The sequence below is a fragment of the Schistocerca nitens genome, chromosome 4 (assembly GCF_023898315.1).
Source record: "Schistocerca nitens isolate TAMUIC-IGC-003100 chromosome 4, iqSchNite1.1, whole genome shotgun sequence".
In the NCBI taxonomy this organism is placed as follows: Eukaryota; Metazoa; Arthropoda; class Insecta; order Orthoptera; family Acrididae; genus Schistocerca; species Schistocerca nitens.
The window spans coordinates 774,114,116-774,402,473 of NC_064617.1; the positions used below are offsets into that span (position 1 = coordinate 774,114,116).

The following is a 288,358-nucleotide window of genomic DNA, read 5'->3' on the forward strand; positions in this document are numbered from 1 at the left end:
TTACTATTAATATTAAGAGGCCACAGACCTGGGTCTTCACTAATTGTCAAACTCTCACAAACTGCCACTGTATTGCTTGAAGATTCTTCAGCAGCAACGTGACATGTGGCAATTCTATCGTTTAGACCACCAGAGGAACTAGGAGCGCAACATGTCTCGTCTCCACTTGCTTCTATAGTCTCAAATCCAAATGTCGAGCACGTAGCAGAGACAAGAGCTTCTTGACCGTCATTTAGAGATCTGGTCAGAAACTTCGTTATAGAACCTGCCAGTTTTTCTTTTTGCCTTTCCTTCTCTCGTTTCTGATTATGAAACTGAGCCCCTGAGGGTTTTATTTCTTTTCTGTGATTCCTGAAACAATTTCTGGGTGAAACTAATGAAGTTTCCGGGCGTACAAGTGACTATCTTCGGAATGTGCTGATAACGATACGCAATGTCTCTTAATTTTTACAAAGAGTTTATTAATTTAGGTTACAATTGGCAACAGAGCCAGTAAGGTGGAGCCAATTAATCTATCTAAATAGGTATCCAATTTTATGTATGTTGATGTAGTACGGTATGTATTTACTGTACTGTTTTAACATAAGTAAATAATGTAGCCAATTTATTGGAAAATGTGGATTCGCTTTTGGCTGATGTTGCATCCATATGCGGTTGGGTTTAACAGTGAGACTATCGGTGATGTACTGGAGATGATAAGCAACCAGTAAAAAAAATTTTTTCTCTGTTGTTAATCGTCTGTTACGGAAGCCACCTCTCCTTGAATGTGCTGCTACATCAGGAGGTTATACCCAGTGGCGGCTGGTGATCATGTGTTACTGTGCACAGGGGCGTATATGGGGGGGGGGGGGGGGGAGGGGGGCGCTGGTCCCTCCTACCCCCGAAATAATGAATATCAAGGGAAAGTACCGCATATGAATTATGTTAATAAATGATGCGTGAAGCTATCGCCGTGGTAGACAGTCATACTTCACTGTATTGATGACAGGGGTGGGGTGTTAAGTTCGTGCCAGTTCTGGTTGATTCGGTCAGAGTCATGATCCGCCCGGCCAAACGCGCGTATGTGGACTATTCTACCACGTTCGGAATATAGGCCAATTCACATTATCCCTCTCCGCTCCTGTTTACTTGCGTTCCTTTCGGTGTCCGTACCGTCTCAGAAAATGGTGTAGAATTCAGGCTAGCTTCGGTCAACCTTCCGTAAGTTGACGTGACAGATTCCTGTTTCTCATCGTCCAGCTGTTTTTGTATGACTTGAACATGTTTAACGGATTTTAAATACCAAAAGTTCAAGGGAATAAATCAAAATACTCGTTAAATTGTATCGATTCCGTTTTGCTCCAATTCAAAAACAAACTTTTTTTTTTTTATCAATATTCATTGTTCGAAACATTTTATTTGTCTTTAGGTAATTGTAAAAATGTAGCTGATTTCTCCACAAGGAATTCCTGAAAGAGGTTTTAACAGATATTGTTCAAATGCCATATATCTTAGCCTCGTCTGACCTAAAGCTATATTTGGGACAAGTTTTGTGAATAAGTTCTGTTAGTTGAAATATCTCCAAACCAGCAGCTTAAATCACATTTTCACTCTTTTCATTTGGGCAAGAGTTTGTAGATGAGACATTCTTAAAATCTAGACTAATGTTTGAAATATAGTATTATTGCCTCGTTATGTTGGTTCTCCAGCGACTCGCTTAGTTTCCTCGACGCTGTTATAATCACAAGATGCCGACTACGGTACATTATTGAATTCGACGTTGACGCGCTAGTCGGCATCTTGTAATTATAAAAGCGGAGAGGAAACAAAGCGAGCCGCTGGACAACCATCATAGCGAGGCAATAATAACCCAGATCTGTTCATCATTTGGTTTTTTTAAATAGCTATATTTTTTATGATTTCATTTGAACAATTAAAAAGCTTGATCTCGGTAAAGTGAAAGAGGATTAGGCGCATATTATCCTCTGCGTATGAGCAGCAAAACTGATACAAGATATCATGGGACATCTACTTACCCCTGTGGCAGGCGCGCTTAAGTTTGTTGCGTCAGCGGGCGCGTGCGGCACTCTGTGCCGCCTACATTTAAATACATAAAAAAGCAGTTTTTTAAATTTTTTGGTGGACTTAATTATTTACTGTTTATAACATCATTCTTAACAGCAACTTTTAATAAGATCTGTATACATATATCCAAGGTGCATGGGAAAATTAAAACTGCTACAGAATATCTGACATATGTTTCCAGGATATTTCCTAAGCGCTACTTTAATAACAAATTCCAAATAAATTATAACCACAGATATGATTCGATTGTTTACCATTGTTAACGAAAGTTTTACAAAAACGTTTAATATGTATAAAAACTTTGTAGTAATAATAAAGAATAAGGCAGTCAGTAAATGCATATCAAGAATCACACACATACTTCCTCTGGAGAAGCTCTGCAATCATTACATGTGACAACATTGTGGCAATGTTGCTTGCAAACGAATCTTTTGCAGCTATTGCAAGTGACAGTAGTTTTATTATATTTTTTACCACCACAAAGATGGCACATCCCACACCTTCTTACAGTCTCATCGTGATTGGCGGGAATTGATTGATGAGGTGACAGAAATCCTTGAATATCTCGTGGTAGAGTAGAGAGCTGAGCCCTTTCTTTCAAATGGCAGTTCATCAGAGCCAAGGCCAGGTTTGTTAGGTAGGTTCTTCTTCTGAATCTTTTCTCCGGATTGTTGGCAAAAAACAAGACTTGGGAATTTATCCCAGCAATATCCAGATAACGAAAAAACAATGCTAAGGGCCATCTTATTGTGGTCCTTTGTGTAGAGTAGGATGTACACACATAATCCACAATATCGACTCCACCTTTTGTTGCATTGTAGTCCAAATTTACAACAGATCTGCGTAATCTTCTTCGTCAGATGATTGCAGAAGAAGACGCTCAATTTCTTCTGGTGTTAGTCCTTTCCTTTGTGCGGACGTGGGAGACAATAAAATAATTCTAATACCAAAGCAATGTTAATAACTAAATCATCATTCACCCACAGAGTTGTAAAACAAAGCTTCTAATCATCAAAACATTCGACAGTGGTACGGCTACATGTACTTACATTACCGGGCGCGTGCGGTACGCAGTGCCGTCTCGGTGCAGTCCTCCACTTCACAGGTGAGTCAAAGTAGTTATGGTGGGTATAATAACGGCACAGTAATGCAGTTTGGCGCGTGACCAAACAATCGAAGCATATCTAGCACCACTGTTGTGTGCTCGGTGCGCTGACGTAATTATTGAACGAAAAGACAATTGGCGGCACTGTATGCCGCCACGTGCCCGCCGCAGGGTTAAAATTAGTTATTTTTACATAAAACTTGCCCCCCCCCCCATAAAAAACATATGCTATATTCGCCACAGACTGAGGAACAGCACACTGCAAGTATAGCACGAAAATTATGCCATTTATCTTCGAATGCAAGCCATAAATCACAGTAAAATTACGTCATTTCTCCTCGACTGTGAGCCGGAAATTAGGTCAATTCTTTTCCATTGCATGTTGGTATGTAACTAAAACGAACTTGTTTTCGATATTAATTCTGATATTAACAACGCGGGCTATGACATCAAAAACTCTTGTGTGCCAGACAGTGTAATATGTGAAAGTAGCAAGTTATGTATGATTGGCACAATGAATCAAAGTTAAATAATATATGTAGATGTACGGGGCGGGGGCATTGAATTTATCCTACAAGACGGCAAAACTCGTCAAGGCAACTGAGCTTATATGCGAAACTATTTGATAGATTAGGAGTCAGGAAGATAGAAATCATGATTATATTGCTGACAAAATTTCATAAAGTCAGTTTACCACAAGAATCAAACGCGTATTGGCAAGATTGCACCCTCCATCCTTAAAAGCAGATAAAGATGCCTACATTATTTTGAGAATTAACTGTGCTGTTATTGTTTAAGTCCTTCGTTCACACAGTTACTTACTGGGTGTAAATGACGTTTTCTAAGTGGCGTTACTAATAAAAATATCATCACTCCGAAAAGGAAAGTACATTAGAGTAGCACTAGCCTAAATGATCACTGCACAAATGTAATAAACTTCACCGAAAATTTAATTTTTAATGTCAAAGGTGAATTGTGGCCACTTTTGGGGAACTTTACGTCCAACCGAGGATTTAAAGTTCTGTATAGACACTGCCGTCAACAATTAATGTGCTAAAACACCGACTATAAAACAGGGAATATTTAGTTTCAGAAATTAGTTCAATTAAAATAGAAAACCGTACTCACCATATGGACGCTTCTTTCTCCACCTATAGTTTCTAAAACTTACAAGAATATGCACTGATAGCACTCTTAAGTTGCAGCAAACAATCAGCGGGCAATGTCCTGCTTTGTGTATCGCGCTAACGTCTCGGAACAAGTGCCGCCATCTCGAGGCCGCCTCTGATGGCTTCTACTTAGTAATATCCCCATAGGGGATGTTCCTTCGCAAGTAGGAATACCTGCCGTTGTTAATGGGGTCCAACAGACAGACGTTTCGTATTGAATCTGCCGCCGCCTGCAGCGCCGCACGCCTTGCATGCCCGCTTCCGACAGCCCTCATTCAATTTCACCTCCACTCTCCTGAAGAGAGCATATATGTAATATTAGTAATTTACACCAATTTAGAATGTTGCTTTGACATTATCTTCATTGTATTTCACAAGTATATAGAATGAAGGAAATATGTTAGATTAAGAGTTGATGTGTCATCATAATTTACACAAAATGCAGACTGCGGGCAGAGTGTGGGAACAGTTTTGCTATTGTTACTGTGGAGTAATTAAACATTAAAATTGTGATATTTCCAAATCACTGAGAGACAGCTAATTTTATGTTTTCTAAATCAGAAATTATTTGTATCCCTAACAGAAACATGACACGATGATTTTACAGTCAGAATCAAACATGCTCATGATCTAATTGGTGCTAATTAACAGAACAGTAAGTATGACCAGATAGAAATGTAAAATTTCACTCCATCAAAATTTAATTAACTGAGTCTAGGCCTTTTATTCAATAAAACTAATCGTTCTGTTCACCTGAAAATGATAGATAATTTTGCTTTAAGTCAATAAAATAATATATGCAAATTAACAAAATATATTGTTGCAAAGATAAAACATATAATTTATAGTCTTTCCCGTCTTTGTATGAAATTATTCACTTTTATTTCATGTAATTTGGGAAGATGTATGTGAAAACTCCAATTTTTAATATGCAAAATTCAATCTGTAATAAAGATAGTAATTGTTTAAACTCATATAAATATAGGTGATAAGTACACTGCCAGAGGTCAGTCTTACTTCGGTCTTAGACCGAATTTTGGATCAAGAGCATGTAGTCCGACTTTTTAAGTTTGCCACCGAACATCTGGTGTGTGAAATGAAAGCTATTGTGAACATGAAGCACTGAAACTTATTGAATTTATTGCATAAATCCCATGTGGCGATGCAGTAACATAAAAATGAATCTACGGCAGCATCATGAAGCAGGAGCCAGATTACACAAGATACATATTAGTTTAGAGTAGAATATCTGTAATAAGACTTGGTATATTGAAACATTGTTTTTCTTGTGTTAAGCAACAATACACATACCAAACTTCACCAAAAATATTTTTGCCACGTTTTATTACAGGGTGCCAATCATAAAAACAAAGGTGTTTTTCTTTGTGAAGAGAGCTATTTATGAAATTTCAATCGCCAACATTCTCCTCTGAATGCGGAAATATTTTGTTTACTTTCATGTCCATAGGGAGAAAGTATCGTCATAATAAAATAAATCAGAGTGCGAGTGAAAAGATTTAGGCGTTTGTTTTTCCTATGCACTATGTGAGGCAGAAGTAAAGAAATAATCTGAAAATGATACGATGACCTCTCAGCCAGGCTCTTAAGTGTGTATTACAGGCTAGTCAAGTAGATAAAGATTGTAAAATGCAAAGAACAGATATTTCCTTGAAATAATAATGCACGGAAATTGTTGCAATATTACTTCAAGAAAACAGAATGAAAATATTTGAGATTATCAGATTTCAAAAATGTTGAAATGATTGCATTAGTTGCAGCACCGTAATATATTGTTGTTATTCTTAAAAATTTGTTCGTGTTAATGTTTGTTGATTCATCAGTTACAATGTTATACATGCTGTCAGTGATATCTTGCTGCATATTTTCCACAAAACTGGGCCTTAGTACATGTTTTATAACTGCACTATGCTTTGTTCTATGTATTTGAAGTTTTCTGGCAACATCAATGACCGAACCTACTCACATACAATCAGTTAAGTGACCACATGATATGATCGCACAATGGCATAAAATGCAAGGGAACCTTCAGCTTAGTTCACTTCTAAAAAGTCTCCCATGGTATTGAAAGTTATTTTTGTTTAGGAGGCTGCAGTTGTCTTTTTTGTGCCACTATTGCTTATGTGTCGGCATAAGGTGATGACAGAGTACAACAACAAAATTTGCAATATGCCTTTGTGTCATCGCCAAAAATTCTTTCTAACCAATTTGCAAATTTGTTATTGTGTAGCCATTCAGCATTACATTTCTGTGCATTTACTTTACCCATGTTTAGTGCTAAAACAATATCCAGTGATGTAAAAAACACAACATTAACACCAGCACTAAGGGTATGCACAGTGCATGCAGCTGCAGATTTGTTAATACTAGAACCACACAACACTACAGTTGCGAAGACAGAATACTGTATATTATATATGTTTAGGTGATATAAATTCAAAGTTAGTAGATGTTAATTAATTAAACAGTGCTATTTTCTCCATGTTGAATGGATGAAGTAATTTTACTGTAAAATCACCCTAAAATGTTTAAAATCTACCATAATTCCCACTAGCCACTAGACAGGTACTCAAAACCACCAGATTTAGTAGGAAAACCAATAACACAACAGCACTGGCACAGTGACAAGCCACAGACCCACATCCAAACAGAGCACAAAGTTGAGCAATACGATTATACGTTCTACAAAACACACTGGAAAGAGGAAAAAGTACAATCTACAACAGGTCACATGCGACTTCCTGATTCCTGCAGACTCCAAGGAGTACATTGCTTAAAAAAGTTAATAGGCAAAGGACTTTCAACAATTGACCAAAAACCAAAATGATGGGTTTTCAAAACAAGTGTCTTAGGTTTGACAATCATTAGCTAAAAATGTTGAGAAATAATGGAATAATCGGAAGGCGGGAGAAAAGGCTGAAAATCAGGAGTCTCCATACTAAATCAGAAGAGTTGGCAGGCATGTGCTATCAGGGGAAGAACAATGCTCATCGGTAAATGGGTATGTCCAGTTTCAGAACACATGCGCAATGAAGAAGGGATTAATGAAATCAACCCCATCGTTTAAAGAGGAAGCAAGAAGAACAGAAATATTGGGACAGAAGGGCTGTGAGGTGTATCTTGCTGATCCTCTCTCTTCACTGAAAAACCAGGGGCAAGTTTCCCCAATGAATGCCAAAACTTGACATTAGAAAAGGATAGGTTACATCAAGCTGCATAAGGATACGTGGAAAATGCCAAAGTCTGTTCGTCTTGGTCACTTTTGAGCAACACTTTGTTGTTAAGGTTTCCCAGGTCACCCGATGTTCCTGTTCTCCTCACTTATGTTTTAAAGCATTACTGGAATACCCTTTTAATGGCCTACCACATCACCAAAATGGCAGGATAAATAAACAATGCAGTCACTGAAAATAAAATCCCATTATGGTCAGTGAGATGTTGTGCAGCCTTTAAGAGTCTATGCATCACTTAACAGTTTTAGCACTTAGTTCCTTCCACATGGCATATTACTGCCATCTTCCCTGTGTTGCTGAGAGCGATAGACATGCTGCAGACTGTGCAATACACCTGGAATTCTGATGTCTTGTTGACCTTGATGCCCTCAAATCTCCAGCCATTCAGCACTGTTTCACCTTGCTCAGTTTCACCACGAAATACACTCCTGGAAATTGAAATAAGAACACCGTGAATTCATTGTCCCAGGAAGGGGAAACTTTATTGACACATTCCTGGGGTCAGATACATCACATGATCACACTGACAGAACCACAGGCACATAGACACAGGCAACAGAGCATGCACAATGTCGGCACTAGTACAGTGTACATCCACCTTTCGCAGCAATGCAGGCTGCTATTCTCCCATGGAGACGATCGTAGAGATGCTGGATGTAGTCCTGTGGAACGGCTTGCCATGCCATTTCCACCTGGCGCCTCAGTTGGACCAGCGTTCGTGCTGGACGTGCAGACCGCGTGAGACGACGCTTCATCCAGTCCCAAACATGCTCAATGGGGGACAGATCCGGAGATCTTGCTGGCCAGGGTAGTTGACTTACACCTTCTAGAGCACGTTGGGTGGCACGGGATACATGCGGACGTGCATTGTCCTGTTGGAACAGCAAGTTCCCTTGCCGGTCTAGGAATGGTAGAACGATAGGTTCGATGACGGTTTGGATGTACCGTGCACTATTCAGTGTCCCCTCGACGATCACCAGTGGTGTACGGCCAGTGTAGGAGATCGCTCCCCACACCATTATGCCGGGTTTTGGCCCTGTGTGCCTCGGTCGTATGCAGTCCTGATTGTGGCGCTCACCTGCACGGCGCCAAACACGCATACGACCATCATTGGCACCAAGGCAGAAGCGACTTTCATCGCTGAAGACGACACGTCTCCATTCGTCCCTCCATTCACGCCTGTCGCGACACCACTGGAGGCGGGCTGCACGATGTTGGGGCGTGAGCGGAAGACGGCCTAACGGTGTGCGGGACCGTAGCCCAGCTTCATGGAGACGGTTGCGAATGGTCCTCGCCGATACCCCAGGAGCAACAGTGTCCCTAATTTGCTGGGAAGTGGCGGTGCGGTCCCCTACGGCACTGCGTAGGATCCTACGGTCTTGGCGTGCATCCGTGCGTCGCTGCGGTCCGGTCCCAGGTCGACGGGCACGTGCACCTTCCGCCGACTACTGGCGACAACATCGATGTACTGTGGAGACCTCACGCCCCACGTGTTGAGCAATTCGGCGGTACGTCCACCCGGCCTCCCGCATGCCCACTATACGCCCTCGCTCAAAGTCTGTCAACTGCACATACGGTTCACGTCCACGCTGTCGCGGCATGCTACCAGTGTTAAAGACTGCGATGGAGCTCCGTATGCCACGGCAAACTGGCTGACACTGACGGCGGCGGTGCACAAATGCTGCGCAGCTAGCGCCATTCGACGGCCAACACCGCGGTTCCTGGTGTGTCCGCTGTGCCGTGCGTGTGATCATTGCTTGTACAGCCCTCTCGCAGTGTCCGGAGCAAGTATGGTGGGTCTGACACACCGGTGTCAATGTGTTCTTTTTTCCATTTCCAGGTGTGTACTATGAGAACATAGAGAGAGTTGCCACATCACGATTGAGGACGGGAAGTTATTTGCTGACAACATTCCTGCAACAATCAGAAGCTGGTGCCCCTTTGAAGGTGAGATGCCGCACAAAAAAATGGATTTAGGCGAAGAGCCAGGGATATTTACAGCAGATTCTTTGATATCCACAGCCTCAGCCTATTTGTTTGTGGAGGCCCGATCTTGAGACTGTACACACAGAATGCGAGAATAAAATATTCACAGTGCCCCTCATTTCTACGTGATAAGCATGTGGAATTTTCTTATCTATCACATTATGTGAGTAACTGTAGACTTATGTAATGGAATGATGTAATTTTTATAAGTCTTTGATAGCAGCTGAAATAAGAATTAGAGTGGCTTTGCTAAAGTTAAGATATTACACCTTATTTTCATACACTTTTGACATCAACCGACCACATTTCCTCATCTCAGGAATTACTGTTTCAGGATTCTTTCACAATGAAAGTGCATTAGGATGTTAGCGAGGTGACATTGTGCAAGCTAGGCTTTGTTTTGCCAAAGGAAGTAAATTTTAATACGGAAATGAGAAATGTAAGTGTTACTTGAAATTCGCCATTTCTGAATGAGCCTTTTTCAAGAAACAAGTTTTAGTTGCTATAAATATGATGATGGGGCTGGACCAATGACCATATCGAAAACCATGAAATTGTATCATGTTTGAGAAGACTGATACATGAACATTACACAAACAATAACGTAGAAAAATGGGGCCTAAAAGAGATGCTTGAAAAATTTCTAGTCAGTATTCCAGCCGTGGACCACAGTGTTGTTATAAAAATTAAGCTACAAAATTTGAAATGAAGTTTCAGAAAAAATTCTCCATTTGTGGGACCATATTGTCCTTAGCTACTTTATAACAACTGCAGGTATTCTGCCTTTGCAGCTATGGTACAGGAAACAATAGGGCCAAATGAGGAAATATCTAAAAAACACTTACGCAGATGGGGTTTCTTGATGTGAGCAAAAATATTAAGCACTAACATAAAAATCTTTTGTAACAATTTGTAGGTGGAGAAAGCAAGCCAAATGGCATGTGTCTTTCATTAAGACCACTGATGTTATTTTATTTCAATAAAACTAAACACATTTCGTGACAAAAATATGCATCTCCTTGAAGTCGCAAGACAAATTTAAAATACCTTCACTGATTTCAGAAATAATCTCTTCTATGAGTACATAGCAAACAAACCACCAGCAACTGCCACAATTTTCTTTTTTTTTATTGTCCATAATTTCTAACATATAAACTACTTTCAAGGTTCCAGCATGTGCTTATCAGATTTTACGTTTTTCACAATTCTGCACCATAAATTTGTAGCCCCTGTGAAAAATCCATTAAATCAATGCAAAAAATTCCCCGATTTTACATTTCTTCTTAGTAAACCACAATCGCTGTTGCCAACACAAGTTACAACATTTAACTTTACCTCGCAGTTACAATACAACTACTGCTAGTTTGCAGCTGTAATGGGAAAACAAGACAGTCAACGGAAAATGTTCTGGACTGAGCCAATATGTGACAAAGGGGCCCAGCCTCCACCTTTTCTTGTGCCACTCGTATAATTAAGTTTCATCTTTTTGCATCTATTTCCAATATACTGTATTCAGCAACTATATCAATCGTCAACCTTTTAAATTCAAACACTGAGTCTCAAAGAATATGCTCGCTCATAATCGAGGAAACGTCGCCCATCTCCGGTTTGAGAACTCTTATTGGCTGGTGACTTGTTAAGTTACACTATAGCTAGTGCAGCCACCACACCACACTAATACACACAAAATGAGCTCACCTACGAGATGTGTGGCGAGGGAGAGTGGGCCTTCAGCGACTGGAGTGTGGGCAGGGGTGAAAGCATTTTGTGAAGTGCTGAAAATGTACTTTTTATGCAGATGATATGCTATGACAGAGATGTCACACAGAAATAGAACAAGGGTTTTGCGTTAGTATATTTTAAAGACTTTCGTGTTCAAATCTGACATAATACGGTTGCAATAGCTACATACACTACTCATGTATACACTTTGCTCCACACACAGCCCACACTGTAGATCATGAAGATTGGCAGTAGGGCATGAAGTGAAACTGTAGCATCTAAGCTTTCTTTCAAATTTTCATTTTGCAGTGTACAGAAATTCAATGAGCTGACTTCAGATAAGCTTGTAACATCAATTGGGGAAGTAAACTCGTTTTTTCACAATCTTATTTCTCTCATCAAAACTGAAATAACACTTTGACGGTGGTGAGCATATAAAGTGCAAACCACTTACCTGATGTGATGTTTTTGATTTAATTCAACATGTACATCAATTTTTGCTTTTTTATCGGTGATCGAAAAGGGGCCTCTCTCAAAGATGTGTGTTTTGAACATATAATTTGTGGTCGTAACATGTCGGAAAACAGCTCGATTACCTTGTACCCAGATTCTGACTTCAATTTTTTTGACGAGTTTTTACTTGCTATTACACATCTGTGATATTTTTAAGAACTGATGAAATTATTGCACAAACATTGTATTGTACATTTTATTTCTTTCACCTAGACAGATTTTACACAAAGTATTGGACAGGATTACAATTTTTAATCATTTATGCCAATTACATGTGTTCTTGCTTTTTTTTGGGGAGGGGGGGGGGGGGCGGCTTAACATTTTCTTCAATTCTGCGTTTTCCTCAATTTCATGTTTTTTAAAAGTCTGGACTGCATGAAAATAGAGGTTTCACTGTAGATGCAAGTTCATGCGTAAACTTTGATGCTGTCCAGACAGATAACAAAAGAAAACAAAATCAATTTATTATTAATTTGACCAAAAACCAGAATTTGGCCTGTTTTGGTACTAACAATCTGCTCCCTTCAGTGTCATCACCAGACAGAAATGCTAGCATATATTGCTCTACAGTGAAGCATATCTAAATGAGCAAAAAAGGAATAGTAAGAATATTTTGTACATCTGATAAGGAAATAGCTTGCAGAGGCCACCTTATAGACACTGAAGTTATTACACTCCCATCTCTACTTTACCTCTTTGCATGTTATCAGTAAGTAATAAAAATCAGTTTCAAATGGATGATTGTTATTCTATAGGTAATAAGAAGTATAAAAGTAATTTCCATGTGGATTTTGAATGTCGGTCTTGGATGCAAAGTGGAGTTTCTTATACTCTGGTGCAAACTGTTATAACAATTTACCTGTAGACCTGACACAGAAAACTGAGAAATCCAAAAAACTAAAAAGCACTTTTATTAGCCAGCATAATAAGTTTTTGGAATAGCAGATTTGCTAATTCCTGTCTTACAATGTAACAAACAATGTTCACTGCAAATCGGTCACCTTTATACGAGAACTTAACAGTTATTCTTAAATATTTATTTAAATAAGTATGAAATATTTAGGACTAACTGAATAGCAGATGAATAATATAACCAGCAAAGTAGCAGTAGTTGTTCTTAAAAATAGCCATTGTTTGACTAACAAATTACAACACTAAATTACTGCCTTACTGAGAGCTTGTACAGTTCAGTTGCTGCCCCCCCCCCCCCCCCCCCCCCCCCCAGTATAACTCGTATTTGAGCAGTTAAAGGTGCTGGTACAGGTAATGCTCATCACCTTCTATAATTTTGTATTTATCGTTTGTGTGGGAAAGACTGTAAATACACTGTAATTTCCATGTTGTGTATGACAAAGTTGTAGCAAAAAATAGAATCATACTCTTAAGTGAAAATACTTCTAACCATTACTTCATATACTGACTATAGTTTAGTAATTATAATGTGAAAATTTGGTGTAATTTTGCTATCATTTTTTATTCCCTATTTAAAAACTAAGGCATCAAAAATCAAGATCCATGTAACAACTTCTATACAAAATATTTATTTGATGCCATCAAGAACATAAAACTGAATGAATTAACACAAATTTTCCTATATGTGTTGTCCAGGTGTTGTAGCCACTACTCCCCATAGAAAATTCACACATGAAAGAGGGATGCGGGAAATATTGCATATGTATCATATACTTCATAAAAAAATTAGAATTGTTTATCTGTAATGACTGATGTTTCACTGATTGATTGCAACAGCTTACACACAAGGGATACATTGTAGTAGACAAGATTTAATAGCTTTCGTTGCAAAGCCTTATGTCCAATGTGAAGAATAAATCTTGCACATTGTTTTCCTTGTTCAATTTGTGAACTGTTGAGATTGTAAGTACTATTCATCCACATTCCAAATAAATGTTTTTTGTTAAATGTGCAATATAACTATTGAAAAAAAGTAGTCATTTAGTAATGAAGTTTTCAGTCATCCACTCTGCCAAAATTTATTGTTTTAGTACCACAAAGTTCATTATTTTAATGAATTTTCATAGTTTATCGTCAAATGTCAATCTTGATCCCAAAAGCATTCTTAGTGTTAAATGGACACATTACTGGATCTATATCAAACATCAACGTCTCAGTACCATTCAATACAATACAATATCTCTTAGTACTGGGAACTTTCAAATGACGCTTGCATATGGTTTAGCACTTTGTCTGTGTAATGTCTCCAATTTTTTTATCAGCTATTTGTTGCAAAAATTTAATTTACTATTGTAACGCCTGTAATATTAACTGCACACAATGGGAAATAAATTAAAGGAATTTAGGAAGATCAGTCAGGAAGTCCTGTTACATAGCGTTTTAAACTATCTGAACTTGCTGCTTTCTTCTTCATTCGTGCTATAGGTATCTTCATAGTCCTTTTTTCTGGCCTGAATTTTGGAACAAGTTTTGGAAATTCATCTAATTTGGAATGACCTCCATGTCCATCGTACGTTACTTCACTATCACAATTTACACTTCCTACTACATCAGCTGTACCTTCACTTCTAGGTTTTTTAAAAATACTGAACTTATTATGCACTGGAATGGTTCTGAACTTAATTCCTCTCAGTGGAGTCAAATCTGTAGCACTTTCTCCACCGTTAAATCTCAATTTCAGAGTCTTTTTTTGTGGCTCCTCCTCCTGATTTTGCAGCTGGAACAAGAAGTTATTTATTTATTTTTTTACATTTCATGATGCCCCACAAATAGTAGAAACACTGATATAGTAAGCAATTAATTTTTTGACATTATGGAAGAAATACACAACACTAGTGTTACATTCTACAACACTTCTTATTTTACAAAGAGGCTTTTGGCCTGCTACTGTATTAATCTTTGTACCTGATGATGACGTGTGTGGCTGTGGAATATTGCAGGATCAAAGTTTTTAAACTAGTGCGTTACAGAGTATCTCAGTGAAAACATTATGTAAAATTACTGAATTAATATGTGGCACATTAAACAATGAACTAAATAACAAATTACAACAATTGTGTTTAGAAGGAAATAATCTGAACAATAAATTTTGGTGACATGGTCCATGGGGGTGGCTGAACAAAATTTAGCAAGTGAAATAGCTGTGATTAGACAAAGTAAAATTTTTTTAACAGTGCACATGGAACTATAGCAAATGGTATAAAGGAAAAAAAATGGGGCACTGAGTGTGTGGTATAATTTACACGATCTGGATGGTATTATGAGTAGTAACTGCAGTTAGAAGTAGCAAGAAAGGAAAATGTGGCTGATCATTCAGTACTAAGCTTGAGGAAATTGACATATGTTTATTAATTTCCATTATTTCAAGGCAGTTCAACTTCCTCCCTTTATTGATGTGTTGTAGGACTTCTGTGCATACTGTAACTATGACCTATTTTAAGTACGTGATCCACACAAGCAGAGCCCCCTTTCTTATGTTTCCAGTTTCTATGGCATTCCTTCAAGCAGCAAAAATAGAACCATACTCTTCAGTGCAAAATACTTTCAACTATTACTTTGTATACTGACTGTAGTTTGGTAATTATAATGTGAAAATTTGGTGTAATTATGCTATCATTTTTTATTCCCTATTTAAAAACTAAGGCACCAAAAATCAAGATCCCATGAAGCAACTTTTATACAATTAATATTTATTTGATGCCATTAAGAAAATAAAACTGAATGAATTAATGCAAACTTTTCTATATGTGCTGTACAGGTATCATAGCCACTATTTCCCATAGAATATCCACACATGAAAAAGGGATGTGGGAAATATTGCATACGTTATCACACACTTTGTGAAAAAGTAGAACTGTTCATTTGTAATGGCTGATGTTTCAGTGATTGATTGCAATAGCTTACATACAATGGATATATTGACGTAGATAAGATTTAATAGCTTTCACCGTAGAGCTTCATGTGAAGAATAAATCTGCACATTGTTTTACTTGTTTAATTTGTGGGCTGTTGAGTTCGTAAGTACTATTCATCCACATTGCAAATGTTTTTTTTTTAATTAAATGTGCAATATGAATACTGAAGAAAGTAGTGATTTACTAATGAAGTTCTTAGTCATCCACTCTGCCAAAATTTATTATTTTAGTACCACAAAGTTCATTATTTTAATGAATTTACATAGTTTATTGTCAAATATCTATTTTGATCCCAAAAGTATTCTTATTGTTAAGTGGACACATTAGTGAATCAATATCTAGTGTCAGAGTCTCAATACCATTAATATCTCTTAGTATTGGCAACTTTCAAGCAGCACTTGCATGTGGTTTAGTGCTTTGTCTGTGTAAGCAGTGGCTTCACCTTTTTATCAGTTACTTGTTGCAAAATTTTAAGTTGCTTTTGTGAAGCCTGTAATATTAACTGCACACAATGGAAAATAAATTAAATGAATTTAGGAAAATCACTCAGGAAGTTCTGTTACACAGCACTTTTACTAAGCCTGTATGAACATTGTGGGATTCACCAGAAGAACATCTGTGAAAGCACAGTGAAGTGCAGCATTATTCTGTGGTGACGAGCGCACAGACAATCTTCTTTACTCTTTGATTTATATTATTATTCTTTTTATTGACTTACATTTTTCAGTTAATGGTGTTTGAGCCTAAAATAAAAAGTTATTGCCTAACTACTTTGTTGAATCTCGCTAGAGGGCAGAGATAAGCTGTAATTGGCTAAAGTGGTGACCAATCGAGTGAGGGTGCAGTGGTTAGCACATTGGACTTGCATTCGGGACGATGATGGGTCAAAACTGTGTCTGGCCATCCTGACAGGTTTTCAATGATTTCCCTAAATTGCTTTACTTAAATGCCGGGATGGTTCCTTTGAAAGGGCATGGCCGTCTTCCTTCCTCATCCTTCTTTAATCCAATGAGACCAATGGCCTCCCTTTTTGGTCTTCTCCCCCAAATTAACCAACCAAATTGCTGACCCTGTATACTGAATTCTGTCGTCGACAAACAAATACACCAAATGTTCAAATGTGTGTGAATTTATAAGGGACCAAACTGCTCAGGTCATTGGTCTCTAGACTTACACACTACTTAAACTAACTTATGCTAAGAGCAACCAACACACACACACACACACACACACACACACACACACACACACACACACACACACACACACATATATATACATACGCCCGAGGAAGGACTCAAACCTCTGGCGAGAGGGACCACAAAGTCCACAACATGGCACTCAAACCACGCGCTCACTCCACGCAGCAGCAAATACAGCACTGTTCAGTATCATCTACTGCAGAGTTGGCATGTCCACACTACACACATAGTAAACCAGGAAAACATTGCATTGAAATTTTTCATTTCATAAGGAACAGTAGCAATATGAAAATACGCCCACTACAGTTCATTCTGATACACCTGAATTATGGCTTGCAATGCTTGATCTGACTTTCCAGTACCACAGCACTGTAAACAAAGATATCAAATTTATGATCGCCATTAATGCGCTTGACAATAAAACAGCAATGATCACACTCCTCCTGCTTGCCACTCAAGAATTGAAACCAGACCATTCACACATTTCACAGGCCACAAACCAATTACTTTCACCTTCAGAAGGAACGAAGATGAACACTTACTATGACAATTTAGACAACTTCAACTCATCACCCAATTCATGACAGCATATAAAAGGAGCTGAGAACACCGTGGCAGATTTCCTGTTTCAGTTGGAATAGATCTCTCAAGCTACTGACTACAAGGAGCTAGCTACTGTGCAAGAGACAAACCAACAACTTGTCGAATTCTGTTGCGATAGTACATCCAGGTTATATCTGCAGAGAAACTGCGACAGCAGTTATTTGACAGCATCCATGGGCTGGCTCACCCGGGAATAAACACTTGGGTCAAACTGATGGACAGATTCGTGTGGCCCAATACAAATAACAACTGCCGTAGTTGGACAAAAACGTACTTAGGTTGTCAGAGGGCCAAGGTTGGATGACACATGCACAAAGCTGTAGGAGAATTCCCACTTACGATGCAATGTTTCACAAATGTGCACGTGGACACTGTGGACTTCTGTTGCCGTCAGAAGGGTACTGTTATCTCCTCACTCCAGTGGTCTGCTTCCCCAGATGGGTGGAGGTGATTTCATTACCTGACATTTCCCCAGAAATGGTGGCATGGGTATTTCTTTCATCATGGATCACACATTTTGACTGTTCCTTACAGGTCACCACAAACCAGGGGTATCAATTCGAATTGAAGCTGTTCTCGGAATTGGCCAACCTCTGCGGTTTCCAACACCATCATACCACGACGTACCACCCAACATGCAATGGAATGGTGGAACATTTGCATAGGACATTAAAAGCTGCATTAATGTTCCATGTGCATTCTTGGCTGTCAGCTTTGCCATCAGTTTTCTTGGGTCTTTGTACAGCATTAAAAGCAGATTTAGGAGCATTCACTGCAGAACTGGTTTATAGTGAAACCATATGACAGCCCACAGAATTCTTTGCTGATCAAATCGGGGCATGATGACAGACTGAACTGCAAAGGTGAGTGAGCATATGGCCAGACTTCACCCATCTCCTGTCCCGAGACATGAGGCGGTAACTATGTCACCATTGCAGCCCCCTTATTCTGTGTCCTATAGAGTGCTCTCTGGGACAAACATACCATGCATGTAGGGGTCAAAGTGGGAAGATTCAAGTGATATCATCAGAATGGGTCAAACCTGCACATATGTTATAGACCGAAGAAGATATACAAGCCAAACATAAAGTGTCATCTTCCACACTACTGGACACAGACAACACCTTCTCAATGCCACAAGAGGAAGAGGTACCGTCACTGCCAGCACTGGAGGCTGAAGAAGTTCAAGCACTGCCTTCAGTACGGACAAGAGCTGGGTGTTGGGTGAAATATAAATACCCCTACATTCCCCATTCCCGAAGCACTGGTCTACCAGATGGTGGGTGAGAGGGAGCGGGAAGGGGGGGGGGGGAATCGCCAAGAACATCTGTGAATGCACCGTGAAGCGCAGCATTACTCTGCAGTGACAACTACATGGACAGTCTTCTCTACTCTTCCATTTTTATTAATATTCTTTTTATTGACTTATATTTTTCAGTTCATGGTGTCTAAGCTTAAAATAAAAAGTTATTGCCTAACTACTTTGCTGAATCTCTTTTGTGGACAGAGATAAGCTGTATTTGACTAAACCATCATATGGTTACAGATATGGAAAACGTAAATGTAGTTAGATATAAGCTTTCAGCACATGTAAGTAGACACTACAGAGAGAGGAGTAGTTGCCATTTATGTTAAAAGTTATCATAGTGTGAAAAATTTAGAAACTAAAAAAAAAACTGTGTAGAGTGAAATATAGAAACATGTGCCTGTAAGCTTAAACTAAATAATGGTACTTTTGTAGTTATAGCTGTGTATAGGTCCCCATTAGGAAATTTGCAGCTATTTCTATTCTTTGTTGTGCTATCTGTCAGACAGAGGAAAGCAAATTATTGTTTGCGGGGATAGAAAGCATGACCTTGAAGTACTACTTGGCTCTTTCAATTTGAAATGATGCAGTGATTAACACACTGGACTCGCATTCTGGAAGACAATGGTTCAATATCACATCCAGCCATGCAGATACAGGCGTTCTGTCATTTCCCAAAATTGCTCCAGGCAAATGCCGGGACAGTTCCTTTGAAAGAGCATGGACAATTACTTTCTGCATCCTTGACACAATCTGAGCTTGTGCTCTGATCCTAATGACCTCGATGTCGATGGGATGTTAATCCCAATCTTCCTTCCCTTCTTTCTTTCTTTCAACTTGATATCAGTTATTGACTTTTCTACTCAGGTAGTATAGGAAAGCAGCACACTGATAGATAATGTTGTCATAAATTTAATCAATTAAAAACCTTTCCTCTAAAGAATGGTTTTTCTGATCATAACGTATAGCTAGTTGCAGTATATGACATAGCTCCATAGAGTAATGCTAAACAGTCCTACAAACTAGTGCGTTCATTTAACAATTGAACAATTGCAAATTGTAGAGAGAGCTTACACCTGTTACACTGGGATGAGGTGTACAGAAGAACCTAATGCTAATGTAAAATTTAACCTATGTCAAGATACCTTTGCGAGTATATTTGACAATAGTTTCCCTAAGAAAACAGTGAAATATAATTGTAATGATTTAAAAAGCCATGGCTTACTAAGGGGATAAAAATATGTTGTAAACAGAAAAAAGAAATATATCTTATAGCTAGAAGGGGGTAATGATTCGGAAGCAGTCAAACATTATAAAAACTATTTCACGGTATTAAGAAAAGTTATTAAAGAAGTATGTGCATTATATCTGAGATTAGCATCTCTGATAGTAAAATTAAAACAATCTGGAATATTGTTAAAAGAGAAACAGGGCACTCAAGAGCACAGAAAAACTTCATTTCTATCAATCTCAATGAAAAAATCAAACAATGGAAAATCCAGGATGGAATGTCACAATATTATGAGAAGGAAAGTCATTACTCACCATATAGTAGAGATACTGAGTCACAGATAGGAACAACAAAAAGACTCACAATTATAGCTTTTGGTCATTAAGGCCTTTGTCAACAATAGATTCATATATGTGCGCACGTACATGCATTGTCCCTCTCAGTATCTCTGCTATATGGTGAGTAGTGACTTTCCTTGCACACACACACACACACACACACACACACACACACACACACGACTGCAGTCTCAGGCAACTGAAACCACACTGCCAGCAGCAGCACCAGTGCATGATGGGAGTGGCGGCTGGGTGGGGTAAGGAGGACACTGGGGTCGGGATAGTATGGTGGGGGAGGTGGACAGTGAAGTGCTGCAGGTTAGTCGGAGGGCACAAGAGAGGTGGGGAGGGGTGACGGGATAGCGGAAAAGGAGAGAAATAAAAAGACTGAGTGTGGTGGTTGAATGACGTCAGTGTAGTGCTGGAATGGAAACAGGGAAGGTGTTGGACGGGTGAGGACAGTAACGAAGGTGAGTGCCTGGAAAAATAAGGCACAGGAGATTTGTTTTTGTACAAGGTTGCCACAACCTCCCCAAGTCCCACTGTCCGGCCACAGAGGAGCATTCCCCTCGCAACCCAGTAACACCCAGGACTGGAGCAACTGAATTACATTCTCTTCCAGGGTTTCAGTTACCACTCGTCATGCCCTGAAATGAAAGATGTCCTGCCCACTATCCTTCCCACCTCTCCCACAGTGGTATTCCGCCGTCCACTGTACCTACACAATATACTTGTCTATCCTTACACAACCCCTGTTCCCAATCCTTACCTCATGGATCATACCCCTGTATCAGACCTAGATGCAAGACCTGTCCCATACATCCTCCCGCCACTACCTAGTCCAGTCTGGTCACTAAAATCACCTACCCCATCAAAGGCAGGGCTACCTGTGAAACCGGTCATGTGGACTACAAGCCAAGCTGCAACCAGTGCTGCATTCTATGTAGGCATGACAACCAACAACGTGCCTGTCTGCATGAATGGCCATTGACAAACTGTGGTCAAAAAACAAGTGGACCATCCTGTTGCTGAACACGCTGCCAAACACGATATCCTTAATTTCAATGACTGCTTCACAGTCTGTGCCATATAGATCCCTACCACCAACACCAGATTTTCTGAATTGCGCAGGTGGGAACTTTCCCTGCAACACATCCTATGTTCCTGTAACCCTCCTGGCCTCAACCTTTGTTAGTCACTGTCCTCACCCATCTAGCCCCTTCCCTGTTCCCATTCCAGCACTACACTGCCATCATTCTACCAACACACCCAGTTTTTTTCTCTCCTTTTCCGCTACTTGTCTCCCTCCCCTCCCCACCTTTGCTGTGTCCTCTGCCTAATCTGCAGCACTTCACTGTCTGCCACTCCCACTGTACTATCCCTCCCCTCCCTGCCCCAGCCTCTTCCTTATGCCCATCCAGTTGCCACTCTCATCATGCACTGGTGCTGCTGCTCGCAGAGTGGTTTCAGTTGCCTGAGACTGCAGTTTTGTGTGTGTGCGTGTGTGCGCGCGCATATATGAGTCTATTGTTGACGAAGGCCTTAATTGGCTGAAAGCTATAGTTGTGAGTGTCTTTTTGTTGTGCCTATCTGCGACTCAGTATCTCCGCTATATGATGAATGGCAACTTCCCTTCTCATAATATTGTAAACACAATGAAAAGTTTGTTAACAAAAGTCAGACTTAGTAAATATTTTTAATAATCATTTTCTAAGTGTTATAGGAAAATAGGTTACAGCTGTTCATGGAAGAGAGAATACCTATGCAATTTCGTAAAACTGAAATTCAAGCCACCTCTCCAGCTGAAATTAAGTAAATAATAAATTCACTCAAAAGGAAAAGCTCATACACATAATGGCATTTCCAACAGAGAACTAAAACCTTGTTCTCAAAAGGTAAGTAGGATTCTACGCCGCACACATAGTAAGCTCACTGAAACAGGGAATTTTTCTGGTAGACTGAAATATGCTATTGTTAAACAACTGCATAAGAAAAGGGTATAGGTCTGATGCTAAGTACCATCCATTTTCACTTCTGACAGTTTTATCCAAAATTCTTGAAAAAATAATGTATTCAAGAGCAGCTTCACATATTTGTAAAAATGAAGTACTAACAAAATGTCAATTCGATTTCCAGAAAGGCTTTTCAACAGAAAATCCTATATATTCTTTCACTGATAAAATATTAAATGCTCTGAATAACTGAACATCACCTACGAGGATTTTTTGTGATCTCTCAAAGGCTTTTGACTGTGTGAATCATGAAATTCTTCTAGATAAGCTTACATATTGTGGTATGATTGGGACAGTGCACAAATGGTTTAATTCATATGTAACTGGATGAATGCAGAAAATTGAAATTAACATGACAGATAGTCTGCGAAAATCAGCAGAGTCCTCTAACTGGGGAGGCATCAAGAAAGGAGTCCCACACTATTCAGACTTGGGTCCCTTATTGTTCTTAACATCTATTAACGACTTACCTCTCTATATTCATGAAGATGCAAAGCTAGTTCTTTTTGCTGAAGTGGTTCTCTGCAAATGGACTCTCACTAAATTTTGAGAAAATACAGTATATACAGTTCTGTATAGGAAAATGGCAGAACACCATTGATGAATATATAGACTTTGAACAGAAGTCTGTTGCTAAGGCAGAATATTCAAAATTGCTGGATGTACGCATTGATGAGAAACTGAACTGGAAAAAACACACTGATGATCTGCTGGAACATTTAGGTTCATGTACTTATGCTAATAGGTATATTACAAATTTTGGTGATAAACATCTCAGTATGACCACAAAATATTACTGGAAAAATTAGAACACTACGGTATCAGAGGAATTGCAAACAACTGGATTGCTACATTCCTAACCAATCGGACGCAGAGAGTCAGCATGAAATATACTAATAGACAAAGCAACTCAATAACCGAAATACTATCAAGTAATAAAACTGTAAAGCAAGGTGTTCCACAGGGCTCAGTATTGGGACCCCTACTTTTCCTCCTGTATATTAATGACTTGAGCCTGAATGTTGATGCACACAAAACAATAATTTTTGCTGATGACACAACTGTACTCCTCAAAGGGGAGAATACAGAGGCGGTGCAAAAAGCTGTGAACGTGGCTACTGATCAACTCAGCAATTGGGCAAAAATCAACAGATTAACCATCAACACCAAAAAGACAGCTTCCATGAATTTCCACACAACACAAAATGCAAATTACTCTCAGCCATCTGTCACTATAAATAACCAGTCAATAGATACCAACACTGTTTTCAAATTCCTAGGTCTGTGGGTTCAAGATAACTTGAAATGGAATACACATACAGGAAAGGTAAATGCCAGGATCTGTACTGGCTGTTATGCATTGAGTGTGCTGAAAACATGTACTAGCCTGAAAACATTAACCAGTGCATACTACGCTTATATACAAGCCCACCTAAAATATGGTGTAATATTCTGGGGAAATGCTCCAACTGCTTTGAGCACATTCAGAATCCAGAAGAGAGCATTAAGGATTATTAATGGGAGCAAACCCAGAGACTCCTGCAAACCCATCTTCAGAAAGTTAGAAATTCTAACACTGCCTTGCCTCTACATTCTTGAGACTCTAAAATTCTTCAGAAAACATATAGTGCCAACTGACCCCAGAGTCGTAAAAAATAATCAAATACATGAACACAACACCAGGAAAAACGCAAACCTGCATGTTATACGAACAAATACTCAACTGTGTCAAAAGGGAGTTTTCCACATGGGCCTCCAACTGTTCGACAATCTTCCCACTAATATTAAGTCCATTGAAGATAACATAGAATTTAGCAAAGCCGTGAAGTCATATTTGTTGTGTCACTGTTTTTACTCTGTAAATGAATACTTAGACAAGTAATCTTGCTGTTTGTGCTAAATTGAAAACATTGAGCAATATAATACATTAGAATACTATAGGCTTACATTAATACATGTTAACAATGTTAAATGACATTTTCCGACATCTGCAACACACTGTGTACCAACAGATCACATGGAATAAATAAATAAATAAATAAATAAAAGTAAGTTAGCCTACTATGCCTGTGTTCATCACTGCTTTCATATGGCATCATACTTTGGGATAATTCATCATTAACAGAGAAAGTGTTCATTGCACAAATGTGTGTAAGCAGAATAATAGAAACTCCAGGTGGGAATATCATCAATGTAGGAAAAGACAGAGTGCTGCTTACTGTAAAAAAGACATGTCAAGTTGCAGATAGGCACAATTAAAAGACACTCACATAAGGTTTTTGGCCACACCCTTTGCCAGTGAAAGAGGCATGCACACGCAGATACAATCGCCAGCTCCAGCATCCTGGGCCAGAATGCATTCAAATCCGAGATGCTGGGATTGGCGGTCATCTGCCCGTGAGGTGTGCTTGCTTATGTGTACTAGAAGAAAGGATGATCTTCACTATTTTGGGTTAAATTTAACTTTGGCACAGAAAGGGGTGAATTATGCTGCCACAAAAATCTTTGGTCATGTACCAAATAGCTTTAAAAGTCTGACAGATAACCAACCAGCATTTGAAAACAAATTAAAAGAATTTCTGAAAGACAACTCCTCCTACTCAGTTGATGAATTTTGAGATATGAAGAAGAAAAAAAATTATATTGCATAAAGAAAACTTGTCTTAAGCTGACACATTCCATTTCATTACGAAAGTCATATTCATGATCTGTGGAACAAGTACCGATGTAATGTACTGTACTGCCCTGCCACACTGATCTATATAGAATTTACCACAATTACAAGTGATTTTGAATAGTCTACTTTTTTCCCTAACCTGGAAAGCTGTGTTTAACCTTGGGCAAAAAGTGGCCAACTGAGTTGTATATGTAAAATGATTTTTGAAGTTCCTAGATTTACGCTCTCTGCGCACATTTAGAGAGCTTTTCCTAGATAAGGAATCAGCGCTATTAAGGTCTTGAAGGGGGGGGGGGGTTGAGAACAAGGTAAAGAAGAGACGAGACCTTAAAATCATTTTATGCACACAACTCTTTGGGTCAGTTTTGGGCCAATGGTAAAGACAGCACTCCCACTTTGGAAAAGAATGGAGTATATAAAATTATTCGTAATTGTGGCAAATTATATATAGGTCAGTCTGGCAGGGCAATAAGCACCCCCTTGAAGGAACACCATAAAAGTTGGAAACATGGAAAACAGGACTCTAAATTGCAGACCACCTATTTAAAAAAGGTCATACTTACATGGTGCAATATGAAAGTCCTACATCATATCCATAAAGGGAGGAAGAGGAACTGCTTTGAAATTATGTAAATTAATGAACATACACTGGTGCTAATCGGGCAGGTAGGTTAGAAAATTTAAAAAGGGAAATGGATAGGTTGCAGTTAGATATAGTGGGAATTAGCAAAGTTCAGTGGCAGGAGGATCAAGACTTTTGGTCAGGTGAATACAGGGTTATAAATTCAAAATCAAATAGGGGTAATGCAGGAGTAGGTTTAATAACGAATAAAAAAGTTGGAACAAAGATAAGCTACTACGAACAGCATAGTGAACGCATTATTGTAGCCAAGATAGGCACAAAGCCCACGCCTACTACAGTAGTACAAGTTTATATGCCAACTAGCTCCACAGATGACGAAGAAATTGAAGAAATGTACGACGAGATAAAAGAAATTATTCAGATAGTGAAGGGAGACGAAAATTTAATAGTCATGGGTGACTGAAATTCGATAGTAGGAAAAGGAAGAGAAGGAAATGTAGTAGGTAAATATGGATTGGGTAAGGAATGGAAGAGAAAGCCGCCTGGTAGAATTTTGCACAGAGCATAACTTAATCATAGCTAACACTTGGTTCAAGAATCATGAAAGAAGGTTGTATACATGGAAGAACTCTGGAGATACTAGAAGGTTTCAGATAGATTATATATTGGTAAGACAGAGATTTAGGAACCAGATTTTAAATTGTAAGACATTTCCAGGGGCAGATGTGGACTCTGACCACAATCTATTGGTTATGAACTGTAGATTAAAACTGAAGAAATGGCAAAAAGGTGGGAATTTAAGGAGATGGGACCTGGATAAACTGACTAAACCAGAGGTTGTACAGAGTTTCAGGGAGAGCATTAGGGAACAATTGACAAGAATGGGGGAAGAAATACAGTAGAAGAAGAATGGGTAGCTTTGAGGGATAAAGTAGTGAAGGTAGCAGAGGATCAAGTAGGTAAAAAGACGAGGGCTAGTAGAAATCAATGGGTAACAGAAGAAATATTGAATTCAATTGATGAAAGGAGAAAATATAAAAATGCAGTATATGAAGCAGGCAAAAAGGAATACAAACGTCTCAAAAATGAGATCGACAGGAAGTACAAAATGGCTAAGCAGGGATGGCTAGAGGACAAATGACTGGATGTAGAGGCTTATCTCACTAGGGGTAAGATAGATACTGCCTACAGGAAAATTAAAGAGACCTTTGGAGAAAAGAGAACCACTTGCATGAATATCAAGAGCTCATATGCAAATTCAGTTCTAAGCAAAGAAGGGAGAGCAGAAAGGTGGAAGGAGTATATAGAGGGTCTATACAAGGGCGATGTACTTGAGGACAATATTATGGAAATGGAAGAGGATGTAGATGAAGATGAAATGGGAGATATGATACTGCGTGAAGAGTTTGACAGAGCACTGAAAGACCTAAGTCGAAACAAGGCCCCGGCAGTAGACAACATTCCATTATAACTACTGACGGCCTTGGGAGAGCCAGCAATGACAAAACTCTTCCATCTGGTGAGCAAAATGTATGAGACAGGCAAAATACCCTCAGACGTCAAGAAGAATATAATAAATCTATCAGTTTAATAAGTCACGGCTGCAAAATACTAACGCGAATTCCTTACAGATGAATGGAAAAACTGGTAGAAGTCGACCTCAGGGAAGATCAGTTTGGATTCCATAGACATATTGGAACACGCGATGCAATACTGACCCTACGACTTATGTTAGAAGGTAGATTAAGAAAAGGCAAACCTACATTTCTAGCATATGTAGACTTAGAGAAAGCTTTTGACAATGTAGACTGGAATACTCTCTCTCAAATTCTGAAGGTGGCAGGGGTAAAATACAGGGAGCGAAAGGCTATTTACAATTTGTACAGAAACCAGATAGCAGTTATAAGAGTCGAGGGGTATGAAAGGGAAGCAGTGGTTGGGACGGGAGTGAGACAGGGTTGTAGCCTCTCCCCGATGTTATTCAATCTGTATATTGAGCAAGCAGTAAAGGAAACAAAAGAAAAATTCGGAGTAGGTATTAAAATTCATGGAGAAGAAGTAAAAACTTTGAGGTTCGCCGATGACATTGTAATTCTGTCAGTGACAGCAAAGGACTTGGAATAGCAGTTGAACGGAATGGACAGTGTCTTGAAAGGAGGATGTAAGATGAACATCAACAAAAGCAAAACGAGGATAATGGAATGTAGTCGAGTTAACTCGGGTGATGCTGAGTGAATTAGATTAGAGAATGAGACACTTAAAGCAGTAAAGGAGTTTTGCTATTTGGGGAGCAAAATAACTGATGATGGTCGAAGTAGAGTGGATATAAAATGTAGACTGGCAATGGCAAGGAAATCGTTTCTGAAGAAGAGTAATCCGTTAACATCGAGTATAGATTCAAGTGTCAGGAAGTCGTTTCTGAAAGTATTTGTATGGAGTGTAGGCATGTATGGAAGTGAAATGTAGACGATAAATAGTTTGGACAAGAAGAGAATAGAAGCTTTCGAAATGTGGTGCTACAGAAGAATGCTGAAGATTAGATGGGTAGATCACATAACTAATGAGGAGGTATTGAATAGGATTGGGGAGAAGAGGAGTTTGTGGCACAACTTGAGTAGAAGAAGGGATCGGTTGGTAGGATATGTTCTGAGGCATCAAGGGATCACCAATTTAGTATTGGACGGCAGTGTGGAGGGTAAAAATTGTAGAGGGAGACCAAGAGATGATTATACTAAGCAGATTCAGAAGGATGTAGGCTGTAGTACGTACTGGGAGATGAAGCAGCTTGCACAGGATAGAGTAGCATGGAGAGCTGTATGAAACCAGTCTCAGGACTGAAGACCACAACAATAACAAACACTGGTGTCGAAAATTGAAGCAACAAATGGAAATTTTGCAAGGTTGCTTTTATTTTTCCACAAAACAGTATAAACAGGTAGAATTTAGAACATAAACAACTGTGCAACATGCATAACGGTAGACAAAAATGTTCTTCGTTTTTTACAACTTAACGGATTTGCGCCCAAATTCCGACAACTGTGGTCAGTACACGTTGTGACCCCTTCTGGGAACAATACTGGACTGACAACAATGGGGAATGCTGTGAATGTCACCAGTATCATGCTGAGGCAATAATGCCCATTCTTACTGCAGAGCTGTTCACAGTCTTGGAGAGTGGTTGGTAGATGATGACATGGCGTAAGCCTTCTCCCTATTGCATCCCAGACACGCTCTATGGGATTCAAATCGGGAGAGAAAGCAGGCCATGCCATCGCACATCATCATCTGTTTCCGAGAAAACATTAACCACCCGTGCTCTATAAAGTTGAGCATTACTGTCTATCAGTACAAAGTAAGGGCCCACAGCACCTCGCAACACCCACAAGTGGGGTCCCAAGATCTCATCATGATACCTGATGGCAGTTAAACCTTGCCGATTCACCCGCACAGTTTCACGAGTAGAAGTTCGAGAGGTAAACGTAATCCTTGGCAACACCATGAAGGATTCTCCACGATATCTGTTCTTTCCACAGTGTTTGGGTCCCAAACTCATGTTCCATGTTTCCTCCAGATGGGAATCCATCGAAAATCACTCTCCAAACTAAATCGGGACTTGTCTGTGAAACTAAACCTGGCCTACTGTTCAACTGCCTAGGTGGCATGTTGATAACTTCACTCTAGACGTTTCCTTCTGTGAAGACACTTCATATGTAGACATAGAGGTCTCTGACAATAAAGGTATCTGCTGAAACCTTCTGCACACCTTTTGCCTCGGTACAACACATCCAGTGGATGCTGTGAGCTCACATGCATGCCATGCAATACTAAGGCAGTACTGTTGTGCCATTACAGGCAAATGATGGTTCTCTCTTCTGAAGTCACATGTGGTTAGCCCTGTCCTGGTCTTGCGGATACAGTTTTGGTCTCTGTAAACTGTTGCCATATCCGAGAAATGACAGAACGATTCACAACAAGCCATTGAGTCACATCAGTTTGCGACTGTTCTGCTTCCATTCTTTCTATGACCCTCTTCTGCAGAGTGTCTGGCAGGCATTTTCTCTGTGATACACTGCACCATCTCTGACTACACAACGATTAATGTGGGACTACCTGGCAAACATTACCTACTTTCATGCATGCCTTGCCCTGCTGTCATTGTTAGCATGATTGTACGTAGGCTGGAATGCCATCTTCCATGCAGATCAATATCATATGGATATCTGGTTGACAGTTTGTATGATTAAATCGTGAATTAGACACAGGATGGGGAAATAATGGTTTGTTGCTGTAATTTTGGACACTAGTGTATTTCAATTTCCCCAAGCTTAGTAGTGAATGACCACCACTGTTAGCTGCAGCTACTACTTATAATCTCATCCAGACCATATTGTAAATTACCCCTCCTACTCAAATGCCCCATATTTTTCCTTTACATCATTAACTATAGTTTCCATTTGCACTGTCAAAAAAAAATTACTTTGTATAGTCAGTTACTTGACTTACCTGGTTTATCTGATTTGTATCTCTCACCTACTTGTAATATTTGACCTATTACAGGTAAGATAAGTGTGTGCGGTCACTCCCTTGGATCATGCCACCAAACTTTATTGTTATTTTTTTTGCAGAACATTGTTGTAACTTATCATTATTTAATGTGTCACATATCTGGTCTAAGTTCAATTATTTTACATAACATTTCACTGAGATACTCTGTAATGCAGTAGCTTAAAATCTTCGCCCCTACAAAATTTCGTAGCCACACATACTGTATCTATCTTTGTACCTGATGATGGTGTAACAGCTGAAACACTGACTGTAAAATAAGGAATACCGTAGAAAATTATTCCAGGGTTGTGTGTTCATTCATAATACATAAAATATTCTACCACGGACTGTCGAAACAGACAGTCAATGCAGTTAATCTTATTTTAATATCATATGTACACAGGGTGTAACAAAAACCAAACTTTTAGGAAGCTTTCTCACATATACAGAAAAGAACAGGTTACACGGACATGGTCCGGCAACACTATTTCCACGTTAGAGCTCATTTCTTACAACTCTTCAACACATTAATCATCTGTTTTGAAACAAAGCCTCATCTGTGGACAGCATATTTGGACTAAAGTTAAGGTTGACGCACTGTTGAATGAACCATTCACGGAAGTGCTCAACATTACTTATTGCAGCTAATTGTCTTCACACTGACAATGTTGTTGTCAATTGCACAAAGAGTTTCTTCCTCCAGTTGAGGTGTTCTCATCCTTCTAGGCCTCCCCCAGTTGTGAGAAGTTGGCTGTCCCATGCCCCCTAAGATGACAATCAATTGCTTCAAACTTCTTCCTGTAGTGGCAATGTTGTTCTGGAAATCTCTTCCAAGTCAAATATTGAGCACTACAGCAATTTACCAGCCGCTAATCAGTACAGCAAATGGATACCTTCCAACTCCGCATTTGAGTGCACTTTGACTGCACTGTGCCAGAAACCACGTTTTTGATTAACACTAAACTGTTGATGGTACATACTTGATGGTAATACAGCAATGAATTTAGTCGCATGCCAACACAAGAAGTGAGATGAGTCACATGTCAATATTATCTTTGTTCGCCTGGAACAACAAACACTGGTAGGGGGCCTAAGAATTACAACTTACTATACATTCTAACCAAATGTAATCAAGAGGATATTTTGAACATTTCATGTAAGAAATTGTTTAGTGTAATGTTGATATGCTCTATTTCTCTGTGTTCCCAACAATTAATGTGATTATGAAGAGAAGCAAAAATGAGCTCTAACATGGAAATAATGTGTATCTGGACCTATATCTATGTAACACGTTTTATTCCTGTGTGTGTGTTTTAGGAATATTTCTTGAAGGTTTGACCACATCTTTTTGTTATACCCTGTATGTAAAAGTTGTATTTTTAAATAAGTGTGCAATGCAGAACACAGCTATTGCATTAACTAGTTTGGCTATAATGAAGTGATTCTGCAGAATGTTTAAATGGCATCAAGCCTTGCTAATTTATTTTCTTAAAACTGCTCATGTGCTTCACTCTCTCTACTGCTCTGGGTCACTACAACATATCACAGTTTACAGTTTGAAGGTATACTTCATAATGGTTACTCTGATACGGTGTTAAGCAACAATGAGATGCAGGTGTTGCAACTATATGAGCAAATGGATAAACAAACATTAATTATAATAAAAAGGAAGGATATACTGTCCCACGTATAAACAAACAATTGAATGTTATTACTGACTACAAATGTAAAAGCATTTGTTACTCATAAACTTGGTTTGCTGGTTGGTTGGGAGGGGATTTTAAGGGACTAAACAGCAAGGTCCTCAATCCCTTATTCAAGGGACAGTCCAGCAGGAATTAGAGACATCAGACAGAAATTTTCTTGATACATCCACTCACAGAAAGGCAGATGAGCTGGCACTATCACTGAGGTCAGAGAAAAGATAGCAAAAAGCAGATATCATAGGGTGACAAGCTACACTGAGACGTCTAGAGGCTAAATGATCTTGAGGGGGACCGAAACTTTACCTCCTTGAAACAGATCCGTCCTAGTTTGTGCAGCTAATATTAAGCTGATGAATATGGGCCAGCCAAGTCAGGTTTTGATCGAAGAGGTTTCCAAAAATCCAGGACAACATCTAAGAGCTGCATACCCAAGTACAGTTCTGGGTCAGAAAGAAGCATGACATAATGCAGAAATATGACTCACATTTTCATGGGAGAAAATGGGAAACCATAGGAAATGGTCTGAGTGGATGCCCTTCAGATGGCTTTTTGGAGATGGTGATCAACTAAGTCTCAAATTGGATTTATACCAAATCCAAAAGCCATTAATGTACAGCGAGAAAGTAACCACTGGTCCAACAGAGGTGACTAGCCCATCAATGGTGATAAGGAAGTGTGTTACACTCAGTAAGGAGACCTGAGGAACACCATTCTCTTGGAACTGTGTGAAGCTGAGAGACTGACATATCATCTCTACCATGAAATGATCATTGAGGCAAAATGCGCCGAATAAGAATCAGTAGGGATTCCCAAAAGTCTGTCATGGAGTGGGGATGAAGACACTATCCCTCCATTGTGAAAGGAAAATATCTTAGCCAATTATGGTTGAAGACTGTAAGTAAATGGAGTCTGTGAGTGGCATGTTGGCTCATAAGATTATGAATAAAACCATGGCCTGGGGGCTTAATGTGTGGCAAATCGAGAAACTGAACTAGTTTCCAGTCAGTTAAAGATGTGTAATATAGAGTTAGGTGGTAAAGGATAGAGGGCTGTCTTCAATTAGTCTTTTATGTCTTCAATAGATAGATGGCTACGGAGAGAACACAGACATTGTTGCAACATGGGCTGCCAGGTGTTCTGCAACAACAGGTGCATTGGTGGAAATACTACCATGTCAGAGAAGACCTGAAACAAATGCTGATCTTTGGCAGTCCAACAGGCTACGGAGCTTCACCAATACCATAGTTGAAGAGACATACATTCATTCTTATTGTGTTCAATTAGGCCATGAGCATGGAGCTGCATAAAAGTAATGAGGGTGATCAGTGAAAGATGTCACTTGAGATGTTGCAGGGACATTTAACAGTCCAAAATGTTCCAGCCCCCCCACCACCAGTGGAGCGGCCCACTGAAACAGTAATAACTGTTGCAATTGTACAGTCTCTTCGGTCTATCATGGTACCACACCACAGTGGAGGGGCATACAGAAAGGGTAATAACAGTTGCAATGGAGCGATTAATCACACCAGAGGCATCTCTGACAAATTCGTCAATTCAGTCTCACAGGGAAGAGGAGGAGGTGACAGTGGTGGTGTAAAATGCCTGGGCATTTACAAGTTGGGGCTAATGACCAGAATAAATGCCTGGGCATTTATGCATTTTAAAGATTAACTGATAAGTAGCACTTATAAAAAATTTTAAGTTGATATTTTGTATTGAAAAAGGTGTTTTGTAACACTGCATCTTCAGTGGTCGGGTAATGAAATTGAAAAAGCTGCTTGACAGTTAGGGAGAGTTGTTAGGGGAAATAAATTGGACTGTAAAAATAACTCTTTACATCTTTAATGAGGCCAATTCTTGGGGTATTACATAATAAAAAAGAAAACAATACTCAAGTTTAAAAGTAATTTTTGAAGTTAAGTATAGTTTATATTAAGTAACTAGCCTATGGGTAGTATGTCGTTTTGTAGGGTGGGCAACCACAGCCAAACTTCGACATTTTTTCAAAGAAAATTCCGCACTGGCTGTATGAATGATTTTTTTTAAATTTGCGACTGATTTCGCCCCACTTATCGGTGCATCCTCAAACAATATATGCTATTTATAACATAGTAACATAAGAGTGGCTACCGGGCAATATTCAACGTTACTATGGGTAGTATTTTGACTTATACTATACTACCATAAAAAAAAATTAAAAAATCCTTCTCAATCAGTTACTTGATCTTCATAAGTTGAGGAAGATACAGGAAGTTCCGGCTCTGCTTCAGATTCTCCTGAATCTGATTTCTCACTGACTACTATGTTCCTTTCCATTTTGCCTTTGCCTGGACTGTTCAGTATGGGTTTTTCCTTGGGATCAACAGGCTTATGTTGTGTTTCTGCTCCACTTATCAATTACCGGTTATAGGAGAGGTAGGACAATTCTGCAGTTGTCTCTGATGTGAGTCTGTTTCATTTATTACTATGGATCCATCCAAAATGTGCTGAAAGAATGCCCTATACCAGTATATGTAATTGGTGAGCCCAGAAGTTTTACAACAGCTTCTGCCAATTCACAAGTTCCTCTTCAACCTCGACACCACAATAAAGGGTTTACACACTGATTTTTATCTTCCTGAGGGTGAGGTCTCACTCCTTCCTATACAAATTTCCTGGACCACATTTCCTTGTTTGTCTCTATAGTCAGCTAAGTTCTCTCTAAGCTAAATAAAATTTAATCCAGTGTTCTCTGCTGTGCCACATACAAAGCTTATTGCATCAAGCACCTTGATAGCCATCATGTGCTAGGTGGGCATTGATTCTTTGTTATTAAATCCTTTTTGTGTTAGTGTTCTCATTTTATCTTCACAGTAGTACAGCCGAATGAAAGTAGATAGAGAGAGGAGCAGAATAGAAAACATAGTTTATATGTGCTAAATATTTATAGCGTGTGTGTGTCCATTTGTATGTATATGTACGTGTTCTCTATCTTGTGAAAGGCATTCTAGTAATTTCCTTTTTTTAATTTTCCATAATTTATTTCCATTTCGTTTTGGACATTTTTTCTTTCACATGCTGGAAGCTGTTCTTAATTTGGTTGGCTTTGCTACAAAAACTTTCGGATCACAGCTAACAAGTTTATTCAATGCACCAACTATAAAAAAAGAGAATATGGAATAAAATTTATGGTATGATCACCTTATAGAACATCAACACTAAACTTTAAATTTATGAACAAAATTATCAGTAAATCAGGATAGAAGAATTGGCAATGGAACAATGAAAGTTTTTTTTGTGTGTGTGTGTGGGGGGGGGGGGGGGGGGGGGGGGAGGGGGGGGGAGCAGCGGCACAAAAACAACTGAGGTCATAAGTGCCCATGCCATAAACTCAGAACACTAATATGAAAAAGAAGTTAAAAGTGACTACACATTAAGCTCAACTGGTGGAAGAAAAAACAGCTAAAAACAAGGACTTCCTCCTGGGGAAAGATCCACAGAATACGCCACAGACACAGCTAGTGGCCAAATGTCCTTCACCATATTGTTATGACAAATAAGAAGTATAACGCAGTCGTCGACAGCCCACAAATCGTTCGCTAAAATGGCTGATAACTCAGATGGCAAACACACACAAGAATGTAAGTGGTTAAAATAAGAGCACTCAATAAGGAAATGGCTAATTGTCAAAGATTAATGACGATGATCACCTAGTGGGGGGGATCACCACCTAACAAATGACTGTGGATAAAATGACAGTGCCCAATATGCAACCCAGCTCAAATGATCTCGTGTAGAGTGGGCTGAAGGAGATTGGCAAAGCCACTGAGAGAGGTTTAATTCCCCGGAGCTTGTTCCCATGATGAGAAGACCAGTGGTGATGCCAAAGTGACACCACCTGCTGACAGATGGCAACACAGAGACCGTCTGAAGGAATGGAAGAACTAGCAGTCTAAGGTAGGAATGTCAGAAGCCTTGTTTCCTATCAGACTGACATGACGAGGAACCCACACGAACTTCACAGTGGCTCCTACAACAGGGTGGACTGCGTATAGCACACAGAGGCTCTGAAGGGCACTGAGAGAATCTGAGCATATGACAAATTAAAAAGCATGTATCACCAGATGGACTGGGTGGCCTGATGGAGAGCAAAGAGCTCTGGTGTAAATACTGAACAGTGTTCCAGAAACTGATACCAAAAATGGTCAGTACCAATGACGAAGGCACACCCAAAACCACAGTGAGTCTTAGCGATAGTACGTTCATGTACTTTATTGGCTCTAAGTTGCATGTGAAGGTCGAGAAACATCCAGTGATAGACTGAATCCAGAGCACTTTCCTTTGAAAGCAAATGAAGTCCAAGATGAACACAGGCCGTGGCACAAAGCCACACAAAGCACCCATTGGGAACGTGACATGTAGCATGAAGTTAAGCTGCTGGACCAATAGTTGAAAGCAAACTCCGGGAGGTAACAGAGAATTAGGACATGTCTCATACTGACAGTCAAGTGAGTCATTGAAAAATGAGACATAGGATGGGTGACCAGGAATGGCAGATAAATAGCATGCATATCTGCAGTAAGACAATAGTAGTTCAGCAGCTTCAGCACAGACACTCCCAACTGGGCTAGTGTAAAAGGTGCTAGTGGCCAAATGGATTCCATGACGGTGGACTGTATTAAGACAGCGATAAGTTGAACGGACGTGCAGATGAATAAATGAAACACTCATAGTCTCATTTCGAACAGAAAGGGATCGGTACAAATGGAGGAGTGTGGTCCAATCTGCTCCCCAGGAAGTAACTGCTCAGGACACATATGACATTGAGGGACCGGGTACAGCGAGTGGCCAGGTAAGACATGTGGGAGGACTGAGAAAGTTTTCTATCACACAAGAGCCCCAGGCCCAATATGTAAAGATGGTGGAAGAAACCCACTGCACCGCCAGAAATTTATGCAAAATGTTTTTTCAGTGGAAAAGCAAAAGCCATTCCACGGGTACAGGTGATCGACACGTCACTGAGGACACTGCTCAGAGAGACAAGTCCACGGGGAACTGCAATAGATTGCAAAGTCACTGACGAAAAGGGTGTTATTGACGAAAAGGGAGTTGGAGATGCCCGGCAGGAGACAGGGCATAACAGGGTTAATGGCCCAACATGTGTAGAGTATGGAGCAAGTGTCATAGGCTATCTCTCTCTTAAAAAAAAAAAAAAAAAAAAAAAAAAAAACACCCAGGGCCAAAGTCTGGTATTTCTACAGAGAAACATTCATGACATGATTTGACAAAGTGACTAGATGGTCAATTGCAGAATGGCGCACTCAAAATCCACACTGTGCAGTGGTTAGTAGATTGTGAGATTCGAGCCAACATACCAACTGGCCATGAATCATGCATTCCATCACCTTGCAAACACAGCATGTGAGAGAAATGGGCGGTACCTAGAAGGAACGTGTTTGTCTCTATCCGGGTTAGGTATGGGTATGAAAGTGACTTCACGCCAGCACCTGGTAAATATGCCATCTGCCCAAATGGAGAAAGTGATTGCCTGCATGAGAAAGATGCTGCAACATCTGAATGTGAACTTTGTCCGGCACTGGAGCGGAAGATCAGGATGAAGAGGGAGTATGATCTCCGTTGGTGTCAAAACTTAAAGCAATAAACAAAAATTTTGCAAGGTTGTGTTTATCTGTTACAAAACAGCATAAACAAGTGATAGTAAAGTAGAAACAATGTAAAGAATACAGAACTTAAACAACTGCAACGTGCGAGACAGTAGACAAAAATGTTCTGCACTTTTTCCAACTAAACTGATTTACACATGGATTCTGACAACTGGTTAATGTGCTCAGTATGCAGTGCGATCACCTCTGGCAGCGATACAGGCCTGACAACAATGAGGCATGCTGTGAATGATACCATCAATCTCATGTTGAGGCAATAATGCCCATTATGTCTGCAGAGCTGCTCGCAAATCTTGGACAGTGGTTGGTGGATGCTGATGTTTTGCAACCCATCTCCCTAACGCATGCTCTATGGGATTCAAATCAAGAGAGCGAGCAGGCCTCGCCATGCATACAATATCTTCCATTTCCAAGTAAACATCAACCACCTGTGCTCTATGAGGTTGAGCATCATCGTCCATTAATAAGAAATCTGAGCCCACAGTGCCTCACAACAATAGCAAGTGAGGTCATGATACCTGACAGCAGTTAAATTTTGCCCATTCACTCATACAATTTCATGAAGAGGTATTCAAGTTGTCAACATGATCCCTGTCTCCACCATTAGGGATCCTCCGAATTACAGGCCTTCTGTACACCATTTGCCCCGTTACAACACGTCCAGTGGATTCTGAGAGCTCACATGCCAGTTGTCACGCAATTCTCAGGCAGTACTGTTATGCCCCTACAGCCAAATGATGGTTCTCTCTTCTGAAGTCACATATCCGCCCTGCCCTAGTTTTACAGAGACTGAAGCTCTGTCGTGAAAACTAGGGCAGGGCCGACCATGTGTGACAGCATAAAGAGGTCCAAATTAGAATAGATGTGCATGGAGTCTGAAAGGAATTTGGGTTCTTCAGTGTTAAGACAAATGATATTGAGTTGACTGAGAACATCAGTCAAGAGGGTACCTGTGGACAGGTTCTGGATGAATCCCAAAGGGGATGGTGTGCACAAAAGTCATCGAGCAGCAAAAAGGGGTGAGGGAGTTGATCAATAAGCTGAAGGAAGTCTGTCCTGATGACGCCGAATGACGGAGGTAAGTACACTTTGTAAAGAGAAAAAATGAAGTGAGGAAGGATAAAGCAGGCTGCAATAGCTTGCAATCAAGTGTTCAGTTATATGGTTTGGCTATGAACATGGTCCTGGATGAACAGCATGACTCCTTCTATGAGATGGGATGCCACCCTTGGGAGGAAGGTCAAAGCAGATAGAAGGAAATGCGAGAGGTCAAGGTGGACACGAGGAAGTAATTTTGTTTCTTGGAGGCAGAAAACATGCAGATGCTACGGTTTCAAGAAGGACCGTGATTCCTCCTTGTTGGATCTAATGCCATAAACATACCAGTGGAGGAGAGTCATCATGCAAAAAAGAGGATGAGGGAACAAATGAATGGTTGTCACCTTGGAAACTGCCAAGTGCCAGCCTTTGAAGACTCAGCTCAACAGGGAGCAACGGCTGGAGGATCCTGTTCCATGAGATCTGCATAGGTGTTGGACTTCTCTCTTGGTTGGCCTGCAGATTCCAGAACAGAAAAACAGCAGACAGTGCGCACTGGTGAAATGGGAGGTCAGCTGGGTGAGGGTGTCATGCGGCGACACTGTTGAAGAGGATCTCCGAGTCGGGGAAGGAGAAAACCGTTTGTCTTTGTCTGATTCTTTAGAGCCTTTGTGGCTGGCAGATGAAGACTCAGATGTTTGTGGCTGGAGTGTTTTGTCCTTTGCAGCCTGCTGGGTGTGAAGCAGGTCATTTTGCTGTCGTGGGCGAAGATTTGGTGCCTTGTTGTGCAGGTGGACAAGAAAGAGATGGGGATGCTATCATGATACAACTGCAGTGCTGAATTTGAGGTCACAAGTATGCGTGGCCATGTCCTTCGTGGAGAAAGGCATAGGAAGAACAGTATTGTTAAGTGCCAGATGGTAAAATGCAGGGCTTTTGACTAACCAACAACTTGCAAGCGACAAGGTAAGGTACTTTTTCCTTCGTCCTGATCTCATGGACAGCCCGCTCATCGAAATACATGGGTCATTCTCAGGATGAGGCGGCATGGTTGCCATTGCAATTGATACAATGGAGAGGACGTGCACAATCGCCCTTGTGAGCATCCCTACCACAAGTAACACATTTGGTCATGTTTTGACAAGATATGCAAGTATGGTTGTAATGTTGACACTGGTAGCAATGCATTGGATTTGGAATGTACAGTCAGACAATGGTGACTTCATAGCCTGCACTGATCTTTAATGGAAGCAGTACCCAAATCAAACATGAGAAACATTGTGTGTAGGCTCTATGGTTGCATCAACTTTTTTCATCACTCGATGGACTGCAGTGAGCCCTGATCAGAGAGATAAGTTTGGATATCTCCCTTGGTTAGACCATCCAACACATGCGAAGAATTCAGTGTTTGATGGGACTCTGACACAAACAGGATAGCCATGGAGGAGTGAAGCCGTAAGGCAATTGTTGGACTTGAAAATCATAACTGATCTCCAGAAGTAAAGTTCCATTACATAAATGAGAGCAGGATTTCACAGGGCCTAGAACTGCATCAACATCTTTCTGAATAATAAATGAATTAACTGCAGCAAAGGACTGACCTACTTCAGTACATGATACCATGAGGAACAGAAGTGTATCTGGGAGACTCTTTCGATCTTTAGCCTCACTCCGTGTACATTTAGTAGAAGTAAACTGAGATGATGATTGGCTCACTGTGATGTCAGCATCTCCGATGGCGTGCTCCTTCCAACTGATGCCCCCCCCCCCTCCCTCTGGGGGGCTCACTAGCCTTAAGTGACTGCTCACACTTCAAGCCACACATCCCAAACTCCTGACAAGAGGGGGGGGGGGAGGGGGGGAGGGGGGGCGGCTACGTGCGACCCCTACCTGTCAACCCAGATGTGGGAAATAAGTGTTAACTAGTAACCCATTATGTGTCAAACGGATGGGCTCACCTTCAGGTGCGCACAGAGAGGAAGAAGAAATGTGGAGGAAACTCAAATGCCAAAGCTGAGGAAGGGTAGGAGATGGAGAACAAAGTAAGAAAGAAAAAAACATATGAGGTGCTGTTTTGGTGTCTATTACAACCTCAGAACACATTACCAAAAATATCCCAGACATGTTCCCCAAGGGAGGGGGAAAAAAGAATACTATAAGGAAAGACATGCAGCACAGAAAGGGAAGAGGTGCTGCACAGTTTGGGGCCAAGCACGAACTCACAAAAGAGTGGCGAGTCCCCAGGTGGTGTGTCTTTAATGAATTCTATGCTGACTTGGACCAAACTATATAAAAATGATTGAGTGTTCTAGAAACCAACTGCTGGAAGTGGCGTAGAGTTGCTGAAACACGTTTCAGCAAGAAAACTGAGAAGAGCATATTTTGCTAAAATTACAGAATCCAATTTTATTGTTTTGTCAGGTAATACAGCCGCTTTAGAGCTTTACAAACCTAAGAATGATTACTAGGTGCAACAAATTTTTTGGCAGCAAAAGGTCAGAACAAAAACTGATATTTTTAACTTCAAGATGGATTTCTGGATTTTTAAGTAAGAATAGAGTATAAATATTTTCTAGTACATTATAGTAACTTTTTAATAATGGTAACTTTCAGCACGGAAGTGCCATCAATATTGGTAACAGACAACTGCTAAAAATGGACACTGGTTCTCACACCACAGGTAATGACCATAAATGTATAAATATTTTGAGTCATCGATATAATTCATAGAAATACAATTTACATGAAGCTTTCACAAGAGAAGCATAAATGAAAATTGGCTGTAATTTTAAACTTAGGTGGAATGTGTGGAGGGGGAAGGAGGGTAGATGAGGGGACAGTACATGAAATTAGCAAACAAATTCACATTGTCACTTACACAATTTTCCATTGCATCATCACACTTCTCTTCACCGAATGTACTTTGTGGACAAGTCAAAAGTTCCCCATAAGGCACCTCTTCTTTTGAAGTACTTCCCTGAGCCTTCAGAATAAAAAAGAACCATTACTGTTTTAACTAAGGTAAGAACAAAATACAGTAATATCTTAGTAGCTAATTCGAAATAAGATTTTACAAATATTCACAGGCAACCAAAAAATGCTGCAAAGCAAAACGCTAATTACTGTCATCAAGAGACATAACAATTTTAAGGCACACATAATGTATGTACAGATATGTAGCAATTGTTGCAAAGGTTTGGTTGTATTGTATTGTATTTTTATTGGTCCTGTTGTCTACATAGCAGCTTATGCATAAGACATTGGAGAAGTCAAGTTGTAAATATACAGGCTGAAAGTAATTTCAAGGCATAAATATTTAAGGTAACAATAATACACTTTACACGTAAGTATTTATATAACAAATTTCATAAATTTAAATATTCTACAATGGAGTAAAAGCAGTGATGCTGTAAATATGACTTCTAGAGATTTTTCCAAACGTATTGACCTCAGTGATAGCTTTTATGTTTTCAGGAAATTTGTTATAAAGCTTAACTCCCATGTGAAAAGTACCTTTTTGGCACAGTGCTGTGCTGATTTGAGTCATATGTAAGTTTCTGTTTTGTCTGGTAAAGTGCTCATGTATATCACAGGTTTTATGCAGTCTCCGGTCCTTGCCTATTACATTTAATTTAGAGAACAAAAGGGTTTCCATAATGCATACAAGAATGGGGGAAAGAAATACAGTAGAAGAAGAATGGGTAGCTTTGAGGGATGAAGCAGTGAAGGCAGCAGAGGATCAAGTAGGAAAAAAGACGAGGGCTAGTAAAAATCCTTGGGTAACAGAAGAAATATTGAATTTAATTGATGAAAGGAGAAAATATAAAAATGCAGTAAATGGAGCAGGCAAAAAGGAATACAAACGTCTCAAAAATGAGATCGACAGAAAGTGCAAAATGGCTAAGCAGGGATGGATAGAGGACAAATGTAATGATGTAGAGGCTTATCTCACTAGGGGTCAGATAGATACTGCCTACAGGAAAATTAAAGAGACCTTTGGAGAAAAGAGAACCACTTGTATGAATATCAAGAGCTCAGATGGAAACCCAGTTCCAAACAAAGAAGGGAAAGCAGAAAGGTGGAAGGAGTATATAGAGGGTCTATACAAGGGCGATGTACTTGAGGACAATATCATGGAAATGGAAGAGGATGTAGATGAAGATGAAATTGGAGAAACGATACTGCATGAAGTTTGACAGAGCAGTGAAAGACCTGAGTCGAAACAAGGCCCCCGGAGTAGACAACATTCCATTAGAACTACTGACAGCCTTGGGAGAGCCAGTCCTGACAAAACTCTGCCGTCTGGTGAGCAAGATGTATGAGACAGGCGAAATACCCTCAGACTTCAAGAAGAATATAATAATTCCAATCCCAAAGAAAGCAGATGTTGACAGATGTGAAAATTACCGAACTATCAGTTCAATAAGTCACAGCTGCAAAATACTAACGCGAATTCTTTACAGACGAATGGAAAAACTGGTATAAACTGACCTCGGGGAAGATCAGTTTGGATTCCGTAGAAATATTGGAACACGTGAGGCAATGCTGACCCTACGACTTATCATAGAAGCTAGATTAAGGAAAGGAAAACCTACGTTTCTAGCATTTGTAGACTTAGAGAAAGCTTTTGACAATGTTGACTGGAATACTCTCTTTCAAATTCTGAAGGTGGCAGGGGTAAAATACAGGGAGCGAAAGGCTATTTACAATTTGTACAGAAACCAGATGGCAGTTATAAGAGTCGAGGGATATGAAAGGGAAGCAGTGGTTTGGAAGGGAGTGAGACAGGGTTGTAGCCTCTCCCCAATGTTACTCAATCTGTATATTGAGCAAGCAGTAAAGGAAACAAAAGAAAAATTTGGAGTAGGTATTAAAATCCATGGAGAAGAAATAAAAACTTTGAGGTTTGCCGATGACATTGTAATTCTGTCAGAGACAGCAAAGGACCTGGAAGAGCAGTTGACCAGAATGGACAGTGTCTTGAAAGGAGGGTATAAGATGAACATCAACAAAAGCAAAACAAGGATAATGGAATGTAGTCGAATTAAGTCAGGTGATGCTGAGTGAATTAGATTAGGAAATGAGACACTTAAAGTAGTAAAGGAGTTTTGCTATTTGGGGAGCAAAATAACTGGTGATGGTTGAAGTAGAGAGGATATAAAATGTAGACTGGCAATGGCAAGGAAAGCGTTTCTGAAGAAGAGACATTTGTTAACATCGAGTATAGATTTAAGTGTCAGGAAGTTGTTTATGAAAGTATGTGTATGGAGTGTAGCAATGTATGGAAGTGAAACATGGACGATAAATATTTTGGACAATAAGAGAATAGAAGCTTTCGAAATGTGGTGCTACAGAAGAATGCTGAAGATTAGATGGGTAGATCATATAACTAATGAGGAAGTGTAGAATAGGATTGGGTAGAAGAGAAGTTTGTGGCACAACTTGACTAGAAGAAGTGATCGGTTGGTAGGACATGTTCTGAGGCGTCAAGGGATCACCAGTTTAGTATTGGAGGGCAGTGTGGAGGGTAAAAATCGTAGAGGGAGACCAAGAGACGAATACACTAAGCAGATTCAGAAGGATGTAGGTTGCAGTAGGTACTGGGAGATGAAGAAGCTTGCACAGGATAGAGTAGCATGGAGAGCTGCATCAAACCAGTCTCAGGACTGAAGACCACAACAACAACAACAACAACAACAATGTATACACATGGTAATGGAGGAATACCAGATTTCTTAGACAGGGGTTTACAAGAGTCTCTAGGCTTGCACCCAAACAAGTTTCTAATCGCCCTTTTTTGTAGTTTAAAAGTGCTATTAGCTGTTTTAGAGTTTCCCCAGAAGGTGACCCCATATCTAAGACAAGAATGAAAGTATGCATGATATGCATTCAATACTGTTTTCTCACTACAGCATGATTGTAATGAACAAAGAAGGTAACATGTTTTGCTCAGTTCTGCATTGAGATATTCAATATGCTTATTCCATCTGATGTTACTCTGCAGCCAAAGTCCTAAGAATTTGGTTTCAGTATTGTTACCAACTGGTTCGCCATTGATAATGACTGATGGGATAAACATGTCCTTGTTAGGAACATTGTGGAATTTTAGAGCAATGGTTTTCTTACTGTTTATTACAAGCCGATTACTCTGTGCCCAGCTGCTAAGTTGTTTCGTGACCGTGTTTACTGTCTGCTGTAACTGTCCGTCGTCGTCTCCTTTTAGTAGAATCGTGGTGTCATCTGCAATTATGATTGTTTTGTGTGCATCAACATTTAAGCTTAGATCATTTATGTACAGAAGAAACAGAAGGGGGTCCCAATACTGATCCTTGGGGTACACCACATTTAATTTGTTTATAGTCAGATAAGTGATTAGATACAGTTTTTAGTTCAATATTCGTGTGCTTGATGCACACTGCCTGCATACAATTAGTCAGGAAGGAGCTGATCCACTTGTTGGACAGACCTCGAATACCATATCTTTCTAGCTTTGATAGCAGAATTTTATGGTCCACCATGTCAAAAGCTTTTGACAAGTCAATAAAGACTCCTATTGTTTCCAGTTTTTTGTCCATCAGGTTTAGGATGGAACTGATGCACTCATAGACAGTAGTTGTCGTTGACCTCTTATTTCTGAATCCATGTTGTTCATTACATAGGACGCTGTTTTTATTTATAAATTTCTTAAGTTTCTCATACATAATTTTTTCCAGTACTTTAGAGATGCAGGAGCAGGAGGAAATTGTGATGGGTCTGTAGTTATTTACATTGTCTTTATCCCCTTTTTTATATACAGGAATAACTTTTGATGTTTTCAACACATCAGGAAAGTGCCTGCCTGAAGTGAGCAGTCGGATAAGTGTGTGAGTACTTCAATTAGGTTTGATGCGCTCTTCTTTAACATTGTTGTAGGTATACCATCAGTAACTGCCGATTTGGAATTTTTTAGTCCTTTTATTGCTTTACCTACTTCATCTTGTAAAACAGAACTGATGTACATTGATCCTCTACATGCACTTATTTTATATTCATTTGCCTGGGTGCTCTTAAAGTTTGATTGTAACATATTATCAGCAACACCTGTGACAAAGTTGTTAAATGTGTTGGCTACTTCTAAGGGGTTTGTTACTTTTTTATTTTTATGTGATAGTGTTATATTTTTGAAAGGTTGTCTGTATTCTCCACATTCTGTTTTTATAACACTCCACATAGCCTTTGATTTATTAGCTGAATTATAAATGATTTCATCATTATGCATTATTTTTGCTGCTTTTATTACTTTTCTTAATATTTTGGAGTATTTTTTTATAGTATGCGGGTACTACAGGTGAGGAATTTTTTGAGTTACATATTTCATTCGAAGTAGTCTTTTCTTCTGGCATGAAACCCTTATTCCCTTTGTGATCCAGCTGTTTGTTCTAGAGTTCCCCCGTATGGTTAATGTTTTCAGTGGGAATGCAAGTTCAAAGAAATGGGTTAATATGTCAATGAAAGTGTTGAATTTTTCATTTATATCGTCATTTTGTACACTCCTAGCCATTTTTCTTTCTGTAATAAGTTGTTGAAGTAGTTTACATTATGCTGATTATAACTTCAATATGCTGTTCTGAAAGACATGTTGTTAATAATACTGCCTTGTACTTTTATGCTTACTATTTGAGCAAGATGATCACTAAAACCTGCACTGAAAATTTTTAGTGAGGTTTTGTGTAAACCCTTCTTGACAAGAAACTGATCAAGAGCTGTTTGGCAAGTTTCTGATACTCGGGTAGCTGCTTTTACTTCAGCCTTTAAATTGTAGGATGCTGCAAGGTTCAAAATGGTCTCCCTATTTCCACTATTCGTGAAGAAGTCAATATTGAAGTCACCACAGATTATCAATTCACAATCCATTTTTTTTTACTTTATTTAGCAATGACTCCATTTTGTTTAAGGAAAGTTCAAAATTCCCAGATGGTGATCGGTTAACTGTAGCAATAACCAGGTTGAACCGAGTAATTTTTATAGCTGCAATTTCATAATCCTTTTTGACATTTGTCCTAGTTAAGTCAGGTAGTGTAATAAAATCTACATTATCCTTTGTGTAAATTGCTACCCCACCCTGCTTGCTGTTTTTCCTGCAGTAGTAAGCAGCCAAGACAAATTTGTTTATTTTTGTATTCTTGATTAATTCTGGGTTAAGCCAGTGCTCAGAAATGCATAACACTGAGATATCATGAAGTTCATGTGTTAATAGTACGTTTATTTCATCGATCTTATTACGCAGGGATTGCACATTATGGTGATAAATTTTTAGTTCGAGCGTATTCACGATTTGGTAATTGGGAATCATATTTACAGCATCACATACCTCTAGTTTAAATTAGGAACGTCAGCAGTGTTGTATTTTCGTTCTTCTTTCTTGTTTATTTTGTTTTCCTCGCTGTTGTTGGAAGGATGTTCTGGAAGCTGATACATTGTTCTATCCCTTACAAGTCTTTCTTTAATTATTTCATTAACACGATCACAAACAAACCTTTTCCCTTCATAGTTCAAATGCATTCCATGCTTCTTGTGCAGATTTCGATGCAGCTTGCTTATATCCAGTACATCGCTCTTAGCGTATTGAGAACACAGTTTCCTTATTTTAATGTTTGTTTTCCGAATTTCTTTCTTTACACACGAACTATAAATCAGATCATGCCTATGAGGAAGTGTGGCAACTACTGTGTTTCTGCATTTATTAGCTTGTAAAAAATTCTGCAGCGTTTTCACGCTAACCTCTGCTTCATTTTTTGCCACATTGTTTGAACCCATTATACAGACAATAAAGTCATTTTCTTGCATTAATTTTGTCTGAGAGTTAATGTCTACAACATTTTTACATCCCGCTCCCTGTTTCACTACACTAGTCACTGCTATGTCGCGATTTTTCTCACAGAGCATGCTGGATAGATTTCTGCCATGACTGTCTGTTAGTAATAGTACATTACTCTTTTTCCCTGATGATCTGTGTATGTTGTTGACATTATTTGAAAAAAACACTATTCATTTTCAGTTCACTGACTTTTTCAAGTCCACGATCATTTGGAGAGTCGTTATCACAGTCACTTGTTTGCAAAACATGATATTTGCTTTTTTCTGAAAATGGGACAGTTTTAGCAGACTTTGTTGTTTTTTTTGTAGTTGGAACACTATTTTTGCATGACACTTTGATTATTTATTTCAGTCACAGTTGCAGTTCAATACAGGTGATAACTAGTCTTGGCTTTTATCAGCTGTCTTCATATCTACATAACACTTTTTCCCTGTAGCTACAGTGAAACTTCACCACAATGTATAGCTGTCTCAACAATAAAATACAGGGGCGGAACTTAGAAATGGTTGGAAATAAATGAATTCAATGCCACAGATGCTGTTGAGCATCTTTTATCTGTATGCAATTAAGGTCAATGCATTTGAAAACTGCTTCCCCAAGAAAATAGTTAAATATACTCGTAAGAAACCTTGTAACAAACCATGGCTTACTAAGGGTATAAAAATATCTTGTAACCGGAAAAGGGAAATGTATCTGACAGCAAGAAAGAGTAGTGACCCAGAAACTATCAAAAATTATAAAAACTACTGTGTTATATTAAGAAAAGTTATTAAAAAATCCAGGAGTATGTGTATCATGTCTGAAATCAGCAACTCTGATAATAAAATTAAAACAATTTGGAATATTATTAAGAGAGAAACAGGTCAACCAAGAGCAGAGGAAGACAGTATTACCATCAAATTGAATGAAAACTTTACGAACAAAAAGTCAGAAGTTGAAAATATTTTTAATAATCATTTTCTAAATGTTGTGGATATAGTAGGATCCAGGTGTTCATTAGAAGATGCTAGGCTGTTAATGGAAGAGGCCATACCTATGCAATTTGATACAATTGAAATCTCACCCACTTCTCCCTCTGAAATTAGGAAAATAATAAACTTGCTTAAAAGCAAAAACTCACATGGAATTGATGGCATTTCCAGAAAAATACTAAAAGCTTGTTCTCAACAGATAAGTAAGATTCTCAGCCACCTGTGTAATAGCTCTCTGGAACAGGCCATTTTCCCTGATAGACTGAAATATGCTATTGTTATACCTTTGCATAAAAAGGGGGATAGATCTGATGTCAACAATTACCGTCCAATCTCCCTTCTAACAGCTTTATCCAAAATGTTTGAGAAAGTAATGTATTCAAGAGTAGCTTCACATATCTGTAAAAATGAAGTACTAACAAAATGTCAGTTTGGTTTCCAGAAAGCTTTTTCAACAGAAAATGCCATATATGCTTTCACCAGTCAAATTTTGAATGATCTGAATAACTGAACACCACCCATTGGGATTTTTTGTGATCTCTCAAAGGCTTTTGATTGTGTAAATCATGAAATTCTGCTAGACAAGCTCAAGTATTGTGGCATGAGTGGGACAGTGCACAAATGGTTTAATTCGTACCTAACTGGAAGAGTGCAGAAAGTTGAAATAAGTAGTTCTCGTAACATGCAAAGATCAGCACATTCCTCAAACTGGGGAACTATCAAGAATGGGGTTCCACAAGGGTCAGTCTTGGGTCCTTTGTTGTTCTTATTATATATTAATGACTTGCCATTCTATATTCATGAAGAGGCAAAGTTAGTTCTCTTTGCTGATGATACAAGTATAGTAATCACACCCGACAAACAAGAATTAACTGATGAAATTGTCAATACTGTCTTTCAGAAAATTACTAAGTGGTTCCTTGTAAACGGATTCTCACTGAATTTTGATAAGACACAGTACATACAGTTCCGTACAGTGAATGGTATGACGCCATTAATAAATATAGACCTTAATCAGAAGCATATAGCTAAGGTAGAATATTGCAAATTTTTAGGTGTGTCCATTGATGAGAGATTAAATTGGAAGAAACACATTGATGATCTGCTGAAACGTTTGAGTTCAGCTACTTATGCAATAAGGGTCATTGCAAATTTTGGTGATAAACATCTTAGTAAATTAGCTTACTACGCCTATTTTCACTCATTGCTTTCATATGGCATCATATTTTGGGGTAATTCATCACTGAGGAATAAAGTATTTATTGCACAAAAGCGTGTAATCAGAATAATAGCTGGAGTCCACCCAAGATCATCCTGCAGACATTTATTTAAGGATCTAGGGATATTCACAGTAGCTTCTCAGTATATATATACTCTCTTATGAAATTTGTTATTAACAACCAAACCCAATTCAAAAGTAATAGCAGTGTGCATAACTACAATACTAGGAGAAAGGATGATTTTCACTATTCAAGATTAAATCTAACTTTGGCACAGAAAGGGGTGAATTATACTGGCACTAAAGTCTTTGGTCACTGACCAAATAGTATCAAAAGCCTGACAGATAACCAACAAGTATTTAAGAAGAAATTAAAAGAATTTCTGAATGACAACTCCTTCTACTCCATAGAGGAATTTTTAGATATAAATTAAGGAAAAAAAAAAATGTTATTTTAACTTAAGTATGTTGTTAAATTAACCTAATTATGTCATGTATTGGAAAATTCGACTCGTTCCACATCATTACGAAATATCGTATTCATGATCCATGGAACTAGTATTAATCTAATCTAATCTAATCTAATCTGATGCTGCAATAAACAAGATAATTACATCCAAGTCACGTAGATTACATTCACACATGGTACATGTGAATTCATTTGCAAAAATGAGTCACAAAACGAACTGAGAAATACAAACTAACTTTGTGAGAATGACCTCTTCCAGGGGACTGATGACCTCAGATGTTAAGTCCCATAGTGCTCAGAGCCATTTGACCTCTTCGAAACCAGCAATGAAATGAAGAGGAAACAATGCAAAACAAGCTAAATTTCTGTTACATGAGATATTATTTACACATAACATGATCTGAAATGGACCTGATATCAATTGAAGGTTATTATGCAACAGCCTCCGCCAAGATCATTATGAATTGTCCGATACCACTTTTTTTATACGCATCTATGCATTTATCCTACAATTCAGTGCTTCCTACATCCTTTTATGTGTATTTTTATAGGTATCATTCAGTTCAGTTTGCCCAAATAACTTATACTTGTTTGTAATACATATAGAATGTTCTAGAATGACGTACATTCTCGTGATTGTTAATAGATTATTGTCAATAACAAAAATATGTACATATGCCAAATTAAATATCAGATCATGAAATTGAAGTAATAAATGTTTACCAACAAATATTACGAGGCTGTGGAAATGTTAGCATAAATAACTAATGCCTCTAATTATCACAATAGAAATTTGTAAATTCACCGACACGAAAATCTCATTACAATTTAAATGAAAATAACAATTATTATCCAGTGATGTAATTTCATTCGTTATTCATTTTTATGTAATTCATTGTAATTAATGATGCTTGTAACTTATGTAGATATTTACCTCTTAGTTACACCACCCAAATTTTCGAAATTCTGGTATTTGAGAAAACGTGTGTATTTAATTTATGAAGTCTGGCGCAGCATGATATGTATACTTTAAACAAATGTTAGCAATAAAATCCATACAGTTACTAATTATGAAATTAAAGTAAAATCAAAATAATTGTTGAAATCAGATTGTGAATGAATTTTCACACATAAAACCAAGATGATGATAAAAATATTATGTTATTTGACATCATATTTTATAACATGTACAAATGTAACAGCAGTTAGTTAAGATTAAATTGTTTTAAAGTGTAAGTTACATTTTGTAATAAATTAACAGTGGTAGAAATTGTTAAAATTGTATTTAAAGCAATGCAGCGACGCTGCGCGGGCAGTCAGTCAAGTTTTGTTTACTTCAGGAGTCAGTGAAGTTCAGTTCGGTTTAGCTCAGTTTCGTCAGTTGTTTTGCACTTATGTCAGTTCTGTCGATCAGATGATGTCAATAAATAATTTGTCTAGCTTGTAATTTTCATGCTGTTTTTTATTATTTGCAGCATTCACAACATTGATGAACCACAGGCCAATGCAAGTTAAGTAGTAATGTTTAAGGGGCTCCGGAACGCCCTATACTTGCAATGTTAAAATAACACTTATAAATTACATATTTCCTCACAAAGTATTTCAGTTATTAAAGATGATTTTTTTTCAATTGTAATGAAAATTCACAACATTTTTTTGCAATTTTTTATTTATATATTCAAAAATATACAGTTTTTTGGAAAAAGGCTGTGTTAAATTATGCAGAAGGTACTGTGTAACATTTACTGAAAGTTTGAAACAAATATGTTTGGAAGATCCTTAGAAAACATGTAATTAGTATGAGAAAATAAAAGTTTTGGGAATCGAGCGACAAAGATTGGATTAACTTTTTAGTGCATTCCAGGTCCATAGGATGGATTATCTTCATCCTCTGCAAACTCCTCCTCCAGCTTCCTCTTGTTCCTCCTCCTGTTTACTCTTGCTTGTATTTCTAGACTCTTTACAGCCCTGCCTGCAGCCTGAAGGCGTTCCTTGTCTAAAGCAAGCATCGCTCGTACCATGTTAGAACCTATCTTCATTCCCATATTTCTAAATACCTTTGGCTTTCCAACATTTCTCCTTTTCTTAAAAGCCTTCAGAGGATTTCTAATAACTTTACTTTTACTCATTATTATACTTCAACAAAACAGAGACTCAAGAAACAGAATTAATTACGAATATTTTCGAGATAACGACAGAGTAAATAAACATGAAACAATCGACAATCACACCAGCGATATAGATTGAACCATCACAGGTTAGCCACAACACATACTTTATCTCACATCACTAAAATGTACCTGATGAACACGGACGTTAATAATAACACCATTTGACAGCAGTTTAACAGCGCCACAGTGGGTCACGCCCATGTAGAACACATTTCAAAAAAAATTTAAAAATAGTTGTAGTCTTTTGAATTGAATAAATTATATATCTATTAAAAGGTAATAGTCTGCAGATTCAGAAAACACAAAAAAGTAAAAATTGAACTTTTCATGATTTTGAGCCTTTCCGGAGCCCCTTAAAGATCTTTACAGGGTGCTAGCTGTCACAGACACCAGTCCAGTTGGGAGGTGATTCCTTTTTGCTACCAGTGGAGCTACCTAATTGACACAATGTTTCTCATTAGCTAACCATGAATTAACGAAATTAACAGTTCCATCTTAAGGTACATGAAATTTAACTTTCTCCAAATAAATGCTATGATTTGCATAATCGAATGCTGTAGACAACAGAAGATTCTGATGAGTGGCGTTTACATTAGTAGTATATTATATTTATGTTAGTGACATTTATCAAACAATGGAAAGTCCAGGATGAACTGTAACAATATTATGAAAAGGGTAATTGTTACTCACCATATAGTGGAGATACTGAGTTGCAAATAGACATAACAAAGACTGTTGGTAGATAAGCTTTTGGCCCACAAGGCCTTTGTCAATCATAGGCAAAACACACACACACGAGGGATAGTAGGGCAGGAGTGCGGGACGGTTAAGTGCTGTTAGTGGGAGTGTGCAGGGACGAGGTGGACAATAGGGCAGTTAGGTGCAGTCGGTAGGTTAGACGGAGGGTGGGGGAGAGAGGGTGGGTAGCAGAAAAAGAGAGAAGTAAAACGACTGGGTGCATTTGTGGAATGAGAGTTGTGTAGTGCCGGAATGGGAACAGGGAAGGGGCTAGATGGGTAAGGACAATGACTAACGAATTTTGAGGCCAGGAGGGTTACAGGAATGTAAGATGTATTGAAGGGAGAGTTCCCACCTGGGCAGTTCAGAAAAGCTGGTGTTTGTGGGAAGGATCCAGTTGGCACCGGCTGTGAAGCACTCACTGAAATGAGTAATGTCGTGTTGAGTGGCGTGGTCCAATTGTTTCTTGGCCACTTCCCAACATCCTACCGTCCAGCAGCCACAGAGGAGCATTCCCCTCATGACTGAGTACCACCGAGGATGGAGCAACTGAATTACATTATCTGTCAGGGTTTTGACTACCTCTCATTGTGCCCTGAAATGAAAAAAGACCTACCCACTATTCCCCCCCCCCCCCCCCCCCCCCCACACACACACATACAGTGATATTCCACTGCCCACCGAACCTACACAATACCCACATCCATCTCTAAACAACCCCTGCTCCCAACCCCATGCCTAATGGCTTATATCCCAGAAATAGATCTTGATGCAAGACCTGTCACATACATCCTTCCACCATCACAACCTCCTCCAGTTTGGTCACAAAGCTCATCTATTCCATCAAAGCCACGGCTACATGTGAAACCAGTCATCTGATCTACAAGCTAAGCTGCAACCACTGTGCTGCATTCTACAGGGCATGACAACCAAACAAGCTGTCCACCTGCATGAATCCCCACCGAAAAACTGTGGCCAAGAAACAACTGGACCACATTGTTGCTGACATTCTTCATTTCAGTGACTGCTTCACAGCCTGTGCCATCTGGATCCTTCCCATAAACACCAGCTTTTCTGAATTGCGCAGTTGGGAAGTCTCCCTACAATATATTCTACATTACCGTAACCCTCCTGGCCTCAACCTTTGTTAGCCATTGGCCTTACCCACCTAGCCCCTTCCCTGTTCCCATTCAGTCTTTTTACTTCTCTCCTTTTCTGCTAACCCCCTCTCTCCTTGACCCTTCGTCTAATTGCCTTACTGCACCTAGCTGCCAAACTCTCCACCTCATCCCTATATGCTCCCACTAACAGCACTTTACCGTCCTGCACCCCTATCCTGCTATCCCTCCCCCTCCATCACCCCTCCTTAGCCACCTCCTTACCCCACCCGGTTGCCTCTCCCATCATGCGCTGCTGCTCACAGTGTGGCTCCAGTTGCCAGAGACTGTGGTCATGTGTATGTGAGTTTTGTGTGTGTATTGGGGGTGCGGGGGGCTTGTGCATGTGTGTTGTCTATGTTTGACAAAGGCCTTGTTGGCTGAAAGTTTATTTCTGACAGTTTTTTTGTTGTGCCTAGCTGCTACTCAGCATCTTCTCTATAGAGTGAGAAGTAACTATCCTTTTCATAATATTGCTAGTGACATTTATATGATTTACATATGTTGCTGACGAATTGAGTGATTCTAATTTCTGTGGCAAGCAATTCTGATCTAATAACTTATTTCTACGTATGTGTTCAACAACACTACAAAGTGAGAATATACACTTCTTGGCCTGGCAGTGGAAGATTCCTTTTTAGGGGAAAAAAAATTATTTCTCAATATAGGCCCTCTATAGGTCAAAGAACTTTTTCCATTATTTTCTAATGAGTACACTGCATCTCCAAAACACAGTTCTTGGAAGGGGGGGGAAAAAAAAAACCACACACACACACAACACAAGCACACACACACACACACACATGACATCTGTGGCTATCATAATTACTTCATCAGACTCAAAATATACCTCAGCCACCATTTCCTTAGACACAGACATATATACATGTCAGCAAGCTGGTGAGTGAGACATGTTCCAAAAATTCACACTTCAACATACCACCTTTCATCAGGGCACTGCATCTTCTACAATGGTTCTTCAGTATTAGTATTTATAATTTTTCAGTGAGAGTCTCTTCTCATATTTTGCATCCAGTTGGACTGAAAGACTGGCAAATTAATCATGTGTTGTTTTCACCTTTTGTATTAATGAATAGAGAGATTTCCTTATGTATCCCAGAAAATAACTGCCACTTATTTGGTGGAGCGAATAGCTCTCACCCAGTGATGTGTCGCACTCATTGTGAATGTTTGACGGAGATGGCAGCACCATAGAGCACACAGATCTCAGGCAGCAGTCAGAGTGGGGACTGTTTTTGATACAATGGCAAAAAGTCTTCCTGGTGGATGCCGTAAATGCTGAGTGCCGTCAAGATGACCACAAGACTGTGTTTATGGCATATTGCCAGGCAATGTTGATGAGTGATGATGGCACGAATGGAACTTTAAATCAGCTGTGACAATAGACAAGGCAGTGACCATGGAATCATGGCATCAACGTTTGGAAAAATATGCACAGGTGCGGAGAGATTATGTAGAGAAATGACACAAGGTTCACAGTTTTCATATGCTTAGTTTGCGTTTTGTGTGAGGTGAAGGGTGGGGAAAGGAGGTGTTATAACTTGAATGCATCTCCTAAAGTAGTAGCATGTAAAAGTGAAATACTTAAAGCTCTCTCTCTCTCTCTCTCTCTCTCTCTCTCTCTCTCTCTCTCTCTCTCTCTGTGTGTGTGTGTGTGTGTGTGTGTGTGTGTGTGTGTGTGTGTGTGTGTGTGGGGCGCGCGCCCGCGAGTGAGAGTGAGGTTGGGGGATGTTATATTGCATCTGTTCTTAATGTAAGGTCTAGATGAACCCCCCTCTCCCAAGTCCTCTTACTTCCAGGTTGAAGGAATGCATAGTTTTCAATTTTATCAATATCAGTAGACCATGCTTGGAGGTGTATCTCCTGCAAGTACTGCTCAGTCTTTCTGCCCCTCTAATTTCAAGAACTTTGTCAAATGAATTTTCATTTTATGGAAGTAGTTACCAATGTGGAACAAATGCCAGTCAAAACATTTTGCAGATCAAACAAAGTATCACACATTATGCTTTTCCCTCTGGTACCATACACAGTAAGAAATATTTTCAGATTGTTTGATGTGCAAGACTACCTTATATATACATTTGTCTACATGACATTTGACTTGAAAGGATACATTAGCCTACCACAGAAAATGGTGAAGCAGTCATAATAAGTGCCTTCTAATGCAGTGCCAAGAACCCACGAATGGCTAACATGAAATAGATGATATTTATTTTCTATTGTTGTGTTAATACCCGCAATGAGGTTTATCATACACCAGTATCAAGGTAACATAAAGACAATGTCATATTTCCAAAGAACAGTCACACTGTTCAAGGCTAATAGAAGTCTTCAGTCACTGAATGTATACCATGCAATTTGCATGAGTGATCAACAATGTATGTTTTTAATTGTCTTTTAACTTTTAAGAAATCACAATTTCTTGCTTAACATTTGATGGGAGGTCCTGAAAACCTTCCCACCAACATACAAAATGCCACTCTGAGTCCTACACAAGGTGACTAATTCTATAGTGATTTTATTTTCCTGTCCTGTATTGTGAACTTTAATGCAACATCAGAGAAAGGGAAGAAAATGAAGGTGAGTTAGGAGATATGATACCATGAGAAGAATCTGATGGAGCACTGAAAGACCAAAGCTAAAACAAGACCCCTGGAGTAGATGACATTACCTCAGAATTACTGAGTCCCTGGGAGAGTCAGGATACCAAAGGTATCTAAAGTACTACCCTCTCCTCTGCAGGAAGTACGGGATCTATCACCATTTGTCCACTTGACTGCATGTGGCATGTCAATGGTAGATCTAGGGGTCCTGTATAGGGTAGACAGGGACCAGGGAGGACTCAACGTGCTATACAAATCCTTCTAACCAACAAGTTCAAGGTGCTGTCTTTCACTGAAACTGAGCCAGTGGAGCTCACTTCACTTGGTCTGGGGAAACCTGCTTTGCCCGTATCAAGAAGAGGCAAAAACAGAAGGGTAGTGGTTCATTAATCGTCGGCAGTTCAAACGTACGGCAAGTAACAGTACATAATAGGGAAATGGCAGCAAGGGACAGAAAGGAACACAGTAATTGTGGGCGCCCGGGGGCCTCATTCAAGAAGTTGAAGAGACTATTCCGGCAGCCACTGAGCGAACAGGTTGCAATCAACTGCAAATTGTGGTGCATGTTGGAACAATCGCCACCTGTCGTTTGTGTTCCGAGATCATATTTGGATCATTCCAGCGACTGGAAGAGAAGACTGAGAAGACCATCCTTGCACACAGAGTCTCAACGGAGCTCATAATTTGCAGTATTGTCACCAGAACTGATTCCTGGTTTTGAGTCGAGTCAAAAGATTGAACCAGAGACTTCAAGGGTTCTGTGACAAGCTAGGATGTGACTCTCAGGACTTGCACCAAAGTTTGAAAACTGTGGGGTCCCACTAAATTGGTCAGATTTGCATTACACATCACAGACTGCAACACAGATAGCTGACTGTATGTGCGTTGCAGACAAGAGTTTTTTAGATCAGGCAACTTTCCATCCAGTCAAAATAACAACAGCTGTTGGAGACCCAGAAGTATTAGTGTAAGATCCAAAATAATGTCCACTACAAGCCACAGTATTAAAATCCTAGTAGCTAACAGCCGAAGCATTCACAACGAAGTGCCAGAGTTTGAAGCACTCCTGAAAAGCAGTGAAGCTTACAAAATAAGAAAGCTGGTTGAAACTTGAATTTGATAGCAGTGAGATTTTTGAGAAAAATTTAAGTCTATATCGAAAGGATAGGCTAACGGGGAATGGAGGTGGTGTATTTGTCACGGTAGATAAGAAATCAGGTGCGCATAAAATGGTAACTGCATCCTTCTGATGCCAATCAGTGGAAATTTTAATCATCCAACAATCAATTGCGAAAATGACAGTTTTGTTATTGGTGATTGTTACAGTTCATAATGGGAGGGACCTTCCACAGTACACAATCACTGTAAAGAAACTTGTACAGAAACAGAGAATACTCCCTAAGAGGTGTAAAACAGAACATAGGACTACAGAGAGTTGGTGAATGAAATGCGTTTGGCTGTCAAGAGAGCAAAGTGTGAAGCCTTCAATGACTACCATAGCAGCAAATTGCCAAACGATCTTTCACAAAACACAAAGAAATTCTGTTCATAAGTATAGGCTGTTATTGGCACCAAAGTTCATGACCAATCACTTGGGAATGAGATAGAACTGAAACTGAGGATAGCAATGCGAAAGCTGAAACGCTTAACTCTGTTTTCGTATGTTCCTTCACAAAAGAAAACCAAGAGAACTGCCCCAATTTAATTCTCTTACCACAGAAAGGAAGAGTGAAATCAGTGTTAGTGTCAGTGGTGTTGAGAACCAGCTGACATAGTTAAAAATGAACAAAGTTCCGAGGCCTAATGTAATCCCTATCAGATTCTATTCTGAATTTGCAGCCATGTTGGCCGCTCTTCTAACCATGATCTATCCTAGATCCCTTGAACAAAAGACCTTGCCCACTAGACAAAAGAAAGCACAGGTCATACCCACTTACAAGAAGGGTAGTAGAAGTGATCCACAAAACTACCCACCAATATCCTTGACTTTTTAGAATCTTCAAACATATTCTGAGGTCAAACACAACGAAGTATCCCAAACACAATGATCTCCTCCATGCCAACCAGTATGGATTCTGAAAACTTCTATCATGTGAAATCCAAGTCGTGCTCTCCACAAATGGCATAATGAAAGCTTTGGATCAAGGCAACCAGGTAGATGCAGTATTTCTTGATTTCCAAAAAGCTTTTGACTCAATACCATATCTACACTTACTGTCAAAAGTACAATCACATGTGATATCAAGAAAAATTTGTGACTGGATTGGGTATTTTTTGATTGGGAGGACGCAGCATGTTATTTTGGATGGAGAGTCATCGTCAGATCTAGAAGTAACTTTGGGTATGCCCCAGGGAAGTGTGTTGGAGCCCTCGCTTTCATGTTTTATATTAATGATCTTGTCGACAATAGTAACCTCAGAATTTTTGGAGACGATAATGTTATCTATAATGAAGTACTGTCTGAAACGAGCTGCATAAATATTCGGTCACATGTTGATAAAATTTCAAAGTGGTGCAAAAACTGGTAATTTGCTTTAAATGTCGAGAAATGTAAAACTGTGCACTTCACAAACTGAAAAAATGTAGTATTCTATGACTATCATATCAATGACTCACTGTTGGAATTGACCAACTACAACAAATACCTGGGTGTGACACTTTGTAGGGATATGAAATGGCATCAATAAAATTTTCTCAATTTGCAAGTGACATCATTTTGGATAAATCCCTCAAGCTTTTGACAGCTGTCTTTGCCATCATCATCAGAAGTTGAAATCAATGACTGCTGGGGCTGGCACAGTGTTCAGCTTATATAGATGTAATGGCAGCAGCTGGAAGCTTCCAGAGAGTGTCGGAGTGGCGCATGCATGAAAGACATTGTTGAGCAGGTCCTAGCAGCATTGTCCTGCCATGGACCAAGTGACACCGCATGGCGCGAGCGGCCAGCGCCACATTTGAAACTGCCGCTCCTGTGTCCCTACAAGCTTCAAGTCTACGAATTTGCTTCCCCTCAATGTCCCATGGTGGACGGAGCCGTTACGAGCTGCCCAACTTGCCTTCTGCGCATGTGTCACTCTGGTCCTCTCTGGAAGGTTCCCGACGCTGGCATTACATCTATATAAGCAGAACAGAGTGCGGGCCCTGGCAGTCAGTGATTTCAAATCTTGATTACGATGGCGGAGACAGCTGTTGAAAGCTCAAGTGTTTTATTCAAAATGACATGCCTTGTACACTGAGATTTCATTGAAGCACACCACTGAGAAAGACTCTGAGAACACAGGAAATGGAATGATATCACAGGCTCAGTCATGAGTGAAGCAGGAGGTAGACTTCAATTTATTAGTAAAATACTGGGAAATGGAATCAGTCTACAAAAGAGATTGCTTACAAATCACTCGTACAAACAATTCTGGAATATTTGTCAATTTTGTGGGACCTATATGAAACAGGACTAACAGTGGACACTGAACATATACAAAGAAGGGCCGTGCAAATTTTCATAGATTTGTTTTAACTGTGGGAGAACGTCACAGAGATGCCGAAGAAACTGAACTGGCAGACACTTGAAGATAGATGTAGACTACCCCGAGAAAGCTTACTTACAAAGTTTTGAGGAACAGCTTCAATAGATAAATAGGAATATTCTACAACACTTTACTCATCACTCACATAGTGATTGTCAGGACAAGATTAGCTTAATTACAGCACACATGCCCCCAGCCTCCCTCCCCCTTGCCATCTGTTGGCCCAATCTCCCTCACATTATCACCAACTTTAGTGCCTAACTAAACTGTAGAATGAAAGACTTTTCTTGGAACATTTTTATTTTTAAAATGATGAAAGATGAATGTTATTTACGAAGGGATTCGTGGTGCATCACAAGTGCTACCAACAAGTTTAACTATCCACACTGAGGGTAAACACTTACTACAAAACATACTTCCTCTGCATAACTCCTCTCCATTGCGGCACTTACTTGACCTGCACACTGCAACCTCATTTAAAATCAAACAAGTTCAGATGTTTACACTATAATTATGATTTGTGAATCACCTGCTTGCTGGACTCCTTACTTCTGAACTGCCGAAATTGAACGACTTCAGACTGTTAGTGCTTTGTGTCCAACTAGTCTAATAATAATAATAATAATAATAATAACAAATCCCGTGGAGGCCCGGGAAAAGAATAGGCCTCCGGTATGTTCTGCCAGTCGTAAAAGGCGACGAAAAGAACAAACCACTAATAGGGCTAACCCCCCTTTTAGTGTGATTACTTGGTTCAGGACAGAACTAAAGAAGCCTCGGACAAGCGCCGTCATGGTCGGGGACGACGCTTGAACCCTATGCCCGCCCACAATGGTAACGACACTGCTAGCCAACTGGAAAATGATTTAAATCCAAATAGAGGTGTTTTGCAGGATATGCTTCCTGCAACCACCCTAGAAGGAAAACAAAGACAGAGGATGAGATGGTCAGATGAAGTTAATCGACACCTCATGTTCTGTTATTACCAAGCAACAAACCTAGGAACCAACACAACTGGATACAGATCACAAGTATACACAACATTTATTACGAGATACCCAGAATTAAATTTTTTAACAGAACAATGACTAGCTGATCAGATCCGTGTAATAATCAAAAATAACAGGATACCCCAGTCAGAATTAGAAAACATCAAACAACAAGTACAACAAATACTGGAACAAAATAATGTGCAATCAGAAGAAGAAGAAAATACAGTAATGGACTCAAACATCCCAGAGCAAACAAACAAAGAACAACACGCACCAATTAAACAATCAGAGGAAAACGAAATCTTAAGACAGCCACCAGAACAAGCACAAATAGAACACGAAGTGACACAGATGCTAGATATAGAAGAAAAATTTCAGCTAACATATATAGAATACAAAGACACAAATACAGACATTAGACCATTCTTGCATAGACCACCAAATAACCCACAAGGCGAAACAACAATAAAAACTATCAACACAATCATACACAACAAAATAAATGAAAACACAACTATGGAAGAGTTACAACTACTGGTTTATATAGGAGCACTCACTACACTAAATATACACACTAGGCAGAGATCAGAACCAACCAACACACAGAAGAAACCCACAAAACCAGCATGGCAACACAGGCTACAGATAAGAATAGAAAAACTGAGAAAAGACATCGGACAGCTAACACAATTTATAAGAAATGAAATCTCGGAAAAAAAAACGAAAAAGGTTAGGTAAAATCTCACAACAAGAAGCGACAGAGCAATTAGACGAAAAGAAGCAGAAATTACAAGCATTAGCCAAACGACTTAGAAGATACAAAAAAAGTGAAAATAGAAGGAAACAAAACCAAACATTCAACACAAACCAAAAGAAATTTTACCAGACAATAGATAACACACACATTAAAATAAACAATCCACCAAACATAACAGACATGGAACACTTATGGAGCAACATATGGTCAAACCCGGTACAACATAACAGGCATGCACGGTGGATACAAACAGAAACAGACACATACAAGATGATACCACAAATGCCTGAAGTGGTAATTTTGCAACATGAAGTCACCCAAGCAATTAATTCTACTCACAATTGGAAAGCCCCTGGAAATGATAAAATAGCAAATTTCTGGCTAAAGAAGTTCACCTCAACACATTCACATCTAACTAAATTATTTAACAGTTACATTGCAGACCCATACACATTCCCTGATACACTTACACATGGAATAACTTATCTGAAACCTAAAGATCAAGCAGACACAGCGAACCCAGCTAAATATCACCCCATAACATGCCTACCAACAATATACAAAATATTAACTTCAATCATTAAACAGAAATTAATGACACATACAACACAGAACAAAATTATAAATGAAGAACAAAAAGGCTGTTGCAAAGGAGCACGAGGATGTAAAGAGCAACTGATAATAGATGCAGAGGTGACATATCAAGCTAAAACTAAACAAAGGTCGCTACACTACGCATACATTGATTACCAAAAAGCTTTTGATAGTGTACCCCACTCATGGTTACTACAAATATTGGAAATATACAAAATAGATCCTAAATTGATACAGTTCCTAAACATAGTAATGAAAAATTGGAAAACCACACTTAATATCCAAACAAATTCAAATAATATCACATCACAGCCAATACAGATTAAGCGTGGAATATACCAAGGAGACTCATTAAGTCCTTTCTGGTTCTGCCTTGCTCTGAACCCACTATCCAACATGCTAAATAATACAAATTATGGATACAATATTACTGGAACATACCCACACAAAATCACACATTTGCTATACATGGATGATCTAAAACTACTGGCAGCAACAAATCAACAACTCAACCAATTACTAAAGATAACAGAAGTATTCAGCAATGATATAAGTATGGCTTTTGGAACAGACAAATGTAAGAAAAATAGCATAGTCAAGGGAAAACACACTAAACAAGAAGATTACATATTGGATAACCACAGCGACTGCATAGAAGCGATGGAAAAAACGGATGCCTATAAATATCTAGGATACAGACAAAAAATAGGAATAGATAGTACAAATATTAAAGAAGAACTAAAAGAAAAATATAGACAAAGACTAACAAAAATACTGAAAACAGAATTGACAGCAAGAAACAAGACAAAAGCTATAAATACTTATGCCATACCAATATTGACCTACTCATTTGGAGTAGTGAAATGGAGTAACACAGACCTAGAAGCACTCAATACACTTACACGCTCACAATGCCACAAATATAGAATACATCACATACATTCAGCAACAGAAAGATTCACATTAAGCAGAAAGGAAGGAGGAAGGGGATTTATCGATATAAAAAACCTACATTATGGACAGGTAGACAATTTAAGAAAATTCTTTATAGAATGAGCAGAAACTAGCAAAATACACAAAGCAATCACTCATATAAATACATCGGCTACACCACTACAATTTCATAACCACCTCTACAACCCTTTAGATCACATAACATCAACAGATACGAAGAAAGTAAATTGGAAAAAGAAAACACTTCATGGCAAGCACCCGTATCATCTAACACAGCCACACATCGATCAAGACGCGTCCAACACATGGCTAAGAAAAGGCAATATATACAGTGAGACAGAAGGATTCATGATTGCAATACAGGATCAAACAATAAACACCAGGTATTACAGCAAGCATATTATTAAAGATCCCAATACCACAACAGATAAATGCAGACTTTGTAAACAACAAATAGAAACAGTAGATCACATCACAAGCGGATGTACAATACTAGCAAATACAGAATACCCCAGAAGACATGACAATGTCGCAAAAATAATACATCAACAGCTTGCCTTACAACATAAACTTTTAAAACAACAAGTTCCTACATACAAGTATGCACCACAAAATGTACTGGAGAATGATGAATACAAATTATACTGGAACAGAACCATTATAACAGATAAAACAACGCCACATAACAAACCTGACATCATACTCACCAATAAAAAGAAGAAATTAACACAACTAATCGAAATATCCATACCCAATACAACAAATATACAAAAGAAAACAGGAGAAAAAATTGAAAAATACATCCAACTGGCTGAGGAAGTCAAAGACATGTGGCATCAGGATAAAGTTGACATCTTACCAATTATACTATCAACTACAGGAGTCATACCACACAATATCCACCAGTACATCAATGCAATACAGCTACATCCAAACATATATATACAACTACAGAAATCCGTAATTATTGATACATGTTCAATTACCCGAAAGTTCCTAAATGCAATATAACACATACCGCACAGTTAATAGGAAGTGACGCTTGATCAAGGTCCGCGTCACTTTCCATTCTCAACCAGACTTAACGTCTGAGAAAGTAAAGAAATAATAATAATAATATTTCTATCATAGTACCACCAGCAAATATTTCAGTTTCTGTAAATCAAATGCATATGGATTTCATTGTTTAGTAGTAGGAACAACGGTTTGTTGTCATTATGTGCAAGCAGTCACTGAAGTTGGTGGTCAATGATTTCAATGTGAAATTACTTCTGCCACCTGTATTACCTGAGAACTCTATTTTATTTGCCACACTGTTTTTTATTTGTTTATTATTTAAAATTCTCCAGATAGCTTATTTATTTCATAAGATTCTCTCTTCTGTACAAACTGTGTGTCTTTTTCTGGTAGCGGACTGTAGGACCTAACAATGCTTTGGCAAGTGAGTTTAAACTTTTGGCTGCAGTTGTGTTTCTAAATTAGGCAGAAGTTGCTCTTAGTGACACAAAATACTTTATTCCCACTCTAGCTGAGTACCCAGCATTGCCTGGATATGTATTTATTCCAATCTTCTCATCTCCTGCCCCCCCCCCCCTCCCTCCACCACTCTGTCAATGTCCTACTGCCCATCTCCATGATCACCTGTTTCACCCGCCTCTCTAGTCCCTAGTCCATCTGCTTCTTTCTTTCTTCTCCCCCCCCTCAGCCCCCCTCACTCTACTGACCTGCCCCCCCCCCCCCCCACTCCATTTTCTTCTTCCCCCTCTCTCCATTCATCTCATCCTCTTACCTGGCTCTGGCTATTTCCTCCTTCGCCTTTCTCTGTCCATGTCCTCCTCACCACTATGTTTCAATCTCATTGTTCCTCCTCTGTGTCCACCCTTCCTCCCCGCCCTCTCACCAAGTTATGACCTTCCCCCATTAGCAGGCTGGTAGTTTTTACCCAGCCATGTTTTTTTTGCTGATAGTAAGGAATATGTCTACCAAGTGGGGCTCAAATCGATTAAGTGGTGCAGGAGCCGCTTTTTACCCGCAGCGTCGTCAGAATATGCACATGTTACACATCTTTCACATATATTTAACACATATTCATACACATATCATTTATTTCTGTAGAAAATCTCACTCTGCAGTTTTGCTTTCATGCATCTCAATCTTTATGCCATCGTATCTCCTGAACAATGTGTCATACAATGATATATTTTTCTGGGTAGATCCAGCAGCTTATGTGGGTACTCTCTGCAAAATGTGTTGTGAATAGAGTTAGTAGCTGAGAAGTAATAAATTTAGATGCTTTGCAGGGTACGGCAGGTTTTTGGGCATCTTAGTATTCAAGATGTCATATCTCCTGAAGTATGTCTCATACAATGATATAATTTTGCATGTACATTTACTGGTATATGCAAGTACTAACTGCAATGACTACAGTTGGAAGTAATGAATAAAAATATCATGCCTGATGTGGCAGTTTTACTACATAAACAGCAACAATGTAGTAAGCGACAAACTTTTTTCCTTTCGTCATTTTGTGGGGACTGTTAGTGAGAAAAAGTTTCGTAAATGTTTGAAATCATTTCTTAGGTTTGTTGTAAGTCACTAAGTGCTCTCTTTTTCATATACTGGATGAATGAAGTCAGGGTACCTGTGCACCATGAGCTACACTTCTTTTCCACTCGCGCCCTCAAGCCTCTGATAGGTACATGGTTCTTACTCCAACAGTGATTCTTTCCAGATAATAAGTGATATGTGTACCAAGTTTAAATGAACTAGGTTCACTGGTTTGGGAGGAGATGTGGAACATTAGTAGTATTTTCAGTTATTAAACGACTTCTAAAGCCGAACTGTACATTTGAAAGCAAGTTATGTGACATAAAACGATCAATTATCCTTACATACACAGCCTTTTCAATAACTTTAGCAAACACTGATGGCATAGAAATAGGTCTAAAATTGTCTACATTATCCCTTACTCCCGTTTTATAAAGCGGCTTTACTACTGAGTACATTAATCATTCAGGAAACTGACCATTCTTAAAGAAAAATTACAAATATGCCTAAGTATAGGGCTAACATGTGCAGTGCAGCACTTTAATATTCTGCTTGAGCCTCCATCATGGGAGTTCTTAGTCTTCAGTGATTTAATCAGACATCAATCTTGGAAAGGCATTTGCCAAGAGAGTTATGAGATTTCCTGTAGAAACTAAATTTTTATTTAATTCACCAGCAATGCTCAGAAAATGATTGTTAAATACTGTACATATATCTGATTTATCAGTAACAGAATTTTTTTACAACGAACTGAGTTTATATTGTTGACCTTGTGTTGCTGACCAGACAATTCCTTCACAACTGATCATATGGTTTTAATTTTATCCTGTGAATTAGCTATTCTATTTGCATACAACATACTCTTTGCCTTTCCAATAACATTTTTAAGCATCTTTCAATACTGTTCCCCCTAGTCAGCCACCCAGGTTGCTTTTTACTGCTAGTATCCCATTTAGAAAGTTCTAATGGAAAACAACTCTCTCAAAGAGCATGAGAATGTGTTAAGGAAAGCATTATATGTGTCACCTATGTTATCAGCACTATAAACATCCTGCCATTCTTGTTCCTTGATGAGGTTTAAAAAAATCTCCATTGCTGTTGGATTAACTTTCCTACATAGTTTGTAATTATATGTGACATTTGTTTGGGTACAAAAGCCTTTTCATGTTAAAATTTTTGCATCATGGTCTGATATGCCATTCACCCTTTTACTAACAGAATCCTCATCTAGTAAGGAAGAATGAATAAAAATATTGTCTATGGCTGTGCCCCTGTACCTATGGCTGTGCCCCTGCAACCTAGTTGGAAAAAAACACAGTCTGCATCAGATCATATGAATTTAAGAGATCTACCAACATCCTTCTTTTTTTTTGCACCATCATATACAAAATTTATATTGAAGTCACCACATATAACTAATTTCTGGTACTTCCTATAAAGTGAGTCAAGAACACTCTCTAGCTTGAGCAGAAATGCTCTGAAGTCAAGAGTTAGGGGACTTATAAACAACAACAATTAGAAGCTTTGTTTCACTAAATTCAGCTGCCCCTGCACAACAGTCAAATATCTCTTCAGTGCAGTACCATGATATGTCTATGGACTCAAATGGAAAACTTTTTTTACATACATAGCCACTCCCCCATTCCACAAGGAAGTCCTTGAAAAACAGCCAGCTAATCTGTACCCTGGTAAAAGAAGCTTCTGAACTGTCAAATTATTTAAGAGGTTCTCCGACATAACAATAATTTCACAGTCAACATCTGTAAGCAATTCACTAATTTTATCTCTAATACCTCTGATGAAATATGCTAATTCCTTCTCTACTTGGAAACATGATGTCCTCTGAAGGCGAATCCTTAATTAGAGGGACTTCCTTTAAGCAGGTATACCTATCAGCTGACATCAGTCTAAAAAAGGTGCAGCTCTAACACCAACTACTACAGGAATTTTTCCATGAATGATCCCACCACCACCCACTACACTGTCACCTATAAGCTTCGCCAATCTCCCCTTTCCATACCTATTGAGGTGCAGGCCATGCCTAATAAAACACGATCTACTTATAGACTCAACAGGCACCACTGCAATGTGACCCATGCCCTTTGCCATCAGTGCTTTCTCCAGCCACATGTTAACACACCTAACCCTTGTTGTGCAATAGCAGAGTTTGAAAGTTGCATTGGAAGCAAAGAGAGCTTCACCAAATATTTACGAGAAGCCAAAACCTAAATGACAAATAAAGCTGAATGAAGTGAAAAATGATCTTAAGTAGATCAATGAGAGAAGTGTTCAATGAATTTGAAAGCAAAATTTTGTTGACCAATCTAACTAAAAACCCTAAGAAGTTTGGATCTTACCTGAGTTCAGTAAGTAAGTCAAAATCATTTACTCAGTCACTTAGTCATCATACTGGCACTGAAATGTAAGATGACAGAGAGAAAGCTGAAATACAGAACCCAGTCTTCTAAAACTGTTTCAGTACTGAATATTGTAATACAGTCTCTTATTTCAATCATCACATTAACACTGAAATGGCAGATACAGAGATAAATGATCATGAAATAGAAAAGTAGCTACAATCACTTAATAGTGGAAAGGCATCTGGAATAGATGAGATACCTGTAAGATTACGTAAAAGAACCTGTTCCCCTTCTAGCGGCAGTATACTGTAGGTTGCTAAAGCAATGAAGGGTACCTAGTGACTAAATAAAAGTGAAGGTCTTCTTGTGAACATTTTGGATATGGAGTACAGTATTAAAGTGTAGCTCTTCAGATTTTTACACCTACTTCTATAGTCTGCAAACCATCTTATAATGCATAGCACAAGGATAAATGTACCAGCGCAATTTTCTACCTTATTTGTTAGTCTGTTCTACACCTACATCTACATACCTACTCTGCAACCCATAGGTTCATGGTGGCGGGTACCTTGTATCATTATTGATCATTTCCTCTTCTATTCCACTCGCAAACGGAGCGAGGGAGAAACAACTGTCTAAGCACCTCTTTACAAGCCCTAATTTCTCGTATTTTATCTTCACGGTCTTTACGTGAAATGTACATTGTTGGCAGTAGAATACTGTTGCAGTTAGCCTCAAATGCCAGTTCCCTAAATCTGCGCATTAATGCCTTGCGGGAAGAGCATCATTTTCCTTTAGGGATTCCCATTTGAGTTCACAAAGCACCTTTTTAATACTTGTGCGCTAATCAAGCCTATCAGTAACAAACCTAGCAGCCCACCTCTGAATTGCTTTCTTTGTCTTCCTTTAATCCAACGTGGTGGGGATCATGACCATTCAAACTGTACTCCAGAATGGGTCACACTAGTGTTCTATATGCCGTCTTCTTTACAGATGAGCTACACTTTTCCACAAGTCTCCCAACAAAACAAAGCTGAGCATTCATCTTTCCTATTACCAACCTGGCATGCTCATTCCATTTCATATCACTTTGCAACATTATGCTTACATATTTAATCAAAGTGACTGTGTCAAGCTGCACCCTACTAATGCTGTATTCGAACATTATAGGACTGTTTTTCACACTCATCCTCACCAACATACATTTGTCTACATTTAGAGCAAGCTGTTATTCATCATACCAACTAGAAATTTTGTCCAAGTTATTTTATATATTCCTACAGTCACTGAACAATGATACTTTTCTGTACACCACAACATAATCAGCAAACAGCCGTAAATTGCTGCTCACCCTGTCTGTATGGTCATTTATGTATATAGAGAACAAAAGCAGTCCTATCAACCTCCCTGGACAACTCATGATGATACCTGTCTCTGATGAATGTTTACCATCGACGACCACATACTGAGCTCTATTACTTCAATAGTCTTTGAGCCACTCACATATCCGGAAACCTAAACCGTATGCTCAGACCTTTATCAACAGTCAGCAGTGGGGCAACACGTTAAGGGGGGTAGGACGTCAAACGGGACGACTTGGAGCAGGAGAGGTACCAGAGGACATTTTAACTTCCACTGTCTATACTTTTACGAATAAATTCATAAAACTTTGTCAGAATGGTCAGAGAGGATTCAGGATTTACACTCATAGCAGTGGAAGTTCAAAAACATTAAAAAATATTTTTTTTACATGTGAACTTACATGATTTTTTTCACTTACTATTGGATGCATTTGTTGCTACAGGTACACGTTTCTTCATAAGTAAGAGAGATTCTTCAATGAATTTGCACAGCATACAAACCTTACTTACAGGTGTATGAAACTCTAGAATTTTCCAAATCTATTTAAAACTGTGGTAATAATTGAGATAATTAACTATAAAATTTGAGTTTTTTCTAAACACAAAGTAACAGCACATTCATTTTTTCATAAATTAAATAATTTCTAGAGTTTCATACACCTGTAAGTATGGATTGTATGCTGTGCAAAATTCATCGAAGAATCTCTCTTATTTATGTAGAAACTTGTACCTGTAGCAACAAATGCAGCCAATAGTAAGCGAAAAAAATAATTTAACTTCATACGTAAAAAAAAGGGGAATAATAATAATAATTTTAACGTTTTTGAACTTCCGCTGCTATGAGTGTGAATCCTGAATCCTTCCTGGTCATGCTGACAAAGTTTTATGAATTTATTCGTAAAAGTATAGACAGTGGGAATTAAAGTGTCCTGTGGTGTGCCTCCTGCTCCAAGACGGCCCGTTTGACGTCCTACCCCCATTAAATGCTTTCTGGAAACCTAGGAGTCTGCCTGTTGCCTTCCATTCATGCTTTGTAGGATATCATATGAGAAAAGGGAAGCTGAGTTTCTTACAAGCAATGCTTTCTAAATTCATACTGATTTGTGGACAGAAGCTTTTCTGTCTCGGGTAAATTTATTATACTTCAACTCAGAATATGTTCAAGAATTCAGCAGCAAGTCGATGTTAAGAATATTGGTCTGTAATTATGCAGGTCAGTTCTTTTATCTTTTACAGGAGTCTTGCTTTGGACTTTACACTGGGTGAGATATTCACGATAAATTCAGGATAAATAAGGGGCCAGTACCACCGAGTACTATCTGTAAAACTAAATTGAAGCTCCATCTGGACCCGGTAACTTATCTATACAACCCCCCCCCCCCCTTTACAGAGAGCTCAAATCACTGCAATCCCACACATCAATGATATATGTAAACATATGATATCGTGATCAAATTATTAACAAAACTAAGGAAGGACTCGCAAGATAAAAGACGATACTACCAACGAGCAAACAAAACACAAGAAAAAGTAATCAGGCTGCATCAATACCTTGAAGCCAAATGACAATACAAAGATGAATTACAAAAAAACAAGGCAGCACCATTGGGGCAATTTTGTCAGGGCCAACTTACAGAATAAAAAAATGGTTCAAATGGCTCTGAGCACTATGGGACTTAACATCTGTGGTCATCAGTCCCCTAGAACTTAGAACTACTTAAACCTAACTAACCTAAGGACATCACACACATCCATGCCCGAGGCAGGATTCGAACCTGCGACCGTAGCGGTTGCACGGTTCCGGACTGCACGTCGAGAACCGCTAGACCACCGCGGCCGGCTACAGAATAACATATGAAAAGAGCCCTCAAAATACAAACTGAAATAATTAAAACACCAATGGTAATGTCAACATTAAAGCAACCAAACGAAAATGTGAAACAGGACTGGAGATGCTCAGCAGAGCATCTGCTATACTAGCTGCTACACGACAATGACCCTCCATATGACCAAAACCACCACATTGACCTAGACAGACAAATGGACATTAAATACAAATTTGGTGGAATCGCTACTCCTTTTGTTGATGAAATTTAAAGACAGAAAATCTCCGGGCCCAAATGGTGCCCATTCAGAAACCATTTGAACTGCTGCACCACAGACCATCCCTACCTGATGGACTTACTCCATGACTCCTTCCAGTAATGGAGAATACCACCTGTTGGAAGACAGCCAATGCAGTGATACAAAAACAACAGAGGATAAGGACTCAACAGACACAAAATCATACAGACAATCTGTCTACTGAGTATTCTAGACAATGTCTACGAGAGGCTGCTGTGTGACAGAGCACAGTCACTCAGACAGCTTCTTGGACTCCGTCAGTTCAGTATGTGTTCAGCCACACAGATGTATCAGTGTTGCAGTAAATGGAGATTTACATATAACAGAGCACATACGACAAATATTTGGTGGCAATATTAACTGATATATCTGGCGCTTTCGATAACCTTCGGTGGCCTACTCTATTCACAAAGTGAAGACAAATGCAAATCCCAATAAATTCATATAACAGCATTCTAGACTACTGCAGAGACAGAATTGTAAAACGGCGAGCTGGCTACCAAAGGGTTGTCAAGAAAATCACTAATGGATGTTCACAGGGATTCGTATGTGGACTCATGTTGTGGGACACTGCTATCGAGCCACAGATAGACAACCTAGATGACAGAGATGATAGAGCAAAGAGGATAGTAGAGTAGATTAGATTAGATTAGATTAATACTAGTTCCATGGATCACGAATACGATATTTCGTAATGATGTGGAACGAGTCGAATTTTCCAATACATGACATAATTAGGTTAATTTAACAACATACTTAAGTTAATATAACAATTTTTTTTTCTTAATTTATATCTAAAAATTCCTCTATGGAGTAGAAGGAGTTGTCATTCAGAAATTCTTTTAATTTCTTCTTAAATACTTGTTGGTTATCTGTCAGACTTTTGATACTATTTGGTAAGTGACCAAAGACTTTAGTGCCAGTATAATTCACCCCTTTCTGTGCCAAAGTTAGATTTAATCTTGAATAGTGAAGATCATCCTTTCTCCTAGTATTGTAGTTATGCACACTGCTATTACTTTTGAATTGGGTTTGGTTGTTAATAACAAATTTCATAAGAGAGTATATATACTGAGAAGCTACTGTGAATATCCCTAGATCCTTAAATAAATGTCTGCAGGATGATCTTGGGTGGACTCCAGCTATTATTCTGATTACACGCTTTTGTGCAATAAATACTTTATTCCTCAGTGATGAATTACCCCAAAATATGATGCCATATGAAAGCAATGAGTGAAAATAGGCGTAGTAAGCTAATTTACTAAGATGTTTATCACCAAAATTTGCAATGACCCTTATTGCATAAGTAGCTGAACTCAAACGTTTCAGCAGATCATCAATGTGTTTCTTCCAATTTAATCTCTCATCAATGGACACACCTAAAAATTTGCAATATTCTACCTTAGTTATATGCTTCTGATTAAGGTCTATATTTATTAATGGCGTCATACCATTCACTGTACGGAACTGTATGTACTGTGTCTTATCAAAATTCAGTGAGAGTCCGTTTACAAGGAACCACTTAGTAATTTTCTGAAAGACAGTATTGACAATTTCATCAGTTAATTCTTGTTTCTCAGGTGTGATTACTATACTTGTATCATCAGCAAAGAGAACTAACTTTGCCTCTTCATGAATATAGAATGGCAAGTCATTAATATATGATAAGAACAACAAAGGACCCAAGACTGACCCTTGTGGAACCCCATTCTTGATAGTTCCCCAGTTTGAGGAATGTGCTGATCTTTGCATGTTACGAGAACTACTTATTTCAACTTTCTGCACTCTTCCAGTTAGGTACGAATTAAACCATTTGTGCACTGTCCCACTCATGCCACAATACTTGAGCTTGTCTAGCAGAATTTCATGATTTACACAATCAAGAGCCTTTGAGAGATCACAAAAAATCCCAATGGGTGGTGTTCGGTTATTCAGATCATTCAAAATTTGATTGGTGAAAGCATATATGGCATTTTCTGTTGAAATACCTTTCTGGAAACCAAACTGACATTTTGTTAGTACTTCATTTTTACAGATATGTGAAGCTACTCTTGAATACATTACTTTCTCAAAAATTTTGGATAAAGCTGTTAGAAGGGAGATTGGACGGTAATTGTTGACATCAGATCCATCCCCCTTTTTATGCAACAAGCTTTTAGTATTTTTCTGGAAATGCCATCAATTCCATGTGAGTTTTTGCTTTTAAGCAAGTTTATTATTTTCCTAATTTCAGAGGGAGAAGTGGGTGAGATTTCAATTGTATCAAATTGCATAGGTATGGCCTCTTCCATTAACAGCCTAGCATCTTCTAATGAACACCTGGATCCTACTATATCCACAACATTTAGAAAATGATTATTAAAAATATTTTCAACTTCTGACTTTTTGTTCGTAAAGTTTTCATTCAATTTGATGGTAATACTGTCTTCCTCTGCTCTTGGTTGACCTGTTTCTCTTTTAATAATATTCAAAATTGTTTTAATTTTATTATCAGAGTTGCTGATTTCAGACATGATACACATACTCCTGGATTTTTTAATAACTTTTCTTAATATAACACAGTAGTTTTTATAATTTTTGATAGTTTCTGGGTCACTACTCTTTCTTGCTGTCAGATACATTTCCCTTTTCCGGTTACAAGATATTTTTATACCCTTAGTAAGCCATGGTTTGTTACAAGGTTTCTTACGAGTATATTTAACTATTTTCTTGGGGAAGCAGTTTTCAAATGCATTTACAAAAATGTCATGAAATAAATTATATTTTAAATTGGCATCAGGTTCACGGTACACCTCATCCCAGTCTAACTGCTGTAGGCTTTCCCTGAAATTTGCAATTGTTAAATCGTTGACTGAACGTACTACTTTGGAGGACTGTTTAGTATTGCTGAATGGAGCTATGTCATATATTGTAACTAGCTGTGCACCATGATCAGAAAGACCATTCTCAACAGGCTGAGCATTTATCTGGTTAAACTTATCTTGGTCTATAAAGAAGTTATCTATCAGTGAGCTGCTATCCTTTACCACCCGAGTAGGAAAATCAATAACGGGTGTCAAATTGAAAGAACCGAGTAATACTTCAAGGTCATTTTTCCTATTACCCTCTTTCAGAGAATCTACATTGAAGTCCCCACAAATAATAATTTGCTTCCCCCTGTCTGACAGATAGCACAACAAGGACTCCAAATTTTTCAGAAATAGATGAAAATTTCCTGATGGAGACCTATATACAGTTACAATTATAAATGTGCCTTTATTTAATTTAAGCTCACAGGCACATGCTTCTATATGTTTCTCTACACAAAACTTTTTTGTTTCTATACTTTTTGCACAATGATAACTTTTGACATATATGGCAACTCCTCCTTTCTCCATATTTTCTCTCATTACATGTGCAGAGAGCTTATATCCACTTACATTTACCTTATCCATATCAGTAACAATGTGATGCTCAGACAGGCATAGTATATCTATTTCATTCTCAGCTTCTAAGTCTTCTAAACAAACTAGAAGCTCATCTACTTTATTCTTTAAACTCCCAATATTTTGATGAAATATACTTACATTATTTTTAATTATACTTTTATGAGAACCTTTCCTTATTCTAACATTTGCAGTACTCTCCTGTCTGAGTTTCTCATTGTGCTTAGGCCTAGTTCCTATACCAGTGGTCACACGGTGTTCAGAGAGGCAGATTATGTCAACTGGGTTGGGTGACTTTAATTCATCAATGCAATTACCTAGGACTGAGATACAACTTGGTGGAGATAAAATTTCTGGTGATTGGTGAAAATTTATAATTGATAGCTGTGATTGGTGATCCAATGTGCTAGAATTGTGCTGTTTAATTTCTTTCCTAAACTGAAGATTTGTTTCAATCCTGATCTCTCGTAGAACTTGACATCTTTCTGTCTTACCTATCCTAAAAAAGGTGCTGCTCCAACACCTGTAACCACTGGTATTTTACCATTCATGGCAGTGCCTCCCCCCCTTAAATTTCCTGCTATTACCCCAGCCAGTTTCCCCTTCCCTTTCCTGTTGAGATGTAGGCCGTGCCTGGTATAGTCCCACCTACTGAGATAATCAACAGGAACCACACCAATATGAGCCCCCGCACCCGACCCAAGCAGCCGTTCCAACTCCAAATTAACTCTCCCAACAGAAGAGTTCAAATGAGGCCGGTCATGGCGTCTCAGGACAGATACAAATTCAACATTGGTGTGTCTCGATGCCGACGCAATCTTTACCAGGTCACAATCTATACTGTACCCAGGATCTCTGTCGATGCTGTCCCTGGCCCTCCCACAATAACCACGGAGTCTTCCCTGGTAAATCCTTTACAGAGTATGCTGATGATTTTATTGTCGTGATATCAGAGAACTCAAGATGACATTTAGAACAAGACTTCACAGCTCCTCGTAGACATCAACGAATAGTATGACAACAATAAACAAACAATTGCAGCTAATAAAAGGGTGTACTTACCACTGGAAGGCAAACTTATGAGAGAAATGACCAAAGAAGTGTTCTGCTCAGGATGTTGGGTGCCTTTGGTGGAACATCGGGTGAGTCACTATGTGTGGTGACAGGAGTGTGCCAGACTGACAACACCATCAATCAAAGAGCAGTAGCATACTGGTTGAAGAAAGGCAGATGTGGCAAGGTATTTGAAATTATACGAGCAGATATCACAGAAGGGCGCCAACTTAATCAATGGCGAAATTATACCTGGCAGAGAGAATGGGATTCCACAGTAAAGGCATGTCATGTCTGCACCTTTTCCCAAACCTCAAGGAATGAATTAGGCTAAAATGTATAGATCCTGCAAGTGGCATGGCACATTTCCTCATAGGACGTGGTCCATACCCAGAACGCCTCCATCAGTTTGGTCTCAGCCAAACAGCAATGTGCACTTGTGAAGAGCTAGGAACTCTCGAACATGAAGCTTTATGTTGTGACACACACACAAATATACAACCCAAAACTGAGTATGACAACACAGGACAAATTCTATTACAGCTGGACAATTTGTGCATACTGAATGATGTAATCAATAATGTGACACATACATTATGCGAATCATACAAAGGAGAACAATCAAATATACAAATAAGAGCAAACACAGGAACAGAATACTTGGAATTATGCAGATAGACACAAACACAGAAACAGACTCAGATGCTGCAACAGGTACAAACAGTGTGATTAATACATAGACCTAGATGGAAGTTAAGACTAAATCAAGGAACACAGAAATGGATCAGCTGTCAGAAAAAAATTTTAATACATGTAGAAAAATCTTGAGTAATATGTGTAAATTAGTTATTAAATCAAACAATGGAAAATCCAGCATGGAACGTAAAAATATTATGAAAAGGAAACTTGGCACTCAGCATATAGCAGAGATGCTGAGTCACAGATATGCACAACAAAAAGGCTGTCACAAGTAAATAAAGCTTTCGGCCAGTAAGACCTTTGTCAAAAATAGAACACACACACACACACACACACACACACACACACACACACACACACAAAATGCAAACTGGTGTGTGAGTTACATTATTGCGCGCGCGCACGTGTGTGTGTGTGGTCTATTTTTGATGAGGGCTTTACTGGCCGAAAGCTTTATTTATTTCTGTCAGTCTTTTTGTTGTACCTATCTGCAACTCACCATCTCTGCTATATGGTGAATGGCAACTTTCCTTTTCATAATAATTAGTTATTAAACGTAGATAAGGTCTAAGATGTGGTCTAGGGGCACAGTCTTTGATTAGTAATAAATCGAACAAGTCTCACACCGCAATTCACTGCTCACGAACCTACGGCAAAGCCCACACTTCTCACTCATGGTAAAATTTTACAATTATTGAAACAAGAAAACAACTTTATCTAAGTTCCGCTACTACAATAAGAAGACGTCATAAGCGCGTGACTGCGTCTGAGATCGCTCTCTAAGTTTTCATCCATTTTTAGGTTTCAGATATATATTTTAACTGTTTTTGTGATAATATTTACTATATAAGTGACTTATTAGTGGTTTCTTCATTCACCTCTGCATTTCTTGTGTTGTGGCCTGATATTTGTGAGTGTTTCGTATCGAGCAACTTAACCTCTTACCCGTGTTTACATTCCGCGCTGACCAGTTGTAGCTGTAGCGGCGCATCGAAAGCTAAGTACTAATTAATTGTTTGTGTATAGTAGTTTATTTAGGAACTTTAGTAGTCTTCAACCGGTGTTCTTGGTGTTTTCCGGTGAAATAACTTCAGAAGAAATTTTTGCGAACTACTTTCAGTTTCGTTACTGTCATTAGACGTTTGATTTTCTTTCTGTGTTAGTATTTTGTTATATTCTCATTTGTTGTTGATTAATACTGTCAATAATAGTAGTTACTTCCCTTGTAGAGCAAGTTTGTGATTATTGTAGTCAGTTTTTAACATCTTCTTATTGTAGTAGCGGAACTTAGATAAAGTTGTTTTCTTGTTTCAATAATTGTAAAATTTTACCATGAGTGAGAAGTGTGGGCTTTGCCGTAGGTTCATGAGCAGTGGATTGCGGTGTGAGACTTGTTGAAGTATTTTCACTGGGGGGAATGCAGTGCGGAAGCCAGTGGGCATTCTGGTGAGATCCTCTCCTGGAACTGCAGGTTATGTAGCAAGAGTAAGTTGATAGAGGAGCAGGAGCGTAAGATCTGTGCCCTTCAGGTGCAGTTGAAAAACGCACAGGAGGAGCTAGATAGGATGAGGAGGGAGAAGGGGGTTGGGGAATGGGAGCTGGCTGTTGGCAAGAGATCTGCTAGGAGAAGGAGATTTTCAGATAGTTTTACTATTGGTGTTTGTAATAGATATGACCAACTGTCAGAGGCTAGTGGAGAGGAATCTCTAGTAGCTGTAGATGTAGGAAGTATGCAGCAGACCTCAGCAGTTACGGTGGCTAGGACAGTTGCAAAGTCTAAGAGAAAGAAGAAGGTTCTGCTGTTAGGTAGTTCTCATGGTAGATGTGTAGGCCAGCAGTTGCAGGAAGTTTTGGGGAGTGAGTACCAGGTCACCAGCATTGTGAAGCCTAATGCAGGATTGGCTCAGGTGACTTTTAACATAGGGGGGTTATGTAGGGATTTTACTAAAGAGGATCAGGTAGTGATTGTGGGTGGGGCTGGTAATAGTATTGATAGGGATGGGGAGTATGACATAGATGGTGACCTGGAAAAGATAGCCACTTAGACTGGCAACACGAATGTGCATTTCGTGGAACTGTTTCAGCGTCACGATCGGCCTCATCTTAATACAGCCGTCAGGCGTAATAACATGAGACTTGGGGGTGCGCTGATGACAGAAGGCATGAGTCACATTTCAGTGGTGTCGGTGGAGTCTATCGGCAGGACGGGTTTCACTAGACATGGCCTACACCTCAACAGGTATGGGAAGGGGAGGTTGGCAAAACTTATAGGTGACAGCATAGGTGGGGGTGGTGGGATCACTCATGGGAAAATTCCGGTAGTTGTGCGTGTTAGAGCTGTACCTTTCTTAGATTGAAGTCAGCTGATAGGTATTCCTGCTTAAGGGAAGTCTCTCTAACAAAGAAACCACTTTCTACAAAGCTTGGATATCCGATTAATGAGGGAATTAGTATATTTCATCAAAATATACAAGGTATTAGAGATAAAGTTAGTGAACTGCTTATAGATGTTGACTCTGAAATTATTGGTATATCTGAACACTTCTTAAATAAGGAGATAATTCAGAGGCTTCCTTCACCAGGATACAGGTTGGCTGGCAGCTTTTCTAGGAGCTCTTTGCGGTGTGGGGGAGTAGCCATGTATGTGAAAAACGGTATCCCATTTGAGTCAATTGATGTTTCAAAGTACTGCACTGAAAAGGTGTTTGAATGTTGTGCAGGTGTGGTTAAATTTAGTGGAGCTAAACTTCTTACTGTTGTTATTTATAGATCCCCAGACTCCGATTTCACAACATTTTTGCTAAAGCTAGAGGTGGTTCTTGGTTCACTTTATAGGAAATACAAAAAGTTAGTTATATGTGGTGACTTCAATATTAATTGTATAAGTGATTGTGCAAGGAAAAGGATGCTGGTAGACCTCCTTAATTCATATAATCTTATGCAAACCATATTCTTTCCAACGAGAGTGCAAGGGAACAGTAGAACAACCATAGACAATATTTTTGTTCATTCGTCATTATTAGAAGGGCATTCTGTTAGCAAAAAGGTGAATGGCCTTTCAGATCATGATGCACAAATTTTAAGTCTAAAAGATTTTTGTGCTGCAACACATGTTAAATATAGTTACCAACTTTTTAGGAAAGCTGATCCAGTTGCTGTACAGACTTTTGTAAACCTTATCAAGGAACAAAAGTGGCAAGATGTTTATAGTGCTGATACAGTAGACGATAAATATAATGCTTTCCTCAAGACTTTTCTCGTGCTCTTTGAAAGTTGCTTTCCGTTAGAACGTTCAAAACAGGGTACTAGCACAAACAGGCAGCCTGGGTGGCTGAGTAAAGGGATAAGAATATCTTGTAGAACAAAGTGGCAATTATATCAAAACGTCAGAAACAGTCACAATCTAAATGCAGCAGCCCATTACAAACAGTATTGTAAGGTGCTTAAAAAAGTTATTAGGAAGGCAAAAAGTATGTGGTATGCAGATAGAATAGCTAAGTCTCAGGATAAAATTAAAACCATATGGTCAGTCGTAAAGGAAGTGGCTGGTCTGCAGAGACAGGTCGACAATATAGAATCAGTGCGTAGTGGGGATGTCCATGTTACTGATAAGTCGCATATATGTACAGTACTTAATAATCACTTTCTGAATATACCAGGTGAACTAAATAGAAACCTAGTCCCAACAGGGAATCATATAGCGCTCTTAGAAAAAAGTGTTCCGAGACTGTTACCTGAAATGCTCCTCCATGATACTGACAAGAGGGAGATTGAGTTAATAATTAAATCACTAAAGACCAAGAACTCTCATGGATATGACAGGGTATCTAGCAGAATACTGAAGTATTGTTCCACGTATGTTAGCTCAGTACTTAGCCATATCTGTAACTTTTCCTTTAGGAGTGGTCAGTTTCCTGACCGATTAAAGTACTCGGTAGTGAAGCCACTTTATAAAAAGGGAGACAGGGATAATGTTGACAACTATAGACCTATTTCTATGCCATCGGTGTTTGCTAAAGTTATCGAGAAGGTTGTATATACAAGGTTACTGCAGCATTTAAATTCACATAATTTGCTGTCAAATGTACAGTTTGGTTTTAGAAATGGCTTAACAACTGAAAATGCTATAGTCTCTTTTCTCTGTGAGGTTTTGGACGGATTAAATAAAAGGTTGCGAACATTAGGTGTTTTCTTTGATTTAACGAAGGGTTTTGACTGTGTTGACCACAAAATATTACTGCAGAAGTTGGAACATTATGGAGTAAGGGGAGTAGCTTACAATTGGTTCGCCTCCTACTTTAAGAACAGAAAGCAGAAGGTAATCCTCCGCAATATTGAGAGTGGTAACGATGTTCAGTCCCAATGGGGCACTGTTAAATGGGGCGTTCCCCAAGGGTCGGTGCTGGGGCCACTGCTGTTTCTTATTTATATAAATGATATGCCTTCTAGTATTACAGGTGATTCAAAAATATTTCTGTTTGCTGATGACACCACCTTGGTAGTGAAGGATCTTGTGTGTAATATTGAAACATTATCAAATAATGTAGTTCATGATATAAGTTCGTGGCTTGCGGAAAATAATTTGATGCTAAATCACAGTAAGACTCAGTTTTTACAGTTTCTAACTCACAATTCAACAAGAACTGACATTTTAATCAGACAGAATGGGCATGTTATAAGCGAGACGGAAAAGTTCAAGTTCCTAGGCGTATGGATAGATAGTAAGTTGTTGTGGAAAGCCCATGTTCAGGATCTTGTTCAGAAACTAAATGCCGCTTTATTTACCATTAGAACAGTATCTGAAATAAGTGACATTTCAACACGAAAAGTAGTATACTTCGCATATTTTCATACGCTTATGTCATATGGTATTTTTTTTTGGGGTAATTCTTCTGATTCAAAAAGGGTATTTTTGGCTCAAAAAGGGTATTTTTGGCTCAAAAACGGGCTGTTCGAGCTATGTATGGTGTAAGTTCGAAAATCTCTTGTCAACCCCTATTCAATAGTCTGGGAATTTTGACATTGCCCTCACAGTATGTATTTTCTTTAATGTCGTTTGTTGTTAGCAATATTAGCTTATTCCCAAGAGTTAGCAGCTTTCACTCAGTTAATACTAGGCAGAAATCAAATCTGCATGTGGAATGCACTTCCTTGACTCTTGTGCAGAAAGGAGTGCAGTATTCTGCTGCATCCATTTTCAATAAGCTACCACAAGAACTCAAAAACCTTAGCAGTAGCCCAAACACTTTTAAGTCTAAACTGAAGAGTTTCCTCATGGCTCACTACTTCTATTCTGTCGAGGAGCTCCTGGAAGAGCTAAAAAATTAAGCAAATTCCAGTGTTACATTCTTGATTTTCTTTATTTAAACTAACGACTTGTCGCCTGAATATGTTTCTTATATTTCATTTCATTCTGTTTCTACAATCGTGTTATAATTTCATGTATTGACTCGTTCCATGACCATGGAGACTTCTCCTAAATGTGGTCCCACGGAACAATAAATAAATAAATAAAAAATAAATAAAAAAAATGCCATTGGACCTGGGTTCGAATCCCACCATCACTTAAATTTTGAATAAAAATCATTAGCAATGGCAGCCGAAGACTTTTGGCATAAGAAGTCAGATTCAACCCCCACGTCTCCTGACATCTCGACCCGTTATCATCGGGGACACTTCCGTCCATACGGGAAGCCTCCTCCTCGAGACTTTACGACCAGTCAAACAACACCTATGGACGTTAGCAATCTACAGGCCACCTCCATCAAGACCTGGGCAAAAAATTCAAAGGGGGGAAAAGTGTTGTGACTCGCCGATCTTTCAAAGTGCCGCCGCGCAGTTAAACTTCAAGTTATAACACCTAGACTGGTTGACGAGTGACTGGATAGCAGTCTTCAACCCACTTCGTGATTTTACATATGACCAGAATTTTCTCCAGTTTTCAGCAACATATTTTGTGAAGGTGTGACAGGGGAAGTTGTATGTTTCCAGTTGTGCTCTTCTTACAGATGCACAAATTTCTGCTAACTTTTGCCTGTCAGCATCTGCATGCTCGTTTTTGAACTGAGCATTTTCTGAATTTGATTATTAAGGCACGGAGGATCCTTTCCATCTTTCATCCACTTACTTGGCACACAAGCCTCCAGAGTGTGATTTATAGTCAGTTTAAACTTTGTCCATAATCCATCTATACTATGTGATCAAAAGTATCCGGACACCCCCAATAACATACATTTTTCATATTAGGTGCATTGTGCTGCCACCTACCACAAGGTACTCCATATCAGTGACCTCAATAGTCATTTGACATCATGAGAGAGCAGAATGGGTCGCTCTGCGGAACTCACGGCCTTCAAACCTGGTCAGGCGACTGGGTGTCACTTGTGTCATACGCCTGTACACGAGATTTCCACACACCTAAACATCCCCAGGTCCACTGTGATGGTGAAATGGAAACGTGAAGGGACACATACAGCACAAAAGCGTGTAGACCGACCATGTCTACTGACTGACAGAGACTGCCGACAGTTGAAGAGGGTAAAAGGCAGATACCTGTCCTGACCATCACACAGGAATTCAAACCGACAGTTGAAGAGGGTCGTAATGTGTAAAAGGCAGACATCTGTCCAGACCATCACACAGGTATTCCAAACTGCATCAGGATCCACTGCAAGTACTATGACAGTTAGGTGGGAGGTGAGAAAACTTAGATTTCATGGTTGAGCGGCTGCTCATAAGCCGCACATCACGCTGGTAAATGCCAAATGACGCCTTGCTTGGTGTAACGAATGAAAACATTGGACAACTGAACAGTGGAAAACACTGTGTGGAGTGACAAATCATGGTACACAATGTGGCGATCTGATGACAGTGTGGGGGTATGGCGAATGCCCGGTGAACGTCATCTGCCAGCGTGTGTAGTACCAACAGTAAAATTCGGAGGTGGTGGTGGTGCTAAGGTGTGGTCGTGTTTTTCGTGGAGGGCACCTGCACCCCTTGTTGTTTTGTGTGGCACCATCACAGCACAGGCCTACATTGACGCTTTAAGCACCTCCTTGCTTCCCACTGTTGAAGAGTAATTCGGGGATGGCAATTGCATCTTTCAACACGATCAAGCACCTGTTCATAATGCTCGGGCTGTGGCGAAGTGGTAACACGGCAATAACATCCCTGTAATGGACTGGTCTGCACAGAGTCCTGACCTGAATCCTATAGAACACCTTTGGGATGTTTTGGGATGCCAACTTCATGCCAGGTCTCACCGACTGACATCAATACCTCTCCTCAGTGCAGGACTCCATGAAGAATGGACTACCATTCCCCAAGAAAACTTTCAGCACACTGCTGAAAATATGCCTGCGAGAGTGGAAGCTGTCATCAAGGCTAAGGGTGGGCCAACACGATATTGAATTCCAGCATTACTGCTGGAGGGTGCCACTAACTTTTAAGTCATTTTCAGTCAGGTGTCCGGATACTTTTGATCACATAGTGTATGTCAGTCAACCTGGAGATAAAATGATGTCCATCCACTGGATAAGTGAGATGCCAACAACCGCTTATCTGCTTTTTCTATGACAAATACTCTACTGGCCTTGTTGATGGCTTTATTAACTTTAGTATCCATTGTCACTATGGTGACATCACAATCGCTAATTCCTGTTTCTAGACTGTCACTGTTGGTAAGGACTAAAGTGTTTCCATTGTGTATGCTTTGCCTAACTAGTTGTTCAAGGCAGTTTTTGGAAAACATATTCAGTAGTACTTCACAAGACTGACTGATCGTACCACCTGTAGTCGACTTCTACATCTACATGGATACTCTGCAAATCACATTTAAGCACCTGGCAGAGGGTTCATCAGACCACCTTCACAATTCTCTATTATTCCAATCTTGTATAGCGCAAGAAAATAACGAACATCTATATCTTTCCGTATGAGCTCTGATTTTCCTTATTTTATTGTGGTGATCATTTCTCCCTATGTAGGTCGGCGTCAACAAAATATTTTCGCGTTCGGAGGAGAAAGTTGGTGATTGGTATTTCATGAGAAGATTTAGTCACAACAAAAAAGCCATTATTTTAATGATGTCCAGCCCAAATCTTGTATAATTTCTGTGACGCACTCTCCCATATTTCGCGATAATACAAAACGTCCTGCCCTTCTTTGCACTTTTTCGATGTACTCCATCAGTCCTATATGGTAAGGATCCCACACCAGGCAGCAGTTTTCTAAAAAGAGGACGGACAAGTGTAGTGTAGGCAGTCTCCTTAGTAGATCTGTTACATTTTCCAAGTGTCCTGCCAATAAAACGCAGTCTTTGGTTAGCCTTCCCCACAACATTTTCCATGTATTCCTTCCAATTTAAGTTGTTCATAATTGTAATACCTAGGTACTTAGTTGAATTTACGGCTTTTAGATTAGACTGATTTATCGTGTAACTGAAGTTTAATGAAATCCTTTTAGCACTCATGTGGATGACCTCACACTTTACATTATTTAGAGTCAACTGCCAATTTTCGCACCACCATACAGATATCTTTCCTAAATCATTTTGCAATTTGTTTTGATCTTCTGATGACTTTATTAGTCGATAAATGACAGCGTCATCTGTAAACAACCTAAGACGCTGCTAAGATGGTCGCCCAAATTGTTTATATAGATAAGGAACAGCAAAGTGCCTATAACACTACCCTGGGGAACGCCAGAAATCACTTCTGTTTTACTCAATGACTTTCTGTCAATTACTACGAACTGTGACCTCTCTGACAGCAAATCACAAATCCAGTCACATAACCAAGATGATATTCCATAAGCTTGTGTGGTACAATGTCAAAAACCTTCCGGAAATCCAGAAATACTGAATCGATCTGAAATCCCTTGTCAATAGCACTCAACACTTCATGTGAATAAAGAGCTAGTTGTGTTTCACAGGAACAATGTTTTCTAAACCCATGTTGACTGTGTGTCAATAGACAGTTTTCTTCAAGGTAATTCATAATGTTTGAACACAATATATCTTAAAAAATCCTGCTGCATATAGATGTTAACGATATGGGCCTGTAATTTAGTGGATTACTCCTACTAACTTTCTTGAATATTGGTGTGACTGTGCAACTTCCCAGTCTTTGGGTACGGATCTTTCGTTGAGCGAACGGTTGTATATGACTTAAGTATGGAGCTAATGCATCAACATACTCCGAAAGGAACCTAACTGGTATACAGTCTAGACCAGAGGACTCGCTTTTATAAATTGATTTAAGTTGCTTCACTACTCCGAGAAGGGAAGCAGTGGTTGGGAAAGGAGTGAGACAGGGTTGTAGTCTCTCCCCGATGTTATTCAATCTGTATATTGAGCAAGCAGTGAAGGAAACAAAAGAAAAATTCGGAGTAGGTATTAAAATTCATGGAGAAGAAGTAAAAACTTTGAGGTTCGCCGATGACATTGTAATTCTGTCAGAGACAGCAAAGGACTTGGAAGAGCAGTTGAACGGAATGGACAGTGTCTTGAAAGGAGGATATAAGATGAACATCAACAAAAGCAAAACGAGGATAATGGAATGTAGTCAAATTAAATCGGGTGATGCTGAGGGGATTAGATCAGGAAATGAGACACTTAAAGTAGTAAAGGAGTTTTGCTATTTAGGGAGTAAAATAACTGTTGATGGTCAAAGTAGAGAGGATATAAAATGTAGACCGGCAATGGCAAGGAAATCGTTTCTGAAGAAGAGAAATTTGTTAACATCGAGTATAGATTTAAGTGTCAGGAAGGCGTTTGTGAAAGTATTTGTATGGAGTGTAGCCATGTATGGAAGTGAAACATGGACGATAACCAGTTTGGACAAGAAGAGAACAGAAGCTTTCGAAATGTGGTGCTACAGAAGAATGCTGAAGATAAGGTGGGTAGATCACGTAACTAATGAGGAGGTATTGAATAGGATTGGGGAGAAGGGAAGTTAGTGGCACAACTTGACTAGAAGAAGGGATCGGTTGGTAGGACATGTTTTGAGGCATCAAGGGATCACAAATTTAGCACTGGAGGGCAGCGTGGAGGGTAAAAATCGTAGAGGGAGACCAAGAGATGAATACACTAAGCAGATTCAGAAGGATGTAGGTTGCAGTAGGTACTGGGAGATGAAGAAGCTTGCACAGGATAGAGTAGCATGGAGAGCTGCATCAAACCAGTCTCAGGACTGAAGACCACAACAACACAACAACACTACTCCGAGGATATTTACTTCTACGTTACTCATGTTGGCAGCTGTTCTCAATTCGAATTCTGGAATATTTACTTAGTTTTCTTTTGTGAAGGCATTTTGGAAGGCTGTATTTAGTAACTCTGCTTTGGCAGCACTGTCTTCGATAGTATCTCCATTGCCATCGTGCAGAGAAGGCATTGATTGTTTCTTGCCGCTAGCATACTTCACATACGACCAGAATCTCTTTGGATTTTCTGCCAGGCTTCGAGACAAAGTTTCATTGTGGAAACTGTTATAAGCATCTTGCATTGAAGTCCGCACTAAATTTCGAGCTTCTGCAAAAGATCGCCAATCTTGGGGACTTTGCGTCTGTTTAAATTTGGCATGTTTGTTTCGTTGTTTCTGAAACAGTGTTCTAACCTGTTTTGTGAACCGAGGAGGATCAGCTTCATCGTTTGTTAATTTATTTGGTATAAATCTCTCAATTGCTGCCGATTCTATTTCTTTGAATTTAAGCCTCATCTGGTCTACACTTATATTATTAATTTGGGTTGTCTCTCAGGAAGGCGTCAAGTGAATTTTTATCTGCTTTTTTGAATAGGTATATTTTTCGCGTATTTTTCGAGGATTTGGGGATTACAATATTCAATCTCACTATGACAACCCTGTGTTCACTAATCCTTGTATCGGTTTTGATGCTCATTATTAACTCAGGATTATTTGTTGCTAAGAGGGCAAGTGTGTTTTCACAACCGTTTACTATTCGCATGGCCTCATGAACTAACTCCTTGAAATAATTTTCAGAGAATGTGTGTGCACAATTTTGGATGACATTTTATGCGAATTTTATTATATCATCCGTGTGCTTTAATAGTTTAGTTTCTTGAGTTTCTGCATGTAAATTTAATATCTAATAGCCACAGTTCTCGGATTTTCGTTTGTGTCGGAAAGTAAATCGATGCTGTGACATAGTCGTTTGTTTGCTTCTTTTGAAAACTAGTGACCGCTTGTTGGCATTAGTCAGGCAGTAGTAACTGACCGAGACAGACACAGCAACAGCGAAGTAACTGCTTTTGTGACATTTACGAGTTCCTAACCAGGAGCGAATTTTATATCATCTTTTGCTTTAATAGTTTAGTTTCTTAAGTTTGTGCATGTAAATTTAATATCTCCAGAATTAAACATGTATTTTCGCCAACATATTGAGGGTAAATTAAAGTCACCACCAACTACACTCCTGGAAATGGAAAAAAGAACACATTGACACCGGTGTGTCAGACCCACCATACTTGCTCCGGACACTGCGAGAGGGCTGTACAAGCAATGATCACACGCACGGCACAGCGGACACACCAGGAACCGCGGTGTTGGCCGTCAAATGGCGCTAGCTGCACAGCATTTGTGCACCGCCGCCGTCAGTGTCAGCCAGTTTGCCGTGGCATACGGGGCTCCATCGCAGTCTTTAACACTGGTAGCATGCCGCGACAGCGTGGATGTGAACCGTATGTGCAGTTGACGGACTTTGAGCGAGGGCGTATAGTGGGCATGCGGGAGGCCGGGTGGTCGTACCGCTGAATTGCTCAACACGTGGGGCATGAGGTCTCCACAGTACATCGATGTTGTCGCCAGTGGTCGGCGGAAGGTGCACGTGCCCGTCGACCTGGGACCGGACCGCAGCGACACACGGATGCACTCCAAGACCGTAGGATCCTACGCAATGCCGTAGGGGACCGCACCGCCACTTCCCAGCAAATTAGGGACACTGTTGCTCCTGGGGTATCGGCGAGGACCATTCGCAACCGTCTCCATGAAGCTGGGCTACGGTCCCGCACACCGTTAGGCCGTCTTCCGCTCACGCCCCAACATCGTGCAGCCCGCCTCCAGTGGTGTCGCGACAGGCGTGAATGGAGGGACGAATGGAGACGTGTCGTCTTCAGCGATGAGAGTCGCTTCTGCCTTGGTGCCAATGATGGTCGTATGCGTGTTTGGCGCCGTGCAGGTGAGCGCCACAATCAGGACTGCATACGACCGAGGCACACAGGGCCAACACCCGGCATCATGGTGTGGGGAGCGATCTCCTACACTGGCCGTACACTACTGGTGATCGTCGAGGGGACACTGAATAGTGCACGGTACATCCAAACCGTCATCGAACCCATCGTTCTACCATTCTTAGACCGGCAAGGGAACTTGCTGTTCCAACAGGACGATGCACGTCCGCATGTATCCCGTGCCACCCAACGTGCTCTAGAAGGTGTAAGTCAACTACCCTGGCCAGCAAAATCTCCGGATCTGTCCCCCATTGAGCATGTTTGGGACTGGATGAAGCGTCGTCTCACGCGGTCTGCACGTCCAGCATGAACGCTGGTCCAACTGAGGCGCCAGGTGGAAATGGCATGGCAAGCCGTTCCACAGGACTACATCCAGCATCTCTACGATCGTCTCCATGGGAGAATAGCAGCCTGCATTGCTGCGAAAGGTGGATATACACTGTACTAGTGCCGACATTGTGCATGCTCTGTTGCCTGTGTCTATGTGCCAGTGGTTCTGTCAGTGTGATCATGTGATGTATCTGACCCCAGGAATGTGTCAATAAAGTTTCCCCTTCCTGGGACAATGATTTCACGGTGTTCTTATTTCAATTTCCAGGAGTGTATTATCGTATGAGTAAGGTACGCGTTTGAAATGAAACTAAAGTTTTCTTTGAACCTTCGAGCAAATGAACTGGGAGGTCAGTAAAAGGATCCTATTATTATTTTGTTCCAGTTGCCAACAATGACCTCTGCCCATACTAACTCACAGGAAGTATCTACTTCAATTTCGTGACAAGTTAAACTACTTCTAACAGCAACAAAATGCCACCGCCAACCGTGTTTAGGCTATCCTTTCAGAACACCATTATCTTCTTTACAGAAAATTTCGGCTGAGATTATATCCGGCTTTAGCCAGCTTTCAGTGCCTATAACGATTTGAGCATCAGTGCTTTCTATTAGCGCTTGGGGCTATGGTACTTTCCCAACACAGCTACAACGATTTACAACTGTTATACCAATCTTTCCTGTATCTAAGTTCTTCTTGTGCTTGGCGTGCAACCTTTGTGACTGAAGCCCTTCTTGTCATTTCCCCGAGACCCTCTAACCTAAAAATCCGCCCAGTCCACGCTACACAGCACCTGCTACCCGTGTAGCCACCTCCTGCGTATAGTGGACACGTGATCTATTGAGCGGAACCCGAAACCCAACGACCCTTTGGCTCTAGTTGAGGAATCTGCAGCCTACACAGTCGCAGAACCGGCTGAGCCTATGATTCAGACCCTCCACTAGCTTCTGTACCAGAGGTCCACAATCGGTCCTGTTGACTATGCTGCAAATGGTCAGCTCTGTTTTTATCTTGCAAGCAAGCCTAGCAGCCTTTACCACTTCTGTTAGCCGCTTGAAACCAGAGAGAATCTCTCGTGATCCAAAGTGACACTCATCATTGGTACCGACTTGAGCAACCACCTGCAGTTGGCTGTACCCTGTGCTCTTCGTGGCATCCAGGAGGACCCTTTCCACATCTGGAATGACTCCACCTGGTATGCACACCGAGTGCACATTGGTTTTCTTTCCCCTCTTGTCAGTCAAGTCCCTAAGGGGCTCCATAATGTGCCTAACGTTGGAGCTCCCAACTACCAATAATCCCACCCTCTGTGATTGCCCAGTTCTTGCAGGCTGCGTGGTTTCCTCGAAAAAGGACAGGCGACAGCACCTGGCTCAGCCACAGACAACACCTGGAACCTGTTTGTCAAACAAACCGGGGAGGCCTTATGTGCGGCTGCCTCGGAAGTCTTTTGCTGCCTGCTTCGCACCGGTGTGACCTCCCATTCGACCTCAGGTGAGGGGTCAACCTCAGTGTGAGCAGAAACTGGGCTGGCCACCGGTGAGGACCGATCGGAGGACTCTGACGTGTTGGACGTCCGTTGGATCCTCATAGCCGGTCCACAACAGTGGTGCCCATCCAGTGCAGCCTCAAGCCGTGTAACCGAATCCATCACAGCCCGAAACTGAGAGCAAAGTGTTACCAACTTGGCTCACATCCGCACACAACAATCGCAGTCCCTGTCCATACTAAACACCGTGGAAAATTAAACTATGCTGATAAACGGACTATCGGCACGTCTGCGCAACTCTACTGTGGACCCTGACGAAAACACAGGAACTGTGTCTAATAATTCGCAGATATTCAAAAACCTAGCTACCAAAGCACTCAGGTGAAACTAAATAATTCGCCCCCGATTAGGAACTTGTAATACGTCACAAAATTGGTTTACTTTCTGACGCAAACAAAAACATACGAACTGTGGCTATTAGATATTAAATTTACTGCAGAAACTCAAGAAACTAAACTATTAAAGCACACAGATGATATAATAAAATTCGTTCCTTGTTAGGAACTCATAAATGTAGTGAATTCATAAATGTTCGAGTCTATACTTGGCAGGTTGAAGTCATCCCCCGCAAATATTGCATGATCTGGATATTTCCACAATAAGGACTGTAGACTTTGCTTGAATGACTAAAACTGTCACAGTGGAATCAAACGGCTGTAAAAACATCCAACAATTAACTTGATTTCAACTGGACCTATTATGTGTGTCCAGACAACTTCAAAGTCACATTCACATTTAAATTCAACCTCAATAGAGACAATATTTTTGTCAACTGAAATGAACACACCCTCTTGTATGGTGTGTAATGCGTCTCTCCAATATATGTTCCATGAATTGCTATGTCAGAGATTGCTACTTAGGGTTCCAGCCAGCTCTCAGTTGCGAGAATAATTTGAGAGAGAGGAATTTCCTGGAGGGCAGTAAATTCAAGAACTCGGTTATGAATACTTCGACAATTTACTGTCAAAATATTGACAGTGGAAGTGTATGTACTTTGTATGTGATCTGATTTCGCTTTCTGCATATCAACTAGCGAGCGTTTGTCAAAGGACCTCAAAATACCATAGAGCCTAAAAAAAAAAAAAAAAACCTTGTGAACCCCACAAACCCCACAAGTACTCTGCTACCCGAGTAGTTGCCCTTTTTTTTTTTTTTTGTTGAGTGTAGCACCCCTGACCTATCAAGGTCAGTCCTACAGCTCTGCAACCTATAACACAAGTCCTGGGATCTGCAGCCATAGCAGTCACAGAATGGATGGAGCCTCTGGTTGAGACCCTCAACTTGGCTGCAAACCAAAGGACCCTGATAGATTCTGGATACAATGTTACAAATTGTGAGCTCCGCTTGCACCTCATAATTGAGGTCAGCAGACTTCACCACTTCTGGCAGCCATCCTTAGGAACTGAGGGTGTCCTCCAAATCCAAGCAACAGGCATTAAGGTGCTAACATGAACAACAACTTGCAGATTGCACCCTGCATCCATGATAGCTATAGGCAAGGCCTCCTCCACATCTCATATGAAGCCCCCTGGTAGACACACTGAGTGCACAATGGAATTCTTTCTGTGCCTGGACATTCTTTCCCTAAGCAGCTCCATGACAGAGTTAACATTGGAGCTCCCAATTACCAGTAAACCTCTCCCCTCACTTTCCTGCTTGGACCCTGCTGAGAGAGAGGCCGCCTGTCCACATTAACTTTCCACCTCAAGCGACCCAACTGTGTATTAAATGCAAAATATGCAATGAATTTAAGAATTAAACTTTGCAAGCACAAAGAAACATGCAAATAATTTAAGACTTAAGCTGAGTACACAAACAGAGAAGCTAAATATGCTACTTGGTGGTACGTGGCAAGAAAGTTTACAATCTGTATCCTCCCAAATTACTCAAATTTTTCTCTTGCAGTCATTATGTGACATGTATGACAAAGTAATACATATCTTTATCCATGTGGGCTTTCTTTTACGCACAGCATCTTTGTTGTAGTGGCTCCCATTGGAATTCATTTAGTTTTTCTATGGTGATATCAAGCAGAATAAATACATACACAATGAACTGTTTTGTGCTTCCATCTCCCCAAAACATCCACCAAACAAGGAGATTTACTCTTCTGCCTGGTGCCTTAACATGAACACAAAGAACTGTTCTGTACAACTGTCTCCACGAATGACCAGCAGAAAATGAAATTTATGAATATCATGTTGGAATACAAACTGACAGCTGATAAGTGAATCTGTTTATTATGCTACCAGTTTTGATCTACATCTCATTGTAAGAGTCTGAATAATAACCAACAAAACAGATTTAATTCTAATTAGAAAATAAGCATAACTGGAGATGCAAATTAAATCAAGTCACTGGTTGTACTTACATAATATATGACTTTAGCTTATCTATGTTACTATAATGTTATTCTGAACCCCGTGCCAGATTAAGTGTAGGGGCAACAAAATTCAGTTTCAATATTTCACCTAATTATTGACTGAACAGTAAAGTAGAACTGTGTCTACTGCACCACAATCATGTGTGTGCAGGACAGACATGTATCGGACAGATGATTGGCGCAGGCAGGTAGTCCCCGAGCCTGCCTAAGAAGTTACGCGTTCAGCTCATGAATAAACGCGCCGTACTCCACGAAACGTCAAACATTTTTGTGTGAACATTTGAATGTTGTTGAAAGAAGAGAAGATACAATTACTTATTCATTCTTCTCTTACTTTCATAAGGTCCAGACAGTTGTCACGTTAAACTTGAGATAATTTCGAAACCGTATTTATTGAAAATGTACGTAATAGTTTCCGAAGTTAAGAAAACATACGGGAACTTACTAAACATCAATATTCATGTGTCAAAGGATCGAGAGAATCTCAGTGCGTATACTTGCTTTGTCCACTTTAAGTGTACAATAGCTGTTGAGTAATTGATAGATTAACTGCTAAAGTAAATCATCACATTAAAACCACCAGAAATATGGGGACCAAAGTGAACAGGACACGAAAAGGAGGAATTTTTTTTTTTATGATGATTGAGATGAGAAAAATTTGAGAGTTACCACAACAACATATAATAATTAGACGAAAAAATTGGTCTGCAAGATTCAATTAAGATGATTTGGTTGTGCGGAGGAAGCAATCCTCACACGCCCAGTAACCAGCTGCCGCCGACGCAGTCACAGTAACCCGCCATTGTTGCTGGTTGCTGTTTGAGTTGCTGACTTCACACCCACCGCCGCCAATGCCGACCCTGCAACCAACGTTTGACACTGCTGGTGCCCATGCAGTTCCCCGGTGCCATTTCTACACCTCACCGATACAGCCTACAAACCTATGCCAGGTGAGCTCAAGATAATAACTATTTGAATGTAAACTAGGGTGATCATTATTCACAGAGGCAATTTTTTTAATGATTATGACATCAAAAAAAATTAGGACTATGGAGAAGGAACAACAACATACAGAAACTGTAGAACTAGCCTTGGCAATGACAGTGACTAAGGTCACGCCACAGTGGACTGAAGTAGCTAATTTAATTAAAGGACTAAGTCTTCAGTTAAATATCAAATTAGATGCTCAGAATGCTTCGTTAAGTGAAAAAATAGATGTGCAAAATGTAGCCGCCACTGCTCAAATGGACTCTTTGAGAAATGAAATAAGTACTACTTTAAATTAAAAGTTAGAAGCACAGAGTGTAACTTCGACTGCTCAAATTTCCTCTTTGAGGAACGAAATAAGTGATCAAAATGTTTCTTTAAATGAAAAACTAGAAGCACAGAGTGAAGCTTTCAATTCTAAATTTGAGGTGTTAAATGATAAAGTGGAAAATTTATGAGTACATTTAAAGAATGAATTAAGTAATTCTTTATCTGTACAAATGAATCAAATGTTTATGGACTTAAAAAAAAAGCAGGCTGATCAATTTCAGAAGTTGATCCAGAGATTATAATTTGATATTGAGGGCAAGTGTACCAATATAGAGTCTGAATTTAATGAGAAGTTATGGTCATTTCAAATTGTGTGTAATGTTGCATTCAACGCAGTGAAACAGAGATTACATACCTTAAAAGATATCATTGAAAAACAAGACAAACTGATCCCTATTGTCCAGTCGCAAATTGCAGGGGTCAACACTCATGTAGATGCGTTAGAGAGAAATTTTAGTGAAAGGTTAGCAACCTCAGACACCATAAATATAAGCGGTCTGGAGGAACAGGTAGATGAACTAATCTACTGGAGAGTTGCCGAGAGGGTAAACACAGACAACTTTCCACCACATTTAGTGTCGGGACTAGATTATACTAAAAAAGGCATAAATGATTTGTGGAGGGAATTTAAACTTATCCAGAATAAGGCAGAGAAAGGAGTAGCTTCACAGTATGTAGCATTGACTAGTAAATGGTAATTGTTTACTTGAGGGGAGACTTTCACACAAAATGTAATGAGAAGTTCTGGTCTGCACTTGCTCAAGTAAGGTTAAGAGCAGATCCATGGGATCCAGGCGGAGTCACCTTATTCCCCAGAGATGTTAACATCCTGTGTTAACAGACGGAGTGACAACCGTCGGATCCCGAGTTGGGCTCGGTGTTACTTCCATATTCGTATGCCCACACCGAATTCTCTTCACGTCTTATACTATCCTGTATTCTGTTCTCATCCTCTTATATTTCATATAGTTTAGTACTTCAGCATACTCATCTTGACGTGGTGGACAAGTAAGAGTTGCAGCAAATCACTGATATCAAGGTCATACTGCTTCTTGTGGAGGTAGCAGTAAGTGATCTTGTCATTATACACAGTCTTACCTGTTTTAATGATGCTAGGATCCCCAGTGATATAATCACTTTGATGGATTTGTTATTGTATCGAGTCAAGACTGAAGCATTTGGTAATGCCTCGTAATATGCAAGTCAAACGCATGCTCTGCTCTAGTCTCGAGGTAAAAGTGAGTTGACAGCGTGCTTCGCTCTAGTTAAGAAGGATCTCGAATCCGCATATAGTTAGGTCATATTTTTGCCTAGCATATAGTTAGATCTGATTCGGGCCTAAACTATTGTAGGATACGATGTAATATGAATAATTATATATTTATAACTAATTATATATTTATGATGATATGATACATAGTTCCTACTTATGATGATGTGATACACAGTTTTCTACTTTTTATAGAATATTTTATACCTTTTGATGAGATATATGAATGGGGAGGGTTTGTATTGATTTTCAAAGGGGTGGGTAGTCTAGGTACACAAGGTTAACACTAAACACACCACACTGTTCACACAACCCTCACAGATAAGTGTGACTGATTCTTCACCATTTGGCGTTCCAAAAAGTTGCTAAGATCTTTCTTCGGGGACTTCAAAGGTGAAGGTGAGAATGTTTGTTCTGCAGGAGACGTTTAACATCGTACCTCCTCCGGCTTCTCACTCAAGTACCGGTGAAGTGGGGATCCTAGAGGAATGGGGGTGGGAAGGGTTTCCTGTCTTTGGGGCTATCTTCTTTCACTTCTTCGATCTTAGCAACCATTTCTACTTTTTCCTTTTTTACTTCTCTTTCGAGTGCCAGTCTTTCTTCCCCTCTGTCCATACGCATACGCTTCTATCGCTGAAGTCCTTCTCAATTTCCATGGTTTTCTATAACCTTCAACTTATTTTCCATAAGCTGGCTGAAGAATCAGGCTACACGACTATCCATACACATACACACAATGAAACACAAAGACACAAACAGGAAGAGCACAGTTTAAGATAATGGGGGAACCATCATGTGATGGAGGGAGAAAAGTGTGCACATAGTGATAGGTATGCATAAGAGGGAAACATTCCACGTGGGAAAAATACATCCAAAAACAAAGATGATGTGACCTACCACACGAAAGTGCTGGCAGGCCGATAGACACACAAACAAACACATACACACACACACAAAATTCAAGCCCTTGCAACAAACGACCGCCCCATCAGGAAAGAGGTAAGGAGGGGGAGTGGGTTTCAAGGGTGAGGGCAAGGAGTCACTCCAATCCCACCTTAGGGGGAAAAAAGGACAGACACACACACACACACACACACACACACACACACACACACACACACACACACACACACACCTAAGGTAAGTCTTTCCGCTCCTGGGATTGGAATGACTCCTTACCCTCTCCCTTAAAACCCACATCCTTTCGTCTTTCCCTCTCCTTCCCTCTTTCCTGATGAAGCAACCGTTTGTTGCGAAAGCTTGAATTTCGTGTGTATGTTTGTGTTTGTTTGTGTGTCTATCGACCTGCCAGCACCTTCGTTCGGTAAGTCACATCATCTTTGTTTATATATATATATATATATATATATATATATATATATATATATAAGCTAGAAATTTTGTTTGTATATTTGTGTGTCTATCGACCTGCCAGCACTTTCGTTCGGTAAGTCACATCATCTGTGTTTTTAGATATATTTTTCCCACGTGGAATGTTTGAATGTTTCCCTCTATATATATATATATATATATATATATATATATATATATATATATATATATATATATATATATCATTCGTTCTCTTACTTTTGTAAGGTCCGGACAGTTGTCTTGTTAAACTTGAAGAGATTTGTAGATTGTATTTATGGAAAAATGGATGTGATAGTTTCTGACGGACCAGAAGGTGTCGAGTTTATGAAAAAAGTTGTAGTTGTATGAAAACTGTTAAGTGTGATGAGAATACAGTGAGATTGAGTTCAAAGTATTCTTGAGTGTACAGAGTTTTTTTTAAAGTATAAAAAATTCCTCCAAAGCAGCAGCTTATCTTTGGAGAAGAAGTTGTGCAGGACACCGCGACCGGCTATCCTGAAAAGAAGATCGATGAAGCAACTCCAAGTAAGTTCGATGGCCAAGGGGGAGTGTGAGTCTTGCACACCAGTACCACACTGCCACCTTTAATCACTGGAAACCGCCAGGCCGTGCGACATATAGCTCAGGAGATACGACATCAATCCTTTAGATGAATGAAAAACTAGCTTTTGCTTTAAATGGCACACAAATTATCCTGTTATATTCATCCAATGTTTCATAATGCCAGCACTTAGTGACTTCCAACAAACTTTAAGTATAATTTCAAACCTTTCTTCCCATTTACATGGTAAAAGGCAAATATTTAACGCATTACGTCATTTGTAAAGTAATCAGACATTTGAAACTGATTTTTACAGGAGAATTCAATTTTTTAAAGAATCAGGGTTAACTGGTGTATGTGTAATCCATCATGATTTTCATGATTACAGTTTTGCCCCAAGTTAAATTATGTTATTGTTGGTATTGTACTAAGTTCAAATACTGGTTCGATGCACCTCTCCACACTGGTCTATCCTATGCAACTGACTTCATCTCTGCATGACTAAAGCAAACTATATGAATTTAAAACAGCATACGGTAGTCAAGTCTTGGTCTCCATCTATTGTCATTTATCCCCTTGAGGCACGGATACATCAATGACGGTTACAATGTCTGTGTTCATACAGTGTCTGTATCTTCATATCACAACCACAAATTTTCATGTGTCATACACAGCTGATGTCAATTCATATTCACTATACGTGAATCTATTTTGTAATGTACAGTTTGTGTTATTCAGGCATAAAAGTGCCCCATTTGGCCTTCAAAGCACTGACTTTTTGGACTGACTGAATAGTGTTGTGGATTATGTCATGTTGTGCCTTCCTTTGCACCCTGCTGGCATAACACAATACACAAGAAATGTAATTACAGCATTTCATTTCTAGGCAGTCGTGCTGCTTTTGAAGTGAGTGATTTCATACAAATGCCCCAGAGATGCACTCACAAGAGAGATCTTTCAGCAGCTCTCCCTATCTCCACCTTTCATTGGGTACAGGAGTACCAGATGGATTCCTACATTTGTTGTGGCTCCACTATGTGTGCCCTGCTACATAGGACCACTATGGATGATCTGATATCATAGCTTGACAATCTCGCATGCTACCTTGCTGTTTTTGGAGTGTGTAAAGGCTGGTTAACCCCACAGCCCACAATAAAAAGGGATATGCTACTTCACATTGATCTCGCATGTGCATAATCCTCACCCACACGAGTGAATAGCTTCAGTAATTATAACCAACCATCTAAGTCACACTATGGATCTGATCTAATAGATCATTTTGTCACAGGGCCACTATAATTGTCAATTATTTGTCCATTTGGTGCACCAGAGCACTACCCTACAGAACAATGTACTATGTATGGGCTACAGTTTGTCGTTCTATTGTCCCTCACCCGTGGTATTGCCCCCAAAAAATTTTGAAACAGCAAGGATGCATTTGAACAATGGTTCAGGGTAGCAAAGCAGGACTGTCAGAAAGTACATGCACGTCACTGTTGCACCCAGTGGCAAATAAGCTAGATAGCCGACATCTGAATTGCGATAACAAACAGAGCACTAAATGCATGGACAATCTATGATCAAGACACAGTGTGCCACATTTGTGATTTTATGTAGCATCTTGTGGCTGTATATTTTTCCCACTCTGAGTCCTGTCAAGGACTATGATTAGAGTGCAGCTGTCATTTAGAATCCACACAAAAAGTGAGAATTCCTCTACACACACTAAGGGCTACAAACACCACAAAAATCTTCCAAAGATAAATTGTTGAAGTGCCCTGGAGCTTTGACTTCTGTTTGATCTATGTTAATGATATTTTGGTGGCATCATCTTCGCCAGAAGAATGTGGATCACCACCTTCCAAGAGTCTTCTATAATTTTGACACCCCACTGCATCCTGCCGTGCTACGGAAGGACATAGTGGGATAGTGTGAAGCACGTCATCCTATAGTTGACTCAGCAACTGCACAAGAAGACGAAAGGAATTCAGATGGTAGACTCTATAAGATGCAGGGACCCAGGGAGGGAAGGGATGCAAAGGTAGGGGAGGAGAGACGAGGAAGGTGGTGGAGATGAGGGTGACGGGGAGGGAAGGAAGAAATGGAAAGGGCTGGAAAAGGAAGCGGGGGGGGGGGGGGGGGGGGAGAAGAGGGAGGAACAAAAAGAGGGACTCCCTCCTTCCCTCCTCTTTTCAACCTTCCTATATTCCCTTGTCTCTCTCTGCAAGTCAATCTTCCTCTCCATTCCTCCCCTCTCCCTACTTCTTATATGCCCCATCCTCTGAACTCCAAGTCATCTGTGGAAAGATGTGCCTCACAATATCCCACTCCCCCCCTCCTAGACTCATGTGTCTCCCTGCCCCCTTCTCACCTCCATCTATCCAGGCATTTGCTATCGACAATTAACAGTTATTATCGCAGTGGCCACAGGCGGGTGAGTTTGGGTGTCTGTGTGGTTGTGTATGTGCATACATGAACTTCTACAGTGTTTATATGTGGACGAGGAAAAAGGTTTGCCAGGTGAAAATACACATTTTCCTGGGTGAAAATATCCCTCAGAACAGTAAAACGTATCAATTCCTTGAGCAGTAAAGGTTTTAGACACCACTTACCGGCACTTTAGGAAATGGAACCCAGTAAAAAACACATTTTGGAAAGATGTTTGATGCACAGCACCATGTATGCTGCATATTTTCATATTAGGGAAACATAAAAACGAATTCTACCAAACACACCGCATTAGTTTCCAAAGCACTGAGGTCCAGATTGTGATGTGCTTTTCTCAGCTGAACACAGCTCACATCACGTTATCTCACCAGTAAAGGAAAGCAGATATTCAGAACATAGGACACCTGATGTAGTCAGCCAGTAGCTACATCACTGTTAAGTAGAGCAGATAAACAAACAAGAAAAGTTTATGGTTTAAATTAATATACATGAAGCACAGCTATAAGAAAAGCTAAGCTTCCACATATAATACAGTTAAGAAAATGAAAAAGATATATCAAACACAAACATGCCAGTAAAATTTTAAATGATGACATAAATTTCTTATCTTCTGGGCCTGAAATTCTTCTAAGTGGCCCGTCCTCAAAGTTTTAAGTTTTGAATGAGAGTCAATCGCTCTGTGATTTAAGAAATTCATCATATGCTTTCACACGTAACATAATTCATCTTGTGCAAAAGGAAATTTACTTTGAAATTAATGCTTCTCAAACCATCATTTGGAATATTTTCCCGTGACCTGTTAGAAATTAAACATTTGTAACGTCATGCTCATTGAAAGCAGCTGTGAAGTATTGCATAGACTTCATCCTGAAGCCTTTGACACATTTTGCTGTCAGTGAGCACTTATGTGCACACTGTGTTTTGTTTGTAAGTTTTACATTGGTGTTTCTGTCTCGTTTATGTTTTATTGCCACAGTATTATTCTACAGTAGCAGGCTAAAGTAAAATCCTTTGTTAGAGTATCAGTTCTTACCAGTCAAAATCACGAAAAGTTAACTTAGAAGTAAGAGAGTGAAAAATTCCCAGAATTCTAAAAAAATTTCTGGGTTTTTCCCGGTTTTCTCCCAAATGAAAAAATTTCCAGGGTTTTCCCAGTTGTCCCAGGTCTTATACACCCTGTTCTACTAGAGAAAGAGCAAGAGCTTGAAAGTTATTATGAATAGTTTTCTGTGTTGTGTTTCTGTGTGCCACACACCAGCTATTGGTGAATGATTACCTTTCCTTTCTTTTATATATTATTCCATCCAGGAATTTCAATTGTTGTTATACACAAATGATCTTTGTTGGAGTTAATGTATCTGCTGCTGACATCCATTCCCAACAGGGGCACAAAATGCCACCCCAAAACAGTATTTAACCCCAACAACAGTGTAAATTGTGACAATATTTAGGTACAATAAACTTGTATCACCAATGCAAACTTCGAAATGAAGAAATCCAAGCATCACCCTGTGTCCTAACTGACCGTCTATGGTTCCATAACTCATGCAAGGAATAATGAGCAACATGATGCATTATAAGCAGATCAGGAGAGCCTCTCACATGTTGTTCTGCTCACACATCCCACCACGAAAACCCCTTGGTGATCTTTTCAGATGATTTAGCCCATGCTGTGGGTCTCTGGGTGTAATTCTTCAGTGGCATACCAGTGGAGCCTAGCAACCCTTATTTCTTTCTCCAAAAAGCTGACAGAAAAACATTATTCTTGACTGTTTTATACAAACTTCTCACTGGCTCCACAGCCATGAAATACTTCATCCTTATCACTGAAGGTCACATCATCATCATCATCATCATTTATACTAATTACCAGTCACTGTGGTTCATGTTTTCATAATCCCACAACAATTATCCACCAATTCAGCTTAAGTACTTTAATTTCACTGATCAGTTTCCCACTGACATTTGGAAACAACAGTATCATCAATAATGTTGGTGCAAACACTTTGTCTAGTCAGAACCATCTCTCAATCCCTAACTTTCAATGGGCAGGTATATTTCCACTACTGCTGCTCAGACTAGGCAGAAATTTGAGTGAGAACTGTCAGGGGGTCTGCAGAACAACTGATGTATGATGAGCCTCTGTGTTTGCTGGGTGAGTTCTTTTTCCTGTGTACCACACCTACGTGCACTATACCAGGAATCCTAACAAATCTCAGGAAGAAGATGGAATGGAAATGACTAATGTTATCCTCATGTCACAACAAATGAGTCAACTTATTTTCACAGACAAGGCCAGAACAAAATACGTCTCTCTGCACTGTCTCTCTTTATGAAAGGTTTTGGAACCACCGTGTAAGGCCCCTGCACGGGCATAGAAAGGAGTGACAGGATACTGACACATTGAATAAAAGGGGAGACAATGTTATCTCTGTCGATGGGAGTAAAGTAGCATATCTGAGCTATGAGAATACCACTGAATCACCAGACCCAACAGGATGGGCCCTGGTGTATCAGCTACCCCCAGCAATCCATCTGGCTGTAACCCAGATCCCGACAGATGTGCCATACCATGCCAGCCATCAAGAAAAATAGGATACAACTCCAATAATGTGCTACAGGCAGCAAGTGCTGATGGGTTCGAGATGTGATGGCCTCAGTGCTCCACTCGATACACTGTTGAGGGAATGTCCTAACTGCACCACGAGAGACTACCTGTAGAAGATTACCAGCAGTGTGAGATGTGAGAGACAAGCACACCTAGACATGCACTGTTTGACAGGTAACATGGTGAGAGTCCTGACACAGGTGAGCATAGCTTGTGAGGTAGCGTGTGGAGTTTTCTGCCTGACCAGCAGTTGACACACCAGCCCCAGTTATCAGTGGAATATGGGTGCCACGAGGAAAGCCAGCTATCATAAGGGCAGCAGATAACCTGAACAGTTGCTGCAAGTGGTTTTCCCAGGAAGAGTGGTATTTGCTGGCCAGCACATGTTGTGAGAGTGCTTCCATGGCACAAACTCAGAGGCTGCACATTATTTCACAGTCACCATATAAATAAAACCTGCACTAATAAATAAGAACATGAGAAATTTGCATTATCGATGTGAATTCTGCCTCAAAATGTGGAAATATGAAATTAACCAACAGACTATTTATAGCGAATGGTATCCAGATGAACTATTGTCAGAGGTCATTTGAAACAGCTTTATTTTCTGCACAAAAATAAAAATGTAATCAGTTTTCAGTTACTGGTATTGCACATCATCTGGTGAAGCCCAATTTCCAAAGATAATGTGTATAAGAATATGTTCGCAAAATAAAAAGGGCACAAGCACAACGACATATCAGTGTACTAAATGCTCTGGTGCAATGCCAACTATGAGCTGTTCAGTGGTCTGTACAAGATACACATCACATAATATGTAAAACTCAGCCATTGGACCTAGCGTCTTACAATAAAGAAGGTATGTCTGCTAGTTATAGTTCAATTGTTCGTACTATGTGCACATATTTAACATGGCAGTTTTAGGTGGTGAGTGTTTTGAACTGTGGTCTCATCAAATACTGGTAGAGGTTGGGCTTTAACTTTTTTTTTTCCTTTCCTATTTCGTTTACGACTATGTGAACCTCAGCAAATAATTGGACAGTAACCATTACCAAACACTTTGAATTGTGTGTTGTTCATTGTTTTTCTTTGTTATTTTGAAATGTGTGAACAGACTAACGCTAGCCCATCATGGAATCAGATTACAGTCCCCGCAGCACTAAAAGGGATCAGAGAACACAGAATACAGGTGTAGGCTGCTGTCCTACAAGCGGGAAGCAGGGCTTGTTTCTGACAGTTGTGCTTATGGTCTTTAAATCCTGAGCAGTGGAGCAGTTAAAGACTTGTGAAATTTCTGCATAGCTTTTTGGAGTTTTAACTCTGAACTGCAGCATCACTTTCACAGATTTGGAAAATTCTGCATAGCTTTGCAGACTTTGAAAAGTTATCCACAACCTATTTTTGAACTTTAACTTTGAACAGCTTCATAAAGTTCCAGACTTAGTGTAATTTTGATAGAGCTAGTGATTAAATCAGTCGTTGCTCTGATAGTATTAAGCAAGGGTTGTATACATTTTCGTTACTAAATGGTATGCAGCTTGTGTTAAGAACATCGTTGCATTTCACCAACCACAATCCTGCCCGCAGTTTAATCAAATTATACGTAGTTTACAGAAGAGTAACAGGATAATGTGACAGTTGTGTGGCTCACCCCAACCACATACGAAGCTAACTTCAGAATTTGGTTACACAGTTATTTAACCCTTTTGACATACAGAGACAGAATAAGGAAAGATAATAGTACATCATAAGTGTGCACTCAGCTTTTGAGCCAAGCAGACAGATGTAAAAGCAAACTTGAATATGAGAAATTCTACACGAAATTTAGTCAGACTTAAAAATTATTTCAAAACAATAACTGTACCTATTTACTTTACTACTATACACTAAAGATTTTCTGTTTATCAAGAATCCCGTATCAATTCCTATTACGTGATATTCAGCTCCTGATCACTAAGTCCAGTAGTGTGGTCAACAGTTAAAAATATACACTCACACAAACCGATAAATCCTATCTTAGAAACAGAAAAGAGTAATAATGCAACTATACCTCAGCAAGTGTAGACTTCCTCTTCTCAATAATGTTGTGAGACAACTTCAGTGTGTTAGGCGCTGGGCTTTCAGTTACAAATCGCCTAAGAGCACTCTGACTAGGATGAGATGCCGTGGGTGATACTATGGCTGCCTCAAGATTTTTTATCTTTTTCTGTAGACTTCTGTTCTCTGCTTCCTGGTGTTTGATATCGTCTGTTAACAATGCATTCTTTTCCACCTGATTACTCAGTTCTTTCTTCAAACGGTTCAACTCGTTTAGAGCTGAATTCAAATCTTTTTCAGATTCTTTCAATTGTGTTTGAAGATTTCGCCTCTTCTCTGTTGATCCTAGTAATTCCCTTAAAAATGAAATATTAATTTTTAAGTTTCCTAGCATTATTATAAGATCTTTTTTGCAGTTTGTAAAATATAGTTCACAACAGATGTGTAATAAGACAAAATTAGCAAGCTAGGAACCTCACATGAATTTAGGGCAACTCTGATGTCGCTTACCAGTGATACACTAAATTCTGCTCCTTTCATTGTACTGTATCTTTAACTGACAGATTTATCATTGTTTTAACAAAAAGTGGTTAGAAGATGGCTACGACACAAATTCTTGAATGTATAATTGAAGTCCTTGCGTTTAAATAGCAATAAATAATTGACATCATTAATAATGAGAAAACAAAATTGTGTCTTTGAGAGAAATGCCGAGTGTGTTGTTGAGTGTATTTTACAATATTTATTGTAAAATCTGAAAAGTCACAGAAATCAGCAATTTTTTTCAGCTGGATGACACATCCAAACAAACTACCCTTTACAGACTGGTAAACAATTAGTGAGAATGGAAACACTGGCTGCAGCACCTTTTAAACATTAGAAAATAATCCCGAAAGAATTTAGAAAATAACTAGTCCAGGAATAGGTTAGGTAGAATGGGAAAACTGTACCTAGTATTTAATGCTACACATGTTCCATTCATGCATAATTATGTTTCAAAGACTTGAGAATATATGGAAGTGCCACATAATACAAAGGTAATATGGCACAATGAAAGCAGACTGTGAGATATTATAACACACACACACACACACACACGCACGCACGCACGCACGCACGCACGGTCATCTCTGCCTCAACTGTGACTGCATCCAATGTGATCAGTGATCTCAATTGGGGTGAGTAATAGGAAGGAAGGAAGGAAGGGGGAAGGAACGAAGGAAGGAAGGAAGATTACAGTTTAACGCCCAGTCGACAGCATGGTATTGGAGATGGATCACAAATGCAAATTACGGAAGGATGGGGAAGGCCATCGGATATTCCCTTTTCAAAGGAACCATCCCGGCATTTGCCTGGAGTGATTTAGAGAAATTGTTGAAAATTGGGGGAGGGATAGCACGGTAGCAAGGTACAGATAGGGGAAGTTGGTAGTGCTACCTGTGGGAGCGGCAGGGACATGGTGGGGACAGAAATATCGGCTTGTTAGGTGCAGAAAGAGCACAGAGGCAAATGAGAGAGGAGAGCAGTAGAGAAGGGAAATGACTTTGAAGGTGTGCTGGCAGGATAGCAGGTGTGTGTAGGGTTCGACGACGACGATTTTCAGATGCTGGGCACTCAGCAGCATGGTCAGCAACATCCTGACAAGAAGTTAGCATGTCATTCGTGTGGGGGAGGGGGGCTGACAAAGACTGTCCTCACATCCAGATTAGTTTTTGTAACAGATTAAAGTCTGCCTGCTCTCCCTAGCACTTTAGGGATAAGGCCCAACAGTTCACAAAATTTCAGAATCTATGTAACACTGGTGTCAGTATTGGTAAGGATGGTGCACAGATCTCCAGCCAAACCAAGGGCAGCGCTAATGTCAGTACATGAGACAGACACAGCAAAAATATTCTGAACCGAAAGTACCACACCACAAACTTCACAGAGGGGTGGATCCTCCTGCCAGAGGAGGAAACCATGTGTTAAAGGGCAATGTCCTGTGCGCAATATGGTGAGCAGCACTTCCTTCCATCAGTGCAGTTGGCATGCAGTCTACCATGCCTGTGTTGTCGATATGAGTGATCATAGTTTGTTTCCTGCCATGTCCAATCATTCAATTTCCTGCTTTCCATCAGTGCAATTGATATGAAATCTGCCATGCCTGTTTGGTCTATTTGAGTGGCGATAGTTTCCCGTCACCTCCAATCATTCAATTTTCCAGTAACATGATTTGTCTGTTAGATAATGAGATAATGGCATACAAGCAGATGGCACATCAACATACACCAGCATCCCGACATGCTTCTTTGACTCCTCTGTCATTTCCCTGTATCCTGATATGTTCAGGTACCTAGCAAATTAACACAAGCTTGCTACAGTGTTGGAGCCACTGTAAGGAATCATGGATGAGCTGAATCAACTGTTCTATCGAATACATTTGGTGGACTGTTTACATCACACCGAGTGAGTTTAGAATAGATGAGAAACCTAGTACTGTGATGCTTGTAAATCCACTCCAGTGTAATCATAATGCCATACAACTCCATGATCTGTTAATTTTTGCAGAAGGCAGGACATTCTCTTGCTGGGATCCATCTGTATAAAAACAATAAAACAGTAGTAAATACTTAAAATTGAAGAAAACAGAGTTGTAAAAACATAATCTAGAGCACAGGTTGTCTTGTACTGCACGAGACTTAAAATCACTTTAGGCTTCTGAAGATGCGAAGGTGACAGTTAGTTCCACCCCTGGCTGTGTATTCTGAGGTCTGACATATTCAGATCCTTCAGACAGTCAGTAGCACGTTTCCCCAGTGGCTTGGTCACATGGGGCCAATTCCTGAACAACCATTCCAAGTTGGGGTGGACTGCTGCACTAAATGTCCATGACTGAGGCAAGGCTGAGATTTTCAGGACCTGGTGAGCCAGCAGGAAACACCACTAAATCCACAGCGGCGGTTCACCAGCCTCTGTACACAGACTCCAAATTGGGCTGATCCAAAAGGCATCAGCTGATATCCAAACTAAGTGTTTAACATCTTGAAGCAGGAAATAAGGGCTGTTCCATAAACCATGCTGCCATAATCTAACTGTGATCTAACAAATGCCCTGTAAAACTGCAGGAAGTGGATCTGTCAGCTCCCCGTGTCTTTCTACTGAGGCATTTTAAAATATTCAATGATTTGTAGTCCTTTGTCTGCTGGTCTTTCAGGTGCAGTAGCCAGATTAATTCTGAGTCAAATAGTTAGCCTAAAAAGTGCACAGTGTTCTTAAAATGTAAAACGTCCCCCACTGTGAGCTCTGGTTGGTTGAAACTTCACAGAGCATGGCTAAAATTGACATATGTAGTCTTCTGCAGTGATAACCAAAAACAAATTTTATTGGCCCAAGCTTCAAGCCTCTGGTGGTCAGCTGTAGTTGCCTCATTGTCATTGTAAGACTGGAGGAACAGTAGGAGACTGCAAAGTCATCCACAAACAGAGCATTTAACAGGGCTCCCGACAGCAGAGGAGATACCACTGATAGTGATTGCAAGCAATGTGACACTAAGTACAGGGCCTTGGAGGACCCCATTCTACTGAATATAGCAATCAGACAAGACACCAACAATGCAATATCGAAGGACCAGTCCCCAAGAAAGGATTCAGTAAGAAGTGGCTGTGATAAGAAAAGAGGAAAGAAGAGGCATCTGACATGGATGAAAACAGCCACACCACCATTAGCCCTGTCTCCAATAACATAGTCCTTCCCGTATGAGTGGTAGGCTCTTAATGCAGGTATATCAGTTACTTTTAAAAAAGCAAAAGAAGCAGCAAACATTGGAGGTTGCATAGCTTTAAAAGGTTTTTTTTTTAGCTTCACCATTGGTTACTTGTCTTGTAGCTTTCACCTCCTGGATTTTCCTTTCCTCATTGTAGACCCTGCACATTCTGATCCATACTGAGTCATCCCCAACACAGTTCATACATTTTGAAGAAAGTGTACAAGAATTGCCAGATTTGTGAGGGAGCCTCCACAATTTCCACACGTGGCCCAACTGTTACATGATATAGTGGTATGATGAAATCATTGACATTTGAAGAATCACATTAGGTTGAGAACAAATGGTTGAACCTCAAGACAGACATAACCTACAAGAATATGTTCAGGTAACTGAAGTGTTGGACATAAGAATGAATGTTGCAGAGTTTTCACTGTGCCATTGATTCTCCTCACATAGCTTTGTACTTCCACGACATCCATATTTTTCCATTCTTCACGCAACTCTTCAGTGTCCACCCCTATTATACAGGAGCAGGTGACCATATCATTACAGGACTTATACGTGTTACATAACTCAGCCACCACATGGTAGTCACATGAGGCCATGCATTCCAATGCTTAGGTAGGCGGTTGTATGCGGGAAGTCATTTAACACTTTTCAAGGACCCAGCAATAACCCCAGTGCCTCGTGAATATAAAAAGGAGAGATCCTCTCAAAGGTTCCCTCCAATCTCTTTGTTGTTGTTGTTGTGGTTGTGGTCTTCAGTCCAGAGATTGGTTTGATGAAGCCTGCACAGTATAGAGAAGCATGGAAAGCTGCTTCATCTCCAAGTAACTACTGCAACCAACATCCTTCTGAATCTGATTGGTGTATTCATCTCTTGGTCTACCTCTACGATTTTTACCCGCCATGATTCCCTCCGATACTAAATAGGTGATCCCTTGGTGCCTCAAAACGTGTCCCATTAACCAGTCCCTTCTTTTACTCAGATGATGCCACAATTTCACCTTCTCCCCAATTTAATTCAGTACCTCCTCATTAGTTATGTGATCTACCCATCTAATCTTCAGCATTCTATTGTAGCACCACATATCGAAAGCTTCTATTCTCTTCTTGTCTACACAGTTTATCGTCCATGTTTCACTTCCATACATGGCTACACTCCATACAAATACTTTCAGAAATGACTTCCTGACATTTAAATCTATACTCAATGTTAACAAATTTTTCTTCTTGAGAAACGCTTTCCTTGCCATTGCCGGTCTACATTTTATATCCTCTCTACTTCGACCAGCATCAGTTATTTTGCTCCCCAAATAGCAAAACTCATTTACTACTTTAAGTGTCTCATTTCCTAATCTAATTCTCTCAGCATCACCTGGCTTCATTCGACTACATTCCATTATCCTCGTTTTGCTTTTATTAATGTTCATCATATATCCTCCTTTCAAGACACTCTCCATTCCGTTCAGCTGCTCTTCCAGGTCCTTTGCTATGGTTCAAATGGCTCTGAGCACTATGGGACTCAACATCTTAGGTCATAAGTCCCCTAGAACTTAGAACTACTTAAACCTAACTAACCTAAGGACATCACACACACCCATGCCCGAGGCAGGATTCGAACCTGCGACCATAGCATTCCCGCGGTTCCGGACTGCAGTGCCAGAACCGCATGGCCACCGCGGCCGGCAGGTCCTTTGCTGTTTCAGACAGAATTACGATGTCATCGGCAAACTTCAACATTTTTATTTCTTCTCCAGGAATTTTAATTCTTACTCAAAATTTTCCTTTTGTTTCCTTTACTGCTTGCTCAAAATACAGATTGAATAACATTGGGGATAGGCTACAAACCTGTCTCACTCCCTTCCCAACCACTGCTTCCCTTTCGTGCCCCTCGACTCTTGTAACTGCCATCTGGTTTCGGTACAAATTGTGAATAGCCTTTCACTCCCTCTATTTTCCCCTGCCACATTCAGCATTTTAAAAAGCTTATTCCAGTCGACATTGTCAAAAGCTTTCTCCAAGTCTACAAATGCTAGAAAAATAGGTTTACCTTTCCTTAATCTATTTTCTAAGATAAGTTGTAGGGTCAGTATTGCCTTGTATGTTCCAAAATTTCTAAGGAATCCAAACTGATCTTCCCCAAGTTCGGCTTCTACCAGTTTTTCCAGTCGTCTCTGAAGATTTTATGTTCATATTTTGCAGCCATGACTTATTAAACTGATAGTTCGGTAATTTTCACATCTGTCAACATCTGCTTTCTTTGGGATTGGAATTTTATATTCTTCTTGACGTCTGAGGGTATTTCGCCTGTCTCATACATCTTGCTCACCAGGTGGTAGAGTTTTGTCATGGGTGACTCTCCCAAGGCTATCAGTAGCTCTAATGGAATGTTGTCTATTCCTGGGGCATTTTTTTGACTTTGGTCTTTCAGTACTCTGTCAAATTCTTCACACAGTATCATATCTCTCATCTCATCTTCATCTATGTCCTCTTCTCCATACACTCCTCCCATCTTTTTGTTTTCCCTTCTTTGCTTAGGACTGATTTTCCATCTGAGCTTTTGATATTCATACAGGTTGTTCCCTTCCTTAATTTTCCTGTGGGCAGTATCTACCTTACCCCTAGTGATATATGCCTCTATCTTACCCCTAGTGATATATGCCTCTACATCCTTACGTTTATCCTCTAGTCTTCCTTGCTTAGACATTTTGCACTTCCTGTCAATCTCATTTTTGAGACGTTTGTATTCCTTTTCATTTACTACAATTTTATTTTTTCACCTTTCATCAATTAAATTCAATACCTCTTCTGTTACCCAAGGATTTCTATTAGCCCACATCTTTTTACCTACTTCATCTTCTGCTGCCTTCGCTATTTCATCTCTCAAAGCTACCCATTCTTCTTCTACTGTATTTCTTTCCCCCATTCTTGTCAACCGTTCCCTAATGCTCTCTCTGAAACTCTCTACAACCTCTGGTTCTTTTAGCTTATCCAGGTTCCATCTCCTTAAATTCCCACCTTTTTGCAGTTTCTTCAGTTTTAATCTGCAGTTCATAACCAATAAATTGTAGTTAGAGTTCACACCTGACCCTGGAAATGTCTTACAATTTAAACCTGGTTCCTAAATCTCTGTCTTACCATTATATAATCTATCTGAAATCTTATAGTGTCTCCAGGCCTCTTCCACATATATAGTCTTCTATCATGATTCTTAAACCAAGTGTTAGCTGTGATTAAGTTATGCTCTGTGCTAAATTCCACCAGGCAGCTTCCTCTTCCATTCCTTACCCAGTCCATATTCACCTAGTACTTTTCCTTCTCTTCCTTTCCCTACTATTGAATTCCAGTTCCCCAACTATTAAATTTTCGTCTCCTGTAACTATCTGAATCATTTCTTTTATCGCATCATACATTTCTTCAATCTCTTCATCATCTGCTGAGCTCGTTGGCATATAAACTTGTACTATTGTGGTAGGCGTGGGCTTCACTTCTATCTTGGCTACAATAATGCGTTCACTATGCTGTTCATAGTAGCTTACCCCGACTCCTACTTTTTATTTATTATTAAACCTACTCCTGCATTACCCCTATTTGATTTTGTATTTATAACCCTGTAGTCACCTGACCATAAGTCATGTTCCTCCTGCCACTGAACTTCACTAATTCCCACAATATCCAATATCTAACTTTAACTATCCATTTCCCTTATTAAATTTTCTAGCCTACCTGCCTGTTTAAGGGATCTGACATTCCATGCTCCGATCCATAGAATGCCAGTTTTCTTTCTTGTGATAACGATATCCTCCTGAGTAGTCCCGACTCAGAAATCTGAATGGGGGACTATTTTACCACCGGAATGTTTTACCCAAGAGGACGCCATCATCATTTAACCATACAGTTAAGCTCCGTGCTCTCGGGAAAAATTATGGCTGTAGTTTCCCGTTGCTTTCAGCCTCCACTCTCTTAATAACAATGAAAGTGTTAAGGCAAAAAAAGAGCCCTGTTACTATAATTCTGAAACTACTACTCAGGAAGACTGACCAACCGAGCTCTCTTTGTTGGGTTGGCGTGACGCTACACCCGCCCCATCAGGAGGAGATTTGAATTTCGTTGGCCCCACAGGCATCCTACAAGCTGCTAGGGAAACAAGTATCGGCTCAGACAGAGCCTCACATGCCTGAGCAAGCCTTATACGGCTGTGACAGTGGTGGGGCAGCACGTTCCCCAGAGGTTGCTCACTAGTGACTGTTTTATCACAACAGCTATTCACCGCATCAGAAAGTAGCACACCTTGAGGTTGAGGTTTCTTTGAAGAGGTATGTACCTTCGCCATAGTCCAGGCAGCAGAGTCTCCGAAACACACAACATACCAAAGCTACGCCTAACGATGTCTGTTAAGTACGCCCAGAGTTTATGGCAGAAGAGGTCTGGCAGTGCAAACCAGCCCTTGGTTCAGGTAACCTGGGGTGACATACCTGTACCCAGCCATTGCTGGTGGGGCTCCCTGGGAAAAACACAATCCACCCTGTCGTGCACATGCCCTCTGCTATTCCCCCTCGTTGCCATAGCTCCTTAAAATGTGGTTTAAAAGATCCAAGAAGCTATGAAGTTACTGAACAAATCACAAGAAGACAGCCATTCCGTATAAACAATATGAGTGATTATTTAATTTTTTATGTTAACAGCAGACAAACAAATGAAAGGAATATTTCCCCATATTAGGGTATCCTCCTCTTCCTCCACTAGATGTCTATAGCCAGATCATGAGGTTTGTACCTTTCTTAAATAATTTAAGTACGTCCACAAAATTCTGTGACTGGCAGTAGTCTCCCATGGGTAAATCGCAATGAAAACTACACAGGTGTTTTCATCCATATAGGGACAACCTTTCTTCAAAACAGCAGTGAAGAAGAGATTGTAAACAAAGCACGAAATTAATCCTGATGGCGAAAAACATGTGCCCCATATCAAAGTTAATTTTAAGTAGTATCCTGCACAGAAGATTGGTAAGTGACAAATACATAGACAGGATAAGAAATCACATCAGAGAGCAGTGCAAGAGACTTGGTGCAGTTTTTGTGCACTCAAATAAAATTTTTAGTGATAAATGTTTAGGACAAGATGGGCAGCATCTAAACAGGCTAATTTCGGCTACATTCAGCAATATGTACAGTGATATTTGAAAGATCATACTAGTAAGAGAAACTAGTATGCAGAGATGGGGGTGTAAAAACTAATAACAAAATTGAAATGAAAATATACAGTGTTTCAAAACAGATGCCATTAAGAATATTCAAAAAAGTAGCAATGCATTCTTAATGTAACTGAACATAATTGGGCTAAGTTCAAACTATACAAATGGCAGAGAAACAAACCTTAATGACCTGCAAACCATTTTGTCCAAAATAAAAAATATCATAGTTGTATGATTGAATGAACACTGGCTTACAGAGGACAGTATCAAAATCTTAAATAACCTTACTAATTTTTATGTTCTCAGCAGCTTTTGTAGGAGTAATTTAACTCAACGAGGATCGTACACACTTGTGGAAAGATGAATGGAATATAAAGCAAGATTTCATTTTGACTCCCTTAATGAAGACTGTATATTTGAAAACTGCTGTGTAGAATTATGGCAAAATATTATAGTTTTATCCGTGTATAGAATTCCAGATGCAGAAATAACGAAACAATGTCAAAATTACCGTGCCTGTTGCAAAAATTTCAAAAAGGAATCAAGAGAAAGAGTATTAATAACTGCTGATTTCGACACAGGTTTAGCCAGTGAAGCCAACAAAATCCACTGACAGGATTCAAATAATGGGTTTCAGTGATAATTTCACTGATTTTACTTGAGCAAACAAAATGCCAGCAACATGTATAGATAATTTTGTAACCAACTATATTTATAATGAAGCAAACAATTTTTGTTTGGATTTAGGACTTACCAAAGACAGTAGAACCTTGCTCCAAAAAAACCCACACCAAACACTAGTTCAGCACAGAAAATCTGAACTTATTCCACGATAGATTAAATAAGGTGGTGTGGGCCACATACAGATCATAGTATTTCACGTTCAAAAAATTTTTACTACTTTCTTGGAAAACTCTACTCATGTTTTTAGTTAAACTGCCCCACTTACTGCACATCATAAAAAAGTAAGAAATGAAAGTAAAGTGGGTCACTAAAGGAATAAAAATCTCTAATGCAAGAAAAAGACAGCTACACAGGGAACTAAAACATAACAGAAGTCCTGATTTTGTTACCTATGCAAAAAATTACAAAAAAAGCTTTTAAAAAGTTTTAAAGGCAATAAAGAGCTGACAAATAATAGATTTATTTTGTATGGTGAAAACAAAGCATAGGCATTATAGTCAGTAATCAAAGCTGAAACGGGTGCCACAGCTATAGGCTATGATATCTCTGAAATGGAGTAGAGTAGCATGGAGAGCTGCATCAAACCAATCTCAGGACTGAAGACCACAACAACAGCAACATCTCTGAAATTAATATCGAGAACAAAACTATTGCAAATCCTGCTCAAATTTTAGAATTATTTAATGAGATCTTTACAAATGTGAACAAATAAAACATAATTGTAGAAAATTACCCCGATAAGGTAAGTTTCTTTAGCTCTAAGTGATTTTAAGATGAACTTTTCAGTATATTCAGCAGAAATACTGTAATAAATATATAAAATGTAACACTATCATTAAAAAGTAAATCATCAGCAGGATGGGATGGGATACCAACAAAAGGGTTAAAAACTGTCTTTAAACAATTGCAGAGCCACTATTTACAATAATTAACCAGTTCCTTCAAGATGGTAATTTTCCAGAAACACAAGTACACAGTAGTTAAGCCACTATTTAAAAAAGGCAGATAATAACACATTGGAAACTACTGACCAGTCACTCTCCTTCCATCACTATCAAAAATATTTGAAAAGGTTGTCACAAAACAAATTCAAAATTTCATAGAAATATTTAAAATAATCTCAGAAAATCAGGACGGATATCAAAAAGGCAAAACCACAATATCTGCTATAAACCATTTTCTAGAAAAATTAGCTCCTCTAGACAACTCACTGCATGCCACAAGAAGTTTTTGTGACCTACCGAAGGCCTTTCATAGTCTGAACAACTACTTGCTACTGTGTAAACTGTAAAAATATGGAATTAGGGGCACTGTATTAGAATGGTTTTAAGTCCTACCTAACCAACTGAAGACAGAGTGGTTATATCACCAGAGAGAGGACCTTATACTTCAAAATGGAAAACAATTTTACAAGGAGCATCTCAGGGTACTGTCTTAGGTCATTGTTTCTGGTTTACATAAATGATCTACCACTTAATACTGAGTATCACTCAGTTTTATTGGCAGAGGGCACACCAGTAATTGCTGAAAGTAACAGTAGTGACCAAATTCCTCAAACTGTATTAAATACTTTAGAAAAATTACAAACCTAGTTTCATTTAAACAGGTTACAATTAAACGTGGAAAAGACTCGATTAATGCAGTTTAAAACAAAGCAAGCAAAATTAAATGATGTTCAAATCAGTCTCAAAAACCAGGATTTGCAGGAAGCTAGCTGTGCGAAATTGCTAGGAATGTAATTGGATAAAAATTTATCATCGGACTCACATATACAGTACCCTGCAAATAAATTAAATAGCCTAGCACTTGCAATGAGGATATTGTACAATGCTACCAGTATGGACATAAGAAAAGTAGTATAGCACAGCTACTTCCAATCAGTGGTAAGGAATTTGTATTTTGGTTAACTCAAGCTGTGTGTGTTGAATACTAAATCTTCAGAAAACCATCATTAGAAATACGCACAATGTCGGGCAAAGAAAATTATGTCATCCACTTCTAAAAGATCAGAGTATAATAAGTGTTCCTTCACTATACATCCATGAGGTGGTAATTTTTGTACATAGTAAACCTAATTTATTTGTAGCAACTCATTTTCAACATGAATACATCATCAGAAATCAAAATAATTTTATGCTGCCCACCCACAGTTTAAAACTTTATGCTCAAACTCCACAGTACATGGGTATGAAAATTTATAACAAAGTGAAAGGAAGAGAATTGCTCAGTATAAATTTAGAAACACTGAAAAAACCTTATATTTGTAACTAGTGCAAAAATGTTACCATTCAGTAGAATAATTCATGATGGACAACCTGAAAATCTGAGTGGGAGAGAGCAAGTACTTGGGTCTATTATTTTTTTAAAGTTTGTTACTTTACGAAAAATTATTAGTGGCATATTAATTACATATCCAGTACAGTATATTAAATTAACAATATTATAAGAAAAATTGTAAAACAATTTTTGTGTTTTGGCAAGTCTCCTGTACATTAAGTCAATGACTTGAAATTGTACGTTACGAGACAAAAAACTTCTGTTCTATTCTCTGAAATACCTTTTCATGTTCTCTATTATTTTGCCATATCAAATCTGGGTAAAATCTCAAGCTTTTCACTGTCATCTCAATAATTTCTTCGGGAACAACTGACTGTCTTGCCTGCTGTTGTGGTGGACTTTTACAGCCAATAGAGGTCTTGTGATTAGTCGGTATACTTCATCATTATGTATCTCCCAGTTAAATATACACAAAATCTGGTATGAAGCTAAAGTGGTTGGCATACTGAATCCTGGGAAATATCCCACTGATCCCAAGAATTTTTGATCAGTCTTGCTTCTCTGTCATCTATACAAACTGTTGGAAACAATAATTATGAACCGCATATTGGAACATGTAGACCAGACCTTTATTCAGGGTGTATACATGGACGAGGAAAAAAAATTCCCGGATTTCCCGGTTAAAAATACACTTTCTCCCAGATGAAAATACACTTTTTCCGTGTTAAGTAACAGTATACTTTTCCTCAAAACTGTACAACTTATCAATCCTTTCAATGGTTGTGGTTTTATACACCAGCGTAGAATTTCCCAGCACTTTAGAAAACGAAACTCAGGGGAATAAACACGTTTTGGAAATATGTCTGATGTGCAGCAACATGTACATTGCATATTTTGTATTACGAAAGTATAAATTGGAACTCCACTGAACACCAGTCATAGCTCATGTCATGTGATCTTGCCTGCCGATGACAGCGGATATTCAGAGAATAGGACAGCCATAGCAACACATCACTGTTAAGTAGCGCGAACACACAAATAGGGAAAGGTAATTGTTTAAATTAATATACATAGTGTTGCTACAAGAAAAGAAAAGTTTTTACGTGTAATATTGGTCTATAAGATTAATAAGCTGCAAGAGAAGCTATGCTTTCACACATAATGTTGATCTTTTTTGCGCATGTTCCACTTTAAGGTACATCACACAAATGTGCCAATAAAATTTTTAACAACGACATAAATGTCTGATCTTCCAGGGTCGAAAATATTCTAAGTGGTCGTCCTCAAAGATTTGATTTTTGAATGAGAGTCAAATGCTCTGCGATTTAAGAAATTCATCAGACATTCGCGCACAGAGTTCATCTTGCGTAAAAGGAAATTTACTTTGAAAGTAACACTTTCCAAACAACCATTCGGACCTGTTAGAAATAGATTTGTTTCAGCAGTTCCCAGAAAGCGCCAGATAACAGGCGTCGCCACACTTTCGCAGCTACGATGACGCAGGAAACATTAAAAGATCTTACATTATATCATAAAAGAAACAAGACATTAGAGGATACTCCAAGAGCATAGGAATTTTGTGAACTATACCGGTACTAAAATGCATCATTTGGCTTGAAGTGCACATTTGTATGTCCAGATTCAGATGTAAATTTTCTTGGAGTACCAGTACTGTATTACCTCATGTTTGGTTCTTTATTAAGGCATAATGCCATAAGTGCTAGAAGATGAAAACGTGAACTTGCAATGCAGCGAACAGCTGAAACTAGCCAATAGTGTGGAATTAAACACTTCGTTTCAAATAAATTGACTGCCTCAGCAGAAAAGGTTAATAAAAGTCATATTTCCTTAACAAACCGACGGAAATAACTCATTGTTCTGCAAGGCAATTAACGCTTGACTGTCAGAAAGGTGGAAACAAAATAAAATCTGAAACTAATTACATATTTGAGCCTTCCGTAATTATGTGAATGTATTTTAATTCACTTGATAGCTCCCAGCCACAGAAATCCGTTTTGTTTTCATTTGACGCGAGAGCAATAAACGAAGAGGAAACAGCAAAATCACTTAACGTAAACACGGTTCACGTAGAGACTACCACCTCCAAACTACAACTCAGACTGCTCTGTGCGTCAGGTCCGGATCTTCGATATTTGCAGTCTTTACTGCGTATTAGCTAATAACTTGGTGTTTTGTGTGGCATAAAATTAAATATAGGATACATAAAACGAGTAAAGTCAAGAGACAAGCAAGACAGTACACATTTCTTCAATCCTTAGGTCCTAGCTTTTTCCTCTCTCTAATCTTGCAACAGCTTTATATGGCGTACTTTCCTTTCTGGGAAAGAATCTATTACCTCATCAAAGTTCTTCAACGTTTTGCTACATGAAAAACGAAATGTCATTGTCTAATACTAGAGAAGTTTTAATACTAATAGTACCCAAGAGTGGTGTGGTTTCGCGATCTGATTACGTGTATTTTGTCACTGCTAGACAAAACGAAATAGGCCTGCCTAATATTGCAGCAACTATTACACACGCCAAATAAATGAGACTGTTTTGGCACAAATGTTCATTTTTATAACACAAGGGAATATAATTCAGGAAGTACCAATATCAAATGCCTATTAGGCCTACTACAAGCAAAACGTTTTATTTTAGGAAATAATTTCTCATTTCATTCATACACACTAGCTTCTGAAGCATGAGATCGAGAAGTAGTAGTACAACATTTTTATATAAATTTGGAATCGTCATACTCTTCTGTAATTTGTGCGAGTCCCTGTTTCTTCTCCTTCCTCGTTCTAACAATCAGTCTTGTCATCACAAGTTTTGTAACTATTCCTGCCAGTGTCAAAACTTATTCTCTGGATAACTTCACTAACCCTGCCACAATCGCCGGTTTAGTTATCCCACATTTATTCTCCGATTAGGTGTTATTACGCGTTGATACAGCGCATTTTCCGTGCTGCTCCCAGAATAGAACTTTAGCGGCTTCTAGCCAGGGACTGTACAACTGACCCTTAGTAGTATAGCGGTCAAGCCAAAAATTTTCTGTCAAAATTTCATTTCCTTGGATACACGGAGGAGACAATATGCAATCTTTGTTGCCTGTTATTCCTGTTAGTCGTTCATTTCCACTCTGGTAGTCTGAATCTATGGAATTCACTAGTAGTTATAACAATGCTGATCACTTGCAAACCGAGTCAACCACATACACAGCGATTGGCATTCACCCGTTTGGCTTTGTTCCGCTCAGCTCGTATAGACGCGTCCCCTTTTGTCTGCAGGAAATTTTATTTCTAGATGTGATGGGGATTCCCCTGGCAGAGACATCACATACACTATGCACGCATTCAAAAATCAACTTAACGATTCTTTCAGAAATCAACTTAGAATTTGTTCAAAAACCAACAGGGAATCGTTCAAAATCATATGAGTAATCGATAGGCCAAGTGCGCGCTGGATGCTATGCACTTTGTGAAACAAGGTATTTTTGTCAACAATACGCATTTGGCGCCATCCCCTCCCACCGCCTTCCTACGCCCGGCGAAGATGCCCCGGCCCCAAGTTCTGGGTCTGTTGTGCGTACGTGAATCTGGCTGCTTAGGTGCACCAGTAAAATTCTTCCGGATAGCATCTGGCTGCTTGCTGCTGCTGCTGCTGCTGCTATTGCTTATGCAGCTAACTGCCACACTTCTGTAGTCAGAAGCGGGAGAAGGTACTAGTACGCACATGCGCATAAGCTCGCTTGTAAGCGCTCAACGATTCTAATGCAAACAATTGTGACGTCACGCTCATCGGAGGCAATTTGTTGTTATGAAACATTGCATAGACTTCCTAGCCTTTGACACATTTTGCTGTTGGCAGACGCTTGAATGAGCACTGTGTTTTGTTGTTGTATATGGTGCATTTCCTTTGCAACTTAAGTTTTATTTTCGTTTTTCTTCTCTCACGTTCATTTTTTATTCCTGCAATATTATTCTGCAGTAGCAAGATACAGTAATATTCTTTGTTAGAGTATTGGTTCTTACCAGTCAAAGTTACAAAAATTTCACTGAAAACTTAAACAATGAAAAATTCCCGGAATTCTACAAAATTCCCGGGTTTTTCCCGGTTCTCTCCCGGATGAAAAAATTCCCAGGTTTTTCCCGGATCTCCTGGTTGTCTCGGGTCGTAGACACCCTGTATTATCATACTTTACAGTACTCGAGACAGCTTGGCTGAAGTCCCACGTGAAACAGAAACCCAATGAGGTTACAGCAAACATGGAAGAATACATAGTGCAATGTTTACATCAGGTTTATTCTTATGATGAACGGATTATAGTATTTAAGGTTGTTTTGTCTCCACTTAAACTCATCTCCCATGTCTTTTACGCATGAAAGACTAATGCACGTTTGTGTAGTGTGTTGTATCGAAAAATGTTCTATGCGCTGCTTGAACTCTAACAATATGATGAAAGAATATAATTTTTTTGTGTTTCATGGAGGGCAATGTTTGAGGCCTGTGTGGTTGATTGGGATTAAGGAACTAAACTGTGAGATCATCAATACCTCAATCAGGAGTTAGTTCATCTGGAGTTGTGACGTCTGCCAGAAATAAGACTGGATGATGAAAGTACGTATAAATGGTAAAGTCGAGGCACTGAAGGTAATACTGAAGCCAAAGACGGAAATAATTTACTAAGAAAGATAAGTATATAGATGGTGCTGGTCGGTAGGTCAGAAAAGATGAGGGTGTCTCCCAGGGTCATCTGTGGCAAGATAAACCCCACCAGTATTTGAACCCCAGCCAATTTGATTAAGGACGAAGACATTTACAGAGAAACATACCAGTAAAAGTGAGAAGGCTAAAAATGTCATGGACACCAGTTGGGCCACCAATAATAAAACAAGGTGGGAGAAACAATACAGCAGAAAGTGAATTGAGCCAAGGGAGTAACACCAGGGCCTCTGCATGCGACGGGACCATCTCTCCCATAATTGCCCCACACCCGGTCAGTTATAGTCAAATGAAAGGGAGTAACTAAACAGCATCCAAATGCAATTAAAACAGAGTACAAGAGAGAGGACAGGGCAACTGGCAAAGGAGGGAGCATTGTGGGGTTCCTCAGACCCAGAATGTGAAAGAAGACACAACCGTAATCCAAACCATGCTGCCCTGTCTCGAAGGCAGTTATAATGTTATAATTGAGAATAAAAACCACTTTCACAGAGAAAATGGAGAACCAGTTCAATTTACATGAGCAGACTGCCAATATCAGAGTAAAAAATTCAGAAGACAATGCTTAGAATGGAGAGCAAGGAGGGAGCATACCACTCCACAGTATAAATTACTGTCTGTAAGGCTTTACAACCACAACTTGAAGCCTGCAAGTCTTCAGGCAAGATCTAGTGAATGACTGTATCCCTGTGAAATTTCAGAGATGCTGTAGTTAACGTTTATTGCCACCAGATTCTGTACAGGGAAATGATGAGCAATCCACACAACTGTAGAGGTAGGTTGGTTTGGAAGGAGGGGACCAAACAGTGAGGTTATTGGTCCCATCAGATTAGGGAAGGATGTGGAAGGAAGTTGGCCATGCCCTTTGAAAGGAACCATCCCGGCATTTGCCTGAAGCGATTTAGGGAAATCAAAGGAAACCTAAATCAGTATGGCCAGACGTGGGTTTGAACCGTCGTCCTCCCAAATGCCAGTCCAGTGCACTGACCATTGCGCCACCTCGCTTGGTAACTGCAGAAGACAGCAGTAAGTAGCAAGTGACTGGCTGATAAAGGAACCAAGAGTTTGATCTGGCTGGTGGTACACAGCAGCAGACAAATAACTGTGGAGCTGCTGAACAAATACATCTTGTTGACCATATATAACTCATAATTATAAGCTATTCCTGCAGACATACATTACATCACATCCATATCTCACAGACAAGGGGAAATCCAAAAATTCCTCAAAATGGAGGTGCTCTGGCCACAGCTTGCTCACTATGCATTTTTCAAGCTGCAAGTTCAGCACTGCATTTGGTCGCTAAGAAATGTTTTGACTTTCAAAGAGTGAATTTTTTAGCTGTATCTGTTTCTCCCCCACTCCCCACCTATCTTATGGAAAAGCAAAGAGAGGTAGGCCATAAAATTTTGCTTTCTACTTATGATATTGAAAACAGCTTACAATGAGAGTACAATAGTAAAAATTCAAGAGTGGTTTCCTCATTTAAAAAAAAAAAATGTTTACTGGTTAACGTCATGGTGGGATTCTCATGACCCCAAAAGCAAAGAACAATCAAGCCAATGGAATGTGCCAATGTTGCCTAGCTCAGAAAAAGCTTGTCGAGAGTGAAGTCGAACAACATGGGAGGGGGATACTGCATTTAGAGTTCATTACACCAGTTCAGACGGTTAATCAAATTTTCCATCTGGAGATTCTGCGAAGACCATGTGTTCAAGAAAGATCTAATCTGTGGGAGATAGGTGATTGGGTTTCCCACAACGGCAATTCTTCTGCTTGCACAGTTGTCTCAATATGCCAGCTTTTTGCATGAGACTCCTGTCCCCTTCTTAGAATACAGTTTAACCTGTATACATACCAATAATACAATTTCAACCCATAACAATCTATTCCTATTTGCAAACACTTAACTTAATGAACAATCAAGTTGAGTATTAGCAATCACTGGTCGTGACCTGAGGAGCTACTTCCCTGGTTTGATTCTTAGTTGTCCTGTAAAGCACCTTCTTCTATTCTCTCAACACATTAGAAAAACCTTGACATAATTGTGTTTAATACTGGAGAAACATAAAGCTATAAAATTATATTTTGCATTAGTATTTCGCACTGCCAACTAACAACCACACTTTCTTAACTAGTGTCTGTAAAAGACTTACAGAAGTTATAAAAGTCCTTCCCTCCTACTCTAAACCGGAGCTAGTACAGATTACAAAAGTATAAAAATCAGTGTTGTCTTTATGATCTACAGCTGGCAGCTCTTCATGACATTTTGAGCAGTTTGCATTTCTTCAATATACCTCATGACCTGCTTTACACAGTACAGTCTCTTGGAGCACCTCTTTCTTGGCGTCCAAATAGTTTTCTAAATCTTTGGTTTCAAGAATTCCATTTATGCATATTTCCTCTTCACAAGATCTGCTTCCAGCTATTCTTCTCCCTCTGTATTTGAACCTCCTGGATTTTGTTTCTTCACTTACAACAGTAACTATTTTGCTTACTGTCAGACCCTGGTGGGGTTTAGTCTCCTCTTGTGAGTTCTGAGTCTCCTCTTGCGAGTTCTGAGTCTCCTCTTGCGAGTTCTGACCATTCTTTTTCCACTTCTCTTCTTCACAAGCTTCATTAAGGATATTCACAACTGTTCCCAGTAATTCAATATTGAACTGACTCTGGAACATTCCTTCCCAACCATTTTTCCCATACGTAGTTGGAGATCCTACCAATTAATTCTCTCATTAGATGGCTTTCACTTATTGGTTCACGTAAGAACTTCATCCTTGTTAGATACCAGTCTAAATACTTTCAGAACCCACCCCATTTAGCACTGTGTGGCTTGTGTACAGTAAATCTGGAGTTATTTTCCGCTATTCTCCCCCCAGACCAATATTTCTCCTTAAATTGCTTCTCAAAATCTTTCCATTTCTGGAATTCCTTTGCTTTGAAGACTATCCATTTTCCAGTTTTGGTTCTTTTAGTGCAGGAGACAAGCCTTGATACTGACAGCTAAGTAGAGTCATTTTTGACTGGCTACCTGATTTTTATACTTGAGCAGATAGTAGGAACCAGTTGTTTCATAGTTTTTGTTAGTAATTCATTTCGTATTTTATTTATTTTGTCGTTGTTAGTATTTATTTGCTTCTGTTTCCTTTAAAACAATTCCAGTGCAACAAGTATTGCTGGCCCAAAATGTGAAGGGAAATGGAGGAAGAAAAGTGTGCTACACAGCCAGGCCTGCAAATTCGTGTGTTCGGTGAGCACCTACTTTGAAAGAGAAAAGGAAAAAGGTGAGCTATTATTTCCTGTTGCTCAGGTTATTAAAAGGACTACAGCAGCATTGAAAATAAGCAAGAACACTGTTGTAACAATAGGGAAAGAACAGTACAGTATAGACTGTGGTGAGAGTGGCACAACAAGGCTGCACACACCAGGAAAGAAGCGGCTGAGGAAGAAGCAAGTGACAGCTTTGGACAGTTTCCAGAAAGATGCTATTCATTGTCATATATGTGGCTATTATAAGAGAAGGGAACAGCCTACTAACACAATTACTCGTGTCACTTCAGAAAGACGATCTTTTTAGAGGAAGCAAATTTTCATGTGCTTAAGGACATAGGTTCACTTATTCACTGTTTAATAGATGCAAAATATTTATAGAAAGGAAAGGTGTAGTCACATGGCGGTGCAGATTTCTGCACAGAATCATGGGCGTGAGATTCAAAAATATAGTGTGGACAGATGAAACTTGGGTTAATGTCAGGCTGGTGTGATGGAACACCTGAGGGACCTATGGCAGTATGCAATTGATGAGAATGCCAAAAGGCATAGGCTTAAAATTGTTCAGCTTCCTCCATACTATTGTCACTTCATTGAAGAGGTATGGGTGGAAATAAAAATTCACATGGCTGCAAACAATAAAAAATTCATGATCTCTGAAGTTGAAAATCTTATAGCAGCTATCGATCAAGTGACAAGCAAGACATGGACAAAAATTGTGAACAGTACTACAAGTACCATCAGAGAGGCAGCCAAAAATGAAGGTGTTGTGGAAGAATGCATACAAAATTTAATTATAGTGAGCAGTGATAGTTTGAGCAGTGCTGAAAAAGACTATTTTAAATCAGATTCTGATGGTAATGAGAGTGGTGTTTTTCCATTAGCATGACTACAACACACTCAAGAATGTAATGTGTAAGGACGCCACTGACCTATCATCATACTGAGTGTACTATCTTCGTATTATAATATACCAATAAATTAATTCAGTAGCTCATTATAGAATCAATAAATGTTGTTAATATTTAACAATGGAAACAAAAATTGTTAATGTTAAATGATTTGACAAAATAATTTTCATTTTTACTGTGAAGTTTGACAAATAACTTTCTGATATTACAGTGTATTAGATGCTAAATAGCTCTCTTCAGTTTTTTGAGATTATGTATTACAAGTAGCAACTGCAAATAAATTCACATGTACAAATACGACCTGCATGTTATCAGTGTTTTTGTTTATGTTGCTAGAGAATGCATATAAGAAGAAACTACGTGCAGAGTGCTGTAAGCCACATTCGCCAACACTGCCGTCTGCCTGCCTGAACTGTCAATACCAATCGCTCATCTCAAGGACTATCTCATTCCACTTTGGTGGAAAACTATTTTCAAATTTTTGTAAGAAGATTACAGGGTGATTTCCTTTTCAGGCATGAAAGACTGAAACTTACTGGATAGATGACTTCCACCTTCTAGGCAAATTCCTTCCACCACTTGTTCACATTGCTTATCATTCTGAGCAAGGGCACAGTACTGCCTTTTAATTCTCCTTTGTTTTCAGATTTCTCAAATTTCTACTTCAAATCAATAGTGTGGGTCCTACAATTTCTATCTCCACTATCTTTACTATCAGTTCTTTTAGTGTGGTTAGCAATCTTTGCTGACTGCCCAATAATTTCCTGAAACCTATTATCAGCATTTTCTACTGTGTGGCAGAAACTATGGGTACTGAATGTAATATTTCCATTTCCCTGTCCGTATTTTGTTGCAATGTTCTTTCAATTCAGTAATCAAGTGGCAATTACAGTTAATCTGTCCCTGTATAGCAAGCTGGTAAAGCACAGCTCACAAGCCATTATTACTGTGTGTTACTGGAAAAAGAGCTAGTGCTCAAAAACTAGTGTGTATGCTGTTTTCTATTGTGTGTTATTGTGCTCCTTGCATCAATACGCTATAAGTGAGTGGTTGCCTTTCCCTTATTTTATGTATCTATGAATATAACATGCTGGTTCTTTCTTTTCTGTTTTAATATTTCTGTTCGTATAGCCTCACAATCATATAGAAATGAATATAATGTTACTGTTATGTTAAAAGTATGTGCCACTACCTATACAAGAATACTCTCAAGTTCGTCACTAATTTGTATGGTTAGATACACTCTTTGAAGACTGCAAGTAAAACCACTCAGCTTGACACCTAATATACTGCCAACATAATCTGGGACTAAAATAATCGCAGTATGTGCATGACAAGCTCTGAGACTGACAGGCAAGGATGCAGACATGGGTAATGATAATGTATGCTTTAAAAGCCTAAACTCTAAAGCCTCCACTAAGAACAGAAATTATATAAGCCAATAACTAATATTTGATCATTATACACACTGCATTATACAAAAATATATCACTCACCTTTTGAGAACTGAAACATAAGTACTCATTCTTTTAAAGGAGTCAAATGTACCATCAAAATTGCCCAGCATTTCATCTACTTCTGTTGCTGCAGCTTTAACCACCATCTCAACACTGTTAAAATAATAATCATTTTATTAAAATATATTAAATGAAACATTAGTTTGAACAACAATAAATACAAACTATGGAAAGTGGTACCTTTTGAAGAATTCCAATTGTCTTTTCAGTTGCTTAGCATCATTCTGAGCCTGCTCAGCATTCTTTGTCTGATCACGCATGAATTTTATTTGCTCTTTAAGTGTTAAAATATCTCTTTCTAAGCTTTTGCATTTTTGTTGAGCTTGCAGTAGTTCTTCTCTTTGGAGGGAAAAGACAACACCAAGTTGAACAATACAATAAAAAATAAAAGGCAGCCGCAGGATGCTTTAAAGTTATACTTATACACACTCACAGACATGCTATACACGAGAAGCCTTAAGGCCCATTCATTTCTTTAAAGTAAATTATCGTCTGCTAGATATTTTTAGAAAGTGTAATAACCCACTATAGTCTTAAATATAATGGAATGCCAAAATACAATTTCCTGACAAAATAACAAAACACTCACTTTCCCAGCAAGAGAAAGGATAAAAATTATTTTCCTTCACATTTCTGGATCCTCTTGAATTGTAAAATGACTGATGATTGTAATGTTCACCATGCCTTCATAAACTTTGATACAAGAAAATGGAGCATGCAAAAAGCTAACTGAACTGTGAAGCAACTGTTGCTGTTCAGTGACAACAGGAGTACAAAGAATAGCAGAATGAGAAAAGGTGGAAACACACACACTCCTGGAAATGAGAAATGGACAGAAGTAACTGAAGAAATGAAGGAAAAAAGAAAAATACTGGAATTAAGAACAGTCAAAAGAAGAAGAAAAACCTGTAAAGACAGAATGCTAGTCGGTATTTACTTTCTAGAGACAAAATTCCAATACTGCTGATAGACATATTGCAAGCAAAAAAACTGTTCCTGGATTTTCAAATTATTAGGCCCCCGTCACGAAGGATTTGAGTAAGTTGGGAAGAAGGAATAGGTCACTCAGAGCCCAGGTTCTGAGAGAAACACCTACCCACTCTGTGGATGAAGGGAGCAAAGACAAAGAGGAAGGAAAAGTTGAAGGGGAAAGCACAAATGAAGGAGGATGTTAATACAGAATTAGAGTGCAAAAACAGTAAACAGGTAGGCACTATGCCAGCTTCAGCCCAGAGATGGTTTAAGTACATGGTAAGAAGTGTAAATATGGACCGAAAGGAAGAGAGATGAGGAATGGAATGAACAGTGCATTAAGAACTAAGAGGAAATTTGAGTGGGAGATAGGAAAACTCAAAAAGAGGGAGAGGGAAAGATGGAAATAAAAAAGTAAAAGGAAGATAAAGACAAAGAAGGCAGAAAAGAAAAAATTGAAGGAAAAGGGGGAAAATGGAGGAAAAATGAAAGAAACCAAGTAATGCTGAGAAACTGAGGATGTAAAGCCAATAAAACACACATTAAAAATATAAATAACACACAGAGGAAGGGGTCTGTAAATGGGAGTAAAGTCCAGGACAGTAGGAGGATGCAAGAGCAAGTTCAGCACTCACGAGTTCAGGGAAATTAGCACTTGGGGCGGGGGGGAGGGGGGGAGGACTGTAATTGAAAACAAAATTAAGCCATATTGTCCACTCTGTAACTACTATGCTACAGAGGTAGTTTTATAAAAGAAGAGAAAAAGCTGTAAGGGATCCATGATCCCATGAACATAGATGCTAGTATCCGACGCCCAGGTCGATAGTAGACAGGAGTCGACTGTCAAGCGCTGCAGGAGGCAGTGAGACGAGTGTTGAGTGCGCAGTAGTACTGGAAAGCGTCGAGTGAGCTGTAGTGCAGGAAAGACGGGCAAGAATGGTGGTCGAGTGAGTTGTAAACGGTAATATTTACCGGAGTATGACGAGTGAGCACGTCCCCCTGATCGTCGTGGGGTTGACCCTCACTAATACCGATTCGCGAGTGATATGAAACAGAAAGTGACAAGTGCCGAATTACGTGTTCCGCATCAACTGCGTCGGCCAGCAACAACCATGGATTGCAGTGAGGATTGTTGTGAATGTTAACCATCAGTATTGCGTGTGACGAAGTACTGAAAATCAATAACCAATAAAAAGATATAACTGTGATTAGACGTGTAAGGCGAAGGTAGCAACTGCCTCAGCATTTGTGTGTTAGTAGGAAATATATATATCAGTTTGTACATGGCAACCTTTGTGGTCCTTAATAATAGACAAACTTTCAATCATTCCACTATTCAATCTCAGAACAGCCGCACTCGGTTGAAATACCCCCGAAACCAGCAGAAAAACCGATAGCCTTTCTTCCATTAAGCACACGGTCATATAATCATAATAATTAACTGTTTGGTGGCTTCAGTAAATTACATAAAACCCAATAAAGGAATTAATTGGGGGTGTTACTTTTGCTTAGTCCGTAACATTCCATTGCCACACCATGAGCTGATCTTACATACAGTTTTTGGATCTGCCGTCTTTAAGTAGAAGCTCCACTGGCATTTAATATTAATGTAAAAATGTAAAATCTGTGGCACAAGCCTCAGCCTGGGCACTTGACCTGATTGCAGGTAGCGTGAAGCCTTTCTCCGCTGTGACACTAGGAGGGGGAGGATGGCAGGCTCTCCTTTTACTCCCTGTACTCAACTGATAGCAAACTGAGTGGACCTGGGGCCATCCTGGAGGGACTGTAATGAGAAAAATTTCCTGCCCCTATATGGGATTGATCCTGAGATCTCTATGGCCAGAGTATAGTGCTCTACCCATCAGATCATCAAGGCCACAATGTTATTGTATTTATAAAGATACTGACTCTTTTCTCCATGGACAATGCTTTTGAGTTTGTTGAGATGATTATAACCTATGATAAAATTTGCTGTTTAAAACTTGTATAGTGATATTCTATGACTGGTTTGTTGCAGTTCAAGCAAAATTTATTCTAGGTGTTTAAGTTGCGACTTTTAAATACTGCAAATGTAAAATAACACATTTTAAGTGGTATGAAATTGAAATCCCAGGACGGAAAAAAGGGAAAGAGAGATCCCACTCTCCTGCAGGTGAATTATATGTGGGGCACAGAAATACTTTAAACATCTCAAAAGGATCTTTCTAGCATTTGAGTTTTTCCTCTTGTGTAAGTATGGCCTACCAGCCAGGTATCTGTGGAGAAAACAAAAGGCCAGTCTTGAATACAATTATGAATGGTAGTCAAAGCTTTAATTATCACAGCCAAAAAAATAAATTATCTTAATTTTCTGTTCGTCTGCAGGTACACATTTGAGTCCACAGTATAAAATGGAATCCCTGCATCACAGCACTGTAGCATAAAAAATAAATTAAAATTTTTTAAAAAAGTTAAAAAGGGCAAAGTGGAGTCTTGTGTGGATTTATTTTTCTATTTTTATTTTATTTTATTTCTTTTGGCATTTCAGTGGGTACAGCACTGCAACAATCTATGCTCAGTTGGTGGGACCGTAGAGAAAAAAATTTACCGCGATATGACACAGTGGTTAAGTGGCGCAGACACTTCTAGTGCGATCAAGCGAGTCTAAATGGCAAAAAATGAAACGGCTGACAATCTCTCTGCGAAAATGTAGGAATCTCAAAAGAACTTAAGGTCTTGGTGCTCTTAGACTGGCTTATCACAATCTAAACAATGCTGGAAAAGTGAAAATCAGTCATAGATCAGTTATTACAGTCTTGCTGGAAAAGTGAAAATCAGCCACAGATCAGTTATTACAGTCTTTAAACATGAAAAAACCACCACCCGCTGGGCTTCGTGACTGCTCACACCCATTCAAAACGCTCACCAAACTGAGGCAGCAGTGGAAATGCAGGTATATCCCCAATCCAAATGACTTCTTTGGTTGCCCAGTCACCATGGACGAGTACTGGGTGCACGACTACGACCCCGAGAAAAATCGGCAAAGCAAGCTGTGAATATGTGGATTGACACTGAACAAGATGATGATCCAACCAGCATTGAGTAAAGTGGCTTGGGTCACTGTGTGTTGCACTAACAGATTATGCTCGGGGGCATACTACCGAAACCTTCTGATGAGGTTATGGAAATGTTCACAAAATTACAATATTCTCCTAATTGTTTGACTTAATGCGGTTGAGAAAATGCACGAATAATCTAAAAAGCATTAATAAGAGAGATATTTTCAAACACGTATTCAGGACAATGTGTACGCTGGATGCATAATAGAGGCAGTGGCAGCAGCCGACTTCTGCGCACTTTCAAACGTGCTTCGGCACAGTCGTCTTCTGCTGCTGGTTTCGCTTAGCTTCCACTGCTGCTCCTTGTGGTCAGCAACCTGTGCTCTCACTCCTAGTGTGCAAGATGTGTGTGCCTTTTCTGTTTTTAGATATATGAATAATCCGCAAACCAGATAATCTGCACATGAATAATTGGGAGTTCACTGTCCTTGCAATTTCAGACTATTACATTCTTTTTTGTTCTATTTATATGGCAATATTTAGGGCATCTTAATTCTTTGAACATAATATGTAGCTGTTTGTATGATCAGTAGAGGTATGGAAAAGTTTGATGTCTTATTATGTACTTATAAAACATATGGACAGAGAAGACTGGACAATAAGAACAAAGCAACAAGGGCCTGTTTTAACACAAAAAATTAAATGTGTTACTGCAACTGAGCTAATACAGTGCTGTCATAATAGTGGTAACATAAAGTAAGGATGTAGACTATGGATTTTTGGCTCCTACATCTGGTTGTGTTGTGAATACAGCGTAATATGTAACGTTACTCCTAGTTCTGGAAGCCTGTTGAGTTTCAAGATTCATTCGTGAACATAAAATAGGTACATACACAACTGTGTACTCTCTCTAGTACCATGGAAGTCATTCCTTGATATCTTAATAGATGTCTTATCATCCAGCCCCTTCTGCTAATCACATTTCTTTCCTCACTGATCCCACTGAGAATCTCATAATTTCTCATCTTATCAGCCTGCTTAATTTTTAGTCTCCTTCTGCAACAGCACTTTGCAAACACTTCAATTTTCCGCTAGTTTTCACATAATGCATGACTCACTTCCATACAACTGTTGTGCTCTAAATGTGCATCCTAAAAATGTCTTCCTCAAATTATTGCCTATGGTTGATAGTAAGAGATTTCACTTACTAAGCCCTTTGTGTAGGCTAAGCTTCTTCTTCTTCTTCTTCTTCTTCTTCTTCTTCTTCTATCATCCTTGCTTTATCGCTGTGGGTTGTTTAGCTTCCAAGGCATGACAGCAGAATTCCTTCATGTCATCGTCCCCAATTTTGAGACTAATAATGTCGTCAGTGAATCTTAGCATTTATACCCTCTCATCCTGAATTTTAAACTTACTCCTGAACTTTCATTCAGTTCTGAGCACTTCCTCTTGGTCTTCCATTCTCACTGTGCCCTCCTGGTGTCTGTACAACTGTATATTCTCTGTCTTTCCATGTATATTATACACATTTTCCTGAGAATTTAGAACATCTTGCATTATTTTTCATTGTCCAACACTTATAAGTTTATAAATCCTATGAATGTATATTTATCTTTCTTATATCTTGCCTCTATTATCAACTGCAACACCAGAACTGCCCCTCTGGCACCTTTGCATTTCCTAAAGCCAAACTACACTGTCCCCTCGCATTAAAAAGAAAACCTGCTAAAAGCCTGAATAACTATCTTTTACAGCACAGATTGCTGTGAGGTGTGCAGGAAGAGTGTCAGTGAGATTCTGGAAGGTACTAAGAAGCATGCGGAGCCATGCCAACTCCTGTGTCGTGGCCAGCTGCATTAGGTTTCCTGGTTGAGAATCTATGGCGCAAACAGCCTGATTGAGGTGGTCTCACAGATTCTTGATTGGGTTTAAATCTGGGAAGTTTGGTGGCCAGAGAAATATGGTGAACTCATCATCAACCATGCACATATAATACAAGCTGTGTAACATGTTGCATCATCCTGCTGATAGATGCCATCATACTGAGGAAAAACAAACTGCATGTAGAGGTGGGCATGGTCCAAAGGGATAGATGACTACTTGTGTTGAACCATTGTAGCTTCCAGAATGACAAGATCACTTAGGGAATGCCCTCTGGCCTGGATCCGTTCAACGATTGTTGCAGGGGTTTGTTTTCAGACGTTTCACGCCAATGGTCATCTGTCCAATGGAGCATAAAACATGATTCATCTGAAAAAGCCATCTGCTGCCACTCACTGGACATCTAATTGAGGTATTGGCATGCAAAATTCTACCATTCTTCGCCAATGAACAGCAGTCAGCATGGGTGTATGAACCAGACACCTGCTGCAGAGGCCCATAAGCAGCAACATTCACTGAATGGCATGAGGAGACATGGTTCATTTGGGCAATCAGTTGCTCAACAGCTGCATGTTTATTCACCCGTAGACATCTCGGCAATCGTCATTCATCCCTGTCATCTAAGGCTCATGGTGCATCAAAGTTGCCTCAGAGTTGGTCTGGATAGTGCCATTTTGCCATCCACAAAACAGTGGCAGCATGTGAACAGTTTAAAAACTTTGCTGTTTCTGAATGCTTTCAGTCTTGGCCCAAAAGCCAATGAACACCAGGTAATTCACACCATTTCAGTATTATGACAATGGTTGCTGTTCTCCCCATCAAGCTTTATAACCCTCCACTGCGACTGCTGCCACCTGCTGTCTGTGAATGTTTATTGCATGTTGACACTGAGTATAGCCAGTGGCCACATTAACCCTGTGGCGCATAGCGTCTACTACAGTGGACAGCTGTTAATGGTCGCTTCTTTGGCATTTTCAATCAGGCCTGAGGCTGCAAATGCACACAGTTCACTGCAGTGGGCATTCCCTACTGGTGTTGTGTACTGCATCCATTTTCAGCCTCATGACTGATTGAAAATGCCAGAGAATTGACCATTATAATTGACACCTAACAGAACCTCAGTTTTCTTTTCCATTCTTCTGAATATTATTCCTGTCAACAACTTGGAGGATGCATGAACTGTAGTTATTGCATTACCTTTGGAATTGTGGGTGTGATGTGCTTCTGAATAATGAAAGTCTCCAGGTCTCATAGATTCTCCACAGTAACTTAAACAATAACCACATGGCAACTTAACCCCCCCCCCCCCCAATGAGTTGAGAAATTATGAAGAACTGTTATCTATGCCATCTGTCTTGTGCGATTGCAATTACTTGAAAGCTCTTTCAGACTTTAATACTGGATGATGTCTTCCAAATTGATGCCCACTTCTTCTACAATGTCAGCAGATAATACCCCCTTCATAGTGGGTCCCAATGTACCTTTCCGTTTATCTGCTCTCTCCTTTGTGATTAATAGTGGAATTCCTTTTACACCCTTAATGCTGCAACCTTTGCTTTTAATTTAGCTGAAAGTTACTTTGGCTATTCTACATGTTGAATCTCTCCTCCTGGTGACTGTTCCCTTTGAATTTTTGCACACTCTTCCTGCATACATTTCACCTAAGTTCCCTCACACTGCCCATTTATTTTATTTCCAAATGATTGTTAATGCTTTATTTCTTTGTTTTCCTGAACCACTTTGTATTTACTTCTTTTATAACTCAACTGAAATATTTCCCTTGTCACAGTCGGGTTCTTTGGAGTCACCTTCCTTGTACTTATATTTGTCTGTCCAACTCCTATGGTTGCCCTCTCAGCTGAAAAGCCTATTGTGTGATTTATTATTGCTCTGTCTGCTGCCTCATTGACCTTTCATAATGATTCTCTTAAACCACACCCTAATCTTCATCACCAGTAAATTGTGATCAGAGTCGGTATAACCCAGAACTTGAATATGAAATCCCTGTAATCTAACTGGTATCTCACAGTATCTCTAGGTCTTTTCCAAGTACAATTCATTCTCTTACGACTCTTGAACAGTGTATTTGCCATTATCAGCTAAAAGTAACTGCACAGCTCGAGGATTCTTTCTCCTCTCTCATTCCTACTGTGCCAAATTCTCCCATAACTCTGTCTCCTGTTCCTTCCCCTACAATATTGCTCCAGTTCCCATTGACAATTGGATTTCAGATCGTATCCTTGAACTGTTATTGCTGATGCTGCTTTTCTGTAAATTTGTCAATTCGGATGAGAACAAACCTACCACATTCAGATTCCACACTCTGACTCTTAATATGTCACTGTTTTGTTGATTGTCAACCTTTTTCTCATGGTGACTTTCCCTCATGGAAGTGCCGACCCCAGAGATCCAGATGGGTGACTAAACTTGATTTAAAGAAACAGGAAGGTCATCTTGACACTTTTACAATCATAGCCATATTTGTTGTGGATACACATTAACTGTCTAAAGTTTTCAACCCCTAGATAATAAGTTATCCTGAACCTTTATCCACTTCTTCACCTTCTTTGGAAAATCTGTTGGCAGAATGAGAGTGACTCCTCATACCAGAAGCCTTTGACCAATATTGTTTATTATTTTTATTAAAAGTCTAAGCAATGGTTGAAATTGGACCCAGGAAATTTTGATTAAAAAGATGCTACATCTACAGTGCAGTGACCATTATAGTATGAGCATATTAATGCTACCATCTACGGCCATCCATACATAGAGCCATTATAAAAACTCTGAAGGAAGACAAATAGTAGTTCACTTGAATTGCTGATTGGTTACTAAATGGACAGCTAGGGAGTTTCACATTGAAGAGGGGTGGGGGATTCAGATGAAGGACATATACTACTGTTTGTTTTTACATGTTCAAGTTTGTTTCAGTTACACTAAATGTATCAAGTAGAGATTCAGTCTCTGAGATCGGTGTGTATTGTATTATTATTATTATTTCTTTCTTTTCTCAGACGTTATGTCTGGTCAAAAATGGAAAGTGACGCGGACCTTAATCAAGCGTGACTTCCTTTTAACTGTACGGTATATGTTATATTGCATTTAGGAACTTTCGGGTAACTGAACATGTATCAATAATTACGGACTTCTGTAGTTGTATATATAAGTTTGGATGTAGCTGTATTGCATTGATGTACTGGTGGACATTGTGTGGTATGACTCCTGTAGTTGATAGTATAATTGGTATAATGTCAACTTTATCCTGATGCCACATGTCCTTAACTTCCTCAGCCAGTTGGATGTATTTTTCAATTGTTTCTCCTGTTTTCTTTTGTATATTTGTTGTATTGGGAATGGATATTTCGATTATTTGTGTTAATTTCTTCTTTTTATTGGTGAGTATGATGTCAGGTCTGTTATGTTGTGGTGTTTTATCTGTTATAATGGTTCTGTTCCAGTATAATTTGTATTCATCATTCTCCAGTACATTTTGTGGTGCATACTTGTATATGGGAACGTGTTGTTTTATAAGTTTATGTTGTAAGGCAAGCTGTTGATGTATTATTTTTGCTACATTGTCATGTCTTCTGGGGTATTCTGTATTTGCTAGTGTTGTACATCCGCTTGTGATGTGATCTATTGTTTCTATTTGTTGTTTGCAAAGTCTGTATGCATCTGTTGTGGTATTGGGATCTTTAATAATATGCTTGCTGTAATATCTGGTGTTTATTGTTTGATCCTGTATTGCAATCATGAATCCTTCCGTCTCACTGTATATATTGCCTTTTCATAGCCATGTGTTGGATGCGTCTTGATCGATGTGTGGCTGTATTAGATGGTTGGTTGGTTGGTTTGTTTGTTTGAGGAAGGAGACCAGACAGCGAGGTCATCGGTCTCATCGTATTAGGGAAGGACGGGGAAGGAAGTCGGCCGTGCCCTTTGAAAGGAACCATCTCGGCATTTGCCTGGAACGATTTAGGGAAATCACGGAAAACCTAAATCAGGATGGCCGGACGCGGGATCGAACCGACGTCCTCCCGAATGCGAGTCCAGTGTCTAAGCACTGCGCCACCTCGCTCGGTTGTATTAGATGATACGGGTGCTTGCCATGTAGTGTTTTCTTTTTCCAATTTACTTTCTTCGTATCTGTTTATGTTATGTGATCTAAAGGGTTGTAGAAGTGGTTATGAAATTGCAATGGTGTAGCCGATGTATTTATATGAGTGATTGCTTCATGTATTTTGCTAGTTTCTGCTCGTTCTAGAAAGAATTTTCTTAAATTGTCTGCCTGTCCATAATGAAAGTTTTTTATGTTGATAAATCCCCTTCCTCCTTCCTTTCTGCTTAATGTGAATCTTTCAGTTGCTGAATGTATGTGATGTATTCTATATTTGTGGCATTGTGATCGTGTAAGTGTATTGAGTGCTTCTAGGTCTGTGTTACTCCATTTCACTACTCCAAATGAGTAGGTCAACATTGGTATAGCATAAGTATTTATAGCTTTTGTCTTGTTTCTTGCTGTCAATTCTGTTTTCAGTATTTTTGTTAGCCTTTGTCTACATCTTTGTTTTAGTTCTTCTTTAATATTTGTATTATCTAATCCTATTTTTTGTCTGTACCCTAGATATTTATAGGCATGTGTTTTTTCCATCGCTTCTATGCAGTCGCTGTGATTATCCAATACGTAATCTTCTTGTTTAGTGTGTTTTCCCTTGACTATGCTATTTTTCTTACATTTGTCTGTTCCAAAAGACATATTTGTATCATTGCTGAATACTTCTGTTATCTTTAGTAATTGGTTGAGTTGTCGATTTGTTGCTGCCAGTAGTTTTAGATCATCCATGTATAGCAAATGTGTGATTTTGTGTGGGTATGTTCCAGTAATATTGTATCCATAATTTGTATTATTTAGCATGTTGGATAGTGGGTTCAGAGCAAGGCAGAACCAGAAAAGACTTAATGAGTCTCCTTGGTATATTCCACGCTTAATGTGTATTGGCTGTGATGTGATATTATTTGAATTTGTTTGGATATTAAGTGTGGTTTTCCAATTTTTCATTACTATGTTTAGGAACTGTATCAATTTAGGATCTACTTTGTATATTTCCAATATTTGTAGTAACCATGAGTGGGGTACACTATCAAAAGCTTTTTGGTAATCAATGTATGCATAGTGTAGCGACCTTTGTTTAGTTTTAGCTTGATATGTCACCTCTGCATCTATTATCAGTTGCTCTTTACATCCTCGTGCTCCTTTGCAACAGGCTTTTTGTTCTTCATTTATAATTTTGTTCTGTGTTGTATGTGTCATTAATTTCTGTGTAATGACTGAAGTTAATATTTTGCATATTGTTGGTAGGCATGTTATGGGGCGATATTTAGCTGGGTTTGCTGTGTCTGCTTGATCTTTAGGTTTCAGATAAGTTATTCCTTGTGTAAGTGTATCAGGGTATGTGTATGGGTCTGCAGTGTAACTGTTAAATAATCCATCTAAAAAGGAGTCTTGCCTTTTAATGTGTCTGCTTGTGTCTGTATGTCTGTGGATGGATATGTGTGTGTGTGTGTGTGTGTGTGTGTGTGTGTGTGTGTGTGTGTGTGTGTGTGTGTGTGTGTGCGCGCGAGTGTATACCCGTCCTTTTTTCCCCCTAAGGTAAGTCTTTCCGCTCCCGGGATTGGAATGACTCCTTGCCCTCTCCTTTAAAACCCACATCCTTTCGTCTTTCCCTCTCCTTCCCTCTTTCCTGACGAAGCAACCGTTGGTTGCGAAAGTTAGAATTTTGTGTGTATATTTGTGTTTGTTTGTGTGTCTATCGACGTGCCAGCGCTTTCGTTTGGTAAGTCACATCATCTTTGTTTTTAGATATATTTTTCCCACGTGGAATGTTTCCCTCTATTATATTCATGTTAAATAATTTAGTTAGATGTGAATGTGTTGAGGTGAACATCTTTATCCAGAAATTTGCTATTTTATCTTTTCCAGGGGCTTTCCAATTGTGAGTAGAATTAATTGCTGGGTGACTTCATGTTGCAAAACTATCACTTCAGGCATTGGTGGTATTATTATTATTATTATTATTATTATTATTATTACAGATGAATTATAAAACCAAGATATTGGCTTCATTCTTCTGCTCAGAAAAACATAAATGGTAAGCTATTTGTACCACCAAAATAGCTGTAAACAGATGGAAAGATGTAAATTTTATAATTTTTTGATAGACTGGCTAAATAGTGCTACAGTATTTTAGTATAGACGCTTTCTGACACCTTAGTACAGTGTAATACTGCACAGGAAGTCAGACATATAACAGCACTGATTTAATTAACATGCACATTATTAAGTTTGATTTTCATGTTTCAAACAGAAACAGTCTATACATGCATCCACTTTTTTTTTTGTAACGCAGAATATGACCACACCTCTAGGAAATGAAAAGGAAGAAATAAAATTCCTGAGAATTACAATATAAATGAATAATATACACAGCAAATTTTTTTCATTTACAGGCCCTTGACTACAGTGTTGACATTTCCTTCACCTTCATTGTGCTTTGCATGAGGTGAAATCATTAATGGACACACTGTAGCTGAGACCATAAAAATGTTTCTGTATGTACCCTAAGGAGTAAACTGTATACATCTGTGCTGAAAGGAGTGAACTGGAAAAGACCTGATGAATGTTGGGTGGTAAGTTATGGAATATTCTTAACTTTAGTGGGTCAATAGATGGTGATCATGCAGAGTTGAAAATTTAGCCAATAGTTGTCAGTATACTTAAGTTTCAAATTGTAACACTCAACTGTTTTGAACAGCATGTTGTGATGCTGATGGATTATGTAATATGACTGAGACCAGTTATGGTGAAAGGCACTGTGACGGCAAAATAAAGGTATTCCACACTTTTGGGGGTCACCCCCTGGATAACATATGCAGCATTTGATGTTCTATCCTCAATGAGATTAATGTACAATGAGACCTTTTTGCCTATTATTTTGTAGGAGATGGAAGCTATTCAATAATGCTAACTAAAAAAGGGATGGGGAATATATGATAAGTATTTTTAAGTACAGGTTAAGCAGGAGGAGTAAATCAATTAAATGGGCATTTTGAATTGTATTGGAGAAATTTAGATTAAAAAGTTGTTTACATGCCATTGCAAAACCACACTTCAACTCTTGCACCTACAGAACTACAGTCACTGTCAAGCAGCAGTGAGTCACTTTTGAAATGGTTGCAAAGTGGTTGGTTACAAACAGGTTTCTAGCTGGTAGCACTTGTAGCTGACTTTTGTCATAAAGGAGTTCCACTGAATAGTTTCCTTTGGGGGCAGCCTTACAATAAACGTATATGAATACCAAATTGCTTTATGATGCTCTTGTCCTGTTAAAAGGTGGAATACCTTTACCTTCCTTGAACCTGCAAAGCAACTCACCCAGACAATTTTAGGGAGAACTACAGTTTTTTAGTTCTTGTGGAATCTGAACCATATAAAAGAAAAAAATGTTTTCTGACGACTGTGTTCTGTTTATGGGTTTATCTAAAACAATAGAACATTGTTCTAAACAAACCCTTACTGAACAATAGTACAACACAGAAAATATGAACTTACTCCACCACAGGTTAAATAAGGTCCAATGAACATCAGAACAAAGTAGCTCAATTTCTGAAATTTTTTGTGAATTCTTGGAGAACTTCCAGCACATTTTAATGAAACTTCCCTTCTTACTGCACACCATAGAAAAGGAGCAAATACAATAAAGAGAATAGTTAAGGAACAAAAACAGCTAGTGCTAAAAAAGACAGCTCTGCAGGGAACTAAAGAATAACATAAGCCCTGACTTCGTTACCTATGTAAAAAAAAAATCAATAAAATCAGCAAAACTACAGCAAAAGATGCAGAAAATGCAATACTATCAATGAAAAAATAAAACAGCTGAAGGGTGGGAGAGAATACCCGCCAAAGTGTTAAAAGCAGTCTCTAAAATAATTGTGCAGCCACTACCCACAATAGTTAATCAGATCTTCGAAAAAAGTTTTCCATTGCACAATAGTTATATCACTATTCAAAACAGACACAGAAGAATTTATAGGAAACTATCATCTAATTCTTCCTCTTCCATCACTCTAAAACAGTTGTTACAACACAAATTCAAAATTTTGTACAAAAATGTATTATAATTTCAAAAAATCTGTTGGGTTTTAACAAGGCATAAGCACAGTATCTGCTATCAACAAATCTGTAAGCAAAATTAGCTCCTCTGCAAAATTCTCTGCACATCACAATAATTTTTTGTAACCTATTAAAGGCCTTTAATAGTGTGTACCACTGCTTGCTACTGTCTACATGGAAAACTGTGAAATTACAGGCATTGCATTAATTAGAATTATTTGGATTCTACCTAACCAACCAAAGAGTGGTTATAGCAGAACAAAGAGAGGATATTATGCTTTGGAGTGGAAAACTATTTCACAAGAGCACCCAACAGTCAATCTTATGACCCATTCTGTTTTTGCTTTACATAATATTGACTGTCATTCAGTTTAAATTGCAGATTACACACCTGTATTCATTGAAACTTAACAGTACCAACCAAATCCAACAAAATGTCACAAGTAGTGTAGAAAAATAGTTTAACCTATATGGGTTAAAATGAAACAGGAAAAAACAAAACAAGCAAAGGTAAATGCTGTTCAAATCAATACAAAAACTGGAATGTGCAAGAAATTTGAATTTTTCTTTTCTTTTCTTTTCTTTTCTTTTTTTTTTTTTTTTTTTTTTTTCTTTTCTCCCTCGTTCTCGATTAGTTTTCATTTGCACCTTTTAATGTACAATTGGAATACACATTTTTCGACAATATTAACTCGGCAGAACTCGTCATAAGTCCACCTGCTGCCACTTATAGAGACAGACAGATTTTTTAACAGTATTAAGTCGGTGGAACTCTTAATACATTCACCTGAGTTAATACTGTTATAAAATTTGTCTGTCTCTATAAGTGGTAGTGGGTGGACGTAGGACGAGTCCTGCCGAGTTAATATTGTTAAAAAATGTGTATGCCAATTGCACATTAAAAGGTGCAAATGAAAACTGATCGAGATACAAAATTTATTCATACATTCACAACGACCATACCCGACTGTTCATTATACTGCGGAACCAGTATTGTCATACCAAGCTTTATGCACAATGGCAGTAACAAGAAAAAGAAGTATGTAAATTTAAATGCTGTACCTTCCAATTTCTTTCAATTATTCTTTAAAAATTTCCCTTTTAATTGTTTAAACAGCAATTTTTAATCAGTTTCCATTATAAATCACATTTTATTTCCCCCTGCCACTATTCAAATTCCTAGGAATGCAGCTGGATTAATATTTATCATGGGGCTCAGTTATACTGTATCTCACAATTGAATTAGATACCTTGCACTTGCAATGATGATATTATACAATGCAGCCAGCATGAACATTACAAAAATACGGTACTACTACTTTGAAACTGTAACGAGGTACAGAATTATATTTTGGGGCAGCTCCAGCAATATGTCTTGAATATTAACACCTCAAACGAATCACCATCAGAAATATGCACTACACAAAGTAAAGAAAATCATATAATCTACTTCTAAAAACCCTAAGTATACTAAGTGTTCCCTCACTATATATGACTGATTTTCTTTGTTTACACAAAATTTGATTTATTTGTAGCAAATCAACTTCAACAAAATTACAATGTCAGAAATAAAAAAAAAACATTTGCTCACTATTAATTTAGAATCACTGGAGAAAAACATAATAAGAGAAATTGACGATATTTGAAAAGAATAGATTGCTACTCACCATAATGGAGATGTTGAGTCACAGACAGGCACAAGAATAAGACTGCTGAACAATGTTATTTTAGAAAAAACATCAATTATGTTTCCAGGTACAGTAGAAATCCTTGGGTAACAGAAGAGATATTGAATTTAATTGATGAAAGGAGAAAATATAAAAATGCAGTAAATGAAGCTGGCAGAAAGGAATATAAACATCTCAAAAATGAGATCGACAGGAAGTGCAAAATGGCTAAGCAGGGACGGCTAGAGGACAAATTTAAGGATGTAGAGGAGCATATCACTAGGGGTAAGATAGATACTGCCTACAGGAAAATTAAAGAGACCTTTGGAGAAAAGAGGACCACTTGTATGAATATCAAGAGCTCAGATGGAAACCCAGTTCTAAGCAAAGAAGGGAAAGCAGAAAAGTGGAAGAACTACTGACAGCCTTGGGAGAGCTAGGCCTAACGAAACTTCTACCATCTAGTGAGCAAGATGTATGAGACAGGCAAAATACCCTCAGACGTCAATAAGAATATAATAATTCCAATCCCAAAGAAATCAAGTGTTGACAGATGTGAAAATTACTGAACTATCAGTTTAATAAGCCACGGCTGCAAAATACTAACACGAATTCTTTACTGATGAATGGAAAAACTGGTAGAAGCCGACCTCGGGGAAGATCAGTTTGGATTCCGTAATTACAATGAAATGAACACCATTAGCTGCTTACAGGTGTTGACATACGTCAACGGGGACAGATGAAAATATGTGCCCCGACCGGGACTCGAACCGGGGATCTCCTGCTTACATGGCAGACGCTCTATCCATCTGAGCCACCAAGGACACACAGGATAGCGCGACTGCAGGGATTTATCTCTGGCATGCCTCCCGCGAAACCCACATTCTCAACGTATTGTCCCGCACTACATTCGTATTGTCCCGCACTACATTCGTAGTGCCCCAGCCCATTATACCCATTACTTGCGGCGCGTTGCTGATTCCCGTAAGAGTTCGGGCGCTGTTTGTATGAAGAGTAGCATAGTTGGTAAGATGAGAAGACTGGTCTACTTTAGAAGCAGACAGAGATGCCAATCAGAAACTGATGTAAATAGTGGTGAAGAGGTGTATGGGATCATCCTTAATCCCAAGGGATCCACAGGATTATAGGACACAGAGAATGATGATGGTAGCAGAAGTGAGATTAAGTGGAGCAGAATATTCAAACTAGGTGGATGGAAGTGCTTCATTTTGGCAGGTGGAACAGATTGCGGTGTGGGTTGTGTTGAGTGGGGTGGCTGAAGGGAGAGAGAGGCAGAAAGTAGAGAGGGGGATTGGGGTACGTGGCTAGTGGCTTGGAGGGGGCAGCTGGCTATGAACACGGGAAGGAGAGGTGGCAAGTACACGGGCTAGGCAAGTGATGTATGGTTGTTGGAGCCAGTGGGGAGCACCCCAGTCTGAAAGTGACCTGAAGAGTTGAATAGGGAAGAGTGTGACAGGATGGAAGAAGGGGAAACTGTTGGGTGAAGAGCAAGCGGACAGTGGGGATACCGCAGGCTGAGGCCAGGAGATTATGGGAATGGAGGATATGTTGCTGGGATAGGTACCATCTGTGTAGTTCAGAGAAGCTGGTGGTGGAGGAAAGGACACAGATGGGCCAGGTCTTAAAGCAGACATTGAAATCGAGCTGCTTGTGTTCAGCAGCATGTTGTGCCACCGGGCAGTCAACTTTGTTCTTGGCAACAGTTTGGCGGTGGCCATTCATTCTGCTGGTTGGTAGTCACAAACAACATAAAAAGCTGTGCACTGTTTGCAGCAGAGTTGGCATATGACATGACTGCCTTCCAGCTGGCCCGGCCTCTGATAGGTTAGGACAAGCAAGTGACAGGATTGGAGTAGGAAGTCCTGGGTGGGTGAATCGGGCAGAGCTTGCACCTGGATTTTCCACAGGGATATGACCTCCGTGGCATGGAGTTGGGAATAGGAGTGACACTTGAGGAGGGGTGGGAAGGATCTAGGACAGAAAGTGTCTCATTTCCATGCATGGTTATGTATACTCAAAGCCCTGCCCAATCCACCCACCCAGAACTTTCTATGCCAGTTGTGCCACAGTCTTATCCTGCCCGATCAGAGGCCAGGCCAACTGTGAAAGCAGCCATGTCATATACCAACTCTGCTGCAAACAGCTTTTTATGTCAGTATGAATACCAACCAAGTGTCCACCAGGATGAGTGACTATTGACAAACCGTTGCAAGAACAAAGTTGACCACCCAGTGGTACAAAATGCAGATGAACACAACATGCTCTATTACAACGGCTGCTTCACATCCCAGGCCATCTGGATCCTTCCCTCCACAATCAGTTTCTCTGAGCTAGGCAGATGAGTTATCCTTGAAACACATCATCGATTCCCATAATCGTCTTGGCCCCAATCTTTGGTAACCAAATTCCCCCACACCCTCCACCCAACAGTTTCCTCATCCCCCACCCTGTCACCTTCCCCCCATTCAAGTCCCTAAATCACTTCAACACGTGCCACTCCCCACTGGCTCTGACAAACATGCATCACATGCCTAGCCCATATATCTGCCACCCTCCCTTCTGCATTCTTAGCCAGCAAACCAGTTGCCTGTCTTCAAACAACTAGCCATCCACCCCCAATCCCTCTCCCTGCCTCTGTCTCCCCCCCCCCCTCCCTCCACCCACCACGCTCAACATAACCCGCAGCACAACCTACTCCACCTGCAAAAATGCAGAACCAGCACTGTTCATCAACCCAACACTACATAGGGGCAAAGGGGCACCCTCATCTAGCATTACTTTTTCTCAACAGAAGTAGCCAACACCAGAAATAATTTTGGATTCTGAATAGGTGAATACTATCTCAGCTGTTTTTCTAAAAAATTTCATATGACTTTGTACACAATGTGTTATATTACAAGCTAAAATCTGTAAAAAGAAATTACTTTATTTTCTTTGCTACAATCGATATGTACCATCTCTGGATGTACAGTTGATTCTTTTTTTTTCTTTTAAAGAAACATTTAAAGTTACGAAGTATTTGGCACACTAAAAATTTCTAATGTTAATTATACAATCTGATACCATTTATTATGTTTATTTCTGGATTCATTTATAAAATAATAATATAAATTAATAGAAATTAATTTGTCAAGAAAATTTGTAAACCCTTTGGAATATTGTTATTGCCACAGAGTGAAGTAATAGTGGGCATGCCTCTGAAGTGACCAGAGGTGTTTTTATATTTGGGAAAAACAATGTAATTTCGGCTTTGTTAATGTGTAAAATTCAAAAGAGTGTTACATAGAAAAATGTGAAAGAATAAATTATTGTCAAAATAAAAAAAAATTGTGCAGGTTTACTTCAAAGTTAATTATGTTAACTGGAACTGTGAGATCCTAAAATATGAAAAATGCAGCTGCAAGTATCAGCCCCAAGACATGAAGAACTGGAGCCAATAATGAGGAAGGAAGATAAGTAAAAAGTTTATTGTAAATCTTACTCCTCTCGTATTTTTTAGTGACAACAATAACAATTTTGAGGGAGGGCGAGATTGAAAGTGGTGGTTTCGTCGGGGATCAATTGACTAATAATGAAGTTTTGTCTGTTGCAGAAGAAGGGAGAGTGATTTTTGTCTTGCAGTTTATCTATGAATGGATTTCCGATCACACAAAGAAAAAAAGACTGAGGGTTGCCCAACAAAGCAAGTCATATCAATGGTGACGATGTACTACCAACAATGACGGACCGGATCTAATGAAGGATGACTTTACTACAATGACAACTAGGGACAAACTATTTGTGAAGTTAATTTGTTTGTAGACTCGTATGCTTGTTAACAAAATGAACAGAGACAAGGGTAGGAGCAAAGTAGAAGCGATAGCTGTAGGATCCAATCAGGTCATATTTGAGCTGAGTGAAATCGTAGTCAGCAAAGAAACAGTAAAAATGATATTTTGCAGTTAATTTTGACAAAACTAGAGGAAATGAAGACAGATAACAATAGCAAATTTAGTGCAGTTAATGATCAGTTAACTGAAAAATTTACTTCGCTCTTTTTGAGGGAGGGGCAGATGACAGAGAGAGAGAGAGAGAGAGAGAGAGAGAGAGAGAGAGAGAGAGAGAGAGAGAGTGTGTGTGTGTGTGTGTGTGTGTGTGTGTGTGTGTGTGTGTGTGTGTGGTTTGTTTTACTCTAACTCTTTAGTGCACGCCTATTCAGTGAGGGGTCTCCTTTAGTCCAAAAGTATTGGCATAATCTGTATCACTTTGGGCAAGGGGGTTACCTTCATAGTCTCGGATGTTATTGAATGTGGCATATATGTTAAAATTCAGGAGTAAGTAAGAAAAATGTATTTTTTGTTTCCTCCAAAAAAAATCCTGCCCTGAGATACAGGCCTCCAAAGACGACACTGCGAACACCATTTTGAAGATGCGAATTTTGGGAAAAATTTTTATAATGCTCTATCCCTAACTGTTCTAGATATTCTGTTTTTTTTTTTTTTTTAAATAATTGCTTTATGATTACAATGGTATCCTCCGTTTGGACATATCTGTCAAAGTTCTTTTACTGTTGCCTTTTGAATTTTTTTTATAATTTAGAGAATTTTTTTTCCAAAAATGCCAGTCCAGAAAAGTTAGATTTTTCCTGTTGATTAGTACCATGTAGTACTACATTCTCTGTAGAGTAGAGCTTCCAGTTTTAAGTTGGACAGGTTTTATTTTTAAAAAAATCTTTTTTTTTTTTTTTTTTTTTTTGCCTCTCAAGGGTAATATATGTCTTCACTGAAGTTGTTTCTTATTAATTTCTTTGTTACAATGTTTATTTCTATTGTCTTTGTTGCAGTTATTTCTTATCACTTTCTTTGTGGCAGTTACTTCTTTTCACTTTCATTGTTGCAGATATTTCTCACACTTTGTTGTAGTTTCTTGTCAGTTTCTTTGTCATAGTTGTTCACTGCAGGTTTCTGTATTGTAGATGTTCAGTGCTAATTTGTTTACTGAAGAGGCTTCTAAGAAATCTGAGACCATCCAGTGAGTTCTGCGTTTTCGTGAGGAATTTACCAGTTGACACAGTTGCAGTGTATTTTGTGAAAAGGACTGTTTGAAATGTCTTCTGACTGGGATCACAGGAGAGTGAAGTGTGCTGACTATTTGCATATCCATAAAAGAGTGATATACAGGGTGTCCCACTTACCTTGACCACCAAAATAACTGTTTATCCAGATGCGAATTATAAAATGTTTGAACAAACGTTCTTTTGCTGTCAGGGGGACATCAATCAGCATGATTGACTTTTTTAAATGGCACACTGTATTTTTATTCGGTAATTCATTTCCTCTCCTAAAGACCTATTCAAAAATGTATCACAGTGTACCGTTCAATGAAACACAATGTTATTAATTACATAACACACCACTGACTTTGAGCCCAGGACCAAAAACTCTTCCACTTTCTGGAGATGTCACAAAACAAATGGAAACCAAATAAAACATAATGCAGACTTTGACTCTCCTTTACCGTTGCCCAGGAGTAGACCCTGGACACCAATACACTGGTGCACTCGTTGAATGAAAGAATTATTTACTGCTTCCAGTGCTGCCTGCTGAAGAGAATTACAAGCAAGCACGATAAGTTCCTGTATGTTCTCTAGAGTTGTTGAAATACTGCAATAGACAATGTCTTTAATGCATCCCCAAATAAAAAAGTCCAGAGGATTTAAATCAGGAGACCTACCAGACCAAGTAACTGTTCCTCCTTGACCAACCCATCTGGTAGGATACCTTTGGTTCAGAACAGTACGTGTTGGACATACCTCGTGTTTATACCACATAAGCATTCTGGTTTTTAGCGGCACTTCATCCAGAAGAGGTGGTAGAATTTGTCTGAGGAAGCTGGCATACGCTGTATCGTTTCGACTACCATTGATGAAATAAGGGCCAATAATTGTAGTACCCAGCATCCCACACCAGACATTACCTCTCCATTGACAATGATGTTCCACCTGTCCAATTCATCGTGAGTTGTCGTTGAACCAATAATTCAAGTTCCTTGTATTTACCTGTCCTTTGTTCAAGAAGGAACGAACATCCATCGGTAAATAGAACATTGGAGAAGAAGTTCGGGTTGGCGAGGATTTGCTGTGCACACTGACAGAACTGTACACGATTCTGGAAATCATTCCCATGCAATTCTTGATGTAGGTGTACATGGTAAGGATGACACCGGTGATGTATAAGAATATGATGTAGATTGGTTTTAGGAATGCCAATCTCGTGTTCAAGCTGTTATGTGCTCACAAGTGGATTCATAGCAACAGAAGTGAGAACAGTAACTTCGGCAGCTTTGTCTGTGCAAGTGCTACAACGATTGCGTTGTCGTGGGTTGAAACATCCCATTTCCTGAAGCATCGCAACAAGACGAGAAAACATACGACGGGAAGGTGGGTTCTTGTCAGGATATCACCCTCCGTACAGTTCCGCTGCCTGTGTAGCATTTTGCCTACCTTCAACAACAACAACAACAATAATAAAAGAAATGTTATGTCGATGCAGTTTGTAGGAAGGACAGCTATTACTGTATGCCTACTCTGCACAACAGTATTTAAAAGGAATAAACGACTGTACTAAATGTACCCATACATAAGAAAACAGTGTTGCAATTACTGTTATGCTAACTTACATTCCCCATAGATGAGTAGCATTTCTACATTCTTTTCGTTGGTGTACGTTCTACTCACACAACTCTGCAACTGACGATGGTTGACGGAATGATGGGTGTGCATTCTACTTATGTTTACATTTGTCCTGTGTCAATGTCAGCTAGTGGATGTGTTCCATTAGCCCGAGTACCTGAACAAAGCGCTGGGAGCAACGTCAATGTAGTATTGTGTAATTAATAAGGTTCTGTTTCAGTGAATGGTACACTGTGATACATTTTTGAATAGGTACTTAGGAGATGAAATGAATTACCAAATAAAAACTACAGGTTATCATTTAAAAAAGTCATACCGCTGTCCACATCTTTGTAAAAAACAAAGCTGCAACTAAGGCAATCGTGCTGATTGATGTCCCCGATGGCTTAAGAACATCTGCTTGAAACATTTTGTAATTTTCATCTGGACAAACAGTTTTTAAGGTGGTCAAGATAAATGGGACACACTGTATAAGACGAACAAAACAACAGACTTTGTTCAGGTAGGGAATACGTGTTCTCATTTGAAGGTCTTCTAAGTGTTTTGAGAGAACAACAAAAATGATAGTATCTGGACAAGGTGAAGCCTCCCATGGTGGAGTTGATGCAGATTTTGCATCAATAGAAGAATTAAATACCCTGAATCAGTCAACTACAGAGGTAGGTGCTGGTCCTGTTAAAAATCCGTCGTCAGTGAAGTTGAGTCATAAGCTCTATGTATCAAGAAAGTGCAGAGAAATTACTAAAGCTATGGATAAATACACTACAGCAAAACTGACCACACTCTTCAAAGTAGACATTCCATATTGAGAAGAAAATGAACCAAAGCACTCTTGCATCTCTTGCCATGAATTTTTCACAAATATCAATTCAGCTGTTGAATATTGTGCATCCTACAGTGGAAAGGTGCAAGTTTTAACTATTATTCCAGAGACATTTCCAAAGAAAACAATTTTGAACCACATTCCGCCAGTATCAAAGTACATGGTAGACAAATCAAGAAATGTGAGGTCTGTAAAAGGAGTCTTTGGAAGATCACATCTCTATTATGGTCATCCTGTAGAAGCAGCCCAAGTTCAAATAGTGCAGACATTTTATCTGCAAGATAAATGGAACTGTTCCCCCCAGAGTGTCAACAAAAATGATACTATAACTGTAACAGTTGAAGGTCAAAGAGATATGAAAGTGAAGAGGTAGACGACTAGCAGTATTAAAGAAACTTTTGCAATTTATAAGAGCAACTATACAACTTCACATATTGGAATATCAAAATTTTATGCACTACGACCACCCAGAGATGTCTGTTTATGTGTGTACTGTGTGAACTTTGAACTTTCATGTAGTAACTTTGAAGAGCTTACTGGAGCACATGACGTATGACACCTTGGTTAGGCCTGTTGAGTCATTAGTAGTCTGTGACATAAAGCGATAGACTTGTTTGTTTAAAGAATATAGTGACTGCCCTGGAAAGGGAGAACTGTCTTTACAAGCACTTGGCCTGGAAGACGTAGACATAACTCTGCAGAAATTACATATGCGACATGGGAGCAAAATAAACTAATTAAGAAAACTGTTGCCATTTACAATTTCATTGGTGAACTTGGTAAATGGTCGGTGAAAGCAATAACACACCAGCCTCTGAAGAAATTAAACAACAACACATTGCACAAGTGAAAGGATGTGTACAGGCTGAAGAACTATGTTTAGGGCTTCACTGTGATTTTGCTGAGAACTGGTCTGTAATTCTCCCACAAGAAGTGCAAGGATATCATTGGAGTAATGACCAGGGTTCAGATTTTACAGGAGTGACATATTTTCAAAACAAGACCGAACGTGTTGCAGTTATAAGTGATGACACAGGACATGACTCGGCACATGCTTTGCTAGCAATGTGCCAAATTCTTGAACTGCAAACAGGGGCAGAGAAGATGATCATAATTTCTGATGGGACTCCTAGTCATTTTAAAAATTGTTGCTGGCTGTTTGAATTGAGTAAGTCGCTTGTTCCAACTGACTGGGTATACAGTGCTATTGGTCACGGGAAGGGGCCTTGTGATGGTGTAGGAGGCCTGCTGAAGCCCCGTGCTACAAAGCATAATCTTTCTAGACCAAATACAGCTGTGATTCAGAATGCTGAGGATTTTACGAGAGCTGTGAAATCTTACACATCCACAGCCCTTCGTCTTTGACCCAAAGAGGAAATCCAAGAATTCCGTGAGCAGGAAAAAAAAAAAAAGGTCCAAACAAACTACTCCTGTGGAAGGAATTCAGAAGACATTTTTTGACTCGGGGCAAACTCATATTGCACACACTTTAAAGAGCAAGAAAGAAGAAATTTCGTTCATTTGGGTAACACCTCAGAAACAGCAGGATAATATTCAGATTCACAACCTGGGAAGGGGGATGTTTGTGGCGTGTGTGTATGACTGTGACTGGTGGATTGCAGAGATTATAGACACCAGTTATGAGTTAAACGAAACTGTAATGAACGTTATGCTACTATATGGCCCAGCTGCTGGATATAGGTTTCCAGCTGAAGGACAGCAACAACGCCATCAGTGGTCACTTCCCGTTAACAATGTTTTGAAGATTGTAAATGCTCCAGTTCCTATTGGTTCAACAAGAAGGCATCATTCTATAACAAAGCAAGATACTGAAGCAGTGGAACACATTTTTAGTCACATTTTTACTTCATTGACTGGATAATTTCAGTACAAAACAAAGTGCACATAAGTTGTATAAATTGAAACCCTTAAGTATTTTGACCTTTCACATACATTTTGGAATCAATTAAAATACTTGAAAAATGAGTCTCTTATTCATCTTTCAAAACTACAAATATGTTAAATAAGGCAATATTTTGATTTTTGTGAGCCTGTTATGTTATAATGTGGTAATAAAACAGGTTTTATGTATGGCAAAAATTTAAATTGTTTATAAAACCTGTTCAACCTAAAAGTGGAAGCTCTCCTTTCCAGTGAATGTAGAACTATATGGTACTAATCAACAGAAAAAAAAAAAATCAGGATTTATGGATTGGCATTTTTGGGAAAAAAAAAAATCCATAAATTATAAAAAAGTAAAAAAACTCTGACAGATAAGTCCAAATGGAGGATTTCTTTGTAATCACAAAGCAATTATCATTCAAATAAAAAAACCAACAAAATATCTAAAACTGTTCCAGAGATACAGCATTTTAAAATTTTATTCCAAAATTCACATCATCAAAATGGTATGCACAGTGTCATCTTTGGAGCGCTGTATCTCGGAGCAGAATTTTTTTTTTGGAGAAAACAAAAAAATACATGTTCCTTACTTAGTCCTTCATTTTAACATATGCTAAATTCAATAACATCCAAGACCATGAAGGCAAGTGGTTGCTGGTGATTTTAATGTGGATTTATTGAAAAGCTCTGTCAGTGAACTATTATTGCACTCAGTAACACTATCATTCAATTTAGTTCCTACCGAAACTCTGCTATTAGGATATGTAAATGCTCTGAGACTGCTATTGATAATATCTTTGTAGACAAATCTAGGGAAAAAAAGTGATATAATAAAACCAACAGTAAATGGGCTATCTGACCATGAAATGCAGCATCTTGTGTTAAATGTTGAAACTTGTCAGGATAAAAAAAATCTATCAAATCTGAGAACAGAAGGGTAGAAATAAGTCAAAAATTGAGAAATTCAGGAAATTGCTCAAAGACATGAACTGGATAGATGTTTACAATACTTCTGACTCAAACGGAAAATACAAAGCATTCATTAATAAAGTTACCTCCACTTTTGAAAAATCTTTTCTCCTAAAGGTAACTCAAATCACACAAAAGTCAAAAAATAAACTGTGGATTACACAAGGAATACAGATATCAAGTGGGACAAAAAGGAGACTGAACCTACTATCTAGGAACATCCCCGATCTTAGAATTGCAATGTATTACAAAGAATACAGTTAAACATTGAAGCAAGTCATCCAGAAATCGAAGCAGCTTTATTATGAGAAAGAGATAATTACGTCAGGCAACAAAATAAAAACTGTATGGGATATAATGAAGACAGAGACAGGTGGGGCCAAAAAGGAAGAGGAACAAATAGCTCTAAAAATAAATGAGACTTTGGTAACAAGTACATGTAGTCAAACTTCCTGGCAGATTAAAACTGTGTGCCGGACTGAGACTTGAACTCAGGACCTTTGCCTTTCGCGGGCAAGTGCTCTCTTGCCCGCGAAAGGCAAAGGTCCCGAGTTAGAGTCTCGGTCCGGCACACAGTTTTAATCTGCCAGCAAGTTTGATATCAGTGCACACTCCACTGCAGAGTGAAAATCTCATTCTGGAAGTAAATGTGGCGTTGCAAACCTCTTAAACAAGTACTTCATTTCTGTTACTGACAGCTTGAGGTTATCAGGTTCAGTAAATAGTGCAATGGAGTATCTGAGACCAGTCTTTAAAAATAAATTCAGTAAAATGGAAATGACACTCACGTCTCCCAGATAAGTAGCATTCATTCACCATAAAATCCTTAAAAATCTAAGTATTCCAGTGTGTATGATAACATATCAACGAAGTTATTCAAAGAATGCTCATTTGAGTTGAGTTCTGTCTTAAGTTATTTGGACAATCAATCTTTTATCAGCATAACATTTCCAGATTGTCTAAGATATGCTGAAGATAAGCCTCTTTACAAGGCCAATTTCGCTTTTGCCGGCTTTCTCAAAAGTATTTGAAAAGGTTGTGTTCAAGCATCTCCTTAAGCATTTGACTGCAAATAATATATTGTCCAAGACACAGTTTGGATCTTTTAAGGGTTTTGACATAGAAAAAGCTATTTACACTTACAGTGAGAATGTACTTAATTCATTAGATAATAATTTACAGGCTACTGGCATTTTCTGTGATCTGTCAAAAGCCTTTGACTGTGTGAATAACAGCATTCTCTTAAGTAAATTAGAATATTATGGTGTCACCGGCAATGCTGCGAAAGGGTTTGAGTCTTATCTGTCTAATAGGAAACAAAGGGTGTCATTGCGAAATACCTGTGCAATAGGCAATCTGTCTTCATCTGACTGGGAACTAATTACATGTGATGTGCCTCAAGGTCTTGGATCCATTGCTTTTTCTTGTGTACATTAATGATCTCTCATCTCTTACACTGCCAGATGCTAAGTTTGTTTTGTTTGCAGATGATATAAACATTGCAATAAATAGCAAGTCAAGTACACACTTAAAAAAAGCTGCTAATCAAATTTTCACCGACATTAAAAGTGGTTTAAAGGTAATTCACTGTCATTAAACTTTGAGAAGACCCAGAAGACATGCAGATCTAAGAGGTTGACAGTGTTAAATTTCTGAGATTACAACTCGATAATAAATTCAGCTGGGAAGGGCATACCACAGAATTGCTTAAGCACCTAAACAAGTCTGTATTTGCCGTGAGAATGATGTCAGATGTAGGAGATATAAATAATAATAATAATAATAATAATAATAATAAAAACCCTTGCACATTTTCATTCTATTATGCCATTGGGATCATATTCTGGGGCAACTCATCAAACCAAGCAAATGTTTTTAGGGTGCAAAATCATATGATGAGAATCATTTGTGGTGTAAATTCAAGAACATCACATAGAAACCTGTTGAAAGAACTTTGTATTCTAACCACTGCTTCTCAGTATATTTATTCCTTAATGAAATTTTTTACATGTAATACATCTCTATTTCCAACGAAGAGCTAAATGCATAGTATCAACACTAGGAATAAGAACAATCTACATATAGACTTAAAATCACTTACCTTCGTCCAAAGAGAGGTCCAATATTTAGGAACATACATTTTCAATAAATTGCCAGCAACCATTAAAAACTTGGTTTCAGATAAAGCATGGTTTAAACAGAATTTGAAAGACTTTTTGACAGGCAACTCCTTCTACTCCATAGATGAATATCTTAACAGAGACTGTTAAGTCAGCTTAAGTAAAAATATCTGTTAGATTTCTGTTTTGACAGCACTTGGTCACAACAGTCAAGATTAGGTATTTTGTGTATGATAAATTTACTAATAGTGCATAACAGTGTTTCATTCAGACAGTGTGTTAACTCTGTAAATATTAGCTTTTCCAGTTTACCGCATTGTGTTCACCTATTTCGACAATCTCCTAACAAATGATCATGGTAGTATGTATTATATTCAAATGTTTTATGTTTATGTTACATTTTCTGACATGTTCCACACCCACGAGAATCATCTCATTTTCTCGGTCTATGGAACGAAAACTGAATCTAATCTAATCTCTTTTTCCTAGCCTGCCTGAATTGATACAGACTATGCCTATTATGAAGTGAAAACTTTTTCGTTACTGATCATAAGCAGTGCAGGATGGGACACAATGGAATGGTGTGATATGCAATACTTCTTTTGTGAACTAGGCACTGAGGCTATTGCTTTTTAGCAAATACCTGCCAAGACCTACACCTTATTTACATTTGGGCTGGTTACCACTATGTAAAAAAGCTGTACTTCAGTATGAAGGTGATAAGAGGAGTTTTAATTTAATTTTTTGTGGAATAGGTGCAATCTAATAGGATTGTAATCTATTACAGTGATGGTATTTTGCTAATTACTTTTCACTCTTCACACACTTATATAATTGCTTCTTATTTTCATTACCTAACATCAACTACTTCCCCACTGTCCTCAGTCCCCACTTTGAAACACATGGCCTACATTGACAACAGATATGTATGTGTATCTTTCTGTTTACATTTTTTCCTACCAACAAGAGCTTAAAAGGTTAAAAAGCAGTCATGTGCTACTTGCTACTTGTTTGCAAAGTATGAAATTTCCTCTTCTTTATATCACATTAAAAGTGAAGGGCAAAAAACAAACCCTTGCTGAATACTGTATTCAATTTTTGACCCTCTGCTAAAACTTAATGAGGGACTGTCCACGTTCTACTCATGAAGTGTACGTTAATAATGGGGGATTCCACAGTCACAAGTAGGACAGTTGCAATATGTTTTTTGACAATCAAAAGCTAATAAAACAAAAACATTTAACTATAAATATATTAAAACTTGACTGATGATCATATGAATGGTTGTTTTTACCTTCCCTTTAAATCTGAATATCAGAAGTTTACAAAGTGAACTGTTAATCATCTTTATAACCTTGTCACGGGTGGGACAGCAACTGACACAGCACTGAATGCCCACCAACTTTTCATAAGAATTCTGAGGATTATGCAGTTATTTTCTTTTGAGAACACTGAATCCACATTGTTAACACAATTCTCTACATGAAGAAACACCAATAAATATAACATTATTAATATTTACTTGTAAAATTTGCAATCAAAGATTATCACAGGTGGGGCAAGAAATTGTCACGGATGGGACTCAAGTGAAGTAGAATCTATTTTCACAAATTAAAATTTATTTTATGGTATTGATTTATAGATGAATCAGTAGCTAACATATTAAGATCTCGCTTTCTATTTAAATAATACTGTAGGCAAGTTCTGATACCAATAAATAAGATAAATTTCAGTACAGTGTTACTTTACAGTCACAAGCACCTAATTATTTAGATTTAAAAAACCCACGGCTAAAACAGCTATCCAGGTACTACTCATCCACTTTCAAAAATATCTAAATTTCCTAAAAAATTATAATATAAGGTGTTTTTAACATGTCTGAATTTGGGAGACTACCTTCACTGAGTCCCCTACAGATCTCATACACACAATCTGTGTGTGTGTGTGTGTGTGTGTGTGTGTGTGTGTGTGTGTGTGTGTGTGTGTGTGTGTGTGTGTGTTGCGGGGGGGAGGGGGGGGGAGGAGATGATTGTTCATTGGTAAATGGAACTATCAGCTTCCAAACAAACATTGAACTCCATCTCTGTTACATATCAGTCTGCCACCACAACCTAAAATTTAAGTTTCACCAACTCTCAACTTAACCTAGATTTCAAGCTGCAACACACATCAATCTATCACTACACTGTAGATTCTGTCTTTGAGAAGAAACCATTCATAATATTTCCACAGAGCAGTAAAAGGGTGCTTTATATGCATCAACAGGAGAAACTACTGTAAACAACAAAAGCTTGGTTGTAAACAACCTACCAAGGAGACATGCTATCATCACCTTTATACCATGAACAAGTGCAAAGGGGGACAGCCCTTTGTAAAGTTTACCCGGACCTCCATTTGATAAAAATAGCAAAACAAACTGGAGGAAATAATATACACATAGTAACTTACTTCAATATCACATTCTGATTAACCAATTTCACATTTTTTTCTTCAGAATTTTTCAAATCTGTATCTCTCAAACGAAGCTGAAAATGTAGACCATCAATTTTATTGTGCAGGACACTTGGATCTTCATATTTTTCGTCAACATTTGGAATATTAAAATATATCCTATGAATGTTCTTTTCCGTGGTTTTTGTTCGACACTGTGGGCATGATTTAGACCTGAAAGAAAATCAAATTAAAATTATTCAGACTTATCCCAACAAATTCTAACTTCTGCCTTGCTTTAATTAACTTAGGAAATAAGATCATAAACATGGCCTTTGAAACAATTCCTATAATCATCAGATAAAATAGTTTCACAATCCAGTTTGCTTCAAATCATGCAGAGAAGACAGGGAAAGAAGTCTATTACACTATATGCTTCCATCTGGCTTCATATTTTCACATGGCAGATGGTGAGTTGAGAGCTGATATCTAAGAAAGGAAATTTTCTGCCTATAATCATTTAAACAAACTTACTAGATAAAACAATTATTATTGTAATACATAAAGCAGCAGCTTGCACCTCACAAAAAACAGATATAGCAACAATGCTCCCTTTCTCCCCTTTCTCTCTCTCTCTCTCTCTCTCTCTCTCTCTCTCTCTCTCTCTCTCTCTCTCTCTGCCAGCATTCCTCTCATTTAAATGTGAGTTTAGTTGGTGTTTGCTTAGGCACTTCTTCCTCTCCCTTCCATATCAATGTTTTGACTGTGCCTGTAACACTTCTTACCCCTAACTTTTACTGCCATTGTCTGTGAACTATGTAGTCATATGATAATATCAGCAGAAAAATGATCCTGATGGAGCACAAGAAAGGTCAGTATGTTTCTCTTTAAAAGACTATGCCAGGAAAATGAGGAACCAGCTGTCCCAATCTCCATTCTGCCTTCCTACCAAAAATTGTGGCATCTGAAAATATTTGCACCATTTTAAAACAGGAAATTCGAAATCCTTTTACCCAGTCTCTCATTGAACCCCACTGTCTCCTTTTTCTCTCATTGGCTTACAGTAAATCCCAATACCCCTGTCTCTTCTCTCAGTTACACACACAGTTTCCTTTTGTCTTTCCACCCCACACTACAGTTTCCACCAGACTTCAGCAGCTTAAAAATTCTGGGGGGGGGGGGGGGGGGGGTCAAACTTATTCTTTCCCCCACACCCACATATTTAAAATTCTGGTGCAAAATTCATCCTCCCCTATACCTAAGTGTTATAGTTCAATAGTGTGGGAAGGTCCAACCCCCCCCCCCCCCCCAGCCTATGTATGGTCTCCACTCATCTGTATTTTTTATTTTCACAATCTCCCCTCTCTTTTGCTCCCACTGCTTCTATCTCTATCCATCTCTCTCTCTCTTAAACTGCCATAGTCTCTCACTGATCAACAATAACTCCTCTCTCTCTCTCTCTCTCTCTCTCTCTCTCTCTCTCTCTCTCCCACAACTATTGTCTCCCCCCCCCCCCCCCCACTCTCTTTCACTGCCACTACCTCTCTCCCACCATCAATGTCTCCTCTCTCTTTCCCTCCCTCTGGTACTGTCTATCTCTCTCTTCCACGATCACTGTCTCTCTGCTACTCTCTTTCAGCACAAAAACTGGCAAATATGCATGCAAAAATTTTTGGCAAGGCAAGGAAGGTGGAAAGAGTGAGGCAGCTGGTTCCTCACTTTTCTGTCAGACTCTTTTCAAGAGGAACGTATTCACCTTTTTTTGTGCTCCAACAGGAGCAATTTTCTGCTGGTTCCCTTCTTTTCCCTGCTGCAGCAGGGTGTGTTGCTTATAAAAAACAAATTCAATAAGTTGGTAGAGTTATGACAGCTTATTTATGTACTTCGTCACTCTTGTATACTTTGACACTTATAAGCAAAAAATAAGTACTCTTAAATTAAATGTTCACACAAAATCATTTGCTTTACATTTTTTGCATACTTTGCTCATCAATCACAATTCGTCAAAAATGCCCAGCTTATGATTTGCATACTAAAAGAGTAAAATGTTATTAGAAACATTTCACTGAATTTGCAGTCATTAGTTTTACGAAATTTTTGCAGTCATTTTAAGTGCCTTTCCAGGCATGTTAAGAACCATCTAAATAATTTTTTTGTCACTGCAGTACCACTTTGGGCATATTTCTATAGGCTTGAAATGCCTATCATAAAGTTATTGATGGAAAAATTCTATTAAAAGCATAGTTTGGCAACATTAGTATCCCTAGGATGGCCCAATTTGAGTCATCTGCTATGGTTATTTATTTAAGTAATTGTGGCCCATGGTGCAGAATTGGGTAAAAACCAGTTTTTGCATAAGTACAGTGACTTTGAACCTCTGGCTCTTGGTAATGAATAATGATACCAAAACAAGTTTTGAGGTTTCCAGAGATCATTTTATTAAGAGCATATGGTTAAAATTTGGACAATCTGCCATGCATAGAAATTATAAAAGTGGCCATCCCTACAATAGGTATTTTTTTTTACCCAAGTATCTACATGTACAACTACATAGATACTCTGCAAGCCACCATATGGTGCATGGTGGAGGGAACCCTGTACCATTACTAGCCTTTTTCTTTCCTGTTCCACAAGCAAATAGAGAGGGAAAAACTACTGCCTATATGCCTCTGTATGAGCCTTAATTTCTCGTATCTTATTTTCTTGGTTCTTAAGTGCAATGTATGTTGGCAGCAGTAGAATCATTTGGTAGTCAGCTTCAAATGCTGGTTCTCTAAATTTTCTCAATAGTGTTTCTCAAGAATAACATCGCCTTCCCTACAGGGATTCCCGTATGAGTTCCTGAAGCAAACTTACATGTGATTCGGACCTACTGGTAACAGATCTAGCAGTCCACTTCTGCATTGCTTTGACATCTTCCTCCCATCCGACCTGGTACGGATCCCAAACACTCGTGCAATACTCAAGAGTGAGTTGCACCAGCATCTATATGTGGTCTCCTTTACAGGTGAACCACTCTTTCCTAAAAGTCTCCCAATAAACCAATGTCGACCATTTGCCTCCCCTACCACAGTTCTCACAAGCTCATTCCATTTCATATTGCTTTCACTGTTATGCCCAGATATTTAAATGACTTGACTGTGTGAAGAAGTACACTACTAATGTCGTATTCCAACATCACAAGTTTGTTCTTCCTACTCATGCACATTAACTTACATTTTTCCACATTTAGGGCTAGTTGACATTCATCACACCAACTGGACATTTTGTCTAAGTTGTCTTGTATCTTCCTACAGTCACTCAACTTTGACATCTTTACCTACACCACAGCACCATCAGCAAACAAATGCACATTACTGCGCACCCTGTCTTCCAAATCATTTATGTATATAGAGAACAATAGCAGTCCTATTACACTTCCCTGGGCCACTCCTGATGATACCCTTGTCTCTGATGAAGATTCGCCATCAGGGACAATATATTGGGTTCTATTACTTAAGAAGTCTTTGAGTCACATGTCTGTGGACATATTCCATATGCTCGTACCTTCACTAACAACCTGCAATGGGGCACCATCTCAAATGCTTTCCAGAAATCTAGAACTACGGAACCTATCTGTTGCCCTTCATCCATGGTTCGCAGTATATCATGTGAGAAAAGGGCAAGCTGAGTTTTGCATAAGCAATGCTTTCTAAAACCATGCTGATTCCTGGACATAGGCTTCTCAGTCTCAAGAAAGTTTATTATATTCGAACTGAGAATATGTTCAAGGATTCTGCAGCAAACTGAAGTTATGGATATTGGTCTGTAAAATTGTGTATCTTTTCTTTTACCTTGCACTTGGAACTTTGTGCTGGGTGAGGGGATTCACAACAAATGCAAGCTAGGTAAGGGGTCAATGCTGTAGAGTACTGTTTCTACAACGAAACTGGGATCCCACCAAGACCTGGTGATTTACTTGCTTTCAAATCTTTCAGTTGTTTCTCTACATCAGGGATGCTTATTACCACGTCATCCATATGGGAGTCTGTCCAATGGTCAAATGACAGTAAGTTTGTCCAATTCTCCTGTGTGAATGATATCTTGAACGTGAAATTTAAAGCTTTGGCTTTCATTTTGCTATCTCCAAATGCAACACCAGACTGGTCAACAAGGGACTGAATGGAAGCTTTGGACCCACTTATCGACTTTACATAGGACCTCAATTTTCTCGGGTACTCTGCCAGATTTTTAGCTAAGGTGTGACAGTGGTAGTTCTTGTATGCTTCGCGCATAGATCTTTTCACAGATGCATGAATCTCTGCTAATATTTGCTTGTTGTCCTTTGTGCATTTTTTGAGGTTTTCTCATGAACTGCCCTTGAACTTATGGTGCTTTTGTAAGATGCCTAAGATCTGTCCTAGGTCACAACTAGTGCAAAAAATCTACTGATCTGTTCAATTTGCCTGGACTGGAGAAAGTATGTAATGTTTAAATCTTGACCCAGTATTGTAGGATAGCTTCTGATGGATACACAAATAGTTGGTAGGCAAGAGCTATCCAAAACACTTGACCCCTCGTCTCTGTGATCAATAGAAACTGAGGACCCACCCTGAAAAATTGTACTGTCCCGTGTGGCTTTTTGGAACGTATTAGTACGGTGTACTGTCATGCATAAACCGATTACTGCCACACACAAGAAACAAGATTGTTCACATCATTAAGACACTATTTGCCATTGTGTTTTAGTATGTAACTGATTTCCTGCTTTGAGCTGTACCCTTAAGCAGTTATAACTTTAACGAGATTTGATCAACTCAAGAGTTAATGGAGGAATAATTTAGTACAGACAAGTTCTTTTGATCTGTATGAAAATATTTGTGTTTGGGTATTGATACTGCAAATTTGTGTACTTGGAAGACAACCAACACTAACTGAACATATTTTATAAATAGGAGACATTTGAGACCACACATGTGCTTTTGTTGCTTTCACTGCTCAAAGCATTTCTAGATAACATTTTCCTCGAAGATTTGCATCAGTTATGCTATTTTGCCTTCCATTGCAAGAACGCTTATAAATTAAACTCCTGGTATACTGCCATTGAGTTAACTGATATTCATGGAATATCCCTCTATTAGAAGACAACCCAAAATCAACTGTGATGCACAAACACCCCACTTTAAACAGTTCATTAATAATATCAACAGTCTCATTTCTTTTGCATTGAGGCTGTGGTTCTACAGGTGATGACAGTGATGAACAATCACACAACCCAGATACAATGTAGAACATTTTTATTATTGCACAGAGCATACACAAGACAAATGACCAAACACAACAAAGCCAAAAGGAAAGACTATTCATCATAGAGTTTCTGCCAAGGGTTGCAGTCAACATCCAGTGATGCTACTTGTCACTGCAGTGTTCCCATAAGGCAGCATATTTCTGTACTTGTAAAGATCATACCAACATCAAGAAAAAAGTAACATTTCTAATAAAAAATGGAAATACTTTAGCAACTTGTTAAGTGGCATGCTGTGTAACTTATCACCCAAAACTCATTAATAACAACTTACTAGAAAACCTTAATCAGACTGTAAAAATAAAGAGTGACTCACGACACCATTTCATTATGTTAATCAGATCACAGTCCAGAAATAGGGAACTGAAAGATTCAAACTAAAAAACAAAATATTTTTTTAAGCCAATGTCCGGACAAAAAGAAGAATAATATGATACTGAATATATTACAAATTCTCAACTCTTAATTGAATAGGGTCGTGAAACAGATGCTGAATCATAACATAACAGGAAATAACTATAGGAATAAAAGAAACAATGTAAAATCTGTGAGTGGAGGACTACTCAGTTTAATTATTTAGAAGAAGGAAATGCAACATGGCAATATGTGATCACAGGAAATGCGCTATAAGCACAAAGGCAGATTTAAATATAAGTTTAGAAAATTTCAAGGTAAAGTAAAACCATTTCTGAATATAAAAAAAACTGGTGTGGAAAACTCAATCACAAACTACTATAGATTGTTTCCAATACAAAAGTGGGTCAATTAACAATTAAGCCCCAGCTACAATCATTACATGCTTGGCTGAGGTGATTTCAGTGGTTGCAAATTGACGAAATTTGTCACTGTCGTAACCAAATGACTTAAATATCCTGAATTTGTTTTGCTGCTGTTGCATACAGAATATGGGTGTTCATCTATTTCTTTTGATTGAATAAAACCTACAATGGATAAGCCATTTTTGTGGTATAAAATTGAAGCAGAGGATAAAATTCATCAAAAGTATTCAGATACACGCAAATCACTGAAAACTGAAGTGGTTGGCGGAAGAAAGTGCCAACCCTCAATTTAATAAGGGGTGGTCTCTTTACATTATATATTGTGTTTCTGAATGTACCACATGCTAGTAGCAAGTAGTTTCACGTATACAGCTAGAAAGCAGCTTCTACCTATATAATTTGTTCTCTTTTTGTGCTTGTGTTCTTGTCTTTGAATTTAATGAAGCATATAGCATGCAGTAACCCAACACAGGTTCTTATGGATTAGCACTTTCTTCTGCTAATCCCTTCAATTATATAAGGAAATGGATTTCAGTTCACACAATTAGTGTTAAATTGCTTTCCAAATTGCTCTACACTGACAGATATAGACATAGATAAGATTATTTGACGTGGAGAGATAAAATGAAAGTATGTATGGAAAAAACTGGAATCTTCAATTCAAAGCAACTGGGAGATCACAGTCCTCAGAAAAATAAATGCTTTCTTAACTTTCATATTGGCCCACATTGAAATAGGTGTGTGAGAACGGGTAATTCCAACTACAGTGAGATAAGTATCAAACTGAAATCTGCAATCCAAATCAAATGCCATGACCTAATATAAAAGGTATTTGTCTTCACTTCGATAATGCATTAACCATTTGTAAAATAATTTAGACACTGCTTTGGAGTATCAGAGGACCTTTCATTTCTTTGTTTTACAGTCTTGTGTGTGTTAACATCAGCTCAGTAAGATGAAAATGTGAAATTATTAATATAATTCAAAAGCTCCTAAAGTGATATTTCCAACTTTTATTCATTTACTTGGGACATCCCTTATCACAACTGGAGACACAAAGATGTTTACTGATTTTATGAATCTAAGCCCCATTGGACAACTAAGGCAGCACTGGATGGACAACCTGGCGAAGGACCTAGCAGCCCTGGGAATTGAAGACCTGGAGGAACCGGGCGCAAAACAGGAAGAATGAAGGCACTTCGTGGAAGCAGCATGTGGAGCGGAGGGCCTGTGATCGTTTGATATCTATCTATCTATCTGTCTGTCTGTCTGTCTATCTATCTCTGTATCTATCTATCTATCGAAGTTCTTTACTGCCAATTAATATTTACTGATGTGGTCACACATCTCCAGGCATGCAATGCTGTTCACTCCATAGATGGCAGTCCTTAACCAATAGTATTTAGGGTCTCTTTTACCTGCTATTATGTTTTATTTATGAGGGATGCTTCCCACTTATTTCTGATTCTCTCAACTGGAATCTGTTTACAGTGGTCTACAAGCTTGGTACATAGTTGTTGCTGGTGTTTAGGTCTACCATGTAGCTAAACTTACTTCCACCACAAAATCTTTGATGGAATTGAAGTAAGTACTATGCTTTGTGCAGGCCCCTCCAACAAATGTATCTATCGTTTAAACCACAGTGTAATGTTCCTTGTTTGATGGACAACATTCTGATGCTGATATAGAACAGCGGCAATTCCCAACAGTCACAATGTGGAAAACACACTCAGGTCAATATTAATATTATTTGCTAGGCTTTCTACATGCCCCCCCCCCCCCATACACACGCACAAGCACATCATGTACCATAACTGCTTTTCGTCACTCCAAAATGCTCTCCTCCCCCTCCCCCACCTCCACCCCTACACCCTCCCCACCACTGCTCTGCTGTTGTTGTATAGGTGGTCATTCACACAAATAATGAATAGGACTGATCTAAAATTCAATCTAGGAGGAATCCATTCATGATTTCTCTGCTTCCTAAATTCTTGGATTATTCAGCATCTTTTTTTGCATTCCTTTATTTAAGAATGATTGAAACCAGGTACATAAAACATTAACAGTTTCAAAAGAAACTTAAGCTTTTCTTATCAATGCAAGCAAATGCTTTGTACAGACATTAAAAGTGACCAGTTGGTATCGTGGAGCAATATGTACAGTAAGAGAAATCCAACTACCAACCTAGACTGATCCGTGGAGCGCAGAAACATCTCACAAGAAACAGCAGTCACACTAGCTTCTGAGCTCTTGTTCTCACTCGAGATAAAATAAATAAATAAAATGAAATGCCAGTCACTTTGTTATATATTAAGGCTCTTAAATCAGCATAGTAGCAACTTATTCCAACCACGATGTCTAATATTAAAGTCTGTAACTTTAAAACCCAGTTTCTAAATAGCTGCTCTGAAAGTGGATTATCAACTTTCTTGTACATTGATGATGTCTCATCAAGTGAAAATGCCACCTTGTTGAAAGTGGTGTCTTCACAACCTCAGCTCACAGCCTAGAACAACATGCTGCATCATCTTTAGACATATCTGACACGCGCACACAGAGAGAGAGAGAGAGAGAGAGAGAGAGAGAGAGAGAGAGAGAGAGAGAGAGAGAGAGAAGGGAGGGGGGGGGGAGGTTTCAGCATTTCTTCTCAGTAACTATTTTTCATTTTTCTTCGCTCCCTTTTAGTTTCCCATGGCTTATTTTCTGACTTGTCTATTTTTTCCCATCCCACACCTCTACACATACAATGCAGGCAGGGCTTGGAGTCTCATTTTGCCATTACATACTCAGAGAAGAGTTTTGGCAGCATATATCACTGATTAATATAAATGTTCCCTATTTCAGCCAATCTCTCATGAGGGCATCATCCGTGCACAGCTTGTAACTTGTTGAAACTATTCAACAAGTTGATTTTCAACAAACTTCCACCAGCAAAAGAATTAATGATATACCTTAACTCTGAAACCTAAGATGAAAGCCAACCTTATGGAATATTTTTTTAGAGTTTTATTAAATCTTTTATTGCTTTTGTTAACAAATTTTCCAACCAGTGTGTACAATGTCATTCCAAGACCAGGTAGGTTCAGCTCACATGGAACCTGATAAGTAAAAATACAACATGACTCATAACCACCAAATGCTCGTGCAGGTGCAATGAGTGGTCCATTTTTAAAAAAGTATCTGCAGATTCTTGGATTAATTATCTGCGGACCTGTATTGCTAGCTATTCATTCACTACAGCTATAACTATCTGAGTAAAATGACATACTAATATTTATCAAACAAAATTATATGAAACTGAGTTAAGTTTATAGTTTAATGATTCAGGCACTGTGCAAGAACCATTTCTGAAATATTGTGGGACGAGAATGATTGAAAAGAACACAATATAAATACAATCTTCTTAAATCACAACTCACTAAAACAATGAGAGCTGTAATTTTTGAAACCTAAAATAAAAATAAGGCAGTCCTAAAAGATCTGAAAATACTGTACACAGCAGAAAAATATAGCCATCTGATCTCTGGTCTAAGAAATTAATGAAAATAAAAATTAATGAAAATCAGAGTTTAATTAATTGTCAAAGGCAATGTCATTAGAGACAGAGCATAAACATGGACAAGAAAAAGGGAGGAAATCAGTTGTCTACATATCATGTAGGGATTTGCTTTAAGCAATCAACAGAAATCTAAATGGTCTGATGTGAAAAGGGGAGGTGAGGGGAGGGGAAGGGGAGGGGGAGACTCAGGACTGGGGTACAAGCAAAACCTCCAATTAGCAGCCAGTAAAATAGAGGACACTCCTGTCAGAATACAAAACACACTCCATTGTTTTAAAGAGATCTACATGCCACAAGCAGCAGATATTGGGGGCTCCTCTCACCAGAGCACTAAGTCACTTGATAATGGGCTCAACACACATGGGGTAAGATAACAGCCCCTTTTGCTTTACAGTCAGCTAATCTTTGCTAAATAGGTGCATAGCTCTTTGCCTTAATAGCAAGAGGGCAGTTGTAGAGATTCGAGAATTTCCACGTAAATTCTGGAACCACTCGACCTTCTGCCACCTCAAACACGCAATTTTTTAAAGATAAGTAAGAGAATGAGAGCCTATTTACTGCGCAACACATGTCTGTGTGCGCAGGATGGACATTGGTCACGGGAGAACATGAGTTGCATCAGACGAGTGATGCCGACAAGTGTTTGCCACTCGCGCCATAGAACCTGTATGAAGGGTGCAAGGAGTAACTACGTATTATTCCTTGGTGGTTGAATAATTGTAGTTGTTAAAGACAATTGAAACATGATGTGTCTAGAGACTCTTATTTAATCTTTGTGTTGGGACGTGCTAGAAGCAAGACCTGTTTTTGAATTTCTGGTCGTTATTAAACCCACCACACTGTAATTATAGTTAATAGTATCCGATGGTTATCGATGTAGTTGACTTGCAAGGGTTTGTATGCTTATATGAAACTTGTGGAAATGAAAAGATAAACTGAATTAAAGTATGAGGGTACAGAGTCATTTCTAGTGTGTGTGAAATCAAGATAAAAAGATATTGTGAGTTGCCATAGAAACAAGCAATAGTAGCAAGACAGGGAAACTGTTTTGCAGAGCTGGATTCTGCATAAAAGGTAAAAAGGAGTGAAAATAAATAAAAACCATACAAGAAAAAACAAAAGGAAAATCTCAACAGTTTGGACTAAGAAGAGTTACGATGAGATCTATTCAACGATGAAGATCCAGTGTGGAGAGTACGCAGCCCTCACCCCTCACACACATCGCGGGGGTGTGGACCCCGTAACCAGCCAACGGCTCCAGCTGCTGCTCACCGGTGCTGACTACAAATCCATTCAACAGCACTGACACTGAAACCAACCTTGAAGCTGCCAGCACCCCTGCTGCTCACCGGCGCTGATTCCACACCGGCTCACCAATGCAGCCTAAAACTCTACACTGGTTGAGCAAACGACAATAATTATTTGAGTGTGAAGTTAAGAACACGGTTCACTAATAGACTGTTAGTATAGTTATTGTACTCAGAGGTGAATTTATTTTAATCATCACTAGAGTTAAAAGTAAGGGGAATATGGATAATACTCAAAAAACTTGGGAAACATCAGAACCAGCCATGGCCATGACAGTGAGAAAAGAAATGCCAGACTGGACTGAGGTTGCAAATTTAATTAAAGCACTAAGTCTTAAATTAGACTCAGTGAATACTCAACTAAATGCTAGATTAGATGAACAGAAGGCGGATTCAGCTGCTATAAGAAAGGAATTAAGTTCTACTTTAAGTGAAAAACTAGAAGCACAGGGTGAGGTTTTAAATGCTAAGTTCAATGTCTTAAATGATAAAGTGGAGAGTTTCCAGTTAGATTTAAAGAATGAATTAAGTAATTCCCTGACTATCCATGTAAACCAACTGTTCACTGAGTTTAATCAGACACAAAATGACCAATTTCAGAAGGTGACCTAGAAGCTAGAATTTGATATTGAAGTCAAATATAATAATAAAGAACCTGATCTTAATGAAAAACTGGAATCTTGTGAAAATGAATGTAATGTTAAAATTAATTCTGTAAGACAGGAAATGAATACTTTGAAAGAGAGAACAGATCGACCTAAGGAAGTAATGTCGATTATTCAATTGAAAATCCCAGGTGTTACTAAAGGCGTTTTTAGTTCATGAGTAGATAATATAGGATGAAGTTTTAAAGGAAAAATAGCCAACGTTGACATTATAAATGTAAGTAGTTCGGCGGAACCATTTGAACTAATTAAAGATCAAGACATTACTGAGAATATAATCTCCGGAACCATTTTGACGGCACTTTTTCTGAACTTAACGATGCTAGCAAGGTTATAGATGACTTGTGCAAAGAATTCAGACTTGTCCATGACAAAGTAGAAAATAGAATAACTTTACCTAATGTTGTGTTTCCTAGTAAAGTGGTAATTGTTTTGCTGTGGAGAGACTTTCACACAAAATTTAATGAGAAGTAATGGTCTGCACCTGCTCAAATGAGGTTAATGTCAGGTCCATGGGATCCGGGCAGAGTCACATCTGACCCCAGGGACATTAACATTCTGTGGTAACGGGCGGAGTGATGACTGTCATATTCCGAGTTGTTTTCGGTGTTTCTTCTGTACTATTTTTCCTGCACCAAATTCCCTTCAAATCTTAATCTATTCTGTTAATTACTAATGAATTCTTAAACTATCCTACAATTTTAGAATATAGAAAACCAGATATGACAGAAAAATAATAGACTTAAGAGAATCACAGATCAACAGTGGTCTCTAGACACAAAATGAAACGAGTATATCATGGTACTATTCAAACAGAGTGATATCGAGACGATATAAACTGAACAGAGCATTTTATGTATGTGTAAAATACAGTATAAGCTGACTAACTAGACAACTATTTTATCATAGTGTACAATTTTCTATTTTGTATAGAATGTTTTATACCTTTTATAAAAGGTAATGTAAATGGGAGGGTTTGTATCAGTTTTGAAAGGGACGGGTAGTGTAAGTAATAGCATGATTTACACCAACAGATAAATTATGACTAACACTAAACACACATCACACCTTCCAGACAACCCTCACAAACAAGTGTGACTGATTCTTCACCATTTGCCACTCCATAGGTATTGCTAAGATTTTTCTTTGGGGACCTCAAGGGTGAAGGTGAGAATGACTACCTATCTATCTCTCCCTCTTTTCATATTCATATACTTCTATCACTGAAGTCCTTCTCATTTTCCGTGGTTTCCAATAACCTTAAATTTATTTCATGTAAGTAGGCCGCAGAATAAGGAAACACAGACACACTTACGCAAACACACAATGGAATACGAAGATGGAAACAATGAAAGGAGAGACTGAAATGATGTAAGAACTGTCAAGTATTGTGGGGGAAGAGGTGTGTGTACATCATGAAATATACACACATTGTCGTTTATTGTGACGATTCTACATCGCACATATGTGTGTGTCTATACGAATAATCATCATTCCATATCGCCTATATGCGTAAGTATAGAAGAACTATGCTAATTTTACATTGAGTATACATAAGTAGGAAGCGTGAGTAATTAAGGAGAGCATAAGGCAGGGTTTGTGATAATTGTTAAGGAAGGTCAGTCTGACAAATATTCTGATGACTTGTAGGATAGTGAGACTCTTATAACCCAAGTAAACATGTTTTGTATGAATAGTGTATAGAAGTAGAGTATATACCAAGCGCATAAAGTTGAAAAGTAGGACGACGACTCTAGGGTACCAAAAGAAGTATTAAAAAGCGAGTGCGAAGTGTGAAACAGATTTTGTATTTTTACCACAGGATATTCAATTATAGTGTACAAAATATATTTACTCGGGTAATGAACCTAGAGGCCTACTCATAAAGGATAAGAGGGCGCATCCACCAATTACTGGATATAAAGGGCAGATAGGCAGACCTAATAAAGACTGACCTATACTGTGCAGACAGGGGCACCAAGAAGGGGATTGACCTGTACCATACGAGAAGGAGGAAGGGCACTCATAGGGTCAACCCACATGTAAGTTATAGATGCTGATCCGAGGGGAAAAGGACAGTATCATGACAGAAGTCACACATTTTGTAGGAATTATTCTGGTAAGTTTGAATTTTATATTTCACTAGCATTATTATGTTTTATGAATGACAATAAGAACACTTTTATTTTGCCCAGAATTCCTCCAGACTACAATAAGTAATAAATAAGTACATACTTAGAAAAGGTAGTATGGAAAGTAGGAACAAACAGTAGATTACTTGGAATTTACAATTGAAAAAGAGCAGAAAACAGAACAATTTGGATCCTCTCGATTTTAAATATTGAAAGAGCTACCTCCAACATGGATTGAAAGGTTAACGTTTTATAACTGTAGTAGAATGGAAAAAAAGGAATGACCAAGCAATAAGACAAGAGTATTTACGATTTTTTAATATAAAAAAATGTATTGTTGAAAAATGAAGTACTATCCTATGAGATATTAATGTACATTGTAATTATGTTTAAAATATGGCGTGTTCGATCTAAGGAGGGGGATATGTAGTGATTCGAGAATTTCCATATAAATTCTGGAACCACTCTACCTTCTGCCACCTTGAACACGTGATGTTTCAAAGATAAGTGTGAGAATGAGAGCCTATTTACTGCGCAACACATGTCTGTGTGTGCAGGATGGATGTTGGTCGTAGGAGTACAGGAGTTGCGTCAGATGTGCGATGCCGACAAATGTTTGCCGCTCGCGTCATAGAACCTGTATGGAGTGTGCAAGGAGTAACTATGTATTATTCCTTGGTGGTCAAATAATTGTAATTGCTATAGACAATTGAAACATGATGTGTCTAGAGACTCTTATTTAATCCTGGTGTTTGACCTGCTAGAAGCAAGATCTGTTTTTTGAATGTTTGGTGGTTATTAAACCCACCACATTGTAATTATAGTTAATTATAGTTATTGATGTAGTTGACTTGCAAGAGTTTGTATTTTGTATGCTTATATGAAACTTGTGGAAATGAAAATATACCTGAACTGAAATGAAAGTATGAGGGTACCGAGTTATTTCTAGAGAGAGAGAGAGAGAGAGAGAGAGAGAGAGAGAGAGAGAGAGAGAGCAATTTTTTGTTCCTCTAACCAGCATTATTTCTTTGGAGAAGAAGTTGTAGAGAACAGGATCGGCTACACGTTTCAAGTAAGTCAATTGTAGTAAGAGAAGTGTGAAGTTCGCAATCCAGTTTTGCACCACTTCTCTTGTCGCTGAAACCGTTAGACAAACCATATGTGAATAACAAATTGTGCCACATAGTACCTGTTGAGTACATCAGTTGTAGCAAAATGATTAGTGAAGTTAGTTAAGTCCATGTTCCACACACAGTCCATGGTTGTGATAAACATTATGAAGTGGAATGTGTCCGCCGGATTAAAGATCACGATGACAATTAGACTTGAGAAAACTAATAAATTCCGAGGCAGAATTGTGGCCATTGCTTTCCTTCAGGAGGTTAAAAGTTTAGTACTCCCTATAGGTAGATAGACACACACACACAAACACACACACACACACACACACACACACACACACACACACACACACACACACACACACAATTTTGGCCATTTCACTACAAGAACAGAACTAATATCTCTGAAAACTAGGAGATGCATAAACTATATTTTAAAGATCTTGATGTCTGTCAGATATTTTGTTTCAATGAACATGTTATTAATGGGATTTACAGCTCAGTATTGTCATAGTTAGAATCACCAGAAGGATATGCAGATCAGTTTTCCTCCTTGTATTGAATTGCAGAATATTTCTACCATTCTACACTGAAGTGCCAAAGAAACTGGTATAGGCATGCATTTTCAAATACAGAGATATGTTAACAGGCAGAATACAGTGCTGTGGTCGGCAACGCCTATATAAGATGACAAGTTTCTGGCGCAGTTATTAGATCGGTTACTGCTGCTACAATGGCAGGTTATCAAGATTTAAGTGAGCTTGAACGTGGTGTTATAGTTGGAGCATGAGCGATGGGACACAGCATCTTTCAAGGTAGCAAAGAACTGGGGATTTTCCTGTACAATCATTTCAACAGTGTATCCTAAATATCTGGAATCTGGTAAAACATCAAATCTCCGACAGCGCTGCAGCCAGAAAAAGACCCTGCAAGAGCAGACCTACGACGACTGAACAGAACTGTTCAATGTGACATAAGTGCAACCCTTCCCCAAACTGCTGCAGATTTCAGTGCTGGGCCATCAACAAGTGTCAGAGTGTGTATCATTCAACAAAACATCATTGTTATGGGTTTTTGGAGCCGAATGATGACTGCGCGACACAAAGCTTTACACCTCACCTGGGCCCTTCAACACTGACATTGGATTGTTGTTGATTGGAAGATGTTGCCTGGCCAGACAAGTCTAATTTCAAACTGTATTGAGCAGATGGACATGTAGGGGTACGGAGACAACCTCATGTATCCACGGACCTTGCATGTCAGCAGGGGACTGTTCAAGCTGGTGGAGGCTCTGTAATGGTGTGGGGCTATGTACAGATGCAGTGATATGGGGCCCCTGATACATTTAGATACAACTATGACAGGTGAAACATTTGTAAGCATCCTGTCTGATCACCTGCATCTACTCGTGTCCACTGTGCATTCCGATGGACTTGCGCAATTCCATCAGGACAATGTTACACCCCATACATCCAGAACTGCTACAGAGTTGCTCAAGGAACACACTTCTGAGTTTAAACACTTCTGCTGGCCACCAAACTCCCCAGACATGAGCATTATTGAGCATACCTGGGATGCCTTTCAACGTGCTACTCAGAGATCTCCACCTCCTCATGCTCTTACAGATTTATGGACAGCCCTGCAGGATTTATGGTGTCACTGCCCTCCAGCACCATTTCAGATGATTAGTCAAGCCAATGCCACGTCTAGTTGCATGCAGGGGCCCTACACGACATTAGGCAGAAGTATCAATTTCTTTGGCTCTTCAGTGTAAAACTACAATAGATTTCTGACAAAAAAAAAAAAAAATGCTGGAACCTTTATGTTGAGAATTCAGACAGAACTGGGGAAGACTGATGCAGCATGTTTTACTGCAAGCTTTTGATGGAATGCATAAGCAGACAAAAGTACGATGATATTTCTTCTTTTGTATGCCACAGCTTCAAATTTCATTTAGTGTCATCACACATCTTACCATTACACTTACTTTCTATGTTTTATAAACATTTTCTTTTATGCAGACACAATTATGCTGTATAACTGGTACCTCTGTTATTACCAGAAAAATGCACTTCACTGAAGGCTCACCTTTCAATCCACTGTATCAAACACTGGTAATGAAAAAGGTGACCACACTGTGTGCAGAACGTATCATCAGCTGCAACGAACAGGTCACTGCAGATTACGCAACTTACGTGCATATTTGTTATCACTGAAACAGATAATCATCAAGTTCAAAATTAATATTAGGATATTTTATGAAGTGGAAAATTTGATACCTTGATAAGGTAAATCAATTGAAATAGTATAATTTTTTGTAATTTTTTTTTTTTACTGTTAACACAATGCAAAACTACACATGATAATGTTATATGTGAAGAATATTTTATTGCTTTACCATAAAGTAAAATGAGGCTGGTGAATGTAAGAGATAATCTACCACCATTTACAATTAATCTATATTGTACAGATCAATAATCATTTGTGAAATAATAATGGAGATATGTATCTAAGAACAGGTGACTGGACATGTCTGCCATGCACATTTCGTCTTGTCTATGCTTGGAATGGTTAAAAGATTATCTACTACAATATGTTGTAGCCTAGAATTCTCTTTGTGTTCAAGGAAACAGCCAACGTTCTCTTACAATCCAATAGGCATGTTCAGGCTGGGACAACGTCTCTCTCTTCAAATAGCTATTTGCTTTGTATAGCCAGCTTTGATGCCTGTGAAAAATTTTATTCACACTGTGGTCTGTATCAGTTACGAGTGTCTAGAATATTGCTTTACACTACATGACATCATATCTGTCAAGAAGCAGGGCACCTAGAAAAAATAAATATTCCTCACTGAAATATGGTGTTGCAAAACAATGGGACCTGCCTATACAAATAACTCCATAAACACAATTCTCATTTCAGTAGTATCTGTAGAGCATAACACTCTCTTCAGTGAGCAATGAAGAAAGATGATTGGTCCAATGAGTATCCTCAAGGATGAAATTCCCACATCTGTCTGAACCACATTGTAATGACTCTTGTCATAATTTGAGAAAATTCCATCTATTTTCTATCTTGGTAACTGTGATCTTTGCCACACATGATGAATAATTGTGGATTGTATATCTGTGATCCAGTATTAACTCCCTGTACTAAGGTGATTGTCATAAGATATAATATAATGATCTGTTTGAAAAAATACTTATTCACTTTTGCTCTGATGCTTTTTGTGAAAGGTATGATGTAATCTGATCTGCAATAAATCTAATACTATGTAATTTCTGCTACCATTCAGGTAGACCATAAACCTTACTTGGATCTGATGAAAATTAGTGAATTAATTATAGCAACTAGCAATTTTCACTACTCTTTGAGTAGAGTACTTAAACTACAGAGTCCGCAAAGTCTCTCCACAGCAGTGAGACTTGTGTGTCTCACCTTGCGGCGTGTGCAAGGTTGGCAACACATTCAAGTCTCACCTGCAGGTGTTCTGTGGACCTGCAGTGGTAGGATAGGGGAAGTAGTATTGTGTGTCCATTGCAGCTTTTAGTTGTGTTATGTATAAGCTGAGTGTAGTAAGAATACTTACTACTCCAGAGGTTGAGTTTTTCGTGGAAAAGGTTTGCCATACATGAGAAAACTTTACGGAGCATGTGAGGTGGCAATTTAGATCGAGTTTTCCTCCTTATAAGTGTTAACATCATGACACTGTACACGATTTAATTCACAAATTCCAGACAACAGACTCAGTTCATGATTTCCACAAACCGGTAGGTCCACTGTTTTAACAGAACAGCAGCTTGACGACATTTTGGACATAAAAGTTGCGGAATCCAACATAATTACTGAGGAGATTATCGCGAGAGGCTAAAGTCTCTCTTACAACAGCACATAAGGCCATAATCAAAGAACTGGGGATGTATCCATATAAAATTACTGCTGTGCAACAATTACAATGTGTGGACAATGCAAAACCAATAGTGTATTGTGAATCGTTTTAGCGATTTGCTAACCGACATGGAGTTTGTGTCTGAGATCGAACTTTTTTCACTGATGACACTTTTTTTCACCTCTCTGGCTACATTAATTCCCAAAATTCACAAATTTCTTCATCAGAAAACTCACATGCCTTAAGACAAACACCATTGCATGCAGAGAAAATCTGAGTGTAGGTTGCCATAACAAGAGCGCAAATTACAGGGCTGACCTTTTCCGATACTATCATCATTCCCAGACAATTTATCCATTTGTTGCCCTGCTGAATGAAAATGAGGTCAATCATTCATTTTTCAAACAAGACAATGTTATTGCTCCTACAACACACTTTCAGATGAAATTTTTGGAGACACGAGTAATTACGAAAGGTCTCTGGCCCCTGCACTCACTGTATCTGTCTCCGCCCAACTATTTCCTTGGAGTGCGGCTAAAACATTTGTGTATCAAAATAAACCAAAGACAACAGATGAACTGAAGACAGCAATAATTGATTATCTGCATTTGATTACATGTGGAACATCAGTAAAGGTGTTTGCAAGTAAATGTAAACACGTGTTGAACTATGCTTTCAAGGAAGAGCAAAACATTTCCAGCAACTATTGTGATATTGCTGAATACAGTAAATAATTAATTGTAATAATGTTGAATCCCATCTCACAACATAACTGCAGCCACTAGCAGTAAACCCAGCCCCTATCTTACACAGTGACATGAATTGGCTGCTAACCTTACACGCCCCGCAAGGCGAGACATGTGGAGCTTGCTGTCACTGCAGAGAGACTTTGTGCCTGAATGTGTCTATATAGCAGATAAACATTAAAGTAGGTATGCTAGCATTTATTATCTTGTTTAGTGTGTAGTCTGGTAATGAACTCTAGAGTTCATAATAATTAGTGACATAGTTAGAACCTGCACTTCAATTTTCTGATTTTCAGTTTGACAGCCATGGCTGTAGTATTGTTGAACATAGAGTTTCCTATGAGTAATTACTGCCAACACCAGATGGGATGGGTGTAATATTGCACTTTTAAGTTCTGTTTGTAAAATAAGCAGAGACTTACTTAAATTTTGTGCCCACTCAAGAACACTTAAAAGCCATGTACACTGCTTATTCTTCCTATTAATATAATTTTACTTTCTGCCTCATTTTATAGTCGGGCAAAAAAACCCGAATTGGTGATAATATCCATAATACGAGAACCCACAGATAGCCAAGCAGGTCGGCATCAGTGGAGGAGCAAGCTCATACAAGTACATTTACATTCTTTCACAGTGAATGCTTGTATTAAGCAATACGGTGCAAACCATCTGTCTTTTATGCCACTTATAAATGTTAATAGGAATAAAATGGGATGAAGTCAAGCGAGACATCAAGTAAGAACTTAAAATTGAGGTAAATCTTACTAGGAAGAAATGATCTCATGGGTTTTTCCTTAGGGCTACGAATTTATGGTGTAGAACAGCGAAAAACATAAAATCTGAGAATGTAAAATCGAAGTTCCACTGTACTTGTGCTGCTGTAAGCTGTCGCCAGCACACCGGTTGGCAAAGATGTAGCACGAGTATCAACAGTAGGCACTTGACCAAGCGCACCTATCACGAGAGACGCCAGAGGGACACACTAACTCATCGGTCACTGACTCAATTCAACACTCCAGGTTGGCGTCCAACATTCATTCACAAAGTGGCATAGTTAAGCACAGGCTACACCAGTACATAGTGTCCAGATTGTGATATAGCAAGATTACCGATATTGTCAGCAGAGGACTACTACGGATGAGCTTGTACCACAATGCATGGACTCTACTGAAGTTAAGTAGCAGCTATCTGTTCAATAAAGAACCGTGTTAATCCACATGTGCATTTGTGTTGTAGAAAGGATACCAGCCACCCATAACAACACCCTCTCCCTTGCTTCCTATGGTACAAGACTCATCAGTGGCAATGAGGATTCTACAGTGGCAACGAGGATAATTCAGTGGTGATCGAAGTTCATCAACTTGGCCGAATATCTTGTTTGCTTCTCTTGTGTTTTAGCTTGTAGGAGTGATCGTGCTCAAGTGTTTGCTAATTTTTTGTTGTGTTCTTTAATGTATTCCAGGAGAGGATCCGCAGAACCAATCACATTTCTCTTTTCAGAAGATTTGCTTGGTTTCTGATAGAGCATATTTGTATAAATCATGAATTCCCTGTCCCCTCCACCCCCTGCCCCTGTGCCTCAGATGCAGACGGCCAATGTGAGGGATCTAACACAAGTTATTCAGTTGCATAATGCACAAAATGCTACCTTACTGATGACGGTACGACTACTGGCTGCACAAAGTGTGTTGGCCGCACAACTGACCAACCAGCCAGCCCAAAAAGTGTCACTGACCAGCTTACAAATGTTCCAGCAATTTAATGCAGCAGAAGAGGAGTGAATTGAGTACCTGACTCAGTTCCAAGCACATTGTCCAGTTCATCACTTTCAAGGTGCTGTAAAGCTAGAATACTTCCTTTCGAGTGCGAGGTCCCCAGTGTTTAGGTTAATACAGAAACTATTCCCAACCACATCTCCTGAGGAATTCAGCTATAACAAAGTAATCATTGCATTAACTGGGTACTATGACCAGTAAGTTCAAGTAGCTGCATCTAGATATCTGTTCTTATGCTGGCAGAAAAATCCAGGACAGACGTACCACCAATGGTACACAGCATTAACGGGCATGACTAGGAAGTGTAAATTTAAGGGTTGATGTGGCAACTTTTACAGTGATCTTATGATACAGGATGCAATAACATTCAATGTCCCAGATAGTAGAATACAGGAACAGATCTTAAAGTACTCTGATCCATCACTTTCTCAAGTGTTGCAAATCTTAGAGCAATATGACTTGGGTGCCATAGCGGCCAATAAGTTTGACCAAGCCCTGATTTGTCGTGTTGAGTCACAGCTTGCTCACGACCACCCCAAGCAGCCACAACAATGAACACATACACAGTGGCACAGACAGATACATGGGTATGTAAACAGGCTTGTGAATTTAGTGTAGTCCTGCTCCAGATGTTTTACTCACAATAAAAGACAGGATTTCCCACCCAGTAACACTTGTGGAAAACAAGGCCATGTCCAAGCAGTTTGTTTGCAACAGCACAAAAACACCAATTTTGCCCGCTCCCAGAAAAACCAGGCTCACGCACACACAGTGAATGCTGTGTTTTCAATACCTACAAGATTAAGGTTGTGCCTCCTTGCCCTAGTGCTGTGCAACAACATTCTAACAAACTATTTGTGTCATTACGAATTGCTGTCCCGCATGTGAACTTTCAGTTAGACACAGGTGCGTCAGTGACTTTGCTTAATCATGCGACGTACAAACAGTCTCACCATGCCTTTCTAAATCTAGCAAGCACCTCACTGCTTACACTGGACAGGAAATTTCAGTGCTTGGACAGTGTAGATTGCCTGCCAATTATAAATCTCACACTAGGACAGTCAATTTTACTGTTTTGAAATCAAGAGACAGTGAGAACATTTTCAGTTTACGTTCCTTTGATTTGTTTGGCCTTAGCATCCAAGACAAAGTACTTTCAAGTATCGGCTTTGGCATCGCAACACAGTGTAGCTAGCTTGCTTAAAGAATTTGCTGGACTATTTTCAGACGGAATGGGAAAAGCTAATGACTTTGTAGCACATGTTACTTTAAAAGACAATGCACAGGCTAAAAGTTTTTCTGGGCCCGCCCTGTTCCAATTGCTTTAAGAGACAACATAGCCAGTGAATTGAAATAATTGCAAGATAATGGTGTAATTGCTTTCATTCAAGCTAGTTAGAGGGCAAGTCCTTTTGTTCTGTTGCCTAAGCATTCTGGTTGCATTTGCATTTGTGTTGACCTCAACTCTACAGTCAACCCACAGACCATAATTGACACTTATCCGTTACCTCATCCTGAGGAACTCGTGGACAGGCTTGGTACAGGACATGTCTTTTCTCAAATAGATTTGCATGGTGCCTACTTACAAATTCCATTGAATGAAGAATCACAGAAAGTGTTTCTTTTAAATAAATGCTTAGGACTGTTCAAGTATTTGCGTTTGCCCTTCAGCAGTGATTCCATCCATATCCGCCATTTTTCAATGTTACTTGGAATGGCTATCTGCAAAAATGCCACTAACTACCTTAATGATATTGTCATCTCAAGTCATACACCAGAGGAACACATTGCCAATTTGTGTACTCTTTTTCAAGTGTTGTCAAAAGCCATTCCAAGTGTTGTCTCAAAAAGTGTGACTTTTTTCAAACTGAACTACAGTACTTAGTTCATTTGATAAACAGTCAGGGAGTGCACCCCCTCCAATCTCATTTGCTTGCAATCCATGTCCTGCCAGTTCCTTGCAATGTGTTTGAACTGCAGTCAGTACTACGCAAGATGACATACTACACTCAGTACATATCAAATGCAGCTCAGATCGCGGCTCCATTGCATCGCTTGTGTCACGAAAATGTGCCTTTTGTGTGGACTAAAGCCTTTTGTGTGGACTAAAGACTGTCGTCTGGACACATTTCAGAATCTCAAAAATGCCTTGCTCAGTGACAGATATTTAGTGCATTCTGACCTGGCTGAACCTGTAGCTTTGCAAGTCGAAACTTCTTCCTAAGGAATCGGCACTGTGCTTTTGTTCAGAATTGGTGCACAAGATAGACCCATTGCTTTTGCCTCCAAGTTTTTAACCCAAGTCTTTGAAGTCCTTGTTTCATCCATTAAAGCCAGTTCCTACATGCACTGCTCAAAAAATTGCAATGTTGGGCTTTGTTGCTTTCAAAGTATCAGTACAAAATTGTGTACAGATCTATGGAAAAGCATGGCAATGCAGACGTCCTATCTCGCCTTCCGATTGGCACAGAATCTGATTTTGATGCATATGCTATATCTTGTTACCAAATCAATGTGCAGGACTCTGAATTGCTGGAATCTTTCCCTTGCATTACAGAAAAATTGCACAGGCCCCAGAAGCAGACCCAGATCTCAATATTTTGTTGCATTACATTCAAAGGTCTTGGCCTCATTCATTGAACAGTATCCAGAACTCAGTTGTGCGCCAATACTGTGCAAGTCAGCATAATGTTACAGCTCAACAAGTTGAGATTCTAGTTCAAAATGACAGTGGATTATCACATGTGTTTATTCCCACAGTGTTGCAAGAGGATGTGTTGCGATTGCTACACCAAGGACATTGGAGTATTGTTTACACTAAACGGATAGTGCAACGGCACTGTACTTGGTAGAGCATGGATGCCCGCATTGAATAGATGATGTCATAGTATCACGCATGCACAGAAAACCAATGTCAAAACAGACATTCTCAGCTTGGCCTCAGTCGCCATGGCAACGAATACACACTGACTTTGCAGGACCAGTTTGGAACACTTTTTGGCTCATAGTGGTAGACTCTTTTAGCAAGCTCCCATTTGCAGTACCTATGGCTTCTAGCACATCACATACCACCATATTTTGCATTGAAGATTTGCCAGAAGTACTTGTGTTAGTCAACAGACCACAGTTCACTTCACATGATTCTGAACAGTTTTGTGAACGAAATGGCATTTGTCACCTAACAAGTGCTCCAGTTCACCCCAGTCCAATGGAGAAGCAGAATGCTTCATACACACTTTTAAACAACAGACGACCCACCGTCGCACCACCCACACATGGGAACAGGCACTGCAACTCTCTCTCTCTCTCTCTCTCTCTCTCTCTCTCTCCCTCTCTCTCTCTCTCTCCCCCCCCCCCCCCCCTCCTATTGTCCTCACCCATGAGATGGATCATCACCAGCAGAACTTCTGCATGGCCACCGCCATTGGAAACTTCTACACTTGCTACAGCCACGTCAGTATCCGGCTCCGCCAATGGTCCTTAAGCATTGATTTGCACGACGCGATCTTGTTCTTTTCAGGGTTTTCAGCAATCACGGGTACTGGGAAATAGGCATGATCCAGGAATGCATTATCTCATTTATGTACTTGATTGCAGGTCCTGATGGTTTGAGCACAGCCATGGAACCTTCAACCAGGGCACCCCGGAGGAGCGGATGATGGAGGAAACGATGCAATCTCCCCCCCCCACCACCACCACCACCACCACCAACCCGCTCGCCGACCTGATAGACATGGACCCGTTGTCACCATCGCCATCATCACTCCACAATGCATCCTCAGGCTCGGACATGTGCCTTGGCAGCAGTTTTCTGGAGGGTGTTCCTGTTGCCTTGCAAGCCAGATGGTAGGGTACAGTTGGGAGTAGGCTACACGACTCCCAGCTCATCTTTATGTCCAGCGTCCTGCCCCCTCCCTGTCGTCGTCCGCATCTTCCCTACACGACAACGGTGCGACATTTCAAGGGAGAGGAATGTGCTGGTGAAATCTGTCGCCAGAGTCACTAACTCACAGTCACTGACTCGAGTCACTACTCCAGGTTGGCATCTGTCATTCATTTACCGAGTGGCATTGTTCAGCACAGCCTGCACCAGTACATAGCGTCCAGATTGTGCCTTAACAATATTACCGATATTGCCTGCAGAGGACAACTACGGGCTCATGGACTCTGTTAAAGTTAAGTAGCAACTATCTGTTCATGTAAATAAAGAACTGTGTTAATCCACATGTGCATTTGTGTTGTAGAAAGAGAATACCAGCCATAATGACATCCTCTCCCTTGCTTCCCGTGGTACAAACTCAACAGTATGTGTTTGCCATAATCAGTGCACAAAGTTTCTTGGGATATTAACAGTCTTCGGAGAGATCAAAATGATTTATCCAAAACTGTTGAACATTTAACCTGGAAGGCTGAACAGCTAGCTTTTGATGAAGATAAAACTATCACTTAGCAAATAGAACCCAATGTAAGATCTTATCTTATCAGTTTAATACTTGGTTGGCTGCCACAGAAGCACAGATTGTGCAGCTAGCCAATGTAAAGATTCAAGAAGTCATAGGGCAGATTTCTGCTGAAGTGGTGAATTACAACCAAGATTGGACACTCCAGTGGATTAAGGAGCTCAGTGATCAAATGACCAACTAAGCCAAGACCTTTTGGTTCTGCGGAATGCAGTTGACAAATACTTAAGTGAAGTCAAAAGAGATTTTGCTAAGTTGAAGAATATCTGAACTGCTACAGAGGAAAGGTCCACGAATGCAAAGCAATCGGGCAATGCCAAATCACCTGTCATCATGTGTCACATTGGGGCAGTGCCATATTTTGCATATGTAATGATGGAGGATACCCTAATCAGGCACCATGAATTTCAAGTCTTTGTATCTGATAAGAAAGGCATGCAGCTGACCACATTCATTAAAGCTTTTAGAGGAGCAATGAGTTCATGGACTAATGCACTAAAGATTGCATTTGTGACCAGATACAACCAGGAAACATATCATTATGGGCAACAAGTGTTGCTGAGTATTGTAAGAGTTATGATGACTCTGAACATGCGTTCCAGTACTGATCAGGTGCTGTCAAGGGAAGATTAAGGAAGACAAAATATTGGAACAACCCAACATCACAGCAAGATGTTATCTGGCTATTGAAGGCCAAAATAGTTATATATATTCGAGAAAATTTAATTAACGTGTTGGAGTCAAATATTGAGGAGTTCATGACGGTAATAGATTCCATTGATCTGATAAATGAAGATGCCAAGGCTGGTTACCAAACACATGACAATCTTAACCATAATTAAAGGCTCAGAAATTGTGTGCATAATAATTACTACCAAGATAATGGTAATGGAGACCATACAATTGCTGACTGGCAATGTAGACACTTCCATTGTCTGACAATCTTTCATACAATCCATAGAAGATAACACTAGCTGTAGCACCTGTACCAATTGCAACCACAACAGAAATTGTTCCTATTACAGTGTATCTCGCCTTCGGAAACACACCACCGTAACAATAATAATGATAGTAGTAACAATGGTTACAATTACTACAATAGGCATAAACAAAAGAAAGAAAACTACTATTTTAATCCTGGGTATGCCAACAGAAATAAAAATCAGTAGTGGCAGCCTCAAGTCAGTAGTTACCCTATGCGGATGAACTGGCAGAACAATAGTTCAAATGGAAATGATGTGATGAAGAGCAATTCACCATTGACTACTCATTTGTAAAACTAACTTCAACCACATCTAGCCCCCAAATGGTTGGTTGGGGAATGAGAGATGCATAATCATAAAAAAAATTAGACTAATCCAGTATGACAATGGACAAGACATGTGACAGGAATTATGTTCTGGTAACATATTGTCAGAATCAACCTAAAATGGTGCTTCAGTAGGTGAGATATTCCTGTGGTGGTTACAATATGTACAGGTGCTGCAGCTAGTGGTATCTCCTACAGACTGTATGAAAGACTGTCAGACAGTGGAGGTGCCTACATTGCCAGTAAGTAACTGTAGGAGTCATTGGCACAAGATTCCAAAATTTTAAATGGCAGTCCCGCATACTGTTAATGACAGGAAATGCAGCAATTATTATCACATTCCTAACTGTAAAAATGTTAATTGTGCACTGCATAGTCAGAACTTATTTCCTCCATGAGAATAAGGCTACAGTAAACACGTCTGGGGAAGTGCATACTTCATACTTTTGATTGATGGGTATGAGGTGGCAACTTAACTTTCAAATACAGTTTTGGGCCACGAAAAATGTAGCCAAGAAATCAAAATTCAGTTCATAGGCAGGGAAAAGACTAGTTCATACTAACAGCATTCGGGAATCACTAACGAGCCCAACACAGGATTACAAATTATGATGAAAATATCTAAGTTGCAATTCATACCAAAGACCAACGGGCAACACTGATAAAGGTTTTACTGGAATATGTAAAAGTTTTTGAAGAGAAACCTGGAGTGATCAAGGGATATCATTGCCATTTAAATGTCATATCTCATGAACCATTTTGTTTATCATTGTACCCTGTTCCCTGGTCTATGTGAGCTGGTGTCCCAAAAGAAATCAGGAAAATGCTACACTGGAAAGTTATTGCACCAACGTCATGTCCATATTGCAACCCCTTACTAGTGGCAACAAAAGCTGGGGGAAACATTCGATTGGTAACCGATGCCAGGGCAATCAGTAAGATCATTATCCTAGTGAGAACCCGTCCTGAAAAGTTGGGAGAACAATTAAAACAATTCCATAGTGTTAAGTACTTAACATCGATAGATCTGAGCCTTCATACTGGCAGGATCAGTTAGATGAACCTTCAAGAAAATACATAGCTTTTATCTTTGCTGGTTATAGCTACCTATTTCGGGTCATCCATTTTGGACTGAATGTGGATGGTGGTTTTTTTCTAGCACTAGATCATATGCCAGGTCCAGACTTATTAATCAGAATCACCTTGTATGGGATGACTTAACTGCAACCAAAACTTGGGAGGAACATGCTACATCAGTAACAAAAGTGTTAGACAAATTTCAGCAATATGATGTCGCCGTTAATTTGGAAGTCTGAGTTCAGAAGAGAGAGAATTAAATTCTTGGAACATTCCCCAATGAATCCTACCTGATGAAACAAAATACAAATTGTAAAATCATGCAAGATCATATCTTAAATCCAAAACTGCTCTTGCAATTGTGAAAAAGCAAGTACTGTGGATTTGGTCAGCCAAGTGTTAGATAGCGTTTGAAAAAAATCAAAGAAACTCTTGTCAATTCATAATTGTTATACCGTCCAGACATGTCGCCAGATTTTTGCTTGGTGACAGATGCCTCATTTGTTGGCTGGGGCTTGTTTCTTTCAGATTAGAGACATTGATGATAAACCACCTGTTTGTCATACTGCCTTTGTCAGTTGCATATTGACTGACTGTGAACGTACTTACACAACAACAGGATCAGAGGTCTTTGCCACTGTTTGGGTATCTTGTAAGTTCCATTATTACTTAGCTGGTAGCCACACAAGGATATATTGTGATAATTGGGCTCTAGGCTTTCTGCTAAATTGCAAATTGTTGCATGTCAGGTTGGCTCTATGGTCATTGGCTGTAAAGGAATACAATTTCGAAGTAGTTTATGTAAGGAGTGAAAATAACACAGTAGCTGAAGCAATAACATCTGCTAGAGGGATTGCCTGATATCCAGGAATCCGACAGTCAAAATATGGAACTGAAGTTTTTATTGATGAATGATAATATTTACCAATAATATTATCTAGATATACGTAGAAACAAGGGACAGCTACAGGTTGATGACGCTACAAGGGGAGAATTAAAAAAACAACTTGTGAAAAATCCTATGGAGGCACTAACTAGGCATTATATTGTGCATAATGGCATATTACTTTATCTCTTTGACCCATGGAATAACAGTGGTGTGTTTGCATTCCAGATGCAAGCCAGGTATAGCCAAAGAGCCTGGGGGCACTCTGGGGTGGGTTGCTAAATATGCTGCAAAATATACTGACTTTTGCTATTTTCCAAATATATGATGGAAGGTGCCACAACTGAGACAGAAATTTTTGTTATATCAGATTGCGAAGCCTCTGTACCAAGGCTGAAAAGGAGAATTACATTCTATTATTGTTGAAAGACCTATACAGGTCACTGACACAGACTTTTGTGGACCCCAGCCAATTGCATGTGCAGGTATCTGATACGTTGGTGTGATGAATGACCTGTTTTTGAAACATATTAAATTACATGCTTTGAAGAGTGCCACAAGTGCCCCAGTAATCTGCTTGTTTATAGAGAATTACACTACTCAAGCTGACAAACTTAAGACTATCTCGTCTGACAAACCGCAAAATTTCAAATGCAGAAAAAGGAAGCAATTTTTACAGATGTGTAGTCTCAAACAGATACTAATATGGAGTTACAACTGATGGGTCTCGGTCTTCCACCATAACCGTGTCCATCAACATGAGGTAGCAAAATGAGGTAGCCAAGGAGCTGGAAACGTGGGTTCTACTATGCCAAGACTCCTTGGTAGCTATAACAGGAAAACAATTAATTAGCAGGAGTACAAAATAAGAAAGTATTTATCACTTAACTTTGTTGTAGTCCATGATCTGTTGGTTGACGCGACTAGACTAAGCGCCTGTAGAAAGACATAATTTACAAGTCATAAATCTTGCAGACGAATTAATCTCTAGTAATCTTGAATCCGGTGAATTTGAAGACTAACTTGGCTGCCGACATGACGGAACTTAGAATTGTTTATAACTGCCAACTTAGTACTGTTGACTTTACTGTAGTACTATTACGGAACTTTACAACTGGGCTACAAAGACTTGATGGCAGCAATGACTGAGCTGCAGACGATGACTGACTAACATCAGTGCTGGCTGACCACTGAGCGCAGCTATGAACTGTAGACAGGCACAACCGCGCTACACTCCTGCTACACATGAAGTGGCCTATCAGCGCATCGCAGCGAGCATAAGTACTGCGACTGGCTGTGTACTCTGTGGCTAGCACATCCATTCTTCTGTTCCGTTATTGAGGGAATCACATCCGGCGGACTGATCTCTCAGGCGGCGGTGTGGTCATATGACTGATGACATGACATGACAGCAACCCTAAAGCAGATCTCATAGAATGAGTATTCTGGGAATTTTGTAGGTTCACTGAGCCTTTTGCCCAAGGAAACAGGCTGCATGTGTATATTATATTCCATTATTCGTGGAAGTTTTTAATATCTTAACCTGTACCCTGAATGAGCTAATGTTACACAGGAAAGAGAACAATGAATGGATTAAGTCTTTACCCAAGATCCCGCAAGAAGTGTCCTCTTTAGAAAAAGTGGTTAGGCGAGTTCTAAACGTGTGTATATTTATAATTTGTGTATTCCTTAATGAACACTTATCTGTAATTAGAGATCTGGATATGAAGCAATATATATTTTAAATTTTGTTATTGACAATTAAGTGTTTTCCTCAAATCACTAAGATGTGTAGGAAAGTGACAGCTTAAGTTGCGTCTGGCTATGAAAGCCAAACAATTAGTTTTAAGTAGATGAGATTATTATGTAGTAATTATTATATAGTAATTATTATTTGTGTTGTTGTTGTTCATCAATGAAATACGATGAAGATTTCTAATTATACTGACCACTTTGGCACATGGTAAAGTATCACGAAAGACTAGAACAGTTAACCAGCACCGTTATTATTATTATTATTATTATTATTATTATTATTATTGTTGTTGTTGTTGTTGTTGTTGTTAAACAGTCAATTCACTGCAAACTGATGAACTAATAAAATTTGAATCACATTCAAATGTGAGATATTCTATTATCAATCAATTGAAGATGATAGAGCTGTCTTTGATTACTTTTGCAGGATAATGTCCAGAATTAAGATCTGCGCGAGTTCCCGATACCGCTCCAGGCAAATGCTGTAGTGGTTCCTTTGAAAGGGCACCGGCTGATTTCCTTCTCTATCCTTGACAGGAACCAAGCTTGTGCTCCGTCTCTAATGACCTTGATGTTGACGGGACATTAAACTCAAGTCTTTTTTCCTTCCTTTTCCTTCTACTGGGACTTTACATCCTTGATACAAGTAGCTATTCCTCTGAAAGGGTGTAAATCAATCAAATGTGTTTTGCGTTATCCATGTCTGGATGCAATAAAGACTAGTGTAAAAATTATGAACACGAAAAGAAAAAAAGGTATGAAAAAAAGAAACTAATGAAGATCTAGTTTCGGTTATGTGTTAAGATAGTGGTCTTTGGGACAATTTGAACAAACAAAGTAAATCTTTAATATATGCTTACTGTGTATATGGTTGGATGGTTGGTTGGTTGGTTGGTTTGGGGAAGGAGACCAGACTGCGTGGTCATCGGTCTCATCGGATTAGGGAAGGATGGGGAAGGAAGTCGGCTGTGCCCTTTCAGAGGAACCATCCCGGCATTTGCCTGGACTGATTTTAGGGAAATCACGGAAAACCTAAATCAGGATGGCCGGACGCGGGATTGAACCCTCGTCCTCCCGAATGCGAGTCCAGTGTCTAACCACTGCGCCACCTCGCTCGGTATATATGGTTGGACCTAATGTCAGTATGCACAGTCATGTTAATTACAAACTGTGAATGTCAGTTGTAATGTTGACTGTGGAATAATTAACAATTCTTAAGTGAACCTCCCATGAAGACTACTAAAGGACACCCACCACAGTACCTGTCATGGAGAAAGCTACGCATCTTCGGAATACACACAACAAAAAAAGTTTCGTGTCACCTCTGTTCCAAGAGTTCCAGACCCTGTGAAGAAAATTGGAATAGAGATCAACGTAAATATCATTTCCGCCCTTTTTATTGCTCATGAAAACCACACATTGCATGTTGCACCACCATACAACAAGATCTTCAGAAGTGGCGGTTGAGATGGCTGTACACAATGGTACCTCTACTACTCAGTGGAACATCCTCTTGCATTGATGCATGCCTGTATTTGTCGTGGAATACTATCCACAAGTTCATCAAGGCATTGTTGGTCCAGATTGTCCCACTCCTCAATGGAGATTCCATGTAGATCCCTTAGAGTGCTTGGCGGGTCACGTCATCCATAAACAGCCCTTTTCAGTTCATCCCAGGTATGTTCGATAGGGCTCATGTCTGAAGAACATGCTGGCCACTCTAGTCGAGCAATGTCGTTATCCTGAAGGAAGTCATTCACAAGATGTGCAGGATGGGGATGTGAATTGTCGTCCATGAAGACGAATGCCTTGCCAATATGCTGCCGATTGGGTTGCACTATCGGTCAGAGAACGGCATTCACGTATCGTACAGCCTTAGATGACCACCAGCGGCATACGTGGGCCCCACATAATGCCACTCCAAAACAGCAGGGAACCTACACCATGCTGCACTCACAGTCTAAGGCATTCAGCCTGACCAGGTTGCCTTCAAAAACACAGAGAGTCAGAATATAAAGTGGACCAGTTGCATCTCCAAGTGCTTGCATAGTACATCGTCCATCTGAAGTATTAGATCCCGTTGGAAAATAAATAATTGTACCACACTGAGGTTCTTATGGGTTATGATGGTAACAGGTACACCACTAAGTTGTTTACAAGGGAGTAACACCCAGGATGGGTAAGGCTTGCCATGTTAATTAAGACAGAATCACTTTACAATTTACTATGGGAAGAGAGGTCGCCAAATATGTTTCAATATTCTCCATTAAAAAAAAAAACCTCATTAAATTAATGGAGAAAAAAGACCTTCCATATGTGTTAGTACAAACAAGGAACTGAGGGGAAGGCACTTAGTTTTGTTTCCTTCCCATGATGTGGCCAATGCAGTCGGTCTGAAGAAACTGCCAGAGTGTTGGACCACTGGCTAATAATTTTGGTTGAAGCTTCCTGACAGATAAAAACTGTGTGCCAGACCAAGACATCAACTCAGGACCTTTTCCTTTCACAGGCAAGTGCTCAACCCACAACCGTTTCTCAGTTTTATTTCCACAAGTACCTCATCTCCTACCTTCGTAATTTCAGAAAAGTTCCCCTATGAACCCTACAGGACTAGCACTCCTCAAAGAAAGAATATTGCAGAGACATGGCTTGGCCACAGCCCAAGGGATGGTTCTGCAATGAATTTTTCACTTTGCAGTGGGGAGTGCTCTAAAAGAAACTTCCAGGTAGATTAAAATTGTGTACCAGACCGAGACTCAAACTCGGGACCATTGCCTTTTGCAGTTAAGTTGAGCAAGCAAAGGTCCTGAGTTAAGACTTTTGGTCACGCACGTTGCTTTAATTTGACAGAAAGTTTCGTATCAGCACACAAACTGCTGCAGAGTGAAAAATCAGTTCTGATAATTTTGGTTGTTTCATGATGCAAAATATCTACCAAGACACCACCTCCTCTGACTGAGGGATCCCCACAAAGGCACCACTGTGCCAGAACAAAGGCCGCTTGGTGTGATGCAATGCCCAGAGTCACGGTGCCCCCAAAAGGACAGATACCTACCTACTCCTCAGTATGCCCGGGTAGGTGAGAGCTCAGGCACATCAATACTACAAACCATGTGGGGTCAGGGAGCTAACAATATCTGAGTACATGGCAAGAACACTCCCCCCCCCCCTCCCCCTTAACAGTTGCTGTAGCTCAGCCAGGTGGTGGAAAAAACTGCCGCAATTCTGCTGGAGGATGGCATTATTGTGAGGCTGGGTAGGCATGAAGTGCACAAGGAGGCAGGTTATGCCTCAGGGTCGCCTGCTGTCTCTGACTGAGTATTTTTTATTTGTAGCCATTTCTATGGTGGATGAGGCATCAGTGAGATCCAGGTCTACAGGGGACACTAAGATCTCCACTGCATCCTCAGATCCAGAATTGATAGGGAGTGGTGGTGTTGGGGCCACCAGAGGGTCCTGTTTCTTAGCAGACTACTTATTAGTTTGCTTGCTCTCTCGCTTCTCTTTAGGGGCTTGCTGGGAAGATTTCTCCAAAGCAGCTTCAGGCATGGAGGAAGACCTTGAAGCTCTTCGTCCAGCAGCTTTTGGCTCCTCGAGCCACTGGCGAGTGGCATTAGTGGAAACCTTGGAAGAGAGGGCCCAAAGGTACCCCTTCCACACGAGAGGAGCCGGAGGAGGCTGTTGCTTCTCCGGCAGGGGGGAGGAGACCGATGCACCCTGTGTTTGGGGGGAGGGGGGGGGGCTTCCAAAGTTGGTGCTTTGGGAGCAACGGATGAAGATTTGCCCCTTACCACCAAGGGGGCATATGTATTCTGTTGGCCCGGAGGGCCCAATGTTTGTGGCACAGAGTGACAAGCCACTGGCACGTGAGACAGCAATGTAGCTGCAGCATATGTTGACATCAACTGAATGGTGTGTACTCTTTCGAATTTACGTTTAGCCTCTGTGTAAGTTTACCGGTCCAGGGTCTTGTACTCCACGATTTTCCACTCCTTTTGGCGTTCTGGGCAGTCTGGCGAGCAGGGGGTGTGATGCTCTCCACAGTTGATGCAAGTTGGAGGTGGCGCACATGAAGTATCTGGGTGCAGTGACTGTCTGCATTCTCGACATGTGGCACTGGAAGTGCAGCAGGAAGACGTGTCCAAACTTCCAGCACTTAAAGCATTGCACAGGGGGAGGGACATACGGTTTAACGTCACAGTGGTAAACCATCACCTTGACCTTTCCAGGCAATGAGTCACCCTCAAAGGCCAAGATGAAGGCACCAGTAGCAACCCTGTTGTCTTTGGGTCCCCTGTAAACATGCCGGATGAAATGACCCCCACACCCTGTTCTAAATTGGCACGAAGCTCGTTGTCAGACTGCAGGAGGAAGTCATGATGGAAAATAATCCCCTGGGCCACGTTGAGGCTTTTATGAGGAGTTACAGAAACAGGAATATCGCCCAGGTTGTCACAGGCAAGTAACACTAGGGACTGGGCTGGGGATGCTGTCTGAATCAAAACTGCGTTGTTCCGCATCATCATGGACAGCACTGTCACTTCTCCAAACTTATCCACAAGGTGTTCAACGAAAACTTGAGGCTTCGTCGGGAGAAAAGTGTCCCCATTGGTTCTGCTACAGACTAAAAGCCGAGGCGCATATGGCTCTCTCCGTTCTGTAGTTCTACTTTCTTCCCATGGTGTAGCGAGGGAGGGAAACAATTTAGGGTCATACCTGTCTGCATTGTATTCCACCTTGCCCTTCTTAGAGACTGCTGGTAGGGAAGCAGCCTACTCACGCCGTATAAAATTCACATCATCAGCCTTTCCATTGTGTGCCAGCCAGTCCTCTGTAACTAGCTCTGACGTCATAAATGTTGCGCAGTACTTTAAAAATCAAGTAAATAACCTGAAACGTTTCTAGCATGTCAGGAATAATACTAAATCAATATGTGTTGAATATCAGTTCAATAACTTTAACCATTTTCGAAATTTGGACATTTTTCTGTAAAAATCATTGGCGCAACAGAAAAGAGCTAGAAACTTAAAAATTTATATTTAGATTCCTTTTGCATAATAATTTAGTAGAAACAGTATTCTGGATCTCACAAATTAAAATTTTAGTTGTAATTCATGATTTTCTGGTTATTGTCTTAAAAATTAAGGAAGCAAGATAGATTAAGTAGGCGAATAAATAAGGCTAGGATGTTTAAATTTAAGTAGAAGGGAGATCCGCTATAATCGTAAAGATGTGAGAAGTTTCAACAGAACAACTACAAAACTATAGCTATAGCGTATCTCCAAAGAGCAAGTTCAGAGCTCGTCTACTGCGTGTAGTGTAATTAAATTAATTCTCTCGCCCAAAATATTTGACTTAGCCACGTCAAACTATTATTATGATTACTTACCTGTGTGCTGATTGCACATTTAAATTGAGAGCTTCATCTGCCATCAGCAAAGGAAGCAATGATTTATTCAATATCTTGAAGTGGTACATTACTAGCCCAGCGGCTAGTCGGGAGAGCGGATTTGATCAGGCGTTCCCTTAGCCGTCCGCACCGCGGCTTTATATGTAAGAACGCTGCGCGAGATAGGAAGGCCCCAGTCCTCTCCAGATGCTGATTAGCACACCACCTGTGCGGGGAGTCGCATCGCATTGGTATCATTGCTATAAACAGCCTCGGATACCGTAATAAGTTACTCGGGATATGCGTTACCATGAAATCGTTTTCGAGTGAAGTGTTAATTCTGGGATGACTTTAATGATCTATCTTCAGCTTGCGTATGTCGTATTTTCATGTGCCGCCGCGGGACAGACATTCTACCATTATTTAGCGTGGTGTTTGATGAACATTATCATCAAATTATGGCGAGCATTCACTTAAACATTTAATTTGAACAGTTATAGTTGCATCAGCGCATTAGACTCTGAACTGCTCTGGTAGTTGGATTGTGTGGATTCTTTTTGGTCTGTGACTTTCAGAATATAGTGAACATTTTAGAGAGAATTGTTTTTGATTGTGAATTCCAGACAATCTCCTAATTCCTCAGAGCTATAAGCTGTAGCTATAAATGTATTTCTCAGATGAAGTGGGCACTAGGAATTCTAATTACAGGCTTCACGTTTTGCTAATCACTTTCTGGTTGCCAATATTGTAGTTAGAGCGCCAGAGTTGAGAACGGCAAACAACAGCATTAAATAAATAAATAATAGGAACATTTTATAACAATTAATTCCACCCGCCGCCCCACATGCTTCATTGTGGGTCATCTGCCCTGATGCCACCCACTCCGATTGGGGGCTCTCCCCACGGGCACCACCCAGCCACAGCAAACGCCAACTGACATATGGCCGTTGCCTGGAGTCCTGATGCATCAGGAAGACAGGCATCTACTACTTGGCATATGTGGGTAGTTTAAAGCTCAGGCATCAGCAGTGCGAAACCTGTGTTGTCAGGGGGCTACCACGAAATGGGTACATGATGGCCCCACCACAACGGACTGGCTACCGTGCTGGATATTGGGTGCAGAGAAATCCAATATTGTCATGGGAGGAAAAGAGGACAGGAGACAACGGAAGAAGATGACATACCCTGGAAAGTGTCCTTGCCCAAATAGTTGAATCACAAGTGGAGATGCAAAGCCATGACAAGAGATTCAGGAGATCGAATCTAAGGGCACTCGTGCACCACGTAAGGCATCCTTCCTCATATGGCCCGCACTTCTGTAGAATTTTGAAAGTGGCAGGTCAAACCATAGAATGGGACCTGAACTCAAAGAGTCAAAAAGTGAGACACTCCTTTTCGTCATCTCTTACGACAGGCAGGAATACCTCAGGCCGATTCTAACCCCTGGACTTGCAGGGGGTCTACTTCTATGGTACAGGGTTCACTTCATACTACCCTTTACTGCGGGCGCCAGACTTAATTTGATGAACACAATATAAAGCTGCTGAAGAGTATTCAGAGAGATTATAGGCAAAAAGCTGGCACCTAAAATTAATAGGACAAATAACATATTCGTAGAGTGCATGTAATCAATTGTTGTGACAATACATTAGGCTAGTGTGGAATATTTAAACTGCTAACCCTGTCTCCTTTTCAGGAAGATTTCCAAGAATTTAGTGTACTGTTCTGACTTGTAATTTTCAGAAAAGACTCAAGACAGGCAAAACTTTAAACAGAAAGGGAAGCCGCGCAAGGAAAATTTACCATGCCGCCACCACTATGTCCAGCTTTTGATCAGAAAATAGAACCTGTTCTAACTACATCTCATCTCATGACTGGTCAGCACTTCACCATAGTCCAAGTATCAGATGATATTGAGTGCAGAGCTTTCCCTATTGCAAATGTTGGGCCTGTCACATATAAGATCATAAAAAAATTATGTCCTGAAAGTGCTCCTGTGATGCTTTCATATTCATAAATTAAAGAGAAGTTAGAATGATATTAGTCACAAGTACCTATTGCAGCAGCCTGATATACATTTTTTTTTTGATACTTTAAGGAAGCAAATCAAGGTAACAAGAGAGGACACCACAATTACAGGGCTTAACTAGAGACCACAAATTTCAGTGCGAAAATGCCAAGTGTAAAGTCTAATGATAGTTCTCTCATTCATTACAAGCTTATTATATACACTTGTATGATATGACATCAGAGAAAGACTTGTTGAGTTTCACTAACTTGACATTGCAAGACTCTGCCTTTAATCTAGTCATATGAACGAACACTAGTAATAGCAGATGTGCTCCACTCTGGAAATGCTTGTGTGTTTGTAAAATGCCAACACAGTCTGCATAGCCAAACCAACAGTGTGGCCATCAGCGTATGTCATAGGGCAGCAGATGAAAACAACAGATCGAAAACTGAACCGCTACAGTAAAATTAAGATCTTGTGAAAGCTGTGGAATCAGCAATATGAGAGGGGGTTATTTCTTTTGAAATGCACAATCCAGTTAGTGTAAAAATCAAGGCACAAATCCGAAACATGCAACACAAAGCATATCAGGCCTTGTAATAAGACAGTGGGGCACTTAAAAGTGATTTATGATACAAATAAAAATTTCAGTAATGTTCACAATGAATGTGAGCAAATCAATAAAATTTCACCCATAAGAAATGAAGTGAATGCTGACTTTTCAGTAAGTGACACAGCTTTATCTGTGACACCCAGAGTTAATAAAGTGCCACTGAAATTTCAAATTGACACAGACTTATCAATTTCTTTAATTAATTTACAGGCTTACAAGGAAAAAAAAACTGCTGAAATTAGCTGAATTTCAGAATTTGCTGTTTAGTTACAGTGACCAACAAATTCCAGTCAAAAGTCAATAACAACAGATGATGCATACAAGCAATTTACCAAACAGAACAGATTCATATTTGTCAGTTAACAGAAAGCAACAAATTTGCTGAGCCTTGATCTCTTCAAAACACTTGGTTTTACAATTCTTGAAAGAGTGACTCAGATTCACCCTGACTTTCCAAACAAAAAATTGCAAATGTATGCTAGTATATTTTCAGAAGCAGCAAGCAGCATTAAAAGTTACAAGGCATATATCATACTAAAGCCACACGCAGTGCCAAAATTCTGCAGAGCACACATTTTTCCTTTGCGTTAAAAGATAAAGTGAAATGGGAACCTGATAACCTAGAAAAAAATGACATCATAGAATCCACTACCAGTGGCCAATGGGGAACGCCAATCACAGTAGTACAAAAGCCACAGATCTGCAGAGTTTCCAGAGAGACAGTAAATGAACAATCCATAATTTATTCTTACCCAATTCTGAAATTGGAAGAACTGGTGTCAAAATTAGCTGGCAGCTGAATTTGAAGCAGGCCTCTTTACAAAAACCTGTGGGTGTAGTTACACTGACCTTCAGTCACAAATACTCTATTTGACTTTACCGATACCACTGATTACTATTTGGTAGTTTCTTCCAGCAATACTTAGGACAATAATTTTGCAAAGTTACTAACACTATGGACTACTTGGATGACACCACTGTCTCGGGAAAAACTTCAGAAGAACTGTTGCATAATTTTGAATCCGTATTTAAAATTTTACAAGCAGAAAATTTAAATGTAACAAAGAAAAATGCATATTCTTTTAGTGTAAAATACAATTCTTAGGACACATTCTGTCAGAACATGGAAGGAAGAAATGTAGAAAGATTAGCGTTTAATGTCGCAGAACATGGCATCAGGCCAACAGTGCAACACAATGAAGCAATTAAAAACCTTCCCAACCCCAAAAACTTCAGCAATTATGTGCCCTACTAGGCCAAATCAATTGTTATAAGATATTCATTCCACATGCAGCATCTGTAAGAAAACTGTTTTGCAAATTGTTAAGGATGGGCAAAAGATGGATTCCGAATAGTGAATGCCAATGTGAATTCAACATATTAAAAAACACAGTTACTAGACACTAAACGCCTTGTTGCATGTTACCAAAATCAAAAGTTAACATTTGCAGCAAATGCTTCCAAATACGAATTTGGTACCATTTTGTCACATAAACAACATGTTTTTCAATATCTGACAACTTTTGCATCTACAACACCGACAGTTGCTTAAACGAACCACAATCGGACTGAGAAGGAAGTTCTTCAGCCATTTTCAATGTTAAAAAGTTTCATGAATAACTTTATAAGCAAAGATTCATTCCCTTGCAGACCAGAAGCCTTCAGTGGCTATACTTGGAACAAATAATACTGTTCCTTCCAGGACAGCGTAACAGTTGCAGTACTGGGCACTACTTTCATCAAACTATGACTGTGAAACAATTTTCTGTTACACAGCTCAACAATTGAATACCAATTTGCTATCATGACTGCTGATAGGGCAGAATGAAACTTTCGACTCTTCTGATGATGTATGCTTTGTATCAGATTTAATCAGTTAAGAATATTTTCCACTGAATTCCAATTTCATTGAAAAGTTTGCACCAAGGGATTCAGTTTTATCGAAGATAAAACAGTATGATTGTAGGCAATGAATGGTCTGGTACATTTTATGCGCGCAGAGTAAATCCTACAATTCTTCACACTGCCTCTGAACTACAACAAATGAGAGATGTTCCTTGCAGTCTTATGATTGTGTGTTGTGATTAACTACTTATGTTGTGTTGAACTAATAAATTTTATGTATGCATGACATTTGGTGACCCTGAGTTTGAGTTTCTGAACCGTGCAAGAATGATCGCATCACATGCAAGAATTATAAAATGCATCTTACATGTTTTTGCATCAGACGTGGCACACAGAACCACATGTAGTCAATATCTGTCATGGCAAGCACTGACTTACCAGGAGTAAACATGATCCTTACTCCACCCGTAGTGAAACCCTCACCCTTCATCTTCATCTGCATCACGCAAACTACAATACAGTGTGTGATGGAGGGGACCCTGTACCATTACCAGTCATTTTCTTGCCTGTTCCACTAGCAAATAGTGTGAGGGAAAAACTAATGTCTATATGCCTCTGTATGAGCCCTCATTTCTCGTATTTTATCTTTGCAATGTATGTTGGCGGCAGTAGAATTGTTTGGCAGTCAGCTTCAAATGCCGGTTATCTAAATTTTCTCAGTAGTGTTTCTCAAGAAGAACGTCGCCTTCCCTACAGGGATTCTCATTTGGAGTTTGTGAAGTACACTTACATGAGGTTTGAATCTACTGGTAACAAATTTAGAGCCCACTTCTGCATTGCTTTGATGTCTTCCTTCAATCCAACCTGGTACACATCCCAAATACTCATGCAGTACTCAAGAATAGATCGCACCAGCATTCTATAAGCAGTCTCCTTTAAAGATGACCCACTCTTTCGTAAAATTCTCCCAATAAACCTAAGTTGACCATTCGGTTTCCCTACCACAGTTCTCACATGCTCGTTCCATTTCATATTGCTCTGCAATGTTATGACCAGATATTTAAACGACTTGACTGTGTCAAGCAGGACACTAGTAATACTGTATCCAAACATTACAGGTTTGTTCTTCCCACTCATGCACATTAGCTCATATTTTTCCACATTTAGGGCTAGCTGTCATTCATAACATCAACTGGACATTTTGTCAAAGTCGTCTTGTATTCTCCTACAGTCACTAAACTTTGACACCTTACCATACACCACAGCATCATCAGCAAACAACTGCAGATTACTGCCCACCCTGTCTGCCAAATCATTTTTGCCTCTGATGAACACACACTGTGGGGGACATCATACTGGGTTCTATTACTTAAGTTGTTGAGCCACATATCTGCGGACTTATTCCATATGCACACACCTTCATTACCAACCTGCAATGGGGCATCGTGTCAAATGCTTTCCAGAAATCTAGAACTATGGAATCTGTCTGTTGCCCTTCATCCATAGTTTGCAGTATATCATGTGAGAAAAGGGCAAGATGAGTTCCACATGAGTAATGCTTTCTAAAACCATGCTAATTCATGGACATTATTATATTTGAACTGAGAATATGTTCAAGGATTCTGCAGCAAACCAACGTTATGGATATTGGTCTGTAATTTTGTGGATCCATTCTTTTATGCTTATTATATACTGGAGTGACCAGCACTTGGGACTCTGTGCTGGGCGAGAGATTCTCGATAAATGCAAGCTTGGAAAGGGGCCAATGGTGTAGAGTACTCTTCCTAAAACCAAATTGGGATTCCACCCAGACCTGATGATTTACTTGCTTTCAAATCTGTCCTTTGTTTTTCTGCACTGGGGATGCTTATTACCACGTTGTCCTTATGGGAGCTTGTCCAATGGTCAAATGATGGTTTGTTTTCGCAGTTCTCCTGTGTGAACCATATCTTGAATATGAAATTTAAAATTTCAGCTTTCATTTTGCTACCACACCAGACTGGTCAAAGAGGCACTGAATGGAAGCCTTAGACCTGCTTAGTGATTTTACATAGAACCAGAATTTTCTCAAGCTCTTTGCCAGATCTTTTTTCTGAGATGCAACGGTGCTTGTTGTATGCTTTGCGCTTAGATCTTTTGACAGTTGCACAAAACTGTACTAATCTTCACTTCTTGTCATTTGTGCATTCTCTTTTGAACAAAGAGTGCAACAGCCTCTGCTTCCTCAGCATCATCTGAATTCCATTATTAAACCATGATGGATCTTTTCCACCCTTCATCCATTCACTATGCATTTAACTATCCAGACCACGAGTTACAATCAACTTAAACCTTGCCCATAATTTCTCTATACTTGCCTCACCATCTAAATGAGATTCTAAAAACTGCTTATCTGCTCCATCTAACAGAAACACTCACCTAGGCTTCTTGACTGATTTATCAACTTTCGTAATCATGGTTGCTATAATGACATCATGATTGCTAATCCCCGTTTCTATACTGGTGTTGTTGATAAGGTCCAGCGAATTTGTAGCTACGTCTAAGATATTTCCATTGCATATGGCACACCGATCTAACCACTTACAACAGTTTTCAGAAAACTGTGTCCAAAAGTATATTGCATAACTGCAATGAATCCATAGACATCCCAGTCTACACTCGGTAGGTTAAAGACGCCTCCAGCTAGTATTGCATGATCTGGAGATTTATGCACTACTGACCACAGACTTACTTTGATGCTGTCACAGCGGAATCAGGTGGCCCTTAAAAACATGCAACAATTAACTTTGTTTCACCTACATCTGTTTTACGCAACCAGATGACTCCACTGTCAACTCAACTTCGACCTCAATAGAGACAACATTTTTGCCCACTACAATCAACACTCCCCCTCCTATGGTCCCTGATCTTCTTTCCGAAATATGTTCCATGACTTGTTAAATATCTCAGAGTTTTCCACCTCAGGTTTCAGACAGCTTCCGGTCCCATGAATAATCTACATGCGAGAACTTTCCCAGAAGGCAGTAATTTGGGAACTTTATTACAAATGCTTCTTGTCTTCCACATTGGAATACTGATGGCAATTACCTGTCTACTGTGAATGGATCTTTCTTCAAGACTTACAGCTACTTCAACTTACATCTAAACTTCAATCTTAGACATGAATTCATATGGAGACTTGTTGTTGCCAACGTTTTATATCTGATTGTTGGAGAGGATTTCTTATTCTTGTAAGAATCCTTCCAGATCTTTGTAATTGATGCTTACCTGACTTTGCAACACACTTATCTAGTATTGGACAGCAATACCATGACAACTATGCTGGCCCCAACACCATGCCAACTATGCTGGCATCAAAGTAACTGCAGGTGATTTACCATACAGTGACCTGTTTTGTCAGTTCACTGCACAGTCACTGTCCATAGCACACTCCAGCACTGGTAAGACAGTGAACAGTACATGACGTTGTCGCCACAACAGGACTGCCAGTTCACGCATGACCTCACAATCTGCATGCAGAAAAACTGAAGGCCGCAAAACATCATTTCCGTTTCATTTTAGCTCAAGAGATTTGTCACCTTTCAAATAGTAGCTAGGCCTCTCCATTCTAAATTGTTCCTAAAAAGCGTAATGGTAGGGGGATGGGGTTGCCCTAGTGGCAACGACTGTCAGCTTAATACCAAAATGATACCTAATAATTATCCCTTGTTGAATATTGAACACTTTACTATAGACATTGATGGTAAGGCCATTTTCCCCACGACTGGTGTTGTCCATACTTTTTATCGTATACCATAGGAGCCAAAAAATTAAGTCATGTCAAATCAGTTGCACTGGTACATATACCCAAAACCGCTGTTTGGACACTCTGCACCATTCAGACTGTGCAATACCATCCAGACCTCTGGTGCTTCAAGAGTGAGTTCTGTTACATCTACATTGATGGTGCACTTGTACCACTACTGAATGAGGCAGAGTATTTGAAAAACCTACAGCAACAGTTCACTAGGTTGCAAGAACATGGTTTAGTGATGTCTTTGGAGCCAAGGAAGTAAATTCCTGTGATACCTTATCAATGCACTAAGAATCCTGCAATCTCGAGACAGAATGGAAGCTATTTCTCAGTTTCTCCAGCCCACTGCAATATGAGAATTATGTCATTTCTTCTGCTCAACAAATTTTATTGACAAGTTGTATGGATCATGCACTGACAGCAGCATCTCAATGAAATGCTAAAAAGTTTGGACAAACTTGGAGATGTGCTGCAGTGAACTTATGAAAAGAAAGCATCCTTGGACAGAGTGAAAGCTCCTCTAACAGACGCTGCAGTGTTAGCTCATCCTCTTCCTGACTTATCTCTCGCAGTTATGGTGGATGCATCATCAATTGCAATTCGAGATGTGTTATGATAATGTGAGCAACTTGACGGGTAACCTCCAGCTTTCTTTAACAAAAATGCTACCATCTTCACAAGCAAATTGGTCAAAAAATGACCACGAGTCCTATGCAGCATATTCCTCACTCCAAAAATTTAGGCACATACTTGAAAATAAATATTTTATGCTTCTCACAGACCATTAGCCATTTGTGTTGCTTTCCATCAGAAGCCAGATAAGGCATCACCACACCAATTGTGACATTTGGACTTCACTACACAATTTACTACAGATATTCGACATGTTGATGGTGAGCACAATGGACTTCATACTGATGCCATCATGAATGAACAAGACTTCATAGCAATTGCCAATGCCCAGAAAGGAGGCAATGAATTTAAAGTATACCTTGAAACATTATCAGGCTTAAAGCTCTGGCATATTCAAATACCGGGCTTGAACGTAGCACTATACAGTAATATATCACTGCAATAAGCGTGACCATTTGTTACAGCAGGTTTTTGCAAATAAGCGATTTCCTCTCTCCGCAGCCTCCCTCGCCCAGGAATAGGGGCCACTGAATGACTTGTGAGAAAACAATTTTTTGGTCAAGGATTGAGAAAGATTGCAAGGTATTTGTTCACCAGTCTGTTAGCACAACAAAATAAATCGGCATTTTACAGCTCCATTCGGTACTTTCATCACACTGAGTCAAAGCTTTGAGCATGTCCATTTCAAAATCACTGGACCTTTTAAACCATCAGAAAGGTACCAGTGCTGCCTAACAGTGACTGATTGTTTCTCTCGTTGGCCTGAAATTTATCCTGTAAGAGATACAATGGCAGCAACTGTAGCCCTGACCTCTCTTCAACTATGGATCCCATGCTTCAGCATTCCTCTTTGCATCACTACTGATCAGGGCAAATAATTCAAGTCAGATCTTTTCAAAACACTCTCAGCATTGTATGGTATGAACTGTATTTGAGCATGTGCCTACCACCCAGTCGTTAATGGTCTCGTGTACTGGCTCAACCGACAATTAACAATAGAATGACAGTTTCCTAAAATGTTGGAAAGGGGTTATTTTGACCCGTATAAATCTCTTTTATATTTGACTTAAACAATTACTTTGTTTTAGTGTGTGTATGACCTCTATATTTTTGCGAGTTACAATAATTATTATTTAACAAGATCTCGATCATTTGAGTCTGTTTACTTCTCCATGACACATAGCATTGCTTCATCAAAAATAAGATGGAAAGCACTGATGATAGGGTCATCTACTCTATGGTACAATTCTTGCAGTAGATGAGAAATTGGCAGTGTCCCACTCAGTTTCAACACTTGTGATCATCTTTGTAGAGGCATTCAACTGGGCCTGCTGTAGTGTGGTGTGAAGACAAACAGATTAGCACATAAATCCTCCTCCACTAATCCCTCTTAATTTACATCTTCATCTTCACTTACTTACATACATCATTGTCCATGCTAGCAAGCTTCCTGAGCTGTAGACTATAATCATTTGTAGGACTTTCAAGACACATTTTACATATATGGGCCTTTTATATTCACGTGTCTTACACACCTTTGTTGCGCATTTACTGAAGTCACTGGAATCTGCTGGACACACTCCAGATCAGGTGATTTCTGTTTTACATGCACATTTTTGGCACACAGCTTTGTGGCACTTTCCATGGTCGTCATTCGTCTGTTGCCTTTGCGGTTGGCAATACTTCTGATTTCTATGTGATTTTCGTTGCATATCATTTTTTTTTTTCCCTACTGTTCTTCCAGCTCATTTGTTCCTTGAGTGCTTTCATTAGCTGAAGTATGAACTACTTCCTTTCCATTTCCTTGTTCATTACTTTTTACTGCACCATGTCCAAGATGTAGAAGACATGCATCAGCCTTTGTAGTATATTTACAGATCAATTGATCAACCACGTCCACCTCATACTTTATTTCCTTGCAGAATGTTATTTTGCTTATTACTACTTCAGCATGCAGTGTACTCAGGAGAATGTCATTTCTGTTTTCATGGTGCAGTCTGTGCTGCCAGTCTGGCACCAGGTGGTGGTGGTGGTGGTGGTGGTGGTGGGGTGTATTTCATCATCTTGCATCCTTACCTCATCAAATAAGCCATGACAGACCTTGTTCATTGTACCAGCTAATGAAGTTTTCTTTCTTTGAGTTTCTGAACAAAGTGGAGAGATGTGAAGAAGCTGTTTGTCATAACATTTCTTCCTTAATTTAGAAATAGCTCCCTGAGATGCAGAATGACACACTACTACTCTCTTAGATGCCTAATTTGTCAATACATCGACAATTGAGACCATATTTGTCAGGTTTGTTGGGCATGAAGTGGGTGAACTGGCATCTTGTTTTGCTTGGTAATAGTTGTTCATCCATAGTTATATTTTCTCTAGGGCAGTAATAATGAACACTGTGTCGCCCACATAGAAGAGCAAATTTGTTGGTCAGCATGCATTCAGCTCCAAACCAAAGGTTATCCACAGACATACCTTTTGTACAAATGACACACTGAGAATATATGACAGCTAACACATTCTCCACTTCTTCAGTTACATGTTCTAATAATTGTTTTTGAGTACTTCTCGATCATTTGAGTCTGTTTACTTCTCCATGACACATAGCATTGCTTCATCAAAAATAAGATGGAAAGCACTGATGATAGGGTCATCTACTCTATGGTACAATTCTTGTAGTAGATGAGAAATTGGCAGTGTCCCACTCAGTTTCAACACTTGTGATCATCTTTGTAGAGGCATTCAACTGGGCCTGCTGTAGTGTGGTGTGAAGACAAACAGATTAGCACATAAATCCTCCTCCACTAATCCCTCTTAATTTACATCTTCATCTTCACTTGTCTCTGATACAAAATCAAAATAATAATAATAATAATAATAATAATCAGCAGCAGCAGCAGCAGTATCAGCAGCAGCAGCAAAGTCACTTTCCCTTTTGACATCAGAGTTCACTAATTTCTTCATCAGAAATTCCACACTGATGAGACACACCTGAATATTACCTGAATGACACAATATAAACTGCAGCAGATTGTAATGTGCACTTGCCAAGCGCATCAGTGATGCATGACTGCTGATTGTTGCCACTTCGTTGTTGCATTACTTTCATATATTTTGAGGAGGAAGTATAGCAGTGTCAAATTGGCCCATTTCGCTGTTCTAGATAGATCGAATGAAATGTCCAAGAATATGTAAATCCTAATATATCATCGTAAAGAGGAGAAAAATTAGGAAAAGTCATATGATTTCAAGCAAGAAATAAAAATCAGTGGATGTGACATAGGAGGAAAAAGTATGATGGGGGTCACTTTGACCCAATCCACTATTTTAGTATGATGCTTCACTTAGATGCCATGCCACAGAGCACTGCACTGACTGCCCCCCTAGTGTCCTGCTAGACCTCCAATCAGCTTTGAAAGAAGATCTCAATGCCACAATGGCTAAATCAGTGTATGGGCAAACACTCTGACAACTGGGAGAGTTGTCAACTAACACAATTAACAATATTACTGAAGCCTTAGACTTTGTGCTACATCTTTGCTCACAGATCTACAAGCTCCATCTTGCCATTTCAAAAGAACACACTACCCAGCGAACATTCATTTTCTGCAACTTACATTAATGTAAACGGGTTTTCATCCAATACAATGCCATTCGAAAGCCTCTTCAACCACCATACATTGGACCATACACAGTACGGCAGGCCACGAGAAAACATTACATGTTGATCTCAATGGCTCTTCCATCACAATATCCATCAACAGACTCAAGCCAGCCTTTAATCCCGCTAAGACTTACTCCAGTACAGAGACAGTAGTTAATACTGAGATGCTACCAGCAGGTGATTCCACAAAAGTGGCCGATAGATAAAAAGTTGATTACTCAACTGGAAACTAAATCATACCGGCACATGAGACATGCTCTCATTATCTACAGGGGCGTCATTCTGGTACTTTCAGAATCAGGAAAGACGCAAGTGGTTATTCCCATAGCACTTAAATCCAAAATGCTTCAAATTCTACAAGGATGCCACTGGAGTATCACATGTATGAAACACACTGCCACAGACGATTGCTAATGGAAAAATATACACAGACACATAGAAGTGATGCTGGCTAAATGCCACTTATGCCAAAAATACAAGTCGGCATATCCTTAACAATATTTTCTATGGACACAGGTGTCACAACCCTGGTCATGCTTTCACGTCAATTTTGATGCACCATCTTTAGGAAGCTACAGCCTCATTGTCATTGATGCATTTTCATAATTTCCAACTCTGATACAAATGTTCAAGATTATTTCTATGAAAACAGTTCATGCTTTGTCAAGGATTTTCTCCACTGAACAGGTGTTGGAATCAATAGTAACTGACACACCACTTACTTTTCATGTCAGGCGTTCAAACATTTTTGCAAAAAACTGGCTTTTCACATTTCACCCTGAAGGTATTGAACTTGCTGAACAATTTATGTGGACATTAAAGTCTCACATGACAATACTCACTCATAGCAGAATAAGGATAATGCATTACTAATTTTTATTTCTCAGCACAGAACCACTCCACACGATAAACAATCTCCAACTGGAAAATTACATGGGAGATCACATCATACTTTCACAGCAAGTCACTCGTGCATCCACAGACCGAGCATCATCAGTCAAAAGAAAAGTTTTTCTTCTCTTTATTTCAGTGATCAGGTACTCACTGCCACGTACAGATTTTGAAGGAACTCTTCAGTACCAGGCAAAGTGATAAGAAGATCAGCATTCTAAAGGCATCAGAATGGGGGGGGGGGGGGGGGGGGAGGCTGACAAGCACTCAGCACATACAGTTTACGCACAATTCCAAGACTGTTCTCTTTTTCAGGCTTACAAGACTTTAATGTAGCCATCTTAGGGACCTAGGGATGCAGCCAGCAGCTTCCCTTAAGTCATCTCCAACAGCAGGGCCAGTTACTGCCAGTCAAGAAAACTCAAATGGAGATCAACATTACACTTCACTCCACAAATGAGGCTACGGACACTAACCTAGCAAACAGATTAACCAACTGCCTCCTCATCAAGGTTTTGGATATGGTTTCCCCTCTGCTGCATGTGAATGCCAGGGTGAACAACACGGGAGTGTCTATCCACTACACCCCCATCAGCAAGCAAGGAAGAATGAAGAAAACACTGGACTACAAAGTCACTAGCAACCAGATCAATCCTACAGAGCATGGGCAGCAAAACTCCAGGAGCTATGTCACAATTGCAAGTTTCTCCGGGGGAAAAAACACTGATATGCAAAGGTCACATGATTACAGATCCATTCATCTGTGTGACACCTGATAAAGAGCTGTGCTTAAAGGCTTTACCATTTCATGACCCTTCTTTAGACAATGTGTTGCATTTAACACTATTGTACAAGGTCACATAACCAGTGGGCCATTACTTAGATTCCTGGGTTTGCAATGCTGCGGTAAACAGCGATCCTGGCAAAGTTAACAATTTGGTGGCCAATAGAGAAACAATAGCAGTCCACATCCCATTATTTAATCCAGTAGCTCATTTACCAGACTGAACTGAATTATGAGATACATTTCACTAACACATCACAGCACCGACAGCCTTTCCCACCTAGCCATGAGACCAGACTACAAATTTCCTCATACTCTACATGAAAGACTTTTAAGAGAGCATTTTTCCTATGGCACACTCGGGCAAAATATTCTAGGAACTTGAGAGGGGCATCAACATCCTTCTACCCACATAGTTTAAATAATCTATAGTTTGTGTCAATGGAATCGATGGCCTTTGGAAACCAAAAAACTTCTTTTGAATTCAGTAATCTGTGACAAACGAATGCCTTCAGATGAAATATTTAATCAGAACATGATCTGCCTTTCATAAAACAAACAGGCTTGGTATTCACCTAAATTACTCTCTATTGTTGTTTCTACGCTGTTTAGTATAATCTTGGAATATATGTTACATGCAAATGATTGCAAAGCAATTTCTCTGTTGTTGTTAATGCCTTGTTTATTGCCTTTCCTACATAGTGGACATACCGAGACCACCTTCCACTCACTTGGGAGTTTTTCTGATTTCCAGCTGTCCTCAAAGGTTAATTTTAGCTCTTTCTTTTAATTTTTGGTAGAGACATTTTCAAAAGTTTTGTTGTAACAGTCTTCACTCACTCTACAATGATTAAACAACTTCTTCTATTTCTTTGTTGTTGGGGCTCAATCTTCTTCTAGATACTTATCAATGTTTGAGTGTTTGAGGTTCTGGATTAGGTTTGGACTAACAAAAGAAACTTCCCATTGCACCCACACCCCCACCCCCACCCCACTCCCACAGATTTGGTGGTAAAATAGCATAGTGGACAGCCTTACAAAAACTGAACACAAATCAAGCATGAGAACAGAAAGAAGGTTTACTGAACTGTGAAAAGAAAGAAGCAAACCAGAAACAGTGAAAGGTTCAAGCTCAAGATGTGCAACATCAAGTGAAATGGAAGAACCATGATGATGAGGTTTTGTGGTCACTGTGTTGGACTGCACAGTGGGAGGTTCAACAGTCAAAACTTCCAAAACAGAACGCAAGAATCTTAACACGCGATACTAATGTAGAACAAATAGGAGGTATATTACCGCTCATTAATTTCAATACACCCAATAAATGACATCTAGTTCTCGATCTAACACCATGGGCACACTTGAGGAAGCAAAGGAATATTATTAACAGTTGTACACATGTCATGACTTTTGTTTGTGATCATCGAGATACAATAGTGTGGTGTCACCGCCAGATACCACACTTGCTAGGTGGTAGCTTTAAATCGGCCGCGGTCCATTAGTACATGTCGGACCCGCGTGTCGCCACTGGCAGTGATCGCAGACCGAGCGCCACCACACGGCAGGTCTCGAGAGACGGACTAGCACTCGCCCCAGTTGTACGACGACGTTGCTAGCGACTACACTGACGAAGCCTTTCTCTCATTTGCCGAGAGACAGTTAGAATAGCCTTCAGCTAAGTTAATGGCTACGACCTAGCAAGGCGCCATTAACCATTTGTAACGTTGCATGTACCTCAAGATAGAGTCTCACTTGTATCATCCAGAATGCTGTATACCAAAGGACAATATAAAAGTTAAGTGTTCTAGTAGCTACGTTCTTTTCTTTATCACATTCATTACGACTCCTGTTCCAGACTTAACGCCAGACGGCGTGAGTTGACGCGTGCCCTTTCGGCTACTTCACTGTGGACTGGCTGCCTTAACAGTCCACTACAAATAGTAACCAACAAACAATGTTGTGTACAACGTTATGTACCTATCTGATATGTTTGTTTATCTATTTTCTGAAGGACACAGCATTTGGTGCACCTGTGTTGTTCCCCGCAGCGAATGGCAAGCATTGCTATGATACATAACATGTGGTTCCTGCACATCAGTTCCTTCATGACACTGAAGTGTGCACATCAGAAGTATGGCTGCACGAGTGGAGATATCCGTAGAAAACATGCTGCAAGTGTAGCACTTAGCCAAGCAGGTTTATCTATTCACCAAATTGTTAAACAGTGTAGTGTGTCTATAGGGGGAGTGCAATACATCCTTCACCGCCAGAAGACAACAGGTAGCAATAAGGACATACCACGACCAGGACAACCTTGCAAAGCAACTAAAAGTGATGATAAATATATCAGAATTATGAGTAAGAGAAATAGATTCAAAACAGTGCCCCAAATTCATGCAGAATTGGCTAAATGAACACTACAACAGTATCTGTTGCAACAGTAGAAAGGAGACTGATGCTGGCTTGAAAGAATGTGTCACAGCAAGAAAACCCCTTATAAGGCCCATAAATAAACAGAAGAGACTTGAATGGGCTAGAAAACATTGTAATTGGACATTGGAAGAGTAGACGAAGGTATTATTCACCGATTAATCAAAGTTCGAGATTTTTGGAACCAGAAGGAGAACATTTGTTCACCAATTTGTAGGGGAAAGGGTAGCCCAGTAGTGTGTTCTACCTACAGTTAAATATGGTGGAGGTTCTATTATGGTTTGGGGATGTTTTGCCGGAGATGGAGTTGGTGACATTGTGAAAATAGAAGGATGTATGGATCAGAAGCAGTACCACCACACACTTCAGTATCATGCAATAAGAAGTGGATTGCGCTTAACAGGGAAAGCGTTCACCTTACAACAGGATAACGACCCAAAACATTGGTCAGCATACTGTACCAACTACATTGCATCAAAGGAAAAACAGAAAGTACTGAATGATATGGTATGGCCATTTCAAAGCTCCGATTGAAATCCCATTGAAATGATTTGCGATGTAGTGGACAGACATATCAGGGAAGTTAATACATCCAGCAAGGAACATCTCTGGAATACTGATAAGGATGTGTGGAATCCTATAGATTCACGATACCTACAAAAACTGATTGACCACATGCCTCGAGTTTGTAAGGCAGTCATTATATCCAAAGGAGGATACTTGGATGAATGTGAAATATAATGATTGTGATTGTATTATATATGTGGAAGCTAACATAATTATATTTTGTGAGAAATAACGTTTGATTTGTGTTGTAAGTCTGAAATACCAGGGTGTACTGAAATTAATGTACTTCTGGAGATGCCTTCCTTACACCTCACTGTTGCATATGGAATTACACACGACACAGACAGAAATTTGAACACAGCGAACACCAATGACTGGACATGTCAATGACCAAATGGACAGTTAATAATTTAGTGAAAAGAATAAAGAAAATAAATAAATAAAAAAATAAAAAATGGGACACAATGAAGATCCAAACATGGATCTTCCCCTTGACAGTCCAACACTGATCACATAAACCCCAATGCTGCGGCACGACGCCGTGGGTATTCAAAGTTCCTCGATGTTGCAGATCTTGAGATTGAACCATTCACTGTTTCTATTTAGCTTCTTTTTTCACAGTTCAGTACATCCTGTTTCCAAGTGTCATCTGTGTTCAGTTTTTTACAGGCTACCCACTGGGACATCTTACCACTAAATCTGAGGGGGGAGGGGGGTGGAGGGGGGGGGCGTACGATGGCAAGTTTCCCCTGGTAGGAAGTTCGAAGTATTTCAAAATTTTCAGTGTTATATAAGCCAAATTGGTGACACTCAGCTCGTGCCCCTCTGCTGTTAGATTTACATTTGAAGTAGATTTACCTAACTATAAATCTCACTTTCTCCTCCAAACATATACTGGAAAAGGGCTTGTTTAGCATATCGTCTATAGAAAACACTTTCATACTAAATTTCCTTGTATACTTGCTTTCTTTACCACTATCTAACCTACAGCCTTTTGACTTACTGGATAGCAATCTTAACTAAACTGAAGAAATTTTTATATATATATAAACACAATTGTTCAATTATATTTAAATTTTGTAATTATTAGTTAACATTGTGAGGAATAAAATAAAATGAAAACACCTATGTTGGTAAAGGGGATACCGAACCTGAGATAACTGCCAGTCCATGTGCCAGACCACTCTGCCACTGCATTATTATAACAATGGTTCTTCAAAAATTCCTCATACTCTATGCTTGCACATAAGCTGCATGTTATTTCAAAGAACCTGGTGCTGTGAGCAGCTTAGTACTTGTAGTGCCGGAAGGAATGACATCGTATAAGTACATCAGAGCACACACAGTCAGAAACAGACAGCTGGACACCTTCTCTGAGTTGATCGTAGTGCGACAGACCATCACCACCACTCAGCATTCATTTCTAGTTATGACAAAGAGTGTGCTATGAAAAATCTTTTCACCCAATTTCATTGCACGCATTCAAAGAGAAATGGTGTAATTGTAGAGTGATTTCCAGCTCACATTCACATAGTAATATAATTTTAGAGCAATATTTACATTGTGCTGTAGCACATTATCCTGATAGCTGGAAAGATTGGCAAATAAAAATCTAATCCTCTTCAACATTACTACGTGCTGAGGCACTACTTTATTCTTGTGGATAGGGTGGTCCTTTAACCTATGGACTGCAATTCACCGTGAGTGGTAAAACCAACACCATTACAACAGATCCTACAGTTGCTTCATCAGGGACATTGGAGGCACTACGCTTTTTGGCCAGGCATTGACCGGGAAACTGAGCACCTAGTCCATCAATGCAACAGATGTGTGAAACAGCAGGCAGCCCTGCATCAGGTTCTTTTTTGCCATTGCCAACAACTATCAAAACAAGGGAAAGGATGCACCTCGATTTTGTCAGTCCCTTCTTGAATACCAGGTGGCTCATCATAACAGATACTTTCCCCAGGTTCCATACATTGCCAATAGCTGCCCAACCACAGCAGAATCCACAATGATGACACTATACAGGATTTTTGTCACCGAGGGCTGTTTTGTCCAGTATCGGGAGGTGGCAAACGCTAAAGGGCAGGGGTCTATTAATCGTCGGCAGTTCAAATGTGCTGCAAATGGCAGAAATAGGGCAAACACAAAAGGCAGGGGTCTATCAATCGTTGACAGTTCAAACGTGCAGCAAATGGTGGAAGTAGGGAAATGGCAGCAATGGACAGGAAAGGACACCAGGTGCACTCAGTGGTAAGCCTGGGGGGCTCATTCAACAAGTTGAAGAGGCTATTCCGGCAGCCATTGACGGAACAGGGTGCAACCAACTGCAGATTGTGACATATGTTGGAACAAATGATGCCTGTCATCTGGGCTCCGAGGTCGAGGTCATTCTTGAGTCATTCCCACGTCTGGAAGAGAAATTCAAACAGACCACCCTTGCGCGTGGAGTTTCAACAAGGCTCACAATTTGCAGCATTGTTCCCAGAACTCATCATGGCTCTTTGGTTCTGAGTAGAGAGGAAGGACTGAATCAGAGACTTCGAATGTTTTGTGACAAGCTAGGCTGCAACTTCCTGGACTTGCACGAAAAGCTCGAGAACTGAACGGTCCCCCTAAACAGGCCAGGTGTGAACTACACATCAGAGGTTGCTACTCACATAGCTGACTGTGTGTGGTGTGTATACAAAGGTTTTTTGATTAGGTGACTCTCCATCCAATCTAGATAACAATTTAGCTTTTGGAAACCCAGAAGTATCAGTGTAAGGTCGAAAGAAATGCCTCCCACGGGTTTGTTGGTTGGTTGGATTAATAGAGGGGAAAGGGACCAAACTACAAAGTCATCAGTCCCTTGTTCCGAATAAAACAATGCCATAAGTGAGAGAGTGAAACAAACTAAACTGACAACTCAAAACGAAAGGAAAAAAATCACAAGAACAATGAAGGGCAACAAACATCTAAATGGACAAAAGGGGACAAGAAAACCACAGAAACACAAGAAATGGGATGAAGATATTACCATGGCTGGCTCGCCATGAGAATAAAAAGGAGAAGCCAGCCACTATGCAACACATTAAAACCTCCACCCTAGAAGCACTAGGCTGGAGGATGCAGGGACAAAGGACATGGGCTAAAACTTAGATCAAATGATAAAACCCACCCTCACGAATAACACGTAAAACTAAATCAGCTGATGACGCATTGCCAGATAAAATTAGCGGCAACAAGTCTGGTAACCCAAGATTTCGTCGCTGGGCAGTCAAAGTGGGACAGTGCACCAGACTATGGGTCACTGTCAACTGGGCACCGCACCGACACTCAGGCGGGTCTTCACGGCGCAGGAGGTAACCGTGGGTCGCCCAAGTGTGGCCAATGCGGAGCCGGCACAGGACAACTGATTCCCTGCGAGAGCCTGACATGGAAGTCTTCCACACATTCTTAGTCTCCTTAATGACACGCAGTTTGTTGTGTGTAATGTTATGACATTCCGTCTCCCAAAGCCGAAAAACCTTACTGTGTATCCAGAAGCGGTTTCCGCATAGCCTGTTTGGCCAGCCTGTCGGCAAGTTCGTTGCCTGGGATGCTGACGTGTCCTGGGGTCCACACAAACACCACTGAACAGTTGGACCAGTCCAGGGCATAGATGGACTCCTGGATGGACGCTACCAAAGGATGGCGAGGGTAGCACAAGTCGATAGCTTGTAGGCTGCTCAAGGAGTCAGTACACAGAAGAAATGATTTCCTGGGCATGAATGGATATACTAACTTGCACAAGAGATGGTGACCAGCTCTGCAGTGAACACACTGCAGCCATCGGACAAGGAATGCTGTTCAAAATGGCCTCTGTGGACGCAGGCGAAGCCAACATGACCATCAGCCATTAAGTCGTCGGTGTAAACCACTTCAGAGCCCTGGAACATGTCAAGAATCAAGAGGAAGTGACAGCGGAGAGCGGCAGGAGTAACTGAGTCCTCAGGGTCATGCGAAAGGTCCAAATGAATCCGCAGCCTACGTGTACACCACGGAGAAGTATGCAGACGGGCCTGGATGGGAGGTGGTAAAGGGAAGGACTCCAGTTCAGACAGAAGGGATCGCTTGCGAAGCACAATCGTTAGCCCTGGCCTGAGCCGCCGATGCGGGAGAGCAGCGGGTAGAAAAAGGAGACTGTAATTCGGATGCTCAGGAGAATTATGAATATGTCCAATGTAACTGGCAAGCAGTTGTGCACGTTGGATCTGCAATGGAGGAACTCCGGCCTCCATCAGGACACTGGTCACCGGACTCATTCTAAAAGCTCCCGTACCTAGGCGAATGCCACAGTGGTGCACTGGGTCGAGTACACGCAACGCTGAGGGCGCAGCCAAACCATAAACCAGACTCCCATAGTCAAGTCAGGATTGAACAAGGGCTTTGTCGAAATGCAGCAGAGTAGAGCGATCTGCACCCCAGTTGGTGTTGCTCAGGCATCGGAGGGCATTGAGGTGCTGCCAGCACATCTGCTTAATCTGACGCAGATGAGGTAGCAAAGTCAATGGGGCATCAAAAACCAGTCCTAAGAATCGATATGTCTCCACTACAATGAGTGGATCGTCATGAAGGTGAAGTTCTGGTTCCAGATGAAAGGTACGACGCTGACAGAAGTGCATGACACACTACTTTGTGGCCGAAAACTGGAAGCCATGGGCGAGAGCCCATGACTGCACCTTGTATATGGCTCCCTGTAGACGCTGCTCAGCAACACCAGTACTGGTGGAGCAGTACGAAATGCAGAAATCGTCTGCATACAGAGAGAGAGACAGACAGCCCTACAGCTGCTGCTAGACCGTTAATGGACACTAAAAATAGTGATACACTCAATACAGAGCCCTGTGAGACCCCATTCTCCTGGATATGGGGCGAACTATGGGAGGCACGAACTTGGACACGGGAAGCATGGAGTGACAGGAAATTCTGGATAAAAATCAGGAGCGGGACTCGGAGACCCCACTCGTATAATGTGGCGAGGATATGATGTTGCTAGGTGGTGTCATACACTTTGCTGTTCAAATGGCAGACTCAAGGGACACAAGATTATCAGTGGTAGAGCACCCCTGGTGGAAGCCGCCCTGACATGGATCCATTAGGGCACGTGTCTCCAGGACCCAACCCAACCGCCGACACACCATACGTACCAGCAGCTTACAAATAACATTGGTGAGGCTGATGGGCCAATAGATATCCACATCAAGCGGGTTTTTACTGAGTTTGAGCACTGGAACAATGGTGCTCTCCCGCCATTGCAATGGAAAGACACCATCACACCAGATCCAGTTGAAGATGATGAGGAGATGGGGCTTTTAGTCAGATGAGAGATGTTTAATCATCTGACTATGGATCCGATCTGGCCCACGAGCTGTGTCAGGGCAATGTGCAAGTGCATTGAGAAGCTCCCACTCCATAAATGGGGCGTTATAGGGTTCACTGTGGCATGTAGTGAACGAGAGGACTTTCCTTTCCATCCGCTGATTGAGGGTGCGAAAGGCTGGGGGGCAATTCTCTGACATGTGTCGGTACATAGCATGTCATTGATGGTAATGCCGGGGACACCTGTTGGGGTCTGGTGCTGACACGTACCTCTCCCAACACTCCTGTTTCCATCATTTTATAAGCTGGTGTACACGGGCATGGAGCTGCTTAAAGGCTATCGGATGCTCTAGCGAAAGGTGCTACTTATATTGCTGTAGAGCTCGCCGACGTTCTGTAATTGCCTCAGCAACTTCTGGCGACCAACAAGGGACTGTCTTTTGCCGGGGGCACCCTAAAGAGTGAGTGATCACGTTTTCTGCCATAGAAACGATTGTGGTAGTCACCTGCTCAACCATCACATCGATGTTACCATGTGGGGGAGAGTAAATGGTGACATCAGAGGTGAAAGTTTCCCAGACCACCTTGTTTAAAGCCCATCTGGGCAGGCATCCATGAGCCTGACGCCGGGGTAGTGATAGGAAGTGGTCACTACCACACAGGTTGTCATGTGGTCTCCAGTGGATGGATGGGAAAAGTACTGGGCTGCAAATCGATAATCAATGGTCGAGTAACTACCTCAAGCCACACTAAATGTGTGGTGGCCCCAGTATCTAAGAGGCAGAGGTCGAACTGAGACAGTAAAGTTTCGACATCTCTGCCTTGGCCAGTAAGGACTGTCACACACCACAAGGGGTTATGGGCATTAAAATCTCCCAAAAATAGGAAAGATTTAGGGAGTTGATCAATCAGTGCAGCCAATGCGTTCAGGGGTACTACACCATCTGGAGGAAGATATACGTTGCAGACAGTTATTTCCTGTGCAGTCCGTATTGTGACAGCCACAGCAGTAAGAGGGGTTTGAAGGGGGACAGTTTCACTACAGACTGAGTTTAGGACATAAAAGCAAATTCCTGATGACATGCTATTATAGTCTCTACGGTTCCTGTAATATGCCTTATAGCTGCAGAGGGCAGGGGTCCGCATTGCCAGGAACCAGGTTTCCTGGAGGGCAATACAGAAAGCAGATGTAAAGCTTAACAGTTGCCATAGCTCAAGCCAGGCGGTTGAAAAAACTGCCGCAATTCCACTGGAGTATGACATCATCGTGAGACTGGGAAGGCATGGAACATTCAATGAGGCAGTTTATGCCTCAGGGTCTCCTGCTGCCACCAACTTTTTGCCTCAGCGGTCTATATCAATTGTGTCTGAGGGTCCGGAGAGATCCAGGTCCTCAGCGGATGCCAGAATCCCCACACCATCCTCAGACACCGAGCTTGTAGGTAGCGGTGGTGTGGGTGCCACCACAAGCTCCTTGTTCTTGGGGAGTCTTCTTTTTCAATTTCTCGTGCTGTTCCTTGGGTTTCCCTGGCTGGGAGGATTTCACTGAATCAGTCTCCGGGACTGAGGATGAGTGCGAAGCCCTACGACCAGCTGCTTTTGGCTCCTCAGCCACTGGCGGGTGTCATCTTTCCCACTAGTAGAAACTTGGCAAGGGAGTGATGCAAGGGACCCCTTCCTAGTGAGAGGGGCTGAAGAAGCCTTACGCTTCTCTGGCTCAGAAGTGGGGACCGAAATCCCCGATGGCTGGGGGGGGGGGAGGGGGAGGGGGGGGTGTTGCTCCCAAAGTAGGTGGTGTGGGAGCAACACTGAGGGAAGTGCCCCCACCACCATGGGGGCAGGTGTAGTCTCCCAGTTCTGAAGAGGCGACAGGAATTCGAGGAACTGATGGGGACAACTGTTCTCGTAGCAACAGCGTATGAGGAGGTCATAGCCACAGGTTGTAGGTGCTCAAATTTCCTCTTAGCCCCAGTGTGGGTCAGTCAGTCCAGGGTCTTATATTCCATGATTTTCCTCTCTTTCTGTAAAATCCTGCAGTCTGGCAAGCAAGGTGAATGATGCTCTCCACAGATGACGCAGATAGGAGGCAGGGCACATGGAGTATTGGGATACGATGGATGTCCACAATCTCAACAGGTGAGGCTGGAAGTACAGCAGGAAGACATACGCCCGAACTTCCAGGACTTGAAGCATCGCGTTAGGGGAGGGGTATATGGCTTGATGTCACAGTGGTAGACCATCACCTTGACCTTCTCGGGCAATGTGTCACTCTCGAAGGCCAAGATGAAGACACTGGTGGCAACCTGGTTATCCCTTGGACCCCCACCACTCTAAGTTGGCACACAGCTCGTCATCAGACTGCAAAAGAAGGTCCCTGTGGAATATAATGCCCTGGACCATATTTAAGCTCTTATGGGATGTGATGGTAACAGAAACAACCCCCAACTTGTCACTAGTAATGCCCGTGACTGGGCAGAGGATGCTGTTTTTATCAAGACTGACCCAGAGCACAATTTGGACAAGCCCTCCACCTCCCCAAACTTGTCCTGCAAATGCTCCACAAAAAACTGAGGCTTCATTGATATGAAAGATTCCCCACCAACTCTTGTACATAGGAGGTGCTGAGGCAAATAAGCTTCACTGCCATCCTTAGCCTGGCTTTCCTCCCATGGTGTGCCCGGTGAGGGGAACGACTTGGGGTCACATTTCCTAGAACTGAAGTTATACTTTGCCCGATTATAGATAACTGGTGGCAGACAACCAGCAGGAGATGACATACTATGCTTCATGGCATGTCATCCACCCTGATGCCACCCACTCCGAGCAGGGGCCCTCGCCACGGGCGCCACCCAGCTGCAGCAAAGGCCACTGGCAGGATGGCCATTGCCACGAATCCTGATGCCCCAGGGTGACGGGTATCTATTCCATGGCATACGTTGGGAGTTAACGGTGCAGGTACATGGCAGCTCCACCACAACAGACTGGCCACCATGCTGGATTTGAGGTGCAAAGAAATCCATGGTCATCGTCGGCACAGAAAGTGACACTGCATAGTGCGTGGTGGAAAATGCACCCAGGAAGGTGTCCTCACCCAAGCGATGGAGAATGGGCAGGATTGCAATGTGACTGCAAGAAAGTGGGGTAAAGATCTCAATGCAAAATCGACTCTATGCACCATGTAAGGCGCCCTTCCCCAGCTGGCTCGCTCTTCGGGAAAATTTTGAAAAATGGAGGTTAAACCCTACAGGAGACCATCACATAATTAGGCCGAAACATGTGAGACTCGTTTTAGTCACCTCTTACGACAGGCAGGAATACCTCGAGCCTATTCCAAACCCCGGACCCGCAGGGGGGACCGAGAGAGGGGGAGGAGGTGGCAACAGGGAAGGAGCGGGGATAGGGAAGGAGGAGGCAGGGAGAAGGAAATACAGCTAGGGAATGAAGAATTAGCTGCAATAGCTCGGGGCCCCAAGTGAGCCAAGCACGAACTCATGAAAGAACCGAAAGCCCACTGGGGGGCCTCCCACAGATGGTAGTATTAAAATCCTAAGGGTAAACTGACAAGCATTTGCAACAAAGTGCCAGAGTTTGAAGCATTCATGAAAAGCAGTGAAGCTCACACAATACTAAGTATGGAAAACTGGTTGAAACCTAAAATTGATAGCAGTGAGATTTTTGGGGAAAATGTGTATCGAAAGGAAAGGCAAATGAGAAATGGAGGTGGTGTATTTGTCGCAGTAGAAAAAAAACTCAAATCCACCGAGATACAAATTGAAGTTGCGTGTGAGATTGTTTGGGCAAGACTCAATATCAGGAGTGGGCATAAAATGATAATTGGATTCTTTTATCACCAAACAGAATCGTTTCCTGATGCAACCAAAAACTTCAGAGAAAGACTCAGTTCACTTGTACGTAAGTTTCCCAATCATACTGTAATCATCAGTGGATACTTTAATCATCCAACACTGAACTGGGAAAATTATAGTTACATTAGTGATGGGCATGGTAAGACATCCTGTGAAACATTACCAAATGCCTGTTTCTGAAAACTACCTAGAACAGATATTGTTAGGAACCCCACTGATGATGGAAATTAATGGCAACAAATAGACCTGACCTTTTTGAGGATATCGATATAAAAACTGGTATTAGTAATGAAGATGTGGTTGTGGCAACGATTACCAAAGTACAAAGGACAACTAAAACAAGCAGAAAGATATATGTGTTCAGTAAACTAGATAAAAAAATCAGTATCATATCTCCATAAGGAACTTGAAACTTTCAGCACAGGCCAGGAGCATGTATAGGAACTCTGGCTCAAGTTTAAAAGAATAATTGTCCATGTACTGGATAGATATGTACTCAGTAGAAGAATCCAGAAAGGAAAAAACCTCCATGGTATACGGTCACTGCAAAGAAACTTCAAAAGAAACAGAGATTACTGCATAACAGGTGTAAAACAAAGCATGGGGCTATAGATAGATAAATGCTGAATGAAACGCATTTGGCTGTCAAGAGAGCAATGTGTAAAGCCTTCAATGACAACTGTAGCAGAATATTGTCAAACAACATTTCACAAAATCCAAAGAAATTCTGGTCATATGTAAAGGCTGAAAGTGTTACCAAAGTTAGTGTCCAGTCGCTAGCAAACAAGATAGGAACTGAAATTGAGGGTAGCTAAGCAAAAGCTGAAATGCTCAACTCCATTTTCACATGTTTCTTTACAAAGGAAAACTAAGGAGAATTTCCCCAATGCAGCCCTCGTACCACTGAAAAGATGCACGAAATAAGTATTAGTGTCAGTGGTGTTGAGAAACAGCTGAAATTGTTAAAGTTGAACAAAGTTCCAGGTCCTGATGGTATCCCTATCAGATTCTATACTGAATTTTTGTCTGAGATAGCCCTCTTCTAACTATAATCTATTGCAGATCCCTCGAGCAAAAAGCCACGGCCATTTCTTGAAAAAAGGCACAGGTCAACCTGTCTACAAGAATGGTAGTAAAAGTGATCCACAAAACTACTGTCCAATATCCTTGACATCGTTTTTTTTATAGAATCTTAGAAAATATTCTGAGCTCATACAAAATGAGTTATCTTGAACAGAACGACCTCCTCAGTGCCAACCAGCATCGATTTCGTACATGTCGATCATGTGAAACCCAACTCACACTTTTCTCATATGACATACTGAAAGGTTTGGGTCAAGATAACCACGTAGACAAAGTGTTGCTTGATTCCTGAAAAGCATTCGACTCAGTACTGCACCCACGCTTGTTGTCAAAAGTACAATCATACGGGGTATCAAGTGAAATTTGTGACTGGATTGAGAACTTTTTGGAAGGGAGGACACAGCATGTTATCTTGGATGTAGCCTTATCTTCAGATGTAGAAGTAACTTCAAGAGCTGTGGGCAGCACTGGCGCAGATCACACACACTTGAATATTAAGCTCATCAAGATAAGTAATTAATTCTATAATAACTATCAATTAAGTTAATATTACACTGTAACAAAGTTAATTAGAATCTGTTTTATATTATCTGTTGATGGTTTCAGTCGTTTCAAAGTATTTACCGAAAAAGAAAAAACAAAATCAACGTAAGAGCCAGTTTCCACGTACTTTAGACATAGGTTTACATACAAGACATTTCTTTAAGTATTAAGTGAAGAATTTAGGTTGTTTTCATTACACATATATTTAGTAGTACCGTATCTACTCGGGGAATTGAAGGTTTTAAGTTCTATATTTTATTTCCTTTCAAAACGCGTAAAGTATGTATCGCACATACACGATCTTAGGCCTAATTTTTCGGGTACACAAGTTTAATTTTTAACGTTAGTTTAACTGCATTACATTACTATATTAATAGTATACACATATATTAGTCTTCCACATAACTTTAGTGGCTCTTGTGATCTGTAGTTAATAGAATATTATTGTTATTGCCTAGACAAATTTTGTAAAAAATATTGTAAACAACCATGAGCGAGAAATGTTTGAGCTGCCATAGGAAAGTCAGTTCTGGGGTTCTGTGCAGCTGTTGTGGCAGATGGTTACATTGGGGTGAATGTAGTGGCATGGGAATCGGGGAAGTAAATGGGTCTCTTCCATGGTATTGCAGATTATGTTCAAGGGATAGGAAAATAGTGGAACAGGAAGGGAAGATTAGAGCCCTTCACGCTGAACTGGATAGTGCTATGAATGAACTGATGAGGTTAAGAGGGGAAGAGGGTGAAGACAGGTGGGAAATGGTAGCAAGGAACAGGGGCCACAGAAAGAGAACAGTATCAGACAGTTTCATCATTGGCACAAACAATAGATTTGCCTTGCTACCTCAGTCAGCTAAGGAAGAGGCTCAAGTAGATGTAAGTGCAGTCAGCACTCAGACTTTCACTAGGAGACCAATTGTTGCAAAAAAAGTAGAAAGTAGGAGGAAAGTTATGTTATTAGGTAGTAGCCATGGAAGAGATGGGGGCCAGATTTTTCAGGAAAAATTGGGTGACAGGTACCAGGTCACAAGTATTTTCAAGTCCAGTGCATGTCTTAGCCAAGTGATAGAGGATGTAGGATCATTGTGCAAAGGTTTTACAAAGAAGGATCATGTGGTAGTGGGTGGAGTAGGAAACAGTACTTACAGAGAACAGGGCTACAACATTGAGTGCAATCTGGTAAAAATAGCATCTGCAACGAACCACACAAACGTTGGCTTGGTTCCTGCTTTCATGCGGTATGACCGGCCCCAATTGAACAGCTCTGTCAGGAGGGTCAATATGGAGCTAGATCAGCTGCTTCGGGCAGCTACTTTGTCAAGCATAAGTTAGGTTTGGTTCATGTTGATGCTATTGGTAGGTGGGACTTCACAAGACATGGCCTGCATCTCAGTAGGAAAGGGAAGGGTAAACTGGCTGAGATGATAGCAAAATCTTTAGGGGGGAGGGGGGGGGAGGGCACTGAAACTCATGGGAGAACTTTTTTGGGCTAAGATCAGTATCCAACCATCCTCCATTGATTGAAATTAAGCCTAATGAAAAGTTCAGACAGGCAAGTACTAGTGATGTGAAAATATCAGAAGATTCTCATAACAGTACAGTGAAAAATAATGTTAGTATGTCACAAGACTCACATAACAGCACAGTAAAAAATAATGTTAACAAATTGCATCAGAATATCAGGGGATTAAAAGACAAAGTAGATGAGCTTCTTGTTTATATAGAAGATTTAGAAATTGAGGGTGGAATACATGTACTAAGCCTGTCTGAACATCATATAGTCACAGGTATGGAAATGGTAAATGTAGGTGGATATAAGCCTTCAGCACATGTAAGTAGAGACACTATGGAAAGAGGAGTTGCCATACATGTTAAAATCAGTCATGTACAGGTCCCCATTGGGAAATTTTCAACTATTTTTGAAAAACTTGGATTCTTTGTTGTGCTACCTGTCAGACAAAGGAAAGCAAATTATTGTTTGTGGGGATTTCAATGTAGATTTTCTGAAAGAGTCAGATAGAAAGCTTGACCTTGAAGTATTACTTGGTTCTTTCAATTTGACATCAGTTATTGATTTTCCTACTGGGGTGGTACAGGAAAGCAGCACACTGCTAGATAACGTTTTCATATACCAAGATAAATTCAATCAAATAAAAACTTTTCCTGTTAAGAATGGTCTATCTGATCATGATGCACAGCTAGTTACAGCTATATGATAGCTCCATACAGCAATGCAAAACAGTCCTCCAAAATAGTATGTTCCATTAATGATTTAACACTTCAAAATTGTAAGGAAAGCTTGCAACAGTTAGACTGGAATGAGGTGTACAGGGAACATGGTGCTAATTTAAAATTTAACCTATTTCATGATACCTTTGTGAGTATATTTGAAAACAGTTTCCCTAAAAAAAAAAAAAAAAAAAAAAAAAAAAAAAAGTAGTGAAATATAATTGTAAGAAATCATGTTAAAGGCCATGGCTTACCAAAGAGATAAAAATATCTTGTAAACAGAAAAGGGAAATGTATCTTCTAGCTAGGAGGAGTAATCATCCCAAAACAGTGAAACATTATAGAAACTACTGCACTGTACTAAGAAAAGTTATTAAAAAGGACAGAAGTATGTGCGTTATGTCTGAGATTAGCACATCTGATAATAAATTTAAAACAATTTGGAATATTGTGAAAAGGGAAACAGGGCAACCGAGAGCACAGGAAGATGGCATTTCTATCAAACACAATGAAAAATATATCTAAAAAGATGATGAGACTTACCAAACAAAAGCGCTGGCAGGTCGATAGACACACAAACAAACACAAATATACACACAAAATTCAAGCTTTCGCAACAAACTGTTGCCTCATCAGGAAAGAGGGGAAGGAGAGGGAAAGACGAAAGGATGTGGGTTTTAAGGGAGAGGATAAGGAGTCATTCCAATCCCGGGAGCGGAAAGACTTACCTTAGGGGGAAAAAAGGACAGGTATACACTCGCACACACACACATATCCATCCACACATACAGACACAAGCGTGTCTGTATGTGTGGATGGATATGTGTGTGTGTGCGAGTGTATACCTGTCCTTTTTTCCCCCTAAGGTAAGTCTTTCCGCTCCCGGGATTGGAATGACTCCTTATCCTCTCCCTTAAAACCCACATCCTTTCGTCTTTCCCTCTCCTTCCCCTCTTTCCTGATGAGGCAACAGTTTGTTGCGAAAGCTTGAATTTTGTGTGTATATTTGTGTTTGTTTGTGTGTCTATCGACCTGCCAGCGCTTTTGTTTGGTAAGTCTCATCATCTTTCTTTTTAGATATATTTTTCCACGTGGAATGTTTCCCTCTGTTATAAACACAATGAAAAGTTTGTTAACAAGACGTCAGAAGTAGAAAACATTTTTAATAATCATTTTTTAAGTGTTGTAGAGAAAATAGGTTCCAGCTATTCATTAGAAAATGCAAGGCAGTACATGGAAGACGCAGTACCTAAGCAATTTGATTAAATTGAAATTCAGCCCACCTCTCCTACTGAAATTAGGAAAATAATAAATTCACTCGAAAGAAAAGATCACATGGAATTAATGGTATTTCCAACAGAGTACTAAAAGCTTGTTACCAATAAATAAGTAGGATTCTCAGCCACATATGTAGCAGCTCACTGAAACAGGGACTTTTTCCAGATAGACTGAAATATGCTATTGTTAAACCATTGCATAAAAAGGGGATAGATCTGATCCTAACAATTACCGCCCAATCTCACTTCTGACAGCTTTATCCAAAATTCTAGAAAAAGTAATGTATTCATGAGTAGCATCACATATTTGTAAAAATGAAGTACTAACAAAATGTCAATTTGGTTTTCAGAAAGGCTTCAACAGAAAATGCGATATATGCTTTCACTGATCAAATATTAAATGTAATGAATAACCGAACAACACCCATTGGGATATTTTGTGATCTCTCAAAGGCTTTTGATTGTGTGAACCGTGAGATTCTTCTAGATAAGCTTAAATATTGTGGTATGAGTAGGACAGCGCACAAATGGTTTAATTCATACTTAACTGGAAGAATGCAGAAGGTTGAAATTAACAGCACAGATAGTCTACAAAAACCAGCAGAGACCTCTAACTGGGGAGGTATCAAGAATGGTGTCCCACAGGGTTCAGTCTTGGGTCCCTTGTTGTTCTTAGTATATATTAATGACTTGCCACTCAGTATTCATGAAGATACAAAGTTAGTTCTTTTTGCTGATGATACAAGTATAGTAATCACACCCAAGAAGAAAGAATCAGCTGAGGAAGTTGCAAATAACGTCTTTCAGAAAATTATTAAGTGGTTCTCTGCAAATGGACTCTCACTAAATTTTGAGAAAACACAGTTTATACAATTCTGTACAGTAAATGGCATAACATCATGGATAAATATAGACTATGAACAGAAGTCTGTTGCTAAGGTAGAATACTCAAAATTTATGGGTGTGTGCATTGATGAGAAATTGAATTGGAAGAAACACATCGATGATCTGCTGAAACGGTTAGGGTCAGCTATGTATGTCATTAGGGTTACTGCAAATTTTGGTGATAAACATATCAGTAAATTAGCCTACTATGGCTATTTTCATTCACTGCTTTCATATGGTATCAGCACCAATGGTCACAGGTTTGTTTAATCCACGGGAAAGTGTCACAGGGATACTGAGGGAACTGAGCTGGCAGACTCTTGAAGACAGACATAAATCATCCCGAGAAAGTCTGTCAACAAAGTTTCAAGAACGGGCTTTAAATGATTATTCTATGGATATACTACAACCTCCTACATATCGCTCACACAGGGATCGTGAGGATAAGAGTAGAATAGTTACTGCATGTACACATATATTCAAACAATCATTCTTCCCGCGCTCTGCATATGAGTGGAACAGGAAGAAACCCTAATGACTGGTACAATGAGACATAGCCTCTGCCATGCATCTCATGGTGGTTTGCAGAGTATAGTGTAAATGCTGACGATAGTCATTGACAATGGTCCACAATTTTGGACAGAGATCTTTGAGAATTTGTCCACTAAGAATGGAGTAAAGCACTTATGTTCCCCTCCCTTTTATCTCCAGTTGAATGGATAAGCCAAGAGGTTGGTTCCGACATTCAAACAACAAAAGAAAAAATATAGACAATATGCATCTGTAGAAGATGCCCTAACACTGTTCTAGAGTTCACATAGAGTGACACTGTTTGGCGACAAGAGCTCGTCAGTGCTGTTACAGGGATGCCAACCCCACTCTCTACTGCATTTGCTGATCACCGCAAACAGGCCTCCGGTCATTCCTCCTACACCTAAGTTCTGGCCTAGCTTGCAGGTTTGAGCCCAAGGGTTTGGCTGACAAGCTCAATCTTTACCTGTTGTCATTCATCAGCAATGATGGCAATGGGTCTGCATACTAGATATTGAATGTCATACTAGATCAAACTATCTCTTGATCCCAGAACCCACGACATTTATGCCACTTCAGTCCACATTTCACTTTTCACTATTCCTTCCATCACTCCCCAGTTTCTCAGCAGTCAGCAGAAGACAAGCTCACGCTCGAGTCCACTCCCTCCCACCCTTCTCCACCCGCCCCTTTCTCGTTCCTCTTTAGCTGTTCCAGGCCACTGCAGCAAAAGGGGGAGAATCCAGGCTCGCCTCCAGCTTCCTCACTGTGGAGCAGACCGCAGCTTCAGATTGAGATACTTCAGCCAAGAAAGTTAACACACGACACACCATAGGGATAGCCACAACTCAGGAGACCAGATGTCATCTTGCCATTGGCTTTAGCTTCAGGCACCACATCCTTCTTCCCAAAATGGCCCACCAGGTGCAGCCATCACTGTCCAGGCCACTAGCAGCCCTAAACTTGGGGGGTCACAGACCAGTGGGTCCTGGCTCCTCAGGCAGGGCTGCAGTTGTGGAGAATGCACACCTTGCTCTCGGCTCAGCATGGGATCAGGACATGATTTGGCATTGCTCCATGCCCCAACCCCATTCCAGGAGGGGAGGAGTATGGTAAGTACACATTTACAACTACCATTCACCACCTGCCGCACTAGCAGAGAGGTACAATGCACGCTCGTGTGAGCAGTTCATCACACCAGCATGCCACAATCATCACTTTGCATTGAGCTCACACACACACACACACACACACACACACACACACACACACAAGCCCGCAGAGTTGTGTCCAACATCAGAGTGTGAGACTACAACACTGGATGCGCTTGCTAACTTCAACACTAGTGCCGACAATGCCCGTAACAACTGCTGCCTACATCTAGGCCAATGCCAGTTTCCTAGATTCACCCTTCATCATGCTGTTCACTGTCATCATAGCTTGCTGTACCCTAAATTTGGGCATGCTGTGCTGTTGGACCACGTTTGGTTACACTACCAATTTACAACATTGTGCTGGACAAGAACTGTGTTATGGGCTTTGTATTGCCTTTGGCTATACTTTTTCTAATTGTATTCTGTGCCGTCTGGTGTTTGGTTCAACTAACAAGCTAACTGTGCAGTGTTTATTTGTACTGTTCATCACAATACCCCCCCCCCCCCCGACTCCATGGAATGGATGCTGTGCTTGCAGTCACAAATGGTACCCAACTATAGCTACAGAGTGTGCCATCAGTCAGGCAGTCTCCACCCATGGCACCACAAAGTTCCAGTCTGTCACCATATAGATGGTTTTCTTAAATGGGAACCTTCTGTTAAAATACCTACAATCTGTATCTGCTAATTAGATCGTAGATGTACATCGTTCACCATTCATTCAAGGATAAATGTGGGCACACAGCCACGCTCCTAGTTCATCACCAGCAACAGTTGCTGACCAGTTGTTGCCATTTTACAGTTATAGCTAGGTGACACATCATCAGATGGACAGCTGCTGCCAATGAGCGATCATCGGACAGTACACACCGAGTGTCAAAGTGTTATTCACTATTAGAACCTGTACAACAAACTGTTCGTTTCAGCATCCAGAGTGAACTTCTATAGGTTAGATAGTCATCTTTCACTTTTTTAGGTTCTCTTGGGTTAGGTTAGGTTAGCTTAGGTTAGATCAAGGTGTACGGATACAGCTTCAACTACAGATCCTCATCATACATCATTCAAAGTTGAGTATTTCACAGTAAATTATTTTAATAAATGTTATTTATATGTTTATCATTGTGTTGTCCTCCTTATATGTGATCTAGTTAATATTGCACACTGAGCAAACCAGGTGCTAACGTGTAAGCAAGGTAACTCTGTATAGCAACTACTTCTGTGGTATGGGGTTCACTTCCTGCTACCTTTATGTTGGGTGCCAAAGATATTTGGTGAATACAACACAAAACAATCAAATATTACAGTACTTAGTACAGTGACTATGTAGAACAGTGCTGTAGTCAGCAGACTGACATGCAACTATATCATAACAAAATTTGGCAATAATTTTCTGTTTTACTGTGTAGTTTGTTTACACTATAAAAACCATAAATTAACTGAACAATAATGTACACTTATCACAATTCTTTTGGACATGTAGTTTTTTCACCACTTAATATCCAGTCCAAAGGTCTCCTACACATGACAAACTGCATCATAAGAGGAAAGGAATCTACGAGGTAAGTAACATATCTCTCATTTTATGCCATTTCCTCCAAAGCAGCTTGGGCAAAGTTACACAAATAGTCAGGGATTTGTTGGCACAGGGTCAAACCACTGTTCTTGCAAGTTCCATTTAATTTTTGTTCACACAGTTTCAATGAGCATGAGGTACGATACAGAAGGAGGTCAAAACAACAGAGAAACCCTATTTTATTCTGCAGACCACTCCTGCACCATAACTATCATTTATACTCGAATCTGCTCCTGTCGGAAACAGATCAAGCCCTCAGGGAACAGTTGTCATACTGATGGGGTCATAACGTTACCCATAACATGAGCATAGAGGGCAACATCAAGTCAGCTAACTACCCTGTGAAACACCCTACATCCATGGGAATACATCCAGCTCCAGACAGCCATTTGTGGATATAATTGGTGTCAAAACCAACTTGTAGTGGCTGTCATTCACTGTTAAAAATAGTGATCCACCAGAAAATATTACATTCAACCAGACACAACTGTTTTCTTCAGAAAACACTAACCAGTTGAGTCAATGATCACAGAACTTCCCTTGATAGCTACAATTTTCTTTGCACTTCAGCTCCCAAAATTGTGTCAGCCACTGCAGAAAACACAGTAGCCTGTTTCAACTACATCATATTTAAAAAATGATTTCGCCATGTTGTGTTTACCAGTTGATTATCCTTGACTGACATGTCAATGTCCAGTTCCCACACACTTAGTGGATTCTCCAGCATCACAACATTGTTTTATCTATTGCTGTGCAGAGTACTCAGAATTACACACCATGCCCCAGCCTTTGATGCTGTCAAATTCTCTTCCTCCACAAGAGTAATAACACAGTCATGAATAGCCTCTTGATAATGAGGCATGGCTTATCATATAATTGTTGGACTCAAAGTGAGGTGGTTCTCGTATCTGACCTTTAGTCATGTACTGTTGTTGGCTATTATACAATGAATGACACGACAACAGACATAACTAGCCAGATTGCATGTCACAAAATGCAACAGGATACAGCCATCAAATGCAAGGATAACGTCTAACATGATAAATTACTTTAAAATGATGTTCCTCTTAGGAAAATGTCATCCTACAAGGTTGGAAGTTCAATCTCTCTAAATGTCTCCATACAGGTTTCTCTAGAAAGAGACCTTCACACAACTCATCATTTCATGTTGAATAAAGTATTATTATTATTATTATTATTATTATTATTATTATGGGTCACTAAGGCTTTAGATTTCAGAACAATCAAGGTAACACTCATCATTTTAGAGTACTTTACTACTTTCCACTGAGCAGTTGGCAGTGTGAGTTGAACAATTACTTTCCAGCCAGGAAGTGGATTCAAATACTCACACTTATGTTTTTCTATTTTTCATGCGGTAACTGTTGCAGCTTGACATGAAATTGAACCTCTGTCGATTTACATAGAATCCTTACAAATTGACCGTGTAGCTACAATGATTACCAGCAAAAATTTCCCTGTGAAGGGAAATCGGTAATAAAAGCACATTTTATTTGCACTAAAGCCTTTGTGTCTTCTTGGAATTAGTCTAGGATACTGATAATCCCATTATTCCATAATATTTCAAGTAATAATTCCTGTTCAAACATGCTCAAGATAATCTAAGAAATAGGCATTTAGCATTTTCTTTCACAAAAAATTTTGTTGCAATTTTATAGTACAACTAGGCCAAGATATCGTTAGTTAACATTTACCTCATTTTGTAGGCCTAATTTATGACAAAAATGTTTTCTTATTATTGATTGGTTTAAAAACTTCATTTAATAATCTTCTTCAACAACATCCAACTCAAAATTGAACTCTTAGTACAAACAGTTACCTTGTTGTTTGATTTCTGGTGTTGTTACCTTAGATAGTACTTGACTGAATCTCACAAAACAAACATCCGATTCGTCTCATTTAAAAGTGTTTTACTTTTTCCTACTGACTTCAGAAACATTATTTTCACATCCTCCTCTTCGTCAGCCTCACTCTGGCAGATTCCCAAGTAACGGTATTGAGTTTTGGATAGGGCTGGCTTCTTTCTGTCACTTGGAATGTCAACCAAGACAAATAACCCAAATTTTAAATCAAACTTTTCAATTTTATTAGTTAGGCTTAACTCACAAGCACTGCCAATATTGTCTTGTGATTCAGATGGTGAAACAGTCTCCTGATCAGAATCATCAGAACTGCACACTTCATAGAAGTTTATGCATCTTTTGCGTGTAATGTTTTAACTTTGGCCTCCTCAGTAATAAATATTGACACCCTTGTCATTAATGACTCTGCTGTTTTTGAAACCAGCAAATCAGTTGTGTTATAAGGCCGAAAGTGATGACAGCGCTGGATTTGAGGAATTGCTTGTAAATTTTTCCACCTTTCATCCAAAATAGGAATGTTATGCTCCACTGTTATCTTATCAACCCATAGTACCTTAATTTTAGAATCAGAGTGTAGTCATAAAAGTCATTTGCGTTGTTAATAATAACTTTCCTAGATGTAACAGCTGTCCACATGCTCCTCTTCAGTGCATCTCCAATGCCATCCATGGCTCCTTTACCATGTGAACTGGCAAAAAAATTCCACTCAACTGTCAATCCAAAGTCTCTCTCTCAAAATAACATAGATTGGACAAAGTATATTTATTTTTGAACTGCCCAGGACAGTTGTCAGAAAATATAAAAACTCTCAACTTTAGAAAACACTTTTTTAATCTCCGTTATAACAGTTTTAAGAAAAGTCCACACAAAATATTTTGTGTGTGAAAGGTCATTACTGATGACTGCATACGACCTGACTTAATGGTTTGCAAACTAAATGCAGAAAGTGCAAATAGTCACTTGTGATTGCGTCCAGTGTGCACTCTGTACCTCATGTTGTGAAATTAGTGCGTAATTCTCTGCAAAGTCCCACATTCTTCAACATCAAGGCTGTTTTTCTTTCCTTGGAAGAAATCACTCTGCTTTATCTTCACGTAGCAATGTTTTTTAAACTGAGGCAATTTGTCAACCAGTGACGCTAAGGCATCATCGCAGCTCCCTGAATGTTCACTAAGACAAGGACGATGTTTCGCATCATTTTCCCATTGCTGCCAGACAATCTTTTTAGTTAAGTCAAAGCCTTCTGGGATAAATTTGCTCAATTTAATTTGACATTCCTGGCATGACCCAAAAACACAGTCTTTGTTCTGTGAATTAAAACTTAATTCGTTCAATAATTCCTTGTAATTGCTTGGAACAGCTTTGCTCAAATACTCAAGTATGCATATGAAATTGTAGGCTCTTATGAATGGCTAGAATTTGCCTCAATAAGCAGTTTACTGGCCTATATAAAATTTAAAACTGAGGTTAGCACTATTGTTGCTCTTGGAGAAGTTAGAATGGAAAACATAAACTATATGTAATCTAAAGAATTTTGGGCTTAATTAACTTTTTAGGAGAATGTCAGTTGAGTTAGGTTAATGCCCCAATTAATTTTTATAATATAGGTGTAGTGGTTAAACAAGTGTATGCAGAGGAATAAAAATTTTTGTTTTCATGCTTAAAACTGTTCTCATATGTAAAAAACATAGTTAAAAAACTTTTTTTCATTCATAATAATACCCTTTGGTTATAATTTAAATGTAGGGCCTAGGCCTACTAAAGATGAAGGTAGCATTAAACCTTCCAATTCAAGTTACGGGTGTTACGCATGTGTTAAGTAGCACCCGAAACAAAAATTAGTAACACCCGTAACAGCTCTATGAGTGTTAAATAAGATTTCAAAATGCCATGTAAAGGTATGATATTGTAAAACATGTGCATAACCTCACTTTTACAGAAAGGTATTGTACAGAACAAATTTACTAGATTACAAATTAAACTTTTGTATCTTTTTTGTTACGGATGTTACAAGCTGCACATGTATTATAAAACTAACAAAATAAAGAAATGCAAATAGCTTAGCTCAACAAAACAAATTATTATGAGCTATAACAATGTTGACTTCAATATTCTTTGCAACAATAGAACAATCAGCCATAGATAACACAACTAATACTCATCTGGAAATAGCATAAAACATACCTATCTGTGGCGCCATAGAGTAGTGCACTTTAAACACTTAGTGAAGGTAGAAATTTAATTTTTTCATAGTCATGATTATTTTGCAATGAACAAATATACTTATAACTTGACATTTTTAAGATTATATTTGAAATATTGTCATTTTAATTTTTTTGTCACAGTCTCTTTAACATGAAATGACCCCTATACAGAAAATTGTAGACTGAAGCCTTTTTTCTTGTCTTTTTGAGTATCACCAGATCACTGATTGTTCTTCGAATCGTTCATGTCATTAGTCATGTGTGTAGGCTACACTAAATATTTAATAAAAACTGCACTCAAAACACTGAAATGGGACATCATTTAAGGCATATGAATAGCACTGGAAACATGCAGCAAACATGCGCCAACTAAACATTTTATTTAAGTATTTTACTTTATTTCATAATGTATAAAATTTTCTACCTAGAACCAACGGAACAGTCAATAAATGTAGTTACGTAAGGTACATGTGTAGGCGATAACACACACACACCTACAGAATTTACATTACCTTTGAAATAGTAATATGTTTGTAATATTATAGTGTTTCCATCTCAGCGGCAAATGTCAAACGACAGGTAAGAAAGTACTCAATGAGTTAAAAGTCTTAACGTAATATCATCAGTACTACACAATGAGGCAAAATATTTAAAACCCTCATTTAACTCCTTCGTTGTTTCCGTAAAATATTTACAATTATCCTAAGTCACAACGCATCACTATCCATTTCTGATAAGCCTTTGATCAAATTAGAGTGTCGTTTAGGTATCAGCTACTTTCGACGAGCACTAATGCTTCGAGTCAACGCCACAGAGAAATGAAATACTTGTATTACCACAGAAAGCATGAGTGCCCCTGTCATAAACGTTAAAGTTGTGTATATTTCGTTCAGATACTTAGCTAAAGTCACAGGTATCTCACTTCTGAACGAAATAAGCACTGTTCCCTCCTCTCTTCACAACATCACCACTTTCAAAATATTGCCGCTACATGAATACCAATATTACGATATCGAATTATGTGCGCGCCAAACCACCTATCACTTGTACCAACAATTGGGACGAAAAATGTAACGCAGCTTTTTCCATACAAGAAACACTTGCACGTACATTCTCTCTATCATCTTCGTGGGACAAATAATTTTTCCGCCGAACTGATTTTCAATTGACACTTCTTCCAACAAGGCATTATCTGAAATAAGTTGTGCAGGGGTCGAACGGCCGCTAAATTGACAATAATGCCGTACAGTATTTGGCATTGCGCCATATAATTGACAGTGGAGTACATGAGGTTGTATATCTGCAACATATTACAGATGTACCAAAATATAAATTTTATTGAACACTGTTGTATAGTACCAGGCCATATTGTATATCTTTATCAGCTCGGTCTCGTTCTACAGTTAAACTGTTTATTTTGCGTGATTTGTTTGGTTGATAAGTGGAAAGAATTCAAAATCAGAGAAACGGTCGTTCATTTAAAATGTTTTCCAGCAACACATGGTGTGTTAAATGAAACGAATATAGCAACCGCCAAAAGAAAACGGAGCAAAGCGTCGGTTGTTGTCGCAATACAGGAAAATTTACCCACTACTGAAGCCAACACTTTGGTACTTTGATGTCTTAACTTTTTGCAAGGACAAGAAATTTTTGAACACAATTTAAATAAAAATGCGTGTCCTTCTTGTTTTTAAAATTAGATGTAAATAAATAAATATTACGCAGATATAATCACAATTAGAAGTGTTACCATTTGCAAAAGAACGTCTAGTGAGGGAGCGTCTACCTTCAGAAAGTTCCGATGATCATTAGGCTCGCTTATCCTCAAATCACTTAGTAGATTTTCATGCATCAATCTTCCTCTCTCCTTATACCTTTCTTTTATCCATCAACACGTCCTCTTCTTCTTACGTGATTGCAAAGCCAGCCCAAGACCCTGTGGAGTAGACATAGGTAAAGTTGCTCCAGATTAGCCTTTGAGTCCCAGCAACACGAAAAAATATTATTTTTAAATTGTTCACATAATTAAACTTTATTATCATAGCAACCAATGACACACAAGAAGAAACTGGCAAAAAGTAAACATTCCAGAAGCTGCGACATAGTCGCGAATACAGACAGTGATCCAGGTACTGTCAAATGTTTTTTATTCCAGTCTTTGATCACAACATAAAGTCCTTCGACGATGATCGGTTTCAGTCACTAATGACCATCTTCAGATCTAAAATATAAAAAAATATGCAACTAGTGGGCAGTCTATCTTACAAAACAACACAGTATTTCCTATCACTATACACGATACTCTGATACAAACTGGGAATGTATAGACAAAATAAGGTAAAGCATATCTGTTCTACACCATGTCCTAATTTGATAAAGCCGTAATGGCTTTGTCAAAACATACAAATACACTCAGCAAAGCATCGTCATGTAGAATTAAAATATGGTGTAAAATAGGCCACACCGTCCACACGGTCATTTTGCAATTGGCGTTACTGTACAAAATATACTGAAGTGCAGTAGCTACAAGAAATTTGTTTGCCTATATGCTTCATAGATGTCGGTACTGTGGGCTTAGATGTGTTCTTCATTTATTTAAGAACCATAATATGATGAAAATATAGTAGGTAAATACATATAGCAGACTTTTAAATTTTGATAATTACCATAGAAACCAATTCTGATAAAACAAAAGATGAATACAGTAACATATAAAATTATTTAAAGAAATGTATAAAGATAATAGGTTTTGCACTTTTTTGGTGAATTTACGGTCAAAAATAAAATATATGTAATACACTGCCTATAGCAACATATAAAAATGTTGGAACACATGAGGCAATACTGACTCTACGGCTTAACTTAGAAGCTAGATTAAGAACAGGCAAACCTACGTTTCTAGCATTTGTAGACTTAGAGAAAGCTTTTGACAATGTTGACTGGAATACTCTCTTTCAAATTCTGAAGGTGGCAGGGGTAAAATACAGGGAGCGAAAGGCTATTTACAATTTGTACAGAAACCAGATGGCAGTTATAAGAGTCGAGGGGCATGAAAGGGAAGCAGTGGTTGGGAAAGGAGTAAGACAGGGTTGTAGCCTCTCCCCGATGTTATTCAATCTGTATATTGAGCAAGCAGTAAAGGAAACAAAAGAAAAATTCGGAGTAGGTATTAAAATCCATTGAGAAAAAATAAAAACTTTGAGGTTCGTCGATGACATTGTAATTCTGTCAGAGACAGCAAAGGACTTGGAAGAGCAGTTGCATGGAATGGACAGTGTCTTGAAAGGAGTATATAAGATGAACATCAACAAAAGCAAAACGAGGATAATGGAATGTAGTCGAGTTAACTCGGGTGATGCTGAGGGAACTAGATTAGGAAATGAGACACTTAACGTATTATAGGAGCTATGCTATTTGGGGAGCAAAATAACTGATGATGGTCGAAGTAGAGAGGATATAAAATGTAGACTGGCAATGGCAAGGAAAGCGTTTCTGAAGAAGAGGAATTTGTTAACATCGAGTATAGATTTAAGTGTCAGGAAGTCGTTTCTGAAAGTATTTGTATGGCGTGTAGCCATGTATGGAAGGGAAACATGGACGATAAATAGTTTGGACAAGAAGAGAATAGAAGCTTTCGAAATGTGGCGCTACAGAAGAATGCTGAAGATTAGATGAGTAGATCACATAACTAATGAGGAGGTATTGAATAGAATTGGGGAGAAGAGGAGTTTGTGACACAACTTGACTAGAAGAAGTGATCGGTTGGTAGGACATGTTCTGAGGCATCAAGGGTGACCAATTTAGTATTGGAGGGCAGTGTGGAGGGTAAAAATCGTAGAGGGAGACCAAGAGATGAATACACTAAGCAGATTCAGAAGAATGTAGGCTGCAGTACTTACTGGGAGATGAAGCATCTTGCACAGGATAGAGTAGCATGGAGTGCTGCATCAAACCAGTCTCAGGACTGAAGACCACAATAACATCAACAAATTACCTATGAAAGATAAATGTCTATATGACAAAATAACTGTAGGGAACAAATGACTGATCAATGATCAGCACCTTCTGTTAGCTCTGTCGCTAGGATGTTACGTAGGCACGTAGTGGTTGTAAGAACTTAACCGCGAGAGGGCTTGTCGTATGTCGTGATACGTCTCCCATATATTAACAGTCAATAAATTGCTCTCGCGTTGTTAGAGGAGTTGAAGATTTATAAGGCCAAAAAGCATAAGCCCATAAGGGTACTCAATGGACAGAGCAATTTTGTGCCCAACGCCTACTCTGCTTTATTTCATGGCATATTACAATAACTACTTAATGCCTCGCTTATTTATATCTAGCTTCGTTGCTGAGTTTTGTCGACAACGTTGCATTTGCTTATTTCCATCCATTCGTCGCTCTAATCCTGTAACTCATTATATCCTATCTATTAATGGACTGTAAGGCACAGGCAATATAATTTTATATATTTGTCTATGGTCTAACGAGCATTGGCCACTCTCTTTCTGTACATACAGAGTGACAGTTATTGAACTATATGAAATAAAATCGTCATAAATTCTGAACGGTTTGCGTTAGGACGTTCAAACTGCATGGAGCATGACGGGAATTAGTATGAACATGCACAATCATCTTGTTGTTGTCGGTCATTTTCACGTGAAATAAAAAAAAATGGCGCATTTGGGGGACTAGGAATTCGCATTTCGTGTTCAAGAACTCTCTTCACCCTCAACAGGTGACTGTTTGGTGTGCAATGTCCAGTCATGGAATAATAGGTGCAATCTTCTTTGAGGGCAGGGTGGCTACCAAACAGTACATGAAGGTTTTGGAAGATGATTTCATCCCCCTACCCAAAGTGAGCTTGATTTCGACAAAATGTGATTAATGCAAGATGGAGTTTGACTCATCAAAGCAGGAGACTGATGTCCTGGAGGAGCACTATGGGGACTGCATTCTGTCTCTGGGGTATCCTGAGGTCACTGGCATAAGCCTCGATTGGCCGCCATATTCTTCAGATCTGAACACATGCGACTCCTTTTTTGGGGCTATATTAAAGACAAGGTGTACAGCAATAACCCCAAAACCATTGCTGAACAGAAAACAGCCATTCAGGAGGTCATCATCGCCATCGATCTTCCAACACTTCAGCGTGTCATGCATATTTTCGCTGCACCACATCATCGTCAATGATGGCAGGCATATCGAATATGTCATAACCTGAATCCTAATATCTGTAATGATGTTCATATGTAGAATAAAGTGTTTGCACGCCGTAGTTTGTAATTAATTTACTTTTTTTCAAATTGTTCAATAATTGTCACCCTATATATAGGCTCTCTAACAGCATCAGAGGTTTCATGCTAAAGGCATTGAAACTTAAAAAAAGTTAATGAAATTATGTTTTTAGACAGAAACCATTGATACTCAAAGGGCTAAATAATAGAGATCGTGAATACTATGGAGATACATTAGAGAGCATGTAAAGTCACAGAACACAAAGCAACGAATTTTAAGAAGTGCACAGCCTGTGTTACTCAAAGAAAAAAAGAGAACGACAGCAGCACTACTAGTGGCCTGGCAGCGAACTTCGAATATGGGAAAATATGAGACAATATTTTTCATTTATACTTAGTGGGTGTGTACCCCAAAACGTTTCCGTTACCTTGAAAAGTAATACATTTGAGAAAACTCAATCAAAAACTAAGCTTAATTTCTCATAGCTTGGTTTCACAACCATGTAAAATGTTGTAAATGATATCATTTCAGTTTCGATTGTGTGACCATTATTATGTAGAAATAATTATGCTTTACCAAATGTCAAAACTTAAAAATGATCTGATAGACATAGAAGCCGGTTTCATCACGTTGTGCTCCTCATTATGACCTTCTTATGTATAGTGCACTGTAAATATGTTGCACATAATATGCTTAATTTTTGTTACATATAATATCAGGTGAGGCAAATGTGTCTATGTTTGTTTTTGTTTCATGTAAAATGGAAGCTGGTTCCGTAATTTGGTATTTTGAAGATTCATGGCTATTTGTTACTGCTTGTGAGTTCGTGTGTGAACTGCTTGATTTGAATGCATTGTAAGTATATTGCTCGTAATCTACGTTATTTTTTTGCATCCGTTTTCCACAGTTTCTCGCATTAATAGAGGCCCCTGAAATTTTCTTTGGAGGCAGTGATTCTAGTAGATTGATTTCTGCTAAAATGTATTGTTCATAATACCTGTTAATAACTTGCAAGTGTTGTAACATTAATGTCCACAATGCCTGTTGAGATGTAGATGAGCACATGCGGTTGAATTATAATATACACATCGTCACTGTTACTAAATGAATTGCAGATAAATATACACTTAGAATGTACAGAATTGCATTATCTTTACACATAGATGTTTTGGTACAAACTGACCCAAAGAGCACACACAGAGAAGAGAAACTTAAGCTGGAAATCCCTTGGTTTCTGAATGTTCTAGAAGTGACACTTAGTTCAAATGATGGCCAACACATTAATTAAAAAGCATTGACACACTTCTCCTCTGTGGACATCATAAAAGAGTAACTAATACTCTCATACTGCTGAATTCCAGTATTAAACTTTAGAACTCAAATGAGACAGAATGTAACTGGCAGTAAATAATACTTATTTTAATCCTAATATGTCTCTGGATCTTAAAGTTTTAATACTGCTGAGACCTTAAGTTAAACTGTCTGCCATATTGTCATCAGTTGACACTCTGAAAACCATCAAAGACAGTCTGCCTGACATTATGATAGTGCACTCTGAAATATATGATCCTTTCTTATACCTCTTCTTTCTTGGTAATCTAACTTGAACTGTGGAGCAGTCTAACAAGTACAGAACACTTCACCTCAATTAGAAAATCTACAGACGATTGCACCTCCTTACATGTTTCAAACATGGCAATGTGTTCTGCTTCTACTGTGGAGGTTGCTACGATCGGTTGCTTTTCACTCTTCCAGCTGATTGCTGATCCATCTAACAAAATAGTATACCCTGTTACAGATTTACTATCAGCTGGCTCATTTGCCCAATCAGCATCATTAAAAGCACTAGTATCAGAACAACTGGCTACAAAACAAATTCAAATATTTAGTTTGCTGCAGATAGCGAAACACTCAATAAGGAACACACAGTTTAAAATTCACTTGACCCAATTTTTCTGCAACAATGATGATATCAGGTAGAGTATGCATGGAGGTATACAGCAAACGACCCATCGCCTTTTGGTAGAATTTTTGGTGAACTGTCTTATCATTCTCATCTTCACCAAAACAGTTTTCACAGCATGCCCTTACTTTCATGCATTCTAAATTATCTTAGCATCTGCTGAATGTTGTTAGTTTGGTTGAATTTCATCTGCCCTTGAGACAATTCAGTCTCAAGTCCTAGAATAAACAACATGATATCTATTTCTTTAATGTTAAAGGGGGGTTTCAAAAATTTCCTCACCTATTACAGCAACATCGTCAACATGAACCCAATGATCAAAGTATTAGAGAATAATACACAAGAATCCTTTTTGCATTGTTCCAAACCTAACTTATCACCACAGAGCATAAAAAAAAAATCAGTCCAATCCTTACCAACTTAGGAAAGCCCGCACAAACTCTTATTCAATAAACACACTTTATTTCCCACACTATTCGCTCATAACCAGGAGCGAATTTTATTATATTATCTGTGTCCTTTAATAGTTTAGTTTCTTGAGTTTCTGTGTGTAAATTTAATATCTAATAGCTACAGTTCTCGCATTTTCGTTTGCGTCGGGACGTAAACCGATTTTGTGACATATTACAAGTTCCTAATCAGGGGAAAATTATTTAGTTTCACCTGAGTGCTTCGGTAGTTAGGTTTTTGAATATCTGCATATTACTAGACACATTAATGCGTTTTGGTCTGGATCTACAGTAGAGTTGCGCAACACATACCAATAGTCCATTTATCTGCATGGTTTAGTTTTCCACGGTCTTTAGTATGGACAGGGACTACGATTGTTGTGTGCGGATGCGAGTCGAGTTGGTGACGCTTCGCTCTCAGTTTCAGGCTGTGATGGCTTTGGTTACACAGCTTGAGGTTGCAGTGGATGGCACCACTATTGTGGGCCGGCCGTGGGGATCCAACGGACGTCCAGCACGTCAGATCCACTGATCGGTCCTCACCGGTGGCCAACCCAGTTTCTGCTCGCACTGAGGCTGACCCCTCACCTGTGGTCGAGTGGGAGGTCGCCCCGGGGCGAAGCAGGCGGCGAAAGACTTCCCAGGCGGCTGCACGTAAGGCCTCCCCAATTTGTTTGACAAACAAGTAGCTGTGTAGGGAAGGTACCGAAGGTACCAGAGCTCTAAGCGCTAATAGAAAGCACTGATGCTCAAATCGTTATAGGCACAGAAAGCTGGCTAAGGCCGGATATAAGCTCAGCCAAAATTTTTTGCGAAGAACCTACTTGTGTTCCGAAATGATAGGCTAAACACGGTTGGTGGTGGCGTGTTTGTTGCTGTCAGAAGTAGTTTAACTTGTCAGGAAATTGAAGTAGATACTTCCTGTGAGTTAGTATGGGCAGAGGTCATTGTTGGCAATCGGAATAAAATAATATTTGGATCCTTTTACCGACTTCCCAATTCAGATGATACAGTTGCAGAAAGGTTCAAAGAAAACTTGAGTTTGATTTCAAACACGTACCCGACTCATACGATAATAGTTGGTGGTGACTTTAATTTACCCTCGATACGTTCGAGAAAATACATGTTTAATTCCGGATGTATGCGTAAAATATCATCCGAAATTCTGCTAAACGCATTCTCTCAAAATTATTTCGAGTAAATGGTTGTGAAAACCCACTTCACCTCTTACCACAAATAATCCTGAGTTAATATCCAGCATCAAAACCGATTCAGGGATTAGTGAACACAGAGTTATCGTAGAGAGATTGAATATTGTAATCCCCAAATCCTGACTGACAGGATTTGTGATTTCCTGTCAGAGAGGTCACAGTTCGTAGTAATTGACGGAAAGTCATCGAGTAAAACAGAAGTGATTTCTGGTTCCCCAAGGTAGTGCCATAGGCCCTTTTCGGTTCCTTATTTATATAAACGATTTGGGAGACAATCTGAGCAGCTGTGTTTGGTTGTTTGCAGATGACGCTGTCGTTTATCGACTAATAAAGTCATCAGAAAATCGAAACAAACTGCAAAACTATTTAGAAAAGATATCTGAATGGTGCGAAAAGTGGCACTTGACCCTAAATAACGTAAAGTGTGAGGTCATCCACATGAGTGCTAAAAGGAACTTTGGTTACACGGTAAAACAGTCTAATCTAAAAGCTGTAAATTCAACTAAATACCTAGGTAATACAATTAAGAACAACTTAAATTGGAAGGAACACATAGAAAATGTTGTGGGGAAGGCTAACCAAAGACTGTGTGTTATTGGCAGGACACTTAGAAAATGTAACAGACCTATTAAGGAGACTGGCTACACTACTCTTGTCCGTCCTCTTTTAGAATACTGCTGTGCGGTGTGGGATCTTTACCAGATAGGGCTGACGGAGTAAATCGAAAAAGTTCAAAGAAAGGCAGCACGTTTTGTATTATCGCGAAATATGGGAGAGAGTGTCACAGAAATGATACAGGATTTGGGCTGTACATCATTAAAAGAAAGGCGTTTTTCGTTGCGATGGAAACTTCTCACGAAATTCCGATCGCCAACTCTCTCCTCCTATTGCGAAAATATTTTGTTGACACCGACCTACATAGGGAGGAACGATCACCACGATAAAATAAGGGAAATCGGAGCTCGTACGGAAAGATATAGGTGTTCATTCTTTCCGTGCGCTATACGAGATTGGAATGATAGATAATTGTGAAGATGGTTTGATGAACCCTCTGCCAGGTACTTAAATGTGATTTGCAGAGTATCCATGTAGATGTAGATGCAGATCCCTGTGAACTGACCCTACTACTGATTTTGGATTTTCTTGACACATGGTAGCTAAAAGCCATACAAAGAGACACAAACAACACTTTATTTGGTTTCGTCATATGTGAAGACTGTCATAACCCTACTTCGCTATTAGCACTGGAAATTTCACTTTCCAACACCATATTCCACTCCCCACACACATCACTATCTTCACCGCTGGTAACTATACTGACTTCTGTATTGTATCGATATTCTTCTCTGACCCTAGGCTGGCTCCCAACTCCTCAAACAGCTACTGTCTCAGCTGCATTGTCTGCTACTTGTTACACATTCCTCAGTAGTCTGTTGCAACCATCTTTTGATAGATGCAGGAGGCTGAGCTGCATCATTTTGGCGTTGTCTGCTGTCATATCATTGCTGTGTGGCTCACATGTCAGCTATTGTAGTCTGCTTTGTGTTTCCTTCTCCTGGAAGACACAGTTCGTCGTTTACTGTAGCCTTCAGATAGAGTACTCTCTCATCAGAGATGACATCTCTTCTCAAAAGGATTTTTCTTTGTCCAAGGCTCTACCGACGACATCGTTTTGATCCTGCTTCCACTCCAAGATAAAAGCATCCTCCTGTTTGATCCCTGAGTTCGTCAGATGTTAAAGTGCTAGGACAGTCCCTGCAGCGAAAAACTTTGAGCGTTTTCAAATCCTTTTTAATAAGTTTTTTCTGCTTCTGTACTTCATATGGAATTCTTCCACCAAGGGGGCTAGTTTGGCATCTACTTCAAATATAGCAGGTCAGCATCAGAGCTTTTTCCCAAAAGGTTTTGGGCAAACTACTGTGGAATAGTAGACACTTCGTTATGGATGTAAGTCAGCTTTTCCATTGAATGGAGGAGAAAAAACTGCTTTTCTGATTTAATATACCCTGTTCCTTGAACATCTCTTCAATTTGCTGTTGATGTCCTCGGCCTCATTGACTGTACACTTTGCAATTTCCTTCATGTCTCACACTCTGTATGTCTCTTTAATTTCACAAAAGATTCAAACACGTCACTTTTCTACGTTAACACTTTCACCACCGCATAACTTGAGAGATCATCCAGGTAAGCAGCATAATAATGTACTCTATCTAAGGAGGTCTGTCTAATATAACCTATGTACCAGTTCTAAAACATTTTCAGCAGTAATTTGGTTTGGTTTGAAAGACTGTCTTTTCATTTTTCCTTCAGCACACATTTCGTATTTTTTTTTTTTTTTCTTCATACGTAGTAGTTCCACATACTTGGGATAAAGCGTCTCTGTGTCCAAGTCTTTAGTGCCATAAATCTTGTGATAATCTGGCTGTTGCTTCGTTTTCCATTTGCTGATGTGTTTTGTCGTTGTGGGGCGTCACTGTGGTTATTCAGTTTGCAATATTCACGGTGCACTAAACACATATCACTGCCTGATGATCTTCCTTAGTCTGCGAGTACTCTGGAAATGGCACTGAATTCAAATTATGGTCACCGCATCAACTAAACGGAATTTCAATAGCAAGGAAGAATGCTCTAGTAAGTACGAATACAAAGTATAGTAATCTACATCTACAGCCATACTATGCAAACCACTGTGAAATACGTGGCACCCAGTGGCAGCAAGCAACAGTATTTAAAGCAAAATTGCATACTCGTCCTGTGACAAGATATAATAAAGTTAAATATCAATTCCTTCAGAGATGCCAATATGGAGATCACCATTAAATGTGAGATAGTGCGCAAAACCTACGTCAACAATAATAACGTAGAATACTAGCAGTATACTTAAACGCATTTAAAACTAGCTATTCACGCACGGATTCGTAAGCAGTAACAATTATACATAAGTCCACAAAATACCATCTGATGGAACCAGCTTTTGTTGTATATGAAACAGAAACAAATATAGGAAAATTTGATCAACCCAATATCAGGGATGAGAGCAGAAATCAAGCAGAATACGAGCAACATATTTAGAATACAGTTCAAAGAATGCAACACACAAGAAGTTGTAATCAGAAGCACAGTGTGTTGAAACCATCTTCTGTGTACTATGAAATGTAAACAACTGTGGAGGACTTTAAATCACCCAACAAGTAAAGAAAATGATGAACGATTGATAAAATGACCTGACAGCGAACAAAGGGAGATTCACCCTTGTGTTCCCCACTACATTATCTATGTGATCGTTCTAATTTAAGTTGTTCGTAATTGTTCTCCCTAGGTATTTGCATTGACAGCCTTTAGATTTGTGCGGATAATCATGTAACCGAAATTTAGTGGATTTCTTTTAATATTCATGTGGATGACCTCACACTTCTTATTTAGAGTGAACTGCTACATTTCGCACCAAACATATACTTTGCCTAAATCATTTTTGCAGTTGGTTCTTACCTTCTGATGAATTTACTAGTTGGTAAATGACAGCATCATCTGCAAAAAATCTAAGAGTGCTGCCCAGATTGTCCTCTAATTAATTTATTTAGATCAGGAACAGTGAAGAGCGTATAACAGTCCATCGGGGAATGTCAGATACCCTTCTCTTTTACTTGATGGCTTTCCATCAGTTACTAAACACTGTGACATTTCTGACAGAAGTCACAAATACAGTTGAGCAAATGAGGCGATACCCTATAGGCATGCAGTTTAATTGGTAGCCACATGTGAGGAATAGTATCAAAAACCTTCTGGAAATCTAGAAATATAGAATCAGTTTGAGAGCCCCTTCTGATTGATTGATTGATTTCTTTATTAATCCATGTAACAATTTACATTGTGTGGATTTCGTCAGCAAAATCATATACAATACAATATACCTACAATTATACAAATAAAATTTGTATTTACACACATTTTTGAGGTATCTTAAATTAATTTTATATCCTTGTGTAATTTGTAATTTTCTTATAGTACTGTACAATTCTTGATTTCCTCATGTATTACAATGCAGGCTACTTTAATTACACTACATGTTTTAATTCAGATAGTCCATTACTGCGTAATAACTTTTATTTAATAAAAAAAATTTTAGTTTTGTTTTGAACTGTCCGATTGTGTCAATATCTTTTATTTTTTGGGGTAATTTATTATATAATTTAACAGCATTGTACAACAAGCTCTGCTGAGTTTTAACTTTATTTTTCCTCTCTAGATGCAGATTGTATTGGTTTCTAGTTTCATATATGTGTACTAAAGAATTTTTGATATAGCAGTCAATATTTTTTTTACATACATAACACTTTGAAAAATGTATTCACAGGGGACAGTTAGGATTTCCAGCTTTTGGAAATGTTCAAGGCAGTGAGCCCTACTGCCACTCTTGGTTATTATACGAATTGCTCTTTTCTGTAATTTGAAAACTATTTGAATATTTTTACTGTTGACTCCCCAAAATATTATTCCATAGGTGATAACAGAGTGGATATAAGAAAAATATACAGATCTGACACATGTAGTATCACAAACTGCAGTCAGAATTATCAGAGCATAGCATGCTGTAGCGATTCTGTTACTAAGTATTTTAATATGTTCTTCCCACTTTAACTGACTGTCAACATGCATACCAAGAAATTTTGTGTAGTCTACACATTCTATAGTTTCATTGTTTAACTTAAAGTTGTTATAGTGTGGTTTTTTGCAGACATAGAAGTTCACAGCATTTGTTTTTTTAAGATTTAGTGTTAGTTTATTATTGAATGCCCTCTCACGTACACTGTTTAGTGTTTGTTTGGCTTTTTCTTTTAGTGCATCTGGTGATTTGTCACTGATTAGAACATTTGAGTCATCTGCAAACAATATTATTTGTCCATGCTTGATGCTCTGTGGGAAGTCGTTTATGTAAATGAGGAATAGTACTGGGCCAAGGACACTACCCTGTGGGACACCTATATTTACATAATTTGGGTCTGAAGTATACTTTACTATATAGTTTGAGCAACTTGAAAAATGTGAGATTTCAGTTATCTGTCTTCTATTTTTTAGATATGACTGGAACCATTTGTTCACAAGTCCCCTTATTCCAAGTTCATCTAACTTATTTAACAATATGTTGTGGTCTACTGTATCAAACGCTTTAGTTAGATCAAGAAATATACCTGTTGTGTAGTTCCCTTTATCTAATGCTTCTAGAATGTGTTTTGTGAGGTGTGCTGTTGCTGATTCTGTGCTTTTCCCTGATCGAAATCCAAACTGGTCAACAGACAGTAAGTTGTATTTATTTAAATAATTCATTAGCCTATCTTTCATAATAGTTTCTAATATTTTTGCAAAGCACGATAGTAGAGAAATTGGCCTATAATTTTCAATTATTCCTGCATCACCTTTTTTGAAGAGAGGTAGTAATTTCGCATATTTTGAATAGTCTGGAAAGTAGCCCTGCTTGAAAGATTGATTTATCATATCAACTAAAGGTGGAAGTAGGCTCTTGATACAGTCCCTAATTATAAAAATGGGGACTTCATCCAGACCAGCTGAGTTTTTGTTTCTCAGTTTGCTGACTGCTTTATAGACTTCTTCCTGTGTTGTAGGGAATAACACCAATGAGTGTGATACACCATTATTTGGCTTTTTGACCTGAGGGGCTGTTAGAAAATTTTCCTGTAATTTTATTCCTATGCTACTAAAACAATCATTTATATAGTTTGCCAAATATATTGGGTCTTTTATTAGAGTCCCTTCCTCTTTGATTTTCAAGTTTGACAGATTTATTTTCCTGGTACCAGTTTCCTGCTTCACAATCTTCCATACTGCCTTATTTTTGTTTTCAGCAGAGTGCACTATTTTGGAGTTATGAGCTCTCTTTGCTGCAAGCAATATTTTCCTATATGTTTTCCTATATCTTTTATAATAGAGTGAGAAAGCAGGATTAGTTTGGCTGTGTTTAATGGAGCTCAGGTACTTTAGTGTTTCAGATGATTTTTTGATTCCTTTTGTGACCCACTTGCTTTTTCCTGCTGTTGATAATGGACATAATACTTTAGGAAATGTTTCTTCAAAATTTAATTTAAACAATGTCATGAAATTTTTGAATTTTTCATTTGCACCTACTTCTGAGTATACTGAGTCCCATGTTTGTCCTGCTATCTGTTTGGCAAACTCATGTCTATTTTTTTTAGAAAAAATTCGTCTCTAAATATGCATTTTCTTTGTTTCTTCTGGAGCCACTTTTATATTAATGATTTGAGCTGAGTGATCAGATAATCCTAGCTCTGCTACCACCACCTCACAGTTATCTTTGCCTGAATCTGTTAATACCTGATCAACAGCTGTCTTTGAGTATTTTGTTATTCTGGTTGCACTGTTAAACATTGGAACTAAATTGAAACTTTGAGCAAGACTTTGTAATGAGTCCCATGTAGAATCAGGATTCAGTTTATCAACATTTAGGTCTCCACATATGAGAATGTGGTTCTTTGGAGTGGATACCTTGTTAAGAACATGATTAAGTTTGGAGAAAAAGATATTGAAGTCTCCACTAGAAGATCTGTATATACATAAGATAATCAAATTCCTACACCTGTATTGGTCCCTGATTTCAACTGCTGCCAGTTCAAAACGTTGCTCTTCACTGATTACACATAAATCGCTTCTGGTCTTATACTGATAATTTTGTTTTACATAAATACAACACCCTCCACACTTCATAGAAGTCCTACAGTATGCACACGCTAAATTATAAGACTGCAAGACTAACTGATTAATTTCAGCCTCCTTGCACCAATGCTCAGTGAGACAAACAACTGAGCACTCTGTAGACTCCAGCTCCACTTCTAGCTGTTGGGTCTTATTTGCTAGGGAACATATATTTTGGTGAACAACTGTTAAGTAATTTTTTCCAGCACTATTTGCATTCCCACTTTTTTTCGTTTTAATGTCGTTCTGTTTTGGTTCAACTGCTTCCTTATTATGTTACACTCACGTTTTTTGTTTGCATATGGTATTCTTGGATAGTCACCCCCTGCGGTCCATATTAGTTTCCCTTATTTTTTATAATTTTACATAAATCCAGGAGCATTTTACTGAAAGTCATTGCACCTAGTCTGTTTAGGTGCAGGCCATCCCTACCCAGACATTTGTCATCGAGAAATTTATTTGGGTCAACAAATACAACACCAAATTCGTCGCACTGTTCCCTAATGCCAGTGTTTATTTTGTTTGTATACGCGTTACTCACCGATCTTCTTTGTAGAATTCCGTTGATAACAATTCTGGAGCTTGTAAACAAACCTTTGGCTGACCGAATTACATTACGAATATCATTTATGATTTCTTCTTGTCTGCTGCTTCTAATAGAGTTTGTCCCTACGTGAATTATCACGCCTTTAAAATTGGTGTTGGAAACATTGTTGTTTTGGTTGGATTTTTCCGTGTTCCTAATGTTGTTGAAATGTTTCACAATCTGCTGTGGTCGGATTCCAGGGCGTACCTCGACTTTACAGTTCGGAACCACTACATTTTTTAACATGGAATAGCCGATGACAAAGAAATCACTTTTGTCGATCTGTTTTGCTGGATTTCTTTCACATTTGTCTTTTTTCTTATACGTCACAGTTTTCCACTTATATTTGCTTACAGATTTACCGCACGATTCGTTTTCCACCACTGTTTTCACTGGGATTTGCATATGCGAGTTTACATAGGTTTGTTTACTTCCCAATAACGGAGTTTGCACGCGGGACTTTCTTGAATTTCCACATGTTTCGCTTTCTGCCACTGTTTTTGCCGGAATATGCACATGTAAGTTTTCACGGTTTTGTTTTTTGCTCGCGAACGGAGTTTGCACAAAAGAGTCCTCACATTTGTTTGTTTTGTTCTGTAATGGGTTTCCACATACGCAGCTTGCCGATTCACTTTTTAGCTTTGCGTTTTCTTCTTTCAGAGACTGAATTTCTTTTTTGAGAGATCCGATATCACTTTGTAGCACTTTAATTATTTCTTCTTTTGACTTTATGGTACTTACAAGTTCTGATGTTTCCCACTGCAAACAGTCGGTGCATGTCCACGGAACTTCGTCACTAATGAATTTCAGGTTTACTTTTGCGCACTTCTCATGAAGCCAAAAATTGCACTTTACGCATAAGATTCCTTTTATCACACGTTTTCTGCATTGCTTACATGTAGAACCGCTGATTTTTTCCTTTTCGGTAGAGACAGACGTGTCGTTACACTTTTCATTCGGCGCCATCTTACATCTGATGTCACTCATTACTTCAAGAGAATGAAGAGCTAGCTGTGTTGCACAAGAACTATATCTTCTGAATCTGTGCTGACTATGTGTCAATAGATTGTTTTCTTCGAGGTAATTCATAATGTTCAAACACAGCATATGTCCTAAAATCCTACTGCAAATCGGCGTTAGTGGTATAGGCCTGTAATTCAACGGATTTCTCCACTTCCTTTCTCGAATATTAGTGTGACCTGCTCAATTTTCCACTCTTTAACGTTCCTTATATGCTTCTGTAGATGTTGTAATTAGTCTAATCTTGTCTTTGCGATTCCAATGGGAGTCATACATAAGGGGCTATAACACATTCCTGTATTCATTACTCAGAGTCAGGTCTAGAAAATTTCTAAGTAGATTTTCATGGGATAGTTTACCTCTGCCTTCAAGTGTCTGCCAATTCAATTCTTTCAGCATCTTCTTGACACTCTCCCACAGATCAATCGTATGTACGGCAATTCATATTGTCATTCTTTGTATTCACTCAGTATCCACTGTGAATCCTATTCGGTATGGGTCCACACACAGTTGAGCAATATTCTAGGATGGGTCATATGAGTGTTTTAATTTATATACAGTCTCCTTTGTAAATTGACTGCACTTCCCTAACATTCTAGCAAAGAACTGCAGAGCGCCACCTGTTTTACCTACAGCTGAGCAAACGTGGTTGTTCCATTTCATATCCCCACAGAGTGTTATACCCAGGTATTTGAATGAATTGACCGATTCCAGCTATGATTCACTGATATTATAATCGTAGGGTACTATGTTTTTTTGTTTTATGAAATGTGTAATTTTACATTTCCCAACATTTAAAACAAATCGCCAATCTTTGCACTACCTTTTAATCTCATCAAGTGTAAGTAGGCTGTTTAGGTTTTTTTATTGGTAACGCCACCTCTGTATGAAAATCACTGGCTGTGCTGTGTGCAGTCTGTGGCTGCTTTGCATTGTTGTAATACTCGCCATTGTAGTGTTAGGCAGCTGGCTGTGAACAGCGCGTAGCGTTGCGCAGTTGGAGGTGAGCCGCCAGCAGTGGTGGATGTGGGGAGAGAGATGGCGGAGTTTTGAAATTTGTCATGAACTGCTATATATATTATGACTATTGAGGTAAATACATTGGTTGTTCTCTATCAAAATCTTTCATTTGCTAACTATGCCTATCAGTAGTTAGTGCCTTCAGTAGTTTGAATCTTTTATTTAGCTGGCAGTAGTGGCGCTTGCTGTATTGCAGTAGCTTGAGTAGCGAAGATTTTTGTGAGGTAAGTGATTTGTGAAAGGTATAGTTTAATGTTAGTCAGGGCCCATTCTTTTGTAGGGATTGTTGAAAGTCAGATTGCGGTGCGCTAAAAATATTGTGTGTCAGTTTAAGCACAGTCAGGTATAATTGTTCAAAGGGGACGTTTCATATGTCGACCCTTAGCCGAGGATACCTCACTGGAATCTTCTGATTTATTTCTTGTAGTTTGTGTAATGAGTGTAGCTTTTGTTTATTGCCAGCGCGTAATTATAGAGAGAATTTTCATTGTAGTTGTAGTTTTTCATTGTTGTACAGTAAAACAGTTGTGGCATGCATGTAGATTTGCACCAAGTATTTCGCAGCTGCGCTTGCAATTAAGTAGACATTATTTCCATTGCTATGTTATTTTATTTTGCTCTTCAAATTGTGCTTTTCTGTGTTGTCGTGTGAAATATTGTGACAATAATGGCGTGTGAAAAACGTAATACTAGGCTCCAAAGTAAAATGAGAAATGACAGTGAAAACGAAAGCAGTGTGTAATGAATTAACTAATGATCAAAGTAGTAATTTGGTAATTGTGCATAGGGAAATGGAGCGGGCGGCAAACAATGGCGTAGACAGTGAAACAATTAGTGAGCAGGGAAGCATTATCGATCGGTCGGTCGGCAACAGCTCGCCTCAGGAATCCGAAATGACAGGACACAATTTCGCAAATACTGTAGATTCAGGTTTTGGGTCATCACCGTTTTCTCAAATAAGTCAAGACACATTTTCTGCTTGTCAAAAGTGAATGTTGCCGGTGCAAATGCACTGCCGAAAAGCGTAGAGAAACAGATTCCAGACACTAATGCATTATTATTGCAATTAATGCAACAAATGGAACAAAATCAGAGACAAATGGGACAAAATCTTAAAAAGTTATACACAGTGGAACAAAATCTTAAAAAGTTAGACACAATGGAACAAAATCTTCAAAAGTTAGACACAATGGAACAACACCAGAGACAAACACAGCAACAATTAGACGCAATGGAACAAAAGCTTCAAAAGTTAGACTCAGTGGAACATAAGCTTGAACAAACACTTGAAGATTTAACTACTGAGTTACATAACATCGAATCGAAATGTCAAAAAGTCTGTAATGACGTAAAAACACAAATTTGTGAGCATTTTCAACCTATTTTTTCGCGGCATGAAAATGCATTACAGAATCACGAAGCAGCCATAAAAGAACTGCAAACCATTGTTCATGAAAATCACGACACCTTGCAAGCTAAAATGGACTCAGTTGCATCTACCGATTCGGTTATGCAACTTGCAAAAACTCAGGAAAATTTAAAGGACACAGTAAATACTCTGAAACTTGGTTCAGAAAAACACACTGAGGAAATAAGTACACTATCGGAGAAAGTAGCCGAACTTTCGGATCAGTTCACTAACTTATCTACAAAGGTAGATGATGATCTCAATGACACAAGACCGGTAGTCTTTAATGACACAGAAGAGTGCGAACAAATGAGGAAATTCAAACAAAATCAGAATCAAATAAATACGCAACACCAAAGAGAAATCCGGGAAGTACAAGATCAGCTGACACAGGTAATACAAGAGTTACGTATTTCAGAGGACACTCGCGCTCCAACACGGGAAGAGGGACTTAGAAATACGGAAAAGCCACAAAATAATAACACAGGGCATTTCGGAAACTATGAAAGAAATTGGCAAGGTGCACCGAATTTTGAAATGGAACCGCCGAAACGACGTAACAATGACCGATATGCTATTCGCCGACACGATGATTTTGACTATAAGCTGTTCATTACTACACGTAAATTCAAAACGTTTAGGAATTCTGCCAACGACATTCATCCACAAGCGTGGCTCCATCAATTCTCTCATTGTTTTCCTCCCAACTGGTCATTGGAGCACAGGTTAGAATTTATGTGTGGCTACTTGGAGAATGAACCAGCTGTAAGAATGCGATCGGTCATTCGCGATTGTCACAGTGAAGGAGATTTTTATCATGCCTTCCTCTCAGCATATTGGTCTCAAGCTACGCAAGACCGAGTAAAACATAGCATCATAATGATGAAACATTTCGAAGAATCTGAATTCTCCAGTCTTGTGAAATATTTTGAAGACATGTTGCACAAGAATCAATATCTTTCAAACCCATACAGCCCCTCAGAACTCATCCGCATTTGCTTAATCAAATTACCTGAACATTTACGACATATTATTTTAGCAGGACGTTGCAAAGACGACATTGAAGCTTTTCAGGAACTCCTACAAGAACTAGAAATTGACACAGATAGTCGCCAGATGCGAAAAGAGGAAAACAATCACTACAGGTCACATCCGTCACAATTCCGTGACGACAGAAACAATAACTGGACACGACAAGTCTATTCTTACAACGCAAATCGTGACCAAAACAGACACCACCCGTATGACAATCGTTGGCAGAGTAGTAATAATTACAGGGAAAGATCACCTTTCCGTAGTAATGACTATCACAGAGACAATCAGAGAAACAGACAATATGGGAACCAAAACAATTATTATCAAGGGAGGCAGAATAACTTCAGACACAACAGTTCGGCGCATAGTTACGATTCAGGGAGAAATTCTCCACCACGTGACGATCAAGGAAGAAACTACGGAATCTACCGACATGACGACAGACGATATATTCGTAACGACAGACCTGAATTGCATCAGAGCTGGCGGGATTCAAACAGGGCAGGGCCTTCTCGTCAGAGTGAATTTGTAGAAGTTAGGTCTCCTAATCCCAATAACGGCGCGCGCCAACAAAGAGACAGACAATGACTCGCACAGCAGGCAGCCGCGTGCGCCCGCTGGCTCCGAGAAAAATAACATAAGACGCTAGCCTCGAGAAAAATTTTAGCATTCTTTACCGATGTATAAAACATGACAATTGCTTTTCAGTTAAAAGTCTGAGTACTATGAAGAGTAAAGTTTTACACCACATTTCACATGTAAAACCGTTTATTGAAAGATAATCTGCTTTTTAACTTTGTCTTTGTCATAAAACGTTTCACTTCACATTTCTAGTATGCTTTGTCAGACTTAAGAAACTTTTAACATGCAACAATGTTTGAAGTTAAATATCCAGCCTAGAACCTAGGGAACATTTTTAAACAGAAATTATGAATGCATTGTTATAGTGAACAGACTACACAGTGTTGTATTTGTACATTCTTGCTTGTTAGTTGCACGATTACGTAACGACTATAAGGCTCACATACTTAGAACATTTACCAGTACTGCTAATGAGATTTTAATGCAACATTTTGGTTTACTTGAAAATACATTCTGGATTTAAAGTACTTTCAGTGAGATACCAGATGACACAGAGGTTAGTTTATGTGACAGCTACACGATTTTTATCACGACGCTACTAATGAGTGACAATTTACAATGTTGCTTTTGCGGTGTATCTGTTTTATATCTGCACAGTTTTCTGAATTCTTCTGGAAAGAAAAACATGTTTTAGTAGTACCTTTTGTGGTATAGCTACAATGAGACAGCCTTTTCCGTAGCACAACAATACGTTACAGCACAGTACTTTCTTCATCACGGCAATAAGCATAATAACTAAGATATCTATTCGCAAAGCATTTCATTTTTGTGTATTGTGAGGTAAGTACATTGACTTTTGCAGAACTTAGCTTTCGGAGGACGATAACTACGACACTTCCACAGAGATTATCTTACAACAAGACGCACAGTTTAGCGCTACAGTACACGCATTTGAGTGATTAATTTTGTACTTAAAACATTTATTTTTAAAGATATTTGAAGTACAATGATACAAAGGTATTCCGTGATACATTTCATTCCATTGCTGTAATCTGTAACACCTGAGGGTATTATTCATTTATCCTCAGGGGGGTACACGCCTACTTTGTGTACCACGTGTTTGGCAAGCACAAGGAGCCCTAGCTAATATGGTATTTGCTTATACAACTTTACACATCGGTACCATATTTCTCTAACACACAAATTACACAGCTATCTGATCATGTAACTGAGAGATAAACATTTTTTTTACTACATCAGTGACACATGTTTACGCAATTACACAGTTGGATAACTTCACACTTATGAAATTGTATTTTGTCTGTACTTTGTGAACTGTTCATATTTTTTCGGAACCATTGTGATACTATAAGAGCTTTGAACGATGTATTTGGTAAGGGAGCATGATTTTAAAGTACGTTTGAGGTAGATGACACTCTTGAAATGAGCAGAGAATTTTTTTTAGGTTTTGACATTATTGCAAAAAGCTACGACGTTTTTGAGATTTGACTGAAGTGTTATGATATTATTATGACGATGATGTGTATTATGCTGTTGAGGAATGTTTATTATGATATGTATTAATTATGATGAAATACTGAAGAAGTGTCGACAAATAAGGTAAGGAATAATGAGTAGTGGTTAGGGACTCACTCTGGTTTGTGAAACAGGTTGTTGGAAACCAAGAATCGTACTTTAAGAGTTATGAAATGTATGTAAATGCGTGAATGTATCACAATGCCGGCGAAAATTTTTTGGACACTGTTATATTCATAAGATTTTGTATCCACACATTTGCAACGCAAATTCTCGACCTCTGCAATTTTTCATATGAGACTGCCACTGTAGCGGAAACTGCTGTCGTAAATATTAAGAAAGTTAAGTGACCACCTGCACGTAATGCGTCGTGGGCACCCAGATGGGCGACAGTCGCCTGGAAAGAAGTCATTAGTGTGTGCCAGAGGCGCAGTTGGAGAAAAAAAAATGGAGGCCATTATCCTCGCTATTGACGTTCCTTTGTAGAGAGCATCACAAAAACGACACGGTCGAACTTGAAAACATATGATTACACTGTGGAGCTCTTAATTTATGATATTTACTGAAATGAAATGATGAGAAACATTTCACATCTATTGTCTTTCTAGTTGAAAGATTGTTTACTGCACTATGAAATGCCATATAGCTAGTGAATGACGTTTCACGCCTTGCTTTGCCTATTTTGTTTCATATCTAGTTTCTAGCTGCACTGCAGCATTGGTTAAAATAAAATGTAATAGATGTACTAATATAAATATTTTATGCCTACAGATCTAGTAAATAATTTTATGATCTATTAAAAAAAACGAAGGAGCATAAAAAGACATTTCCCTTCACAGGAATTGCATACAGAATTTTCTTTTCAACTACTTGGTAATTTTTTGGTAGAATAACTTCTTGTGGTGCACCACTTTAATTACATAGACATTAAGATGTGAATATACATTTCCCTTGTCTGCATTGTTGTCTTCACTGTACTATTTTTTCTGCTTGAGCTATGTCATGTTTAGATATATGTTTTTTTTTATTTGCTGTTGCTGTTTGCCAGGCATAATGTTACTGAATTTGACTTTGTATTACTCTGTTAAGCCATTTTACTACTGATTTATTTTTCTTGTTTGCTGCTCATTGCCTTATATTAGTTGTAATATTGCTGCTTGCTTTGCGAATTTGAATATTTTGTCATTGCTGTTTGTGTTAATTGTTTTGTGCTGCTGCATTGCCTTGTCCCTTAGTTTAGCATCTGAGCTCAGTAGATTTAAGTTAGCTTAAGAGGGGGTAGCCTATAAGAGAATGAGTTGCGATGAATTTGAAGAAATGCACTGAAAGGCTATACGAGAAAAGTACAGAAAGCAGGTATAGATAGGACTTTTGGAAATAATGAAGAACGAAGGGAGATCTCCGAGAAGTAAAGAAAGTTTTGTTTGCAAAATACTGCAGTAAAACAAACCCTGTCCTTTCCTTGTATTATTCCGCTATATGTTTGTGTACCCTTGTGTATTTATGTTTTTCCTGTATTTATATGTTTATCTGATAAGACTTATGTTGTAGAATTTTTCTAATACTCAGCTACATGAACTATGATGAGGAATACTGTTATCCTCAAATATAATTTGCATTGATAATATGTTATTTACTTTGTAAAGATGCTTAGACATTATTTATTCTGTTTTGTTTTAATGCTCATGTGTGAAGTAGATGTTTCGAAAGTTATTCTGATCTTTTATGTATGTACTCATGTCATAATTCTTGTAACACTGACGTATATGTTATTTCAATTCTGTTGTAAAGCCTGTATTACAAATGTTCTCTGTATTGTTATGTTCTTTAATGATGTATTTTGTACCTTTGTAATTGTATTCTTATGTTATAAAATTGTAATTGACACCAGGTCATCAAATTAAGTAACTTGTAAGTTCCATTTCACTGCACACGTTTCTGTTGGCCATAGTATATGGACAATATGTGAGAAGTAGGGACTGTTAGTGTTTGCATGTGTGTTAATAATTCAGCAAAGGACTGGATAACAGCATTGCTGGTTCTAAGGACAATTAAAAAACTTTGTGAGTGCACAAGTGGTGGTTTATGGACTTGCTATATTGTCCGCAAGACTCTTCGATGGTGATTGTGCACCTGCACAGTCACAACAGATGGCTGCTGGCCATCTCTACAAGGACTACAGTGGGTCTGCATCTTTGATGACCCACAAGTACCATTATCTCTACCAGGACTACAGTGGGTCTGCATCTTTGATGGCCCACCAATTTCTACAAGGACTGCAGTGGGTCTGCACCTCTGGTGGCCCACCAGTACCGTAATCTCTACCAGGACTACAGTGGGTCTGCATCTTTGATGGCCCACCAATTTCTACAAGGACTGCAGTGGGTCTGCACCTCTGGTGGCCCACCAGTACCGTAATCTCTACCAGGACTACAGTGGGTCTGCTCTGTGATGACCTAACTACCAATATTCTTGAAAACGTCGACTGACTCTGCTGTGGGTTTACTCTGTTGTGGCCCATTACCTGTCTGCATGTCGAGTCAGCACTGTCTTTCCGTTGGAAGGACAACACTACTTCTTCAAGACTGCATGGAAATCCACTACATCTGTGTGCATTGTCTTTTACTGCTCAGACTTTGAGAAAAACACGGCAATTTTAGTGTGATCAACGATCAGGACTGTCTTTATGGACTGTGAGAAAATTTTAGCTTTTGACCAACATTGTATCAATAAGTGTGTGCATTTGATTTCTTTGTTATTGTAATTGTGAAAAAAATTTTTAACAAATATGTATTGGCCAGTGCCCAAAAAAATTTGTAAAATTTTTTGTGGGTAGCATGGGGGCTATGTAAGTAGGCTGTTTAGGTTTTTTTATTGGTAACGCCACCTCTGTATGAAAATCACTGGCTGTGCTGTGTGCAGTCTGTGGCTGCTTTGCATTGTTGTAATACTCGCCATTGTAGTGTTAGGCAGCTGGCTGTGAACAGCGCGTAGCGTTGCGGAGTTGGAGGTGAGCCGCCAGCAGTGGTGAATGTGGGGAGAGAGATGGCGGAGTTTTGATATTTGTCATGAACTGCTATATATATTATGACTATTGAGGTAAATACATTGGTTGTTCTCTATCAAAATCTTTCATTTGCTAACTATGCCTATCAGTAGTTAGTGCCTTCAGTAGTTTGAATCTTTTATTTAGCTGGCAGTAGTGGCGCTCGCTGTATTGCAGTAGCTTGAGTAGCGAAGATTTTTGTGAGGTAAGTGATTTGTGAAAGGTATAGTTTAATGTTAGTCAGGGCCCATTCTTTTGTAGGGATTATTGAAAGTCAGATTGCGTTGCGCTAAAAATATTGTGTGTCAGTTTAAGCACAGTCAGGTATAATTGTTCAAAGGGGACGTTTCACAAGACCTGACTGAATATTTGTGCAGCTTCTTTCAGACAGTCTGCAAGATCATTAACATACAACATGTAAAGCAATGGACTGAACACACGTCCTTGGGGTATACCTGAAGTTACTTCTACATTTGCCAATAACTGTCCATTAATTGTAGCATGTACAGAATCATTTACACAGTCATTTTTCCTGCACGCCATGTGTGAACAGAATGATGCAATGAGACGATACCTCTAACACACATTTCACAATGATTTCTAGAGTCTGAATGTATATGTAGATCACTTCTGCTACTCTTCTTGTAGATGGGCGTGACGTTCGCTTTCTTCCAACAACTGGGCACGATTTTTGTTCAAAGGATCTATGGTAGACTGCAGCTAAAAGAGGGTCCACTCAGCTGCACACAGAATTTGATAAGGATTTCATTGGGCTCTGGAGCATTGTTCAGTTTTAGTGATCTTAGCTGCTCCTCGCCTTTTCAGTGGTATGAGAAATACATTGTAGCAATCCTGCTGTGTTTTCGTTTATATAGATACATTTGAAAACTGAGTTGAGCGTTTCTAATTTTGCTCTGGTACCCTCAATTTTGTTTCCTGTCTTGTCTATTAGTGATTGGATACTGACTTTGGTGGCACCAGAATTTCTTTGAGCTTTGTGAAAGTTCTTCTGGCAGTATTCTGCTACATTAAATACTTCACACATTGTTCTCTTGACAGTCAAACATACTTCATAGAGCATCTCCCTATCACAGTCCTATTCTTTGGTTTACACTTATCATGCAGTACCAGTAATTTCTATTTCTTTAGAATCTTCTATACAGAAACAGTATGCCATGAAGGGACTCTCTCATCATGAACTGTTTTATTGGATACATACCTATCCTGTGCATGGTCAACTATTTTTTCGAACTTGTGCCATAGTGGTTCCACAGCCTCCTATCCCGAGATAAAAGTTTCGTGTTCCTCATTGAGATATGACACTACTGCTTTTTTATACAGGGTGGTCCATTGATAGTGACCGGGCCAAATGTCTCACGAAATAAGCGACGAACGAAAAAACTACAAAGAACGAAACTCGTCTAACTTTAAGGGGGAAACTAGATGGCGCTATGGTTGGCCCGCTAGATGGCGTTGCCATAGGTCAAACGGATATCAACTGCGTTTTTTAAAATAGGAACCCCCATTTTTTTAGATATTCATGTAGTACGTAAAGAAATATGAATGTTTTAGTTGGACCACTTTTTTCTCTTTGTGACAGATGGCGCTATAATAGTCACAAACGTATAAGTACGTAGTATCACGTAACCTTCCCCCAGTGCGGAGGGTATCTGCTTCGTGATACATTACCTGTGTTAAAGTGGACCGTTTACCAATTGCGGAAAAGGTCGATATCATGTTGATGTATGGCTATTGTGATCAAAATGCCCAATGGGCGTGTGCTATGTATGCTGCTCGGTAACCTGGACGACGTCATCCAAGTGTCCGGACCGTTCGCCGGATATTACGTTATTTAAGGAAACAGGAAGTGTTCAGCCACATGTGAAACGTCAACCACGACCTGCAACAAGTGATGATCCCCAGGTAGGTGTTCTAGCTGCTGTCGCGGCTAATCCGCACATCAGTAGCAGACAAACTGCGCGAGAATCGGGAATCTCAAAAACGTCGGTGTTGAGAATGCTACATAAACATCGATTGCACCCGTACCATATTTCTATGCACCAGGAATTGCATGGCGACGACTTTGAAAGTTGTGTACAGTTCTGGCACTGGGCACAAGAGAAATTACGGGACGATGACAGATTTTTTGCACACGTTCTATTTAGCGACGAAGCGTCATTCACCAACAGCGGTAACATAAACAGGCATAATATGCACTATTGGGCAACGGAAAATCCACGATGGCTGCGACAAGTGGAACATCAGCGACCTTGGCGAGTTAATGTATGGTGCGGCATTATGGGAGGAAGGATAATTGACCCCCATTTTATCGATGGCAATCTAAATGGTCCAATGTATGCTGTTTCCTACGTAATGTTCTACCGATGTTTCACTGCATGACAGAATGGCGATGTACTTCCAACATGATGGATATCCGGCACATAACTCGCGTGCGGTTGAAGCGTTATTGAATAGCATATTTCATGACAGGTGGATTGGTCGTCGAAGCACCATACCATGGCCATACGTTCACCAGATCTGACGTCCCCGGATTTCTTTGTGTGAAGAAAGTTGAAGGATATTAGCTATCGTGATCCACCGACAACGCCTGACAACGTGCGTCAGCGCATTGTCAATGCATGTGCGAACATTACGGAAGGCGAACTACTCTCTGTTGAGAGGAATGTCGTTACACGTATTGCCAAATGCATTGAGGTTGTCGGACTTCAAATGGTTCAAATGGCTCTGAGCACTATGGGACTTAACTTCTGAGGTCATCAGTCCCCTAGAACTTAGAACTACTTAAACCTAACTAACCTAAGGACATCACACACATCCATGCCTGAGGCAGGATTCGAACCTGCGACGGTAGCGGTCACGCGGTTCCAGGCTGTAGCGCCTAGAACCGCTCGGCCACCACGGCCGGCTGACGGACTTCATTTTGAGCATTTATTGCATTAGTGTGGTATTTACAGGTAATCACGCTGTAACAGCATGCGTTCTCAGAAATGATAAGTTCACAAAGGTACATGTATCACATTGGAACAACTGAAATAAAACGTTCAAACGTACCTACGGTATTTATTTTAATTTAAGAAACCTACCTGTTACCAACTGTTCGTCTAAAATTGTGAGCCATATGTTTGTGACTATTATATTACCATCTATTACAAAGCGAAAAAAGTGATCCAACTAAAACATTCACATTTCTTTACGTACTACACGAATATGTAATAAAAATGGGGGATCCTATTTAAAAAAACGCAGTTGATATCCGTTTGAACTATGGCAGCGCCATCCAGCGGGCCAACCATAGCGCCATCTGGTTTCCCCCTTCAAGCTAGACAAGTCTCGTTCTTTGTAGTTTTTTCGTTTGACGCTTATTTCGTGAGACATTTGGCCTGGTCACAATCAGTGGACCACCCTGTACAGTTTACCGAATATACACTCCTGGAAATGGAAAAAAGAACACATTGACACCGGTGTGTCAGACCCACCATACTTGCTCCGGACACTGCGAGAGGGCTGTACAAGCAATGATCACACGCACGGCACAGTGGACACACCAGGAACCGCGGTGTTGGCCGTCGAATGGCGCTAGCTGCGCAGCATTTGTGCACCGCCGCCGTCAGTGTCAGCCAGTTTGCCGTGGCATACGGAGCTCCATCGCAGTCTTTAACACTGGTAGCATGCCGCGACAGCGTGGACGTGAACCGTATGTGCAGTTGACGGACTTTGAGCGAGGGCGTATAGTGGGCATGCGGGAGGCCGGGTGGACGTACCGCCGAATTGCTCAACACGTGGGGCGTGAGGTCTCCACAGTACATCGATGTTGTCGCCAGTGGTCGGCGGAAGGTGCACGTGCCCGTCGACCTGGGACCGGACCGCAGCGACGCACGGATGCACGCCAAGACCGTAGGATCCTACGCAGTGCCGTAGGGGACCGCACCGCCACTTCCCAGCAAATTAGGGACACTGTTGCTCCTGGGGTATCGGCGAGGACCATTCGCAACCGTCTCCATGAAGCTGGGCTACGGTCCCGCACACCGTTAGGCCGTCTTCCGCTCACGCCCCAACATTGTGCAGCCCGCCTCCAGTGGTGTCGCGACAGGCGTGAATGGAGGGACGAATGGAGACGTGTCGTCTTCAGCGATGAGAGTCGCTTCTGCCTTGGTGCCAATGATGGTCGTATGCGTGTTTGGCGCCGTGCAGGTGAGCGCCACAATCAGGACTGCATACGACCGAGGCACACAGGGCCAACACCCGGCATCATGGTGTGGGGAGCGATCTCCTACACTGGCCGTACACCACTGGTGATCGTCGAGGGGACACTGAATAGTGCACGGTACATCCAAACCGTCATCGAACCCATCGTTCTACCATTCCTAGACCGGCAAGGGAACTTGCTGTTCCAACAGGACAATGCACGTCCGCATGTATCCCGTGCCACCCAACGTGCTCTAGAAGGTGTAAGTCAACTACCCTGGCCAGCAAGATCTCCGGATCTGTCCCCCATTGAGCTTGTTTGGGACTGGATGAAACGTCGTCTCACGCGGTCTGCACGTCCAGCACGAACGCTGGTCCAACTGAGGCGCCAGGTGGAAATGGCATGGCAAGCCGTTCCACAGGACTACATCCAGCATCTCTACGATCGTCTCCATGGGAGAATAGCAGCCTGCATTGCTGCGAAAGGTGGATATACACTGTACTAGTGCCGACATTGTGCATGCTCTGTTGCCTGTGTCTATGTGCCTGTGGTTCTGTCAGTGTGATCATGTGATGTATCTGACCCCAGGAATGTGTCAATAAAGTTTCCCCTTCCTGGGACAATGAATTCACGGTGTTCTTATTTCAATTTCCAGGAGTGTATATGCAGGGTGAGTCATTAACATTTGCTACCAAGAATAGTTCTGAAAGTATGATAGAAGCTGAAAAGTTTGTGTGACAAAAGTAGCATGGGACAATGGGGGGATATAATATGGCGTTGGTTTTTTGTTGCTAGATGGGGTCGTTTCAGAGATATGAAGGTCAATTTTGTTTTTTTAAATGGGATGCTATAGTTTGGTACTTATTTTCTGATAGTGGCTATAGAGAAGAATTCAGTGATGTGTAACATTAAGGTCTTTGAAAGTTGTAATTATCGTATTATTATTATTATTATTTCCTCTTCTTTTCTCTCTCATTCTTTTCTTTATATATACAGGGTGATTCACTAAATGTGTTTGCCTCTGTAAGTTAAAAAGTAATAGGCGACGGAATTGCGGTAGGCCACCATAAGAAACGATACACTGTTTGAGGAGCTATGAACATAGTTTATTGTCGGGATGGTTCCTTTCAAAGGGCACGGCCAACTTCCTTCCCCATCCTTCCCTAATCCGATGAGACCGATGACCTCGCTGTCTGGTGTCCTTCCCCAAAACAACCAACCAACATAGTTTATTGTGTTATTAGCCAAAGCGTTACAGCAAAAAGATACAATTTTTTAAATTGAACAATAGTTGTTTCTATCATGCACTGGAATTAGTAACACCAGCTGTGTATACATCAGTTTAAATCACATACCTATCACTTTTAGTTTAGGAGCTACAATCCTTCAAAGTTTCAGGGGCTGATACCACATGTTATACATAATACATGGCTGTGTGGTGGGTGATGGATGTTCTGGCGGTGGGAAGTTGATTTAAATGAGATGTGCAAATGTGTGTCCATGTTCCTGAATGCACAATGCAATGCGTCTTCTAAAGGAATTGCAGATTAGATGTAACATCACCGGTGTCACAGAGCGACATGTGTCCTCGATGGGCCGTTTTGGATCATCTGGGGATGTGGGATCAGTGACATAAACACGATCCTTTAGATATCCCCACAAAAGAAATCTAGTGGTGTTAAATCGGGCGACCTTGCGGGCCATGAATGAGGACCATGGCACCCTAACCACCATCCTGCAAACCTGATGTTTAGCTCTTCCACACCAGCATGCGCTGAATGGGCTGGTGACCAATATGCTGCATCCACAAATGGACTCTCCTGAGTAGACCACCCAAATTGTCTACTATAAATGCGCGATATAACTCACCGGTCAGTGTACCTGGGAAGTCGTGTGGACCAATGATTTCATCCCCATGGATTCCACACCATACTTTAATAGACCACCTACATTGATGGTCGATGGGTCGTACCCACCGAGGCTTGTCTGTGGCGCAGTAGTGCATGTTATGGCGATTCACTGCACCATAATTTGTGAATGTGGACTCATCAGAGAACATAACACCTTGTAAAGACTCCAGCATGAAATTACACATGGCCCATTCACAGAATGTAACTCTCACACAGAAATCACTCCCATGCAGCTCCTGGGTCAGTGACAGGTGGTACGGTTGAAACCTGTGACTGTGTGCTATACGCCACACAGATGTGAGACTGACACCAGCGACTGCAGCAACGGCTCATAAGCTGACATAAGGATCGTGGTGTACTGCAGATAAAACAAACACCTCCGTCTCCTCACTTCTTGCAGTTCTTTGTTTGTTACTGTGGCGCATTACCAAGCTGCCTGTTTCCCGAAGTCATTGTTCGGCACATAAGAATATAATGGCTGCTGTAGCTCTTCGCCTAGGATATCTCACAGCATGCGCCATGGCTGTGTCAGTGGCATCGTGTCGGCACTCGCCGACCATCAGCAACATGTCAATGTACTTGTTGTTCGTGTATGCTATCTTCATTCAATGTCAGTAACTGTGGCATATTGAGCCCTGTTTGTTTTTGTGGCTAGACCTGACGGGAATATGGCTGTGTGCGGCGACAGTCGGCAGTCTAACAGCGCATAGAGGAAGCTTCTCGCTCCGTGACACTGGCGACGTTACAACTCGGCCGCACCACATTTAGAAGGCGCATTCCATTACGTGCAGCATGTGTCGTATCTGCCCCTGAAACTTTGAAGGGCTGTAGCTCCCAAACTAAAAGTGACAGGAAATGTAATTTAAACTGATGTATACACATGTGGTGTTAATGATTCCAGTGCATAATACACTCCTGGAAATTGAAATAAGAACACCGTGAATTCATTGTCCCAGGAAGGGGAAACTTTATTGACACATTCCTGGGGTCAGATACATCACATGATCACACTGACAGAACCACAGGCACATAGACACAGGCAACATAGCATGCACAATGTCGGCACTAGTACAGTGTATATCCACCTTTCGCAGCAATGCAGGCTGCTATTCTCCCATGGAGACGATCGTAGAGATGCTGGATGTAGTCCTGTGGAACGGCTTGCCATGCCATTTCCACCTGGCGCCTCAGTTGGACCAGCGTTCGTGCTGGACGTGCAGACCGCGTGAGACGACGCTTCATCCAGTCCCAAACAAGCTCAATGGGGGACAGATCCGGAGATCTTGCTGGCCAGGGTAGTTGACTTACACCTTCTAGAGCACGTTGGGTGGTACGGGATACATGCGGACGTGCATTGTCCTGTTGGAACAGCAAGTTCCCTTGCCGGTCTAGGAATGGTAGAACGATGGGTTCGATGACGGTTTGGATGTACCGTGCACTATTCAGTGTCCCCTCGACGATCACCAGTGGTGTACGGCCAGTGTAGGAGATCGCTCCCCACACCATGATGCCGGGTGTTGGCCCTGTGTGCCTCGGTCGTATGCAGTCCTGATTGTGGCGCTCACCTGCACAGCGCCAAACACGCATACGACCATCATTGGCACCAAGGCAGAAGCGACTCTCATCGCTGAAGACGACACGTCTCCATTCGTCCCTCCATTCACGCCTGTCGCGACGCCACTGGAAGCGGGCTGCACGATGTTGGGGCGTGAGCGGAGACGGCCTAACGGTGTGCGGGACCGTAGCCCAGCTTCACGGAGACGGTTGCGAATGGTCCTCGCCGATACCCCAGGAGCAACAGTGTCCCTAATTTGCTGGGAAGTGGCGGTGCGGTCCCCTACGGCACTGCGTAGGATCCTACGGTCTTGGCGTGCATCCGTGCGTCGCTGCGGTCCGGTCCCAGGTCGACGGGCACGTGCACCTTCCGCCGACCACTGGCGACAACATCGATGTACTGTGGAGACCTCACGCCCCACGTGTTGAGCAATTCGGCGGTACGTCCACCCGGCCTCCCGCATGCCCACTATACGCCCTCGCTCAAAGTCCGTCAACTGCACATACGGTTCACGTCCACGCTGTCGCGGCATGCTACCAGTGTTAAAGACTGCGATGGAGCTCCGTATGCCACGGCAAACTGGCTGACACTGACGGCGGCGGTGCACAAATGCTGCGCAGCTAGCGCCATTCGACGGCCAACACCACGGTTCCTGGTGTGTCCGCTGTGCCGTGCGTGTGATCATTGCTTGTACAGCCCTCTCGCAGTGTCCGGAGCAAGTATGGTGGGTCTGACACACCGGTGTCAATGTGTTCTTTTTTCCATTTCCAGGAGTGTAGAAACAACTATTGTTTCATTTAAAAAATTGTATCTTTTTGCTGTAACTTTTTGGATAATAACACAATAAACTATGTTCATAGCTCCGCAGACAGTGTAACGTTTCTTATGGTGACCAACTGCAATAAATATTTCCGTCGCCTATTATGTCGTAACTTACAGAGGCAAACACATTTAGTGAAACATCATATATATATATATATATATATATATATATATATATATATATATATATATATATATATACCAGGTGATAAAAAAGTCAGTATAAATTTGAAAACTGAATAAATCACGGAATAGTGTAGAGGGGTACAAATTGACACACATGCTTGGAATGACGTGGGGTTTTATTAGAACCAAAAAAATGTAAAAGTCCTGCGGATTTTTCCTGAACAGCTGCAAACCATCCTTGCAACACTTCACACGATTCCGTTTCTGGTCAAGCGTGAGTTATCGCGGAACCCATCTTGCGGATAGCTTTCTCATGTCCAAATGCTTATGTAAAATATTATGTACCCATTCATTCGAGATGCCCACAGCACTAGCAATCTCATGCACCTTAACTCTTCTGTCATCCATCACCTTATCATGGATTTTATCAATGATTTCTGGAGTTGTAACCTCCACAGGGCGTCCAGAACGTTCAGCTCACTTGTCCCCATATGGCCAATCCGAAAATTTTGAAACCACTTATAAACTGTTGTAATCGAAAGTTCAGAGTCACCGTAATGGTTATCAAGCTTCTCTTCAGTCTCCAGAGGCGTTTTGCCTTTCATAAACTAATGTTTAATCACCACACAACATTCTTTTTCGTACATTTTTTGACAGACACTCGACTTCCTTTATTCACACGAATGCCAAACACAAAGAAATAGACCAATATGGCTGAAACTTGGTGTGCGTTCTTTCCAAAGATGCTACTAACTAAACATGACCTCGATACGCGCCGGTGGTGCCATCTCTCGGATTTGACGGACTTTACAAACGTCCCTCGTACGTTTAATATTAAATGTTCACATGGAATCACAACACATCGTAAAAATGAAATGAGACCACATTGTACCCAGATGCACACAGGCAGATATCTTAGGCTGTATCTTTTACAGAATCAGGAGGCCTATGTGCACCTGGCTGTCCGAGGGACCTTGGGATGCAGCCAGTAGCCAACCTGCCCAGTGTCTCCAGCAGCAGGCGCCAACTCCATCCAGCCTGCGATGAACCAGTGCAAGTGTAAGTCGCGCCTACCATCTCAGAGCAGCCTACGAAAATTGAAATGACGGATGCTTGACTGGCTGCCCCCTCACTGTGATTTTGCTTAGTTTACCACAGTACTGTTTGGTTAAATACCAGGGGGAGTAACATTCACATGTTCCACATCCACGAGGATCTCCTCAGCACGGATCTATGGAACGAAATCTAATCTAATCTAATCATGCATCCACCAAATACGCAAGTGGGAAAGCAAGGAAACAGGACTCTAATGAAGCCAGCCGGCTTCATAAGCTTCCTCCACACAAGGGAGGGATGTTGTTAAACATATTACATAACAAATACCGCGAGCGGCCGCCATGACACAGCCACAACCTCTCACCAGGCATCTCTTAACGGCCCTGCAGCCGCCTCCCAAAAGAACTCAGAAAACCGGATCTCTTACCGCTGCTGCAGCACTTCCTCCAGCGCTTTTCATACCGGGTGATCAAAAAGTCAGTATAAATTTGAAAACTGAATAAATCACGCAATAATGTAGAGAGAGAGGTACAAATTGACACACATGCTTCGAATGACATGAGGTTTTATTAGAACCAAAAAAATACAAAAGTTCAAAAAATGTCCGACAGGTAGCGCTTCATTTGATCAGAATAGCAATAATTAGCATAACAAAGTAAGACAAAGCAAAGATGATGTTCTTAACAGGAAATGCTCAATACGAGGTGCGGCTAGAAAAAAACCGGACTGATGCTGGAAAAAACATTTATTTACAATTATTTACAATTTCATGTTATCTCCTTCAATGTACTCTCCTCCTCGGTCTCTACACCGCTCCATACGAATTTTCCACTGTTCATAGCAATGCTGCAGATCATTTTCGGTAAGTCCATACATTACTTCCGTCGCTTTTTCTTTTACTGCTTCAACAGTCTCAAATCTAGTTCCTTTCAAAGCTGGCTTGACTTTAGGGAAAAGAAAAAAGTCACAGGGGGCCAAATCAGGTGAGTAGGGTGGATGATCTAAGATGGGAATGTTGTGTTTTGCCAAAAACGTCTTCACTGACAACGCACTGTGAGCTGGGGCATTGTCTTGGTGAAGGATCCATGACTTTTTCTCCACAAATCGTTCCGTTTTCTCCGTACTCGCTCACGTAGGGTAGCCAGGACGCTAATGTAGTAATGCTGATTCACTGTTTGTCCCTCTGGTATCCAATCAATGTGCACAATCCCTTTGATGTCAAAAAAAAAACAATCATCATTGCCTTGAATTTCGATTTTGACATTCGTGCTTTTTTTTGTCGTGGAGAACCAGGAGTTTTCCAATGCATCGATTGGCGTTTAGTTTCGGGATCGTAAGTAAAAAACCACGATTCATCGCAAGTAATAACATTTTGTAAGAAGGTGGGATCACTTTCAATGTTTTCCAGGATGTCAGAACAAATCATTCTTCGGCGTTCCTTCTGTTCAATTGTGAGACACTTTGGAACCATTTTTGAACACACTTTGTTCATGTTGAAACTTTCATGAAGAATCTGCCTAACACTTTCCTTGTCAACTCCTGTTAACTCAGACACTGCTCTGATTGTTAAGCGGCGATCTTGTCGAACAAGTTTACCGATTTTTTCAATGTTTGCATCAGTTTTTGCTGACAATGGTCTGCCAGTGCGAGTGTCATCACTGGTGTCTTCGCGGCCATCTTTACATCGTTTAAACCACTCAAACACTTGTGTTCGCGATAAACAATCATCGCCGTACACTTGTTGTAACATTACAAACGTTTCACTTGCAGATTTTCCTAGTTTGAAACAAAATTTGATGTTAACACGCTATTCTTTCTGTACACTCAACATTTTCCGACGTCAACTACTTAAAACAGACGCCACGGGCAGACTGAGTGCAGGAGGCAGATGAAACTCGAGCAGTAGGCGGAGCGAGAGTCACGTGACAGGCCACGCGACTTTCAGCCTTATTGCATTCGTTTTATTGTTTCACCAGTACTAGTCCGGTTTTTTTCTAGCCACACCTCGTATGTCCATCATTCCTCAACAATAGCTGTAGTCGAGGAATAATGTTGTGAACAGCACTGTAAAGCATGTCCGGAGTAATGGTGAGGCATTGGCGTCGGATGTTGTCTTTCACTATCCCTAGAGATGTCGGTCGATCACGATACACTTGCGACTTCAGGTAACCCCAAAGCCAATAATCGCACGGACTGAGGTCTGGGGACCTGGGAGGCCAAGCAGGACGAAAGTGGTGGCTGAGCACACGATCATCACCAAACGACGCGCGCAAGAGATCTCTCACGCGTCTAGCAATATTGGGTGGAGCGCCATCCTGCATAAACATCATACGTTCCAGAAGGTGTTTATCACCCAGGGTGGGGATGATGCGATTCTGTAAAATATCGGCGTACATCTCACCTATCACGGTAGCAGTTACAAAACCAGAATCAAGCATTTCCTCGAAGAAAAAAGGCCCGATAAAGGTAGATGTGGTAAATCCAACCCATACCGTGTCTTTCCCATCGTGCAATGGAGTTTTCACGACAGTTCTAGGATTTTCGGTAGTCCAAAGTCTGCAGCTGTGGGCGTTGACACACCGCAAATGCCCTCTGCTTCACTAAATCGCCAGGTAACAGTTCATGATGCCGATGGATTTTGTACGGATAGCATCGGAGGGTACGCCTCAGTGACAACCAAACAGTAGTGTATGGAATGCCGGTGCGACGTGCAACTGCACGAGCGCTGACTTCCCCGTGCATCGACGAACCCGCTACAGTCTCTATTTCTTCCTGAACTGTCTCAGCAGCATTACGCCTTGTGTCGGTCGGCCACTACGAGGTCTATCGTCTAAACAACCCGTGGCTTCGAACTTCGGAATCATTCTCGCCACAGCTACATTTGTCAACGGACCTTTACCCGTTCGAATACCCTTCCTATGGCGATAGGATCGTAACGCTGAACTAGCACATTCCCCATTCTGATAAAATAGCTTCACTAAAAGCACCTTTTCAGTTTAACGTCAACATGCCGCGACTGCTGGCGCATTTGATTCTCTCTCTCATTACAGCTCCTTTTATACACGATTGTCATGTGCAGTCACTGACGTTTTGCTGTCCAGCGCCATCTGTCGGACATTTTGTGAACTTTGTTTTTTTTTTTTTTGTTCTAATACAGCCCCATGTCATTCCAAGCATGTGTGTCAATTTCTGGAACAATGGAACAACAACAGATATTCAAAAACGCTTTTCATTGCATGAATATACGGCAGGGGCTTAGGAAACCAAATACTATGCGAAATTTTAAAATGTAATCAAATACTATTTTCAACACAGATTTGTGTATTTTTAAATGGACACCCCCTGTTATTTCGTATGCAATCAGTAGCATGAAAAATCACAAAAATTATGGCGTTGGTTGCATCGCTATACGTCAATTACACGCCGAGAAATTGGAAAGCAAATCTGACACTTGAAATAACTGAAGCGCACAGCTAGCGCACGTCCTGGGACTCAAGCGTGCACCTCACGCTGCCGGTAATCGTGATGTCACTGACGTACTGCGTCAGTGGAGTGTTAATGTATGGTGTGGTACTGTATGACAACACATCATTGGCCCATATTTCATTGATGTAACTCCTAAAGGGAAGATAGTTTAGCCCCTTCTTGAGCTGTACATTACTTGAACTGGTCCACCTCTTATAATGTGTCAAATAATGCGGTATCAGAATGATGGATGTCCTGCTCATAATGTTTATTGTTGCGAACTGACAACTAGAGGTACAATTAGTGGAAACACACTCGGTTTCACGTTTCCAAACCTCCGAAATTCTGAAATATGTGGCTTGTAAAGGATAGCAACGGCGTCACAGTTTCTGACGTAATGCATCGCATGTAGTACTGTGCGCAGAAGCAGGGGTTGTCTGCACTGGCGCCTGTATCCTGCCGTAAACATACCAGTATCACCACGGCACACTCAACCTTCTGTGTAGAAGTGTCTCCTAATCTGGTATGCTGAAGTGTTCTCATACTGTAACCTAATCCACATACGTTGCCACATTAAAATCTGTTTTCTTGTGGTTTGTTACATTTGCTGTCACCTAGTCGATATGCCGGCCTTCCGTAATGAAGATAAACTAGATATTATTTTAATTTATGGCGAATGTCACAGAAATGCAACCGCATCTGTGACACTGTATGCTGAACGCCACCGAGATTGGCGGTGTCCGTCAAGTCGAACCATTGGCAACATCTACAAGACTCTCACGGAAACAGGAAACAGGAACAGCGACTGGCAATGGAAATGAAATTGCTGTTTTGGCTGCTGTAGCGCACAATCCTGAAGTGGGTGTACGAGAAATTGCACAAGGTCGAGGAATAAGCCACAGTAGTGTCTGCAGAATCTTGAATCGGCATCGGTTTCATCCATTCCATATCTCACTGCACCAAGAACTGTACGGGAATGACTTTGAATCCCGCATTGCATTCTGTCGTTTTGCACTTCAGCAGTTGCAAGGTAATCCAGTTTTCGTAAACAATACGTTATTTAGGGACGAGGCTTCATTTACAAATCATGGTAATGTGAATCTGCGGAACATGCACTACTGGTCCGTGCAAAATCCCTACTGGATTCGCCAAGTTGCTCATCAATGACAGTGAAGTGTCAATTTTTGGTGCAGTATAATGCTAACTGTATTGTAGGTCTCTATTTTTACCGTGGGACATTGAATGGACAGCGATATGTATCATTTCTTCAACACACACTAGCGCTCCTCATGGAGGATCCAGGATTGGAAACTCGTCTATGAATGTGGTTCCAACATGATGGATGTCTCGCACACAATGCAAAAGTTGGCAGAGACGTTCTAGATGCGACATTTCCAAATAGGTAGATGGGGCGGGGAGGTAGTGTGCGATGGCCAGCACGGTTCCCAGACTTGACGCCATTAGATTTCTTTCTCTGGGGCACAGTGAAAGGCAGTGTCTCAAGAACCCCAACGACAGTAGAGGATATGCAACATCGTATTACTGCAGCGTGTACAGCAATATCTGTAGAAACTCTACAACCTGTGCAACACTCTCTGGTTACCCGTCTACAAACGTGTATTGATGCAAACGGAGGGCACTTCGAACATATATTGACGTGACACAGTTTCATTGTTCAAAATGTTTGTATTTTCTATGCTGGATGTAATGCATAACAATACAGTTTCTGTGGGAGACAGGGCACTAGTAAATGTGTTTAGCAAAGTTAATTTAAGAGTGTCATTTCTAATTGTAGCTCTAGTTGTCATTTCGCTAGAATAAACATACATTTACAATTTGAAAAAAGTGACTTTGCGTTGGATGTGTTACTTGTTTATTTTTGTGGGCTGTGCATACCTGCCCATTGTGTGAGCCCCTGACACAGGCAGCGTGGGGTGCACGCTTGAGTCTCAGGACGTCCACTAGCAGTGCGTTTCATTTATTTCAAGTGTCAACTTCGCTTCACAATTTCTCAGGACGTAATTGACGTATTGTGAAGCAACCAACGCCATTGTTTTTGTGATTTTTCATGCTATTGATTGCATACGAAATAATAGGGGGTGTCTATTTAAAAATACACAAGTTTGTGTCAAAAATAGTATTTGTTTACATTTTAAAATTACGAGTTCCGCCGAGTTAATATTGTCAAAAATCTGTTTGTCTCTATAAGTGGTGGCAGGCGGACATATGAAGAATACGTCACATTTATATTGTTCAAAAATGAGTACTCTTATTGGACATTAAAGAAGTGTCATAAACGTTATTTGGGAGACGAAGTTTATTAAAAAAAACCATCTATTCATCATTCTGCGACGCGTCGAGAATCCTGCATCAGGAGGATCGAAGCAAACAACAGGAATTTGCGTGAGCAGAGGAAGGGCGATCATCAGAACCAGCTATATTCACAATGGTGATAACGAGAAGTAAGTAAATTTAAATGGTGAATGTTGATCTTAAATGTGTTGAATGTTGAAGATCTGTTGATATTAGTGTCCGTTAAAGTTCACTCAGGATGTGCGTACCTTCCAATTTCTTTGAATTATTCTTTCAAAATTTACCTTTTAATTATTTAAGCATCAACTTTTAATTAGTTTCCATTATATATTACGTTTTATCCCCCCCCCCCCCCCGCAACTATTCAAGATCAACGGAGGTGATGAAGGTGGCATGGACGTCCATTTGCATAAGGTGTTCGAAGTGATGACCATTGGTATCAATATAGTGCTGCAATCTTCTTATCATGGATTGATTCGTATTCATTATCACATCGGCACTTATTGAAGCACACGTTCTGACAATTCTCTCTCGCATATCTTCAGGTGTATTTGAAACGTCTTTATAAACAATATCTTTTACGAATCGCCACAAGAATTAATGATTTGGGAATTGTCTCTGCAACTCATTTCTAGCTATCAGCGAAAAATGTGCCGGACACCCATCATGTTGATACGACATTGTCTTCATTGTCCCTAATTTAGTTTAGTTTAGTTTAGTTGTATCATGTTCTGTAGATCTTTTTCCCGATATGATGTGGAACAGGTCAGATTACAAGATATATGCAGGGTGTTACAAAGAGGTACGGCCAAACTTTCAAGAAACATTCCTCACACACAAATAAAGAAAAGATGTTATGTGGACATGTGTCCGGAAACGCTTAATTTCCATGTTAGAGCTCATTTTAGTTCCTTCAGTATGTACTGTACTTCCTCGATTCACCGCCAGTTGGCCCAATTGAAGGAAGGTAATGTTGACTTCGGTGCTTGTGTTGACATGCGACTCATTGCTCTACAGTACTAGCATCAAGCACATCAGTACGTAGCATCAACGGGTTAGTGTTCATAACGAACGTGGTTTTGGAGTCAGTGCAATGTTTACAAATGCGTAGTTGGCAGATGCCCATTTGATGTATGGATTAGCACGGGGCAATAGCCGTGGCGCGGTACGTTTGTATCGAGACAGATTTCCAGAACGAAGGTGTCCCGACGGGAAGACGTTCGAAGCAATTGATCGGCGTCAGAGGGAGCACGGAACATTCCAGCCTATGACACGCGACTGTGGAAGACCTAGAACGACGAGGACACCTGCAATGGACGAGGCAATTCTTCGTGCAGTTGACGATAACCCTAGTGTCAGCGTCAGAGAAATTGCTGCTGTACAAGGTAACGTTGACCACGTCACTGTATGGAGAGTGCTACGGGAGAACCAGTTGTTTCCGTACCATGTACAGTGTGTGCAGGCACTATCAGCAGCTGATTGGCATCCACGGGTACACTTATGCGAATGGTTCATGCAACAATGTGTCAATCCTCATTTCAGTGCAAATGTTCTCTTTACGGATGAGGCTTCATTCCAACGTGATCAAATTGTAAATTTTCACAATCAACATGTGTGGGCTGACGAGAATCCGCACGCAATTGTGCAATCACGTCATCAACACAGATTTTCTGTGAACGTTTGGGCAGGCATTGTTGGTGATGTCTTGATTGGGCCCCATGTTCTTCCACCTACGCTCAATGGCGCACGTTATCATGATTTCATACAGGATACTCTACCTGTGCTGCTAGAACATGTGCCTTTACAAGTACGACACAACATGTGGTTCAAGCACGATGGAGCTCCTGCACATTTCAGTCGAAGTGTTCGTACGCTTCTCAACAACAGATTCGGTGACCGATGGATTGGTAGAGGCGGACCAATTCCATGGCCTCCACGCTCTCCTGTCCTCAACTCTCTTGACTTTCATTTATGGGGGCATTTGAAAGCTGTTGTCTACGCAACCCCGGTACAGATGCAGAGACTCTTCGTGCTCGTATTGTGGACGGCTGTGATACAAACCGCCATTCTCCAGGGCTGCATCAGGGATTCCATGCGACGGAGGGTGAATGCATGTATCCTCGCTAACGGAGGACATTTTGAACATATCCTGTAACAAAGTGTTTGAAGTCACGCTGATTCGTTCTGTTGCTGTGTGTTTCCATTCCATGATTAATGTGATTTGAAGAGAAGTAATAAAATGAGCTCTAACATGGAAAGTAAGCGTTTCTGGACACATGTCCACATAACATATCTTCTTTCTTTGTGTGTGAGGAATGTTTCTTGAAAGTTTGGCCGTACCTTTTTGTAACACCCTGCATATATCTTGTAATCTGACCTGTTCCACATCATATCGGGAAAATTGTCAGTATGACTCTATTCGGTGTACAGAACTGGAAATAGTGAGTTTTTTCGAAATTAAGGGAGAGTCCATTTTCTGAGAACCACTTATTAATTCTTTGAGTGACATCCTTAGCAATACCTTCAGCTGCTTTTTCTGGAATGGGATTTATTATAAGACATGTCTCATCTGAAAAAAGTACTAGTTCCGCTTGCTGAACGTTAAGCGGGAAATCATTCACATGAATAAGGAACATCAGAGGACCCAAAATTGAACCCTGTAGGACTCCCTTTGTGATAACTCCCCATTCACTAGAATTTACCACCCTCCCAACATTATTTGTGCTATTCAGAACCATTTTTGCTTTCTGTTCATTAAGTATGATTCACACCAGATGTGTGTATAGCCTTCACTTCAATAAAACCTGAGGTTTTCTAAGAGTGTGACATGATCCACACAGCCTTGGAGAGACCACAAAAAATACGAACTGGTGATAATTTGATATTTAGGGCTTGTACTATTTGATGGGTAAATGTGTAGATAGCATTCTCAGTAACCCTTCCGGAATCCGAACTGTGACATGCTGAGTAAATTACACTATTGGCCATTAAAACTGAATGCCCTCCTTCATGCCATCCAGCATTAGTTCGAAAAACATTGTTTTCTCAAAGCTCAACTGATACTTTTCTCACATGACATCGTAAAAAGCTATCAGATAGATGCAGTAATTGTTGGCTTCCTAAAGGCATTTGTGTCATTATCACACCAATGATTATTAACAAAAATAAAATAAAATCTGTGTACTGGACTGGGATTTGAATCTGCGACCATAGCCTTTCTGGGTTAGTGCTGTACCGACTGAGCTACCATGAGGTTGGGGGTTGGGTTGGGTTGTTTCAGGAAGGAGACCAGACAGCGTGGTCATCGGTCTCATGGGATTAGGGAAGGATGGGGAAGGAAGTCGGCCGTGCCCATTCAGTGGAACCATCCCGGCATTTGGCTGGAGTGATTTAGGGAAATCACGGAAAACCTAAATTAGGATGGCCGGACGCGGGATTGAACCGTCGTCCTCCCGAATGCGAGTCCAGTGTCTAACCACTGTACCGTGAGGTGGGCGTGGATAAATCAGTTTTGTGGAGCACATGCCCCTGAAAGCTAAAGGTCCCACATTCGAGTCCCAGTCCAGCACACAGTTTTAATCTGGCGGAGAGTTTTGTATCATGGCACACTCTGATGCAGCGTGGAAATTCATTGTGAAAAGTAAATTTGTATGAAGTATCAAACAAAATGTGACCAGACTGAAGATTTCTTGGGTGGAGGATGCAGTACATTATCTTAGATGGAGAATCATTGACCAGAAGTATACATAACATCAGGCATGCCCCAGGGAAATCTACTCGCTTTTCGTGTTGTGTATTAATGACGTGGCAGACGATATTAATACACTACTGGCCATTAAAATTGCTACACCACGAAGATGACGTGCTACAGACGCGAAATTTAACCTACAGGAAGAAGATGCTGTGATATGAAAATGATTAGCTTTTCAGAGCATTCGCACAAGGTTGGCGCCGGTGGCGACACCTACGACGTGCTGACATGAGGAAAGTTTCACACGTTGTTGTGATGCCTCGTGTAAGGAGGAGAAATGCGTACCATCACATTTCCGACTTTGATAAAAGTCGCATTGTAGCCTATCGTGTTTTCGGTTTATCGTGTCGCGACATTGCTGCACGCATTCGTCGAGATCCAATGACTATTAGCAGAATATGGAATCGGTGGGTTCAGGAGGGTAATACGGAACGCCGTGCTGGATCCCAACGGCCTCGTATCACTAGCAGTCGAGATGACAGGCATCTTATCCACATGGCTGTAATGGATCGTGCAGCCATGTCTCGATTCCTGAGTCAGGAGATGGGGAAGTTTGCAAGACAACAACCATCTGCACGAACAGTTCGACGACGTTTGCAGCAGCTTGGACTATCAACTCGGAGACCATGGCTGTGGTTACCCTTGACGCTGCATCACAGACAGGATTGCCTACGATGGTGTACTCAACGACGAACCTGAGTGCACGAATGGCAAAACGTCATTTTTTCGGATGAATCAAGGTTCTGTTTACAGCATCATGATGGTCGCATCCGTGTTTGGCGACATTGCGGTGAACGCACATTGGAAGCATGTATTCTTCATCACCATACTGGCGTATCACCCAGCGTGATGGTATGGAGTGCCATTGGTTACACGTCTCGGTCACCTCTTGTTCACATTGACGGCACTTTGAACACTGGACGTTACATTTCAGATGTGTTACTACCCTTGGCTCTACCCTTCATTCGATCCCTGCGAAACCCTACATTTCAGCAGGATAATGCACGACCACATGTTGCAGGTCCTTTACAGGCCTTTCTGGATACAGAAAATGTTCGACTGCTGCCATGGCCAGCACATTCTCCAGATCTCTCACCAACTGAAAACGTCTGGTCAATGGTGACCGAGCTACTGGCTCGTCACAATACGCCAGTCACTACTCCTGTTGAACTGTGGTATCGTGTTGAAGCTGCATGGGCAGCTGTACCTGTACACGCCATCCAAGCCCAGGCGTATCAAGGCCGTTATTACGGCCAGAGGTGGTTGTTCTGGGTACTGATTTCTCAGGAGATATGCACCCACATCGCGTGAAAATGTAATCACATGTCAGTACTAGTATAATATATTTGTCCAATGAATTCCCGTTTATCATCTGCATTTCTTCTTGGTGTACCAATTTTAATGGCCAGTAGTGTACTTTCACTTCAATGTGAGACTATTCTTAAATACATAACTTTTTCGAATATTTTATAAGATGAAGTCAGCAATGAGATTCATCTATAATTATTTAAGTCACTCTTGTCCCTTTTCTTGTGAAGAGGTCTGACAATTGCGTATTTCAATCTGTCTGGAAAAATTCACTGAGCCAGCGAAGCATTACATATATTGCTAAGGATTCCACTTATTAAATTAGAACAACTCTTCAAAATTCCTTTAGACACTCTATCAACACCACATGAGCTCTTGTTTTTCAGTATATTTATAATTCCCTTAATTTCAGTGGTGATATTGGTGCTGTTTCTAAAGGGCTAAAGTCCAGGGGAATGACATTTTTAACTTTTTTTTTTTGCTTCTTCAACTGAACACTTTAACCCTATTTCTGCTGCTACATTCAGAAAGTGATTGTTAAAAATACTTGCAACTTGTGAATTATCACTCACAACCTCATCATTTAGCTTTATTGCTATGGTATGCTGTGCACTATCAGGCTGCCCTATCTCCCATTTGACAATATTGCATATAGTTTTAATCTTATTATCCGTATTATTAATTTCTGTCAGAACACATAAGGTTGTCGACTTCTTAATAACTTTCCTTAAAATATTACAGTATCTTTTGTAGTGGGAAAGTAATGTCAGATCCTGACTTATTCTGACCTGTTCATATATTTCCCTCTTCCTCTTACACAATATCTTAATTCCCTTAGTAATACATGGCTTTTTGACTTTGTAATGGCTTTTTGGATAACGTTTCCGAAAAGCAACTGTCGGATTTTGAGACAAATTTACAGTAGAATAAATTAAATTTGGCATCAGCATCATTTTCTGTGTATAATTCATCCCATTCTACCTCTTCTAGGCTGCACTTAAAGCTCTGTATCCTGTTCCCATTAATAAGCCTCTCTGCCTTATATGAACCTGCTTGAATCCTGTAAGGTTCTATATGTGTTATTTCCATTAACTGTGCACCATGATCAGATAGCCCATTAACAACTGGGTACACATTATTTGTTTCTGCCTGAGCACTGTCTATGAAAATGTTATTGATAAGCGACCTACGATCCTGCTGCATATGAGTTGGAAGATTTACAACAGATACTACATTGTAACAACCAAACAAAGATTCTAGCTCATTTTTCCTATCCTTATCTTTTAAGAAATCTACATTAAAATCACCGCAAACCTCTTAACTGCTTCTTTTTGTCTGACAGGTAGCTCAATAATGCCTCAAGATTTTTCATGAATAGCTGAAAGTTACCTTGAGGGGATCTGTAGATGGTTACAATTACTATAGAAGTATATTGCAGTAGCAACTCACAAGCACATGCTTCAAGTATCTGATCTACACAAAAACTATTTGTTTCAATATTTTTGACTTTGTGTCCAGTTTTTATATAAGTAGCAACTCCTCCTTTTCCCATGTTGACTCTACATGAATAAGATGCTAATCTGTAATCCGTTAAATTTAACTTCTCCATCCCTGCGGCTACATGGTGTTCAGAGAGACACAAGACATCTATACCTTCAGAATTTATCCCATTTTATAGGCATACAAGAAGCTCATATATCTTATTTTTCAGTCCTGTATGTTCTGATGAAACATACAAATTTTATTTCTTTGGAGACTACTACAGACATTATGGCACTGTTCTGTTTTTCTCTCTTTCAATACTCTCTGTCTGTAACCTGACTCTAACCTAAAAAATATGTCCCTCTGACTCCAGTAATCACAGGTATTTTGTCTTGTGTGCATGTGGCCCCCCTTACATTTCCAGACAGCAGATCAACTAATCTATCCTTCCCCCTCTTACTCAGGTGCAGGCCATGACTAGTGTAACTCCACCTCCAAATTGCATCCACAGCCACAGCACAGATATGAGATTCAGTTTCTGCCAACAGTAACCCCCTCCCCCCCCCCCCCCCAGCTCTCTGTTAATACGGTTGACAGCTGTATTAACCCAGGGGTCGTCATGGCGCTGCAAAACATTCACAAACCCCACACAAGTGTGAGCTGTTGTTCCATTTTCTTCCAATAACAGACTTAATGTTTCTTGCAGGAATGTGGTGTACTTCCTACCATTAAGATTTCCTTCGATGAAATAGGGGCCTTTAATTCTGTCCTCCAGAATCCCACACCATACATTCACCGACCACGGTTTTTGGTGTGCAACTTGGTGTAACCAAAGTGGATTTTCAGTTGCCCAGTAATGCATGTTATGCAAACTAGCATTTCCATGGTTCGTAGCCTCGTCAGTAAATAAAATGAAATTAATAAATGTATCATCCCTCTGGATATGAATTTGAGCCCATCAGCAGAATTCAATGCGACACATACAATCCGTACCAGCTAGTTATTGGTGCAGACTGATATGATAAGGATGATGTTTATATGGCGATGCAGAACACAAACAACACTATTCTGGCTCATGCCTGATTCCGTTGCGATTTGACACGAACTAACACAAGGATCTCGATCCACAGTGGCAAGAGCACCAGTTTCCGTTTCCTAGTTAGTAACTTTCCTTTGCTGGATATGTTTCCAATGTGTTGAAGATTCACTTGTTCTCAATTTATCATATACACATTTAAATGTACGACGAGTGGGGTGAGTATGTTGAGGATATCTTTCAGCGTATAAGTCTCTAGCTCTCACCGAATGTCGTTGGCATTCTCTGCAAATGAGAAGCGTATCGACTTGTTCTTTGAAGGAATACATCATTCACATTCGCTTGATTCGACGATACTAGTCTTATCGTTCCTATTAGTGTTGTATTGCAAAACCGTTAGACGGATACGCCATATTCGGCAAATATTTACTATTTGCGCGATATACGAGAGAGAATTGTCAGAGCATGTGCTTCGATAATTGCCAAAGTGAATACCAGTCAATCCATGATAAGAAGATTGCAGCACTGCATTGATACCAGTGTCATCACTTCGAACACCTTCTGTAAATGGACGTTCATGCCACCTTTTTTACCTTTGTTGACCTTCAAAGACCGTACTGTTACTCATCATTTGATTCGTCTCGATAGCCGCTGTCAGAAAAATAGTATCAAACTATAGCATCCCATTTAAAAAAACGATTTTGACCTTCATATTCTGACGCGACCCCACGTAGCAAAAAATATGCCAACGTCATATTATGGCCCCTGTTGTCTCATGCAACACTTGTCCCACAAACTTTTCAGCTACTGTCATACTTTTGGAGTTATTCTAGATGGCAATAGTTAGTGACTCACCCTGTATAACTCTTTCTACTTGTTTTAATGGTACTTTGTGCTTTGATAATCATTGTTGCCACAACTAGACACTGGTCACTGTTTCCAGTTTCAGTGTGGACATCCATAAAGACGTCAGGTCTATTAGTTGCCTTTTGATATAATACATGAGCAGGGTACCAAATCATTTCTTTTCTGTGGTTTTCAGATAAAGCATTTAGTAGCCTACTGCATATGTTCTCCGCATCAAACTGGGCTAGTCACATGATATTTGAACAACATTGCTTTTCTACAATTTGCGGTGACAGCGAAACTTGATTATGGCACGTATTCACCTTGTTTAATATGCATTTCTGCACCTTTGAGTTTTGGTAACAGCTATGGCGTGGTGTTGTTTTGCTATGGCTGCAAACAGAAGTATCTAAAACAAGGACCAGATACTTTTCTTAGGTATGTACAACAAATGGGTAACTGTAAACGTAATATTGATATGAGGCATTCTGTATGTTGAAAAATATAGACACGTGTATACCGAAAATTCAGATAAAATACCGTCTGCACCACGCAAAGTTTTTCGGCGTTTAATGTCCGTTGATAACTTGTACTGTGCTTCTAAGCTGAATCTGTAACCTTTATTACAAAAACTATATTCAATATGTAATAGCTGTAATAGTGTATATACTTCTGACTATATATAAATGATTGTAATTATAATGTAAATATTGTAAATCGCAGGGTAATAGCCAAAGGAATTCTATTTAAATAACATATCGACAGCAACGACGAAATGGCAGTAGCTCTGGTGCGAGGAGAGACAAAGCAGAGCAGCTTCAGCGATGAAAGAGTGTGGATGTCCGGGTTGTGATATGTACGAGAATTCTCGTAGGCATACGAGAATTTCGTCATTTGTACGATGTACGAGGCAAAAGTATCGTACACGAATATCGTACACGAACATAAGAGAATTTTACTCTACCCTATAGTATCCTAACTTAGTCTACAGACATCACAGAAACATAAATGCCCACGGGGGAACTCGAACCTTAGTAGTTGCGGGCTCGTGGCTCGTGACACCACACCAAGTCGTGTGGCTATGGAGGCGGGTCCAAATTTTTTACCAAATATACATTATACACATTTGTTTGGAAAATAATCAATTCATCTGTTATATTTTAAAAATGATTAGAAACTGTTACGAATCCATGCAGTCTGTGTCAATCAACAAATTTCAGGCAGGAGAGAGAGCGCCAAACTACCGACATGACAAAACGATTAAAGTCGAGAATGAGGCTTAGTTCAAAGCCTGGCCCTGGAAAATAAATTAAATAAGCTAACAATAACGAATCACTTTGCTTTGCATGACATATTTCACTCAGTTCGAATTGTTAAGTTTCAGAAATAGAGCGGCCAACGAATCTCAAAGCACTAAATGGAACTTTAATCGAATATTATTGGAAACCAATTAACAGTAGACCTAATTACCTTACAATACTGTGGAATTGTTAAGTACAAACGAAAGACATTTCATCAGACGGTATTGTTTCGTCTTCAACAAATAATACTCTTAACAATGCCTATTTCGCATATACTCATTACGAGTACGTTTGGCTGAATTCTTTTACTGTATAGTTTCATTTTGTGTTTCGGGTTACTGTGTGTTACTGTGAGTGGAGAAATGGGAAGTGACAGTGAATATGAAAACACAAGCACGAAACTTTCGTGCACGCCGGAGAAAAAACGTCTAAAAAGAGGTGAGATCTCGAAGACAGAACGGCCTGTCCATCGACAACAAAAATTTCGTGATGAGTGGCTACATACGCCAGGTTTACGTAATTGGCTGGTGCGCGATAGTGATCCGCTCAAGGCGCGATGCAGATATTGCAATAACAGCATGGTTTCCGAAATCCAGAATATTAAAAATCATTCCAGAAGTAAGAAGCACCTAAACATGGTGCAGTCTGCTACCGTGCGACGGCCTTCAGTTGCTCAATTTGTCACAAACTTACAACCAGTTAAGAGGAAGGTTGCTGAAGCTGAAATCAAATTATCAGCATTCTTAGCAGAACATAATGTGGCATTTTTAGCTGCTGACCATTCATCCGGTTTGTTGAAAGATATTTTTCCAGACTCGTATATTGCAAGGGCAATGACTCTTAAACGGCACAAAGCACATGCCATTGTTTCTAATGTTATTGGGACGTCACACAAAGAAGTGTTGGCGAAAAAACTACAACACGCCAAATTTAGCATAATGACGGACGAGTCCACCGATATCGGAACTGTGAAAAATTCCTGCGTGGCGATCCGCTTTTATGACAAAGATTCAGGTGAGTAATAATAAGATCTAGTTTTGAAATAATAATCAAATTAATTCTAAAATAAATTTTCCTGTTAAGTTACCACTTTGTATCACTTCTCCTTTTACAGGTTGTATTGAAAGTAAGTTTTGGCAGCTATATAAAGTTTATGAAGATGGAGACTTAAATGTTGAGAAAGCTTCTACTGTAGAAAATCTCTACAATGGTGTAGTAAAAACGTTTCAACAGCATAACATTCCATTTGCCAATATTATTGGCTTTGGAGCAGATGGTTGGAATACTATAATGGGAGTTCGTAATTCTGTAGCAAGTAGATTACGAGATAGCTGCCCGGGAATTTTTGTAATGAAGTGTGTTTGTCATTCGGTGCATATATGCGCAAGCGAGGCGTGCAAGAACCTTCCAAGAGCTTGTGAGGACCTCGCGAGGAATATTTATGGTTTTTTCAAACTCAGTGCGAAGAGGCAGGCAGAGTTCAAGGAATTTCAGGTATTGTAGCATTTTATATCTCATAGACTTTATTTTACGTCCGATCGTGTTGAAATAGGCTAAACATTATGTTTTATTCCAGGTATTTTTAATCTTGGAACCACACAAATTACTACATCCTTCACAGACACGTTGGCTGTCAATGATCGCGGTTGTTAGGACAGTGCTGGAAAACTGGGATGCTCTAATGCTGTTTTTTAACCAAAAATGGCTTTCTGAGCGAGTTCTAAGTGCTGTACAAGTTTTTAACTGTTTACATGACTCCTTTGCAAAAATGTATTATATCTTCTTAGAGTGGATTCTACCAAAATTTACTACTTTCAACGAGTATTTCCAGTATAGAGCAGTAGTAATTGTTGACCTTCATGACAAGATTAGAGCTCTCTATACAGAAATACTTCTGTATTTCATCAAACGCACTTATGTCATGGGAAAAAATCTCAGTGATGTTGACCCAAAAAATGCAACTCATCATCTGGAAGATTCACAACTGTATTTGGGTGTGAAAATTCTGAAGAACGTTGGCACACCAGAGATAGAGAATCACCCACATCTTATCAAGGATTTTTATCATCGATGCAGGAACTTTCTTGTGGTGAGTACACCTCGTTTGCCTGAAATCATATATAATTTGTGTTTTATTGTTTTCTATACATTTGTGTGTTTATGTGTGGCATACCTAATGAGAGCTATTAATTCTCAAATATTAGAGACAGCTTCGTGCCAGATCAAATTACAGTATGATATGGAAGATAAAGTGCTGTCAAAACTAGCGGCACTGAAACCGACAAATGCCCTGTCACAAAGTTTCCGAGATACAACACCTTCACTCATGCCTTTAATGGAACTGTTGCCACGTATAATTCCTCCCTCAGATCTCGATTTAGCACAAACTACAGATGACCAGTGGAGACGTCTCCCTCTGGTTTTGGCTTGTCTCCCAGACTCATTACAAAAGGAACGATCACCGGATAAAATGTGGAATATATTAAACAACGAATCTGAAGAATTTAAGGAATTGAGCGTTTTCGCTCTCTTAATTTTGAATTTACCTCATTCAAATGCAGACTGCGAAAGAGTTTTTTCTAAGGTATGTAAAGCAATGAAGCTAATAACTAGTTAATAATATGATTTCATGCTTGTCAGGTTATTGAAGTTTCATGTTCAACTTCAGGTAAACCTCATGAAAACCAAAATTAGGAACAGACTCCAAACCAGTACACTGAATGGAGCACTTCTTGCCTCTGAATGCATTAAAGAACGACCAGAAACAACGGAACATGTGTAACTTTTGAGCCAACACACGAAATGTACGAGAAAATGACGTCGGACACTCTTTATAAAACGAAACAGGAGGAAGATGATGTAGACATCGAATTTGTTTCACAATTACAAATTCTTGTTCATAGTTTTATTCATTTGTAAATAAGGTTTTGTATATATTTATATATATTATTATAACGATTGTTCCCCTTTAGGTGAGCGATTGAACTTGAATTCATAATTTCATCTTCGGATGTTTTTCTTCTTTGCTTCCCAAAACCCCCTCAACCTCTCAGAATGCTCCTTCTTCCGTTCCTCTGTCCATTTTTTACCAGGCTGACGCGATGTTCTTTCCCCAAACTTCACACTTGTGATTTTATGCCGGCACTC

General features: G+C 39.8%; 1 protein-coding gene across 1 annotated transcript; it reads right to left on the reverse strand.

The window, feature by feature from the left end:
• Nucleotides 1-13,032: 13,032 nt before the first annotated feature.
• On the reverse strand, nt 13,033-235,199 carry LOC126251628 (E3 ubiquitin-protein ligase TRAIP). The gene is made up of 8 exons (XM_049952172.1): nt 234,729-235,199; nt 175,220-175,343; nt 158,303-158,518; nt 127,802-127,960; nt 127,601-127,714; nt 105,313-105,655; nt 41,480-41,584; nt 13,033-14,499 (listed from the first exon to the last, which is right to left on the reverse strand). The coding sequence occupies exons 2-8, from the start codon at nt 175,330-175,332 to the stop codon at nt 14,134-14,136; spliced, it is 1,416 nt and encodes a 471-aa protein (XP_049808129.1). The 5' UTR covers nt 175,333-175,343; nt 234,729-235,199; the 3' UTR covers nt 13,033-14,133.
• Between the last annotated feature and the right edge of the window lie 53,159 nt (nt 235,200-288,358).

Excerpts from the sequence above, each read along its gene's own strand:
- LOC126251628 (XM_049952172.1), bottom strand. The coding sequence starts at position 175,332 with ATGCACGTAAGTTGCGTAATCTGCAGTGACCTGTTCGTTGCAGCTGAT. Across the intron at positions 105,656-127,600 it reads TATGTTTCAGTTCTCAAAAG|GGAATTACTAGGATCAACAG; the intron begins GTGAGTGATATA and ends TTCATTTTTAAG. Across the intron at positions 14,500-41,479 it reads ATGATGCAATGGAAAATTGT|CTGCAAAATCAGGAGGAGGA; the intron begins GTAAGTGACAAT and ends TTCTTGTTCCAG.